A 288358-nucleotide genomic window follows, 5' to 3' on the forward strand; every position below is an offset into this window, starting at 1 on the left:
TTAAAGCCAGTTTTGATAACCCTTAAACCATGAACAAATTAGCATCAGTGAAGCTGTTAATGAGTGAAGCCTTAACCATGAGACTCAGTTTCTCTAATGGTTAAAACCTTGACAAAAATAGAGAAACCCAATTTACTTTACTGAGAGTCTTAAAGCCAGTTTTTGTATCTCTTAAGCCATGACCAAATTGATGTCATGAAGTGCTGGACTCAGTTTCTTTATTGGTTAAAACCTTGGACTCAAGTAAACATATTTTAGATTTTATCCAATTAAATGTTTCAATGAAGGGGCCCTTCCCTGAGCAACCTCCATTACCATTACAATCTCCCAGTGACATCTATCCTTTTCTTAAAAAAATCTCCCTTCTGGTCCCCTTTTTTTTCTTGGCTTTCCAATTATAATAAACAAAAGTTGCCACTTGGAACAACTGTTTGTTTTTTTTGTTGTTGTTTTTTGTTTTTTGGGTTTTTTTTTGGTTTTTCGAGGTAAGGTCTCACTCTAGCCCAAGCTGACCTGGAATTCACTATGGAGTCTCAGGGTGGCCTCAAGCTCATGGCGATCCTCTTACCTCTGCCTCCCGAGTGCTGGGATTAAAGGCGTGCGCCACCACGCCTGGCTTGGAACAACTGTTTTAATCTTTTATCTGCTTCAGCTACCAATTTTTGTAATTTCTTATGAATATTAGGTGTTGACTGAGTTCAAAATTTGTCTTTTGTTTTGTTTGTTTTTTTGAGGTAGGGTTTCACTCTAGTCCAGGCTGACCTGGAATTCACCGTCACCATGTAGTCTCAGGCTGGCCTTGAATTCACTGTGATCCTTCTACCTCTGCCTCCCGTGTGCTGAGATTAAAGACATGCACTACTACACCTGGCTCAAAATTTATCTTTAAGAATTTCCTCCTCCAAGTTATCTGGAGTTACATTAGTATGTTTTGTAATTGCCACAATTCCTGTTCTTTCTGTATTGTATGAATGAGCCCAGTTTTTAAGGAGACAGGCTATAAGAGACTTTTGGGGTATCTTGGTAGCTAATTGTCCCATCTAAAACAAAGTGGAGGAAAGTGAAGAGTCCAGAGTCAGGTTATGCCCAATTCTGGCTCACATTTTCTTGTACAATGGTGGGGGGCATCCCTCTGACAAGATTTGGAAGAAGAAATTAGGGCTTTTTTTTTTTTTTTTTTTTTATCTCCTTCCTACAGAAGTCCTAACCCAAATTTCCCTATCTTTTCCTCAATCAAACAGGGACACATAGCATGGTCGATGTGCCTCCTAGAGCAAGGAAGGTCCAAGATGGGATATTGGTGCTCTTCCTTCCAGGCCAGCTCCCAAGCCCAAGAACCTCCAGCACTCCCCTGTAAAAACATGCCCAATTTTATGTCACTGTGAAGTGTGAGCCATTCACCTTTGTATTTCTTAAAGATGTTTAATTGCTATGTGTGAGTAAGAATGCGGATAGGGAAGTTCTTATACTCTGTTGATAGGAACATGAATTGAACAGCCATTGTGAAAAATAGTACCGTTATTTCCAGCTCTACTACTGGGAATCTATCTTAAAGAGATGAAATCATGATACCAAAATATACTTGCACCCCTGTGTTTACTAAAACATTATCCACAACAGCTAAAATCTGGAACTAACCTAGATGCCTATCAGTGGATAACTGGGTAAAGAAGATGTGGTGTATCTACTCAGTGGAGCATTATTCAGCCTTTGAGAAGAATGAACTCTTGTCATGGACAGCAACATGGATGTTGCTGAGGTTATCATGTAAGTAAAATAAACCAGGCATAGAAAAACAAAGAACATATTATTTCACCTATTTGTAGCAACAAGTTAATCTCATAGAAGAAGTGAATGGACGAGTGGTGATTAGATACTGGAAAGGGCAGTGGGGAGCAAAGATAGAAGGAAATTCAGTGAGGGGCACCAAGACACAAAGGACAAATTGTATGTAGCTTTCCTATTAAACAGCAGGACAGTATTGCTTAAAGTAATCTGATAGATACAAAGGTGATTAGAAGAGAAAGATACAAGTTTCCCAACACATAAAAATGATTAATGTTTGAAGATGTGGAAATACTATCCTGATTGGATAATTACACATTGTGTATAAGTGTTAATTCGCCAATCACCACAGTGTGCCCCATAAAGATGTAAAAATTATGACAATAAAAAGGTAGTTGACTATTACATATCCCTTGTATTTTCATACAGATCTTACAATCGGCAAAAAGAAAGGCACTGGGATTCTGACAGATTGCATCAAATCTGACATCAGTTTGAAATCTTTGCCATTGTGATAATAGTAACTTCTGACTTAACATAGATTATCTTTCCACTAGCTTAGATCTTCTTTAAGAGGACACTCCTTTGAAGGTGTCCTCTACCTTATTGCCACTGGAGCTCTTCCAACCCAGAGGGATAGAATCAGGATGAGAGGCTTCAGCTGATAGCCACAGGCTGTGTGGTGGGAGAAGTGAGTGGAGTCAGACAACACTAGGTTTCAACTTCATTGAACTCAGTGGAGGCACAGGTACAACATAGAACCTGCCCTACATGTTATTAAACCTCAGGCAACAATGAGTCAACATAGAACAGCAGTAGCAGAAACATTTTTAAATGTTTTATTTTATTTATTTAGTTACACAAGAGAGAATATGGACATGCCAGGGGCCCTGCCACTGCAAACCAACTCCAGATACATGTGTCACTTTATGCATCTGAGTTTATGTGGGTATTGCAGAATTGAACAGCAGGCTTTGTAAGCACGTGCTTTTAATTGCTTAAGCCATCTCCCCAGCCCTGAATGAACTCATTTGAAAGTTGATGTGAATAATAATTTTTACCCCAGATTTCATTCAAACTTTTCATCCATCATTTTGCATAATTTTTCTTCCCTCTCCAGAATACATTCACTGAGAAACAGCTTTTGTTCAAGTAACAGCATATTAATTATAAGGACACGTGATTGCTGGCATGTCCGAGGGACAAGAAAAAAATGATGTGATAGCCACTTCATTATTCCTCTCACCAAAAGGTGCTCTTTTTTTTCTTTCTTTCTCTCTCTCTCAGTCTTTCTTCATCCCTCCCTCTCTCCCTTCTTCCCTCCTTCCCTTCATTCCTTTCTCTCACTCTCTCTTTCTCTCTTTTTTTGTTTATTTATTTGAAAGTGACACAGAGAGAAAGAGGCAGAGAGAGAGATAATGGGTGCACCAGGGCCTCCAGCCATTGCGAACGAACTCCAGACGCGTGCGCCCCCTTGTGCATCTGGCTAATGTGGGTCCTGGGGAATCGAGCCTTGAACCAGGGTTCTTAGGCTTCACAGGCAAGTGCTTAACTGCTAAGCCATCTCTCCAGCCCTCTTTCTTTTTTTCTATAGTGCTCAGAATGGAACCCGGGGTCTTGTCCATGCAAGGCAAGCTCTGAGTTCTATCCCCAGTCCTCAGGTGATGCTCCCAAAGAAGGATGCCCCTGTGCTCATTGCGGGCCAAAGGAAATCAACACAGGTGTCTGCAGTATAAATAGAATTTCCACCAGTCTTTCTGCTGTTGACATTAGAGGTAGCAAATTGGTCACTCATTACAGGAATGCCGACACAGCATAGGGCTTGACAGCAAGGAAAAAGCTGAACTAAACCCAGAACACATCAGCTGGCTGAAGATAATCCCTTTAAGCCATGGGACATGCTCAAAAACAGCCTAACACCTGGAAAGTAATGATCTGATGCCTTAAGTCTTGCCTGTGTGCTCTTCCACAAGCTCTACTCTCACTTGGATGACAGTTTGGCTTTGTATTGAAATTGGATTTTTAAAGATATTATTTATTTATTTATTTGAGAGAGAAAGAGAGAGAGAATGGATGCACCAGGGCCTCCAGCCACTGCAGATGAACTCCAGATACATGTGCCATCTTGTACGGCTGGCGTTACGTGGATACTGGAGAATTGAATTCTGGTCCTTAGGCTTTGCAAACAAGTGCTTTAACCACTGAGCAATCTCTCCAGCCCTGAAATTGTGTTTCTTTTTCAATTTCAGCTTAATAGTTTCTGTGTGATTCTTTACCATTTGATGTACTACCAAAGTCAATTTACTGTATATTCCCTTTTAAAAAAATCTTGGGCACATGTGCATATGTGTGGTATGTGTGTGCCCTTTCACTGCCCCATGTGCTTGCCTGTTAACCACAGTGTGATGTCAGGCATCCTGGTCCATCTCTCTTCTGTATTTCTTATTTTGACCCTGAGTCTCTTGATGATACTGGAGTGTTCTGTTTTTCAGGAACCTAGGCAATTCCCTGGGCTTTGTTCCCCTTTGTAGTACTATTTGGCCACAGCAGCCATTTATTTAAATGGAATCTGGAGATTCTAACTCAAGTCCCCTCAAGCCCATCCTGCTTTCACAGGGTGCATACTTAACTGCTGAGCCATCTTTCCAGCCCTAGACTGTCTTGAATTATTGGGCTGGAGAGATGGCTCCGAGATTAAAGGCCCTTGCTTGCAATGTCTGACAGACTGGGTTTAGTTCCTCAGTACCTATTTAAGCCAGGTGCACAAAGTGGCACATGCATCTGGGGTTTGCTTGCAATGACAAGAGGCCCTGGCATGTCCATTTCTTCTCTCTGGCATCCTCATTTTTTCTCTATGTCTCTTTCTCTCTCCCTGTGTCTCTGTTTGCAAGTAAATTTTAAAAATAAGAAAAAAATAGTAAAAAAATAATAAAGTTTGACTTGTTGTTTCTCCTTTTCCCAAATAGGTGACCAGACTTGATATCCTTAATTATTTTGTTGAGTAGCTTCATGTTTTTTTTCTGAGTTTTATGAGCAGGTTCCCTTCAACTGCCTGCTATTTTTGTCATATTATACCCACAAATCCTTTTACCTACTGAAGGCACTTCTCACACCCCTGCCACCTTCCATCCCTAAGACTTTCACATCCTCTCACCTTTCTACTCCATTCTCTTGTGACATGCTCCATCCTCATGTGTGTGTGGGTGTAGATAAAGGGTGAAATGTATCTGTGTAGGTGGGAATATTCTTGTGACACTGTTTTTAAAACACCAGAGATTAATTTCCTTATCCAGGGGAAAGGTTTATTTTGGCTCATGGTCTTAGAGGTTTCATGTGATGGCCAAATGGTATAACTGGACTGGGGAGACTACTCAGTGGTTAAAGGCTCTTATCTGCAAAGCCTTCATGTCAGAGTTTGACTCCCCAGATGCACAAAGTGGTGTATGTGCCTGAAACTTCTTTGCAGTGGCAGGAGGCCTAGGCACACTCATACTTGCTCTCTCCTCCTCTCTCTTTGCTCATAAATAAATAAATAGATATTTCCTTAAATAAATTAGACATTTTGTTTTTGGTGAGTTTGAAATTGTGCATGATTTATTCTTTAAATGTTGACTAGATTCATCCATGAAGCTCTCTGGGTGTAGCTTATTTATTTATTTTGGTTTTACGAGGTAAGATCTTGCTCTAGCCCAGGCTGACCTGGAGCTCACTAGGTCGTCTCAGGGTGGCCTCAAACTCATGGCAATCCTCCTACCTCTGCTTCCTGAGTGCTAGGATTAAAGTGCTACTACGCCTGGCTGGGCTTTTTTTGTGTGTATGTAAAATTTTCAACACAACAAATTCCATCTCTTCATTGTCAGTTTTTGCCCTTCTAGCACTTGGTCTGTTTCACTTAGTGTGTCAAATCTATTGTCAAAGAATGCCATTATTAGCTTTTTATTTCTGAAAGGCCAAAAGGGATGAGCCCTCTTTCTTTCATGGTATGGCGAATTCAACTCTTCTCTTTGTTTTTCTTGATTGGTCTAGTTAATGTTTGTAAGTTTTGTTGATATTTTCAAAAGCACCAACTTATGGTTGCTTTTATGTTCTCTATTTTCTTTTATTTATTTCTACTCAAATATTTAATTATTTTTTCCTTTGTTTACTTTTTAATTTAATTTTTAAAATATTTTATTTTGGGGCTGGAGAGATGCCTTAGTTGTTAAGGTGCTTGCCTGCAAAACCTAAGAACTTTTGTTTGAATCTCCAGGTCCCACATAGCCAGACGCACAGTGATGCAAGTGCACAATGTTGCACATGTGCCATGAGGGGGCGCACATGTCTGCAGTTTGTTCGCAGCAGCTGAAGGCCCTGGTGCGTCCATTCTTTTTCTCTTTCTCTCTCTCAAATAATATTTTTAAAAATTTAAAAATATTTTATTTTTATTTATATATTTGAGAAGGAGAGAGAGAGAGAATGGGTGTGCCAGGGCCTCCAGCTATTGGAAAACGAACTCCAGAGGCATGCACCACCTTGTGCTTCTGGCTTACATGGGTCCTGGGGAATCAAAACTGGGTCCTTTGGCTTTCCAGGCAAGCACCTTAACTACTAAGCCATCTTGCCAACCATAATTTTTAAAAATATTTTATTTTTAAATTTATTTTTATCTAATTTTTAATTTGTGTGTCTCTCTGTATGTGTTGTGTTGTATTGTGTTGTATCTGTGGACATGCCAGAGTCTCTTGCCACTATAAACAGCTTGTACCATTTTGTGCATCAGGCTTAACATTGTTGCATGGAGGATTGAACTCAAGCTAGCAGGCTTTACAACCAAGAGACTCTAACTACTGAGCAACTCCCCAACCTCTCTGTTTACTATTAATTTAATTTCTCTTCTAGTGTCTTATAATGGAAAATTACTGGCATGAGTCCTTTTTTTAATAATTGCAAGCAAAGAAAGTGGGTAGGGAAAGAGATAGGGGTTGCGGGGAGATAGTGTATTAGTGTACCAGGGCCTCTTTGTGCATCTGGCTTTTCAGGGATACTTGGGATTTGAACCCAATCCATCTGGCTTTTCAAGCAAGTGCCTTTACCTACTGGTCAATCTCTCCAGCCCAAGACCTTTCTTGTTCCATCAAAACATTTATAGCGGGCTGGAGAGATGGCTTAGCTGTTAAGCACTTGCCTGTGAAGCCTAAGGTTTGAGGCTTGATTCCCTAGAACCCACATTAGCCAGATGCACAAGGGGGCGCACATGTTTGGAGTTTGTTTGCAGTGGCTGGAAGGCCTGGCGCACCCATTCTCTCTCTCTCTATCTGCCCCTTTCTCTCTGTCTGTCGCTCTCAAATAAATAAATAAAAGGAACAAAAAAATTAAAAAAAAAAACATTTATAGCTTTGAATTCCATCCTAAGCATTAGTTTTTCTCCATGAGTTTTGCTATTTAATGTTTCTATTTTCATTCATGTGAAGTGATTTTCTAATTTCCCTTGTGATTTTTTTTTTCTTTGAGTACTTTGGAGTATGTTGCTTAATTTCTACATAGTTGAGATTTATCAATTTTTTTTTCTATTACTGACTTGTAATTTTATTCCATTATTGCCAGAAAATACTTTTATGTGTTTTAAACTATTTTACATATAATTGAGGCTTGCTTTATGGCCTACTGCAGGGTAAAACATGCAGAATGTTATAGTGGCATGCTCATTGGGTATGTGTTCAGGTCTCCTCCTGGTTGGCCTGCTCGTTGGATACACAGTCGGGTCTCCTCCTGGTTGGCCTGCTTGTTGAATAGGCGCTCAGGTCTCTCTAGCTTGTGATGCTGCCCAGCTCTTCTGTTTCCTGGTTAATTACCTAATTATTCAGGACCAGGAGGTGCTGCAGTCCACTACTCTTGGGTTTTCCATCCCTTCAGCTCTGCATATGTGGCTCTGTAGCATGTATGATTACAGTTGATATGTTCTCTGATCAAGCCTTTATTATTATGAAGTATACTCCTTTTTGCTAGTCACTTTTTTTTTTTTTGCTTTAAATCTATGTTGTCTGATAGGAATATAGCCACTTTATTTATTCCTTTTTTTTTTTTTTTTTTTTTGAGGCAAGCCCAACAGATTGGTCTTTTTTTTAAGTGAGAGAAATGAGAGAGAGAGAGAATTGGCACCCCAGGGCCTTCAGCCACTGTAATTGAACTCCAGACATGTGTGCCACCTTGTTCGCATGTGCGACCTTGTGCATGTGTCACCTTGTGTATCTGTCTTACATGGGATCTGGGGAGCTGAGTATGAGTCCTTAGGCTTTGCAGGCAAGTACCTTAACTGCTAAGCCATCTCTCTAGCACTTTTTTAAAAATTTATTTATTTGAGATTGACAAACAGACAGAGAGAGAGAGAAAATGGGTGTACCAGGGCCTCCAGCCACTACAAATGAACTCCACACACATGTGCCACATTGTGCATCTGGCTTATGTGGGTCCTGGGGAGTTGAACCTGGGTCCTTTGGCTTTGCAGACAAGCACCTTAACTGCAAAGCCATTGCTCCAACCCATATTTTTGAGGTAGGGTCTCACTCTAGCCTAGGCTGACCTGAAATTCACTATGTAGTCTCAGGTTGGCCTCAAATTCACAACAGTCCTCTTACCTCAGCCTCCTGAATGCTAAAATTAAAGGTGTGTCTTTTGGGTACTGTTTGCATGGTATGTATTTTTCCACACTCACTTTTCACCTATTTGCATCTCTGCACTTAGTTGGATCATGTTTTTGTATACATCATGCCAATACCTAAATGAGGATGCGTACACCATGCTCTTTAATAATTAAAAAGGGGGATTGGCACTTTTTAACTTGCTGTTTGTTTTTCACACATCTTGTGTCATCTTTTTTAGCCTCTCTTCCTCCAGAACTGGCTTCCGTTGCATTGGTGATTCTATAGTATGTCATTTCAGCTCCCTAGCTGCTGCTTCATTTAATATATTTTTGGATTATATTGCTTAGAAAATTGTACCTAACTTCAAACTCTCTAGTGTGGCTATAACACCAACTTGATTTCAGTTGTATGCAGACTTCTACTCTGGCATTGCTAAGTTCCCTCCTCCCCTGTAGTGCTATGGTCATACAAATCGCACATTTACTCATCTGAAGTCAACCAACACAGTTTTAAAATTATTACTTTATCAGTTGTCTTTCAACTTTGGTAGGAGAACAGTTGAGAAAAGTATATTTATACTGTGGTTAATGTTTACATACAATTTTGCCTTTACTAGTATTCTCTATTTCTTCATATGGATATGGGATCACAGACAGTGTATTTTCATCTCGAGCTCAGGACGCTCTTTGGTACTTGAGTCAGGCAGATCTGCCAGTGATTGGTTCTCTACATTCTTATCTAGGAAGCTCTTCACTTCTCCTTCATTTTAATTTATTCTTACTTGATAGATTCTGAGAAACCACACTTTATTAATAACCAAGACAGTAGGAAATCATCCACAAAATGGGAGGGGCTGCTCAGAACTCAGCCCTGTAGCTTGGACATGGTGTCTTCTAGGACTGGTTCTGTTCCTGCAGGGGGAAGGGTAGCAGCTAGTGTACAGGAGAGACTCGGCATCCCAGATCCTGGGACCACATCTTCTCACTACTCCAACAGCCCCCTGGCTCCGGATACCCACATTGATAAATGCTGCCTTTTGACTAAAGTTCACTAGTGTGGTTTTGTAACTTAAAAGGGATCCAGATTACCCCTTCTCATACCTGGAACAGCACTAGCCACAGTTGGCCTATAATACATGCCTTCTGACAGGATGGGGGCATCTTCTCTGGTCCTAAAGAATAGATCAAGTCTATATTTTTTAAATATTTTATTTATTTATGAGAGAGAACAGGTGCACCAGGGCCTCTAGCCACTGCAAATGAACTCCAGATGCATATGCCAGCGTGTGCATTTGGCTTACATGGGGACTGGGGAATCGAACCTTGGTTCTTAGGCTTAGCAGGCAAGCATTTTAACCATTAAACCATCTCTCCAACCCTCAAGTCTATATTTAATTCAGGTGTCATGGTCTCATTCTTGACTTAGTTACCCAGGCCCAGAACCCAATAGTATCCAAAGAGCTTGCTGTGAATCCCAAACTGAACATTGAAACTCCCTTGTGAGTGACTTTCTTCTTCTGCTGCTAAGATTCTCTTTTTATCTTATGATAGTTTGATGCTCAGGTATGGATATGTATTGGGGTTAAGCTTATTTAATATGCAGATGAAGGTGTTGAAAAAATCAAATTTAGCAAACACATTAGTTACTTTTCTTATTACTGTGACCAAATACCTGATAAGAAGCCTCTTAATGGAGGAAGGGCTTCTTTTGGATCACAGTTTGAGGGGGTATAGTCCATCTGGCTGGAAAGGCATGGCAGCAGGAGCAAGAGGCAGCTGGTCACATTGTCTCCATAGTCAGGAATCTCACTTTCTCCTTTTGATCCAGTCTAGGACCCCAGCCCATTAGGTGATACCACTCTCCATTAGAATGGGTCTTTCCCGGTTAACCCAGCTTAGGAAATTTCTTTGCCCAGGGGCTTGTCTCCATGGTGTTTATAAATCACATCACATTGATAATCAAAATTAGCTATCACAGGAAGCTTTTGTCTATATTTTTTAAATATTCCCCTCCCCCTCTTCTCTTCTGGGACTCATGATGCATGTTCTACCCCACAGGTCTTTGGTACTCTATTCATTTTTATTAACTGTTTTCCTTTCTGGCCCCCAAACTAACACACATATATATGTATGTATATATGTATTTTCTTGCATGGTACCTTTTTGTTGCTGGAATTGTGGAATTGTCTGTCAGACACCAGCCTTTTCAGCCTTTGCAAAAACTCACACCAGTGACTCTTCAAGGAAGTCTGAGGCTTTTGGCCTCATCCTATATCACCATTCCCTTATTCAAATGCATCTAACTTCTTGGGCTGAGCCATGGCTTGTTTTTCACTCTCTAGCAAACATATACTAAGGAACTGGTCATATGGCCTCATGAGACTCAGTCCAAGGCATCTGTTGGATTGGACTGTCATTTGGGGCTTGGGACTTCTTCCAAGCTCCTGAGATTATGCTTCTCAGGAATTTTGGCTTGATAATAAATTTAATAAAATCCAACTTCAATTGGGGTTTTAATTCTATTTGAGTGAAGTTTTTTGTTGTGTTTTGTTTTGTTTTTTGAGGTAAGGTCTCACTCTGGCCCAGGCTGAACTGGAATTAGTCTCAGGGTGGCCTCAAACTCACAGTGCTCCTCCTACCTCTGCCTCCCAAGTGCTGGGATTAAAGGCATGCGCCAACACACCCAGCTTTTGAGTGGAGATATTATTATGTTAAATACTAATCAAGGCCTGAAGAGATGGCTTAACAGTTAAGACACTTGCCTGTGAAGCCTAAGGACCCAGGTTCAATTTCCCAACACCCAGGTAAACCAGATGCACAAGGTGGCGCATGCATCTGGAATTCATTTGCAATGGCTTTGTGCTCTCTCTCTCTCTCTCTCTCTCTCTCTTTCTCTGTACCTCTTTTGCTCTCTCTCTCAAGTAAATAAATAAATACAATTTAGAAAAATGAATCAGTCTTTGGGCTGGGGAGATGACTCAGTGAATAAAGCTACCTCAGAGCCCAAATATAGCCAGATGCTGTAGCAGCGTCTATAACCCAATATTCCCATGACAAGATGGGAGGCAGAAGACAGGAGAATTCCTGGGAACTCACGAGCCAGCTATCCTGGCTAATGTGTCAGTGAACAATGAGAGATCCTGCCTCAAACAGGGTGGAAGGTGAGGACACACCTGAGGTTGTCCTCTGACCTCCACACATACACAATGGAATGTGCATGCCCCCCACATGACCGTGCACATGCATATACACACATAAAATAAAAGAGCTAATCAATCTTTTGACATGTATATGCATATATGCAATATCCTTCAAATAATGGCTTTCTTTATGAAGTGATTTAAAAGAAAAGTTACCCTACCTAATTTAAGTCAATCACTGATCTGAGATATTGGGGAAAATGATACTATTTGATATGCTGTATTCCCAGAACATTGCATTCTACCAAAAAATATTTTATGATCAAGTGAATTCCACAAATGCCAAAAAAAAACAAAAAACCCAAAACACCTTTCTCCCGGGGAGTCACCATGTGCAAGATCTCCTGTTAATAAACTTTAATTTTGTTGAAATCAGAACTTCCCAAATTCTCTTGATTTTGTATAAGGCTTTTTAAACATTTCTAACTATTGTCAGTTTCTGAGGAGCAGAGTTTGAGTTAAGTAATAGGGTTGATTTTGTTCCTTATATTATTGGAAGAGGGAAAGAAATCTCCAATATAAGAAAGGGGTTATCAGCTATAGAGACTGAAACTCTGCTAACTGGCTCCTTAGTACAGCTTTCAAATAAAACATTTTTATGGAAAGAGGGAGGGAATGAAAGGACAGGAGAAACTGAGGGAGATAACAGTTGGTTAGGTGGTCACTAGTCCTGGGAAGAAATTGTTATGTTCTATTTATAACAATGATTCTCACAGACAATGATCTCTGACTCACCTGGGATCTTGTTAAAAATGTAGCAGCAATTCTAGATCTACTGAATTAGAAATTCTGGGGGTGGCTAGAAAGCAAGCTGAGCTTTAACAAGTTTGTGGATTCTTCTGGCAGCTGCTAAACGTTGGAGCAGACTGACAGATACAGTGCTTTCAGAGAGGAGCTTCTGCCTGAGCACAGGAACACAGACTGTGAGCTCTCTGATCTCTCCATCCTATCCCCGAAAGCCTGGTCAAAAAGCTGGCCAGGTATGAAGTAGGAGCTCTGTGTGTCTATCGTGATGACATTGGGTAAAACTATCAAAAAATACCACGCCTACTGTCTATAAAGCTCTTTCTGCATGTCACACCACAGCACATACATCCATTCTTAAGTTTGGAACAAAAGACCTGCTTTCATTTTCCATGATACACTTTTCTATTTATTTATTTTATGTGAGAGAGGGAGAGAATGGGCGCACCAAGGCCTCCAGCCTTAGCAAACAAACTACAGACCCATGCGCCACTATGTGCATCTGGCTTACATGGGTTCTGGGGAATCAAACCTGGGTCCTTAGGCTTTGCAGGCAAGTGCCTTAATGGCTAAGCCATCTCTCCAGCCTTGATTTTCCTTTTAACCCTTTACAACTCAGTCATTTCCCTGTGCTGGAAAACCCTCAGACGAGTGGCTGGAGGTCTTTGAGGTCACCCAATGACATTCTCCTTCTTACAGGAGTCACAGCTTTACTGCCCTGAGGTTGTGCTGCTCATTCTGGAACCCCTAGCATTTTGGCTGTTTCTAAAAATAAAAGGTGTTTTGTTGTTGTGTTTTTTGGTTTTCAAGTTAGGGTCTCATTCTAGCCCAGGCTGACCTGGAATTCACTGTGTAGTTTCAGGGTGGCTTCAAACTCAAGGCGATCCTCCTACCCGCTCCTCAGTGCAGCTTAAAAACATTTTTACAATGCCTGACTGCATAAGATCACCTGTGACTCTCACGTTGGAGTCTTCTGTTGAAAGTCAACTTGCTTGTCTTTCATATCCATAAAAATGCATCATGAGCAATATCAGGAGTGTAATAAAGAGGGGACAACATTTTTGGTTAATGTGTAAGTAAGAGTCAGAGTCATCTTAGTGAGTACGGATGCTGCATTGGTCCACAGTCACATGGAGGAAAGCACCACAGGAGGTTGAAAGTCCTGTCTGCTTGGTTTGAGAGGTTGTAAATCCAGCCACACACTTATCATCTTCCTTCAATGATGCAATGAACAATACCTGCTCTGGTACCCCAGACAGTTTGGACAGTGACTAATTCCTTCTTCAAGCGGAGGACAAGGACTATATGTGACAGACTTGTCTAACTCTTAGCAATGGACCCAGCAGTGATGGAGGGTACAGAGCTGCGAGCAGTCCTTCTCCGGTGCCCAGCATCACCCATCATCTTGCTGTACAAGTGATCAAAAGGGTATATTGCTAGAAAGCTGTGTTGACTCTCATTTTGGCAGACCTACCAAAGCCTTCCTGAGTTCTCAGATTCCTAGGCCTATGAACCATGTAATAACTAGGTCCAGATGGTTGTTGTGTTTCAGATGTGTTTGAGCATTTAGAGTAGTGTGGTCACCATTATCAGTGGTCAATTATACTGTGTCAGTCATGGACACTTTTGACTCTTCTGTGGGACTGAACACTGGGCCTCCTGACACACTTGTCTCCGTAGGTTAGAGTACCTTTTCTAACGCTCTCCCCTCCACCTGGGCATGGCTGTATCTTCCCTGTGTGATACCCTTCTTGCTCCAAATAGGGTTTGTCCCAAGAGATCCAAAGAATATTAAGCCATGTTGTAGGAACTCATTGTAGACTATATAATGCTCAAGTTTTTGAATTTTTAAAAAATAAAATTCAGCTGAGCATGGTGGCACATGCCTTTAATCTCAGCTTGGGAGGCAGAGGCCAGCCTGGCCTAGAGCAAAACCCTACCTCGAAATAACAACAACAACAATTTTTTTTAAATAAAATGAAAGTAAAATTCAGGACCAGGCATGGTGGCACATGCCTTTAAACCCAGCACTTGGAGGCAGAGGCAGGAGGATTGCTGTGGGTTCAAGGCCACCTTGAGACTACATAGTGAGTTCTAGGTCAGCCTGCACTAGGGCAAGACCCTATCTCAAAGAACCAAAAGGGAAAAAAATAAAAAGATTAAACCTCCTAGTGATGTCCTCAGATGCAGATCTCTGCTATGGAGGCGTGTCACTGGTGGCAGATCTTAAGTCCAGCCCCAAGGTCTGTGGAGAGAAGTGTGAGCTCTGCAGGTTCTGTGTGCTGGAAGCTAGTGGTGTCTTTCTGCTTGGATCTCTGGAAGTGAGCCAGCTTCTTCCACTACTGAGGGTGTTCTTCTGGAATTTGTAAGCCTGAAATAAACCCTTTCCTCCTATAAGCCGCTTCTGGTTGGGTGTTTGTTCAGCAATGCAAGCTGACTGCAACACTGACTTTTCTTGGCCAGTGCAAATTTGAATCTAACTAATGATTTCTTTTTTTAAAAAAAAAAATCCTGTTATTATACCATTTAGCTCCAGAGTTTCTATTTGACTTTATCTCTTATAATTTCTTTTATTTTTGGTGTATTGATTGAGACCATTTCTTGTTCTATAGTCAGGCTGGCCTCAAACTTGCAATCTTCCTGCAACAACATCCCAAAAGTGGGATTCTAAGGCATGCACTGCCATGTTCAGGTTATAATTTCTATTTTTAATTGGTATTATCTATTTCTATAGTAAAATATATTCATGCTTTCCTTCCTTTAGACATAGTTTTCTTCTCTGAACATATAATAGTTTGAAGACTTTATATATGAAGTTAAACACCTGTGTGTCTTCAGGCACAGTTTCTATTGACTCTTTTATTTTTTGTTTTTAATTCTGTATATAGATGATAGTGCTACCATTTCTGTTGACTGGTTTCTTTTTAATTCTCTATCTAGAACACACTTTATTGTTATTTCATCTTGCATGACTTGTGATTATTATTTTTTGCTGAACATTGGGCATAGTTTTTTTTGAGGCAGCATCTCACTCTAGTCCTAGCTGACCTGGAACTCACTCTGTAGCCCTGACTGGCCTTAGGCTTATAGCAATCTTCCTGCCTCAACATCAGGAGGGCTGGGATTAAAGGCATGTGCCACAAAACCCAGCTAGGACATTATTAATAGTATCATCTAGCAATCTGATAGCCAGACTCTTCTCTTTCTCCCTGGAGTTTGCTGTAGTTCCCATCACTGTTGCTACTGCTACTGTTTATTTTTTGACTTTTAAGATATTGTCCTCCAAAGTCCCTGGTCTTTGGGCACTCATGCTCCTTTTCAGTTATCTTACTGGTCAGTTCATTATTGAAGAATGATTTCCTGATGTTGCTGGATTCAATAAGTCTTCCAACATTTTCTGAGTGTGTGTGTGGTGTGTTAGATAGTCAGTGTACCTGTTGGCCTCAGACCTCATTTCCACTTTGTTCAGAGTCCCATGTTCACCCAGAGGTGATGTGCATGCTGCACACTGCCCAGTGTGTGCAGGTGAAACTGTGGGTTCTCAGAAACATGGAAAGCCTTACAGAACTCCCAGTAGGCACCTCATTCTGTAGTTTATTTTGTTTTGTTTTTTAAAAATGTTTTATTTTTATTTATTTATTTGAGAGAGAGAGAATAGTACGTTAGGGCCTCTAGTCAATGCAAATGAACTCCAGACATATGCAACACCTTGTGCATCTGGCTTATATGGATCCTGAGGAATTGAACCTTGGGCCTTTGGCTTTCCAGGCAAAGTCTTAACTGCTAAGCCATCTCTCTAGCCCTTGTTTTGTTTTTTAAGTCTTTGGTCAGCCTCTTCTTAACCTGAATTGAACTAACAACTTAGTCAGTTTCCATGTTAAACAATGACCACTAGTGTGTTTGAGTATGACTATTTGCATAGTCACCTGTAAATCAGGTAAAATGAAGATAGTCCTGGAATATGGACAGTTTTTGTTTTTAGGTAGGGTCTCACTCTAGCTCAAACTGACCTGGAATTCAGTATGTAATCTCAGGGTGGCCTTGAACTCACGTTAATCCTCCTACCTCTGTTTCCTGAGTGTTGTAATTAAAGTCTTGCGCCACCACACCTTACTTAATATGGACTTTTTTTAAAGGAGCATCCAGACAAGTTCAGTAATAATTTTGTGTGGGTGGGGTTTTGGAACACTCAAGCTGTTCTGCACCATCTAGTGGCTGCTGGCTACAGCTTTCCTTGGCTGTAAGTGCAAGGCTGTTGGTTTGTGAGACCACATGAAGCCTGTAAGGAGAAGGAAATGGGGGTGCTGGGGAGATGGCACAGTGGGGTAAAGTGCTTGCTGTGCAAAGCATGAGGACCTGAGTTCAGATCCCTACTGCCCATGCAAAAGCTGAATGTGACAGTGTGCACCTGTAATCCCAGAGCTGGGGAGGCAGAGACATCTGGATCCCTGGGGCTTGCTGGCCAGACAGTCTAGTTGAGTCAGTGAGCTCTAGGTTCACTGAGAGACTATCTCAAAGAATAAGGTGGAAAGTGGTTGAGGAAGACACTCAATGTCTACCTCTGGCCTTCACATACATGTGTACACACATGCATATGAACATGCATAAACACATGCATGCACACAACCCACACTTATATACAAGCAAAACAAAAAGAGAAGGGAATGGGATTAGAATAGTTAGAGCGCCACCAGTCCTAGTTATTCTTGGCCCAGCTACTTTTCTAGGATAAGCATGCCCTACAATGCTAGAAGCCTTCCCCTGTTTCCCAGAGTGATTGGAACAGTCTTTGCCATGCTTTGTTGTTTAATGGGGGAACAGATTTTCAGAGATCTTTACTCCATCATACCTGGATATGTTGCCTTCTGTATACTCCTGATCCTAGCCTTTCAGCCTGAACTTCTACCCGTGAGGCCAGTCAGGGGAGACGATAGGAAACATCATTTGCTTCCATGGAGTGGAGATCAGGCACCCCACAGAGGAGGCAGGAATTATATAGTTTCATGTCTTGGCTTCAGTTGCTGGTGACATTGTAGCTGCTTTGATCTGAATGTTCCTCTTCTGTGAAATGGGGATAATGTTGTTTACTTCATGTATTACTGACTGTGAGGGTGAATTAAGCTACTTCCTGTGAGAGAAGGAAGGCTGGGTGTGCAAAAAGCAAGCTATGCACATTTTCTGATCACCTTGCTGCAGAGTAGGCATTGACTCGGTATGTGTAGAACAGAGATTGGTATCAGCAGCTGGGTCCCAGCTAGCACAGTGGCTACCATTGATGCTGGAGTGACAGTAAAAGCCGAGCTCCAGGGAGTCTCAATTGACCAGCCTTGATCACCTGTCCCAGAAAGTCAATCAAAGAGGCCAGTCATCATGAAGACAGAGGGGACTTTATTAACATGATGTGACCACACTGGGAGAACAGGAGTCAATAACCTAAAGTCTGTCACAGACTCCTCACCGCAATGGACAGAGAAACAAAAGCAATAATTGAGGGTTTCCATACTGCTAGTCCTGGTTGGCTTGGTCTGGCCATGGTCCAGCTGGTCATCACCAGGATTGTGGGGCTTTGCTGGTGCCAAGAAGCTTGTTGTTTTGGTCCTTTGTCTTAAGATGGTCACTAGTCAAGCCTGTTGTTCCTGGTATCCAAGGCAACCAGAAGGAAGAGAGACTCAGGAGAGCTCAGAAAGAAGAAACAGGATGGAATTAAAAAAAAAAAAAGGAGTTAGATAAGTAAGTGACTGGCTCTGATTCAAGGTCATTGACTCTGGGCCTAGAGAGCCTGAGGTCAGACCTGACCTCTGACACCTAGTGTCTATGTCTATGAAGTAATCTTTCTGGAGCCTGCTTTCATTTTGCTTACATTGTGTGTGTGTGTGTGTGTGTGTGTGTGTGTGTGCAGGCGTGCATGCACATGTGGAGGCATGTATAGCCTTGAGTGTCATTCGTCAGGAACCCCATCTACCTTTTCTGAGACGGAGTATCTTACTGGACTGGGGCTCACCAAGTAAGCTAGATTGGCTGACCAGCGAGCTCAGGGGACCCTGCTGTGGCCACTTCCCCTCAACTGGGATTCCAAGAGCATACCACCACACCCGGCTCTTTGTGTGTGTGAGTGTGTGTTCTGGGGCTGGAACTCGGGGTGTCACTGCTGGCATGTGGTGAAACAGGTACTTCACTGGCCAAGCCATCTCCCCACCCCTCATTTTGCTCAAATCTTGAGGGTCTTGTGAGTTCCTGCTCTTTTATTCTCTTGCTTATCACCACTGGAGCTGTCCCAAGTCAGATGCCTAAAGAAGGGTATGGTAATTCTCCCCTTAGTGCTCAGTTAATTCACACCAGTCACTCAGCAAATGTTGCAAGCCTGGACTTCATCCAGGTATTGCCTTCAATACTCAGGGGCTATGGCTCCTTCCCCAAAGGGCATGACATCTCATAAGGGACAAGAAGAACAGCTGTGACAGTGTTTGCTACTCAGTGCTCTTCAAGCTGACGTGTGGAGTTACATAAACAAAATATGAAACTGTGGTTTGCTATGGACCTGGACCAAGAGGAGGACAGGCTCCTGGGAAAGGACTCCTGGAGAAATGTCTTGAGCCCTGCTAACTGTGGGCACGCTCAGGGAGACTGAGCAAGGGGGAGTTTAAAAAATTTTTTTTATTTTACTTTATTTTTTATTTGACAGAGAAAGAGTGGGGGGGGGGGGAGAATGGGTGTGCCAGGGCCTGGAGCCACTGCAAATGAACTCCAGATGCATGCACCCCCTTGTGCATCTGCCTAACATGGGTCCTGCGGAATCAAACCTGGGTCCTTTGGCTTTGCAGGCAAACGCCTTAACCACTAAGCCATTCCTCCAGCCCAAGGGGAAGTTTTTAAAGGCAAAGATGAAAATAATTACATCAGATATTTTGAAACAATAAACCTTGAGAACATTGACTGAAAACAAGAATGACAGGCTGGAGAGATTGCTCAACAGTTAAAGGCACTTGAATGCAAAGCCTGCCAGCCTGGGTTCAATTCCCAGGACTCACATAAAGCCAGATGCACAAAGTGGCGTATGCACCTGGAGTTAGTTTGCAGTGGCAACAGACCATGGTGCACCCATACTTTCCTTTCTCTCTCTTTCTCTCCCTGAAGTAATTAAAAATATTTTCAAAAATAAGAATGATATCAGACATAAGATTAGGTTTCCCTTGGAGATGTATTTTAGTATAAGGCTGCAATGGCTTCTATGCAAGGCTGTAGTTTTGACTTTCTGAAGTCTTTTGTGATATTGATACTAGCCATTGCATATAAGAAACCTGCCTTTATAACCTCCCATAGTTGTTTTTTTTTTAACTTTTTTTTGATGGTGTTGACACAGTGACTCCATTTTGTTTTTGAAAGTTTACATGTTTCTTTCACATTTTCATATTTTAAATATGTTGAATCCTCATATATACCTATGAATGCTGAGCTATTATTACCCTCACTTACAAATAGAGATGTCAAGACTCCCAAAAGTCCAATCAATCTGTTATGTTACCTGGCTGATGAGTGACAATGTCAGAATCCTAAACTCTGCAGTATCTTTTTCCAGAGCCCAAGGGGACATGTCTATAAAGTGATTGGCCTTAGAGAGCAGAGGGGTTTGAATATGTGATAACTAACTTGTCTACTTCACCCGTTAAGGGATACCCAGAAAGTTGCTAAACGTTATTTTGGGGTGTCTTTGTGAGGGTGTTTCCAGAAGAGGTCAACATCTGAATCAGTGGACTGAGTAGAGAAGGTCCACTCTCACATGTGTGAATGCCACCATCAACTTTGGCCAGGGAGAGGAAACAGAGGAAGGACAAGTTCACTCTTCCATCATCTTCTGCCCTCAGCCATCAGACCTTGAGGTCTTGCCTTCGCACTTGGTTATATTCCAGTGAGACTCTTCCTGCTTCTCCTTCCCCCACAGCTATCCTCGTTCTGCAAATTGCAGACTGATTGGAAAACTTAGCCTCCAATCTCTACTTCTTTCCTGCTAAATCTGTTGTTTAAAGAACTCACACAATACAATCTCCCGGGCTGGGCTCACTGATCAAAGGAATGACACTTTAATTGTAGAATTCCAGATAGCTGGAAGGTGTGAGAGAGCTGTGGGCAGGGTGGGTGCCCCTTTGCTTCCTCCTTTCAGGTTAAGCCAGCTTCTACATTCCAGAACTTCTCTCCCCAGGTGACTCTCAAATATTTGGGAATTTCTCCTTTCAGAGCTAAACTGGAAGTAAATGTTGATTGGTCCATGGCAAGAACTGGAGATGACCTCTGATCTGTCATGAGCATGGTTCTGTGACCATGACCATAGTTCCTCCATGTGGGACTGGGGTATGAAGGTTGGAACTGATGATTTCTCAGACCCCTTATAGCATAATATTATTATCTTTTTTAAAGTACTTTTTATTTTTATTTATTTATTTGCAAGGAGAAAGAGAGAGAGAGAGAGAAGACAGACAGACAGACAGACAGACAGAGAGAGAGAATGAGCACGCCAGGGCCTATAAACACTGCAAACAAACTCCAGATGCATGTGCCCTTGTGCATCTGGCTGAAGTGGGTCCTGGGGAATCAAACTTAGGTCCTTTGGCTTTGCAGGCAAATGCCTTAACTGCTAAACCAACTCTCCAGCCCAATATTATCATCTTAATCCTTTCATTCAAGCACAAAATGTGAGCAGGGATAGCCTAGAGCAGACTGGCACGCTGCTCTTCCGGCCCCTGTCACAACAGGAGGCTGGGAAGACTCCCTTCCTGGAAGCATGGGAAATAGAACTCTCGGGACCTATTATTTCCACATTATGTCATAGCAATGCAATTAAAATTTATTCCAAAGGTCAATACTCACTGAAACAAAGATGGTTGTAACTTTGAACATGACTCAGCAGCAGAAGAATAAAGTTGCAACAGACGTTCCCTGCTGGTCAACTAAGCCGCTTGTAACAGGCGTTCACAGAACAGGGCGCCGCCTCTACGAAGCGAAGCATACAAGCACTAGCATGCAGACATGCTCGGGATGAAGCACGAGGGGCTTGACTGTGTCAGTAAGTATAGTTTGTTTTGGTTTGTTTTTATTTTGCAGGCGTACCAGCTTTTGCACATGTCCAGACAGAACAGCAGGTGAAAATATTCTAGGAAGGCTCTTAGCAGAACTGTCTTCAGAGGCAGAAAGTATGTCCTAGGAGTTCAACCTTTGAGGAGGGACTTGATTGCTGCAGTTAGTCATAAATTGACCAGAGCTTACATAGGGAGTAGGAAGCTAATTAAAGGAGTAATGAACAATCAAGATGTATAATCAATGAACTCAAATGATCAATAATAAGTATGGATTGTTAAGTGAGATATGGTTTCAAAAACCCGTCCTACCTACCTCTGTGTATGTGAATGTGTGTTTCTTCTTCCTGTCTCTCTTTCTTGATTTTTTTTGTTTGTTTGTTTGTTTTTGCTTTGTCTTGACTTTGCTCTGTATATTTCTTGGTTTGGATTTGGGGATGGTTGGAGAGATCTGTAGACCCTTCTTGCTGATGGACTGGCATCAGTCAGGCTGTGGCAGTCACAATCAGTGCCATCAAAAGATAAGAAGGCATAGTATAGAACGAGGTTTAGCAGGGCCTCTTTACTGAGATGTGGGTGAAGTAAGGACACATGGGGCACGCCCAGGGCAGTAGCCTCACCGGAGAGGGCAAGGAGAAAGAAAAAAAAAACCTGTCAGAATCCAGCAAGCTGTGTGTGGGAGGAGGGTTCCCAGCCCCCTGGAGAGAGAGCTATGCATGTGACCCAGCCTTGCCACCGGACTTCTAGCTTCTCTCCCTCCAGTTTCCTGGTAGTGCCTCCCACAGGCCAATCCAACCAGGCACTAGGGTTACGGCAACTAGAATCAACCTCCTACAATCTACAGCCCTAGCAGGCCTCTGGGAGACACACACACGCACACGTATACGTACGCCCGCACACACACTGCTGTGTGCATTGTCCCTCTCTGCTCCAAGGAGGGAGACAGGAAGCACATCCCAGAGGACAGTTCTCCTCAGGTTGTGTGCTACTTAGTCTCTGTAAGTTGTGCGAGTTCAAGGGAACGTCTAAAAATAAATGAAGTTATTCCTGTCTGAAGAAAAGAGGGCCTGTTAATACGTGGGGTGAGGACACATGGAAAGCCATCTGGCAAGGATGAAGCAGGTTTTCACTCATACTGAAATAAACTCCCAGTGGGCCAGTGAACTAAACAGAAAACAGGTAGTTATTGACTGCTTTAAAGCATGAGTGTGGGAGCTGGAGTGATGGCTTAGTGGTTAAGGCACTTGCTTGTGGAGCCAAAGGACCTGGTTTCAATTCCCCAGGACCCATGTAAACTAGACACACAAGGTGGTGCATGCGTTTGGAGTTCATTTGCAGTGGCTGGAGACCCTGGTGCACCTGCTTTCTCTCTCTCTCTCTCTCCCTTCCTCTTGCTTTCAAATAAATACATGAAATACATGAGCGTGAAAAAAGCCTTCCAACCTCCAAGAGCAGAAATGGGGAATGAACAATAAACTTTACTCTTAAAACACACAGAGCACACAAAAGCAAATGGTAAACAAACTGGGAAGGGGGAACTTTTGCAGATCATCTCACAGATAGGGCAAGTCTGTCCAGAGCTCTTGAACATGCACCAGAGCATGAACAGGCGAAAGTATAAGAACTGAGAGAAGAAATGCAAGTCATTCTTACACACGTGCAATGATGCCCAGTTTTCCTTACAGAAATGCAAACTAGAACTCTGTAGGATCCCAAAGTTTGCTCACACACACTATTGAGAATGTAACATGAGACAGGCTCCTAGGGAAGGGAACTTGGCAAAATTTCACAATATAATGCACCAACCTTTGACCCCAGCAGTCTCACTTCTAGATTCTACCCTGAAAACATGTCTTCATAAATAATCCTTATTTACACAGGGTTGTGTAACATAACATTGTACCAAGGCAGTTAATAACTACAGGATATTCCAGAACTGGAGACCAGGTGGTTATAACAAGACAGAGGAGAATGTCTGTGAGCTAAGATAATCTGACATATTTTTAGGCAGGAGAAACTCGTACACAGTGAACATAGAGGGGAAACACGAGGAATAAGAATGCATTCAGGTGTTTGCTTTTATTTACATGAAGCAATTAAAATAGTTTCTTATGGGAGGTAGAGGAAATGAAGAGAGAGAGGGTTGGACATGAAACTTCTTTGAGCAGTCACCTTTTTGTACAGTTTTTATCTTTGGCACCATGTAAAGGTTTTACATATTCAAATTGTTTTAAAGATTAAAATACAATCCTAAAATGGAAAACAAATTGGGACAAATGAGCCTAAGTTTATTTCAAACATGACAGTAACAGTTACACAAAGAAAAGAATGATTTCAGTATTCTTATTATACATACCAAGCAGGATATGGTGTATGAAGAAGTGAAGAGAAAGAAGTCATGTTTTTATTTATTATTAATATGCTATTATAGTTTCAAAGCAGAAGAATATGTAATACTCTGAAGTGTTGCATTTTTTAATTAGCTTTAATTTATTTCATGATTAAAAAGTGTGAATTTATCAGGATAATTCAAAACAAGGTAGAATGGCTTTTAATTTAATCTATATCAAAAATATATGTTCCACAATAATATTTTGAGATATTACATGAGGTTTTTTTATAAAACCCTTTGCTTCCCAAAGTACTCCATTTCAAAAGCCAAACTAAAATGCAAGGTTTTATTACATTATTAAACTGACCTGAACATATATGACATTTTATCTTAGCTAAAAGGCCAAGAAGAGATGTTACATTATTATAAGGCAAGATTTTCAGTGTAAGAGAAAAAAGACATAAAAGTGAATATCCAGTCAAAGTTAAAATAAAACACTGGGGCTGGAGAGATGACTTAGTGGTTAAGGCACTTGCCTTTGAAGCCTGAGGACCCAAATTTGATCTCCCAGTACCCATGTAATCCAGATGCACAAAATGGCACAAGTGTCTGGAGTTCATTTGCAGTGGCTGCAGGCTCTGATATGCCCATTCTCTCTCCCTCTCTCTCTCTCTCTGTCTCTCTCTCTCTGTCTCTCTCTCTCTCTCTTTTCATTTTTCAAGGGTCTCACTCTGGCTCAGGCTGACCTGGAATTTACTATGTAGTCTCAGGGTGGCCTCGAACTCACGGTGATCCTTCTACCTCTGCCTCCCTAGTGCTGGGATTAAAGGTGTGTGCCACCATGTCCGGCTCATCTCTCTTTATCTTAAATAAATAAATAAAATATCTAAAAAGATAAACCATTGAAGAGTAAATCTGAATTAAGAGGATCTTCATGAAATGATTTTTTTTTTTTTTTTTTTTTTTTGGTTTTTCACGGTAAGGTCTCACTCTAGCTCAGGCTGACCTGGAATTAACTCTGTATTCTCAGGGTGGCCTCAAACTCACAGCAATCCTCCTACCTCTGCCTCCCAAGTGCTGGGATTAAAGGTGTATGCCACCACGCCCAGCTCTGAAATGATCTTTTTGAGAGTATTTTTTGCTTCTCCCAGATATGTCCACTGTAAGGTCCCATGAGCAATGGCACCTTAGTAACAATAAGCATATACTGTCCCCGATCTTGATATCATGCTTCATTGACAAGAAAAATGGTTTTACTCATAGGAGGTATGTGTTGAGCTATTTAGGAATGAAATGGCACTTGCCAATGATCGCTTTTAAAGTGGTTCAGCTGTGTGTGTGGATGTGGATGAGCAGGTGAGTGCAAGGAGCTGGTTAGTACATGCCATGTACCTGGCATGATGTGAGCTGAGAACTGGACTTGAGCTACCCACACTCTGTTGTAGACATGGCCTCTCTTCTAAGGTATAATGTAGGAAAACACTTATGAAGAGATCTAATGATGAAATTAACTGCATGTACTTGATACTCAGAAATCCTAAAGGTAAACAATTTTGGTCACTCTCTAACTTTCTGCTTCAAGCTTTTTTATAGAATATATGGCACTTCAACCTTACTATCAAATGCACTTATTGGAATACCATTTTCCTCTCTCTCTCTCTCTCTCTCTCTCTCTCACACACACACACACACACACACACACACACACACACACACACTGTCTCTCTGGCTGTGTTAGGTGCAGAGCATGCATGGGAACCTAGAAAGAGCAGGGGACACCAGGGCTATGCCACTGACTTGCTAGGTAGGTTTGGACAAGTCATATCACCTTTTGGGATCTTCATGTTTAAACTGCCAGATGAAGGTATGAGACTTGCTTTTCGGCTACTATAAACAATGGTTTGGAACATTCTCCAAGTAGGGCAATATTTCTGCCAACAGGAACAGTGAGAGAGACCAATTAGTTTCCAACCTCAGTAAAAGGTGGCATCAAGCATAATCCAGGTAACTTTTTGGTATCGATCCCACATCAAAATCTTTAAACATTAAAATGGATAAGGGCAGCTCTCACTTTGTTGTAATAATATTTCCGTGTATAATTTTGTTTACAATCATCTATAATTTCAATAACTAAATTATTTCAATTACTATTAAAATATGCTTTCAGTCATATGTTTGTGTGCATATGTGTGGTGTGCATGTGTATATTTGCATATTCATGTGTATGGGCATACATGTGTGTTCAAGTGTGTGTGCACGTAGGTATGTGTGCATGTCCAAGCCAGAAGTTAACATGAAGAGACTTCCTCAGTTGCTCTCCACCTTAGTCTTTGAGACAGGGTCTCTCACTGAACCTAGGGCTCACTGATCTGGCTGGACTAGCTAGCCAATGAGCTCCAGGGATTCTTCTGCCTCCAACTCCCCTGTGCTAGGCTTACAGCTGTGTGCCGCCGTGCCCAGCATTTTGCACGGGTGCTTAGGATTTGAACTTAGACCCTCATACTTGCAGGGTGAACACTTTACCCATTGAGCAATCTACCCATACCCATCAATAATATCTTATAGACAAATGTTTTTAAACCTAGAAGGGCAAAGATGGATCCTGAGTGTTTCTAGCCAACCCCCCTTCCCTTTTGCTGTGACTCACGACAATCCCATGACCATGCTGGAGATGGCTGAGGATTTGTATGGTTCCTTAGATCTAACTAGCTTCCTATGCTCCCAAATAGCATACCAAGGAAATGCCATCAAAACACAGCAAATCCCCTGTTTACTTGCATGACTGGGGAATCAGACAGTCAGCCGTGACCATCTATCAAAAATGCTAGAATTCAAAATACACCAAGCATGAAATCCTATTGAAAACCATTTCATTCTATTTATTATTCATTAGGGTCCTAGAGTCCAACAGGCCTTCAAGGTCATTCTTTTGGACACTAATTATCATGGTAAGGTAGCAATGGAAAAATGTTATCTTGAGAGGATTCTGCTAGTAAAAAATTTCTACTGTCTTATTCGGGTGGGTGTGACTCTAATCCTTTTGGCACACAATGGGAAAATGGGAACTTAACCTTCCAAAATCTTTTTGGTATGTGGGATATATTCCAGCCTGTAAAAATTCCTGTGCAGGGGCCTGGAAAGAAAGGTGCCTGCAGAGCTGAAGAAATGGCTTAGCGGTTTGCCTGTGAAGCCTAAGGACCCTGGTTTGATTCCCCAGGACCCACATAAGCCAGATGCACACAGGGGTGCATGCGTCCGGAGTTTGCAGTGGCTAGAGGCCCTGGCTCGCCCATTCTCTCTTTCTCTCTATCTGCCTTTTCCTCTCTCTCTCTCTCAAACAAATAAATAAAATATTTTTTTTAAAAAAGGTGCCTGCTGAATTAGGTGGGCACTTAGGAGGTCAGCCAAGCTGGAGCCAGGCTGAGGTGCAATCCCCATCACAGATGACAATTTGCTCCCTCGTCAGCATTAACCAGGTCATACATTTCTTGCATGTGTGTTTGGTATGTATGTATGTATATGCATGAAGGCATATATGTGTGTGCATGTGCACATGTGTGAGTGTACATGTCGAGGCCAGAGGTCAATATTGGGTGCCTTCCTCAGTCACTTTCCAACTTATTTGTTTGAGACAGAGTGCTTCACTGAACCTAGAGCTTGTTGATTCTTCTAGACTTCCTAGCCAGTAAACCCTAGGAATTCATCTTCTCCACCTTCCCAGTGCTGGGTTATAGTCATTATCAGGCTCAGATATTTTACCTGGGTGCCGAGGATGACACTCAGGTCCTCGTGCTTGTGTAGCAAGTGCTACTCCAATATCAGCCACGATCTTCCCCTCGAAGTACACCCCCAGAAGGGAAAGGTTCCGTCAAGTTTAAACCGGCTCATGTTCAGCCATCATTTCTTCAAGCACAGTTTTGAACTGACTGTCCAGAAACACAGGACTGGCCCCTATCACATCGTTTGACTTTGCTGCTGGGCCTCTGTCCTAGCAAATACTCTACAAGCCCATATTTCAGGTCAAGGCTTGCTTAGATCACACACTCCCATGGGTTCAGCTGGTGGTTCTGATAATCGCTGTTCTAGGAACACCTGGTGAGGGGCTGCCACCACCCCACGCCTCACATCTCACTAGGCACTGACCACACGTGTCAGACTGTACTTTCTGAAAAAGCAGGATTTCTACATTTTCATCACAAGCCAATTCCTCCACTTCTTGGGGATACATGTTAGGATCTCTGTCTGAAACATGGACAGCAGGAATGCTGTAAGCAGAGGAAGGGTGTGACCCAGGAGTCTGTAGGGGCTCAGTCATCCGAATAGAGCACATTTACAGTGCTCAAGACCAGGAAGCCTAACTGCCCCTCCCTCCACCGTGAGCTGGACTTCACAGTGTGCTTCTGTGAAATATAGCCAAGGAGAAATGAAGGGCTGTGACCTTGGAGATTAGGTGATCCAAACATTGTCCTCTGTCTCTCTCTCTCTCTGCACGAAGCCAGCTGCTATGTCATGGAGACAGATACCACTCTGGAGAGATCAGCTTGTGTGTATCCGAGAACCTCCTGCCAAGTCACATGGGCCAGACACACCGGAGTCAGACCCCCCAGCCTGTAGCTGAGGCGAAGTCAGACAGCTCCGCCACCCCCAAGTAGGCGAGATTCTGAGGCGTCAGGCTAAGCCGCTCACATCCCCGACTCTCGGAAACTGTGAGTAAGACTTGGTTGTCAGCTTCTATCCGGGGAGGAAATCCACAGCAACAGTGTTGCTCCAAGGCACCTAATGGCGCCGTTGTGTCCTCACACAGCACTGTGAATCCAAGGTCTCTCCACACCAAGGAGAAACAACTCCATCCCAGTGCATGCTGGAAACCAGGCTCTGGACCACTCTTTTACACCATCCAGCTCTCTGGGTGCTAGTGGGTTAAGTATTTTGACCACTTAAATATACAATTTAATTTTATTTTTCATCAATAGTAAGAAAGAAAGAAAAGATTTCTCACAATACCACATTCATCTCCCATTGAGCAGATTGAATATCCAATAAGATATGTGTTAATTGTTTTGATTTTGACAGCTAGAAATCACATTAAAATGACATATGCAGGCGGGTGTGGTGGCGCTCGCCTTTAATCCCAGCACTGGGGAGATTGAGGTAGGAGGATCCCTGTGAGTTTGAGGCCAGCCTAAGACTCATTCCAGGTCAGTCTGGACTAGAGCAAGACCCTATGTCAAAATGACACATGCTTTCAAAGGAGTACTTATGATACCAATATTACCGTTTGTATTATTTTTATTAACATTGTGTTAAAATATCTCAAGTGGGTTTCTCTCCTCAACTTTTTGTAAATTATGATCAAAGACTATATTGTATGTCTTCCTCAATGACTCCTCACCTCAGTTTCTTTTTTTTTTTTAAGTGGGGTCTCACTTTAGCCCAGGGTGACCTGGAATTCATCCTGTAGTCTCAGGGTGGCCTTGAACTCACGGTGATCCTGTTAACCTCCACCTCCTGAGTGCTGGGATTAAAAGTGTGCACCACCATGCCTGGTCCTCCACCTGGTTTCTTCTTTTTTCTTTTTTCCTTTTTTAGACGAGTTTCTCACTGAGCCAGGAGCTCAGTGATTTGACTAGACTAGCTAGCCAGCAGGCCCAGGGATCCTCCCCAACTCTGAGATTACAGGCTTGTGCTACCACCTCCAGCGTCTTTACATGAGTGCTGAGGATCTGAAGTCAGGCTTTTTGTGTTTGCCCTGCAAGCACTTTGCCCACTGAGCCATCTTGCCAGCCCCAAAGTACATTGTTTCAACTGTTACACCACTGTTTGTTAACAAGCCATGGATGCAAAGGTACTTTCCACATCTCTCAATCTACAACTACACCTTTGCCCTCAGATATGGCATTTTAAGTTGAACTGAGGGCCACTTGTGAATATGAAACTATGAACCTTTTGTCTCTATGGTGATCCTGGTGACAGACGGTGAAAGAGGCTCCTCTCTGATGTCCTCCCAGGACTGTGCAACAGCCAGCACCTACACAGATTGCTTTGGGGACCTCTACTAGGGAATAGCCCTGCTACCACAGAAACAGCTCACCGTCCTCAGGTGCCCCCTCACAGACCTGCAGGAGACTGAGGTGACCTCTGCTGGAGGTCCCCAATGGGGCTCTGTGTGACAGCCTTTGCTCTCTATCTGTGTGTCTTGAGATATCCTTCCAAATAAACTACATTCTCAGCATCCTCATCCCAGAGTCTGCCTCTAGAAAACTCACACCAAAACGACCCCATTTTTTTGCTCATTTGCTTAAGAATTTACCATACATGGGCTGGAGAGATGGCTTAGCAGTTAAGCGCTTGCCTGTGAAGCCTAAGGACCCCGGTTCAAGGCTCGATTCTCCAGGACCCACGTTAGCCAGATGCACAAGGGGGCGCACGCGTCTGGAGTTCGTTTGCAGTGGCTGGAAGCCCTGGCGCGCCCATTCTCATTCTCTCTCTCTCTCTGCCTCCTTCTGTCTGTCATTCTCAAATAAATAAATTAAAAAAAAAAAAAAGAATTTACCATACAAAAGTATCAGCTTAAAAAAAAAGTATCAGCTTCTCCTAGACAGGATAACTCAAAAAAGAAGGTATCAGAGGGCTGGAGAGATGGCTTAGCTGTTAAGGCACATGCCTGTGAAGCCTGAACCCGGGTTTGATTCTCCAGGTCCCACAAAAGCCAGATGCACAAGGTGACACATGTGTCTGGAGTTTGTTTGCAGTGGCTGGAGGCCCTGGCATGCCCATTCTCTCTCACACACTCTATCTCACCCTCTCCCTGTCTCTAATAAATAAATAAACAAAAGAAAAATTAAATCTTTAAAAAAAAATAAAATCTTGGGCTGGAGAGATGGCTTAATGGTTAAGTGCTTGCCTGTGAAGCCTAAGGACCCTGGTTTGAGGCTTGATTCCCCAGGACCCACATAAGCCAGATGCACAAGGTGGTGCATGCATCTGGAGTTCATTTGCAGTGGCTAGAGGCCCTGGCACACCCATTCTTTATCTATCTGCCTCTTACTCTGTCTGTTGCTCTCAAATAAATAAAATAAAAATTAAAAATTTTCAAAATAACATCTTTAAAAAAAGAAGGTATAAGACTTTACAACATTATAAAGCCAAAACCATAATGCCACATCAAATGCATTTAAAACATCATCATTGGGCTGGAGAGATGGCTTAGCTGTTAAGCACTTGCCTGTGAAGCCTAAGGACCCCGGTTCGAGGCTCAATTCCCCAGGACCCACGTTAGCCAGATGCACAAAGGGGTGCACGCATCTGGAGTTTGTTTGCAGTGGCTGGAGGCCCTGGCGTGCCCATTCTCTCTGTATCTCTCTCTCTCTATGTGCCTCTTTCACACACACACACACGCTCTCTCTCTCTCTCTCTGTCACTCTCAAATAAATAAATAAAAATGAACAAAAATATTTTTTAAACATCATCATTGTCTATTTTGTTGTGAATTAAAGGACTATGTAGTGAATAAAAAAAAAATCACAATTTGGGGGTCAGAATATAGCCCCATGGTAGAGTGATTTCCTCTAGCATGTAGAAGGTCCTGAGTTAAATCCACACCGCCCCTCCATACCAGAGTGGTGCACACCTGTCACTCCAACACTCTGAAGGCTTAGGTAGGGGTATTGTGAATTCAAGGCCAGCCTGAGTTATGGAGGAAGACTTTGTCTCAAGAAAATACCACACAATTTAATCTGACTCCTGTTTGCTTGAAAATACTTAAAATAGCAAAACAAAGTTCATGTTAGAAGAAATCAGATCTGTTTCTCTCTCTCTCATAGGCATTTTTGCATATGTCTAGGACACATCAAAGAAGGCTTGGAGTGGTGGTCAGGGCCTTAAGAATGTGTACATTTTACATGAGTGGTGGACAATTGAAGCCCAGTTTCAAGGGTTCAGGGGCTCGGACTCCACGTGAAAGAAGGAGATGCGTGAGACAGGTGCTGTAAATGAGGCATGTGTAGGTAGTTACACTTGCCTCCATACCCTGTTGCTCCTGCCTGCATCACCTCCCTTCCACCCAGCCCCATAGGCTGACCCACATGTCCTGCTCCCATCTCTCTTGGCACTGAATGCTACGTGCTCCTGACATTCCCAGAATCTACTCAGCGCCCATGCTTTCCTTCTGTTGCTCTTCCAGTGTCCTTTATAACAATGAACTGCTTTCCATGGTGGCAGGTATACAAGGTTGTTGGTAGCAGTCACAAGCATCTCAGACATGGCTGCTTTCCTGACGGGATTATAGTCTTATCTGGAGTTGATACCAGGAGTAGCAGTGTGTGAAACCGTCAAACCAGTGAGGCTGCATTGATGAGCTCACCGCTTCTGAGACTGTTCATAACCTGCACATACTTTTCTCAAATAGCCCCACCCCTGTGTCACAAAGGCCAACTCCCTCCTGTTCAGCTCAGGGGCAGTTCCACTGGCACTAAGTTGTATGCAGGATTCATATTCACACCAAGTGTTGGCGGGCAAAGGTGCCTTCCAGTGCAGGCATGTTACATGGGCTACATGGTGCAGTGCCTGAGCCATCTGCCTATGGTCTTTCTCTCTGTAGGTGTGGCTGGTTTTGAGAACCATCTCTTTTCATGCTTTTCTTGGTTATATCTGGATAACTTTTAGTATATCTGTCTTTCCCTAGGCACACACTTTGAGCAGAGGGATTTCCCATTTGCTCAGTTTTGCTTTTCATTTTGAGTGTATGTTAGCTTGGGACTGCCCTCCTTCTCAAGAGCCCTCTTCCCAGTGTCCCTCTAGCCCCTTCCCCCACCCAGCATCTTCCTCCTCCCAGCATCCTCCCACCCAGTGTCCTCCTCCCACAGGAGATGGGCAGGCGCCGCTCCCTGTGGAGTCCTTTTGTCTTCTTTTTGCCTGGTGGTATTTCTCTTTACATGTGTCTTGATTACTTTTCTCTTCCTCCCCCTCCTCTTCTTCATGTGCCTTTTCCATCTTTAAAAGTGTATTGAGGGGCTCAGTGATTAAGGCACTGCCTGCAAAGCCTAACAACTTGGGGTTGATTCCCCAGTATCTATGTAAAGCCAGATGCACAAAGTTGTGCACGCATCTGGAATTCGTTTGCAGACACTAGAGGTCATAGCATGCCCATTCTCTCTCTCTCTCTCTCTCTCTCTCTCTCTCTCTCTCTCTCTCTCTCCCCTCCCTCCCTCTTTCTCTTTCTCTCCTTCCCTCCCTGCTTACAAATGAATAAATAAAATTAAAAAATGTATTGCAGCTCTCCATTTTCCTTCTTTCTTCTCTCATGGTATAATGATATAATTTCTATATTGTTTATGGTATAATTCTGTGTGTTCAATTTGTAACATGATGACCAGACACAGATTCTGGGGTGAGAAGAAGCCTTCTCCTTTCATGTGTCACCCACATCTCCTCCCTTCACCAGTCCAGCTCAGATGCCATATCTTCTGTCAGTCCTTCCAGGAGATGCTCCATCTCCAAGTAATCCATCCCTCTTCTGATCACCTCTGCAAGTAGTGTAGTTTCCCAGCTCTGATGTGTGTGTGTTTACTAATATATATATAATTTGAAATAGCTGATGCTCCCTTGGAAAGAAAATGAGTGGCCAGGGAACAGGAGAAACCTTTTAACTACTTACTCTCACAGGCTTTTATCTAAGTGCCCCTAATACCCATCTTGGCCTTTAAAGATATTTTATTTATTTATTTAAGAGAGATAGAGATGAGAGAGAGAGAGAGATTGAGAGAGAGAAACAGAGAATAGGCATGCCAGGGCCTCTACATTGCAACCCTAGACTCATGTGTCACCATGTGCATCTGGCTTACATGGGTACTGGGGAATCGAACCTGAGTCCTTAGATTTCACAGGCAAGCATCTTGACTGCTAAGCTATTTCTCCAACCCTTAGCCTTTATATATACTTGAGAGAGACAGGGAGAGAGAGGGAGAATGAATGAGTGCACCAGGCACTAGGACCTCCTGCCACTGCAAACAAATTCCAGATATATGTGCAACCTTGGGCATTTGGTTTTTACATAGGTACATAGGGAATTGAATCGGGGCTGGCATGCTTTGCAAGCAAGCAAGCACCTTTAACTGCTGAATCATCGAATCATCTCCCCAGCCCTTTTCTTGACCTTTTAAACCAGAAGACCAACTGTCACCTTCTCTCAGTGGATGTAACTAATGGTCAGCCTTGCACAGGCTGTGGAATAGCTCTCTGCTGGGAAAACCTAGGAGAGTGCTGGTGGCAAGGCTGCTTGCCTGTGGGGACGTAATTCCAAATGGGTTCTGGGTGTGTCTGCACATCATCTGGGAAAAGATGCCAAAATCCTTTCCTCCTCAGCACCTTCTGCAGGGTGTGTGTGGACAGCACTGAGGAGGGAGAGCTGTGGCTTCCCCAGCAAGCAGAAGGCAGACTTGTTTACCGGCAGGTGATAACGAGCAGAGCTCCCTCTGGTTGGGCAGCTTTGCTGACATCTCAGGAACAAAAAGGGTCAAGAGACTCGGTTTCCCAAGTGTGAGAATCCACTCAGACCATTTGACATTGCTTTATGGACCTGGGAACAACAGCAACCAACCCAGTCAAAAACCCATGCTGAGGGCTACCAACAAAAACTGACATTGTATCCTTTGTCTCTGACCCAGGAGGTTCACAGGTGTCTCCTGGCAGCATTTGTGAAGCTGGGGCTGGGAAACTGTTAGCTCAGAAACGGGGAAATTTTCAAACCCTTTGTAGTTCTTGGCACTAGGGGGTTCGGATTTTGAGAGTTAAGACACTCACCTTCATTAAAGTCTAGTATTCAGAATGGATGTTTCTCATCATTGGATGAGCAGTTTCATGGGGGAATTCTATGACTACAATGGCTTTATTCCAGGGATGCATTAGACACACAGAAGACACAGACAAGACCCATGAACCATTTAGCCTGCTCCTTGCCTTAGCAAAGAAATTGCAATATCAACTATGAGCTAAATTGTGCTCTTGGCTATTTGTCAGATGTCCAGTGGTCATTGGTATATGCATGTTACAGGTTTTCAGTAAGAACATGGTAGAAATTAAACAGCACCTTACCCCAGCAAACAGGGGTCTATATTCCACACGACAGTTTGCATTTTGCCTTTCCAGGGGGGTGGGGAGACAGGCCTTTTAACATTTGAAAATAAGTATCTGCTGTACTTTCCTAGACATTACCATGGAAAAATTAAAGCATTTGTTTATTTATTTATTTATTTAGTTAGTTATTGAGAGAGAAAGAAGAGAGAATAGGTTCTTCAGGGCCTCCAGCCACTGCAAACAAACTCCAGATGCAGGTGCCACCATATGAGTGTGGCTTACAAGGGTTCTGGGGAATCAAACCTGGGACCTTAGACTTCACAGGCAAGCACCTTAACTGCTAAGCCATTTCTCCAGGCCCCTAGAAGCATCTTAACGAATACTTAAAGGTCATTTTATTTCTATTTGAGATGTTGAGGCATTTGAGATATGATGAAATATATGTGACTGTAATGGATTTGACTTAAAGGTTACTGTCAGATGTATTTTAAATGCAAATTTTTAAAGAAAAATGACTGTGTGTGTATGGCATGTGTACTATGTGTATGTTAGGGTTTGCACACGTGTATGTAGATGTGCATGCCCTGTGCACACGTGTGGGAGCAGAAGAGGATGTCAGGCGTCCTCCTCTATTGCTCTTCTGCCTTATTTTCTCCAGATAGAGTCTCTTCTCTGAACCTGGAGCGCTGTTTTCAGTTCGACTGGCTGACCAGTGAGCCTCAAGCAAAGATCCTCCTATCTCTGCTCCCCTCACAGTTACAGGCGTGGATGGGTACATGGGTGTTGGGAATGAAACTGGGGTTCTAATGCCTTCACAGCAAGTGCTCTCACCCCTTGAGCCATCTCCCCAGCTCTTAAATGTAAGTCTATAATCAGAATATTAACTTCACCATCATTGCTATTTACATGGGGTTTTCATCAAGCACCTTCTAGAAGCTAAATTTTCACTTGTTTAAACCATTTTCACAGATGCCTTCTCAAGACTTTCCAAATGTGGAAAAATCTAGTGGTGAATTCCTCCATCAAGTGTGAGTCATAGTGGGCAGAGTTCAGGACAGCAGACAAATCTACTGCAGAAACTGTATAATTGCTTGGAGACACAGGACGACCTTTGGGACAGCAGATCATGACCAGCACTTCAATGGCAGGAATCAGCATATAGGAATTTGATCATGAAAATAATCTCTTCCCACAGGTATAGGTGGATCTTAGGGAACCCACATGGGATGGGGCAGCACCCTGGAGCTTGCAATGACGGGAAGTCATTAGCATGCTAGGTCTAGAGCCAAGGACAGGGAGCAGTTACTCAACTGTATGGGAAGTCTGCCTGACCACAGCTGTGGCCTTCCACAGGCAATGCAGCCAACTGGCCAACTTGCTGTGACTCAGCACACAGAGAGCCAAGGGGCAGGGACACTCACCTTCCTCTAGGCTCCTGCCATTGCTCCCAGGGGCTGGAGGATGAGGAAGCCCCTGACACAGCCCAAGGAGGTCAGACCCTGGGACCACAGAGGTTCTTTCCTGAGAAGGAAAGAGAAAGATGGTGGGTGTGGACAAACGACAATAACCAGCACGGCTAGTTTAAGTCATTCATAAGCATTGAATTCTGTATCGTCTGGAGCAGTTTGAGTTTTGTAGCTTCTTTCCTTAACTGGAAATAAGGCAAGCTGAAAGTGCCACATAAAATCATGGGATCTCCATGCTGAAGGGGACTTGAGGTTATTTATTGAGTCCTTCTTAAACAAGGAGAATATTTTTAACTCTTAGAAAATTGCATTACTATGTTTATGTTAAGTCTAAAAAGTAAGCAGAACTTGGGCTGGAGAGATGGCTTAGCGGTTAAGCGCTTGCCTGTGAAGCCTAAGGACCCTGGTTCGAGGCTCGGTTCCCCAGGTCCCACGTTAGCCAGATGCACAAGGGGGCACATGCGTCTGGAGTTCTTTTGCAGAGGCTGGAAGCCCTGGCGCACCCATTCTCTCTCTCTCCCTCTATCTGTCTTTCTCTCTGTGTCTGTCGCTCTCAAATAAATAAATAAATAATTAAAAAAATATTTTAAAAGTAAGCAGAACTCCTTCCTCAGATTTTGCTAATAGTAGAGCCCCAGTTTTTATAAAAATCAATTGACAATTCTGCCTTGAGAAGGGTAGATAGCACAAGCTTTTTGCTTGGAAACCATCTAGAAGAATCAGGGCATCAAGCAACAGAAAAGCAAAGTCCACTTTTGACAAGACAAGAAGACATCTGAAACTCAAGCCACACAGAGCACACGGGAGTGGTACCCACTGGCAAGCTCACAGCAGTGCAGAGACCCTCAGATCTCAGACAAGGCTGGTGGTTACAAGTTAAAGGGCTCAGAGGAGAGGGCACACAAACTAAATCCTAGCCAGAGATCAGGGTACAGACTGAGGGTGAAAGCCACATGTTTGCAGGAAGCACGGAGAGAAGCCTGCATTGTGGGAAGCACTTCAGCAGCCTGGAGTATGGCCTGGGATGGTACAGGCTAAAACAGTTCACCACTTCAGTCCTCATTGTACAGGATAAAGGAGTTCACCACCTTAGCCTTAATGGTACAGGGTAAAAGAGCTTACCATCACAGTCCTGATCAGTAAGGCAAAGTCCCTACCACCTCTTGTAAATAGGTCTATTAGAGAAGGTAAGGCCACAGGAGACCAAACATGAGCTAGGAGCACTTCAAAAAGCAGTCAAAGAAAAAAGAAAAGAAAGTATCAAAGGAGGAACTGGAAGCAGTCTGTGAAGGACAAGTCCAAGAGGAGCACATCTGAATAAAAGGAGTTCAAGAAAAAAACCGAGTAAAATATGAAGAAATCATAAAAGAAAAATTGCAAGATGAAGGCTAGGCTTTCGTGGAGAGAGTCTACAGTGTGGCTATCATTATGGATGAAAATGGCATATTGCTAGAAAGTTACAGAACTTTGAAGATCAAGAAGGTACAATAGGGCTGGAGGGATTGCTTAGTGGTTAAGGCATTTGCCTGCAAAGCCAAAGGACCAAGGTTCGATTCCCCAGGACCCACATTAACCAGATGCACAAGGAGCTGCATGTGTCTAGAGTTCATTTGCAGTGGCTGGAGGCCCTGGCATGCCCATTGTCTGTCTCTCTCATTCTCTCCCTCTTTCTTTGTCAAATAAATAAATATTTAAAATATTATTTTAAAATTATGTAAAAAAGAAGACACAACAGACTGGCAGAAAAAGAGGAAGAGGAAGAGGAAGAGAGAGAGGGAGGACAAGAGGGGTTATGGATGGATGGCCAAAGCAATCTCAGAGTGTTATGGGATGGCTGAGCAGTAAGTATGAAGTAAGAGCTTAGGAAGACAGAAAACACTGGTATAACCAAGAAACACAAGTGAAAACAAAGGAGCAACAAACACCCAGAGTAAAGCCAAAGGGTATAACAAGATGATAAACGTTTTGACCTATCAAAGGGAGAAGACTCTGCTATTTTGGAAGAGTTTCTATCCTTGGTAGGAAGTTGGACATGAGATGACAGTTCATGGAAAATGGAACACAAATGTCTAAGAAGATGCTCTCAGCTTCACTTGTACTAAGAAAAATTAAGTCTGTGGCCATACCACACTGAATGTGTCCCCCCATCTCTGATCTTAGGAACTAAGCAAGGTCAGGCCTCATTAGTACTTGGATGGGAGAAATGCAAATTAAAACATTCTTTAATTAATCAGATTAATGAGCTCCATTTTTGACCAAAACAGAGAAATCTACCACAGTCTAGGTCTCACCATATCACTAAAATATAAAAGTAAAACATAAAAGCAACTGTAGAGGATTCTGACAAGTAAGCGATAGCAGGTGGATTGGGTAGGAAACTCAGACCTTGGAAACAGACCAGTGTGGGTGGTGAGAGTCCTCTTCCCCTCTCCCCCTCTTGTCATTACCCCTGGCTTTGCTGTGAGGGCAAACTGAAATGGGAACTGACAACCTGACACTATAAGAAAACAAAATAAACTGACAGAAACCTAACCATCTAGCCACATGACAAGGAAAAAAAATGACTTGAAGCTTGTAGAAAGTGGGATAAATTCCTAATTGTTTTTCTTTTCCTCCTCTTTGCTGAGGCCAGACCTGGTCATGAAGTGGTCCTGTTGTTGGCAATGATGAACACGTAAGAGGGTGCTGGAAAACCTGCTCTTCCGGGGGGGGGGGGCATTGACAGCCAGACAGCATGGAGGAAAGAGGTGAAAGGAATTCCTAATTCTAGGTGGTGGTTATGTATCAGAGGATGACTCCATACAAGGGTTTAGTCCATTAATTCAGCCTTGCCTTCTGGGTGGACTACAAGGCCTGTGCTGCTATTACAGCTCAACAGAAAGCTTTACTTTGTTAATTGTGGAAATGAATAAGATTGTCCAGGGCTTAAGGGATGGCTTAGGAATTAAGGCACTTGCCAAAGGACACAGGGGTTCAATTCCCCAGGATCCACGTAAGCCAGATGCACAAGATGGTACGTGCTTCTGGAGTTCATTTGCAGTGGGTGAAGGCCCTGGTGTGCCCAATCTCTCACTCTCTCTGCCTCTCTCTCAACTAAATAAAATTAAAAAATTAATTAAAACAAATAAGATCGTCCAAGTGAGGGTTGGCGGGGTGGGTGCTGCATGCATGAAGCCCTATTTCTCGTAATATTGTCCAAGTGAACAGGCCAGGCCAGTGGTGGGGAAGTGGAGGTTGGCAGCCAAGGCTTAGGAGGCACCCGGGACCCAGGAAACTGGGGAGGTGAAGGAAGGTAGGCCCGAAGCCCTACAGCTCTCTGCAAGGATGTGAGGTTCTAAACCTAAATCGGATCTATTTTTATGGTCTTTTTTAATCACTTGAAGGCCAGTTACAATTAAACAGAGACTTGTCCTTATATCTGAAAGCGACCAGAAAATTGGATTCTGGTCCTCAAGAGACGAGCCAAAGGGAGACGTTAAGGAGCCCATTGTTCTCTCTAGTAGTGACTTTCTGGGTGCGAGAGCCATCTAGATACGCGGGACTCCACCCTCGGGGTCGTCCAGTAGGGATCGCCGCCTGCCGCGGGGGAGCCGCAGCCTCCAGAGGCCCCGCCCACACGGCCCTAGTGACAGCTAATGAGGCCCCGCCCCATCCGCTGCGGTCCCGCCTCCGCCTATGTGCTGCAGGCGAGGCCCCGCCCACAGAGGGGATAGCCAGCCAGGCCCCGCCCCTACGTCCAGGATCAGGCCCCGCCCCCTCCGCTACGGCCCCACCCCCACCTGCGCGCTCCCGCCCCTCGGGCCCTCCCCGAGCGCCACGCCCTGCGCCCCGCATCCCTGTCCGCCCGCCGGCTGCCTCGGGTCTCCGCGCTCCGGCCCACCTCCGAGGACGTGGAGCGCCGCGCCGGCCGGTGAGTGGGGGAGGGCACTCGGAGCCCGAGCGGCCCTGTCTTCCCGGGCCCGGAAGGCGCGGTCGTGAGCTCCGGGGACCGCCGCAGGCCGCGCGCGGAGGAGACGGGCCCAGGGCTTGGAGGACGGTCCGGCCCGGCGGATCTGCGGTCCAGGCCTGCTTGGGTCAAGGTCTGTGATCGGGGAGCTGCGCCCTCTAAACGCCAACTGTCGCAGGGACTCCGGAGCCTTATGGTGCAGAGGGCTCAGCCCTCCTGCAGGCCGCCTGTCCTCGTCCTTTCTCAGGGATTTAAAAAAGCATCGAAGTTGAGCCACACTGCAGACACCGACATATCATAGTCCCTTCACAACCCTACCAAGTTTACATCTAGTCCTGTGGGGCTTCGTAAGAAAATTAAATCCATGAGATGTCCACTTTCTGTTTTAAGTCACACGAGTCTTAGAGGACGAGATGTTTCTAAGGGCTCCTTCTGAAGTTTTAAATTCAGTCACTGCATCATCTATTTGAGCTGGAGGCATTGTGAGAAATCTGCCTTGGGCTTGCCTAGGCTTATCATAGTATGCGCTTGCACATCCTGAGGCCATGACCCCACACATGTGTACCATCCTCTGCGACCCCCATAATTGAGCACACCTCCTTATGCGGTGCTATGGTCATAGAAGTAAACAATTGTCTCTCACCAGCTGTTGCCTTAAGAATGATAGAGTTGCAGATGAATGAAATATATAAGAGATCCAAAATATGAAACAGGACAGATGAGAAACTGGAGTGTGTGTCTGTGTGTGTGTAAATAAATCCAAACAATGAGTAAGATACATAAAACCTAGAAAACTTGGAAGGTATAAGGCTAAAAATTTAAATACCCTGTGATTTTATCACTTCTATTAATATTTTGATGCCTTTTAAGTTTTGTAATTTCCTGTGCATATAAGTAGACTTACTGCATAATGGGTATTATTACAATATTTCCACTTCCTTTCTCACTCAGCATTTTCCTTGATCACTGAAAATTCCTCCTGAGTAACTTGCTAGATGGTTGTACAGTTGGTCACCACATCGGTTCATGTTGGTGGTGCACCTTAGTTTCAGCTCTGTGCTTAGCGTTGTTCCTGAAGAGTTAGCATTGCTAAGGCCGATGCGTTTGTCATGGGTTAAATGTCATCTGTACTGTCTTAAGTTTCTTCCTCATCATTGGGATTCTAAATTGTCTGTAATTTATTGCTTTTATATGTGGTAAGGGGGCTCAGAATATTGAGTGGCACATGAACCAGAGCCATTCCTTCTAGCGCAGTTCCAAAGAGGAAAATGGGGGCTGGAGAGATGGCTAATGGTTCAGGCACTTGCCTGTGAAGCCAAAGGACCCACGTCCAAGACCCCAGAACACACGTAAGCCAGATGCACATGATGGCACATCTGAAGTTTGTTCGCAGTGCCTGGAGGCTCTGGCATGCCCATTCTCTCTTAAAACAGGAAACTTACCTGATTCTATTAGGTAACCTGCAGACCTTATTCGTATGTCACTAGTTGCCCTGTTTAGTCTGGGATCCTTCCCTGAATTTAGTTTTTAGATGTCGTTAGCCTTGTTTAATGTGGGCACCTTCCTAAGTAGCCAGGTGTGAAGAAAGCTGACACGCTTCATAAGTTCATCTGCTTATCTATAGAAAAGAATGCTATCCTTTGTAAGTATGCTGCTGCTTGAGTAAATTACACATCAATGGGTACCTTTTAATTAATTAGACTTACATATTATGTCTAAATCATCAATCCATGTGTTACAGAATATGAGCACTGGTCCAGTGATCTGTGCTTCTTAATGCTTTTGTTAGGATCAGAGTGACAGAGGAATCTCCCAGAAGCAGAGAGTTGAGGCCAACTTCTGTCTTAGGATATTTAGGAATAAAAAGCAGGGGCCTTGTTTAGTGTGACCAACTTGTTCAGTTTTAAAACCAAAACTCTATCTCTGAGGAGCTTGCTCAGTCTTGGGCAAGCTGTCAGCCTTGGAGCACATGTAGTCAGAAACTACAGTGTGTTTCAGATTTTCAGATCTTGAGAACAGACATGAGAGAAAGAAATATTCTGATTCCCCTCCCTGGGAACTCACGATGAGGCTCTGTGGAGTGGATGGCAGCATAGGTAGCCTTTGGTTCCTTGCACCATCCAGTCAGGCCTGGCTGGCGGTCCCTGACATCCCCGGTGAGACTCATCTCTGTCCTTCCTAGAGAGTCTGAGCATGAAGGTCCCATACCTGTTCCATAATGATGTGGGTGTTACCAGCTGCCTACCTACTCTGTGTGAGTGAGACCCTGCAGTGAGGGTTTGACTCCATTCTTGATTCTGCCCTCAAAGCAGCTATTCCAGGTGTCCGGGAGGGAGATCTCAAAGTGACATGCCTGTGTAGGTTTTGAAGGATGCCTCTAAGTCCCAACCTGCGTCTCTGGCTTCCTGTAGGTGTCTTGGCCCTTTCCCAGTCCTGGCCTGTCTGTCCCCCTTCCCACATGCTCAGCGCTGGTCTTTGTCTTCCCCTTACCCCGGTGTTTCCTATAATGTCTCACCATTGTCACCACTGACAGTAATTTTGTCACTTTGGTTCCCATTTTCGTTTAAGTCTGAAATGAGCTATGTGTGAAATGAAGACAGAGTGTACTCTTACTGTGTAGTCCGTGCTGGCCTTAGACTTGCCATCTTCTTGTCCCAGCCTCCAGGTACTGTGATTGCAAGTGCGTACCAGCATTCCATCAACAATTCCTTCTTAACCTTTGCGTCTGTGATGAGTCCATTGATTTTTCTTAACTTTTTAAATCATTTTATTTATTAGAGACAGGGGGATGGAGGAGAGAGAGAGTGGGCACACCAGGGCCTCTAGCCACTGCAAATAAATTCCAAATGGGCTGGAGAGATGGCTTAGCGGTTAAGCACTTGCCTATGAAGTCTAAGGACCCAGGCTGAAGCTGCAGGTTGTAGCAAGACCCGAGTCATTTCTGACAGTGAGACGGTCATGCTGATGTTAGCCTTATTAGCTTCTAAGTTCACAAGAAGGGGGAAAAGTCGTTTTTGAATGGCTTGTGGTAGATCGTGGTTCTATCTCCACCGTGTTGTGACTTTTGAGGGAATAACACCATAGACACCTTCCTGCGCTCCTGTGGTCTTGGCAGTCAGCCTCTGCGTGGAAGCCGGGAGGAGGGTGGTGAGCTGCCCAGTCCTCCATGTCACACACTTAGCAGAAGGCCTCTTGCTGTTGGCTAACCTTTATTCAGAGCAAAGCACTGCTTCGAGCTCCAGCTAGCTTTGCTTCAGAAGGTCAGCATGCCTCCAGTGTGGTAAGGCAATACTGCTTGTGTGATGTAGTTTAAAACATCTTGTTTCAATTTGGGGCTTCTTTATTGGTTGACAAATTTTATGATTATAAAAAGTACCAGTTACTGGGGTGTCTCAAATCCCCTCTTACCTCCTTGGATAAGAGCCCTGCATTTCTTTCTTCTCTCTCTTTTTTTTTTATTTATTTTTTTAATTTTTATTAACATTTTCCATGATTATAAAATATATCCCATGGTAATTCCCTCCCTCCCCACCCCCACACTTTCCCATTTGAAATTCCATTCTCTATCATATTACCTCCCCATTACAATCATTGTAATTACATATATACAATAACAACCTATTAAGTATCCTCCTCCCTTCCTTTCTCCACCCTTTATGTCTCCTTTTCAACTTACTGGCCTCTGCTACTAAGTATTTTCATTCTCACACAGAAGCCCAGTCATCTGTAGCTAGGATCCACATATGAGAGAGAACATGTGGCGCTTGGCTTTCTGGGCCTGGGTTACCTGACTTAGTATAATACTTTCCAGGTCCATCCATTTTTCTGCAAATTTCATAACTTCATTTTTCTTTACCGCTGAGTAGAACTCCATTGTATAAATGAACCACATCTTCATTATCCACTCATCTGTTGAGGGACATCTAGGCTGGTTCCATTTCCCAGCTATTATAAATTGAGCAGCAATAAACATGGTTGAGCATGTACTTCTAAGGAAATGAGATGAGTCCTTTGGATATATGCCTAGGAGTGCTATAGCTGGGTCATATGGTAGATCAATCTCTAGCTGTTTTAGGAACCTCCACACTTCTTTCTTCTCTTAAGTTTTGGGGCTTCCCTATTTCTGTGAATCCCACTCATGGGGACATGAGCTCTGTCTCCCTTTTATCTATAATGTAATAAAATCTATAAACTTCAAAAAAAAAAAGTGCTAGCTCCTTAAAATTTAAGTGAAAAAAGTAAAGATAAAAAATCACCATAAGGGGGCTGGAGAAATTGCTCAGACGTTAAAGGTACTTGCTTGTAAAGCTTGAAGGCTCTGGTTCAATTCCTCAGTACCCACATAAAGCCAGATGCCCAAAGTGGCGAATATGTCTGGAGTTTGCGGTGGCAGGAGTCCCTGGTGTGCCCATCTCTCTCTCTCTCTCTCTCTCTCTCTCTCTGTATGCTTGCAAGTAAATAATAAATAAGTATCTTTAAAATCACCATAAATCCTAATAGCTAGAAAAAGCAAAGTTTGAGAGACACATCTGACTAGTAATTGATGTGGTCTTATTCACAGACACACAGGTGGCCTAACACACCCACACGTATGCACGCAGAGCTGAAAGTGGGCTCTGTTGGGCAGCCTGGTAATTCCAGTTTCCCTCTTGGTCCTTGAAACAGACTGGAGAAGTTATTCAACCTCTTTTACCTGCCTTTTTTTTTTTTATGTGTGACAAAGTCTTGCTATGTACCCCAGGTTGTTTCTGAATATGCAATCCTGTTGCAGTGCTGGGATTGAGGTGTGAACTGGTCCCTTTCAACTTGTTCCCAATGGAAAATGCAAGTGTTTAAGTTTTTTTTTTTTTTTCCCCCCGTTGGTATGGAGTTGGTGTGAGGACTAAATGAGTTTATTTACATAAATATGTGTAGCTGGGTGTGGTAGTGCACACCTTTAATCCCAGCCCTCAGGAGGCAGAGGTAGGAGGATCACTATGAGTTCAAGGCCAGCCTGAGAATACATACTAAATCCCAGGTCTGCCTGGCCTAGAAGAGACCCTGCCTTGGAAAAACAAAATCACGTGTAGCCCCTTGTAGCTTGTAGTAATCCCTAGGCACTGCACTGAACTCTGGTATTCATATTTGGCCCAATGATCTTTTTCTTTTCTGTTTTTTTTGTTTGTTGGTTTGTTTGTTTTTTGAGGTACTGTCTCTCACTCTGGCCCAGGCTGACCTGGAATTCACTATGTAGTCCTAGGCTGGCCTCAAATTCATAGTGATCCTTCTACCTCAGCCTCCTGAGTGGCATTAAAGACATGCACCATCACGCCTGGCCCAATCATCTTTTGGAGATAGATTCCATTAATAAACAAAGCTATAGTGAACTATACATACTTAATTTTTCTTCTTAGGTGGATTCATAGAAATAATACTGTTGTGCTCAAGATTATAGATATTATTTTTAAAATATTTTTATTTATTTGCAAGGAGAGGGAGACAGAAGAGAGAAAGACAGAGAAAGAGAGAGAATGTGTGTGCCAAACGAACCAGATGCTTGTGCCACATTGTATACCTGGCTTTATGTGGGTATTAGGGAACTATATTAGGAACTAACAGGGTTGTTAGGCTTTGCAGGAAAGCATCTTAACTGCTGAGCCATCTCTCCAGCCCTATAGATATTATTTTAACAAGAATATCTAATACATTCATTTTATATTGATAGTTCCTTTTCTAGAAGAGTGATTTCAAAGTACAGTATTGAGCCAGGAATGGTAGTGCACACCTTTAATCCCTGCACTTGGGAGGCAGAGGTAGGAGGATTACCATGAGTTCAAGGTCAGCCTGGGCTAGAGCAAGACACTGCCTCAAAAGACAAAAACAAAAACAAAAACAAAAACAAAAACCCAATTATAGTATTGTTCTGCAATGTGTGAAAAAGCTTGACTTTTTGTACACCTGCCCAGACTGCAATCTTTTCATCTCTTAGCTTTGGCAAATTTGAAAGGAAAGAAATAGCTGTTACTTTCTTGTTCTTTTATAAGTGACTTTGAATATCATTTTAAATGTGTGTTGGTATATTTATTCTGTTGGGAGTTGTGCTTTCACGTTGTGTATTTTTGTTGTTGTTTCCTGAGAACTCTTTTTGTATTTCAGGGATAGTAACATTTGCTGTCGTATATTGCATGCATAATGAAAGGCAGATTCCAAGTATGTTCATTATGCTTTGCATAGTAAATGACAAATAGTATCTTAAATGAGAATAAGTCAGTGAGCAGATATTTATTATGGAAGTCTAGATATTGTTCATATTTATGTTTTGAATAGAAATTTGGTTTTTTGTTTGTTAGTTGTCCCAGCAAGTTTTTTCTCTGACCTATAATTAAGAATAAGGTAATAGCCAGGCGTGGTGGTGCACGCCTTTAATCCCAGCACTCGGGACGCAGAGGTAGGAGGATTGCCATGAATTCGAGGCCACGCTGAGACTCCGTAGTGAATTCCAGGTCAGCCTGGGCTAGAGTGAGGCCCTACCTCGAAAAATGAAACAAACAAACAAACAAACAAAAGAATAAGGTAGATATTTTATTGCTCACATCAGACGATGCAGAAATGTTTGATCTGTGAGCCCCATCTGTCCACATGTAGTCTGGTGAACCCTTCACTGCTCTCATAAACTAATCACTAACTCCCACTGGCTGAGAGTTCTTGTCTCTCCAGTTGGAAACCTTCTGGTTATCTGTCTGGTGCAGCTGTCCTTCCTAGACTGCCCATGCCCTTTGTGAGACTGGCCCTCCCAGTGGGTACTTGCTTCTCTGAACCTAGCCTGGCATGTTTTAGGTTATTGGACTTACCCTCACTCCTGCTGCTACACTGGCTACTCCTTAAAGGCAAGTAGATGTTGCTTGCATTTATTCTCTTGTTTGTTTATTATTTTTAACCTTTAGGTTCTATCATAGCCTGATTGTAGCAAGCACATGGTGAACACCTAACAGTGCTTGTGATTTTTGTTTTGAAGAGGAGGAAGCTAAAATGCTTTTCCATTGTCTTTGTATTATGCTGGTAGGCTAATATTCCCCATTGTCTTTTTAAAAAATATTTTTATTTATTTATATAATTTATTTATTTTTATTTGAGACAGAGAAAGAGGGAGAATGGGCACGCCAGGGCCTCTAGCCACTGCAAACGAACTCCAGATGCATGTGCCACCATGTGTATCTGCTTTACTTGGGATCTGGAGAATCAAACCTGGGTCCTTAGGCTTCACAGGCAAGTGCCTTAACTGTTCAGCCATTCTTCAGCCCTATTTATTTGTTTTTAAGCAGAGAGAGATAGAGAAAAGACAGATAGCTAGAATGGGTGTGCCAGAGCCTCCAGCTGCTAATGAACTCCAGGTACATGTGCCACTTTGTGCACTGGCTTTACATAGGTACTGGGGAATTGAAGCCTGGTTGTTAGGCTTTACAGGCAAGCACCTTAGTCATTGAGCAATCTCTCTAGCCCCCAGCTTTTTTTTGAGACAAGGTCTCACAGCTGGTCTCAAACTCACCATGTAGTACAAGCTGGCCTCAAGTTCACTATCCTCCTGTCTCAGCCTCCCCAGGGCTGGTACTTTTGGGGTGTGCCACCGCACCTGGCTCTCCTTGACATTTTACTATGAAAAAGTGCAGATATTTACTTATAAAACTATCTTAAGGACATCTCTACTCTGAGCCCTCTGTGTTTGTGGGTCACTCTGATCCAGAATCCTGTTCAGGAGTCAGCAGGGGCTCCTTTGTAGGCTGCAGTCAGGGCACATGGCAAATGGCAGCATTTCCTACTCTTAACTGGGCGCAGGTCTAGAGCACAGTCCTGTCTCCTGAGCCTCCTCTGGGCCTCTGGGCTTCCTGCTGTGTCAGATGCTATCTTTACTCCCAATTGGTTGATTTTACACGTCCTTGCTCCCATGTACAGCACATTCTTTTCCCTTTGCTTGATTGTGCGATCTCAAACCTTGCTCATTAAACATCAACAAATCATCAGTCCTGGATCTTGTCTTATAAAAACAAATATTTTAGTGGATGGAGAGATGGCTCAGTGGTTAAAGGCACTTTCTTGCAGAGCCTGATGGCCCAGGTTTGATTCTACAGTACCAGTGTGTAAAGCCAGATACATATGTGTCTGGCGTTCTTTTGTAGTGGCAAGAGGCCCTGCAGTGCCCATTCTCTCTCAGTCTCCCCCCACCCCTGCCGTTTGTAAATAATAATAAAAATATAAAAATAAAAACATTACAAAATAAAAAACTATTAATTTAATTGAGAAAAAAAGAGATGGTGAGGGCGGGGGTTGTGGCAGGATCTCTTGCCACTGCAAATGATCTCCAGAATCCATGTACCCTAAATGTATTGATGTGTTGGCATACTGGCAAGGGACCCCAAGATTCCCATTTCACTTGCAAAGCCTGAAGGTCTGGCTTAATTCCCCAGCTCCCACATAAAGCTAGATGCAGTTGGTAGGATACTCTGATGTGCACGCACACACATACACACAAATAAACAAAAAGATTGCAGTGGCTGCTATGAAAAGGCAGGATGGAGCCACTCCCATTGGGACTGTTCACATGAATTGATTTGCACTCGTACTTTGGAGTCAATTAAATCTGATACAAAAAGGAATTAGAATTGCTGAGTTTAAAGTGCAAAAATTGCCATGGTTGAGAACCACTGTCTTAGAGAGATTCATGTGGAAACTTCAGGGGAGGTCTACTGGCCCTAAGGAAGCACTTCTGTAGATCTTTGTGTGCTAGTCTTTTTTTTTTTTTTTTTGAGGTAGGGTCTCACTGTAGCCCAGGCTGACCTGGAATTCATTATGTAGTCTCAGGATGGCCTCTAACTCACGGTGATCCTCCTACCTCTGCCTCCCGAGTGAGTGCTGGGATTAAAGGCATGCACTGACAGAGCAATTGCTGGGGTCCCTGAGAAGGCAGGGAAGCTGAAATGGAGGTAGTATTAGTTCCTGTTGCTGTGCAAATGCCTCACAAGAAGCAGCTTAAGGGAGAAAGGGCTTATTGTAGTTTACAAATTAAGCAGGGCTTCAGTCCAGCCTGGTGGGGAAGGTCCGACAGCAGGAGGGTGAGGCAGCTGGGCACACCATGTCTATGGGCAGGGAGCAGAGAGCTGCTCAGCTTGCTTTCTCCTTTTTACTCAGTGCTGGAGGCCAGCCTATGGAATAGTTCCCTCCTCCATTAAACCTTTCTGGAAACTCCTTCACAGTTAGACCCAGAGGTGTCTTCCCAGGGTGATTATAAATGTGGTCAAATTGACAGTGAGGGGGACCCATCACAGAACCCGGTGCTGGGGAGAGGTGTCACTAGTGTGGGCTGTGTTCACACTCTTGACAGCACACCTCAGAGTCAGCCAGTGACTCAGATTATACAAGGCAGCGCAGAGGTTAGAATTTGGAATCAAGAAAAAGAAGTCCTAGGAGAGACAGCATAGCAAGAAGCTCTTAGGAGAAGAGGGAAGAAGGGGAAGGAGTTATAGGAAGGGCAGGGAGAGAACAGATACTAAAGCATTCTGGGGTCCAAGGGAAGTGAGTTCACTTTGGCTTTAAATTGGGTGTTTCATTTTCTGTGCTATTACAATAAGAGCCTGGATATGGGTGTGTCTCCCAAAGGACCATGTGTAAAAGGTGTGGTCCCAGGAGGAACTTCAGGTGGAAATGGGCTGTTCTAATATCCATAGGAGCCATTTTCCCACTCTCCTATAGTTTTTTGTTTTTTTTTTCAAGGTAGTGTTTTATTGTAGCCTAGGGTGACCTGGTATTCACTATGTAGTATAAGGCTGGCCTTGAACTCATAGTAATCCTCCTACTTCTGCTTCCTAAAGTGCTAGGATTAAAGGTGTTGTTCTGCCATGCCTGGCCCCCTATTGATTTTTAAGAGTAAATTATAGCACTTGGCATAGTGATACAAAACTGTAATCCTGCCATTTGGGAGGTCGAGGCAGGAGAATTGCTGTGAGTTTGAGGCTAGGCTGGTCTACATGTTACATATAAATTTGGATTGCTGTAGTGCTTCCTGCACCCTAATCCCTGAGTTAGTGTCTGCAAATTTACCAAAGACTTGGCAATCCAGACTGAAGAAAATGATTTTTAAATCACCACAGTGTATTCAGATATTATAGGGTTGTGAGGGAGGGAGAGGAATGAGGAAGGGAAGATAAAGTGGGGAAAGGGGAAATACCCCACATAGTCCAGGAGCCCATGTAAATGAATATGGACCTTAGATTAAAACATGGGCTGGAGAAATGGCTTAGTGGTTGAGGCGTTTGCCTGCAAAGCCAGAGGATCCTGGTTTGATAACCCAGGACCCATGTAAGCCACATGTACAAGGTGGTGCGCTGGAGGCCTTGTCATGCCCATTCTCTCTCCCTTTTCTCTCTCTCTGCCTCTTTCTCTCAAATAAATAAATAAAGTATATATTAAATGACAAGGTATATTAAAATGTTTACTTCCAAAGAGATTAAAATGTAAAAACATTGGTAAAAATTGTCCCACCCCACTCTGGCAGCCTGACTGCCAGGGTGGGGAAGAGAGACCCAGGCATGTTGTTGTAGCTTGGGGAGGGGATAAGAAGAGCCTTCTCTGTGAGCCCAGAAACATATTCTAGAGTCTTCGCTCAGCACCCCTGGGCATGCCTGTGCCAGGTGTCCTGGCCTATCAGCCTGGGCTCAGGGGAGGAATCCACCCACACATGGCCAAAGATCTATCTGATGGGGTGAAATGGGCAAAGGTTGAAGCCTGCAACTGAAGCAGTCGGGGCAGGTTGAGATAGGCGGGGCATAGGCATGATAAGGGTGCGATGTAAGATCATCCTAAAATCCCTCCCTTAGGGGCCATCTCTGTCTGCCTAGTATGAAAAGTATCTGCCTAGTCAGGTTCCCCACATACACAGTGAGTTCAAGGCCAGCTAGGACTACGTAGTGAGACCCAGTCTCAAATAAATAAAAGTATGTGGTTGCACTGCTGGGAGGATTAAAGGGAATTGTGTAGATGATAGGAAATGGGAATTTTGGAGTTCCTTGCCAGTACACCAATAAGCCAATACACCAATAAATTTAGAGTACCTTGTCTTATGAATTTAAAGAATTAAAATCCACACACCAGAGGGTCAGGTTTGGAAATATTTTATTTGATTAAGAGAAGGAAGGAGAAGGAAGTGCAGGGAGCTCCTGGCATGTGGAAGGCAGGCAGGGGTAAAGAGTCTCTGTGGGAGTTGGGCGGGGGGGGGGGGGATGCTCTCTCCTCATCTCAGCCTGACTGGGCCAAGATGAGAGAAGCTTACCAGAACTTTGAAGTTCAGGAGCCAGCCAAGAGAAAGGCTTGTCCCTGGCACATATATTTTTATAAACTTGTTCTGGTGGGGAGCCAGATTGAGGGCTGATTGGTCTGGGCTAGGGGCTTGCTCAGGAAGAGGCCTGCCATGACGCCAGCCATGTTCTTAGGGCTGAACTTGACCAACCAAAATGTCAGGATTATATTTAAATTCTAGGAAGGGGTACCTGCCTCCCAGAAGGGGCTCAGTTTGTTTGTGGGAATACAGATCTAGAGAACTCTTTTAGGCAAGAGTTAAGAAGTCAGTCATCTGTTGATCTCTAGCAAAGTGGAGACTGCAAGGACAGAGATTCTGCCTTCACTTTAGGGGTCCAGTTACCCTAAACTACCTAGCAAAGCTACCTGGCTCCCTCTCAGGTCACACTGTGCCTCCTGTGCAGTGGGCATCCTTCAGAAAGGAGGCCCAGGAGGCCCCACCTGCAGAGTCACTGCCCCTGAAAGACTGCTGTGTTCAGACCAGCACTGCACCTTCCTTCTGCCCTAGGTCCCTTCATCGTCCTGTCTAGTGGCTGTGTGTCAGCGGTGAAGCCTTTTAGTTATGGATTTTTGAAAATGTTTTCATGTTTCTCTTATCCTTAGAGCACATTTTGACAGAGGCGACAATCATGGGTTGGCCGTCATAGTTCTTGGAAGGCAGATGATGCTAATTCATTTGACACACATTGTGACCTCAAGTGTGTTCCCACAGTCCGCTGCTGCAGCATGCTTACTTTCCCTTCTGGGCTTGGCCTTTATCCTTCGGAGTGCTTTTCGATGCCTCTTTCTCTCTCTCTCTCACTCACTCTGTTTCACTGCACGTTCTTCTTTCTTATTTTTATAGATTGTGATTGAGGCATAGTGACCTCAAGGGCTTGCTGTATTTTCTTGTCCTGCACTCTCTGTATTCTCTTACTTTTTTGCTCTCAGGGCCTCATTTAGTATTCTTTTGTCGTGTTTATCTTATAGCTTATTGGGTTTTTGTTTTAGCTTTCTCTGATTTTCTATGATTTTGACTCATCTTGTAATTCTGCAACTTCCATCAAAATCAATTTCCTAGATTTTTGCCAGAACCCTCCCTTGTCTTCCACCTCCTTGGCCTGAACATATGATAACAACTTTGCAGTCTGGCTGCATGATTTGACTTTCCTGTTTGTTTCCGTCACTTGTTTCTTTCCCTTTCAGTGCACGTTGACGTGGCCTATGATTGAAATGACAGAAACCTGAACTTACCTCAACCCTCATGTGTCACCTTGTTCATGACTGTTTTTGAGATGAAGTCTTTAAGGCCTCAGTTCAGAACAGGGTTTTATCTGATCCATTTTCCTGGTGACCTCTCTGCTAGTCACCCCCTCTTGGTATCCTCTCCCCAAATTGTTAGGTGCTCCGGGGAGATATGCCTGATGATGGGAGCTTGTGTGTTTTTTTTCCCCACCATTGTTCTATAGGGAAGTGTATTCTACTTAGAATACTGTCCACTGTCCATCTGGCAAACTCCTGTTTGTGCGTCTGAACCCTTCGTGCTATTACCTACTTTATAAGTGCTTCTGGCTCCTCTTCGTGAGAGCACTGTTATCTGAGCACATGCCCTGCATGAGGGCATTTCTATGTCCAGTACCCCCGTTACTTGGGCACCACCCTGCGTGTGGCTGTGTTCTGAGCGCCTTACAGAAAAAGACGGTGCTTCCTCCTAAGCTTGGCTCCCACATCTACTTTGAGTCATTGTTTCATACCCTTTGTGGACTGTGAAAAGACAGAATCAGATGTAATTAGGAGGAAATGCAATCAGTGTAGCATATTTCTTTTCTAGGATAACCCAGTTTTGCTTTTTTTTGTTCTAATTTTCAGCAATTTGTCAAAGATGAAAGTGACCTTATCAGCACTGGCCACCTGCGAAAGCTCCTTCACACCTTTAGTGGTCATAGAGCTTGCCAAGGATGTCAAAGAAGAAACCAAAGAATGGCTTAAAAGCAGAATTATTGCAAAAAAGAAAGATGGAGGTGAGTGAGATAGCCCTGAAGCTGATTAGTGAAATGTGTTTGACAATTTTCATTGGCACTTTACTTTTTTTTTTTATTTTTTATTTTTTGTTCATTATTTATTTATTTATTTGAGAGCGACAGACACAGAGAGAAAGACAGATAGAGGGAGAGAGAGAGAGAATGGGCGCGCCAGGGCTTCCAGCCACTGCAAACGAACTCCAGACGCGTGCGCCCCCTTGTGCATCTGGCTAACGTGGGACCTGGGGAACCGAGCCTCGAACCAGGGTCCTTAGGCTTCACAGGCAAGCGCTTAACCGCTAAGCCATCTCTCCAGCCTGGCACTTTACTTTTTAGTTCCACATTCCCTGTCATACTAGACTGTCACTGTGGTGGTTTGATTCAGGTGTCCCCCATAAACTTAGGTGTTCTGAATGCTAGGTTCCCAGCTGATGAAGATTTGGGAATTAATGTCTCCTGGAGGCAGTGTATTGTTGGGGTCAGGCTTATGGGTGTTATAGCCAGCTCCCCCAGGCCAGTGTTTGGCACATTCTCCTGATGTTATTATCCATCATATGTTGGCCAGGAGGTGATGTCTGCCCTCTGCTCATGCCACCATTTTCCCTGCATTCATGGAGCTTCCCCTCAAGTCTATAAGTCAAAATAAACCTCTTTTTCCTACAAGCTGCTTTTGGTTGGGTGATTTCTGCCAGCAATGTGAACCCAACTGCAACAGTCACCCACAAAACTGTGAACAGCATGGTGGCTTGCCTCAGTGCTCTAAATGCCATACCCAGCACAGTGCCCAGTGGGAGCTTGGTGCATAGGTAGGAGTTTAATAAATGTCATGCCCAGGAAAGTGCCTAGTGGCAGCCTGGTGCATGGGTAGGAGTTTCATAAATGCTGTCACATGAATGGTGATGCGTTGAGTGTGGCATGTCAGTTATGGTGCCAAGAAAGCCATAAATATAGTTTCTATCTAAAAAGACATTACCATCCAGGTAGTGAGACTGAATGCTATTCCCAAAACTCAAGTGAGAACCCACATCATGTGAGAGCGGCCACAGCAGTGCTTGATGTGCACAGTGAGCCAGGTGGGCACTACACTAGTGGAAAGTAAAGGAAAGGACAAGACAGGACAGGACAGGTGGGAGACAGGTGGGCAGTGCTCTGTGGAGTAGCAAGGGATGGTTCAAGACACCCAGGCACTCTTGAAGCATGATAGGGGTTTGGTGTGGGGAGGAGGTGGGGAGGCTTTACCTGAGCCAGTGATTTATAATGTACACAAAATTATACTTTAAAGCCTGAGAGATGGCTCAGTGATTAAAGCACTTGTCTGCAAAGCCCGGTGACCTGGGTTCAGTTCTTCAATACCCACATAAATCCAGATGCATGCCAACTGGAGGTTGCAGTGATTGGAGGCCCTGGTGCACTTACACAAATAAAATTTATGTATACATACATATATATATATATATATATATATATATATATATATATATATATATATATATGGGCCTTGGATAGCAGATAGAAAGTTTGTGTAAGCATGTTCATGCAGGTATTCATATGTGAGTGCATGTGGAGGCCAGAGGACATTGGGTGTCCTTGCTTAGGAATGCTGTTCTCTCTTTTTTTTTTTTCTCTTTTCTCTCTCTCTCCATCAACCTCCCTCACCTTCAGGCAAGGTCTCTTATTGGCCTGGAATTATCAATTAGGCTAGGCTGGCTGGCCAGCAAGCCTCAGGGATCCTCCTACCTTCTTCTCCCCAGTGCTGGGATTATAAACTCACATGAGTACACCCAGCATTTTTTTTTTTTTTTGATTAGAGAACCTTCTCTTTTTATTTTATTTATTTATTTTAATTTTTATTAACATTTTCCATGATTATAAAATATATCCCATGGTAATTCCCTCCCTCCCCACCCCCACACTTTCCCATTTGAAATTCCATTCTCCATCATATTACCTCCCCATTACAATCATTGTAATTACATATATACAATATCAACCTATTAAGTATCCTCCTCCCTTCCTTTCTCTTCCCTTTATGTCTCCTTTTTAACTTACTGGCCTCTGCTACCAAGTATTTTCCTTCTCACACAGAAGCCCAATCATCTGTAGCTAGGATCCACATATGAGAGAGACACCCAGCATTTTTATGTGGATGCTGGGGATTGTACACAGGCCCTCATGCTTGTGAGATAAGCGTTGTTTTGTTTTTCAAATAACTGAATGAAAAGGAAAGTATTTGCTTGTTGAAATTGGACTTTAGTCCCATCTTTAAGTTTCTGTGATTTAAGAGTATTTGCTGTATCTTAGTTCACTGTGAAAGACTCCCATGAGTTCTCAGCTATCCTTTCTGCTGGGTTCTCATCTTCAGGCACAGTTGGGGACAGGAATGGACATTGTCTTTGTATTACCTGACTGGGATAATCTCAGGAGAAAGCACTCTGGGTCTTCCAAGGAATGTCACACAGTTACTCTGTTTATTGTCTTCTAAATTCCTGTCACAATGACAATAAAAGGCTTGGGGAGATGGCACAGTGGGCAAGGTGCTTGCCTGCAAAGCCTGCTGGCTGGGTTTGATTTCCCCAGCACCACATAAAGTAGAATGCAGAGTGGCACATGTGTCTGCAGTCCTAGCTCCCCTGCAGTAAAGAGGGCGGCAGAGACAGGAGAACAGCCTGGTGGCTCATGGGCCAGCCAGCTTGGAAAAGGGAGTGGTGAACAAGAGAGCCTGACTTAACAAGGTGAAGGCAAGGGCCAACCATGGTTGTTCTCTGACCTCTACATGCATGCACTCACTCACACATGAACATACAGGCATGCACACATATCACACACACACACATGAACACACATCACACACATACTAACACACATGTATGCACACATATCATATACACACACATGAACACACGCACACATATTATACACACATGAACACACATGCATGCACACATATACACACACGTGAACACTAAAATAATTGTAACATATGAGGGGAAAAATTAGAAAAGACTGGCCCAAGATGTACACACCTGAATAAAAGAAATTCTAACGCTTTTAAAAACTGATATCAATTAGTTTGTGTGTATGTATGTACAGGAGGTCAGGACCAGTTTGCTTATAGTTTACATGGGTGCTGGGGAATTGAACCCAGCCTGACAGACTTTAGCCACTGAGTAACCTCCCCAACAAAAGTCATAATTCTGGAAAATTCCAGCTCCAGTGATAAAGAAGACAAAGTAGACTTACAGGAAAGAAAGAAGAAGAAATAAAGAAAGAGAGGAAGGAAGGAAGAAAGAAAGAAAACTGGTTTAGTATAAAAGACTAGACTTAACTGACACATTAGATTTTAGAATATAGTGCTATCATTTCTTCATTTCTGAAGGAAATTTATATTACTTTGTATTATTATTATTATTGTTTTTATTTTTATTGGATTTTTGAGGTAGGGTCTCACTCTGGCCCAGGCTGACCTGGAATTCACTATGTAGTCTCAGGGTGGCCTTGAACTCACAGCAATCCTCCTACCTCTGCCTCCCTAGTGCTGGATTAAAGGCGTGTGGCATGACACCTGGCTTATGTTACTTTAATTACATTTTTTTTATTCACAAAATTTATTGCAGATGAGTATAATTGTGTTCAGGTTACATACATGATTATTATTTTTAGTAGTATATGTTATTTAACAATGATTCTTTGCATTTGGGATTGTCAGGTTATACTGTGAAGCCACATCCTTTTGTTCAGTGTTTTTACTCTGTGAAAATTTATCCTTAGAGCTAACTGGACTGTTACCTCAGGTCTCCTCACCTGAAAGAATGACAGGTTGCTGATAGCTACATATTTCAGTGTTTGCATTTAAAAAAAGATTATGTAGAACTTCTACCCCCAATTTTCTTATACTGTTATTTACTTGGATGATGAGTTTAAATTGTTAGTGCAATTTCCTTTCCTTCTAGCAAAGCAGAGACATGTCGATTTTCCCTTCTGAGAACGTACATTTTTGTCTTTCTATGATGGTACTCACTCACCGTTTGTTTGGTAGGTGCCCAGTTGTTTTTTCGACCACTGTTAAACAAGTGTGAGAAGGAAACGCTAGAAAACCCAAATTTATACCTTGTCGGTGCCTCTAAGATTCGCTTGTTACTGGGGGCAGAAGCCGTGGGGCTGGTAAAAGAGTGCAATAATGACACCATGCGTGCCTTTACCTATGGAACCCGTCACAACTTCAAAGGCTTCCATGGTAAGTACCACACCAGAGTCTGTTGGCCATATAGAAGTGCTTGTTGAGTAGATTGGGGGTTAGCAAACACTCAGTAAAGGAACAGATAGTAAATACTCTAGGCTTTGTGGCCACAGAGTCTCTGCAATTACTCAGTACTGCCATTTGGAGCAAAATAGCATCCCTGGGCTGTGAGTAATGGAATGGACAAAACTGTGTGCAGTCAAACCCTTCCTGAACCAGACAGCAGGCAGACTGGATCCTCTGGCCACACTCTGTCTCCCTGGAATGCTGAACATACACAGTTCTGATTTCCATAGTGAGAATCTACAGGTTCAGTGTTGGGATACCTGACTTCTCCTGAGTGTTGTAGGGTAACTGCAGCTAGGTCCCGTCTTCACAGGTACCTCAGGGGAGGGCCAGCACTGAGGTCTCTATGGGGTCAGTGCATGCTGCAGGCACACCGGCCTCTCGCACAGCTTGAGAGTGCTCGACAGGGAGCAGGCCTCTTCAGACAACTCAGCTGGATGTTTATTCTTTACTAACTTAACAATCTGGGTGAAATTTTCCTGGTTTAAGAGTTTCATCTGTAACAAAGTGGTGATTTTTATTACCACATATTGTTCAATCCCTACTGGGAATGAAGGCAGCCTGAGATTTGAAGCTGAATTTCCTGTCAGGCAATCTGTATAGTTGCAGCACTGGATAAAAGTATTGTTAGCATTCAGAATAATACTGCCTTCTGCTCATAGGCCCTATATATCATCAAAGAGTGTCTGCTACACTACTAGATTACAAACATCGAAATGGCTATACTGCCACACAGCCAAAGTATTAGGCTGGCTATGCTTCCATGCTAAAAGCACTGAGATGGCTGTATTGCCATGCTACAGGTATTAGACTGGTCATGTTGCCATGCTACAAGCATTAGGCTGGTCAAGCTGCCATGCTACAAGTATTGGGAAGACTAGACTACCATATTACAGGAATTAAAATGATTGAAGGCTCAATGATGAGAAAGGCCAGCCAAATTTTTTATTCTTATGAAATATTTAGGGGGCTTTATGGTCTATTTGATTTGCCAGTTTCATACTTTCATTATTCCCTTGTTTTATTGTTCATATAATTTCTGTAATTTGAAATGGAATATTATTCATTTTATTTTGACTATGATTTTGATTATCACTGAGAAAGTAACTAGAACTTTGTTTTATTTTAGATGATAATGATGATTTCCTCACAATGGCAGAGTGTCAATTCATTATCAAACATGAGCTTGAAAATCTTAGAGCCAGAGATGAAAAGATGATCCCTGGCTACCCCCACGTGAAGCTATATCCAGGAAAGTCGTTGTGTAAGTCACGATCAGCCATCTTTGTGAATGTCCAAACACTGTTTCTTATGTAGGCTTTTTTCCTTTTGCTGAACAATTTATACACCTTTATAGCAACTTATTTATTTATTATACACACAGAGAATGGGCATGCCAGGGACTCTAGTTACTGCAAACAAACTCTAGACACATGTGCCACCATGTGCATCTGGCTTACGTGGGTACTGGAGAATCAAATCTGAGTCCTTAGGCTTTGCAAACAAGCACCCTAACTGATAAGCCATCTCTCCAGCCCACACTCGGTTTTTTCATGAGTGCATTTCTGCCCTTTGAAGCTCATCATCTTGTGCCATAGATCTCTTGCCTTGTGCTGAGGGGCTTCCTGCTTCTTGTTGTCAAATTATTGTGGTGTACCCATCTTCAAGTCCACTGTGGACTGCAGATGCACTCCTCAGGTAAAGTGAGTGCAGTTTACGTACACTCAAACGTGACGATATTGGTGACGTGAAAAGGAGGCACAGTTCTCTTCCTGTTCCCCGTGGTCTCGCTGATATGAGCGCTTACAAACTGAAAAGCCCACCTTACAAGGAGCTTATTACCATGTGCAGGTTTCGGCCCTCTGCCTGTGTCATTCACTTGCACAATCCTGCTCTTTGGAGAACTAAAGGGCACTGCACTGTATAATTCCACGTTTGCATTTTCGCTGCTGAAAGTCCACTTCCAAGCCCATGCTTGGTGTCACCTCCTCCAGCTTCTGCTAATCTTGGTACAGTACTACCTTCTAGTCTTCTCACAGGATGGGCTCCAGGAGCCAGTCCACCTTCATGTTCCTCATCATCACCAACTGCATGTGAGTTTGTCAGCTCAAACCAGACCCAGTCAGAGGCAGCCCATTTTGTTTGGTTGTTGTAACATCTTCAGTTCTTTTAATATAGAGTATTTTCGCATTTGTTTATTTTATTTTCCTCACGAGGCTGACTTGCTGAAGAGACCAGACCTTTTGTGGTATAAGATTGTTCTCCATTGTGGGTTTTCTGTTTGCTTGTGGGCTGTGTTCCTGTGAAGTGCGAGTTCCCTCTTGGCTGGAAATCTCCACGGGCACACTGCGGCTGCCCTAGCTGTCCCTGTGCCTTGTCAAGGGACTGAAGGCTGGCAGGGCTGTCTCTCATGTCTTCTTGTCTGCCCTGTGATTTCAGGACAAACCCTCAGTTACCTTTGATTAGTCACTTGGTTATATTGGCTTTATTCTCATCTTTGGTGGTGTGGGTTATATGTGTGTAGACTTTTATTTCATAGACTGTGACTCAGATTGGCAGGGTTTTTTTTTAAATCATTTTCATGAAATAAAGGGCATTATTTTTATGTTTGTTTTCCCTTTCTTAAAAAAAATGGAAATGAACACATACAGGAAAGGGGAGCCTTTCTGCCTCCCTTGGTAGTCAGAAGTTCCACATTGTACATTTGAACAGTTGCTTGGTGCTATTCCCAAATTTGAATCTTTTTTTTAGGAAATGTTATTTATTTATTTGTAATATGGATGTACGTATGAGCACATCAGGGCCTCTTGCTGCTACAAATGAATACCAGACACTTGTGCCACTTATTGTGTGTGGCTTACATGAGTAGTTTGGGGACTGAACCCTGGCTGAAAGGCTTTGCAACCACCTTTAACCAATGAGCAGTATACCCTGCCCCCAAGGTTTACTTTGGAGCTGTGTTTTCAGACATGTCTGGGAAGTATCTCAAGTCCAAACAGTCTCCTGAGGCGTTGTCTGGGTTGTGAATGTCAGCACCCCATCTCCATTGTGCCCACGTGGGTCAGACTGTTGTGTGGACTCACACACCCACTGGTGAGTTTCTGCACATCCTTTGGGTGGGGCTGGACAGGAGATGGTGTGCTTTCATTGGGTGCAAAGCAGAGCAGTGCTTTCCCAGTGCCCCCTCTTCCTTCTAAGGGAGCAATGTTCAGCTGCATGGCAGCTTTGCAGCAAGTGCTACATGGAAGTCTCTTGGCAGGATAAAGCTGTTTTTTTTTTTTATTATTTTTATTTGTTTATTTGAGAGTGACAGACACAGAGAGAAAGACAGAGAGAGAGAGAGAGAGAGAGAATGGGCATGCCAGGGCTTCTTCCAGCCTCTGCCAACGAACTCCAGACGCGTGCGCCCCCTTGTGCATCTGGCTAACGTGGGACCTGGGGAACCGAGCCTCGAACCGGGGTCCTTAGGCTTCACAGGCAAGCGCTTAACCGCCAAGCCATCTCTCCAGCCCTAAAGCTGTTTTAAACAAAAATATTTTCCTCTTTTTTGTTTTTAATATTAAATACAAAAACAATCATACCATCTCATTCATGGTCATTGAAAGGTTTTTATGCCATCTGAGATAATCATATGTATTTTGTCATGTCTAGATTTTAAAGTTATGGACCTATTGTTTCTCAGCCTTTTGGAAATTGATCATTAAAACATTGTGTTGTATTCAGTTGAAAGTGAAAGAGTATATGCATAGTTATAAATTGTGAAATGTTTGCCTAGTGCACATTTCAGAACCAGCAAAATAGAGAGTGTGCTACAGAGCCATAGTAACAAAAACAGCGTGGTACTGGCACAAAAACAGACATGTGTAGGTTACTGTGTACATATATATATATACTATGTACAGAAATAGACATGCACAATGTGTTTGCCACACACATGTTTGCAATCTTTATATTAAACAGGGAGAAAACTGAAACAGGAATGTAAACATGTACCTGAAAGTATCATCGTGTCCAGACAGAGAGGTCTGTATTATTGCTGCACCTGCATCTTCCAACTCAGAGCACTGTTAGCATTGTTACCACATTCTGTAACTGAGAACCTATCCTATACACAAATGTCCAGTAGTCTCTCCTAGATCAGATCTCACTTTGCTTGTTCATTGTTCGGTGGCTCTCTGTCACTCCGGCACTTGATCTGGGATCCCTTAGTACCCTGGAAGATGAGTCTGGTTTATGTTGTTACTTTCTTCAGTGAGGCTTATGGGGCACTCTATTTTCCTTTTAAGGTAAGAGTTGTTCCTAATAATTACATTATTAGTGGGCATGAGAAGGCTAAAAGATTCTTTTCCTTTAGAAAAGCAGTCTTCTATTTTTAGAAGCTGAAACTAGAGCCTTGCCTTGGCATTGATGGTGACAAGAAGCCCAGTAATTTAGGACTCACAGCCTTATATTCTCTCTGAGAGCTCGGCTCACAGTCCTATTTTTAGAGCTGTCCAGGTTTTTATGCCTGCCTGGAAAGTCTTCTATAATGGTGTGGACTCATCTTTTATAAAAGGACTTGGAAATGGTAAAATAGTAGTTTAGGTGCTGTAAGTGTAAGAGCTTGATACCATACATGAAAAGGCTGCTGGTGGGAAGAGCCATCCACAGCAGGTGCACTCAGATAAAGATCAGGATTGGAAGGCCATAGGGAAAAGACCTGAACTCATATAGCTGAAGAAAAATCCACAAAACACTCAGAAATAAAAATACTTGAACAATGAGTCTGACAGCATCAGAATGTGATGTAACTTAACCCCTGGCCACTGCTTTGTTAAGAACGTGGTTCTTTCAGTAATTGAGAAAGGTCTCAGCACAGTCCTTCTGTTCACACTGGTTTCTCCTTTGCATAGAACTTGTGTGAGTCATGACTGTAAGAACTACACATGAAGATCTTTTTGTTTCAGATCAGACCTTTTGCTTTTGTTAGGGTAGCTCAGACCCCATCAGCAAAGGAATCAGGAGAGCATTTTCTCTTGAGACAAACTTCATCTGAGGAGCAGCCATGTTCTTTAGTAAGAGACAAATGGGTAGTGTAGCAGGTAACCCTTCTCCCCAAAGAGGGTTCTCAGTAACCACTGAATACACTTCCCGAAGACCTGAAGACACCTCCCCAGTATGTCCTCCACCACCACCAAACACACTTCCCAAAGACCTGAAGACTCCTCCCCAGTATGTCCTCCACCACCACCAAACACACTTCCCGAAGACCTGAAGACTCCTCCCCAGTATGTCCTCCACCACCACCAAACACACTTCCCGAAGACCTGAAGACTCCTCCCCAGTATGTCCTCCACCACCACCAAACACACTTCCCGAAGACCTGAAGACTCCTCCCCAGTATGTCCTCCACCACCACCAAACACACTTCCCGAAGACCTGAAGACTCCTCCCCAGTATGTCCTCCACCACCACCAAACATACTTCCTGAAGACTCCTCCACCCTGTTAAGTCACTCTGATTACATGGTGAGAGGCTGTCTCTGTTTTCCTTTAACTGCCCCTAGCTAAGTTTGTTTGTTTTTCCAGATATGTTTCAATATTCAAACTGCTTGTTATGTGACTGCCTTTCTGAAAGAAGGAACTCTTTGATTTTGGGATTTCTTGCTGGTGGACATACATGTTTTTGTCATGAGATTGAAAAGATGAAAGTGAATTAAACTGCTCAATATCAACAGGATGAAAGAAACCAAATGTTTTTCCCCCTTCACTGTAGGGAGCGACTGATAGGTCAAGTGTTTGGGGGAACAATTTTGCAAAATGTGTCCAGATTGAAATATATAACCTCTGAGACCTACCAATTCTAAGTATATGTAACAAGGGAAGAGTGAAAGGTGGGAAAAAGGTATTTACATAAGAATTTTAGGACTATTCATGACAACAAAAGAGGGAAACAATTATTTTTTCAGCAGATGATTAAAGAATATTTCTTACAGGGGGGTATGTTAACATTAAAAGGAGATTTCACTTTTGCTTTAGATTGGCACTGAAAAACATTAGATAATATTAGATTCTATCTAATTACATAATGAATTAGTTGACATTAATAGAACATGAGAAAACATTGCACAATGTTACATAAAATGAGTCAATTTATGTTTTTAAATAGGGTATTTGTTTATAGTTTTTAATGTATATTTTGAAGTATGATTATATATTAAATTACTGTTTATAGTGACTGTTTTATGGAGAAGAGAAAAATAGGGGACTTTCATATTCTGACATATATAATTTGTATGGTTTAAAATTTCACACAAACTTGTAGTCAAAATCAGAAAGACATTCTCAAACCTCCAAGAAAGTACTTGTTTGGTGACAGCAGGATGACTGTGACATTGACCCCAGTACTTCTCCCCTACTGAAGCATCCTTAGACTGTTTGCTAAAGTATATTGTGAGCCATGTCCAGTCCCTTTTATGTAGTTTTGGTGTGCTTTCCCTTGGCAGTGAGAAGATTGCTCACATCTGGTATTGTGACCCAGGTGTTCCCCCTGCATGATCACGAAGCCCTGAAGAAGCTTGAGAACAGCTGGTACACTCGATTTGCTTTGACCTACCAGCCCATAGGTATGTGTCACTACTTCATTTACCAAAGAGGATGCTAATGAAATCGCCAGTCCACAGTGCAGTCCTCTCATTGCGGCAAAGTTTTGACATTCTTCCGGGCAGTGCTTACCTGCTGCATGGAGAATAAGATGGGCTTAGTGGGGCTGGGAGATGGCTTAGTCAGTAAAGTGTTTGTCATGCCAGCACAAGACCTGAGTTTGAATCTCCAGCATCCATGTAACAAGCCTGGTGTGGAGGTATGCGCCCACAATCCTAGCCCTGGAGAGGTGGAAACAAGAAGATCCCTGGAGCTTGCTGACCAGTCTAGTCTAGTCTAACTGGTGAGCTCCAGATTCAGTGAGAGATTTTTGTCTCAAAAATGTAAGGTGGATATTAAAATAATGCACATGCACATGCACATGAATGAACACACGCACATCCTACACATACGCAAAATAGACTAGATGGCCTCCTTTCCTACCGTGTATATAATCCCACCCCAGATTGACCAGGTCACAGGCTTTCCCTAAGTTTTCTCAACACTTTCCAACACCACAGGCACTTCAGGGCAGCCTTCAGGAATGTGTGTTTGAGATAGCTGTTTTACAAACAGCTTTATAAGAATATAGCTTGACTTAACATTTTGTCTTTGAAAATCTGTGTTTCTGTAGAGGTAATGATTGTGACTAAGACAAGTTTTGCTCTGAGTTGGGATTGACCAGTAGGCCTAACATCTCACCTAGCATCTCATCTAACATCTCATCTCTGTCCATTTCCTCTGAGTAGTTATAAGAATAACTTCTTTGGCATATGTTGGATATTAACTTATGGAAAGTTATATGAATATAATGTTTAAAATTTTTGATTTGGTTATATTTTTAATATATATCATTAATTTTTTTGTTTGTTTTTCAAGTTGGGTCTCACTTTAGCCCAGGCTGACATGGAATCACTCTGCAGTTCCAGACTGGTCTCAAACTCATAGCCATTGTCTTATTGGATTAAAGGCGTGTGCCACCATGCCTAGCTCATTAAAAGTTTTTATTTTTATTTATTTTATTTTTTTTAGTTTTTCAAGATAGGGCTTCACTCTAGCCCAGGCTGACCTGGAATTCACTATGTAGTCTCAGGGTGGCCTCGAACTCACAGCAATCCTCCTACCTCTGCCTCCCTAGTGCTGGGATTAAAGGTGTGTGCTACCACGCCCGGCTGAAGTTTTTAAAATTATTATTATTTCCTTTTTTTTTTTTGAGGTAAGGTCTCACTTTAGTCCAGGTGGACCTGGAATTTACTGTGTAGTCTCAAGGTGGCCTTGAACTCATGGCGATCCTCCTACCTATGCCTCCTGAGTGCTGGGATGAAAGGCATGCACCACTATGCCCAGCTACCATTATTATTTTGCAGTGCTCTGGGGATTAAACATAGCACCTTGAGCATGCTAGGGAAGCACTCCTACCACTAAGCTGTGTCTTAGCTCTTGGTTATGTTTTCCAGCATAAGAATTACATTTAAGCTGGTCAACTTCACCATGTTACTATCATTCTCTTCTTGAAAGGACATTTCTCTTTTGATTTTAAGAGAACCCTTCTAAAATATTTTTTCTTTGATTTCCATTTCCAGGAACAAGTATTAGAATGTTGTAAAAGAAAAAATGTTTACTATCATTTTGAAAGGATTTTTTTTTTTTTTTTTTTTTTGAGGCAGGGTCTCACTCTAGCCTCACCCGACCAGGCTTAATTTTATTTATTTATTTATTTATTTATTTATTTATTTATTTATTTATTTATTTATTTATTTATTTGAGAGCGACAGACACAGAAAGAAAGACAGATAGAGGGAGAGAGAGAGAATGGGCACGCCAGGGCTTCCAGCCTCTGCAAACGAACTCCAGACGCATGCGCCCCCTTGTGCATCTGGCTAACGTGGGACCTGGGGAACCGAGCCTCGAACCGGGGTCCTTAGGCTTCACAGGCAAGCACTTAACCGCTAAGCCATCTCTCCAGCCCTGAAAGGATTTTTTTTATAACACATAATTTATTTAAGTTTAAGAAACACAGACATCACTGGCATGTTTTGTGAGAATGTGTCGTTAGTGAAGAGGTTAGGTGAGGAAGAAGATGAGTGAGTGATCTGGCTCAGTGCATGTGATAGCAAACAGGTTTTGGAGCCATCTGGGTGAAGCCAATGAAAAATTATAGATGGAGTCCCAAGGTCCCAGTGTGCTCCAGGGGTTGCTACCTGTAGGGCAGCTGGGAGCAGGGGAGGTCGCTGGGGTTCTTCCTTGAAGGAAGGTGACTGGACAGAGCCAAGGCTGTAGCTTCAGGGTGCCTGGGAAAGATGTTTTTAATAATTCCAGGTCATATAATATTCATGTTATACTTCTGAGAATTTTTAAACTTTATTTCGGTATTTAAATGTGAATATCTTAGAATATTGTCTGTAGGACTTGTAAGGTTGAGTAGGCTGCCTCTAAGGTTGCTTCTGAGAAGAAGGGACGAGAAAACTGATGGAGAAACATGAGTGTGGGCTGTGGCAAACCTCATGAGGCCTCTGGGATGGGTCTGTGCCTGCTTAGAACCTCTGCCATGAACACTTCGCGTTTCCCCATTGATGGTTATCCTTCAGTTTGACTCAGATTTGAGGGGACCTCACCACATTCACTGTTACACTTCTCTCCTGGGTTATCTGGAGAATCAAGAATGGGAGTAAATAGCTTATGTTAATTTCCTCTAACCTGCATAAAAAGCAATAAATTGGGATTTAACTGTATAATTAAGAATTAATAACTCCAACTGTACTCTGCCTATCCCTCCTATGCATTCCACTGTCATCACAGGTGGCTGCTCTCAGGGCAGCATTCCCCCAGTGAGTAAGGCTGACAGAGATACAGTGTTCATGGCCTCTGTTCATAGCCTGTGAGCAGGCTTCTTGGATCGTCATTGGTCCAATGCTTATATGCAATGTATTTCAATAGGCTGTTTTATAAGTTCATGGTCTATGTTAATGTCATTTCCAGCTTTTTAATAATTTGTGTTGAGGTATTGGAAAATTTGGGGGGAGGGAGATCAGGATACTGTGGAAGGGGAGTTATCTTTACAAAGAACATTTATGACCATAACACTGAAGGTAGATGTGGGGTGTACTCATTAAACACCCAAACACAGGGGTTCAGTGGAGGATCTTGGAGGTTATGGAAAGCCCCAAGAGGATCTATTTATCTACTAGATGAGGAAGCAAAGGGTACACTGAGCCAGGGGCCCTGGAAGTTGCCTCGGCAGGTAAGGTACAGACTAAAATCTGGGGCTTGCTATGCTGACAGGAGGGCTCTTGTACAGCATGCAGAGCAGAGCTGGAACTGCACCCTGACTGAGGCATGAGGGTATTAAATGACCTCCAATAACTGAAAAAAATGCATGCTTTCACTTGACGTGGTTAGAAGGAAGACTGGTGGCCTATTCTCAATGTTCTTTCTCTCCATGGTAGATGGTATTCGTGGTTACTTTGGCGAGACGATCGCTCTGTACTTTGGATTCTTGGAGTACTTCACTTTTGCCCTGATCCCCATGGCCATTATCGGGCTGCCTTACTACCTGTTTGTGTGGGAAGACTATGACAAGTATGTGATCTTTGCCTCGTTCAACCTCATCTGGTCCACGGTGATCCTGGAGGTGTGGAAGCGTGGCTGTGCTAGTATGACCTACCGCTGGGGGACACTGGTCATGAAGAGACAGTTTGAGGAGCCCCGACCAGGGTTTCACGGGGTCCTGGGCATCAATTCTGTCACCGGCAGGGAGGAACCACTCTACTCTAGCTACAAGAGGCAGCTGCGCATTTACCTGGTCTCCCTGCCGTTCGTGTGCCTCTGCCTCTACTTCTCCCTGTATGTGATGATGATCTACTTTGACATGGAGGCCTGGGCCTTGAGTGTCCATGAGAACAGCGGGTCTGAGTTGACCGGTATCCTTCTGTATGTGCCCAGCATTGTCTATGCCATCGTGATCGAGGTCATGAACTGCCTCTACCGATATGCTGCGGAGTTCTTAACTTCATGGGGTAAGCCTCGATGCTCAGTACTTCACGTAAGCATTGTTGGATTATAGGACTCACGTGGCTGCTGCCGGGGCAGAGAACATAGATGTCCTCTGTGCTTGTCACAGAGACATGTGACAAGTTCATTGGCCTGAGGAGCTCTGATGATCTCTGCATTGTGATCACAGCTGTCATTGAGTGCTGTGCGCTATATTCTGGGTGTCCTACTAAGTACATTCTCTACAGTTCCTCATTACTGTGAGGAAACCATGAAATAAGGTTGTTTCTCCATTTTATGGATAAAAGACATTGGTACCTAACAAGATTCTGACAACACATAAGGTAGCCAGGGTACTCCAGACCACCTATGCGAGCCCATGCTCCCAGAACTGCACCTTCTGCTGCCCACTGAGGGAAAAGCAAATCCAAGGCATCTTCATGACGGCACACTACATAAGCTGCAGTTAGAGTCCCAAGACCACGTGCCGAGTTGGTTTGGACACTGAGCATGACCCAAAGGGGTGTTTATGAATGCTTCTACAGCAAGGAGGAACTCTGGTAGAGTTTAGGAGTGGAGTTAAGGGTTCATCCACTCTACTCATTTGAACAAACAAATATACCGTACTACTCTACTCCTCAGGGAGGAGCTTAGCCCTTAACTTTATGGACATGAGAAGCTTAAATTTTTCTTATACATTAACAGCAGCCACCAGTTGCCAAGGGTTTTCCTTGTGCTGGGGTTGAGTGTCCCGGTCCCCAGCCTCCCTGGCAGTGGTCACTTTCTGCTTCAGGGGAGGAGGTGAGGCCAGGGGCCTGATGTCAGGCAGGGTCTAGTTGTGGTTCAAGTCCAGGCCAGCTTCAGACCAACTGTACAGGAAACCCTCTCTTGATGTCCTTTTTTTTGTCCTTTGGCCCAGCATCTGTGTTACCATTTCTAGATGTAGATGGAACGCTGAATTCTCTTCTAATCTTTGTAAGCCACCTGTCTAGAACCTTCCTGTGTCCTCACCAATGGTAGTTACTAGCAGTCCTGCTTCGACCACACACAGTTCCTTCTTCTAGATGGCTCTTTTCTGACACTTCCCAAGTTCTTAGTGCGTGCTCTTTTTTTTTTTTTTTTTTGAGATAGGGTTTTACTCTAGTCCAGGTTGACCTGGAATTCACTATAGTCTCAGAGTGGCCTCGAATTTACAAGTGTTGGGATTAAAGGCATGCGCCACCATGCCCAGCCCAGTGCTTGTTCTTTAAAGACCATAGTGATAGTACAGTATTGTGAGTATGTGTCTCTGCTGATGTTCTAGGTGGCAAGGGATGGCTGTGACAGACATGTGGGGCATTCAGTGATTGGGCCTTGGTGCTGGATGTCTCTGCTTTGAGCACAGTCCCATGGTACCTCAGATAATGCCTTGCATTGTTTTCCTATTGGAGAGAAATGACCTCTCCTTTTTAATGTTTTAGAGAACCACAGGTTGGAATCTGCCTACCAGAATCATCTAGTTCTGAAAGTACTGGTGGTAAGTAGCATTTTTAAAAAAGATTTAGAGACAGAGAGAGGGTAAAAGAGAGAGAGGGAATGGGCATGCCAGGGCCTCTAGCCCCTGCAAACAAATTCCAGACGCATGTGCCACCTTGTATATCTGGCTTACGTGGGACTGGAGAATCAAACCTGGGTCCTTAGGCTATATAGGCACATGCCTTAACCACTAAGCCATGTCTCCAGCCTGGTAAGTAGCATTTTTAGTGTTTAAATGCAGTTGAGTTATAAAATATAGTATGCCTTGCTAAGGAACATAAATGGGAAAATGAGCTTTTGATATCAGTGAATTAACATATTTAAATAGGCAAGAATTGATTAAAAGTATGCTTATGTCCATGTTCCACAGCTTTACTATGCACACAGTGGAAGGCTTCAAAATATATTAGCTAGGGCCATAGTCCATCCCGGTTACATGTAAAACTAACTATTGTTCAGCACGTTTTCATTGCTTTCCTTATGGTGACCTTTTAGATATTTCCTTATGCAGCAATCCTTCCAGGTACCCACAGTCTATCTAGTAATGAAACATTACATTCTTTCTTACATTTTTACTGAAGAAAGTTCCAAAGTCCAAGAGGTTCCCAGCATGTTTGGGAAGTTGGAGGGTGCCTGGAAAAGACTCACTGCACCTTGAGTTTAGCATTGGTAATTGTGTTAGTTGCATTAGTAATGAAGGCCTAGCATGAAAGCTCCACTTCCTGAGGGCTACCTCAGCTGCCTCTGCACTGTGTCACTGAGTCAAGGCAGCGCCTCTGAACTTCAGTGACCATGTGAATCCAGAAGGTTCTTCAGGCCTCATCCCTGCTGTGAAGTCATTGATCCTTACAGTGCTGGTTCATCAGCAAGGAAGCCCTGCCGCATTCTCTGTGAGAGCAGAGGAACAGTAGTAGATGGAGAGTTCCCTCACAAAGCTGGTAATGTGGAGCTTGGCCCTAGAGCTGGCACCCTCCACTGTCTTAAAGAACTCAGTCATGCACAAGACTCTGCTGTTCTCCAACCATGCCTTGTGAAAAGACCCAGTCAGGGGCCACTCCTCCTCTCTTGGGTTTGTTGGGTCTCACCTCCCCTTCAATCTCCTGGTGTGGCATTGACCAGCCTTCTGGGTGTGGCTTTCCAGCTTCTGCTCTGACTGAGCCCTTGGGCTGAGGCCTCACCAATGTCTCTGCTCAGGGTCTGGAGTGGCTCCATGTCCTCACTGACTGGCTGCTCACTCTGGCACCCAGCAGCCTTCACTCAGCAGTGATGCTACCCAGTGGGTAGGAGACCGCAAAGAACATACCTTGTGGGAGGGCAAGAGGGAAGTTCTTGACCTGGAACTGCTCAAGGAAGTGTCAACCTTCAACCTTCAGTGGAAGGCCCACCCCCACTAGTCTCCCAGCCCCCTAGGAGGCTGCTGTGCATCTGGTAAGACAGTGAAATTCATGCCTGTGGGGACAAAGATGTTTCCTAGACCAGGCATCCCTTGTCAGTACCATCTGGTGACCCCAGTGTCCCTGGGAGGCAGGGAAACCTTAGGCCTGGAGCACAGAGAGGTGTCTTGTATCTGGACCCCAGTTGTGGTATGTTCTCCTTGCAAGGGTGCCTGGCTGCCTAGCTGCCTCCTGGTAGGGGTGAGAGTTCCAGTGCATGGTACAAAGTGGCTTCCAGACATAGGCTGCTGATTGTAGTGGGCTCCTTCTTGCCACAGCTACCTGGCCCCTGGCCCCTCTCCATGAGGCAGGGGAGTCTTAGACCCCATGGAAGGAGTTCACTTATCCTGAGCGTACTGCTACAAATGGGTCATTGACGGCACCTCCTCTGTCCCTGCCTGGCTGCACTCCCAGGTCCTAATGGCTTCCTGTTTGCAGGGGTGCAGCGAGTCCACCTGCCTGGTGCAGGGTAGGGTTCTCTGGCGGGGAACTTGAGATGTAAGGGAGCTGAGTTGCCCCTTTGGTCCTAGGGTTTTACACAGCTCATCTTACTTGGCTCTGACCAGAGCTCTCTGTGGCTCACTTGTCCTGTCACTTGCAGAGTTGACTAGGAAGCCTGGGGTGGGGGCATGCTGGGGACATCTGCCTGGAATAGAAGCCCCTTGTTTTTCTGCTCATGCACTTATAAGGCGCTTCAGGACAGATCTAATGCGGCTTTCTCTTTTGGCAGTTCAACTTCCTGAATTGCTTCGCCTCGCTCTTCTACATTGCCTTTGTCCTGAGAGACATGAAGCTCTTGCGCCAGGTGAGTACAGCTGACAGAAAGGCACCAAGGCCTAAGGTCCTGTCCTCCATAGTGCATTTTTCTTCAAATCATTCTTTTTACAAATATAAGTCGTGTACCTTCCTACCTTTAATTCTAAATGAAAAAGTGTATCGTACTCAACTAGACAGAATCAGTTATCTCTGATCTGCTTGGAAGTAACTAGGTAAGGAAGAGAAGCCGACCCAGGACCCACTGCGGTCTCTCGGAGTCAGTTCTGACAGCTCACATGTGTTTAGTAATTGAACTTTCATGAGTAGCATGGGGAGAATGCTAAGTATGACCTTGAACATGCCTTGCAAATTTTTAAAACATTTTAATTAATTTATTTGAAAGAGAGATGGGAGGGAGAGACAGAGAGAAGGAGGTAGATAGGGAATGAGAGAATGAGTGTGCAAGGGCCTCTAGCCATTGCAAATGAACTCCAGAGGTATGTGCAACCGTGTGCATGTGGCTTACATGGGTCCTGAGGAATCAAACTGAGGTTCTTAGGCTTCACAGACAAGTACCTTAACCGCTAAGCCATCTCTCCAGCTGGCAAATTTTATTTTTATTTTAAAAACTTGTTACTTGGTTCAATTCCCTAGGACCCATTTAAGCCATATATACAAGGGGATGCATGCGTCTGGAGTTCATTTGCAGTGGCTGAAGGCCCTGGCATGCCCATTCTCTTTCTCTTTCTCTTTCTCTTTCTCTTTCTCTTTCTCTTTCTCTTTCTCTTTCTCTTTCTCTTTCTCTCTCTCTCTCTCTCTCACCTGAATCGCTCTATCTCTCAAATAAATAAATAAAAAATGTGTCACATTTTAGAGCCTGTTTGATCCTGTGTAGCATTTAATTTCTGAAGTGTGTCTGGTGTATTATTGTTTGTGGATCATACCATACCAGTGACCAGCAAATGGAGCACAAATACTAGTTTCTAAATTCTCTTCTTAATATTCAAGCAGGTTATAAGGGCTGCTACTTCCTGTTTATAGTCTTCTAAAATTGTCAATAAAGGGATTCTCAGCTCCTAGGCTTATTTTTTAAATTAATATTTACTCTTGCATATGTAGTGTGGTGTTCATGGTGTGCATGTGTGTATTTGCATGTGGGTACATGTGTATGCATGTGGAGGTCAGAGGTTAACATCAGGTATCTTCCTTGTTTGCTGTCCTCCTTCTTTCTTCACGGAGACAAGGTCTCTCACAGAGCTTGCCAACTCTGATAGGATAGCTGCCCAGGCTGCCTTAGGGATCCCTTCCCCTTCTAGGTTCTGGATTGCACACGGTTGCCTAGCCCACCCAGCATTCACATGGGTGCTGGGGATCTGGCCTCTGGTCATCATGCTTATGCAGCACGTGCTCTCCACTGAGACGTCTCTCTAGCCCCACTATTTACCTCTTTAGTTAGAATACAAAGTACTGGGTTTCACTGTGGCATTTTCCTAGATACACCATTAGTATTTATTCTTTTTTTTTTTTTTTCTTTTTTGAGGTAGGGTTTCACTCTAGCTCAGGCTGAGCTGGAATCCACTACTTAGTCTCAGGGTGGCCTCAAACTCATGGAGATCCTCCTACCTCTGCTTTCCAAGTGCTGGGATTAAAGTTGTGTGCTACCATGTCTGGCTTGATTCTTATTCACCCTCTGTCACTCCTATCCCATACCCCTCCCTCTCTTGCTGGACCCCTTCCCATCCCCAGATAGTTTTCAAATCACATACATTCCATTACCTCTCTTGTCCTCTCTACCCCTTCATAAAGCTTAGACCTCTTAATACTCAAATGATAGCTTGGGATACTTTGTGAGGAAGTTAATAAAATTTTGTAATTAGAAGAGATTTTATAGTTGTGGTACTTAGTGCATAGAAATAAAATAAATATTGTTCTAACAACTGTACTGGATATATTTCTCCCTTTAAAAATTATTTTGAAATTGACAAGGTTAAAAGCATTTGGAATTGACAAACAGGATGTGTGTGCCTTCTCTGCTCCCACTTATTGGTGTACTAGTAGGGTATGATTAGTCATCTCTTATGCTGTAGAAAGTCTCCATTGCCGGGAGTCAGGGATGGAGAAGGCCTCTCTGAAAAATAGAATTGTATTGTCAGCAAGGTGATGTGTGATGGAAGTGCTCACATCCATCTAGAAAGTGGGACTTGGTCCAGAATATAGACACCAGTGCAATAACTGTTTCTAGTGAGTCGTCAGAGGGGAGGGCAAGACTCATGAACACAAGGACCTAACTTATTCCTAGGAAGTTATCAGAAGTCACCAGGAGACCTAAGTGCCCATGTCCAAGAGCAGCCTGAAAAACAGTGAAAGTTGGAAGAAAACAATTCAACAGCTGTGTATGAGCTGCATAAAACAAATATTTTAAATGTTCTGGCAAAATTCTTATGATATATGAAGTGAGAAAAGCAACATGTGAATATATATGTATATATGTGACAATTATACTTTTATTTTTTACATGTAATTCTAAAAAAATCCCAAGATATGCAGTGTTTTTGTCAAAGTTATGGAATCATGAATGATTGCTTTTTTTGTTTTCCATTTTCTACAATGAGAGAAGATATATTAATTTTAGTGTCATAATTTAATTATTATTATTAGGAGCTGGAGAGATAGCTCAATGACTAAGAGTACTTCCTGAGTAGGCATGAGGGCCTAAGGCCTGAGAGACTGCTTGAGTTTGACCCAAGCAACCATTTAAAGAGCTGGGAACCCTCATCTGTAATCCCAGTCCTGTAGTGGGCACAGACCGGATCATCACCAGGGCTCGAGGAAAAAAAAACGAAGCTCTGGGATTAATAAGAGGTTCTGGCTCAAGTAAGAAGGGGTGGAAAAGCAATGGAGGGAGACACCTAGCATTCTGCTCCAGCCTCTGCAGGCCAGTGCAAGGGATGCCACATGGGCACACCCACGTGCATATACTACATTACACACACACAACATTAATTCTTATTATTGGTATTATACAGTCCAGGCTAGCCTCAAACACACTATGTAGCTGAAGCTGGTCTTTAACTCCTGATCCTCCTGCCTTCACCACCTAAGTGCAGGGGTTACAGGTATTCTTTACTATATTGGGTACAATTTAATTTTTTAAAAAGTTTTTTTAATCACATTTTCTCCCCAAAGCTGTCAGCATCATTTTAGAATCATACACTGTTATCAAAGGTCACAATGCCAAGTGTATTCACTTTCCTGTGGTCATGTCTGTTCGTGTCTTACCATCTTACTTACATTTAACCCAGGTCCTTCGGTGGAGCATCATAAATTACACTGTTCCAATTCCCAGCTTTCTAATAACAACTTCTCCTACATAATGCGCATGGCTTAGTCCCAATCACGTTTCTGTTACTGCATGATTGTGTGTGTGCTATGGTTTTGTGAAGGCATATGTTGTGAAGACATGATGGTGTTTCTGCTTCTCCTCAGAGCTTGGCCACGCTCCTGATCACCTCCCAGATCCTGAACCAGGTCGTGGAGTCCCTCTTTCCTTACTGGCTCCACAAGAAGCATGTTGTGAAGGTGAAGAGGAGGGTGAAGGCTTTAAAGGCAGATGTTGATGCAACATTGTTTGAACAGGTTCTCCTGGAAAAGGAGATGGGGACCTACTTGGTAAGTCTGTTGCTGAGCTGACCTCTAGCAAAAGTGAGCAGCAGTCACACATCAGGGTCATGGGCACAGGCAGGCCATTTTGTCTCTGCTGGGCTGTGTTGAAAGCACTTTCAGCCAGTGATCTCTCCAGCAACCATTGTGTTGGCAGGGCTGGAGGGGGCACACTTGTGCTATAGCACATGCATGGATATCAGAGGACAGCCTGGGGTCCTCAGTCATTGCTTTCCACCTTGTTTGTGGCAGTCTCTCTTATTGTTCACTGCCAATCACAGACTAACTGGCCTGCAAGCCTCAGGGTTCTTCCGCCTCTCTTTGCTGAGGCACATTGAGGTGTGTGTGCCACTGTGCTCACAGTCAGCTTTATGAGGGTTCTGGGGATCTGAACTCTGGTCCGTGGGCTTGTGGCAGCAAATACTTTGAACCACTGCACCATTTCCCGAACCCACAAGTACCCACATTAAAAATGTTAAAGATGGAACTGCATATAAAACTGGCTGTATGAGTGGTAAATTATGCCCCCAAACACTAGGGTGTGAGGGTGGAGAATTCTTTGCCTGTCCTGCAGAGGAGCTTAGGAAAGAGCTCCAAAGATGGAAGCATGGGAGAGATGGGCCCTGGAGCAGCAGTAGGGTTGACATGAGTGTCAACTGAAGATGGGCATCAGTGTAAGTTAGTGCTGTTGTAAATAAAGCAGTCCCTAGGAACAGAACGCCAGAGTTGTTTTAGGAACCACCAGTAGATTGTTAGAGGCTTGGTTGCTTATAATAGTTAGAAAATCAAGCTCATAAAACCCTAGCCATGTGTCCACAAAGTGCTACTGAGCTGTAACTATGAGTGCCACCTGTACCGTGGGTAGGTGTCAGGATCACACTTGCCTCAGGCCTGTGTTCATTGCATCCCATTCCTCCTCCTCGGTGAAGTCACCCCACCAGTGCTTTGTTCCCCAAGGTTCTGTTGTGCTGAATGTCCACAGTCTCTGTTTCCATAAGATTGAGATTGTCTTCTGATGGCTGTCTTGCTGGTGCTTAGAGAGCCCACATGCTGAAGCTGGGTTTCTGTGTTCAGCTCAAATAAGTGCTTGTTTCAGTTTATTTATTTGCAAATTGAGAGGGAGGCAGGAATGAATAGGTGCACCAGGTCCTCCAGCCACTGCAAACGAACTCCAGCTTCAGGTTCCACTTTGTGCATCTGGCTTTATGTGGGTACTAGGGAATCGAGCCTGGGTCATTAGGCTTTGCAGGCAAGCGCCTTAACTGAAGCACCCAAGAAAGGGCCTTTCATTCCTTCATTGGCCTGGTGTTCATCAATTAGGCTAACTTGGCTGACCAGCAAGATCCAAGGATATGCCTGTCTTCACCTTCCCAATGCTGGGATACAAGTGTGTATCCCACCCAACATTTTATATGGTTCCTGGGATCAAACTCACTTCCTTTTACTTGAGAGACAAGTACTTTACTGAGTGTGCTGTTAGTAGGTATTGACATGTGCACCAGCATTGTGTGTCATAGACTGAGAAGATTCAACCTATAAGCTCACAGCTCAACTAGGACAGCAGTGCTGTGTGTTTGTAGAGGTTTGAATAATGTCCCTCTTAGCCTCCTGTGTCTGAACACTTGGTTCCCAGCAGAGTGGCTCTATTTATAGAATCTTTAGGAGGTGGAGCCTCCTGAAGGAAGTGTGTTTTGGGGGCAGCCTGCACTTGTGCTCTGTCTCTCCTTCCTCTCTGCTGACGTGATGATATTATGCAAGCTTCCCAATCCTGCCATGCCTTCCTTGCTATGATGGATTCTGTTTCCTGGAATTGGAAGCCAAAATAAACTCTCATTCCCAAGTTGCTTCTGGCCAGGAATTTGTTCACAGCAATGAGAAAGCAACGTATATGGTGTTTGTGCATGAGGTACAGAGAGAACACCCATGCAGAGGAGGAGCAAGCTGATGGCGAGGAGTGCATGAACATAGTGGAGTCTCCCTCTTGGACTGGAACTCAGCCACGCACACCTGAAATCCCAGCACGTGGGCAGCTGAGGCAGGAAGATTGAATTCCATGCCAACCAGAGCAACCTAGTGAGACATATTCTCACCTACACTGTCTGCTCAGGGCTTACTCATCTGAGTGACTCCACTGTGAGGACATGGTAGACTTCGCTGTAACCTTTCCCTGTGTCTCATATCTTCTTCCATTAGGAACAAGGCCCAGGGAGACAGTGTGATCTCAGTTCATTGCTCATGCAGAATAGTGCTGCAGCTCCAGAATTACTGGGGCTGAAAGTAACTAGACAGTGCAGCCCTGTTATTAGCCTCTTGGTGACATCCCAGAACAAGGTTTGGGTCTCTGCCTCCCCTCCAGAGTCTGTCTGGTGTGGGGTGAAGACGTGAGTGTCCTCATCCTCCTGCAGGGCTGAGGCTGGGGGTGAGCTCTGGGTTCTCAGGGCTCCCCTTTGCTTGCTAGCAGGGTCCTGCATGTCCGGCCCATTTTCTCCTTCTCCCATGACTTCCCTGTTTATTTTCCTCACTGAAGAGACACTTGCTCTTCCACCTTCTCCTCGTGCTTGGAGGTCACATTGGTTCTGGACAGCTCCTCATTGAGGTCAGATTTTAGAATCCCTTGTTCTGCCCTGTCTTCATGACTGCCATAGGTGACTCTCAAATACCATTGTCAAGTCTTTGGAGAAAGGAGATTGGCTGAAATTATAAACATATTTTTACAAAAGTAATGCTTACTACAGAGAACCTGAAAAATGCAAGACAGGAAATAGGGAAAAAGAAATACCCTGTGCTGTCATCATAAGGTGATCTCCTAAACTCCTTTCCTGCTCCACAGTCAGGACTAAAGCCATGTGGCTCTACAGGTTGTTACTTTGCTGTCCACTGCTGCTCCTTTCTTGGAACTGTGTCCAACAAGAGAGCTGTGGAAGTGATCTTAGACATTTCATCACTTTGGTGACTTGGTGGATTTAAAGGTTTGTTTTCATTTTGTAATGAAGAAGTGATCCATAGGAAGATGCCTGGGGACCTTTCATTCCCTCTGCATCATGCTGTCTCTTATTTCTGATGCTCCTGGTGGGCATGTGGGGATGGAGAAACGTGTGTCTGTCACTCGACAAGTTGGCTGATTTTTTTTTTTTTTTTTTGATTGTCGAGGTAGGGTCTCACTGTAGTCCAGGCTGACCTGGAATTCACTATGTAGTCTCAGGGTGGCCTCCAACTCACAGTGATCCTCCTACCTCTGCTTCCTGAGTGCTGGGATTAAAGGCATGCACCACCACACCTGGCTTGATATCTTTTATTTTATTTTATTGACTACTTCCATAAATGTAGACAGTAAACTATGATAATCCCCTCCCCTCCCCCACTTTCCCCTTCACAAATCCTCTCTCTCCCTCTTTGAGGTAGGACCTCATTCTAGCCCAGGATGACTAGGAATTCACTATGTAGTCTCAGGGTGGCCCCAAACTCATGGCAATCCTCCTACCTCTGCCTCCTGAGTGCTGGGATTAAAGGCATGCACCACCATACCCGGCACAAATCTACTCTCTATCATATCCCTTACCCCTCTCAATTAATTGCTCTTCTATTTTGATGTCATTGTCTTTTCCTCCTATCACGAGGGTCTTGTGTAGGTAATACCAGGTATTGTGAAATCATGGACGTTCAGGCCATTTTGTGTCTGGAAGATTGCCTTGTAAGTAGTCCTACCCTTCTTTTGGCTCTACATTCTTTCCACCATCTCTTCCACAATGGACCCTGAGCCTTGAAAGGTGTGATAGAGATGTTTCAGTGCTGAGCACTCCTATGTCACCTCTTCTCAGCATTATGGTGCCTTTGGAATCATTCCAGAGGCCACCATCATCTGAAAAGAGAAGCTTCTCTATCCAAAAGTGAGAGTAGCATTAAAAATGGGTATGAATGTTAAGTGCTTACAGAAAAGTTTGGTGCATATTATATGCATTTAGCCAGATACCAGTAGGCATTATACCCCTAGGGCTCATGACCTCCCCCATCATAGGTTTTCAGTACCAGGCATATATTCCCTCCTGTGGAGCAGGCCTCCAGTCCAATTAGTGAGCCATTGGTTACCCCCATAACAGACATGCCACTATTGCACCTGTTAGTTCATTTGGCCTGGCTGGACCAACTTAAGGCTTGCAATGTCCACTGTTGTTTATCTCCACTGATGACTTCTCTCTCCCATAGAGCTGCATGCAGTATAGTTTTTTCCAGTTTTCTGTCAGTTGGTCTACAGGGAGGAGGTTTTCAGTTCAGCTTGCTTGATTTCTCAGTGACCTTGTACTCCAAGCATGTGGAGTTTAGCTGATATCTTAAAAAATATTTTTGTTTATTTTTATTTATTTATTTGAGAGCAACAGAGAGAGAGAGAAAGAGGCAGATAGAGAGAGAATGGGTGTGCCAGGGCCTCCAGCCATTGCAAACAAACTCCAGACGTGTACGCCCCCTTGTGCATCTGGCTAACATGGGTCCTGGGGAATCGAGCCTCGAACCGTGGTCCTTAGGTTTCACAAGCAAGTGTTTAACTGCTAAGCCATCTCTCCAGCCCTAGGTGGTACCTTTTAAAAAATATTTTATTTTTATTTATTTATTAGAGAGAGAGAGAGAGAATGGGCACAGCAGGGCCTTTAGCCACTGCAAATGAACTCCAGGTGCATATGCCCCCATGTGCATCTGGCTTATGTGATATCTGGAGAATTGAACCTGGGTCCTTAGGCTTCGCTGGAAGCATCATAACCACTAAGCCAGCTCTCCATCCCTAGCTGATATCTTTTATTTCCAGTATTTTTCCCTACAGATCTTATTCTGTTTTCTACATAAACTATTGTTTCAGCTATAATTTTGATCACTTTCTTTCTTCAGTTTTATTTTTTTCAGTTTGTGCAGAAATAGTTATAACTGGATTCCTTATTTTGTTCTGGATTTTATCTTCTCACCATTGGGTGTTATGTTTGTTCCATATTTTGGGGACAGAACTCTTTTTCTCAGTTTAAAAGTGTTTTTATTATTTACTTACTATGAGTTTTTTTTTTTAAATCATGCTTGATGTGTTATCAAGGTTTTTTGTTTCTGTTGCAAATATCTTTAATTATTAGTTTTATCTACATTAATAAATTTCCAAATGAAGGCCATGCTCAAGTTTAAATGATTAAGTCTGCTTGCTTAATGTCTTTATATACATTGCCATGAGGCATATACTAATAGGGCAGAGGGCATCTTGTGCTTGTGTTTTGTGTGCTTTTGTTTACTAAGTTTGCATTTCCCCCTAATTGCTGTTTGGTTCTATCCCTAGCTTGCTAAGCCTTTTGGTTCTGAATTGCTTAGAATATTGACACTTAAGAATACTGATATGTGCATGTTACTCAGCATCACCTTGTGAGGGTCAAGAGAATGAGAGCCTGCTGCAGTGCTGGGAAGGGCTCCCTGTGCTCTAGGCTCTGTTGAGGGCAACATCTGTGCAGGGCCCTGGCTTTCATGAGTACAACAGCACAACTATTAATGCCAACCATGAGATTATCTAAGACTGAGTGAGGTAAAAGTAGCTTGCCTACAGACCATCCGTCTTGCCTAGTGTGGTCCTTTGCTGTTTATGGAAGCAAGTTGATGTTCAATCTATGCATGTTGAAACCCCACAGCTAGATGCTGCAGTGCAGCCAAGGGAACATAGCCAAACACAATGGCAAGAATGGAACAAATTCTCCCACCAACTGCACACTCCCCACTTGGTACCTTTAGCTCACCAGCTCCACCAAGCCCGTGTGGTGGTGTTCTCTGCTGAGTTTGGCTTCAGAGTTCCAACTCATGCTAAGATTCAAGTATCTTCTAGAACATCTATGAGAAGTACTTTCTTCTTCCCCAGTATCCCACAATTGTATTTGGGATTTTCTATTTTAATGAGATATGAAGTAAGAAAGTAACTGAGTGGAATCTCACACTGAAGCTGCTCAGCCTACAGGACCATGAGGTACATGTGCACTAATCATCTCAGATGGCCTACCTCAGTGAAGGCACCTTTGTCCTGCTATCAAAGCGCAGAATAGTGCACCATGCTGCTCATTCCTCCAGGAGTTGCTCCTGGCTAACCCTTTCTCCTGTCCAGAGTGAGCCTTTGCACGCCTGTCAAGGAGGTTTCAGAGCCAGCTGAGAGGCTCGGAGACCTTCCCTTCAGCTTTTGACACTTTCCTATTTGGCACCCACATATGAAAGACCACATGCAATTTTTGTTTTGGGGGGCCTGCATTATCCACTTAGCACAATCTTATCCAAGTCTATCTATTTTTCCTGCAAGCTGTATAATTTTTCTTTATAATTTAATTTTTTATAGTAGACTGAAATTCCATTAAATGTATGTGCCACATATTCATTATCCAGTCACCTGTTATGACCATCTAGGTTGATTTTATGTCCTAGGCAGTACAGTCTTTAATAAAAGGGTTGACATCTGGGGTACCCATACATATGAGGGCACCATCTATCATGATACTGGACCATTCCTTTGTAGTGGGTGGGGAGCGGCCATGTTTAGTTGGTGGGGAACAGCCACATTTGGTTGGTGGGAAACAGCCATATTTAGTTGGTGGAGAGCAGCCAGGTTTGGTTACTGGGGAGAAGCCAGGTTTAGTTGGTGGGGAGCAGCCAGGTGTATTTGTTGGGAACAGCCAGGTTTAGTTGGTAGGGAGCAGCCACGTTTAGTTGGTGGGGAGCAGCCAGGTTTAGTTGGTAGGGAGCAGCCACGTTTAGTTGGTGGGGAACAGCCAGGTTTAGTTGGTGGGGAGCAGCCACATTTAGTTGGTAGGGAACAGCCACGTTTAGTTGGTGGGGAACAGCCAGGTTTAGTTGGTAGGGAGCAGCCACATTTTGTTGATGGGGAGCAGCCATGTTTGGTTAGTGGGGAGAAGCCATTTTTGGTTGGTGGAGAGTAGCCATGTTTAGTGTAAGGGTCCGAAGATTGCTGAAGAAAGACCTTGGACTCAAACTGTATGTATAAACAAAGCATTTATCCTGCAGAATCAGCCAGCATGTAGGGGTTAACCATGCATACAAAATGGCAACCACAAGAGGAGCATACAGGCTCCTTTTAAGCACAACTAGGGGAATTCCAGGTGGGTTAGGTAATCTTCTGACATGATTGGCTAGGCAAGCAGCAGCTACAGTTGTATATCTCTGATTGGTTGGGGCAAAAGCGTGCAAAAGGGATATGTTTGGACATGTCTCTAGGAACTGACTTAGCCCCCAACGCACAAAATGGAGGCTATCTTCCCTGGCCACATGTTAGGGTCACTGTTGATTAACAGTCCACCCTTTGTTTGTGGTTTTCCCAGAAGTCTTGCCTACTTCTCTGGGAAACTGAAACTTAGGCCTACTTAGGGTGGCACCTTACTGAAGGCTATCATGGCGTCAGTTTGGTCCCTTCATTTAGTTGTTTGCTTGAAAGCAAACGTAACCATTCAATGATTTGGCACAAAGACATGAGCAGCTAAATCATTTTTGATTCCTTACTTTAGAACCTTAAAGCAAAATCACTTTTAAACTTACATAAGTATGTGTTTGAGAAGACAGAATTGTCGTGAACCCTTGAGTGTAACAGTTAAATGCCAGCATTTTGCATGTGACATTACAATGGTGCCTCCTCTCTGTCTTTCTTGCAGGGCACCTTTGATGACTACTTGGAGTTATTCCTGCAGTTTGGTTATGTGAGTCTTTTCTCCTGTGTTTATCCATTAGCAGCTGCCTTCGCTGTGTTAAATAACTTCACTGAAGTCAACTCAGATGCCTTGAAGATGTGCAGAGTCTTCAAACGTCCATTCTCAGAGCCTTCATCCAGTATTGGTGTTTGGCAGGTAATTACTTAAGAAAAGAAAATACTTAAAAGCTCTGAGACATTGTGGGGGGGAAAAAAAGCAATCCCTGAAAGAGGAAAACTGTACTTTTAGTTTCAGGAAAACTAGATTTTAGTCCTTGCTTATCTATAAATAATGTGACCTTAAAACATTGTTAACTTTCTCTGACCTCACATATTTGCTTAAAGTCTTTAACTTTTTCTGGCCTTGCGTGTTTGCCTTTAAAAGGGGTGTTGGGGGAAGCAAATATAACCTTCTAGGACCCTTTCAGATGTAAAACTGGTAAATTCCTGTGAAAGTAGTCAGCTAAGACTACATCCTGCTAGAGATCCCGAGGTGTCCCTGCCTGGAGGTCATTTCCTTTGTGAAAACAGCGACAAGGCTGGGGCAGGCCCTGTGGAGGCCTAAGCACCCTGCAGTCAGGCTCCATGGGGTCACATGGGAGGGGCTTCCCTCCCAGTACCTGCTGGGGCAGGCTCCACAGAGATCTCATGGAGTAAAAAGACTTTCCCAGTGAGGCTCGTTGGGATCACTCTTGAGGCGCTTCACCTCTCTGGCGCAGGAATTATCAGTGTGGGTATTTTCTTCAAAGAGAACATGCTATCCCAGGAGAAAATGAACAAATCAGAAAGCTGTTGCCCATTGTCAGCTCACACGTAAAGCACACCAGCTACGGGGAGATGGCACTGCCCATGTGTCAGGGTGGCTGAACTGTGGTGAAGCCACCAGAGCAGATGGGCACAAAGCTGAGAGGGTTCCTGTGATGCCGGCGGGAGTGCAAAACAGCACAGGCACCCTGAAGGAAGTTAGGCAGTTTCTTCTAAATCTAAACATGTAACTATTTTATAACCCCCTACTTATACCTTTGGACATTTAAGGAAACTAAAGGTTATATTCATACAAAAGTCTGCACAGAAATGCTCATAGCAGCTTGATTTGCGAAGCCTCCTTCATCAGCCACATGGTGAGACCAGCCACCCTAGTCCACACCATAGTGGAAAGGAACAGACTGGTATTGACAGGTGAGGCAATTTGGATAAACACTTAGGCAGAAATAGTGATGGAAAGAGTGGTTGCATAACGTATTATTTCATTTACATAGCAATTTTGAAATGCCATTTTAGAAGAGAAGTATAGTCATGTAGCCTTAAGGGGTGGGGATCTCCGGGAGAAAGTAGGCAGGCCAATTCTTGTTGGCTCGCTACCTTCACTGGCAGCAGAGAGCGTAAAGCCACATGTGTAATCAGACAGTGAAACCTATGTGTACAGATGTGCACCAGTAAAACTGAGGAGATTCGGATAAGATCTGTGGGTTGCATCAGTGGTGATTCTGAGTGAGACTGTGTGGTTTTCAGACCTGTTGCCAGTGTGGGAAATGAGGTCAAGAGACAGGCAATCTCTTCTCACCATTGCATGTGAATTTATAGAAGTTACTCCAGAAAAGTATAAAGTCATGGTACAAGTCACAGAGCAAACAAACCAAGTACCATCACCAGATAAGGATGCAATGCGTGTGTTCACTGTGGTGCTTAACTCTGCCAGAACTGTTGCCGGGCAGGCGACAAAGGTAGAAAAGAGGACCACCAGTATGAAAGGCAGAAGGGAAGTCACAAAACTGTTTGGAATGAATGCAGTAGTTGGGGAAACCCAGAGAGTCAAGAATAAGTAGGTATTTTATACATAAACAAGTTGAGAAAAGAGTCAGTTAGCTAGAGCACTGTGTTGGAAGTACTCCTGTTGGGGAGGTAGAGCACACTGCTTAGGCACAGTTGTCACAAGTATTTAGAACACTGTCTCACAGATGACTTTCTTCAGCTAAAGAAATTTGTAACACGACAGAGAAAAGTTTAAAGCTTCATCCTGGACTTGTAGATAATAGGGAGAAGACATAAGGAAGGGAACACAGCCTCTGCAATTTCTAAGTTCACATTCCTTTTTCTTTCAGCTGGCTTTTGAAACGATGAGTGTCATATCCGTGGTCACTAACTGTGCTTTGATCGGAATGTCGCCACAAGTGAATGCAATCTTTCCCGAGTCAAAAGTAGACCTCGTTCTGATTGTGGTCGCAGTGGAGGTGAGTGGCAGTGCGGACGATGCGACGTCTCCTCAGACCATCTTCTGGAGCAGGACTGTCCCCGCTGTCCGTGGTGGGCAGTTGAGTGGTAGGAAAGTGGAGAAGCTCCCGTGGGGGCAGACACGAGGACACAGGCTGTGTGCCCCTGGCCACTGCCTGGCTTGGTCTGGTATAAACAGGAGGGGACTTTTCCAGCCATTGCACTAGAGTGTCCCATTTGCAGAAGAATTGTGTGGATAGGGCTTGCAGTTTTAGTTTGTTCTAGGGAAATATCACTTCTTTCTTTTAAAAATATTGCATTTATTTATTTATTTATTTGAGAGATGCAAAGAAAGGGGGGAGAGAAAGAGAATGAATGGGTGCTGCAGGGCCTCCAGCCATTACAAACAAACTCCAGACTCATGCACCACTTTGCACATCTGGCTTTAGGTGAATACTGGGGAATCAAATCTGGGTCCTTTGACTTTGCAGGTGAGCACCTTAACAGCTAAGCCGTCTCTCCAGCTCACCTTCTCCTTTCTTAATTCCTCAGAAATACTTGTGAACAAGGATTTATGTCTCATTTATGACATAACATTCCACATGCAAAGTGCATCGAGGCTGCCTGTGCATTTTCTAGTTTTCTCCTTGCCATCTTTTAGAATGTGCATTCTCACAGTGCCTTGAAAATTAAGCAGTGAGCAAATAGAAGAATTTGCAGAAATGTTTGTGAGCATCACTGTCAAAAGGTTATTGTGGCCTTTCATTTTAGATAATTTAAGAAAGTAAAAGACTTGTGGAAATGTATTGAACAGAACTCAGCATGACTGTGTAGTGGTGTATCACATGCCCAAGGCCTCAGGACTTAGGGCTGCCCACAGAGATGAAGTCAGGAGTTTCTACACTGCTTGCACTGGCCAGGGCAATCTATTCCACTGCCTTCTGTTCTGTTCTCATATTTGACAGGAGTGTGTGCTCATCATGGGTGCTGTATGGAGCATGTGACTTTTGGAGAGTGATTTTAAACTCCAGTGAATAAGGGGGGGGGTGTGGAATGGCCCTGACAGATAATGAAATATCTGTGCTGAATTTCATGAGTGGAATAGGGCTTGGGCCTGTTTACACAGCTCATTCATGACCTGGAGAAGTGAGAGAATAAGACAGGGAGCCAGGGAAACATCCCACCATGATGCAGCTGTAGGCACTGGTCTTGGCCAGGGCATTCCCAAGGTTTACTCTTTTGAGACTGACTTAAAACCACTGAGATTCACAAGGGCCAGCCAGAATGTTGGGTAGCTCACACAATGAGGAGACCATGACGATCAGTGTTAAAGTAAAGCTGGCTTGGTTAAAGATGGTTTCTGGGTGGATGCTGAACAAGAGCACAGAGGATGTAATAACCCCTAGAGAAACAAGAACCAGGAACACCATCCCCGCCCACCAACAGCAGAGCTCTGGGATGAGGTGGGTCTGAGTGTTGGTCCCAGCTCCTGAGTGGGGCTGGCTGAGGTCCTGGAGCCACCTGTGACCTGCCTTCAGTTCTCCCCACACCCCACACGCAGCCTTGCTTTCATGCAGTGCCGTTGGTCAGGCTCAACTTTCTTTTGTTTTTGATGATGCTGTGATTAGACATCCAAGGCCTGAACTTGGGAGATTGCTGACCTTAAGGACAGTCTTGTGTTACTTACTGGTTTTCATATATTGGAAAGCACATTAGCTTTAGTCTATAAGTTGGATGTTTTGTGTGTTATAAAACCAACCTCAGAGAAAGTGTTAGAAAGAACCAAAACTTAGTAAGTTACTTATATTCTAGTCTTACTGAGACCTCAGCTGAGTGCCATCTGGTCTTGAAATGAATCCAAAACTGGAGCATGTAGAAACAAATTAGAAAACATAAATTTGGAGAATGTCACCATATAAGTGTGTAAAGTCATGCTGAAATTCTAATTTAGACTGTTTGTAAGATAACTGACTATGTGAGGTGATAGATATTTTAATTAGCTTAATAGTCTAATGTACATGTATATCAAAGCAATACATTGTACCTCAATAAAGCTGTCAAAAAAGGTTACAGAGTTCATCAAAACTGTTAGTGAGGTAAATTCACATTTCTTTATGTCCCAAAGATTTTTCTCTTAGCTCTAAAAACATTGTTAAGATTATTTATTTACACATGTATGAATATGAGTGCACCAAGTCCTCCTGCTGTTGCAAACAAATGCCAGGAGCTTGTACTGCCTGCCACCTCTGGCCTTACATGGGTGCTTGGAGATGGAACCTGGACCAGCAGGCTTTGCAAGCAACTGCCTTTAACTGCTGAGCTATCTTCTCAATCCCCATAAAAACACCTTCTTTTTTGAAATTTTTTTGTTCATTTTTATTTATTTATTTGAGAATGACGGGGGGGGGAGAGAAGGACGCAGATAGGGGGAGAGAGAGAGAGAGAATGGGCGTGGCAGGGCCTCCAGCCACTACAAACAAACTCCAGACACGTGCATCCCCTTGTGCATCTGGTTAACGTGGGTCCTAGGGAATCGAGCCTTGAACCGGGGTCCTTAGGCTTCACAGGCAAGCACTTAACTGCTAAACCATCTCTCCAGTCCAAAAACACCTTCTAAAGAAAGGAAATAACCAGGCATGGTGGCACACGCCTTTAATCCCAGCACTCAGGAGGCAGAGGTAGGAGGATGAACGAGAGTTCAAAGCCACCCTGAGACTACACAGTGAATTCCAGGTCAGCCTGAGCTAGAGCAGCTCTACTTTGAGAAGCCAAAAATAGGAAGAAAGAAAGAAAGAAAGAAAGAAAGAAAGAAAGAAAGAAAGAAAGAAAGAAAGAAAGAAAGAAAGGGAAGGAGGGAGGGAGGGAGGGAAAGGAAAGGAAAGGAAAGGAAAGGAAGAAAGGAAATACTCTTAAAATTACTTTGAAAACAAAATTATTTTATATTCCTTGCTTTTCCTAGAACATGGATAATTTTAATATTTATTTTTCTTTGTTAGGTTTCTTGAGATGGCTCATGTAGCCCATATTGCTCTCAGATTGGAAAGGAACCTGAGGATGACTTTGGCCTGATCCTCCTGCCTCCACCTCTTTGGTGCTGGGATTATAGGTGTAACCACCACTGCCTGGCTTTCACTGAGTTAGGAAAAGTTTTACAGCCTGCTGTACTTGCATACATTTACTTATGGCTCCTAAATAACTGGGACTTTCTCTAATTCAAAAATGTCATCATAAATTATAAAAATACACAAGCAAATTCTTGGATAAATTTTAATGAAAAAAAGAAAATTAAGATATTAAGGTTTTTTTGAACTAATTAATATCTGAATGTACCTATATACCTAAGATTTGTTAGCAGAACAGAGACGTCCTAAGAAATAACAGTAATTTTGTAAAATTGATGGTTGATGTTCTCATAATTTACAGCTGGGAAAGTTCATAGTTTCTGTAGTTTTGGATTCACATTTCCAAAGTTAACAACTTTGACTTTTTACTTTGGGCTTTGATGCTTTAGTTTTTTTTAAGAGCTTGATTTAATGCCACGTGAAATTGAGAAAAGGCTGAAGCGATGAGTGCTATGTACTGAGACATGTTCTGTCACAGTGGTCACATCTTTACTGCCATCTAGTGTTGCTTTTAAAAATGGGAGGCACTCAACACTGATTTTATTAGTAAAAGATTTACTATAGTGGGAACAAGAGGATACCATTGTATTAGAGGAAAGCCTATTAAAGATGCCATTTTGTGGGTTCAGCCCACAAGTCAAATCAGTATCCAAACCATTTTCTCCCTCCTCACTCTTGAGATACTTGGTTCATTTCCTAATGTCATGTCAGGTAGAGGCTGCCTGCTGTATTGCAGAATCACCTTGAGACCAGAGATGGCGGGGAGTACTCCAGTCATCAAATGTTAGATATCTGACACTGCATTAAATGGATCCACTGCGCTCCTTTAATTCTAAAATTAACAAGCCTTACTAGTTACAATTACTGTGTGCTGACAATTTTCCTACTAAAGTTTAGATTTCCACCTCCAGCACCCAAGGTAAAAGTGAGCTAACCATTCCTGCGGAAGTCCTTATATTTCACTTGTGTGGGTCCTGGTGGCCAGAGAGCCTGTGAGTGCCCTGCATGTCTCATTAGTAGTTTTTAAAATATTACCCAATGCAGCTTCTCTAGTTGGGGAGAGAGGGCCGGGCAGTTGTGGCAAAATGCTTGCATGGCAGGCACTAGAACCTGAGTCTGGAATCTCAGCACCCATGTCAAAAGCAGGCATGGTGGTGAGCCCCTGGGTCCCCATGCTGGGAGGTGCATGCGGGAGGATCGCTGGGGCTAGGCTAGCCAAATCTAGTTCTAGGTTCAGCAGAGGACCTTGTCTCCAAGAATAAGGTGGAGAGCAAACATGAAAAGCAAGAAAACGAAAAAAATTAAAAAAAAAAAGCAAGAAAACGTGTGACTTGGATTTCTGGCCTCTATATGCACACATACACTTAAGCGCACGTGCGCGCGCGCGCACACAAACACACACACACACACACACACACGCATGCATGCATGAATATTTACCTTCTTCCTGCTGGTTAGAGATGAGATTATTCCCACGTGTGTGTGATGCCACAGTCTCTGGTGAGGAAGGACTGGCTCAGAGTTCTTCCATTTGCACAATACAGATAATTCCTGTTTACCTGGTATCAAGAATTACTTATTTTGAACATTTTTGCCACACATGCTCATGTGTTCTCCCTCTCTGGAGACAGGTGTAAGAGATCAATTATACTTTCTAATAATTAGTTATCTGAAGACACCAGGTATGGAGTCAGTCCCTGAACTGCCATCAGGTTTTGCAAGCAAGTGCCTTAACCACTGATCCATCTCTCCAGCCCCATTCAGTATTCTTTCTTATCTGGCTGTTTTTGTTTGTTTTGTTTCTAGAAAAACAGATCTGCCCTTCTAGGTTTAATGACATTCTGAGAACTTAATTTAAAAGTTTGTCTAGGAAAGCCCACACCCAGCCATGTTATTCTATCTCATCATGTCCTAGTGTTTTTGGGTGTGTTGGGCTTTGACTCTTGGGTTGCATACTACTGAACAGTGCTATGGAGCTGTAATTTCTTTTCTTCCTGCCTCTGATTTTTGTTTTCTAAGCAGGATCTTGAATGTTCAGTGGTCCCTCTTGCTTAGCCTCCTCAAGCTGGGATCACAACCAGCAAGTTTGCCTACCTTTATTTGTTCATTCCTATTGATAGTCTTTGTTCCTGCTCTTTCTATGGGCTGTCTCCATCTTAAGTTCTTATCCAAATCATACTTGGCTCTGTGTTTTCTTAATGGTATGGGGATATTAAAGACAGGAAAGGCAAATTTTTCATTGAATACATACCTACTGTGTGATCAAAATATTCCAGATATTAATGAGATATACCCTCAGCTTTGGAAATGCTGTCAGACAGATTTATGTAAGAGATATTATTTCTAATGCAGCAGAGGCCTCTTCTCTAACCTCCTCTCCAGTTTACCCAGCTCTTCTTTCCCTCTGCAAGGTGCTGGGACAGGCACTCCCAGCCTGCTGGGTGAGGTGGGAATGGAGCTCTGGGGACAGAGTCTACTTACTGAGTTAAGTGCTAACTGAGAGAGATTGTGCTCCCAAATGTGTTCATGTAAGGCATCCTTGTTACTGTAATTGACATAATTTAATTAAATGAAATGAAAACTGATGAAAAGTATGTGCTAAAATAGAGAACCACCATTTCTATGAAAATCTTTGGAAGGACTCCATAGACAAATTGTATCAGATTGGATAAAGATGAGACAATTCTAAATCAGAAATATGAGCAGCTTCCAGATTCTGTTTTCAAATTACTTAACAAGTATCCACATTTTTGCTCTTCTTTAAAGAAAACAAACCTGGGAATCTCACACATTTCCCTGAGGGCTTTAATGGTTAATATTGCTAACTTGATGGGATTTAGAATCACCTAGGAGACACGCCTCTGTGTGTCAGGTCTGTGAGGGTGTTTCCAGAGAGGTTAACTAAGCAGGGAAGCCTCATTATGAATGTGGTGACAACGTCCCACAGGCTGGGATCCTGGGCTGAATAAAAAGGGTAACGGAGGAAGATGCTGACCACTGGCATTTACCCCTCTGCTTCCTGGATGCAGATGTGATGTGACCAGATGCTGCTGTCCCACCACCATGCCTTCCCACATGATAGACCGAAGCCTAAGCCATGAGCCAGAATAAACCCTTTCTCACATAAGGTGCTTTTGTCAGGTGTTTTGTCACAGCAATGAGAAAAGTAATGAATACAGAGGTGTAATGTGTACTGGGTGGATAGAAAGACCTGCCTCACCACATGTGCTACATGATGCAGAGAGAGAGTTCTCTATCTGAGCAGACTGATTAACTGGGGAGTCTCTGGTCCCAGTTGTTTCACCTAAATGGGCTTCCGTCTTCAGGGATGACTGAGATCCTGGTCTGTAGTCATGTCAGCTAACAGAATTTCTACCTTGTTGTAGGCCCCACTGTCCTCCAGGTTTATCATTAGCACATATTTCTTTTAAATACTATTTTTATAAAGTAGGTTTTTAAATTTATTTATTTATTGGAGAGAGAGCAAGGAAGAGGGAGAAAATGAGTGCACCAGGGCCTCTAGTCACTGCAGACGAACTCCAGACACATGTACTACCGTGTGCATCTGGCTTATGTGAGTTCTGGGGAATCAAACCTGGGTCACTAGGCTTTGCAGGTAAGCACCTTAACCACTAAGCCATCTCTCCAACCCTTAAATAGGATTTTTAGGGGGCTGGAGAGATGGCTTATCGGTTAAGCACTTACCTGAGAAGCCTAAGGACCCTGGTACAAGGCTCGATTCCCCAGGACCCACATTAGCCAGATGCACAAGGGGGCCCATATATCTGGAGTTCTTTTGCAGTGGCTGGAGATCCTGACATGTCCATTCCCTCTCTCTACCTGCCTCTTTCTCTCTCTGTCTGTCGCTCTCAAATAAATAAATAAAAATAAACAAAAAAAATTTTAAGAATAGGATTTTGATGACATCCAGGTTTTACAAATGACCTTGTATTTTTATAGTACTGTAGTGGTTAATGTATATCTTGTGTGAGAAGGTTTAGGAAAAGGCAGGTTTCACATTCTGAGAGCCATGGTTTTTTATCCACAGAGTAAGAATTAGGAAACACAGTGGCTTCAAACTTCAGGCTGGCTGCATCATCTTCCTCAGAGTGAGGCATCATGTGACACTGTTCACACGTAAACACTGCAGATTGCTGTGCACAAGTAGTGTGCGTTAAGCCATTCGTCTTTGAGGATGACCACTGGTCAGCCTGCTTGCAGGACCTGCCACCTGCTCCCGTTGTTTCACCAGCTTGTGCACTCCACTCTCGGTGAGAGACGAGCCCATGTGGAAGCCTCCTGCTTCAGAACAAGCCCAGGAAGGCTTTTTCAAAGCTGTTTTGGCCTTTTCAGGATAAGAGGAATTACTGCATCGTGAATTCCTGACAGGCCTAAGGATGGATTGAGTTGCCATTCCTTTAGCTCTGACCCAGTTGTACCTTCAGTTCGGCAAGTGCAAAAGCTGCTTACGAAGCACACAGGTATGTCAGCACTGGGTCAGTGCAAGAGAGCCTCTCTCTGTAGACTCACTATGATTTTTCACGCAGAGCAGATTTCTCTTCCTGAAGGCAGTGTCGGTTTAAACAGATCATGGCACAACTCTGTAGAAGAATTGATCTTAACAATACAGCCAAAAATAAAGGCATTAGGTAAGGGAAATCTGAGGCTTTTAAAAGTAGTCCAAGTGGGATTGAAGTAGATGTGGGTGGTCTGTCTTTGACCGCAGACCTGTGGTCCGTGAGGAGAGCCACAGGGCGCCTACAGCCGGTGGAGGGACAGTTCTTTGAAGGCAGCTGCCTTCTGCCAGCTCTCAGCTGCACCCACTCCCATTTCCTGCCACACCTCCCTTCCCTCTCCCTCAGTTTCCTCCTTTGTTTCTTTGACAGTGAGCTCCTTACTCTAGCATCACAAATGCACTTCTTGAATTAGGTTTCTGTCTGTCCAGTTCTTCTCCCATGTTTTGATGTCATCTTGGTCTAGGAACAAGCAAAGGGCTATTGAGCCTCCTCTGGTCTCAGGGCCTGGCCTTACCATAGAGGCCACAGACACCGAGCACAGAGCTTGTCTGTCTGTCATGGAGCAGGGACACCCAGACACAGGACAATGCCGTGAGAGCAGAGCATGGTTCTTTGAGGCTGCAAAAGAAGGGAGCCTACCAAACCGTCTCTGTCGTGGGTTTTGATCCTCTCGCACAGTAATTCCAGCTGTCTTCAAGGGATTTTGTTGTTTTGTTTTCTTCTTTCAGGAGGAAACATTTAAAAATAATCTAAATTAAATTCATTTGGTTTCGTTTAGCCTGAGCTAGTTTTGCAGGTTATGAGAACTTGCACCTGATGACAGTGATGTGGCATGAACCTGTGTGTGTTCAGATCTAAAAAGCTGGACACCAAAAAAGGTCAGTTTTATTGTATGATTAAGAAAACTAAAACTCTGTGTAGTGGCACTTGCCTTTAATACCAGCACTTGGGAGACGGAAATAGGATCACCATGATTTTGAGGCCAGCCTTGGCCAAAGAGTGAGTTTTAGGTCAGTTTGGGTTAGAGTGAGATGCTGCTTCAAAAAATAAAAAAGGGGGAGGAGCTGTTGGGGATACAGCTCATTGGAAAAAGTGCTTGCTTGCAAAGCTTGACAGCCCAGGTTCAAATCCCCAATTCCCATGTAAAGCCAGATACACAAAGTGGTGCATATATCTGGAGTTCATTTGCAATGGCAGGTGAATCTGGCATACCCATTTTCTCTCTCAAATAAATAAATAAAATGTTTAAAAACAAAAATATTCCACATCAAAACAAGTTGAGTCAGGAGTCAGCCTGAATTCCATAGCCAGATCCTCTCTAAAAAATGTTAAAACTATTTCCTCAGTGTAAGAATATAGTTTATTTAAAAAATTTAAGTTGGTTCTTGGGAATAATTGAATTCAATGGGTGAGGTCAGAAGTTAGAATACTGATGTTGGTGACCTAGACGTGTGTGTGTGTACACACATGCGTGCATGCATGCGTGTATGAGTGCGTTCTCTGCTACAAGTGGTTAGTAGGACTGTAAAGTATAAGATCCAGCTAACCATTGGGATCCACACATGCTTCTGGAGTCTTCTGGGTCTCCCACAGGGTTCTGACTCCTGGCCCCTCAGTGGTTCCTTACTGGAGGCACAGGACTGTTCTTTGGGGAGAGTGTTTGTGCCTGCTACACTTGCTTCAGTAGTGTGTTGTTGCTGAGTCAGATTCAATTTCCCACTGAAATGTGGGCCCTGGAGTGGCTCTCCCTGTTTTCACGTGAACAGGGCCCACGGCCACCCTCTGTCCCGTCACTAAGCTGTGTTTCAGGCCTGAGGGCCAATTGTCTCATTAGTTAGTTCTCTGTGTAGGTCTAGTGTTCACTTCTGAGCACTTGGGGTTTTTTTAAGCTTTATTAAGAGTTTTGTATTTTGGTGGTCCTGTTATCTTTTGGGAACACAGAGCTTTATAACAATGTTTTCATGTCTATAAAATTGAATTTCTATTTTAATATATTGTATTCACTTCAGAACTAAAGAAGAATACTTTGTACTTGTTTGGTTTATGGCATATTTTACTTTATATCATCTGAATTGTGCTTAGTCTAGTTTATGCCTCGTTTACTACAAGATTTATTCTTGTTAACATAGTAGTAAACCTTGAAAAGATCATCCATAAGGAGCATGCTACACATGTTGTGATGGTTTAATTGTGTAAAGGCCATTTTGAAATTGAAGTTTTAAACTGATAAGGACAGATACTATACTTGTTCTCAGCCAAAAGACTGAGAAGCAAATGGAATTGCACTTTATACATATACAGCCATTGAATAAAATGTTAAACTTTTCCATGAAAGTCAGTATATAATGAGCCCATAAATCTGTGATTTGAGTTCTATGTGAATTTGCCCCACACCCCTGAAGAACATCAATGACTGTGCTGTGTATATGTGTGTATCTGTTGTATGTGGTATGCATGCATGCATGTATGCACATATATGTATGTGATTTATAAATACATTGTTCTACTATTGAAATAAAATATAAGTCAGAATGAATTGTCTCTAGGAGAGCATAAGGAATCTCTACTGTTACTACTTAGAGCTGAAATAAGAATGTAGGTGCCATTTTCTGTAGTATTTATGGGGTATTCTGAGTAAATATTCAAACTATCTTAAGGACCTTTTTTTTTTTAACTCAAGTGTAGCACACACACACACAAGATTTTGCCGGGTATTACCCAGTGAAGTTTCAGGACGTGATCGTATTCATAATGCATAAAGCATTTTCCCAGAAGCCCCGAGTACTCTTCCCAGTCACCACCAGCAGCAGTAACTACTGTCTCAGATTCTGCATTTTCAGTATTTTACTGTGGCATCTCTTTTAATATGTGATCCTGTGTAAGACAGTGTGTTCTCTCAGTATGATTTTCCCAGGATGTCAGAATCACTTTCCGTCCTTGGGTTTCCCTCTGGCATGCTCGTCCTCTCACCCTGTGGTGTGGCTGAGCACCCTCACGCTCGTCCTGCTCCTCCAGGCTGACAGCAAGCTGCCACACTCCACCACGGCGTCACTATCAACATTACATCCACAGATCCAGTGAAGAAGCTGTCAAAACAGTGGCTAGTGGGAGATTAGCAAGATAGGAGGCTATTTACAGATGTGGCCGAGCAGACACTTAGTGCTGCTGCTTCTGGGCACGTGTCTGGGACAGGAGGGGTGGGTCTGTGACCATGTGCTACTTGTCATCTCCCTGCCAGACATGATCAGCTGAAGAAACAGTTTTTAGCATTCTGCCTATCTTGCTTCTCTAACTGCTGATCTCTATCTTTTTTACTTAATACTCTATATTATATGACTGTGTTTCAATGTGTTAGATATTGTCACTTAAAGACAGAAGTGACATCTCTGATTAAAAACAAGCAAAACTGGCTGGAGAGATGGCTTAGTGGTTAAAGCGCATGCTTGCGAAGCCAAAGGACCTTGGTTTGGTTCTCCAGGTCCCATGTTAGCCAGATGCACAGGGCAGCGCATGTGTCTGAAGTTCGTTTGCAGTGGCTAGAGGCCCTAGGGTGCCCATTCTCACTTACTCTACCTCTCTCCCTTTCTCTGTCTCTAATAAATAAATTTAGAAAAATAAAATCTGTATAAAAAACAAGAAAAATAAATAATTCCAAAGTGAGGTCCTGCTGATTGCTCGGTACAGAGGTAGCAGATCCTTGGGTGTGGAAGAGATGCTTCCAGAAAAGCTGAGGTAGAAGTGACTAGCCTCTGTCACCGGTTCTGACAATGGAAGAGGAGTGAGTATGAAAATGGCCTTAGCCTTCCTGAGGCAAGGGTCCTGCCCTCTACCACCACCGTCACCAGGTTACTTTAGGAACTCACAGGAGGAGCTTCCTTACTTAATATTTATACTCTCTTTTTTAAAAATTATTTACTTGCAAGCAGAGAGAGAGAGGTAGAGAGAAGGGAGACAGAGAATGAGTGTGCTAAGGCCTCCAGCCACTGCAAATGTACCCCAGATGCATGTGCCACCTTGTGCATCTGGCTTTACATGGATACTAGAGAATCAAACCCAAATTACTAGGCTTTGCAGGCAAGCCCCTTAACCATTGGGAAATCTCTCCAGCTCCTTTACTCTCCTTTTTAAAAAGATTTTATTTTATTTATTTACAAGGAGGGGAGAGAGAGAATGAATGGGCATACCAGGGCCTCTTGCCACTGCAAATAAAACTCTTAAGTGTACGTGCCACTTTGTGTATCTGGCTTTACATAGGCACTGGGGAGTCAAACCCAAGCCAGCAGGCTTTGCAAGCAGGTGCCTTTTACCATGTGCCATCTCCTCAGCTCACTATTTCTACTCTATTTATACCACTTTCCCACCCAATGTTGGAGCTTCAGATACTGTGGAGTCCACTGAGGCAAGGGCAGCTCTAGGACTGCCTTACTGGTGGGATCAAGTCTGTGGTCCTGGCAGGCTTGCTGGCCCAGTTCTAAGAGTGGTTTTACTCATTGCTGTTGGCTGGGTGATTGGCTACTGGGCCCAGGTCATTCAGCCTTTTAGAGGATATATGAGCTGCCTGATTGCTTTTTTACTTTCCCTTTTTTCTTTTTCTTCAAGGTTTCACTCTAGCCCAGGTTGACCTGGAATTCAATATGTAGTCTCAGGGAGGCTTCGAACTCATGGCAATCCCTCCTACCTCTGCCTCCCAAGTGCTAGGACTAAAGGGATGCATCACCATGCCTGGCACCTTTTACTTTCTTTGCTCATATAAGCCATAAAAAGAAAAGTTCTGGGCTGGAGAGGTGGCTTCGTGGATAAAGTGCTTGCCTGTTGAAGCCAAAGGAGCCATATCTTACTCTCCAGATCTCACGTAAGCCAGATACACAAGGTGACACAAGCACAAGGGCACACATTTGCACAAGATGCCCCACACATCTGGAGTTTTATTGCAGTGGCTAGAAGCCCTGGGGTACCAATTCTCCCCCCGGCCCCGTGTGTGTGTGTGTGTGTGTCATGCTCAGGCACACATATTCTCTCTTGCATTAAAAAATTTAAAAAAACAAAAGTTCTGTGCTGCCATAACTTACACAATGCCTTAAGAGCATGAGGCTAAGTGAACTAAGCCACACTCATAAGGACACAGGGTTGTATTATTTCACCTTAATCAGTGTCTTAAACAGGCAACTTCATAGAGTCAGAAAGGACAGGAGAGGGAGGAAGTAGGCAAGACCTGTAGGCAGCATGGCAAAGGGAGGGTTTATGAAGAAAGCCTGGAAGGGGGAACATGTATCATCCTACCCGTATTTCTCTGTGGAAATCAGTCACATGGCTCACAGATGGCCACATGACCACAGGGCAGCTGAGACATGTGTTCATCGTTGCGCCTGGGAGGAAGAGGGCACGAGCTAGACCAACAAGTGGCTGTGTCTGCTAGGAGCGCCTTACCAGTGGGATTTCCACGCTCATTGCCATTCTGAAACTGTTCACATCAGCTCTCCTCCCTGAGTCCTGCAGTCATGGTAACTGCAAAGAACAGTGTCCTCCGTCACCTTTTCCTCAAACAGCAAAGTTCCTCCAGCAAAGCTGACTTCAAGCAGTCCTGCTTGTGACGTGGTGAACCTGCACGCCTGTCAGTCAGGAAGGCAACTGGAGGCCACGACACTCTCTTCTGGTCTCCCCTGTCTCCGCATGGGCTGGCAGTATGCACGTGCACTCAGCTGAGAGGCCCACTCTCTTCGGTGAAGCTTTGAAGACCAACAAGCACTACTGATGGCAAGACGGTGGTAACACCAGCAATGGCTCCGAGCCGAGCAAAGGTCTGTCCTAGCTTCATGGAAGGTTCTCCAGCATGGCCAGCCAGAAGTTGGGTGGCTCCTTCCCTCAGTGGCAGGGTAACCATAGTGATTTTCTCATCTGATGAGTCTCCTATGGACATCTGTTCTGTGAGTGCAGCAGCTATTCTCGATTGAAGAAGAAACTCTCCAGCTGTGGGTGTGTGGTCTAAGTGCATGTGCTCTGTAGCTGTCAGTTCAGGGCCTGGGGGAGGAGGTAGAGAGAAGCACCATACTAGGCCTTTATAAGCAAGGCTCTCTGCAGGTCACTCATCAGAGCCTACTCTCTGGTGTCTTGAGGGATCTTTCCCAGGGATCAAGTGACAGGTGCCCGCCCTTCACCTTTACCCCTCACCCTGCAGCATACTTCTGGCTGCCAGTATGTTCAAGATCAGTGCCTTTACTTGAAGTTCTAGTTTTAAGCATGAATGGTGCATTTTCCCTAAAACAGTCACAGAAAGACTATAAGCCAGTGTTGTTGGTCCAAGAGTGGTGGCTGTGTGAAATTTTTCTGAGGAGATGTGAACAAACATGTTCTCACTTCAGATAGGGCACCAGTGACAGAAACAAAGAAATGATGGCACACACAGCTTGGTGAGCAATGAGTTTAATTAGGCTTACTTGCTCGAGCACAGGTGACAGGTTATTTCCAGGAGCACAGGCACCTTATGGGTGGCTATACCACTAAAGGAAATGACTCTTCCCCCAGCAACCATTAACTGTCTGCTTTTGCAGAGGAGCAGGCCATTGAGCCTCTTCTTCTAAGTAACTATTAACTACCTGTAAATCCTTGGGAGCCCCTGCCCTCACTGACAGAAAGTTAACAGGCCCGATCTGTGCAGGTTTCCTTAAAGTAATTGTAGCAGCTGAGAGTTGGGGACAGCGCTCCACACAGTGGTCTTCAGATAGGAGCTCATCCAGAAAATGTGCGTTGCCAGTGCAGAGCTGAGATCAGCACAGGCTGAATGTCCGGAGCCTTCAGGGTAGCCTGGCACCGCTGTGATGCGTAGGCACGTTCCCAAGGGCCATGCTGTCGAATGAGGTTTGCGCCAGTAGGTTGGTGCTCAGGTGAGCGTGCTTACTGTGGTCACGTGCAATATGCACTGGTATGCATGCTGCTGCCAACGGGAGGTGTGGGGTGGCGCTTAGACAGCAGACTGACCTGCCCACAGTTCTGGAGGCTGGAAGTCCAGGATCAAGGGGGTTGGGATGGCAGGTTTCACTTTCTGTCCTCTTCTCTTGAGTTGTGTGTCCACATGACCTCTTCTGTGTGTGCACAAAGCAGGCACGTGAATACACAAGCTCCCTGGTGCCTTGTTTTGTCAGCACACTCTGCCTTTTTTTGTCAGGGTCTGCCCTAAGATTCATTTGCCTTAACCACACCCTCATCAGCCTATTGCAGTTGCCTTTAAGTCACTGGGATGAAACACTCAACCAAAAGCTGCTAATGGGAGGAAAGGGTTCATTCTGGCTTACAGTTTTGGGGGGGGGAACATGAGCAGAGGCTGGACATGACAATCTTCCACAACCGATGGAAAACAGCCACGATAGAGTGTGCTGGATTCTGGCAAGGGAAAGTTGGCTATGATACCCCAAACCTTGCCCTTGCCAGCACTCTTCCTTCAACAAAGCTCCACCTCCCAAATTTCTACCATCTGGGGACCAAGCATTCAGAACACACGAGTTTATGGGGGACAGATGATTCAGACCACCACATAGCCTATCTTTAAGTACAGTCGCTCACATTGGAACTGGGACTTCAACAAAGGAGAAAACATGGTGGTATTTTGTCTAGCACTATAATGGACTGAAAAACTTTAAATTCGTTCTGGTATAGTTTAAGAAGCGCTGTTTGAGGGATAATTCACCTGAACTCAACTTAATATTCCTAATACTGAAGTAATAAAATGGTTTAGAGTAAATTTTGAATATTTTTCAAATTTATGCAAACTTGACATTGAACAAACTGTTTTGTATGAAATACTGAGTCTTAGAAGAGATTAGACTGGACAGTAGAAAAGATGTATCGAGTAGTGAGTTCTTGCATCAGCTTGGTATGATTCTGTACGTAGGGTGTCTCCAGGGCCCTGGCCTCAGCCATTCAGAGGAGGAAGCTCTTCCCTGGGCCTCCCTGTGCTTCCTCCTCTTCTGGGTTTCATGGCCCAGCAAACAAACATGGCTTTTATGTCTGCTCACTTTGAACCCATGTACATGTGCCTTTCTCAAGTTGTCCTCGGCTCCTTTGGACAGCTTTCCATATCCACCTGCTGATGCTGCCTCTACATCAGCTCTCCCTTCACCCCTCCTTCCCAGGTGCTGTGCCCCTTACATCTGTCTAGCTTCCTCTCTGCTGTGCCATCACCCAGAGTTTTGATACACATACTGTTGTGCTTTGTTTCTTTGTTGTCTTTTCTGGAATTTTACCCCACCCAACCTCTATTTATCAGAGGGCTTTGTCCTCTCTAAAATCTGCTTCAGACACCATTCTCCCCCCCAGTTTCCCCTGCCTTGCCCACTTAGGTAGGACGAGTGATGAGTTAATGTGCTCCTATAATGTGCTACAGTAACTTGTAGTGTCCTCCTGCCCCTCTCTCCCTGCTGATGGATTCCCTGAGAGCAGAATCCACACCACATTCAGTCCCAGGTCGTGGCACAACACGTGGCAGAGCATAGCCAGGCTGTGCCTGGTGTGGGCTGTGACTCTGGGGAGAGCACAGGAGTCAGCGTGCAGAGCAGGACACCACCCTCCACCTCCCGAGAGAGAGAGAGAGAGAGAGAGAGAGAGAGAGAGAGGCATGGGCAGAAGACAAGCGCAAGTCCTCTTCCTGTCTTCCCTGCAGCTGCAATGTTCATGTCAGGGGAGATGCTCAGGTTTATGAACTAGAAGATGACTTGGAGGCAGAGATCAGGGCTGGATGTCACATAGACCTTAATTTAGTATAGAGGAGTCGATACAGACTCCACACTGGCGCCAAATAGAACTGAAAATGTCAGGCTAGAGGTAGGACTCTGTTAAAACATTTCCTTGAGATTTTACAGACACTGTCAGGTCAATGAGTAGATTGATGTGTGATCTGTATTTTGAGTATTTTAAATCTAATTTCCGTGGCGCAAGGAGCAGCAGTAGAATGCGCAATCAAGTTGGAAGCAGCAGGGCACTCTTCCTTTGTGCAGGTCGCATTTTTTTACTTGATTGCACTGACTTAGCATTAACTGTCTCTTGTTTGACTTAAATTATAATCCTTAAAAACGAAGTCAGCAGAGAGATCATGAAATATTGAATGTTGCTTATAATAATTCCCTAATTTGTCACATTAATCAAACTACACTCTTTTTGTTAATGACTAATGAAGCTATGAAATGGAATAAGATCAGGTGGTGCATTTTCTCACCTTGAGAACAGTGTGGTTGTGCTATACTGAGGATGGCTGTTCCCACCATTAGGAAAGACGATCTATGTTTCTACTTCAGTTGAGTTTATATGTCCACATATCATGTGAAACAAAAGCTCTTCCAGCTACCAGCTTGGCAGGAGGACTGGCTGGTGGGTGCTTTATGCAAATCTGGTGGGTCTTTAATAAGCACCCGCTGAACCAAATGCAGTTTGACTTTGCACACCAGCTCTCTTGCTTGCTCACAGCAGCATGCTCAGTCAGGTCCCAGGGATATGGCAAAGGTGTCCTGTCACACTGCCCACCCCATGTCAACATGATTCTGTAATTAAAACTTTTTGTTGGGGTAACTGTAGACTCATATGTCATTGTAAGCTCTGTTGGTAGTACATTGCAGAGCTATAGAACCGTGTCAGAGAGTTGGAGTTCATCGACCTCGTACACATAGCCTCCATTTTACCTGTGCTTGTACATGTGTGTCTTTAGTTCTCTACAGTGTCTCACATGTGGAAGCTCACATGTCTTTGGCCACAATGAAAAAACAGAGCTGTTCCAGTCTCTTGGGTGACTCCAGGTATCAGCCTCTGTGACCCTTGGGGGAACAAGGGCCAGTAGAACTACATACCTGTCACTAAAAGTGGCGCTGTGCTAGTCAGCTTTTCATCAGCCACAAAATACCCGGCATCAACAGCAGAAAGGACACAAGGCTTGGCTCATGGTCTCAAGTCTGCTGGCTGCGTCATTGTGGATGCAAGGCAAGAAAAATGTGTGACACAGGGGATGGCAGCCAGGAAGCAGAGAGAGCAAGGGACCAGGCATGAGCTATACTCTCCATGGCTCCCCAGCCCCAGAACGATCTTCCTCCAGCTAGGTGTGGCTTTGCCCTGGCAGCTTAGACAGCAGAATGGATGTTTCTGAGGTAAGCACATCATCAGTGGTTCCCAGCAGGCAGAGGCTGGATAAATGCATTGTATTTTTTTTTGTTGTCTGAGACAGGGTCTCATGTAGCTTAGCTGGTCTTGAGCTCACTGTATAGCCAAAGGTGGCTTTGACCTCCTGACCTCCCTCTTGCCACCTCCCAAGTACCTGGGTTACAGGTGTGCACTAGCACGTCCAGTTTTTGTGGCACCAGAGATTGAACCCCCAGGGCCGCACGCATGCTAGGCAAGTGTCCTGCCCACTTGAGCCCCAGCTTCAGCCCGCAGGTGTCTCCTGGAAAGCTGGAGCTGATCAAGTTTTAAATGCATTAAAGTGAGCTCAATGGAAGCTTTGTAGGAACTCTGTCTCAAGCATGAGTTTGATCATCAAAGTTTGGAAAAAAAAGAAATCCTTGTCATTTTCATCCTTCATATATATCTTAAACCTTTTACCATTTCTAGCCGCTCTTAAAAGTACATATTGAAACATGATATTCATTTGTTCTTAAAGAAACTTGTCTATTTTGCATATTCTTAATGTCTTGGCCTTATAGGGAGAATAAAAAGTATAACTTTGGCCTGCAGGGACTGTATTGTAGTTGAACATAAATACTACAGGCACTATAGAACAATACCAGGTTCAAACAGACCATGCTCCCTGCATTGTTTGCTGCCTCTTAAGTGTATGTATGTGTACTTCCTGGAGTATCTGTTACAAAGGTTGGGTTTTGGTTTTGTGATCTGGAAGATGATGGACTGAGAGCATGCAAGGAGGGTGTGTGCCATCCATTTGATGAGGAGAAGCTGAAAGGCTGGGGAGCATGCCCCAGAGAGAGGGAGCTGTGCTGTGGTACAGTTCCACATCTAACTTGCTCCTTGGTAACGCAAGAGATGATGACAGCTCGTGCAAAGCACGCGCTCTTCAGTTATCACTAGTGAAGTGATGTCGGGATCCAGCTCACGGGCATTCCTCGTGCTGAGTGGGGAAATGCTTGATAATTTAAGAAGTTGTGTATGCAAGCCTGTTTTCTCCCAGATAAATGGCATGAGAGGGAATCCATTTCTCACCAAGGACTTGATGTTCAACATATTATAGACATTCCTATTAGCTTTAGATGTAATGATATGTACCTTCACATCTCTAGGCCCATTGCCTCTCCTCACATACAGGATGGATATTAGCAAAGATGTGTCTGTTATATTTGGGTTTTCTGGGAAGAAAAGAACCAGCTGACACCCAGCCTACTATCCTCACCCCCCAAATACTTGAGAACATTCTTTTTAATACCTGAGGTTCTCTAAAGGTGTTTCACACCACTAGAGGGCGCCCATATTGTTCTGCTTACTGAAACCCAAAGATACCAGCCAGTGATTCACATCCAAGACTGTGGTGAGCTCCATTAGTTTACATTTTTCCTAATTTCTCAATTGTGATAAAATACCCATAAACACAAGGTTAGCCATTTTGACCATTTTAAGTGTGCATTTCTGCAGTATTAATGTGTTTGTGTTCTTTACCTGCTACCCCAGCTCAGTAACCATCTTGTCAGCCATCGGCATAGTACTTTCTGTCTCTGGGTGTGATTATCAGGCTCCCCTGATAAGTGGAGTCAAAGGTTTGTCTTTTTGTGACTAGATCGTCCTCATCATTCAGTGTTGCAGCATGTCAGGAGTTCCTTATGAAGACAGAAGAGTGTCCCCTAATAATGCATCTCCCCCTTACCTGTGGATGGGCCCTCAGGGTGCCGATGTGAGTGATGATCTGAGACCCTATTTTAGTCCTCTGGTTGTACGTCCAGAAGTAAAATTGCTGCTTCCTGGGGTAATTCTGTTTACTTTTCAGTGGTAGTATGTCTACAGTGGGCATACTAGCTACACTCCACCAACAACATGGGGCTTCACTTTCTCCACACCCTCTCCACCACTGGCTGTTTCAGCTTTGTTTAGGTAGTGACCATCCTAGTGAGTGTGAGGGGCTTCTTAGATGCCTTTGAGGGTGATGGGAATCTCTCTGGGGGAGACCGTGGGCTCTGTAGTGTTCTCACACTTGGTGTCATAGTATGGGAGATGATTTGAGAGGACCTTTTGGGGGCTCCTTGGGGTCCATGCCTCTCCCCTGTATTTCTCCATAACACTCACTTTGGACAATCTTTCACCTTTCATTCTATCAGCCTGTGGGCAGATTTACTTCCACTCAACAGAAGGTGGGGCCTGTGCAGACCTTGCTATGCTGGGTTCTGTGGCAAAAAAGGTGAACAGGGCCTGTCGTCAGAGCTCTGACCTGAATCAACGCACCTGTACAGATGCCTACTGGGAGATAGATGGCCAGTTCAGTTTCTGTAGTGGTTGCATCAGTTCAGGATTTGAAAGGCAATTACAGTCAGTTAATTACGTTCAAAGGCAGTTTCCCTATCATTGTCCATAGAGTTAGGACAGAAGTTTAAGAGATTATCCCACACTGTTCCCTGATGCCAAGGGTATGTTGTTTCTACATTTTAACCCTTCTTAAGTAAAATGCATTTACACAGGCTCTCTGGGGCTATTGTGACGTAGTTACCTGTGGTGGTTTGTTTCAGGTGTCCCCCATAAACTTGGGTGTTCTGAATGCTAAGTTCCCAGCTGATGGAGATTTGGGAATTAATGCCTCCTGAAGCAGTATATTGTTGGGAATGGGCTTATGGTGTTACAGCCAGTTTCCCCAAGGCAGTGTTTGGCACACTCTCTGGTTGCTATGATCCACTTTATGTTGACCAGGGGGTGATGTCCTCCCTCTGCTCATGTCGTCATTTTCCCTGCCATCATACTTTATGTTACATACAGCACAGAGTAACGGCACAATAAACCTTATGTGAAGATGTTTAAAGATTGCCTTTTTTTTTTTAAATTTAATTTATTAGTTTTCATTTCAGTGAATACAGGCAGTTTGGTACCATTATTTAGGCTCATCTGTGATCTACCCCTCCCATTAGACCCTCCTTGTTAATGAAAATGGGTTGTGCATTGTGGAGTTAGCCCCCAGTTATTAGTATGATAAATGTCTCTGCAAATCATGACCCAACATGTAACTCTGACATTCTTTCCGCCCCCTCTTCCGCAAGATTTCCCTGAGCCATGTTGGGTTCATTTTTGATCTGCTTCAGTGCTGAGGTGTTGGGGGCTAAAGATTGCCTTTTAATCAGAGTTGAGACTTGTGCAGCCACTTAATGGGTGGTAGCCTTTTGCTTGCTTGCAGTGCATGAGAGACTGGTGTATCTCGTGGTTTATGGCAGCTTGCATGGGCGGCAGTGAGGTAACCATGGGTGCTGTTTAGCTATTTCTTTCTGAATGGGCAGGACTATGACTGTCTTGAATCAGAACAGCTGGGGTTACTTGCAGGCCCCCATGAGATAGGCCCATTAACATTCTCTGTGGGGTGAGGCCCAGGCTCACAAGAATCACTAACTTTCAGTTCCTTCAAGTCCCCCACCCCTGCCATTTACATAAGATGTGAGCAATGACTAGGGTGTGACTCCAGTAGTGTAGGTTCCTGTCCCATCTGTCCCCCAGCCCAGGGGATCCCAATGATGTAGCTGCCTTGGAGCTGCTCATGGTCCTGTATGAAAGCCCAGCTAGCTTCACCCAGCCAGACTTGGGCAGAACTCTTTCTTTGGTTTGTCAGTGTCCTCTGTGTGTGTGTGAACAGCATCTCCAGGAACCCACCAGAAGGAAGTGTAGTTTGACTCTCCTTTCTCACCTTTCATTCTCTCCATCACCCAGAGTTTCATGCTGCCTCTCTCCTGGCTCCTGTGGCCTGCCAGTACCCCCTTCTGAGCTCAGTGGTCCTCTCTCTGCCTCCTCTGGAGCCCGATGTCAGGCAGACTTCCTCTGGCAAGACTCCTCTAAATTTTTCCTCTCCAGAGCCTTTCTCTACCCTCTGTGTCATCCAATGTGTGATACTGTGGAGATGTTTTCTGTTTGCTTCATGAAGGAATTCCTCTAGCATGTTGTGAGTTCTGTGAGATAGGGCCTGTGCCCTGTTATTTTACCCATAATGCCTAGGATGCTGCATATTCACTTGTCCAATTTAGCTCTGCTCTATATGTTACCAGATGCCAGAAAAAGGGGGAAAATTTACCTGAAAAGACTTGCCAGAGGAAGTTGGCCTGACGTTGGGCTTCAGAGGAGACAGAGGGGACCACTGAGCACAGGAGGGGCTTGTGCCATGTTGGAAAAATGAAGACACAGCATGTAAAAAACAAGGACAAGCCCTCTTGCTGCTCCTTCTCTGGTGGTCTCTCAATGGTGAGCTCAAGCACTGTGGAGAAGGCCAAAGGCAACCCATGCTTTCCCTTGTGTTGTGATTTTAGCTTCTTCCTCAGGACTCACCACCACCTCATGACACTCAGATCTGGACTCTTATCCCATCCTCAAGATGGCAGCATTGCAGCTGTCTGTCGATGAAAGTGTGTGTGTGTGTGTGTGTGTGTGTGTGTGTGTGTGTGTGTGATTATGTAGCAAGAGTCACATCATTCTATAGGAGTCAGTATACCATCTTATTTTTCTGAATTTTATTCTCCTCTGAACCCCACTTGGTGAATTGTCTCCTCTGTGTTTTGACTGATCTTGTCTTCCTTCTCCTTGGGGTTGTACAAGAATAAGAGGGGTTGGGTATTGAAATGATGGGCAGCCTCAGAAGATCTGAGCTATACTAAGCTGTAGCCTAGCCTAGGAGGAACAGGGAAGGGAAAGCTCTGGGGTTGGACTCTCTGCCCAGGTTTGACAGCTGGAGGCTTGGGCAGTGATTCCCCACCTGACCAGTGTCCGATTCTTCCTGCTACATGCAGAGGACATGTCTGTCCCACCAGCACCACTGTAGGTCCACAACCATTGGGCAGTGTCCTCTCAGGGTAGCCACATGGCCCCCCACTGCATGCTTTCCGTCAATCAGCTGGGTTTGGGAAGTGTGTTGGCCTTCTTTTCAGTCATCCATCTATTGTACAGACCAAAGATAGCCAGCTTGCCCAGGAGCTCCCAAAGTGTGGGAGGGCCAAACTTCCATCTCCTACTCCTTGACCATCGTCAAACAGCAGTGCGGCCAGTCCTCCATGCCTCTTCCACTCACATGCACGGTTCATGGTGCAGGCAAGATAGCATCACTTCACACCTTGTAAGAGCCACAAGAGCAGAGAATTTTACGCTACTTAAACCCTTTTACTGCAGTGTATCAGGCTGTTAATGCTTCACGATTGAGAATTCATTCTGCTCAGCCCGCAGTCCGAGTCACTCTGTATGAGACAGAGTTTATGCAGCAGCACTGGCATGAAGGGTCTGCTGTAGAGCACACACCCAACTTTATATTTGCTCAAGTCAAGTTCATGTTTGTTAGCTCTGTTTGATTTAGACTTTCAAAGCTTTCTTTAATTATATCAACAAAAATATTATTTGGGTGAATTCTCTAGTTCTACCAATGAATTTGCTGGCAGTCTCACCATGCTCTTCCCCATGTGCCCCAGACAGCAAAAATGGGACTCTGACGTCCCTAGGCAGCAGGTCATGGAGGAGGGGGCTTCCTCAGGCCAGGGCAGCCTTGCAGAGAAATGAATTCTTAGCCCCAGGTTCACCCTGCATGAGGAGCGTACTGCACTTACTTCCTGTTGCTGGACAGACACCCTAACAGAAGCAGCTTATTGGAACGAAGGGTTGTTTTCAGGCTTATAGAACCTAGGGTAAGTTCCATCATGTGAAGAAGCTGGCTCACTCCATAGATCCAGACACTACCAAACAGCCAGAGCTCAGACTGTTCTGAACATACCCTGGACCTGGAGTACAAGATCTGGCCCCCAAGGACATGCTGCTGAAGGCTTAAGGTCCTAGGAAGCTTAACCTTCACCAGAAGTCCCTGAGGCTGTGGGGGCACACACTCCCTTCCCATCCAAACCACCAGAGTGCCAGCTTCCAGGGACTCTTGCCCTCCTTTGCCGGACTGGGGTTGCTGTGAGCAGGAAAGAGTGGGGGCAGGGCCTCTGGAGGTCCCTGGGGAAGAAGGAGCAGGTCCCTGGCTTGCTGGAAGGAAGCCCTGAGTGGTAAAAAGAAACTTTCTTTTTCTTGTGTAAACTATTACAGTTTCCTTCCTTTCTGTTTTGGGTGCAAACCTGCTGTCTGCTTTTTGCAGTCAGATAAAGATGTTTGCTTATGTTCATATGCTGACATATGTGCATAGACAGGAGCAGAGAATGGACTTACCTTCACACATTCGCCCCACAGTCATTATGTTCACTTCATTCAAAGCCATGATTATTCTTTGAAATGTGACAGAGGTTTTTTTTTTTTTTTCTTTTTTGGTTTTTCGAGGTAGGGTCTCACTCTGTCTAGGCTGACCTGGAATTAACTATGCAGTCTCAGGGTGGCCTTGAACTCACTATGATCCTCCTACCTCTTTATTTCCCAAGTGCTGGGATTAAAGTTGTGCGCCACCACGCCAAGCATGTGTCAGATTTTTTTTTAAAAGAAACAAAACAGTACTCACTCACATATCTTCATCCCATCTGCCAGAGAGAATCCTACCATTGAGAGTAAGTGCATCCCCAACTCCTGCCCATAATTTGAAGGAGAGTTAAGGCAGGAAGAAAGATGGGCAGAGCCCATGGGATTCTAGAGAGGGGGAGGGCAGAAATGAACAGGACACTTGAGGCCTTGAACCTTCAGAAACAGGGAGAAGAAAGCAGGGAATTGAATTCTTGGTCAGCATTTGGATTCCATTTGGTCTGGTTTGGGGGGGAGCTGCGATTGATGGGGAGAGTGAAGAAGTAGAGTGCAAGGAACGCTGGGGAGACTGGCATGTGGTCAAGTACTTGGCAGAACACGCTAGTACAGGGTAGAACTGCTATGGGTGGCTTTGTGGTTGCTTCTCAGTGCCTCTGAAACTCGACACTCGGGAGGGCCAGGCTGGCGGGAGTCCTGTGGGGGGCTACCTCTGCAGCTTGCTCAGAAGTAGGGGCCTGGTTTTCACAACAGTTCAGACTTCCCACAGGGCCCGCCTTCCTCTTGTTGGTAGGCATTCAGATGGTTTTCAGGTATTTTAATTAAACCAGCAGTAACTTTCATATATACATCTTTGTTTTTTCAAAAGTGTGTACATCCCTAAAACTAAAATTACTCAAAAATAGGCCTGATTTTTATTGTAATGTCTACAGCATTTTAAAATTTAAATTAATTTTTTTTTTTTTTTGGTTTTTTGAGGTAGGGTCTTGCTCTAGCACAGGTTGACCTAGAACTCACTTTGTAGTCTCAGGCTGGTCTTGAACTCAAGACAATCCTTCTTTTGCCTCCCAAGTGCTGGGATTAAAGGCGTGTGGCACCATGCTTGACACTACAGCAAAATTATTTAATCCAAAGTATCCTTACTGGCTTTACAGTATAGCTCATTTCCCTATTCCTTATAAATTCTAGCCTATTTATTATTTTTTAAAAATTTATTTTATTTATTTGACAGCAAGAGAGAAAGAGGCAGACAGAGAGAAGGAGTGTGCCAGGGCCTTCCAACACCACAAAAAAAAAAAACAAAAAAAAAAACCTAGACACATGTACCACTTTGTACTTCTGGCTTACATGGGTCCTGGGGAACCAAACCTGGGTCCTTCTGCTTGGCAGGCAAATACCTTAACTGCTAAGCCATCTCTCCAGCCCTAGCCTGTGTGTGTGTGTGTGTGTGTGTGTGTGTATGTGTGTTCTAAATTAGATGGATGGTGGAGACATTGTCTGAGCCCACATTAGGCTATTTCCTGCACCACAGTGAGAACACATTCTTCCCTGTTAGCTTGTGTGACCACTTGCATTTCTTCATTTTTCTTTTTATGGTTTAAATTTTTAGAATCAGTTTGTAAGAATTTTGTATATAACATATTCAAACTCTTCAATAGTCACATGTTACCAATATTCTCTCCCTTTCATTTATCTTTTTTATTTGTTTGGATTGTATATAGCATATGTGTGTGTTCATATGTGCGTGTGGGTGCTCACATACCATGGTGAGTGCACATGTGGAGGTCAGAGGACAAATTCTGGGTGCTAGTCCTTGCTTGCTTTTGGCCTTGTCCCCAAGCTTCTGGAAAGTTCTCCTGTCTCTGCCTTTTATCCAACCATAGGCATGCTGGGATTACACAAGCCCACCATGCTGTCCAGCTGTTACATAGGGTCTGAGGATCCCAACTTGGATACTCTGGCCTGAGCATCACATGACTTATTCACCAAGTCATCACCCAGCCCACAATTATCTTTTAATTTTGTCTCTGGTATATATTACATAATGTACTTTTGTATTTTTCTGTAACTAAAATTTATTTTTTTCCTGTTTTCTATTTCTTGGAAGATTTTTTTAATTTGGTTTTCTTTACTTGCTTGGTGTCTTAGTTTATATTTAGGTGTTTATTCAGTTGACTATTAGTATAGTTTTTGAAGTCAAAGTCCAAGATAATATTTTCCAAATTCATATTATTTATTGAACCATATTCTAGCAATATAAAATGCCATTTTACATACGTTTTGAGGTTCTCTCTTTTGTCTCATTGATCTTTTTTTATTGATTATACTCTTATATCCTCTCTCCCCACCCCCATTCCTCTGAGGACCCTCTCATTGGGGTTATCAGTATATCCCATGGGGTCATTGATCTTTTTGTCTGTTTTTTGAGCTAATCCATATTTTCATTGCCATCACAATAAGTTTCAAAATTTAAAAATATGTTTATTTCAGAGATAAAGAGGCAGATAGAGAAAGAGGGAGTGGGAGCGCCCGGGCTTCTACACTGCAGACGAACTCCAGGTACATGTGCTACCTGGTGCAGCTGGCTTATGTGGGTGCTGGGGAACCACTAAGCCATCTCTCTAGCCCAGTTTTAACTTTTTCTGTACGATAATTTGTTTTAATTTGATAATTCTTAAAATCCACTTTTCCATTTAAATTTCAAAATTACGGCTGAAGAGATGGCTCAGTGGTTAAGGAAGTTGCTTGCAATGGCTGCTAGCACAGGTTTGTTTCCTCAGTGCCCACTTAAAGCCAGATGCACAAAGTGGCCCATGTGTCTGGAGTTTGTTTACAGCAGAAGAGTGCTCTCTCTCTCTCTTGCTCTCTTTCTGTGCTTGCAAAGAAATGAATAAAATCTTTTTTAAAATTTTAAAATTCTTTAGCTCACTTTCAGCCAAACCTGTTTGGTTCTCAAAGAAATTGTATTGAATATTCATGAGTTTTGGGATCATTAATACTGTTGTGATGTTTGCCCACCTAAGAACACTGTAATCACTATCGTCACTTATGTGTGTATTATCATATATCCTAAAATAAAATTTTAAGGTACTTTCATATAAGTTCTATATTTTTCTCATTTTTCTTTAGTAACTTAATGTATTTATTGTCTTTTGAATAGTATTTTTCCAATCAGTCTCTGTACCCTAATTTGTAAAGAGAAGCTTTAAAATTCTTGTGTCCAGTACCCATAGGTTCCTGCCTTAGCTGTGATTGGCTATTAGTGTTTTCTTGGATTTATATCCTGGGTACACATGAGAGTGGCATTTCCTCTCTGCAGATACTTACCTCAGGGGCTTTCTGCCTTTGATGGTGGGACTGCAGGATGTATTTTGGTCACATCCTTGCTAGAACATGACATGAATAGTAATGTCATCAATTTTTCTCCATTTAGGAAGTTTCTTATCATAGCACTTAGAAGGCTGTAGCAGAAAGATTATGAGTTCAAGGCTAGTGAGGACTATATCACAAGCCCCTGTCAAAAGAAAGAAAGAAAGGAAGGAAAGCAGGAAGGAAGGAAGGAAAAAGAAAGAAAGGTTTTTGCTGTAGATTTGTAGCAAATGCCTTTCTCCTGTTTAGTAAGCTTTTCTACTTCTGTCTCAGGCAGTGTTTTCATGTTTTAATTAGGAATGCCTATCAGATCGTACCTAGCACATTCCTGGCCTCCATGTTACTGACATAGTTTATACCTTTTGACTTTTAAAGATTGTAATAAGTTATATGGATTTTGTTAATGTTGGGTCATCTCCACTTTCCTGAAATAAGCCATGCTCTGTCTTGATTTGTCATGGCATGTTACTGTGTTGATTCACTTCTGGGTTCTGTTTGCTAGTACTGACTGAAAATCTAGCAATTACAGGCTCTGATTTTCCTTGCCAGGTTTTGGTATTAAGTGCATGTGGCTTCTTAGAATGAACCAGGGAGTGCTCCATCCATGCCCTTGTGGCGCAGAGCCATTTAGTTGATAACACACACCTGTTTCAGTCTGTTGTCCTGGGCATCCAAGGCTGCAGGGCCTTGGGCCTAAGCACAACATCTCAGTGATCACTACAGGAATTAATGCTGTGGCTGGTTGCTCGGAAAGGAGAGCCTCTGAAGCGCTTCCTGACTCTTCCCAATTCCTGGGAATCTCATCATGTTGTTGCAGTGCCTTCGGTTTTACTGAATTTGGATAAAGTTCCAGAATCTTCATAGTCTCTAGACTGGAAGCTCATTGTAGCAAGAACACTTGGAGGGGTGCAAGCTGAGGAGCTCAAGGCTCTAAGAGCCTTTGCTGAACGCCAGGGTCTGTCCTTCACGTGCTTCGTATTGAGTATTACTTAGAGGCCCAGAATAACAATAATTAATAATAATGTGTGTGGTTAATAGATATTCAAGTCAAGTGCTATACTCATGCAGAGTACTTCTATAATTTATCCTTTCAGATGATTCATTATACTAGAAGACCCTTTCATAAAAAGGATCATTCACTTTATTGTAAGATAGTCTTCTTTTTTTTTTTTTTATCCAGGACCACCAACATGAGAAAACATATACAACTGTAGTATCTGGGACCATGGCTCCTGTGGGATTGTGCCCAAGCCCAACAGTGAGAACCTGGGCCCCCAGCCTAGACTTACCTGCCACCTTCCTGGGGTGTTTGCAATGTCGCACAGGTGTCTATCTTTTTTGGCTGTGCTCCTGGAGGGGAGACAGATGAACTGGCCACCCTGGGAGAAACCAGAGGTAGGCTGAGAACTCAGAACTCAGAAAGGAAGCAGCCATGGGGTCTTACATCTGGTCCTTTTTAATCAGTAGAGGACTGACACTGTGAGCTGTTGTCATTGCTTCGGAGAGCAGAAAAACAAACAAACAAAAAAACTTTATCTGTGTATTCCAAAGTCTCAAATCCCAATGTTATATTTTGCTTCTGAGCTTTTGACAGTTAATCTCTGTGCTACTTTATCTAATACTTAATACTTAGACATGTCCACGACTGAACTTTCTTTGTCCTCTCTCCCATCCTTGTAACAAAAGCTCTTTAGGGCTGATCTGCTACTCTTATTTCACTACAAGTCATAGTTCTCTGGTTCTTTGTTTGGTAGAGTGGATTTGATTATTTTTACTACACTGTTAAATTTTAAATTGACTTCTGAATTAATATGTCAAAGTTACATGATTATTTTTAATTTTTGTCTTTACCTACTAAAAGTCACAAGAACATCCAAACATTAGCAGCATGGAGCTTGTAGAGATTTGGGGGGAAGAGACACTGTGCTTATCCAGTCCACATGCAACAAAGCCTGTCCAAGCAAAAGGGACACATAGGAAATTTTTGTTATTAAACAAAAAGAAGCATAAAATGCCTCTTTATTGTCAATAAAACATTTATTGAAATACCTCTTTAGAAGCATTTTTTTTTTCAGTTAAGCCCAAACAGGAATTTATGTAATTCTTTGACTAGGAACCTTGATTTTCATAGTGGAAAGTGTATGTAATGATCACCAAGCTGCCATTCAGACATGCATACTGTGTCCTGACACTGACTCAGCAGAGGCTGTAATAGCATCCCCAGGCACCTGGCTTTGCTTCTAGATGCCTCAACGGTGAGTTAGAGGACTTCATGTAACTGCTTAATTTCTCAAGCCTTTGTCAAGTGTTGGGTTACATTCTGGTAATTTAGTTAGTTTCTTTCTTTGGTTTTTCAGTTTTCTCGCCAACCCTGCAGTAATTACATGTTAATCATTCCTAGTTAAAAACCAAAGGACAAAGCCGGGTGTGTTGGCACACGCCTTTAATTCCAGCACTCAGGAAGCAGAGGTAGGAGGATTACCATGAGTTCAAGGCCACCCTGAGAATACATAGTGAATTCCGGTCAGACTGAGCTAGAGTGAGACCCTACCTGGAAAAACCAAAACCAAAACAAAACAAAACAAAAAAAAACCCCACCACCACCAACAACAAAAAACCCCAAAGGACAAGAAAAGGATCCTATAGGATAATTGGTTACAGCACAACTGGAGAGAAACCTGAATTTTAAACCTGTCTCTTGACTAGACTATGTAAGTTTCTAAAGGATGTTTAAGGCCATTTATTGCATGGTAACAGAATTTCTTTTTGTGATCATTTGAATCTATCATGGCCACAAATATAAATTTCTTTGATTGAAAAGGCAGCTGTATGTTTTCCTTCTCCAGTTCTTAAGCACCATGCTTCAAAATGTTGATTTCTTTTTCTACAGTTGATAAGTGATTTACATTTACATTTTTTCTCTTTAGCCAGTGGTTTATTTAATTTCTCTAAAATTAAGCATCCAAGAACCATAATAAAATATAAATCTATGATGGAGAACCAGTTAGTAACTATGTCTTTTAATGAAAGCTTGGGTCTAGCCAATTAAAAATATTGACAAGTCAAAAGTGAGTCAAGAAGAGGCTGTTGCACTCACCGCCCGGTCCGGCAGGAGGCCAGGAGGCTCTCTGCTGCTGGGGGAGAGCGCTTCTTTCCTGGCTGCTTGGCTCCCTTTAGTGTCTCACTGACAGCAGAAGCAGCATGCGGTTTGGAGTATAACTTTGTGGTTCCTTGTTCCCAGGACCCCAGGGTGGCTTATGGGTAAATAATCAGTTTACTGTCAAGATGGTGCCCAGGCACAGCCCTCTGAGAGTGACATGAGAGTGACAAAATGGACCTCTTGTCCATTGCTGACCCATAATGCCAAAGAAATTCTCAGCTTATCAGAATCGTCAACCAGATTCAAGACTTAAGGGGGCTTTGGCTGGTACTGGGGGCTGGAAGTCCGTGTCCTGCAGGTGTACTTTTGGGACGAGGTGTCTGACCCCTCCCTTGCCAAGAGACACCAGCTGGAGTCCTGAGTCCTGTGCTGCTGGGTCCTCTCTGCTGTGCTGCCTTCTGACACTTTCAGCTGTCCTGTTGTCTCCACGGTGACTTCTGATACTCTACTCTTCCAATCTTTCTCTCTCTGGAATGGTCTTACTCTGTTATCTGCTCTTCTCATTACCACCATCTTGCTCCTGAACCCTTCCTTTAGAATTTGAGCAGTCCCATCACCTTCCTCTGTGGCTTTTTTATGTCTGTGACTTTTAGCATTTTAAAAACTTTACCCATCTGTAGCAGTTACCTTCTCATCACAGGAACAGTACGCCCATGCAGAAGCAGCTTACAAAAGGAAAAGGGTTTACTTTAAGCTTACAGTTTTAAGGGGAAGTTTCATCATGGCCAGGAAAGCATAGCAAAGCAAGCAGCTGGGCATCACATCCTTTCTCAGCAGCAGGAAAGATGGAGTCAGAGTGACTTTGCACTAGCCAGTGGGTGGGCTATAAAATCCCAAGGTCCACCCCTAGTGACACGCTGCCTCCAGCAAGGCTCCACTTCCCAAAGGCTCCACCAACTAGGGACTAAGTGGGATGCATAGTCACCGACAGACACAGACACAGAGGCCATGGGGGATATTTCAGATCACACCCCCACACACCATCTTTTGAAGTTTAAGGACAAGATGTGGTTTCAGATCAAGAGAATAAAAAGAACTCTGGAATTGTTAAAAATATTCTGCTTTATATATAGAAAATAAAAACTTTTTAATTTTTATTTTTGTTTATTTATTTGATAGAGAATGAGAGAGAGAGAGAGAGAGAGAGAGAGAGAGAGAGAGAGGGAGGGAGGGAGAGAATGGGCATGTCAGGGCCTCCAACCACTGCAAACAAACTCCAGATGTGTGCACCCTCTTGTGCATCTGGGTAACGTGGGTCCTAGGGAATAGAACTTGGGTCCTTTGGCTTTGCAGGCAAATACCTTAACCACTAAGCAATCCCTCCAGCCCAGAAATTAAAATCTTTCAAACTTCACCCTTGCCTCAAAATCTCTCTCTCTCTCTCCCTCTCTCTCTCTCTCTCTCTCTCTCGCTCTTGCAAATAAGGAAAGAAATAAGTGAGTTATTTATACATGATTTCTTTCCTTGATATTTCCTTTTTAATTGGATGCACTTTTACTATTAGATAAACCTAGGGTTGAGCTTTTGATATTTCTGTAAACAGGTTTCTAGCTGGAGAAAGCATTTTCTGGGCCATCACAGCGGTTTTATGTAACAGCAGAATCATTACTATGTCCTTCTAAAAATACTCAGTGGAAATTATCTTACAATCAGAATATATTTGTTCAAAGATGGAACCTTTAAAACTATACCCTCTAAGTTAATAAACTTTATTTTATTTATTTATTTGAGAGCAAGAAAGAGACAGGCAGACAGACAGAGAGAGAGAGAGAGAATGGATGTAACAGGGCCTCTAGCCACTGCAAATAAACTCCAGATACATGTGCCACCTTGTGCATCCGGGTTTACGTGGGCACTGAGGAATCAAACTCAAGTCCTTAGGCATTGCAAGCAGGCACCTGAACCACTGAGCAAACTCTTCAGCCCAAAACATTATTTTTTAGAGCAGACTTGTTTTTATAGAAATAATGTACAGAAAGTAGAGAGTTGCCATGTCTACTCCACTCATCAAACAGCTCCCCTGTTACTAACATCTTCCTTTAGTGTGGTGTGTGTGTTATAATCAGTGAACTACCACTGATACATTAGTATTGTCTAAGGTCCACGGTTTACATTAGAGGGTTTTTTTTTTTTTGTATATTGTGTATTTTGTTGTTATTGACACATTAACAGTGCCATATGTCACATCACAGTACACACAGAGTACTTCCACTGTCCTAAAACTCCACTGTAGTTCACCTGTCCATCTTGCACTTCTATCTCCCTCCCTAGCATCATCCTGGCATCATTGATATTTTTACTGTCTTTGGACTGTTCCTTATTCCAGAATTCTGGGATTGCACAGACAAAGCCTTTAGACTTGCTCCTTTTACCTAGCAATATAAATGTAAGGTTTCGCCATGTATTTTCATGGCCTGATAGCTCACATTTTTTTTTAATTGGTGAGGTAATACTCCCTTGTAAAGATATACCACAGGGGCTGGAGAGATGGCTTAGCAGTTAAGCGCTTGCCTATGAAGCCTAAGGACCCCGGTTCGAGGCTCGATTCCCCAGGACCCACGTTAGCCAGATGCACAAGGGGGTGCATGCATCTGGAGTTTGTTTGCAGTGGCTGGAGGCCCAGGCGTGCCCATTCTCTCTCTCTTTCTCTCCCTCTTTCTCTGTCACTCTCAAATAAATAAATAAAAATAAACAATTTTTTAAAAAAATGATATACAACAGTTTGTTTATCCCTTCCCTATGGGAAGGATTTTCTTTGGTAGCTTCCAGTTTGGGCAATTGTAAATAAAGCTGACATAAGCTAAAATTTTATTTGAAATTCATTATTATAGTTGATGATACTGCTCTTAAATTAAGTACCATTGACATTTGTTAGACCTTCCATTGACTCTGCTCATAGTGTGTCCAAGAATGTTTCTCTGTGGCACCTGTTCTCACAGACCAGAGCCAAGCTTCTGCACTCAGGAGCTTGTCCCCTCAATAGTAGAGCAGGGTTATGATAGCATATTCTTACATATGTACAGAGGAACTTTTATGTACTTCAGACAGAAGAAGAAGATTAAGTACTGTTGCAGACTAAATATGAAATGTCACCCAGGGGCTTACGTTCAGAATGTTTGGTCCACAGCCAGCGGTGCTGTTCGGGGGTATTGTAAAACCTCTAGACAAGGAACCAAGCTGTAGAAGTACATGGCTCTGGGGTTATACACACTGCTCCTGGCTGCTGCTTGTCACACTCTGCTTTGTAGCTCTGCTGTGAACCACACAGTGCCACTACACTGTCTGCAGCACAATGAACTGAACCCTCTGAAACCATGAGCCAAAATAATCATTTTTCTCCTTTAAGTGGTCTTTTTTGGGTAGTTTAGTTAACAGGGATGGAAAAGTAATAGAAAATCTATTAGTAAGTACTCATTGCTGTTACTAAACCTGATCATGTGGTTTTTAATTTTGTTTTTATTTATTTACAATGAGAAGGAAGGAGAAAGTATGGCTACACCAGAGCCTCCTGCCATTGCAAACGAACTCTAGATGCATGCACCACCTTGTGCATCTGGCTTACATGGGTACTGGGAATGGAACCTGGATCCTTAGGCTTTGCAGGCAAGTGCCTTAAGTGCTAAACCATCTCTCCAGCCCTCCTCCCAACGCTGTGTTGTTTTAAAGCCTACTTTTCAAGAGGAATTTGGGAAAATTATAAGACGTGGGCTAGAGCAAGGCTACAATACTGTCAGCAGAGCTTCACAGTGATTCCAGTGGGAGTTCAGAGAAGCAGAATGCTGGAAGAGCTGTGGACACTAATGACTCCCTTCAAGAGGCTGCAGGTGAGGCCAGGGACTCGACTGGGAACTGGACTAGAAGCTGTTGTGTTACATTCTGGCAGAGTTTGTGTACATTTTAGCTCTGCCCTAAAATTTTGTGGAAAGCTGAACTGAAAGGGGATGGACTGATTAATTTGTCAGAGGAAGTTTCTAGACCATGTAGTTTAAAGATGCTATGGCTTAGTTAGTTCTGGCTGCTTTTCGCCAGGTTTACAGTGATACTTGGGAGTGAAAAGAAGAGCAGAAGGATTTGAAAAGCAGGGGGTTGAAAGTTGTGGATGAGGGTTTATTATATTATATTTTATATTATATTATATTATATTATATTATATTATATTATATTATATTATATTATATTATATTATATTAAAGAGATTGGTACCATTAAAGATAAGCCAAGCATATGGCACTGGGGCAATAGGAAAATGGCAGACCCCACCAATCACAGGCTTCACAGGTAACACAACAGCTTCTAGTCTTATTCCCAGTGAATTCCTGGCCTCACCTGAAGCCTCTTGAAGGCAGTCATTAGTGTCCATTCTGCTTCTCTGAACTCCCACTGAAATCACTGTGAAGCTCTGCCTTCAGCATCGCAGACTTGCTCTAGCCCACATCTTCACAGTATATGTTCATGGTGTATGATCATTTTTGTGTGGTTGAACACAGTGTGCAAGTATTTTGTTGAGGCTTTTTGTCAGGCATATCCATTAAAGATATTGGCCTGTAGCTATCTTTTTGTTCTTATCTTGATTTGGTATTAGAGTAATACTGGCTGGGTAACATGAATTTTAAAATGTTCCTTCCCTTGCTATTTCATGGCATAGTTTGAGGAGCTTAGGTGTTCACTCTTAAATTCTTATAAAACTCAGTGGTGAGTGTCTGATCCTGAGAGTTTACTGATTGAGAGACTGTTGATGTCTCATTACGGATTACTAATCTGTTTGTTGTTTGTGTCCTGTTGGTTCAATTTTTTTTGGGGGGGGGAGTTGAGGTAGGGTCTCTCTTTGGTCCAGGCTGATCTGGAATTAACTATGTAGTCTCAGGGTATCCTCGAACTCATGGAGATCCACCTACCCCTGCCTCCCAAGTGCTGGGATTAAAGGCGTGCGCCACCATGCCTGGCTGTTGGTTCAATTTTGATAGGTCATATTTGTGTAGAAATGTCTTCATTTCTCACAGATTTTCTAATTTATTATAGTATAATTTTTCAAAATAATTCCTTAGTGTTCCTCTGTATTTCAGTAGTATCAGTTGTTATAACTCCTTTTTTGTTTTTAATTATAATAATTGGAATCTTCTTTCTGTTTTCATTACTTTGGCCAAGGGCTTGTTAACTTGTTCATCTTTCTGAGGAACCAACTTTTCACTGATGCTCTGTATTGTTCTCTTGATTTCCACTTTAATTTCAGCTAGATTTTTATTGTGTCTTCACTCCCACTAATTGGAGTTGGGTCTGCTCTTGCTTCTTCTGGAACCTGAGGTTCATCCTTTGGGATCTCCCTCTCCTGGCTTTTCTTACCTTGGTTGCTATCAGAGTGATAGCCTCAGCTTCTTAGCACAGAGATAGTAGTGGCACCTTCCTAAGACTGTTGTGAGGTTACAATGGTTGGTCTTCATTATCAACTTAACTGCATTTGAAATCACCTCAGTGATACCTCTCAGAGTGTGTCTGTGAGGCTTGCAAAGAGAGTTAACTTAAGGAAGGCCCACCCTGAACATAGGAGATACTTCTTTGTGGGCTGATGTCTTGGGCTGAATAAGAAGGGACAGAGGAGAAAGCCAGCTGAGTTCCAGCATTCCCTTCTCTTTACTTTCTGATTCATGGAGTTGTGAGCAAGCAGCTCACCTTCCTGCTGCCACAGAGCTGCCCACTGTCACGGCCTCCATGCTGCGGTGGACCACATCCCCTGAACAGTGAGCCAGAACAAAGCCCTTCTCTCCTAGGTTGCTTCTTTTCAGGAATTTGGTTCAGCAACGAGAAAATGATTAATACAGAAATGTAGGTGAATTTTACATATTTAGCCTATAGAATAACTTCTAGCATAAGTAAGCCCTATGTAAATGTTTTCTGTATCATGGGTGAGTGGAGAGCTTAATTGTTTGTGCATGCCTTTATTGGCTGGCTCTGAATTCTGTATGTGGTGTGTGTGTATATATATGTGTGTGTCCCCACAGTGCTGTAATAGGCATTCTAGTTGAGTGCTCCTGCTCTTGGCCTGTTGTGAGAATCTCTCATAAAAGATAGAAGTTTCTGAGGGAAGAACATATGCCATCCAAATTTTCATAGAGAGACCAAGTGATTCTTAGCATTATATCCTCTTGCCAAGTGGATATGAGAACTCTCAGTGGTTTTCCTCTTTTGTCCAAGTTGATGGACCAGTGAGGATTAGTTATGTACTTGGATCCTTTGGTTATGAAGCTAAAGAAGGAATCAAATCAAATTAAATTTGCATTTGTATTTGTGGAGCAGGCTCATGTACTCGTGAGAAATGGTACAGGTGGCAGCCAAGATGGATCACTAAAGAGAAGCTCAGCTGTGTAGGCTAACCTTAGCAGTGGAAGAGTTAGAATGTGTAGCAGCCTAGAGCTCTGACTCTCCTGTCACAGCTGAGCACTCACCTCACCCACCATCTGAAGCTGAGCCTACCTGAGGCACCCAGAACAAGTTTCTACCTGAGAAGTTGAAGACCTGGGCAAAAGCTTTGGCAAGCACTGAGCAAGGCCACACAGCAATGCCTGGGCAGCCCAGAAGCACTTGGACATGGTGGACTCTCGGAACGTGGTGGCCCCCCTCACCTCTCAGCAGTACTCGCTGTACTCCTCCAGGGTTCTTCCGGAGTCTGTCTTCCTTGGTGGCTCACAGGAAGATGTTTCTCGAGCAGCGCTCAGTCTTGCCCGTGGAGACACTCCTTGTTCGTTCTCCCTCACGGTGCTGCCAGTGTGCTACTCACTAAAGTGGGGCTGGAGTTTTATCCCACTCTGTGCTCCAGCGACAGTCATAGGTAGAAACAGGATGTGAGCATGGCCTATCCTTGTCACTCAGCAGTGCTGGCTCCTGGAGGGGCTGCAGTGGAACAGGTGCCTGCAGGCCGCCTGGCAGCAGAGGGGACAGAAAGTGAGTCCCAGCTGGTAGGAGCAGCATGGCTTGTCTACACTGCAGGGTGCTGCCTCTGTCTCCGGTCACTCATGGGCTCAGACCCTCTGTCCTGCCTTTGCAGAGAACATGGTTCAGGATCTCACAGCAGACAAGAGATTGATTCATGAACCCGGCATGGTGGCACACACCTTTAATCCCAGCACTCGGTAGGCAGAGGTAGAAGGATCATCATGAGTTCGAGGCCACCCTGAGACTACATAGTGAATTTCAGGTCAGCCTGGACTAGAGAACACTCTACCTTGTAAAACCAATAAAGAAAGAAAGAGGAAAAGAAATCGATTCATGCCCAATGAGAGGTGGAGAGTGTTATAGAAAATATAAGGGCAGAGAGGGATTTTGTGCAAATCATATTATGTCAGCTCACATTCAAAAGCTCCGCAGGGCTGCAAAGTCTTGTGCTAAGAACGTTTTTCTAAGGCAAAAACAAGGATCCTGGAGTCTTTGTTATACGTCCCCCTAGAACAGATTTTCACAGTGTCATTCTTGTGTCTGTCAGGAGGTTCATCTATGGAGGGCTATTGAGAAGCTATAGTACAAGACTCTCCATTGTTGGGGTATCTTGGCAAGGACTTTGGGGTCAGTCAGCTCCAAAGTTTATCTCCTGGATTTTTGTAATTCTGCTCTACAAGTAAAGAATGAGCACCAATAGCACAGTGGGATCTATTGTTATCTCCTGATTTTTAGGGGACGAGTTGGGAACCATGTAAGGGAGCAGGTCCTTCTCTGGATGACTGTTTTGCCAGCAAAGCATCACTCATTGAAAGGGCAAAAAACTTGGTTATTGCAGGTCCCACCTAAACCTCCGTGGGAATAGGAGTTGGGAACTTGTGTTCTGGTTGATCAGGCCTTGGGCTCCTTGGGCTCCTTGGGCTCAGGTGCACACTAGAAGGCACCCCTGCTCCCCCCAGCTGGTTTTATTCTAAGGTGCAGCCTGTAGTTTAGAAACAGAAGGCACAGGGCAAGCCAGGAGTGCACAGGAAGAGTGCACCCGTGCCTCAGTGAGTGTGGGACACCGTGTCAGTGAGCTGTGCCTGTCTGCTGAGCGGTGCCTCCTTCTGGTACTGACCACGGAGTGGTCAGAGCTGTGAGTCTGCCTCTTCTTCCATCTAAAGCATTATGATGAAAGCACCACTCTTCAGGAGACTCAACATGAGCTGATTTAACTTTTGGCAACTGTTGTCCTAGTTCCTGTTAAACATATCCATAAATTGGGAAAATGACAGCACCAAAACATTCAAGCATATGAAATGATATACCATCAGGTGTGTTGTCATGGTACATTATAGATGGCCATGGTGTGAGAATTACAAGAAACCAGCACTATAAAGCTTCAGTCTGCCTAGTAACCAACGATGTTCTGTTTAAGAGAGCACTGCTCTTACTCCCCATGACCACCATGACCTCGTACACAGAACCAAGTCATCCTGCCTCCTGCTCCACAGCACAGGCATCCTCACAAGTCATCCTTCTCCCTGCTCCACGGCACAGGCATCTTCACAAGTCATCCTGCCTCCTGCTCCACAGCACAGGTGTCCTCACAAGTCATCCTGCCTCCTGCTCCACAGCACAGGCATCTTCGCTTGCACTTCACTTAATTCTACTGCTGTGGTCCCCGCCCTGTATGAGCATCCCACTGATGTACCTACTGTGTGTCCTTCCAGTCCATCTTCTACTCGTTTGCTCCCTGTCAGTCTCTCTGTCTCTCTCTCTCTCTTTCTCTCAGTGTGTATGTGTGAGAGAGAGACAGGGAGATTGAGATTTATGGTCATTGTTTTGGGCTCAACTTCTGATTCTTCTTCACTCAGAACCCTATTTATCTACATAGCTCCATTGCTATATGAATCTGGCTCACTGCTTACTATTGTGTAGATTTGCATCTTCTTACTAGACCACAGTTTCCTTATTCACCCCTAGGAGGACATGCTTTGTGTCTAACCACAGCCTTGTACTGCTTCCTTGGAGCTGGGTGCCCCTGCTTACCTGGGCACCATGAAGAAAGTGCCCCGTAAAAAGATTCTAGCATCTGTGTGATATAAAACTTTGGAGCCTTAAATATTCAGGTTTTGTAGAAAAGATGACATTCAGAAGTACATCTGAGATCACTGTTAATTAGAAAGTCAGTGTCTGCGAGTCTATTTTTGCAAGTCCTTTTCCTTTTCTACTAATGACTCTGCAGGTGTTGGTGGCTTTGCCACACCTGCTGAGCGGAATGCTGCTAGAGAGCCAACCGCATTATCTGGAGAGCAGGCAGAAGCAGCACATCAACTTCTATTTAAAGAGATTAATTGTTTCAGCAAGTCGCCGGCGTTTAGGTGCACTTAAAAACATTAAGTAATCCCTTTGCTTTTTCTTCATCTCAGTGTGTCACTAGAGTTAGTTCAGTACTCCTCTTGTACTTCGAACTTTCTCAGGAATAGCAGCGCCAGGAGGACATTGCTTTGGAAAATGCATACTGCCTTGAGTGCCATAGGACGTTATCAGTTGCATATGTCTTTTTCACTTTGTGCCAGGACTTAGGAACAGCATCTGGCAGGCTTGGTACCAGTGTTTGTTTGGAAACTCTGTAAGCATGGCTGACTTGAATGTTATGTTAGCATTCCTTGGCATTACTTTACAGTCCCAGCTAAGCATATATGAGCTTCTCGCCTAGAGTACAGGGCTGCATGTGCAGATGTTTATTCCATCTTCCTTTCGCAGCCTCCCTGGCCTGTTCCTATCTTCCTCACCCTAGACCCCTAACTGTCAGGCCATAGAGAAAAGCCTTACAAGGCACTCTAAAATCCTCATTGTTTTATTAACTGCTGTCACAGGTCAGCTTCTCAGGAGACAAACTGGGATGGAGATAGATGTGGGTATACAGGACGTTTATTAGCAAAAGTTCTGGACTTTAATTATATTCCAGTTGCATCCCTGTAACCAAAATACCTGTTATGGACAACTCAAATGAGGAAAGATTTATTTTGGCCCAGCATTTCAGAAATTTCAGTCCTTCATGGTGGAAGGAGAGGGTGGAGCAGAACAGAGCAGTTCATGTTACAGTGAAACACAGAGCTGGATAGGAGCCACCACAGTAATAATCCCCAAGGTCCCCACTCCCAGTGACCTGCTTCCCCACTCAGCATGCCTCCTGGGCCCTCCTAATGAGCACCACCAGCTGCAGGGCAAGTGTTCCCATGACAAGTTGACCCAACGAACCCCATGCAGGTTCTTGTTTTCAGCATCTACTGTTAGTTAAAATCAGTTAGTTAATGTACCACTAGTGATAATATTAGGGAAAGTTCTTTTTCTTTTCAGGTTTCCCTTGTTGTATCTCATGCCCAACTCCTAGCTGAGCCCTTTCTTGAAGGGTCTGTGGTTCATTCCTGTCAGAGATTGGTATTCAAAACCCGGACTTGCTTGTCCACCTTCACTCTAGCTTACCTAGGCCTTCATGACGGAGATGGGTTTCTTGCAGACACTGTGTGTGGTGGAGCCTTGCCTTTATTGATTTGTATATATTTTTTATGGGGTTCAGACCCAGGGTCTTGTGCATGCTAGGTAAGCTCACCAACACTAACCCACATCTCCAGCCTTGAATCTGACTTTTTATCCTCACTGACATTTCTGTCTTTGAGTATTGTCACTGTTCACATTTAAAATGATCATTGGTGTGACTGGATTAATATTTGCTATATTTTTAGCTGTTTTCTATTACAACTTGTTCTCTTTAAATCCTTTTTTTGGCCATCTTTGGCTCTACATAAGCACTTAAAAAAATCTGTTTTTATCTTGTCTCTTTAGCCCATTAATTATACTTTAAATTTTATTTTTGTTGGCTTCCTAGAGCTCATTTGCTGTCGGTCATTTGGAAAGTTGTTCTTGGTAACTGTTACTTTAAATACTACTTTTGCTCCATGTTCTCCATTCTGTATTCTGGTTTTACAATCATGCATACATTACACCTTTGGATATTGCTCCACAGTTATTAAATATCCTGGTATCCATTCTCTCTTATTCTCTCTCACTCTCCCTTCTCTGCTCCTGCCTCTTGCTTTAGCAACTTCTTTTAGTCTACTGGAAGATTGCAGATCCCTCCCCCCCATTTGGCTGTGTCTAGTGTGTAGATGAGCCTGTCAAAGCAATCTTCATTTCTGTTACAGTGATTTTTATTTCTAGCATTTTCCTCTCAATTATTTTTATGCTACCACCTCTGTCTAAACAATGCATCTGTTTTTACATCTTTTCTACTTTTACACTAGCATCTTTAAATTAGTGGCAGCATTGTAGTTTCCTGTTTGAGTTATCAACTTTACAAGAGAAAAGGTTTATTATAAATAAAGACTCCCAGGTTCAGTCCATGGTCACATGGCCTGTGTCTGCTCACCTCGAGATGGCCAGGAAGTGGAGAAGGAAAAGGGAGGGCCATGTATCCAAGATCCCCTCAAGGGCATGCCCTCGAAGACCTATTAAAGAGTCCATCACCTTCCTTAATGCCATGGGCTAGAGACCAAACCGTCAACCCACTGGCCTCAGGGGACATGCAGTGACCAAACTGCAGTGGCATGCTATGTCAGGCGAAGAGCCGGCCACCAGTGAACTACTGGCCAGGTGACTACTGAAGGTTAGTTATGTGTCTTTACTTGCTGAGAGCTGCCACCTTTACATGGCCACCTCACCATAGCTGGCCAAGTGGCTCAGGGTCACCGTGTGCTTTACCATAACTTAAACCTCACCTCTGGCCCAGCAAAAGCAATGTAGTTAGTGTACATTGAGATGAAGACCTAGTCTTAGAATGGATGGTACTTTGCTTCCAGGACTTGAAGAACATTTCCAGGCACACAGTGATTATGTTACTTGATTTTATTTTTACTTGCCTGGTGATCAAATTGTTGAAACACAAAGAAGTTGCCAAATAAGACCTAACCCTCCTTCAGACCCCCCAACCCCTCTTCGAACCTGGCCTGGAGGCACTTTGCATAGGAAACTGGCTCTGGGTGGGAGGCAAACTTGTTCTGCTCATGCAGCTGGCTAAGATGTGCTCTTTCTGACACAGGCTTGTTAAGCCTTGGGTGCACCTTCCTCAGCCCATGACAAATGATAGTTCTTTCAGAGCCTTTTGGTCTCTATTATGAGGGTTATACCATAAAGAGCAAAGCCCATGAGGCATAGCGTGTCATTTACTTGTGACCCTTTAAATGAGTTCCTTCTGTTCCTTTGTTCCACAGAAAACTGGGCATTTCCCCCCCGAGTTACCATTGAATTAAGTAGAGGGATAAAATAGGAAGTAAACACTCTTAATGCTTTTGTAGGAATCAGTCACCCATACCTCTCACTGTTTTGACTTTCCCAACATTTTACACTGCATTTTTTTCCCTGTAGACACATTTCAGAACCCCATTAACCCTTTAAGCCCAACCCTCAGTCATTTATCTTCTCTTGGAAAATAGCCCATGCCAGCACCCAGGGGCCCAGGCTCCTTGTGGTAACTGGGTGTCCCTGTCTCTGCCAGTCCCTATGTGGCTGCCCAGTGCTTCAGAAGCAGAGGTAGAGGCAGAGCTGAGAGCTGGGTCCCAGGTTCTGCCCTGCATCCCCTCCCACAATTTCTGGGACTAACGACACTGGAAAGATTCCTTTTCAGCTTCAGAGAAGCTTCTGTTCATTGAGTTACTGAAACAAAGACAAACTAGGTAATGCTTGCTTTGTATGACTGTTTCTAGGGACATGTGAACAAACAACTCTTTTCTGCGGATAGGACACTGACAATAGACCAAAGAAACAATTCCATGCAAGTATAGCTGGGTGAAACAGTGGTTATTGGTGTTACTTATAGGAACATGGTTGAGGAGTTGCCTACAGGAACTTGGATTACTACATACTGAAAAGCCCACCCAGTGTTGCCAGTTTGCGATGGAACCTTTCTCAGCTCTAGGTGAGCTTAAGCTTGGGCATAGAGTGCCAGATACTCAAGCTAGTGGTTCTCAAGTTGTTAGTCTCCTGGTTGCAAAGAGCTGTGGACAAAAACAGATGGGCATGCAGAGAAGGATATGTAAGCAAGGTGTATTGGAATGAGATTGAGCAAATCTCCCTTTTGAGCGGGGAGGACCCAAAGAGTTGTCAGCCCTCGGGACTTCAGCCACTTTTATAGGTTTGGCATGATCCAAGTGATGACTCATATGGAAATTAGGCATCAGACTGGTACAGATCACAGGAGCTCAACACTGACGTATCCGGAGTCTACACAGATCCCAAGGGAGCCCACCAGAACTCTTAGAGGGAGTGGGCATCCCTCTAAGCCTCTCAGGAAGGTGAGGGATCAAGAAATGGGGCGAGCACTGGGCAAAGGCAGGTGGCAGCTGGCATCCTGACGGGTCAGCAGGCATCACCTTGCTGCATAGTTTTTCTTAGACTTTCAGTCCCTGGACTGGAATTGCCTTATTGTCAGAAGTCCACACAGTTGATGTTGAGCTCTCCTTGGGGCCTGTGGCCTTGAATAAACTGCCCGCAACACAAGCAGTCTGACTCCTGACCTCCCTCACCAGTGTGACAGCTCACCACAGGTGCATCCCTGGAGCTATGCACAAATTGCAGGCAACTCCATGGAAGTCTTATCTGGCTCAGTAGTTGTTGACTGCAGCTAGAACCTTGGAGAGGGACCTTCTGGCTCTTGTAGCTTTCCTTAGTTACCTGAGTTTTAGAAGCCTCCCTCCCTTCAGGAATAAATGTTTAAAAGAAATGGCTTTCTCATCTTGTGACAGGTGTTTGTATGAGTTAATTGATTACATAATTATTTTCACTCCTTCTATACCAAAGTTCTACAGTCAAGGACCAGGTCATCCTACCACTGGCAGTACAGACGCACAGCCTCGCCCACTCAGGTACAGAGTCCTAGAAACACATGAACTGTGTCCTCCAGAGTTCTTAGCCTACAAGCCCCGGGCCCAGCATCCCCGCCGTGCTGGGCTCAGCCTGAAGCCCTCACCAGCCGTGCTGGCGCTTCAGTAGTCCTGCTCTTTTCTCCTTTCCCAGATGAGACACCTGCAATCACGCTTGATGCAAAGTGTTCTGGGGAGCCCACTTGTTTGTGTTTATTATTTAAAACATCTACCCACCCCCATTCCCACCCTATCCTCCTGCCCTCCCATACTATTTACTTTTTCTTTCCTTTGTTTATGATATACTTATGTGAATTTTCTTTTCTTTCTTTCATGAAAGAATACACCAAACACATTCACATTTATTTTTTAAGCAAACGACAAAGACCCAGTTTACCAGTTTTTTAAAACCTAAGGTTAACATTACACATTTAAACAATTGCCAGAACATGCGACATTGCCAGCGTTCATGCACAACTAGAAATATCCTTAACGTATGCTAAAACAGAAATGTATTACCATTAAAGCAGTAATATCCTTCATTACTAAATACTGAAAAACAACCGAAGTTCTTTCTGTGGAGGATATCCTGGCGATGATAACTTCACAGCAGGCCGACACTGCTCGGCTCACGTGTCACACACAGTGGAAAGCAGGTCCATGCTGTGTGCGCAGTCTCATCCTACTCTGCTGTCACAGGCTCGCCTTAGATTACTACGTTCAAGGAAAAGGCAAAGTGCATACAGAGATTACAACAATTTTGAATACAAAATGGTCCTATTGTGTGGTCCCAACAACAAATATAAAAGTCTGTGACAAACAGAGGCTCCGATGAGCTGATTATAAGTACTTTAGATTAGGTAGAGTTATACTGAAAGTCGAGTTCGTTTGAAATTCAAAAAAAATGTTCCTGTTAACTCTCAAATGGTGCTTGTTATGGTTTAACATTTCTGTTAAATGTGTGCATTGAGTTACTTGTCATTCAAGCATGGCAGCTGCTCTTTACCATTTATCGTTAGGGACTTTAACTGGCCATATTCTTCAACTTCTACCCTTTCTTCACCATTTTCCACAATTCTCTTGTATCAAATGAAGAAAACCCACCTGTAAATGATGGGACCTAGTGAAGGTAGGGAAGGAGCCCGCGCCTCGGCTTCTGCTTCCTTGGGGCCTCTTCAGTTCCCAAAACCATCAAGTGGAGCTTCAAGGAAGTCAAATGAAAATGGGTCCCTTCCACCAAAAAACTCCCTGAAGACATCATCTGGGTTCCGGAACCTGGAGCCAAACTCAAAAGGACTGTCAGAATAACTCCCACCCCTCCTCCACCATTCAACCCTTCTTTGCCGTATTTGTCACAGATGCCTTGGTTTGACATCTGGCAGCACCTCGTATTTGAACTTTCTCTCCACTTCTTATTCTCAGGATCTTTGTCTGGGCGCCACTTTAGTGCCAGTTTCCAATACGCCTTTTTGATATCCTCAGGCGAGGCATGTCTGTGCCTGCCTAGAACTTCATAATGATCCACCATGTTTTAGCAGATGGTTGGAACAAGTCCGAGGAGGCAGTGGGCTCCTCGCGGCTCAGGACCAGCTGCACTGGCAGCGTGGTGGCAGTGGCCTCTGTGAGTTTTTCTGTAAAGGACGTTATTGGTGTTACACCTGTAATGCCAGCACTAGGGACACTGAAGCAGGAGGATATCAACTGAAGACCAGCCTGGGCTGTACACTGAGACCCCATCTCATAAAACACATAAGAGAAAACACCAAACTTAAAAGTAAGAATGTTGGTAACTGCAGTCATGGTTCACAGTGGACAGGCTCCTTCCATCCCAGCTGTTCGCTCTGGGCGTCTTTCCTCCGATGCGTAGGTTCCTGTGTCACCTTAGGTTTTGCTTCAAGTTAGCAACATATCTAAAATCCTCTTAACAAATTCAGTTAGCATGAAGCAGTTCGCAACCTTGAAACAGAATGGCTGCTTGGAAAATACAAACAATTGACCTTTTGAAACAAAAGAAAATGGTCTTGTGGGATGGGGGCTTAGCCCAGTGGTTAAAGCACTTGTCGTTTTAGTGTGAGTACGAGTTTGGATCCCCAGACCCCATGTGAATCTGGAAGCTGTGGAGGTCTTCTGTAATCTGAGCATGCTGATGATGAGATGCGAGGTGGAGACAGGAGAACCCCTGGGAAGCTCACAGCTAGCTTGGAGACAGTGAGAACAAGAGACCCTGCCTGGAGCATGGACTGACCTTGACAAGTATACTGTGGCACTTGCACACTCATATCCATACATGAACACACACACACACACACACACACACACATATATCATATGCCCACACACCCCAAATGATCTTTTGCTGTCAATATTATTTAGGTTTTCAGACTATACTGTAAAACTTATTTAATCCATCAATGGCCTGAATTCTGGATCTTGGGTTAAAGAAACCAGTTAGAAGGGAGTGGAAAAGTCTGATTTTGCTTCTTCTGTTGCGGAACCATGCTGGTTCTTTCCTGCTTCTCTTTACTTTTCTCCTTGGAGCCAGCTTCTGCGTGGGAACCACCTACCTACTGTGGGAAGGCTGTGCTATAGGCTTCAGCGTTACATGCCGAGAACAGGGTCATGCACAAAGAGATAAACACACTAGCCCAAGCTAATTAAATTAACTAAGAGGTGTTCTGTGAATGGTTGACAGTCCTTAACCTTCCCAGGCTAATTTTCACTTTTTAGAGAAGGTATGCATTAAAGCAAATCTCTAGTTCTGACCATGGCTGGTGGAAGTTTTGAGAGTTGGCAAAGCTGGGGAAATGAAGACAGTGGACACGGGGAGATTAGGAATTGGGGGTCGGTGAAGACCACCATTGAAGCTCTATTACTTGTTCAGTAAATGCACAGTAAGAATTCCTTCCAGCTTTTGCTGTTCTTGGATTCCAGATTTTAAAATCCATATTCTCTGAGCTACAGATTGCCCTGTTGATAGGGCAAATAGGCAATCTTGATGGGGTAAGATGAAGAGCCTAACAGAATATGTAATTGTTTCTTAAGTCAGGAATCCCTTTGTTTTATATAGAATTTACCACATAAGAAAGCATGTTGCTGTCTCTATCTAAATCAGTTAAGCAATCCCTCTGATTAATATTGAAAAATCAATAGCCAAAAGTGTCAAGTTGTAGAAGTTATATGAAGATTTCACAAGGAAACCATGGACTGTGACAGCCATGCTCAGTCCCCCCATGGCCAGCCCTGTTCCCATGAAAACTTCACACACTTTCCAAATGCCCTGCACCCAAGGAAAGCAAGCCCTACCTCAGCAGGGCTCTTTAAAAACTAGTTTCCACTGTCACGGGAAACCTTCCCCTTGGAAGACATGAGCACATGTCTGTTCACCCCGCTAAGGATCAGGTGACAGAGCAAAGTATGACTGAACCCAAACCAGCTTTGGTGGACAAATGACTTACAGAGCAGGTGAAGCGGTGCTTACAGGAGTGTGGGTGACTCAAAGGCAGCTGCGTCACCACAAAGTTACTCCAGAATGGGTGATGGGCAACTCAGGGAAGCTGCACCCCCTGGGCAGTGCATAACCTGCTGGCAGCTTGGCTGGTCAGAGAGTCTCTTCCCAAGCAGGTGTTTACTGCTCCTGTAACCTTGGGGAATGGTCTGTGACTTTCTAAGTTTTGATGCTCCCAAGCCTCTTGACCTTCAGGAGGAAATATTTCAATTCAGAGGAATCTGCTTTACAATACCCACCAAGACTCTGAAGGAGAATAATGGGTGCAGAACTGCAAGGAGAGATGGAAGGTGGAGTGAGTGAGTCGTGGTGCAGCTCTGGAAAAGCGTGGACAGTTTCTTTTCATCCACTAACTTCTTATCTGAAGAGATTAATCTCATGAAAATTATATCTCAGTTCTCTAGTAGAATTAAAAAATGGCACAGTACAATCTTCTCTCAATTACCCATTTATTCTTTGTAGATTACATCCAGATCCTTGATAATTCAATATCTAGTTCATAAACACAACCTCTGAGTCATATGCCCACGCTCCCCCCATCAGCATTTGGCAGTGTTGTCTTGGGTGTGGCACTGACTGCAGTGAAGCGAAGGCTGCCCTGACCACTCCACTCCAGACCACTGGATAATATGGGGCTTGGCCTGGCCTGATGGCCTACAGATCTTTTGATTGAATTATTGCTTGTCTGGCATGATGCTGACTCCCTTTGCCATTCTATACTTCTCCCAGGAGTGGTTTCCTGTTCACTCCTTATCCATCCTTTGAAAATCTCACAGTAAGGAATCCATTTAGTTTTTCTCACCTGCCTTCTTTTTCTTTTAATAGCTCAGTGCAATACAGGCTGTCCCTTCTCTTATTGATCTTCTTAAAGCCTGATAATTATTTCTTGCCTGTAAAGATCCACAGCTCTTCATGTTTAGTAATTCACACTCTCACCCAGGAGCAGCTCTGATCTTCATCCGGTTCCGATGTGTGAGGTGTGGCTCCTGGACCACACAACAGAGCTGGAGATGTGTGGGTGGGAGAGGCTGCTGTCTGCCTTGCAGGATTTAGCAGGAGCATGCTGTTGGCCCAGTTAAAGGTCTCCTGTTGGCATGCTCTAGAGAAAGCCTCTGTGACCCATAGCCAGGCTGTCAGTGGTCATGTTTGAAGGGTATGCTACCTTTCTGTGTCTCTGCACTTCTGTGTATGGAGTCCTCAGCTTAGATTACAGGTGATCTGTGATTATTGACTGTCAATCACACTGTTGTGATGAGGAAGACATAAGCACATTGACTGTAACTCCCCTGCAGTAATGCAGTGGGGTAGTGTTGGGCAAAGAACACAGTGGCTATACTAGTCTGCTATGTGTGATGCACTATTAATTGAGGCACATGTAGAAAGCAGTTTTGTGGAAGACTTTGGAATAAAACTATGTTTTTTAGAAAGCACCAAGTGTTATAGGCTATAAGTGATAGCTATCGTGATATGATATTTAGATGATAATTACTGTAAAACTAAAATAACTGATCTTAAAATGAAGCAAACAAAGCAAGCCAATAACTTTTGGTGGATCACACTGGGATGAGCTAATCCACCTCACAGCCTAGGTGGTCTTTTGTATTTCAGATGTCAATGATTAGAGAGTGCCTCAGATTAACAGGAAGGGTCTCAGGTCCTTCAGGTTAATGGCATGGGCCCCAGGTCCTGTAAGGTAACAGGAAGTATCCCTGGTCTTATAGGATAACAGGAAGGACCCTGGCTCCTTAGGTTGACAGAAGAGTCCCAGATCCCATACATTCCAGTGTGTTTCTTTGTATGTGGGTGAAGGTGCTATATCAACATGTGGTCTTTCTGTCTGCAGCATGCACTCCTGGCTCTGAAGTTTATACTTGCATTTGCCATACCTGATAAACCACGACATATCCAGAGGAAACTGGCAAGATTGGAATTTGAATCTTTGGAGGCACTCAAACAGCAGGTAAGAATGTCCCTGCTAACTATGAATGGACTGGATTTCTTTAGCATGTGACAGGACATGCTGCACAGGAATAACTCCCAGTGTTTCCTTCAGCACTCAATCAGAACTTAAACACAAAGGACTCCAGGCAAGGATGGCAGAACACAACCAAAACCCTCCAGCAAGAAACAAGTTTACAGGACAAAGCTAAGCACGCAGAAATATTCAAGCAATGTTGACTAAAGCACAGAGATAGCACTGAGCTGAGAACAAGGCAGGCTTCTAAGGTGGGCCGCTCCCCACCCTTTCTCTTTCTGCCCTACACAGAAACATCAGAGAGAAGTGAGGAAAAGGGAACCTGAGCAGTATTTTGTAGGTGAGAGAGAATAAAAGTGTGTGGGTAGAAGCAAGAAAACCACTGTGAAAATGATGTCCACATCCTGCTAGGAAGGGGACGGAGGGAGAGAGAGAGAAAGTAGGAGGAGAGAGAATACACGCTGGGGCTCACCACCAAGTGATTTTTCTGCATGTGATAAGTATACGCAGGGAGACAGAATTTCTGATGCCCAGAGCTGGTTATCTCCAGTGAAACCCAGGCACTGAAGCATCGAGATTATCAGAAAGGCAAGGTCTTCTGAGAGCACACATAGGCCTAGCACCTCTTGGACCACACAGGTTTCCAGCCTCCAGCCCACAGATCACAGGATATTTTCTTCTTGTACTTGGGGAATTGCAGGGGTGGATAATATGAGGCCGACTTGCCCAAGATAGAAGTTAAGAGTTGTGAGGGGGATCCCATGTTAGAGCAGTACTGTGCCCCCGATCAAGTGGGATCACCCCAGAAGGGGACTGACAGCAACAACAGTGAGAAGAGGGAGAGCCCAGTCCCAGCCAGCGCTATGCTCATGTCTCATAGTAGGTACAAGACTCACTTTATTGAGGCTGTTAGGTAGGGTCTTTTTGGCACCTTGTGGTATCCTGCCTTAAACTGAGCTTCATTTTTGCACCACAGTGAGGCAGTTGCCACATTCCTGCCATGGCAAGAAGTCATTCTTTGTTTTTGTGGTTTTTCGAGGTAGGGTCTCACTCTAGTTCAGGCTGACCTGGAATTCACTGTGCAGTCTTAGGGTGGCCTTGAACTCATAGCAATGATCCTCTTACCTCTGCCTCTTGAGTGCTGGGATTAAAGGTGTGTGCCACCACACCCAGCAAAAAGTCATTCTTATCACAGATATGGGTGTAGCTTTGCTCTGGAGCTGTGCTCCAGAGCACACATAAAAGGCAAAGACATAAGAAGTTCATGCATCTGAAAGAGACAAGTTTATTTTGTCTTAAGAAAATTAAGAGTCACATATTTTAAAATTATAAGATAAATTATTGAAAGCAATAAGAAATTTTGGTAGAAGACAAGTTTTATATCTAAAACCACTTTTTCCTTTCATAAGAAATATTAGCCAACTGTAATATTGAAGAAAATTCCCATTTATAGAAGAAACCAAATACAAAGCTTTTAGATAGAAACTTACTACAACATAGATAATTTATTCCAATCTGTAAAAATAATAGATGATAACAGCAACAAAAGTTCTAAAAGTAAGAGAATCAGAGTCACTAGCACTGCCAGAAATCACACTGTATTCTGAATAATGTGATAATTATGACAGGTAACTACACAGGTCAGTGGAGTAGAGCACAGTCCCTAAGCAGACTCACATGAAACAAAGAATTTAGTTGATGGTAAAAGTGACATTTTGTGTTTCAGAGGAAATGAATGGTTACATGGTTTGATGAGAAGTAGCTGTGCTAGAATATGATTACCCCCCCTCTGCACCTTATTTCCTGTGACGCCCTCCCATCAGCCCCAGGTTCAGGTAGCTGAAAAATTTAAATATAAAAATTTAATCCGGAAAATATCACTTAAAAATCCTGGGTACATTTTCAGTGGGAAGTATCTTTCTTATACAACAAAAAAAGTCTTGCCCTGCATAGTGGCATATGCCTGTAATCCCGGCGCTAGGGAGACTGAGGTAGGAGGATCACCATGAGTTCTAGGCCAGCCAGGGCTAGAGTGAGACCCTGCTTCAAAACAATAAAAAGCCTAAAGATGGCTTAGTGGTTAAGTGTACTTCCTGCACTATCATGAGGGCCTGTGACCACCAGTTTAAATCCCTAGATTCCTTGTAAAAACAAAAACAAAACAAAACAAAAAAAAACAGCTGGGCATGGCCACAGGGACCTGTAATCCCAGAGACAGGAGAATTCTCATATCCCTGCAAGCTCAGGAAGTCCCTTCCAGCCTCCACAGATGAGTGCACTCCACTTCAGGCTAATGCATGGAATGCCACATGGGCACATACATGTGTACATGCCACATACACATAAGCAAAAATAAATAAATAACAGTAAGAAGAGGGTGGAGATAGAGCTTATCTAACTGAGTGGTATAGCACTTGCCTAGCATGCACAGGCCTTAGGCCTATTCCAGTGCTGTAAAAAAAAAATGAATAAGTCAGGGCTGGAGGCATGGCTTAGCAGTTAAGGTGTTTGCCTGCAAAGCCAAAGGACCCAGGTTTGATTCCCCAAGACCCACGTTAGCCAGATGCACAAGGGGACACATGCATCTGGAGTTTGTCTGCAGTAGCTGGAGGCCCTGGCATGCCCATTCTCTCTCTCCTGTCAAATAAATAAATAAAATGTTTTTTAAAAATGAATAAATCAATGATAAATATTGAATCAAAACTTAAATTATGCTGTAATACAAAATTACTCTTCTAAAGCAGTATTATATTTGCACTGCACCAAAATATAGTCATTGAAACATTTTTCTGAGAGGAGATAAGTCGTCTGGAGACACCTAAGTTCCTTGGTCAGGAGCTAGTTCGATGTATTGCAATGCTTACTTGGCCATGTTTTTCTCAGGTGGGATCTATAGAAGGGGTGTGTGTGTGTGTGTGTGTATATATGCATATACACGTATGTGTGTGTTGTTAAATGGGAAAAGCAGAATATAGACCAGTTTTGTTCCTTATAGTCAAATGACAAGAAAAAGAGGAAAGCAAAGAAGTGAGTGACTGCCCAGGGGTCATGGGTATTCCCCTTCAGAAGGTGTCTGAGGAGAGGGAGGAGGTTTCTGTTTCTGTGCATGGTTTGAATTCTCTGACGATACCCACATGCTATGTTTATAAGTCAATGGGAATGTTCAAAGGGGAGCTGTTTCCCACTCACTGACTATTAAATGTGCTGGTGTGAGTCAATAAGGAATGAAGTCTTCCATGTTAGTAGCTTGAGTAATTCCTACACTTCTCCTGAGCCCTTTTCCATAGGTGTGGGTGTCCCCTCTACACCGGCACACATGTTCACTTCTTTATCCATTGCACCCTCAAAAGAAATCCTATATGCTTTTTTTTATTAAAGAAGTGGATTCAGGTGAAATTCTTAGATTTTAAACTGACTTTAATCTCAGGCATGTTTTAAACACAAAGTTCGAGGCCACAAATTGAGTGTGGACAATGAGTGTCAACATGAGATGAAGTGGGGTTGGCTTATAACCCCGTGAACCTCCAAGGCCAGGGAGGAGACGCACAGACTCAAGGACTGGACTGCTGGCTTGGATTTGATGTGTTTGAAGGAGAGTCTGCGACAGGGGAGGGCCGGGAGCTGGGAAGAATGCGGGGGGGGGGGGGGGGGGGACGCCTTGCCTCCAAGCAGCCGAGACCTCCTGCCTTCCAGAGAGTTATGGCTGCAGATAGCTCAGGAAACTGTTTTCACATGTCCTCTTTCCTGAAACACGCCTTCCCAAACCTCCTGTTACCTCCTACTGGCTGTCCGCAGCCATCTCTCCTGAGATGATATAGCCTATATCCCACCTGCAGAGGGCAGGCACACCTCCCCTCTTCAGAACCCCAGTCCCTATCATTTTCCAGTACAGAGACCTCCCAGTTGCATTCACCATAGCACATCCACCCACCCACGTTATCTCCTTTAAGAGGCACACATTTTGATAGGTACAAACATGTGTGCTTGATAATTATCTGTCAATATGAGTGTTCTTATATTTTTTCTTATTTAGGTACCAGTAATGATCATGAGTCCAAAATAAAAAGCTAAACACATATAGAAAAAAATTGTCACAGGGAAATTTAAAAGCTGAAATTTTAGTTTATATTATTACAGCATAGTGTGAGAAGAGTGCTTTATAAAGACTTTAAGGCAAAGAAAAGATTAGTATAAAATTTCTTAGATGAAATGGGAAGACAAGATGATTTCAAAGAAGAAAAGAGAAAAATTATTATTAGCTAAGAGCACATTCATGTATAGTTAGATGGGTAACAGTGAATGTTACTGTTATGTCCCTAGAATTCAAAAGAAAGACTTCATAGTTTCTTTGTATTCACAAATATGCTAGAAAATACATTTTACTTTATTTGAACTTATGATGAAAAGTTTTAGGAAGCAGGTTTTTTGTTGTTGTTTGTTTGTTTTCTCAAGGTAGGGTCTCACTCTAGCTCAGGCTGACCTGGAATTCACTCTGTAGTCTCAGGGTAGCCTTGAACTCATGGTGATCCTCCAACCTCTGCCTCCCAAGTTCTGGGATTAAAGGCGTGCGCCACCACACCCAACTAGGAAGCAGTTTTAAATTATGTGTGTGTGGTGGGGGGGACATGACATTGAAAGATCTTAGGGAGCCTTTACACAACAAAGAAAACAGGAGTGCCGCATTATCCTTAGAGAGTTTCTGTCAGTCAGGTGTCTCCATTGTGAGGCTTCTGTTGGAAAGCCAGGTTGAGACCAACTACCTCACCAAGGGTTTCCCCTCTCTCAGGGTATGACGCCCCACGTGTTTGTATGAAAAGCTGAGCTTAGATCTTATCTTCACATGCCTGGTACTATCCATTGTACACCCATAGGCTGAACGGGGCTCTTTACATGCTGTGGGATCCTGGGGCATGTGCTCACTGGGGCTAAATGGCATCTCAGGTCCTATCAGCTCTGAGCTTCCCAGACCCGCAGGGCCTTCTCCAGGTGGTACTTGGGTGCTCATCTTCAGCGGGACATGAAACACTGACCACAATTCTAACTCATATTCCCCCAGGAGAAGAGAATCTAAAGGACTTTAAACTTCCGTGGCATTTTCTCCTGAGGACATAGATTCAGACTGGTGGTGTTGTGCTGGAGAAACAGTTCATGTGCTGATTTGCTGGTGTGTTCTGGAAAGGCTGAATCCATAGCTGTGCTGTTCAGTGTTTATTAGATGCCTTCAACAGAATATCCCTGGCTTATTCTGAAGATTATTCTCTCTCTCTCTCTCTGTCTCTGTCTCTGTCTCGTGTGTGTGTGTGTGTGTGTGTGTGTGTGTGTGTGTGTGTGTGTGGTAGTGTGTTCCTAGGACTGGATCGAGGACCTTGTGGATACTTGGGTCTTTGTGTTCTCTCTGCCGTCAGAGGGCCGGAACTGTGGGGAAAGCTGGTCAGGATCTGGAAGCATACTCCTCCATCTCCCCTCCTTTTTCCTTTGAATTACCAACCTGAGAATAAAAGGCTGAGAGTGATAGGGGACCAAGTTCAGAGCAGTTTCCTCTCCTGCTGACCTGGGACTTTGCTTTGGGGCCACTGCTGCATGGGCCAGCACAACCTGAGTCAGATTTACATCACGTTTCCCACCTGGTATGGCTGCCAGGATCCAGAGGGCCAGCAACCTTGTGCTTTATGCTTTTCCAAAAAGTGAGTTGGCTGGGTCCTTAGTTTCCTTCATTTTCAGGACTTGGGTCCTCAATTTCCATCATTTCCAGGACCTGATGTTTGTTTTTCCTCTTTTCCTTAATCTGACATTTCACCATCTGCTCTGTAACTAAATGTGACTTCAACTCACCATTTGACTTTTGCCATAGGCAGAGAGGCTTCTGTGTTCTTTGGCCAGTTTCTGGGCTCAGTTCAAAAGCAGAGATGCAGAGAATATGCCTTAGAAGAAAGCCCACTTGACACCTGGCCTGTCCTAGAGTCTTCCACTCTTAACGAAAGTTACTGCTATTCAGAAGTGATTATATTTAATTTACATTTGAATTGCTACCTTTGAACCCAATTCCCACTTTAAGGACAAAATATGATTGAGAAATTAAAGTCATCAGACAGCTCTTAAGTAAGGCTGCGTATTCCATATGTAGAACTTGTAAAAATCATGAGCGCCCTGAAGGCAGATTTCCTGACCCTAATGAGGGGCCTGAGGACCTGCGTACCGAAGTCCCTTCTGTGCCCACACCCCTCCCCATACCCCACCAAGAAAGCATGGCCAAGCAAGTGCATCTGCAAGCAGGCTCCAGCCAGGTCCCGCCAGCAGGAGGCTCTTTGCCCTAGATTTTCACAGATGAAGCTGGGTGTCCTAGTGTGAGGGAAGGAAAACCCACTTTTGGCTTTTTAACCAGAGATCCTGAATAGAGCCTGCCTCTCCTCCACCCAGCTGAGGACTGGAGCTCAGGGACTGTGGAAGAAAGAAAAGCACTGGAAGCCGCTAGGTGGACTTTCGGTAGGACACTAGGGTGGTTCTGAATGTGTAGGCAAATTAGATATGCATAAAGGTGAGAGCAGACTGGGGAAGTCACACATTTGCTTTGCAAAGGGCACATCAGTGATCAGGCTTCCTTTGGCTGAGACCTTTAGGAAGAACTCCAGACAGTAAATACCATCCTAGTGATGCCCTTTTATTTCTTTACAAATTGATTTATTCAACACTCAGTCATTTTAAGATCCAATTAAAAATAGAAAGAGACTTATCTGTAAGCCATTTGATAACTGGAGCACAGGTCACAGCAACCCAGATAGTTGGTAGCCACTTTGCTGCCCTCTGAGCCAGCAACCCTTGCCTGAGCCCAGAGCACACAAGCCAGCCAGGAGGAGAGGTAGCTGCCTGGAGCTTTCCAGAAAGACACCAGTCTCCAAATCCAGTTCAAGAACAAGACAAGGGCTGAAATCAGGTGCTGGACCATTGACCAGACATGGTTTCTGGGCCAGCCTTTACCACATGCTGCCTTTGCCTAACTGGAAGGATAACTCAGGGGTAGAGCACTTGCCTCACATTCAGGAGGCCCTGGATCAGGACTGAAGGAATAAATATTGTCCTAGAATGAAATATATTTTAACCATTTCTCCAAAATCTCCTGAGATCTTCTGGACTTCTCCTACTTTCATGTCCTCAACCTGTGGGGAGGGAAGGAGCATTTCTGATGGGACGTGTAGATTTTGCAGCAGAGAACTAGTGTGTGCATGTACTTGAACTCTCCAGTACAGGACTACAGAATGATCCGCCAGCACACAGTTCAGGATGGAATGCCTAGAATTAGGGTATTTGGGGACTCATACAGACTACTGTTCTAAAAATTAAAGTTTCTATTTAAAAAACTCAAATAAAGAAATGACCTCTAAAGAGCCAGTGATGGCAGTACCAAAGCCATGGCTCTTGCGGAAGAGTGGTCTACTGCCAAGTGCTTGGATCAGTAGCCTCAAGGTGAAGGTTCCTCTAAATATCTGCAGGGTTTCCAGAGTTAGTGGTCATTTGGACCAGACTCCTGCCTCCCTTCCCATGTCAGATGACTTCTCCTAGCCTTGTGTGGCCACAGGACCAGTGATTCTTCCTGCTTGTGTTATATATTCTTCCCAGCATGCCAACGGGGCCAAGGAGAATGTACCTACCATATAATGTCATAAGATCAGGTAAAACTGGAATCAGATAACAAAAGACACCCAGTGTGCTGAGAGAGTGAGGATGTTGAGAGAGGCAGAGGCCCTCCTTGTGTGTGAGCACCTTGGTTTCTGGGTGACTCAGGAGGGATTATAGGATAAAATGGCACTTATGCCATGTGGATGGCCCATTAGGATAGCACCCTCGCAGTAGCCCAGCCTGTGTCCATGGGTCCTACATCACTGGCATGATTCCACAGTGATGACTGGGACAGCTAATGTGTGCTGGGAAAATGAAAGGCGAGCACTGGTCAAAGCCTCTGCTCACATCCATGACTCTTCAGAGCAGGTCTCAGGTGGGGACTGTTAGCCATTTGCAGGCAGTCCATCTGAAGGAGCTTTCTCCCCAGCTGATGAAGCAGACCTTCTCTAATGTGACTGATACTTAGCAAACTGGCTCCTCTGGGCCTCGGTAGCCTTCCTACTATTCTTTCTTTACTACACTTTTGGGTTTAGCAAGATTCCCAAGCACACCTCCTGTGATTTTGTGATTCTGACCACTTATAGACCATTTCTCTTTGGTCATTCTCATAGCCCCCACCTCCCTGGAATAGCCCCTGCCCTTGCCACTGTGTGATGGGGCCCACTCCGCTTGGATTTGCTTCTGTACTCCTGTTCACTGTGGGGCATCCAAGGCCCAGGCAGTACTGTGCACAGCACAAGCATGGTGTCTTGTAGACTCTCAATAAATCTTCCTCAATTAAACTTCGTTGACTCATGCATAGTTCAGAAGCCAATGTATTAAATAAATGACAAATGATGTCCTTGGACAGAAACAGGAGTCTTAAAATAGACACATGGGCAAAAATGGAAACAAGTCATGTGCCTTTCTAGGATCACTGGAAAGAACACATTAGGAATACACATGAGACTATATAAGTACTCCAGTACCTAGACTTGGTAAAACTGGGGTCTCCCACTGACTAAAAAGTATCTGTGGTTCAGGTCAGAAATGAGGATAGCTCAGTAGGACTACCCTGTAACCCTGAGTTAAGCCAGGTAGAATTCCAAAACAGCTCTTCCTTTGCTCTTAGAATTGTAAACTGGCTGGCAGACTTGGCTTTGGACCAGTACTCCCTCCCCGCTGCCCATTGTACCACCATGTGGCAGTCCCCGCCCGCACCAGTACCCCCCTGTGATGTGGAAGTCCTCTCCTCACATGCCACTGTGTGGCACCTTTCCATTCTTGCTAGAGAGAAGTTCTTTAAAGTATGCAGAGGCATCCAGCCATGAAAAGGACTTTTGCTCTTGGAAACCTTCTGACTGTGTTTGCCTTTCCCAGGGACTAACCTGTGCCAGTTGCTATTTCACATTGGTTTTCTAAGAAAAATTTCAAATTGATAGTTTACTTTTCCCACCTGATGTAAGAAATATGGCCGATCATAACCTGATTTATTTTTACTGATGGAACTACTGAATAGGTTATGAGATGGAATAGCACTGAAGCCAGTATGGACTAGAGGGGTCAGTTCTACAGGGAAGGCTGCAGAGTCCCTGTGCTATGGAAGTGTGGGCAGCCATGTGCTTTGGCCTGTGGTGATACGTGTGGTCATATATATCTCTAAAGGAAGAAAATTCTCACACAAATTGTCCTAGAAGCTTCAGGATGCCTAAAACTACATATTTAAAACAGCAACAGTAAAAAGACGTTTTATGAGAGGAAGCTGTAGGCTGAGCGGTCTGTCTGGGATGCTGTGTTGTTTATTGTGTTACCTGAGAGCCGGCACCGGCGAGAGTCGCTTAAGCTCCCCCCTTTCCAGGGCCTCCAGGACTGACAGCTACGGTCCAAACACTTACACTGTTAATTGAAAAGGTCCTGGATGTGAAAAGATGACACTGTTGAGAGTTACAGAGATGAGGTGGGGCGGGGCTCAGACAGCGAGTTCCTAGCATGTGGGAGGTCCTGGGCTCCATTCCAAAACCACAAATAAATAAGTTCTGTAGATGCTGGTGGTGGTGACTGCGCTACCAAAACCCAAGCCCATTTGCTGGGCTTCCAAAAAGGGCCCCCTGAAGACATAAGCTGTGGTGGTGGTGATAAACAAGATATGTGGGTACATAAAAAATGGCTGAGGTGGGAGGGCCTAGAGAGATGGTTCTATGGGTCAGAGCTCTTGCGGTGCAAGTATGAAGACCTGAGTTCAGTCTCTGGCACTACTCAAACAACTGAGCATGGCTGTGCACATCAGTAGCCCTAGTGCTGAGGGGTAAGGAGACAGGAAGATCATTGGGGCTCCTAGGTCAGCCAGTCTAACCAAAAAACAGTGCAAGCTCCAGGTTTAGTGAGAGACTCTGTCTCAAAGATATAAGGTGGAAGAGCAGTAGCGGAAATCCACATCCTCCCCTGGCCTCTGTACACATGCACATGGGTGGACTTGGAAACCACAGATTCGGGTGTATATGGCAGGGGGTCCTAAAGCCAGTCCCCATCATTACTGAGAAATGACTGTCCTGTTGTGATCAAGCTCAACTTCGAAGCAGATGAAAAATATGATTAGCATTTGCTGAGGGGAAAAATGCTATTGAAATGACCCTGTCCAACAGCTGTTTATGGAGTAAGGACAGGTCTCCAGCCATGCTTATCAGTTTCCAAGATGGTCCCAATGATCTATTCCTCTCTGAGTCTATGCCCATGTGGATACCCTCACACTGATGTCTCTGTGAGTCAGAGTCGCTAATAGAATACCAGCAATGATGCATGTCTCTTCAGATAGTAGGTTGTAAAGAATAAAGACAGGTGACTCTGCCTTCTCCCTCTTAGATTATTTCCTTCTGAGAAGCTAACTGCCATGACTGAGGATACTCAGCCAGAGGAGAACATGTGACTAGGAAAATGGCTTGTTGCCAACAAACATGTGAGCAAACCATCTTAGGTCCAAATCTCTGCATCAGAAGTTGGCAACTTTTTCTGATTAAAAAAAATAGATAGTATATTTACTATCTATTTAATATACTTAAACTATTGTTTAAAGCATGTGGACCATATAGTGTCTATGACAAATATTCAGTTTTGCTTTGGTAGTACAAAAATAGCCATAAACAGTATGTAAACAAAAAAATGACTGTGTTCCAATAAAACTTGACTTATAAAAACAGATTGTGGGACAGATTTGGTCTTTGAGTAGCAGATTATCATCCTTTCCTTCAGCCTCAGACCAGCCTTAGATGCCTATAGCTCTCTCTTATAGCCTAAGAGCTTCACAGAGCTAACCCAGAGTTACCAACTGCTGTAAACTCCTGACCCACTGAGAATTTGAGATAATAAAGGCTTTGTTTAGCCACTGAGTTTTGGAGTAATTTGTTATGTAATCATAGATAACTAATGCACTAGCAATCCAAGAATAGAAGCTGGGTGACCCACGACCCAAGTTTAACTACTAGTTAGTAATTGTTGAAGCTAGGTGATAGAAAGAGTTCATTTTCTCTTGAATTTCATGTAATTAAAAACAGGAAACCTCAGTACCTAAGAAGAGTAAGTGACTTATCTAAAATCAAACCATGAGCAAATTGCAGAGCCTGTACCTCACACCCAGCCTTCTGCTTGGAGGGCTGTGTTCTCTTGGCTCTCTTTCCTGAAATAAGTAGCAAGAAGTGAAAATTTAGCCTGTGGCTGTGGGTTTTTCCCACCACTCTGTGCCACCTTTACCATCCAAGGTAGTTCTTTGGGCTTAGATGCCACTGCTACCCTTGAACCATCCTTGCTTTCTGTTTTTACATCTTCATTCAGTTCATGTAATATTAGTCAGAGTTGAGAGATGGAGACTTGCCCAATGTGGTAAGATATAATACTTGAAATTTACATCCTTAGTGGGTTTTGTTATTGTTATTGACAGAGCTCCAGCTGTCCATCATTTTAATTAATCCTCACATGACCTATAAGGATGAGCCTGTTAGGTCTCTCTGCTATATCTTATTCATTAATTTATTTATTCATTTGCAGAGTGTCACCAGGCTGGTCTGGAATCCTTCTATCTTAACCTCCTGAATGCCGGTATTAGAGGTGTGTGCCATCATATCTGGCTCACTATAACATTTAAAAAAAAATTTTTTTTATTCATTTATTTGAGAGTGACAGACACAGAGAGAAAGACAGATAGAGGGAGAGAGAGAGAGAGAGAGAATGGGTGCGCCAGGGCCTCCAGCCTCTGCAAACGAACTCCAGACGCGTGCGCCCCCTTGTGCATCTGGCTAACGTGGGACCTGGGGAACCGAGCCTCAAACCAGAGTCCCTAGGCTTCACAGGCAAGCGCTTAACCGCTAAGCCATCTCTCCAGCCCTCACTATAACATTTTATATTTGACTTTACATTAAACAAAATCACTGCAGCACAGTGCTTGGCACATAGCAGGTTCCAGTGAATCTGCCTGCACTTTATAATCTTTTAAATTGGAGATAATATCAGAAATTATTTTTTTAATTTGTAAGTGGGGTGGGAGTGGAGAGAGAGAGAATGGGCATGCCAGGGCCTCTAGTCACTGCAAACGAACTCCAGATTCATGTGCCACTTGGTACATCTGGCTTTATGTGGGTCCTAGGGAATTGAGCCCAGGTTGTCAGGATTTTCAGGCATGAACCTTACGGGCTGAGCCTTCTCTCCAGCCCAGCTCCAGTGTTTAAGTTGGTGTGTTTTCTCAGGAACACGGCAGTGATTTGGCTTTGATCCACTGCCTCCGTGCATAAGCTCAGTCCCCGGGGGTGGGTGATGAGTGAGGGGCCTAGTTTAAGTCAGGTCATGAAGCTGTCTGGACCATTTTGGTTCTGTGGTTTTCCAGAATAGCCATGACATACAATTTAGTGCTTTATTTGGATTGGATGCCCTTGGTGATGTCCCTTACAGACTGCATGAAATTGTGTGAATAAGTCCTCGAGAGAAAGTGGCAAGAGAGCAAACAGCAGAAGACTAGACATTCTAAAGTTGTTGGTTTGTGAGATTAGGTCACAATACATCATTTTCTCTCCTTGTCCCTCCAAACTCTTTAACATGTATTTCCCTGTCTCAAAAGGTGGCTAGAAGCAAATGAATATTGTCCCTGATAACTTTTCAGGCTGTTTTGTTTTGTTTTCTTTTTTAAAAAAATTTTTTTGTTTATTTTATTTATTTGAGAGCGGCAGATAGAGATAGACAGAGAATGGGCATGCCAAGGCCTCCAGCCACTGCAAACGAACTCCAGACGCATGCGCCCCCTTGTGCATCTGGCCTACGTGGGTCCTGGGGAATCAAGCCTTGAACTGGGGTCCTTAGGCTTCATAGGCAAGCGCTTAACCACTAAGCCATCTCTCCAGCCCATTGTTTTGTTTTCTTAATGGCTGTCCTTCTAGAGTCTGCAGAGCAGTTACTAGGTTGCCAAGTAGCCATGTCAGCAAGGCAACTGCTTTAAATCCCTCGTTTGCACCCAAAATAAAGTTGGAAAAAAAATCTTTTGTTATTTAGTTTGAAAAGTTGTGGATGTCAAGAGTCCCCACTCTTCACTTGGGTTAGTGAGAGCCACATGAGGTATGGGGAGACATGCAGACTCTTGTATTTGTGTTGTCTTGGCAGAAAGTAATAACAATATTCTCTTTTTCATTTTTAAATATTTTATTCATAAGCAGAGAGAGAGAGAATGGGTGTGCCAGGGTCCCTAAGCCATTGCACATGAACTCTAGATGTATGCTCCACTTTGTGCATCTGGCTTTACATGGATTCTGGGGAATCGAACCTGGGGTAGTAGGCTGTGCATGTAAGCGCCGTAACCACTGAGAAATCTCTCCAGCCTGCCATATTCTTTTTTAAAAAAAATTTTATTTATTTATTTGCAAGCCGAGAGAGATAGAAGAGAGGTAGAGAGAATGGGTGCACCAGGGCCTCAATTCCAGATGCGTGTGCCACTTTGTGCATTTAGCTTTATGTGTGTACTGTGGAATATAACTCAGGTCATTAGGCTTTACAAGCAAGCACCTTAACTGCTGAGCCATCTCTCCAGCCTAATAGCCATATTCTTAACATGTAAGTCTGGTTTTAGTCACAGGAGTAAGAGAAATTGAATTATTAAATGTCTGTGAGCTGCAGCTCCAACCCCTGTGTTTCCACACAGGATGAATGTGTTTTGATTAGAAACAGAATAAATCCAGGTGGCTTTTTCTTTTCCTAATGGGTTTTTTAAAGGGCATGTGGAAACCTGTGTCTAGGTTGTTGAATCTTTATCCAGGATCATCATCCAGCAGTAACTTCTGTGAAAAGCGGTGATGTACAGTTACAATAAGAGAAGCTTGCTAAGGGGCCACCATTTGTATTTATCGTATGTACGGACGCAGTGGCCTGCAGTGCAGTACCTTCATGTATTAAGGACAGACTTAAGTGTGCTAGGGTCAGAGTGGGCTCTTTTCACACCTTATGTTAGTAGTGTGGCTGTGAGGTCTGTGCATGCTTCCAGAGTCTAGCTGTCACCATTACCGTGTGAGGCTGAGCAGGTCACCAAACCTCTCTGAGGCCAAGTTCTTCATCTGCAGGGTGAGCCCAGTAACAAGCAGCCGTGCAGCGTGAGTAGGTGGAGTCAGGCCCACGCCAGTGACTCGTCATCTGGAAGATGGAAAACAAATAGATCTGAGCGCAGAAGAAATGTCCTGATCACTAAGGGTTAAAATACCTCCACCCTTGTTCAGTTCTGAGGATTGGAAGCCAGGCAGGCTGTCTACCTCTGAGTCACAGGCCAGCCCAAGATGGATAGTTTGAGTTGCCCATCCTCTGGAAGGAGAGAGACATCCTGCTTTGGAGAGCTACCTGCTGTTGGCATGGAGCAGTCTCAGGCCCCTGCCACCCCTTAGAAATATTTGCTTAGAAACAGGTCTTAAAATGCTAACAAACTGAAACCAGTCTGAAGTTCGAATGAGGGTATGGACATGAAGACAGTGGCCAGCACTGGGCAGTGGCCTTCCTCCCAGGGTTCCTTCAGGACAGCGCTTCTTGGCTCACACATGAAAGAGTGTCTGCCCTTTAGCTAAGAATTTGTGAGTGATTGACTTGAAAGAAACGAGAGTATGGCAGTTTTTCATAGGAGATGACAGGCATGTAAGTAACACAGGGAGCTGAGTTTCAGGTGTTGCTTCTGTGTGTGTCAATCCCTACTTGTTCCCCACTCCACCAGGTTCATGATTCTTCTGTTTTAAGAAAGGAGCAAGGGCAAGAAGCACAGAGTGGTGTTCTTTGAACTTCCTGTGGTCTGGTCACTCTGCTTTGAACTTCTCTTCTGTTGATGATGTGACTTCTTACAACCTTGTGTTGTGTTTAGTTGGAATTTTGTTTTCACTTCTTATTTCCTTTCAGCTAGTTAGTTGGTACCCGTGATCTGTCCCAGATCCTTCCTGGGAACAGCCTCAGGCCTGTGCTCTGTGCCCTCAGCCACTTGCTGCCAAGGAGGTGAGGCTCAGAGGGTGGTTCCCTCAGGAAGGGGCCTCTCTCATGATTATAGAGGGGCTCAGAGCCCTGGGGCAGTCTTTAGTGGAGGTCTGCTGGTGCATCTGTCCTGGGAGAAGATTAAGGGACATACAGGCTACTTTCCTGGTAACAGCAGGCAAGGCAAAGAAAGAGATAATGTGTGCCCTGCGTAAGGAGTGCAGTCCACAGCTGACTTGAATCAGTGTTCTTAGGAGAAAGCCCCCCAGTGCTATGGATGGCCACAACTAACTTGTATTGGCATGCATGTGCTACCACCGAGTTGACTCCCAGCCTCTCCTACTTTGCGAAAGTCTTCCTAATTTGCCCAGGCTGGTCCCTAATTTACAGTCCCCCTACCTCAGCCTGCCAGGTATCTGGGATTACAGGTGTGCCTAGTTCACTTTCAACTGTTGCCATGCTGGATGCAAAAGAGGAGTCTGCCTTGCATGGAACTGTGTCCAGAAGTAGAGGCAGTGTTATGTGGAAGTGCTCCTGTAGCCAGGCCTGTGGCCTCGGGCATGGTGAGGACAAGCAGTGGGAAGTGGTGAGGGGAGCTGGCAAGCTGTGCACACATGACGCCTCACCTTGTCTCTCACAGCATGCTGCACCATAGTTCTGAGCTCCCATTGCATATTCATCGTGGTGGTGCATGTCTTTAGTGCCAGCACTTGGGAGGCAGAGGTAGGAGGATTCACATAGTGAATTCCAGGTCAGCTTGGACTAGAGCAAGACCCTCCTTCAAAGAAACAAACAAACAAACAAAAGATAGCAAACATGGCCAGCTGGGACTCCAGGCAGCTTTTTTCTTTGTGTGGTTATTTTCCCCCAAAAGTGGATACCGTAGCTATGAATGAGAAGTGACGCACAAAAGGGTCGCTGCTCGGACGGGCTCCAGTACCGTCAGTGTTGGACAGCACAGGAAGCTCAGAACCGGTCCAGCTTCGGGCCGCTGGCAGCGCTCTAGCCGGGGGAGAGCGCACGCCGTGTTCTCCCTGATCCCTGCACTTTCCACCTTCTCTTAAAACTTGGCCTTTCAGTGCTCTTGTCTGCCACCCCTCTAAAGTCTTGTCCCCCACTGTCACTCAGTCTTCCTCAGGTGCCCTGCAAGCCTTGACCTGGTTTAATGGTGTCTCAGTGGGTAGACACACCTCACTGTGGCACATTTGATTTCAATCAGGTTTGGTTGTACCTGTTTTGTTTGTTTCCATCCTACCTTCCAGAATATTACTTGAGCCATCAGATATCAGTTTGTGATTGCCAGAAGAAAACCTTGTTATTTACACTTGTTACCTGAAAATATATACTATAAATACATATATGCATATATGTTCATTGGAAATATATACATATATTTGGCCCTGTTGCAATGGGCCCAAGTCATGTGCTGACCTGTGAAGAGGATACCTGCAATCTGGGTGTTAGCTGCATGTTCACATGGTGGAATTGGGGAAGTGGTTGGTTGCACACAGCTGATTCCCTAAGGTTAATTTTCCTTCAATGTAATCGTTCCAATGTGAAGCTCCCCCTACTCCCTGCAATCCAGGCTGGGCATTTCAAACGGTCCACCATTAGACCTGAAGCCCTGCTTGTCTGTTCCAGAGCGCACATTTCCACCATTCCAAGCACTGTGCAGAAGGACTCAGTCCACGAAGGAGGCAGTGTCCATGGCCCAGGATGGCTCCTGCCAGCTCTGCTTCCCTCAGAGGCCCTGGGGGTTCACTGGCCATGAAGGTAGTACTAGAATAGTAGTGAGCTGTGCCATCCTTTGAGTCCAAATGTAGCTTCCAGTAAATTCTGAATTTAAACGTTAGTCTTTGTTTGTAAGCACGTACAGCTATCCTGAATTGGATCCCCATAGCATCTCTATACTCACATAAAGTACAGAATCAAGGTCCTTCTTGCCTAAGGCGACAGGCATCATTGGTGAGGTACTAATTTAGTTTTCAGTACAGACAAGTGTGCATGTGCTGGCAACTGTTCCTGCACCTGCGACTGTAGTCACAGGACTTCTCACAGGGTGTCACAAGGAAGAGAACACCTCTCTTGGCTGTATTACTACATCTGCAGCCATTTGCCTGAGAGCTGCAGAAAAGTTTACTTCAGCCCCTCTACACCTGTGAGGTTTCAGTACCGATCCCTGTCATTAACTTTCCAGTATTCTACAAATGTGTTGGATATAGTGAGCAAAAGCATTTGTATGACAGGCTTTTCCTGTGGCCATGGCTTTGCCATGTGCAGCAAGATGGCTTGGGAGCAGAGCCACCCAGGGGATGCTGGAAGATGGCGCAGTGTGGTTGCCATGGCAGATTGGAGTCTTCTCATGTCCTGAGAGTTACATTTCTGTAATTCTGAATGGGTTCCTCCTGGAGTTAGGTTGCTTCTATGCTGATGGCGAGACAGGATAAAAAGGCAATAAAGCCAGACAAGGTAGCTCATGCCTATAATGCCAGCACTTGAGATACTGTGTCAGGAGAACCACTGTGAGTTTGAGGCCAGCTTAGACTATATCGTGAGGTCCAGGCCAGCCTGGGCTAGAGTGAGACCTTGAACGAGGGAGACAGATTTCCATCATTCCAGGATTTGTCTTGGAGTCTAAACCTTTAACACAATTTATGAAATTAAAATCGCCCACAGGAATAGTGTTTGTTTTTCTCAAGACAAACAGATGCTAAAAACACCAGATAATGTTTACTTAGGGCCAGAAAGTTTGTGGCCTTGACTGTAACTTTATTAGTTAGTATTCCTTTCATCCTTAAATCCAAATAACACACTTCCATGTAACAATTTCATTTGCAGAAAGAAATTCTTAAATATAATAAATGTTTATATATATTTACTTAATTTCTAAACTTTTCTTAATCTTAATACCTTTTGTATCTCTTCCTTTGAGCACTGTAACTTAGAAAGCCACAGGATCACATATAACAGCTGTAACAACACTTAATGGTATCCCTTTCCCTAAAGCTTACATTGAATCTGAGATTTAATCTCCTTAATTGTAATAAACTCACTATGTAAGTTGCTATCCCCTTGCTGTGAAAAAATACATGACAAGAGCAACTTAGGCCCTGCAGAAGAGGTCCCTCTGGGAAAATGAACACCTCAGGCTATGACAGAACACTGACAAACTAGTAACATACTCCCTCCTCCTCCACTGACAATGGGACCAGCTCTCATGTGACGAATTCTTACATTCTTCCCTTCCTTTTTCACTGTACACTTTCAAGAATGCTTAAGGTAATTATTTCACCTTAACTGCTGTGCTACTTGGAGCAAATCAGAGGAAGGTTGTTCTCCTCTTCAGGCCCAAAGAGTGGTAGGTACCTCAGGCAGCACAGCTGTTGAGAGCCAAGCAGAGCTGGAGAGATTTTTCAGTAATTTGGAAGTAGAACTATATATTTTAGGCTAAACTTCTAGCTTTGAAAAAAAGCTACAATTTTTTTAAATTTTTTGTTTTTATTTTTATTTATTTGAGAGTGACAGAGAGAGAAAGAGAAAGAGGCAGAGAGAGAGAGAGAGAGAGAGAGAGAGAGAGAGAGAGAGAGAGAGAGAGAGAATGGGCATGCCAGGGCCTCCAGCCACTGCACACGAACTCCAGATGTGTGCGCCCCCCTGTGCATCTGGCTAACGTGGGTCCTGGGGAATCAAGCCTTCAAACCGGGGTTCTTAGGCTTCACAGGCAAGAGCTAAGCCATCTCTCCAGCCCTACATTTTTTTTAAGCCTACAGATTTTAAGGGATAATTTTCTTCCAGTTTGTCATGAGTTAACAAAACATGGAACCTTCATAAAATTACCACGCTGTGGTTCATGGACAACAGTGAGACTTTAACCTCATCCAATTCAGGTTGCTTTGACAAATTGCCTTTCTCTGAATAACTTATAAGCAATAGAGATGTCACTGGCAGTTCTGGAGGGGGGAAGCCCGAGAGTGAGGGACATCAGGTTCACATGCTGGTGAAGATTTGCCCATGCTTTCAAGGTTACTGCAATTTCCAAGGGGGAAGGGTTTGCTTAAGCCTCTTTTTATAATAAAGGCGGAGCCTCGATGACTTCATTACTTCCCCACAGCCCCACCTCTTGATTCTTTCACATTGGTTAATGGGTTCCAACAGTCACAGCTCTGCTGACTTCTGGGGTGAAAGTGGCTATCCTCATACCATGTGTCTCCCGTGGACTGTTCTTTCCTAATGAAGACACATCACCCTGTTTGCCCAGATCCAGGATTGCTTGCACCTTTGTTGAGAGTGCAACAAATTATACAGTTTCCTAAGAACAGAGCCTCCAAAATCCTGAAAACCTGGACATATTTTGCAGGAGATACAAGCAACACATGGGGACTAAAAGGGCAGTTTAGGTCAATTTGTAGGGAAAAATTGTGGCTCAGTTCTTCAAAGTCTTCTCTAGTTAAAACCATAAGAAATGTGGGGGGTGGGGAAATGGTTAGTAAGTGCTTGTCTTGTAGCATGAGGACCTGAGTTCTTTAAAAAGCCTGGTATTGGACTGAAGAGATGGCTTAGCGGTTAAGGCACTTGCCTACAAAACCTAAGCACACATGTTTGACTCTCCAGATCCCACTTAAGCCAGATGCACAAAGTGGTACATGCATCTTTAATTCAGTGGCAGTAGTTGGAGGCCCTGAAGTGCACCCCCCCTTGCTCTGTCTTTCATAAAAAAAAAAGTCCATTATGGAAATAGACATTTGCAATTGTAGTGTTGGGGAGGCAGAGGCAGGCAGACCCATGGGGCTCATGGCCAGTGAGGAACCCTGTTACAAAATGTGGTTGGCCCTTGAGAATGCTACCCATGGTCCTTCTGTCCTCCACATACGTGCAAAAGCACATGTACACACACAGACACATGCATATGTACATAAACACACACCCAAAAAGATGTTTTGAAACTAATTTTTGCTAGTCTATTTATTTTTGTTAGTCTATAAGCGATGTAGCTTATTTGGTAGAGTGCTTATCTAGCATGTATGAGGCCCTGGGTTCTGTCCTCAACAATGCATAAACTAGGTGTGGTAGTGCACACCTATAATCCCAGTGCTTGAGAGATGAAGGCAGGAAGATCAGAAATTCAAGGTCATCTTTAACCACATAGCAAATCTGAGGCCAGTCTGGACTGTGTGAGGTTTTATCAAAAGACAAAGGGGGGCTGGAAAGATGGCTTAGCAGTTGAGGCATTTGCCTGCACAGCCTAAGGACCAGGGTTTGATTCCCCAGTATCCATGTAAAGCCAGATGCACAAGGCAACACATGCATAAGGTTTGTTTGCAGTACCTAGAGGACTTGGTGTGCCCATTCTCTCTCTCCCTCTCCCTCTTTCTCTCAAATAAATAAATAAAATAAAAATATTAAGAAAAAAAAATCAGCTCAGGCATGGTTCAGGCCTATCATCCCAGCACTGGGGAAGCTGAGGCAGGAGAGTCACAAGTTCAAGATCATTGAGGTACACAGTGAGATCCTGCTGCTAAATAAACAAATGATAAATGGCTTCTCCCTTTAGCACTTTCTTCACTCTCAAGGGTTAGAGATTGTACGAGGAAGTCATGGATACCAGGAGATGACAGCCAATGGGGACATGCCCTAGGCTGTATCTGCCACAGGCAGGCAGTAAATAGTTATTCAATTCAAAGATTCTGATGTGTTCCTGTTGTGTAAAATGCCAAGCTCAGGGCTGGACAGGTGGCTTAGTGGTTAAGGCATTTGCCTGCAAAGCCAATGGACCCAGGTTTGATTCCCTAGGATCCATGTAAGCCACATGCACAAGAGGTCACATGCATCTGGGGTTTGTTTGTAGTAGATGGAGGCCCTGGCCTGCCCATTCTCTATCTTTCCCTGTCTCTCCTGTTTCTCTTCCCCCCCTCAAATAAATAAATAAAATTAATTAATAAAAAATGTTGTTAAAAATGCCAGGCTCATGTTCCAGTAACATTATCATTGGTAGTCAAGTTATAGTGAGCAAACTGGAGTAGAGGAACTACAGTCCTTGAATTGCCTATACTTAGAGGGGAAAGGCTTTCCACTAGAGGTCACTGATGAAACTTGGCCTCCCCAAACTAAGAAAGTTGTGGTAGAAGCTTCTAGAAGGAGCTCTGCAGCTGTGAGGGATCCTAAGTTGTTCTGTGTGTCATGACCAATAATGAGACACAAGGGGCTGGAGAGATGGCTTAGCAATTAAGTGCTTGCCTGTGAAGCCTGAGGACCCTGGTTCAAGGCTCAATTCTCTAGGACCCACGTTAGCCAGATGCACAAGGGGGCACACACATCTGGAGTTTGTTTGCAGTGGCTGGAGGCCCTGGCATGCCCATTCTCTCTCTCTGTGTCTGCTTCTTTCTTTTTCTGTCTGTTGCTCTCAAATAAATAAATAAAAATAAAGAAGAAGGAGACACAACTAAAAATATACCTGATATGTGCAGCCTGGTCACAAGGGACAAATTCAGAGAGAAGGATGAGGTGAGTGCATTCCTGGATGCTGTGTACTTCTAGGAGGACAGTTCAGCCGAGCGCTGACCTTGACTTTAGTTGTGTCAGTTTAGTGACACTTGGGGAAGAAGCTGAGTGGGCACTGGTTTGTAAGTGTGGATCTTGGCAAAGCTCAGGCTGGTAACACAGAGGTTCATGTGGTCCTTGCTTTGTGGCGGCCAAGGCCATGGGCATTGGAGGTCTCCAAGCACCTAGAACTGCTGCCCACAGTAGTCCTGAGCCATCTGTGGCTATTGAAATGGAAATGAGTTCCAACAAATGAGATTAGAGATTCATTGTGTTCTGCAAATTATAGATGTTCAGTAGAACATTCCCGTACCACAGAGTTCTGTTGGAAAGAAAAAAAGAGAGGCCAAGAGTGGATCCTCGAGAGATGAATTCTAAGGGCCTGCTAGGGAAGAGAAGCCTGCAGAGTAGGCCGCATCTTCCAGAGTGGCGATTGTGTCACAAAAGAGAGTGAAGTCAGGCCTGGTGGCACACACTGGTAAGCCCAGCACGCAGGAGGGACGTAGTATCACAACGTCAAATGCTGCCATGATGTCCTGAGGACCAGGGCATTCTCCTCAGACTCACCAGTGCAGCTTTGGTGGGATGGGTTACCTGACAGGGAGCCATTTCTACAGATTAATAGGACCAGGAGCTGGTCCGAGGTGGCTTGGAAAGGGAGAGGTGAGAAAACAAGCAGGCTGAACAGCTCTACACGGCATTTATTTAGGAAAACAAGGGATGAACGGAGAACTGATGTGTCCAGGACAGACAGTCATCTCAGAAGTGACAGCCCATGAGTAGCTGTAGTCATTGGGTAGAAGTAAGTACCTGGGTCCAGCCCCACCCCAGAGGAAGAGGCTCCACAAAGGAGTGAACCACAGGAGGCAGGATCATGAGGGCTTGCCTGCACTTATCCCAGAACTGAACTAAAGAGACCACATCTGTTTAGGGAAGCGTTCTATACAATTGAATTTGTGTGTTTCTTGTAGTTTTTCTTCAGAAATCGGCTACTGCTTTTTCTGAAGAATGATTTCTGGGGCTCCTTGGGGTTTTCATATGCTATATGGTTGGGGTTGTTTTATTAAAGCTTTTTGGCTTACTTTTAGGTTGAGATGTGTATGTGTGTGTGTGTGTGTGTGCTTACATGTGTGAAAGCCAAGGTCTTTTGTGAGGACCTCCCACTGAACCCAGAGCTCAAAGGTGGGAAGCCCCAGGAATCCTCCCCAGCACTGGAATGCTCAGCTTTTGGGTGGGTACTGGGGTGCAGGGCAAGCACTTTACTGACTGAACCTTCTCCACAGTCCCTCTTTTCTCTCTCTCTCTCTCTTTTTAGGCAGGATCGTGCATGCTATGTAGTTCAGGCTGGTCTTGAATGCTCCATTTTTCTGCCTCAGCCTCCCCAGTGCTGGGGTTAAAGGCATGTGCCACTACACTCAGCTTCTCATTTGTTTTTTATATTTTTCTGAAGTCTGTCAATTTGATGAAATTAGGAAAGTTTGATAACATGAAACTGGTCATTATTTCATCCTTTATAATCACTAAGTGAATATTTTCTTTGGTTATAGAAGAAAAAGTCCATGCTTTTCAGAGTTCTACATTGAAATATGTAGGGGTGAAAGGTCATTACTTACTCTGCTGGTTCAGAAAACATCACTTAGGATGACCAACTGAAAGGTACTCATTGGTGAGTCTGGGTGAGGTTGTTTTGGAATCTCTTTTGCTGTATTTGCAGTTTTCCTTAAAGTTTGAAAAAAAAAATACCAAAATTTAAGTTGTGAAAACACATTTTTGGGTTCTTCCCCAGACCTACTTAAAAGAGAACTGCAAGTGGGCAGCCTCTTCCATGAACAATCTCCAGGTTTTGGACTGGAGTGAGGAGCCATTGCTATCTCAAGAGCGTCTGTCTGCACAGGGCAGCTGCAGGAGGCTGCTGCAGTCTCACTTGTGGTGTGGAAGGGCTGGCCTAAGACGCAGTGTGCCCTTGCTGCCATCCAGCTGCAGAACTGTCCTGTGGGAAGGAGTGGGGCTTGGATGGGTGCACAGTGGCAAGCCTTCATGGCACTCTGTGCATAGGGCCTCCTTGCTCTGTTTCTTTAGGCTTACCCCCAGTTCTGGGTCATGGCTCAGATGTAGGGAGGCCTGCAGACAGATGGCACCCTGTCACCTCAAACACCATGGCCTTTGGCATGCAGAGCATGGCTCCACTTGGTGGAGTATGTCTCAGCTACCCATGGCAGGCTGGGGAACCCTCATGGAAGATCGACATAGACACTGTGTCCTCAAAGAAGTAGGAATAGTCTGTTTACATAGCCACAGAACTCAAACAGGAAGGCCCCAAAACAGAGAGCCCCTGCTGGGGAAGGAGTGCCAAACACAAGGGAAGGTTAAGAGGGGGAGTGACCTTCCCAATGGCCCAGCTGAAGGGCATCAAGAAAGGAAGAAGGAGAAGGCCTGAGAGGAGTTCAAAGTCTGGTCCAGGCATGTCAGATGGCTGGAGTTCCAGAGTCTCCCACACTCGCCCTGGAGCTTGGGTTAAAGTACCATGGTGGGCCTTCTGGAGTCAGTTTCCCTGAGGAAGCGAACCTTCCCTGGTGGGCCAGAGCCCAGCACTACTTGTAGCTGTCTCTGTCCCGTGTGTTCATGTGGGTGACGTAACTTTGAACCCTGTGAGGTGAGGGTTTGGTTTGGAAGTTGTTCTCATTGTTTGGAGGCTCTGGGTCTGACTCACCTTGCTCTTTTTTTTTTTTTTTTTTTCTGCTCCATTTCCCTCTGGTTCATGTTTTGCTCTGTGGTCAGCCATCACTTCCTTCCTGCCCAGGACATTCAGGAACATTCTGATGCTCTGCTATGTATAGGGTGATTGACTGTACTGGGGACACCAGTATAAGCCTTGATAATGTGTTTATTCCCTTCTGAAAATAAGAATGGTGGGATTTTTCCAAGTTCCTCTTATTGGGCATGATGGATGTCTTCTTTTCATGCCCTTTGAATGAAGCTTATGCAAATAAGTATACAAGTCCCATGTGCTCTGTCACACACTTACCAGGGAGACTCCGTTCACACGGTGATAACAGGAGACACCCACAATTTGGTATGGCTGCCTGATTATTTATGTGATCCATGGGTGGTTGTTTGGCTTTTCCAAAGACTTATGGAAAAAGACACACAAGTTAACCACAGATCAGCCATGAGCTTTGCTGAGTAACACAGTCACTGCACAGAAGCCTGGCCATGTGCTCCTCAGACATTTACTCTACATTCTGCATTCTCTTAGCCAAATGGCTGGCAGGTCGTTCAGGGCAACAGGCAAAAGCATTTCTACTTCATGACTCTCACCAGGGATTCCCAGCGAGCAAATGGCTTATTTGCTGTCATCTGGTCTTGGCTCAGCTCAAGAACAGTAGTAATGTTAGAGGGGGGACTACATACCTGAAGGCATGTTTAATTCAACACCTATTAGATGGATCAGCTTGTGTTCCTACAAAGCCAGGCAAGCAGGCAGAGTTCCAGCACTCTGGGTAGCGTGGCTTCTGCTGGAACCTTCCATCATAGTCACTGGCTGTGGAGCGCGGCCTACAGCTCAGCTCACCCAACACTGGCTGTGCTCTCCTCCCAGACCACATGACCACAGCACTGCCACGTGGGTGATGTGTCACCTTCCTAGAGCTTTCCGGTTTCTGAAAAGAATATGAAGAGAATAGAAAAGGGAGTGATTGCTATCTCACAGTATACAGTATGGCTGCCTTCCTACACCTAGAAGTGAGAAAACATGGAAAGAAAGAAGAAATGGAAAGGGCTTTGTTAATGTTCAGAGGAGTTGAACAGATAGTCCTCAAAAGAAGTACAAATGACCCATAAATGCATGGAAAACTGTTCAACATCCTTAGCTATCAGGGGAATGCAACTCAAAATTACACTGAGATTCCATCTCACTCCAGCCAGAACAGCTACCATCAAGGAAACACACAACAAATGAAGGCAAGGTGCAGGGCGGGGTTGAGGGAGCTCATGCACTTTTGGTGACAAGGTGAATTAGTGTTGCCATCATGGAGATCAGTGTGTAGGCTCCCCCAAAAAGTGGAAAATAGAACTTCCATATGATCAACTATACCACCCTGGATATAGGCCCAAAAGAACTGAAGTCCTCATACTACAGAGACAGCTAACTGCACACTGTGCACACTGCAGCACTGTTCCTGATTGCCCAGATTGGAACTGGCCTGTTATCATCAACACAGGAGTGGTTACACTACTAGATAATGGATGGATGGATGGATGGATGGATGGATGCACACAGAGTGAATTGTTATCATAAAGAAGAATGGAATTCTGTCACTTGCAGGAAAATAGATGGAACTGAAGGTCACTATGTTAAGCAAAATGCAGTAAGCTCAACTCAGACACATGCCACACATTTTCTGTCATATGTGGAATCTTAAAGTCAAAGAGTGACTAACAGGGCTGTGGGGGAGGGGCAGGACAGGGCAGCGGGAGATTCCATCAATGCACAGTATATGCAGTATGGAAATGGTAATTTATCAGTATGATGAAGTGAATAGTTACAATTAATAGCTTCTTATAGTAACAGTGATTACAAATGATAAATTATAAAACACAAATACACTGAAATAATTATAATACAATGTGAATCTTTGAAGAGGAAGTGAGCTGTTACTCAGCTCTCCCCATCTCCTAATGTGGCTTCCTCCTGAGCCATGGTATTCACAGGTGTCTGTCCTCCCTCCTTGCAGATCCCTTAGACTGCTTGGAGAAGGTGGAGAAGGGATTGCAGGTCCACACCTCACTCAGTCCCAGCTGCAGCCTATCCTCATTGGGTCCCTGCTGCAAAGAGCCCCTGCCTACTCATGCCCCCCCCCCAGCCCTGTCTCCCCACACACCCATGGGAGGCTGCAGGTCTGTGAATAGCAACATCAGGCATGTGGCTGTATGGTGAAGACCCTATGGACTCTGGAAGTCGGGCCTATTCCTGCTTCCGGGTCTGCCCTTACCCTGCACAGATTTCCGGTTTCAACTGTGCTGAGGAAAGTCACCCCTTACTCCCCAGGGAACTCCCTCTTTAACAGACTGCTTTTCCCTCCCCAGGACCACCTGTAGGGTCCATGACATCAGGACATGAGGGGCTGCTGGGCAGGGAGGGTGTCCCCTGCCTCCACACCAGGGATCTGGACACACTTACACACCCATGCACATGTGCATCTTTCAGAGCTTGAATCTTAGACATTGTGTAGCAGCAGAACACCTGCTGGCCGCCAGCAGGGGCCCAGCCCACAGGTGGTGAGCAGCGGTGAAGACCTCATGATTCCCATGCCTGGAGAGGAGGACAGTGCTTCTCCTGTGTGAGCACCCAGATCTCCACAAGTCGCCTATGGCGCTTCACAGCAGGCCGACGACATCAGCTCAGCAGCAGGGTTTAGGAGTGGCCTGCAGCTTAATCAGACCCAGTGCGCTCCAAATGCCTGGAACCAAATGTGCATGCACATTGGGGGATGACAGGCCTGAGGTGAGAGGAAGTGTATGCTGCCTGGTGGATCTAAATGGGAGAGTGCAGGAGGCCTCAAACCACTCCCTTAGCCTGCCACGGACACTCCATGGAGGCACCCTTGTGTCCCTTTGGAAGGTGGTTGTGTGAGGGCAGGGTATAGAGTAAGTGTTGATAGATTGAGCAGTAGGCGTGACCCAGTAGCAATTTTTCCAGCGTTGTGAAGAGAAGAATCCTAAAGTTGTTTGGTGGTCTTAGCTAGGGAAAGCCTGTTATGAGCCTGGGGGTCTTGGAAGACCCTCTGAGGTCCGTGGTGTCCATTTGGCCATCCAAGACCTGGGGAAGCACTGCTGCCTCAGACAACCGTTCTGTAGCTCTGTTCAGGAGAGGGGGAGCCACCCCAGCCCTGAATGGATGTGGAAGAGCTGATCCAGGAGGCCCCCACCCCCAGTCAGTGGGGAGGGGCTCCACCCAGGAGACTTCTCTGAGCCACCTGGAGGAAGATAGACCAGGCCAGAGTGATGAGGTTATAAGAAGCAAGCAGGCTCTCTAAGATGCACACTCCTGGAGGATCCCTTGAAGCAGGAGAGGGGGTTTGGTTGATGACCAGTGGAAGAGGCTGCCCCACCCCCAGCAGCACCGCCTCCATCCTGTGGCTATGTATACATGCTGGGTCCCTGAGGACAGCTTGTATCTGCCACCAGCATTGCTTGTTCCTATAAGTAAATGGAAGTGTTGCAGTCCAGTTCTCATTGCTGGCAGGAAGCACCCGATCAAGAGCAGCTTATGGGGGGAAAGGGGTTTATTTTGTCTTACAGACTCAAGGGGAAGCTCCATGGTGGTAGGGGAAAACAGTGGCATGAGCAGATGTAGACATCACTCCCTGGCCAACATATGGTGGACAATAACAACAGGAGAGTGTGCCAAACACTGGCAAGGGGACACTGGCTGTAATACCCATAAGCCCGCCCCCAACAATATGCTGTCTCCAGGAGGTGTTAATTCCCAAATCTCTATCATCTGGGAACCTAGCATTCAGAACACCTAAGTTTATGGGGGACAACTGAATCAAACCACCACAGGATGCTATACGAAAACTACATGTGGGGGACTGGAGAGATGGCTCAGTGGTAAAGCGCTTGGCACACAAGTGGTAACTGGAGTTACGATCCCCAGAATCCATGTGAATGGCCAGCCAGCATGATAGTCTCCTGTAATTCCAGTCCTTCAGAGGTCAGAGACAGAGATGGATCCCCAGGGCAAGCTGGGTAGCTCTGGGTCAGGCGAGACACTGTGCCTCAGCAGAAGTAGATGAAGACCTGTAAGGCCAACCACTGGCCTCTGCCTGCATACTGCCCTGAACACACACACATACACGCATAACAAATCTGTGTTTTAAGACAAATTTCAGAACAGCTTGCTCACTGATTAACAAGTTGAGCAGAACTCAAGCCAGCACCACTGAAAGAGGCGGCAGGACTGGGGAGTGGGGGTGGTGGCCTGGGCTCCGTAACCCATGGCTGCCTGGTCTGGGGGCTCCACTCCTTCCCCCAACTCCTCCTTGCCAATCTCTCACCCTGCCATCCTGGCGACTTCAGTGGGTGTTCCTGATGAGAATGTGGGCACAATAGTGTGGGGATGGCTGCAGAGAGGGGGGAGAGGGAGGACCTGGGGCTTCATGCACACAGTTGCTTTCATAGTGGCATGGGCATTGCTATTCCCTCTGCAGATGTGAAACCCAGGCTCGCGAGGTCAAAATGCCCAGTGACGCAGCTCACCAGCAGAGTCAGGACTTGGCCCCATATCAGCAGTGCACTGTCTCTCCTGGCCCTGCCCCCCACCCCAGCCAGGGAGGAGGAGAAGCCAGCAGCTGCCTAGACCCTGCAACCTTGGGCTCACAGCACAGCACTGCCCCGCCTGCACACCCACACGGGCCGCCCTGTCTGAGCCAGGCCAGAAATGCAGGAATAGTACTGAGGACTAGGGTGTCTCCTTCCCAGGGCTCAAACCCCTGCTGAATGTCTGCAAGCTGGGGGTCTCCCACCGCATTAGTGCCATACCTTAGGCTTCTGTGGCTCACCTGGGTCCTGTGTTCTCTCAACAGCAGATGAAGCTAGTGGCAGAGAACCTGGAGGAGGAGCCACGGGAAGATGGGTCGGAAGAGACAACCTGAGTGTCGGCGCGCTGGCTGCCTGCCCGCAGCCTGTGTGCTCCGCCTGTACTCATGTGCGCACAGGAAGGGACAGGAGCCTGCACCCAGGCCTGCTGCCTGGCCATGTGAAGTGGCTGCAACGTGGCAGGCACCCTCGTCACCAGCACCCTGAACTGTCTGGCTCTATGGATAGGAGAGGGCAGCCAGGACCTTTGCAAGATCTTGCCTGTGCTCTGGCCTCCTCTTGGGCCCCACATTCCCTTAGAGCTGCCTCACTTTACCCCAGGGACCCTGCTGGCCCATTACCAAGGAGTCACCAGCTCTCCATATAGCACTCACAGTGAGCGCTGGCCATTCCAACCCCACCAGGAACCTGTGTCGAGGGGGGAGCTTGGCAGTCTGTCTTCCATGCCTGTCACAGGAGCAGAGCGGAAGGAAGGAGGGGAGCAATTTCCCACCTGAACCTCCTTTCTGGACCTCTTCAGCAATATGTTGAGATCCTTTGTAACCAAGTTATTAAAAGCAGTGCTGACCTCTTGACTACTGCTTGCCATATAGATATGGGCAGACAAGGCCTTGCCTCTCCCTTCAGAACCCTGCCCCCATCAGAGTGACAGATGAGCAGCCCCCCTGAGGCTTTCTGGGGGGGCTTCTGCTGCTTCCTGCCCCAGGGGAGTTCTGGCATGGGCTGGATGGGCTAGTAATGTCCTGGGGTGCTTTCTACCTCTCCAGCTGTGCCGGTGGGGGCTCTCCTTCCTCTCAGGCATGAACACCTCACGTAGGCCAGCCGGGCCCACAGGGCTGAAGGAGGCACCCGGGCCAGAGAGCTGTCCGGAGGGCCAGTGCCACCACCCACAGCAGGGCAGTCTGCCTGCAGTGCCTCTTCACCCAGCGTGTAGCAGCAGCCTGCTACGCGGTGCCTGTCTTTGGGAGCACTGGCTGACCTCGGCTCCTTCCCCTGCCTGGGATGAGGTGCTCCAGGGCATGGTCAGAGAGGGCTGTTCAGTGTCTAATGGAACTATCTAGACGAGAGCCATTTTAAGGAATCAGTGACTAGTAGCCAACCATATAGACCTCAGCCCTGTGACCCCAACATCATCATCCTAACCCAGCCTGGGCATTAGGGTCCATGGGAAAAAAAAGTATAAATGGGGCTCTTGGTCTTCCCCAAACCTGGCTTTGGTGACCACTCATGGGAATACAATCGGTTGGAAGCCAGTGGGTCCTGGGCACTAATGTGAGCACATTGGCACATTTCCTCCCGCCCCGCCCCCCCCCCCCGTCACAGCTGTGGCCTCTCCAGCCTGGCTCTGGGCACTGTGAGGGGCTGGCACACACTCACCTGACCTCTTTGCACACATGACTACTGATTTCAATCGCCCTCCCTGATGCCTACCTTGTCACCCAACCAGGCAGGACTACACCAGCTATCTAAGGATCAGCCCCAGGGAAAAACAAGACCCTGCTTGCCCAGTTCTCCTGCCATCCCAGGGACTTGAGTTGGGGGAAAACCTTCTGCTGACAGTCCCTTACCCACCTTCTTGGGTTACCAGGAGCTGTAGGATCCCTACTCCCACTGACAGACTCAGCCTACATGACCCCTGCCCCCCAGCCTGGCTGGGACAAGGTAGGAAAGAGCACTAAGGAGTCAGACCAGACAAGGAGCAGGCCTGGAAAGACTTCAGAAGTCAGCCCTACCCCACATTGCTCAGACAAGGTACCTGAGGTCACACGAGAAAATGAAAGAGGTCTTTGGATCCTGCCCAGTGCCCTCCCAGCCACCCAAACACTTTTACAGAGGACAGTGGGAGGCATGCTGTGTGGGGCAGGCCATGGGAAAAGATGTTCAGCTGTGACAGCCCCCAGGCCCAAGGGAAGCATGTGTCAGCAAATTCTCATGCACAAGCCAGTCCCAGCGGTCCTGCCTGGAAGAGTTCCCAGCAAGACATGAGGCTGAAAGGCAGCCCTCACCAGACAGGGAAGACTCTGGGGACAGACTTTTCTCAGGTGCCCAGCCCAGCCCACCCATAAGGATCCAGAGGCCTGCTGATGGCAGGGCTCCTGTTCCTTCAGAGAGACCAGACCTCACTGTGGAATGTGCCAGAAACTGGTTTCTCCTGCCACATGCATCACAAACTTACCTCTCAAGTATACCATACAACTGCCCCCAAGTCCCACAGGTTAGCTGTGGAATGATGCCAGTGGGGTCAGCCTCAGGCCATGTCACCTTCATAGCTGAACTCCTGCATGACCACATTAAGTTCTGTGTCAGTGACACACCCTGGCCACCTCCCGTCACATCCCTCATGGGTAGCACTGCTTCCTGCAGGACACTGGAGTGCTATGCTAGGCTGGCAGTCCCCAGAGCACCCCATGGTGGCCAGGTAGGCCGAGGCAGGTAAGACAGTGACCCTGTCTCTAGGACGAAGACAAAGCAATGTTGAGGGATTCCTAGCCGGACCTCAAAGCAGAGGGTCAGGAGCCCACCCCATCCCCAGTGCTGGCTCCAGCCACATTTCCTTCTTTCTTACTAGCTGTTTGAATAGGTGAGGAAACAGCACACTGGGCCCACATGACTCCCCAGCCTCTAAGGGTCCATGCCCACCTCTGCCATTGGCTCACTGCCTGTGCCATCGCCCAGCACACCCCAGCACCTGAGTGCATGCTCTCCACCCTGAGCCCTGCTGGCAGGAAACAGCACACTGAAGAGAAAGACCAGAGGGTCCTACCAAGTTTTAAGAACTCTGGCCTGCTCAGTATCCAGCCTGACCATGTGACCCTGGTGAACTCCTGGCTCAGCCAGGTCTGAGGAGGCTGCCAGGGACCAGGCTCAACCCCATGCCTCCATATTCCACCCAAGTGACCCTGATAGGAACCAGAGCCTGTAGCACTCCAGGGACTGCAGAACCTATAGGAAGGTCCTGGCCCTCTGCCAGGGCATCTGTGGCCTGAAACAGCTCCCACCTACAGCTTTGAGCACCCAGATCTGTTCAAGTATGCACCAAGACTATTCTCCCCAATTCTGAGTCAACCTGTTACAGGTCATGCAAGTCAGCCAGCCCAGGGGCCAGGATCAAGGATCACAACAGGGTGAAATGTCTAAGAGAAGGAGGTCACTGTAGCCAGAGCTGAACAGTGAGAGAAGCAATGGAAGTAGGCGACAGGTGAGCCACCACAGGAGAACAAGGCCTTTTCATCTGAGGTGGGAAACCAAGGAAGGCTTTGGGTCAGCTGAGTTTCTGGCCATGATGGAGTAAGAACCTGACCGGCCCTCTTGCCTTGAGCAACTAGCAAACCCCCATACAAAATACAGTAGGCAACAGGATACATGTCCCTGTCACCCCAAGAGAAGGGAAATGGATGAGGTGTGCTCCAAGACTGTTCCAGGTCCTGCCTAGAGGCAGATGCAAGAGATGGGGCATGGGGCTGGCAGACCAATGAAGAAAAATAGGTAAGTACACACTTACAGTTGGCAGTCTCAACAATTCTCACATGAAGCTAGAATTTGAACACTGCCACTGCTTTGAATTAATGAGGAGCACCAACCCAATTTCCCACGTTCACACCATTCACCCACATAGGCCAGGTACTGCATAAGCCATGCTTAAGTTTTAAAATGTTGAAGTGATAGAATATGTTGATGAAAAGACAAAAGCAAGCTAGAACTTAGTGGCAGAAATGTGAAAATTAGGCACTTTTCAAAAAACATTGCTAAATGGAGATTAAGCAGTAACGAAAGCAGGGAAACCAGTCTAAGGAGCATTCAGCTGTCCAGATGAGCAGAGATGGGATCATACAGTGCTGGCATGGAGCGCAGGAAGGCAGCTCTCATGGCCAGTAAGATAGGCCCATGGCCCGGATGGTGGGAAGAAGACTAATGAAGGTTTGGAGTTGGTGTTTGATGAGGTACAACTGAGAGAAGAAGGGTTGCGGAGACGATGCTTATTCAATACATCCAAGTACAAAGGTTAAAAGGGTAGTAGAAAGCTGGTGCTCCCAGGAGAGATGTGGGCTAAATGTATTTTGGGGCACATCTGGGCATTACTTACTCTCTAACTGCTATGAACAGTGCTCCACAAGAACCACCTAACGCGACCGGAGCTTTCAGCAGGCAGCTGGTCACATTTCATACAGTTGGGAAACAGCAATAGCTTCAAGCAACCCCAGTTCCCAGGTTGGGAGAAGGAAGAGCCAGTGGGCACAAGGAAGAAGTGAGGTCTGGAGAGATGATGCCCTTACAGGCAAGAGACCTGTTCACCAAGTTTTCACATGTATTTGAAAACTGATTCCTGGATTAGTAACTGTCTGACGCTGGTAGGTATAGTATAGATGTGGGAATTCTTTTTGACCAGTAAAAACGGATCATGGAAAAGCTTACATAAAACCACTGAATGTTCTCAAACCCACTGAATTATACTTTCAATTGTCAAATGGTGTAGCATGAGCTATACCCCAATAGAGCCATGTGACCACCAGGTTTTGCATGTGGAGGTTACTGCTGACTTCAACAGGGCAGTCTGAGTGGGGTGACAGCAAGAGCCTACTTGGGATTGTGGAAGACAGAGAGGAACGGAGTGACAGCTAGGGAGGAAGGGAGCGTGTTTGAAGACAAGGCAGTTTTCTGTTAGGAATGATCAATGCGAGAACAAAGGCCGAGGGTGCTAGAGCTCAGGAGAATAACTGAAGCAAAGTTATCTTGTCGCCAGAGGGGACGGGACCCAGGTAGGGAGTGGAGATGGCAGAATAACACTAACAGGAGGTAGGGCAGTGTGTGGAGCTCATGTGAAGGAAGAACTTGGAACACAAGAGAAGCGTGCTGAGTGTCACCAGGCCGGGCTGGGGTTGTACAGAGCGGCGTTCCTGAGACTACAACATGGGATACAGAGTGTATTGCTGAACACCAATATGTCACTTTATTTGGATTATTTTCCCATCTGTCACATACCTGTCAGTCAATGTTTACACAATGAGGAAAATCAGCCAGAACTGAAAGCAACTGACTACATCAGTTGATAATTCTGAACCCTCTTAACACACATCAGTTCCTACTTGGTAGAGACATCTTTAACTCATTTCAGTCTCACGACTATTCTTAAAATCAGTGTCAAGATTGTCACATCTTTAAATACAGATAGAATTGTTGGAAGTACATAATTATATATATACACACATACAGAAAAATACAAGACTAACTTTTCCCACAATATTTAATTTATACACTACTGTAACTATATGCAACTTTTGAAGACAGGTTAAGGGGACAAGTCACTGGTTAGAGCAAGTAAGTAGTTTGGTCCAATATTATCTTAATGTAATGGTTTTTCGCTCCCTCCCTTTGATGTGACAACATATTATGACATACAACACATGCACAGTCATTCACTTATCAACATATGAGTAGACACCACCCAGACAGACATGTATACCCAGAGGGTAACCAACCACACACAACTGATAAGGCTATGATACAGCTCTGCAGCATAAATGGTCAACACTGCTGATCCTAAAGTGAGCACCATATATACATCTGAATATAAAAACCAGTGAAAACCAAACACATGTGGGTTAGTTAAAAGGTGCCATTCCAAGGCTATACACCATCACAGGAAAGGGTATTTACATTACTTGGAAAACAGCTGCAACAGAGTTTATTGCCAATGCCCTTCATAAACGTCTCCTACGTTTAATACAGATGTTCCGCTCACTATCTATGTGAACCACACATCTTATTTCTGGCCCTTTATAAGATCCCTGCTCAATAATTTCAAGCAAATATGTTCTATGGCTTCACCCACACATCTATTCCCATAGCTTTCAGTTCTAAATGTCACAATGACTAGAGCTGTAGCTAAAACAACTAGCTAGCCTAGGTCTATAAAGGAACATATCTTTAAGCATCATTTTTACTTAGTATAGTCAGGCACACTGAAGTTCGTAGTTCTGAGTAAAGTACACTAACCCCAAAGTAGAAAAGCTGATGTGTGCTGAAGAAGCTATGCCTGACATGTCCCTGCCCGCTCTCTGAGTCATGTGACCACATGCACCTCAGTCACAGAGCCAGGACAGGCTGAAGAGTTGTGGAAAGGGCCTGGGGCCCAGCCACACCTGTCACCAAGGTTGCTAAGGACTTCTTTCAAGACCCCTTGGGCACAGTGTAAAAAACAGCATCTGGCTCCTTCCAGAATTAGCAATCTACAATACATCATATCCTACAAGAGAAAATGTTGTGAGAGATGATTATCTGGTCAGAAGTAGTCTTTGTACAGGAAGAGCCTAAGTGAGAATCTCTGATTATCGTTGGCAGGAAGGCAAAGTGGAAACACTTCCAGGACGAAGAGCTCCCCAGTGGCTCCGTCGTGTGCACTGCATGTACAAATTCGACCCTCTGCTATGTTCATAGCTTAGCTGAGCCAAATGTTGCCAAGGAATGAAAATAGCCAAAGACAATCTAATTACTAAACTCCTGAAAACAAACCCAAGTGAGTTTTGTTTCATTTTACTTTGGAGTTCTGACTTATCAGGCCCACTATTTTCCATGCAGTTTTGAAGAAACCCCATGTGCCCCACAGAAGGCATTTACATAGATCTTTTTGATCAGTCAGACAGATATATGCTCTCTAAGTCTAGGTAAGACATGAATTCACCTCATCACATTACGAAAGATTGTCTGCTTGTAATTCACTACAGGGGAAGCTGCCTCACATATCTAAGTAGCGGATCTCACCTATTACAGAAAAGAAAATTGGTGTCATTGAAATTTTAAGAGCCCCAACTTTGTTTCATACTACAGCTTAAGACAAATAGGTGTGGGGATGTTCAAACCGTGGTTCTTAGGTTCTCAGTGCAGATGCTGGGTCCTCTGCTCTGCACAGGCCCTGGATGGCCAGATGGTTGCTCTCTCACTCCCAGGCCTTAGGACATCACCACGTTATTGCTTTGGTTCTGTCTCGGGCACCAAAAAGTGTGCCTCAGAGCACGGAGTTTCCCTATCACAGAAGGTCAGGACAGGAATTTGGATTTTTTCACAAAGAAACAGAAGCATTTTTTCTCTCTCTCTCTCTAGGTTAAGTGCAGAACATCAAATTTCTAAGTGCTCCATTTACAGTAGGTTCCAAATATACAATTTAATCCTGATCATCCACATCAAAACTATAAATGTAAAAATGACACAGTAGACTCTTCGGCTGGAAAAGAAAAGCAGCATCTAGCAGCATGCACAAGGACCATGCATTGTCACGTGGTCAGGACAAAGGAAACGGTAACAAGTAACTGCTCAGCACACCACTGTGGAGGAACGGAAAGGCAAGGCCGGAGTGGTCGGCCCTGAGCAGAAGCCCGTAGCCTGAGCTGGGGTCAGATGACGTGGCAGCAGCTGGCCTGGCTGGAGGCACACAGTAGCCCCTCCTTAGGGTTCCGCTGGATGTTCACAGAGATGGTCTTTTCACACAGAGGTAGCTGGAGCACGTTGTTCCTCAGGTTCTTACTCTTAATCCGGTCCAGTTCTGAGATGGGGTCTGCTACGCGGTCCGAGAAGAACTGGATGGCGCCCACGGCAGGGGCTGGGCCAGGCCCAGGGGCACTGATGCACATCTTCCAGGCCGACTTCTCCTGTACCTTCACGCTGGAGAATGCCAGCGCCTTCTGCGGGTCCAGGAGGTACTTGGCGCTGCCATGCAGCTGAGAGCCCAGGCACAGGCTCACGAGTTTGAGGCTCTGCACAAGCTCACCAGCACCACGTGGTGGCTGCGAGGAGGATGAAGGTGAGGAAGAGGACGATGAGCAGCCTGGCCCTGCACAGCGCCGAGAGGAGCCAGTCGCACCAGAGGGGTTCCCACCTGTGCCACCCGCTGGTCCCCCACCACCGCCTTGCTCTCCCGGACTGGTCTTGTCAGTGCCACCACCGCCCTCACTGGGCTTGCTCTGGCCACCACCATCTCCCTCGCTGCCCGGGGGCCCCTCACTGCTGTCACGTCGATGCCAGGGGTAGGAGAAGGCACCATCCTTGTCGAGCCGCCGTCTGCTCTCAGAGTCATCATCACTGGTCTCCGAGCTGCTGCAGCTGGAGCCGCGGCCCTGGCTCTTCCGGCGGTGGTAGCGCTTGTGCACCGTGCCCGGGGACGCGATGTTCATCTTGAGCCGACTCAGCTTGGGTGGCAGGTTCTCATCCATGTCAAACTCATCATCAGACTCGCCTTCCTCAAAGATCTGGTTGAGGACTGGAGCACTCTTCCGGGACGTCAGGCGGTTGGTCACTGACGGCTTTCGGCGTAGCACCACTTGTGTGGAGAGGGACATGGGCTTCTTGTCCTCCTCGTCTTCCTCTTCATCCTCCTCAACCCTGAACAGACATTTCCGCCCACTCGCCGTGGGTTTCAGGCTTGCAGGTGGCCCTGTGGCAAGTGCTGGTCCAGCCAACTCAGGGAGGTCATCTTTCTTAGCAGAGTCACACAGGCCTTTGTTCCTGTGGCCATTGAGGACATTGTCAGCAGCCCGAGCGGGAGATGGAGGGACAGTAGCGTGGGACAAAGGAGTGGCTGTGAGGTCATCCTCAAGGTCTTGGGGCACATCAATTTTGGTTGGCCATGACTGCCTATGTAACAGATTGAAAACAAAAAGGGTCATGTAGTCATTTGTAGACATTGGGAAAGGTAAAAATTCAACTGGGACAAAATCCAGGCAAGAAAGGCCGTGCAAGCCCATACTGTAAAGTTTGGGAGTGACCAAGACCACAGAAACCACTCTGAGGCAAAGATGAAAGCTTTTATATGAGAAAAGCATGAGCTACGAGGCTGACTCTCAAGAGTAGAGTACAGCCAACCTGAGTTTCTAGGTAGTGGGCTTTATAGGTCTTTTTCACTTGGGGGAAGGTGAGGAAGGGAAAACAATTCATTTGTTAAGTTGAATAAAAAAGGTTCCTTTAGGGCTGGAGGGATGGCTTAGTGGTTAAGGCATTTGCCTGCAAAGCCAAAGGACCCTGGTTCAACTCCCCAGGACCCACATTAGCCAAATACACAAGGGGGCACACACGTCTGCAGTTTGTTTGCAGTGGCTGGAGGCCCTAGCACACCCATTCTGTCTCTCTCCCTCTTTCTCTGTCAAACAAATGAATAAAAATAAAATAATTAATAAGAAAAAAGATTTATAAAAAGGTTCCTTTAGGGGAGATCTAAGATAGCCAGGGTATGAGACCAGAACTGTGACCAGGAGACTTACAAGATAAGGGGACAGGAAGCTATGACCTGGAGTCATTGTTAGGCAAGGAAGGGATAATGGCTAGACAGCTTCTTGAGGAATGTGGGCAATCCACTTCCTTGTGCCTCTGTCACCATTCTCTGTCCTTGGTGACTCCATCTTGGGAGCACATCCCAACCTAACACATCTCATATCCAAATCAATCAGTAAGAATGCTAGAAGGCTGGCAGTTTTCTAACATGGCTAAATGGCAATTTATCACACCACAGCTGTCAAGAAAGGAAAATCGGTGAAGAACAACTTCATCTTTCTATACAGAAGCTTTGCATGCCAAAAGACAAACTGAAGAATCACTACTCTCCAAAACGTCAACATCACAAATTTTGTCTCTTTGGTCCTCACATCACCACCTCTAAAAGTTTAACAGTGCTAATGAAATTCACCTGCAAGTCCCAGTACTAATTTTACATGACATAAGAGCTCAATACTTATCAAAATAAGTGGGAATGGTTGAATGGATTTAAACATGAGAATACTAGAATGAAAGGCTGATATAATAATAGCATATATAAATCTCTTCTCCAATAAATAAACTTACTAAGCATAATAATATTTACATAACAAAAGTACTGGATAGCAAAACTATCATTTAAATTTTGATTTTATTCCCCATTTGAAGTCATCTAAGTGACTCCAATAAGAACACCACTTAATAGGCCAGAGGTGACTTGAAAAGAAAGCTTGGGCCTCTTAGGCCCAAGGTGTACCAGAGCTACTTGCAAACAGTCACTTTTAGGAGGGATAACCCAAACTACAGATGTTACAGACAAGCCCTATGAAAACCGACTTCTTTGTTAGCTAGCTTAGAAAACCTGTAACTTTAAAAAAAAAAAAAAACTTTTTAAAAAGACAGCCTGGATACAAATACCCTGTTGGGGTGAATAATGTTATGCCCCAAGTCATAGAGTGTTACATAAAAACCATAATGCCAGGGGTGGGGTACCCCACAGTGAGTTACTTGGTCAGGGAGACCCCTGAGATTCCCCAAGCAGTATAAGCTATTGCCAAGACTCTTGGATGCCCACTAGAACTAGATGGTGAGACCCTATTGCTGAAGACTCCACATGCTTTGTTTGCAGGACACTGAGAAATCAAGCTGGAGCTGAGCCAGAAGTCTCCTCCCTGCTGAACAGCTACCACAGTGCTCAAAATTGCTATGCAGCTTTCTGGGGTAAAAATATCAACAAGTCTTAACCAACAGTGGACCCTGCAAGCTACTTACCTGGCCAACCAGGCAAGATATGCCGCTAGTACAATAGTGACATGGCTGTTACAGAATAACCAAGTGATTTCTTATTGGATTTGAGGCCTGCTCCATGGAAGGGAATTCATGTTTGATACTGCAAATCTCGTCAAAAACCTATGGCTGGGAAGGTAACAGGACCCAGAGGGGAGAGGACCTACCTCTGTTGTCTAGCTAAATGGATTTAGTATTCCCACCAAATTGCCCTCTAAATATGTTTATGCCCACATATTCATGGGACTCTCACTTTTGCTAAGACAAACTTCTCTTTTCAGATAGTGATGACCACTGGGGAAACTCAAAACTTGTCAAAGAACTGAGAATAAGCAGCTACTGAATGTGCAGTACTATGGTGCAGGTTCTGGGGCCACTGCATACGAGCCAGAGTGTGTGCAGGACTACTCAGGAAAACAGCTATATCACCAGTACACCACCAATTCTGCACCAGGCCAGAGTGCTTCAGTGGCTGTCACTACGTGACAAGACCTGCATAATACTTAACCTGTCAACATCCTTCATGGACGATGGAGAAGGGCAAAAAAACAAGGTACACATCAAAATGAAGGAGGGGATGGTTGGAAAGAAGAGGAGGTTCAGTGGAGAGTGAGTGGGGAGCAAAGTAGGATGGTGGAAATTATGAAAATCTTTAATAAAAAATACAAAAATTATCTATTTTCACAGTGACATTTTCATTTCATATCAACTGTATTGGCCTAAAAATAAAACCCAATTAAGTCGATAGCTTCAAAAACTGCCTAAGGATTTTCCAACAGATGTCTCTCCCCCAGCTCAGAGCCTCATCCTATCTTTCAAGGAAGGATAGAGCTATCTGTTAGAGCCACTGCTGGTAGCTTATGACAGGTTAAGTATCCAATGGTGTTTCTTCAGCTAAGATCTGTTTCTGGGAAAACTCCGTGATCCTTCACCAACACAATCAAACCACCTCCTCGAGCCTCATGTTCCTGCAGAACTGCATACAATGAGTGGCACCACTCCCAATATAAGCAGCTTCTCAAGCACTGAGCAAAGGGCACAGTGCCTGAGCACACAGCTGTGCCCAACATGGCCACAGGCCAACAGCTACGCTGACATAAAAAAAAAAAGAAACTAAATACATAGCCATATTTACAGCACAGCACTGTGAGAAAATCATGTCTTAATGGAAGAAGACTGCAATACAAAATGACAAATGAATCAGACTGGGTTGAGTTCCCAGTGCAGGGCAGTTTGGAGGAATAATTCATTGACACTCACAATCCTATTAGGTGCTCTGATTACCTGCTTCTCTGAATAGGAAATAAGAATGACAGTCACAGGGGCCTGAGGCCAGTGACTTCCACTCCCAGGGCAGGCAGGTACCACACAGGACTTGGGATGGGTGATCAACTTCATAGAAGCCCAGGTGAAAGGCAGCCACACACAGCCAGGTCTAAGGACGGTACATATGCTAACTAATTCATCTCCCTCCCCACCCCAGAGTTTATCTTACAGATCAGGCAGCTCAATAAGGGAGAGGAAGACATCTCTCAAGGCAAAACAGTCAATAAATCAACTAGCTATCTAGTTCACCCATCTCTGCTAGCCTAACATAGTACTGAGAAAGGGTAATTATTTGCACAAAATGTCATCTATTCTTATAATTTACTCCAAGTAACTAAACGAAAATTCAACATTGCTCCTGGAATAAATTCTTAAAGGAAATGATGGATTAATACATCAGACTTGGAAACTACCTGGCAGCTACTGCTCAAAGTGTCTTCTCCAGTGTGTCCTCCCAGCCACTGAGCCCAAGAGGAAGGCATCCTGGGGACAAGAGCCAATATCCTCAGGCACATCAGATGAGCCTAGAGTGACCTCTCCCATAAGACCGGTTGTATTCATTCAGCATTTCCCCCCCCCCAGCAGAATTATAAACCATTTTTTTTTTTTTTTTTTTAAGATTTTAAAAATATTTTATTTTATATGTTAGAGAGAGAGAGAAAGGCAGATAGAGAGAATGGGCATGCCGGGGCCTCTAGCCACTACAGATGAACTCCAGACACATGTACCACCTTGAGTATCTGGCTGACATGGGTACTGGGGAATCAAACCTGGGTATTTAGGCTTTGCAGGCAAATGCCTTAATTGCTAAGCCATCTCTCCAGCCCCAACTTACAGTTTTTATGCTGTAAGTTTTACATTTTGTTAATCCAAGATAAACCATTTTTTAAAAATCCTCTATTTGAAAACGTTAACTCACTAAAATCAGTGAAGGGATTTTTCTCACCTAAACTGGGCCTTGATGTTGCTAGGGCTTGCCGATCTGGTCTGTATTTCTTTCTCTTGCTTTTCTCTCAGGATCCTTTCGGCAAGCAGGAAGTAAGTGGCTGTGATGTGGTTATATCTGTTGGTTTCCAGGGCTCTGAGGAAAGCAAGACGAGAGCAAATAAATGTAAACCACACAGATAGGTTTGGGTTTTGTTTATATAAGAGTAAGTGGATTTAAAAAAGTATATAAGATAATGGAATCTGTGACTGGGAAGCTTTAAAATTATGCAAAATATGCAAACCAGATAAGAAAAATTTAGGTCACTACTGAAATTCAAACAAGCAATTAAAATAGATTCTCTTTAATAGTAATAAAAGGGGGGGGGCTGGAGAAATGGCTTAGTGGTTAAGCGCTTGCCTATGAAGCCTAAGGACCCCAGTTTGAGGCTCAATTCCCCAGGACCCACATAAGCCAAATATACAAGGTGGTGCATGCACCTGGAGTTCATTTGCAGTGGCTAGAGGCCCTGGCACACCCATTCTCTCTCTCTCTCTGCTTCTTTCTCTATCTGTTGCTCTCAAATAAATAGTTTTTTTTTAATGTAATAATAAAAATAAAAATCCTAGCCAGAGACACATCTTTAATCCCAGCACTTGGGAGGCAGAGGTAGAAGGTAGGAGGATTGCCATTGAGTTCAAGACCACCCCTAGACTACATAGTGAATTCCAAGTCAGCCTGGGCTATATAGCAAGACCCCACCTCAAAAAAAAAAAAATCCAAAATGCTGATAGCAGCTGGTGTACAGTTTCTGGTACATAGGAAAAGGAACAAAGCTTCCAAGAGTATGCACATTATCTGGAAATACAATCTGTACAGTTTCCATGTTTGCTGGGTTTATCTGCTTCCATTAGGAGAATGAAGGGTAGCCTATGCAATGCAAATGTGCATGGAAGCACTGGATCATCAGAACAGTTGTTCTTAGTTCACACCGCATGGAAGCACTGGATCGTCAGAATGAATAGGAATGTTCTTATTTCACATTCTGCAGTTACTGGCAGTTTAAACACTAGAGAACTGTTCATTCAACTGAGACCATGCCATCATCAAACCTCTCCACTGAGTAAAATCAATGTATTTCACCCATTTAAAGCTATGCTGATAAAGAATAACCCATTTGAGCAGGGTGTGGTGGCATATACCTTTAATATCAGCACTTGAGAGGCTAAGGTAGGAGGATTGCCATGAGTTTGAGGCCAGCCTGAGACTACATAGGGAATTCCAGGTCAGCCTGGGCAATAGTAAGACCCTACATAAAAAAGGATAACTCATCTGGTGGGGCTCTGTGCTAAGGAATTAATGCTCAACAAAGACATCCTCATTCCTCCTCTCTGGCAGGCCTCTCCTCACTTTGCATCAGGAGAATGCTTCAAAAACTACATACAGGCCATAAATATGCAATATTTTAGTGGCTTTCAGTACTTGGTGAAAATTCACAGCAAGCACTTAGGGAAGAAGTGATTCAGAGATCTCTCCTTACACAATTTACAGGAATGCAGCTAACAGGGGCAAGGCAAACCTGGGGTGAGGCTTGGGGGAGAGTCAAGGGAACCCATTCCCATGCCAGGAACACTACACATATCTGTGTAGACATACTCTACAATGGCATCGCGGTCCGCTATGTCCCCAAGCACCATGCGCTGAATGATACTGTTGTGCTCCTCCTCCGAGAGGTTCTTGTACGACACGAGAGGGATGTTGTACTTCGTGGCTGGTGAAGGGTCCACTCCCTGGAGCCAAGGGTGGTTTTCGATCTCTTCTAGAGAGGCTCTCCTCTTGGGGTCTCTCTGCAGCATCCGTGTGATCAGGCTGCAAAGGAAGGTAATGATTATTAAAGCAAACTACACACAAGAATTAGCAACAGTGACGATGAATTATGTCACCAACAGAAACAGTTTAATTAGGCTAACTAGCAGGTGAGACAGGGACTCATGAGAGTTAAAGTAATAAAACTCCAACCACAGGTATACTGATAAGCCAAACAAACATAGTTAGCCCCCTGTTGTCTAAATTAACTCTAAGTATCCACATTGTCCCTGCATCATGTGCTGGCTTGGTGGCATACCACACTCAGTGGTCAGCAATTGCCGAACGCTAGATCTATGAGCTAGTCTGTTTCACAGAATGAATGACCTGGTGCAAGTAACTGAAGAGCTATGGAAGCAGCTCTCAGAAATGGGTTTTAAAGGCACTGTGTCAGCAGAGGGAAAGCAGGGGGTGAAGGGCAGTGACTGCTCCTGCCATGCTGATTCAGTGAGGGGATGCACAGGCCACCTTCTTGTGGTAGCTGTGCCACAAAAACCCTGAAGAGAGCAAGGACTCCAGCTCAAAGCTGAATGAGAAATGAAGACATCCACTGCTCAGAAGAGGTCAAGACAGAGACTTGCCAAACTCAACACTGTCCATGAAAGTGGGATGGGTGAATTCTTTCCAAAGACTCATGGCTACAATCTGATTCTCACACAAACTGTGCTTCACATTAGTATCTGCATGGGACATGCAGTGAGGTGAATTTGAAATGGTTTCAGTGGGAAGCACTGTTGAGCAGCCAGGAGAGAATGTACAAATTCTTGCAAATCCTGAATGGTCTTCCTCAGTCTAAAGTAAGGTGATCTGTTTCAGTTTCAGGGCAGAGGAGATAGCTAATACAAACATCTAGCCAGTACTCAGCATCCCACGGCATCATCCCTTCCTGGGGAGAGAATAAAGTTACTATTACTACTTCGCACGTGGAGTGCTTCCTGTGTGCTGTAGCCCACACTGTGCACACTCCATGTAGCAACTCATTTATTTTTCATAATGCCCTTATGGAGTACATTCTACCATCCTCACATCAGTAGTAAACAGATTAAGCCCATGTTGGGTTCCATCTGAAGAACAAAATCCTCAATCTGTCAGATTTCCCCCTCACCAGCTGATATGAAAATCTCAAAACGTCGATACAGAAAAAATCTTTGAATTGGCAGCTATCATCTCAGCTGAGATCACTTAAAAATATCACTCACAAAGTGAATGAAATGCAAACATCCAATGGTAGCATTCCATTATTGCTTTTCTCACTACACACAGGACAGCACTGTGCAACACTATATGACAGATAAGAAATGTGAGTGCTCCAGTGAGGACTCTCCACAGCCACAGACCTCGGCTCTTTAGTCAGCTGGTGGGAGGAATAAAATCAGGAGACATTTGTTACTACAAGGTACTTATGAGACATCCTAAAATGATGTGTTAATGGTCCACTCAGGAAAGACAATCCCTGAGCTCTTCTCTGGAACTTGAAACAGCTCCAACTGGTTTTGCTTTGTGCTGCAGCAGAGAAGGAAGCTCCCAGGGCAGGCTGGGGCTCAGTGGAGTTCTTGAGACAAGAGCATGTAAGGAAGAAGCAAACACAGAGTGCGTACTCAACTTTAATCAGATGGTGACAGCCCCTCAACGCACCCAATGACATTAGAAACACTGAACTCACACATAAAAAGGAGCTCAAACCCTTGGGTGTTGAAGACCTACAAATATACGTGGCATGTCAATCACCTGCAGTTTCTGGTTCAGTGAGTGAGGACTTCCACACTTTTACTTACTCTTTACACTCCTTTGACACGTGGGACGGCACGGTGTATTTGCAGTCCATGATCATGGTCAAGGTTTCACTGTCATTGGCCTCTTGGAAGGGGGGCTGTCCACACACCAGCATGAATAATATCACGCCCAGACTCCATATATCTATACACCAAAAATATGGTTAATGCTGGACTAGTCAAAAAACCAAACACATCAAGAAATAGGCTAATGTGGTGGTTTGATTCAGGTGTCCCTCATAAACTTATGATTCTGAATGCTAAGCTGGTGGCAATTTGGCAATTGGAGCCTCCTCAAGGCAGTGTACTGTTGGTGATGGGCTTATGGGTTATAAAGCCAGCGTTTGGCACATACTGCTGCTGTTGTCCATCTGATGTTGGCCAGGAAGTGATGTCCACCCTCTGCTCATGCCATTCCCCTGCCATCACAGAGCTTCCACTCGAGTCTGTAGCCAAACCCTTTCTTCCCACAGGCTGCTCTTGGCTGTTATTTTCTGCCAGGAGTGCAAAGCTGACGGCAACGGCTAACAGTAACGTTTGATTCTGGAAATTAAACCATCCAGGGAAGAAAGATGCAGCCCCAGCAAGCAGGGAAGGTCTTGGTCTTGTCACTGAATTCACCTAGAACCCAAGTGAATGCCTGTCACAGGGAACGTCTGACAGAGAGGAACAGCAAGAACACCACACAGAAAGAATCAGACCAGGCTCACATCCCAGAACAGGACACTACCTACTCCCCCTGAGGTACACACCAGAGAAACTCTGGTGTTCACTGCCGTCAGAACAGACTCAGATTGTGCCTCTCAGTCAGCTTCACCTCGATCCTAGTGAGGTAACCAAGTCATGCAATTCATGACTAATTTCTAGATGAGAAAATGAAAGCTCAGAGATGAACAAAATAGGGCTGTGGAGAAGGCAAAACAAAAAGCAAACCAGGGCTGGAGAGATGGCTCAACATTTGAGGTGCTTGCCTGCAAGGCTTAACGACCTGGGTTCAATTCTCCAGTACCCACATAAAGCCAGATAAACAAAGTGGTCTAGAGTTCGTTTGCAGTAGCTAGAGGTTCTAGTGCATGCTTACTAGCCTTCCCTTCCTCCCTCATGTCTCTCTGTTTGCAAATAAATAAAAAGATTTAAATACATTTTATTTGAGAGAGAGAGCACCAGGGCTTCCAGCCACTGAAAATGAATTCCAGATGCATTTGTCCCCTTGTGCATCTGGCTTACGTGGGTCCTGAAGAATCGAACCTAGGTCCTTCAGCTTTGCAGGCAAAAGCCTTAACCACCAAGCCATCTCTCCAGCCAAATTAAAAAAAAAATTTTTTTAAAGGCAAACTTGGTATGTGTCTCTGTAGCTGGCAGGATAAGTGAGATCCAAGGTTTAAGCAGCCAGGAAGCAGCCTCCAGCTTATAATCAGGGAGCTGGTCAACAGAGCCCTTAAAACTTGACCAAAGTAGAGTTTCCCAAATTAAAAGCACTCAGACAAAGGCTGGTAACGCTTCCATCTGAAGTTCATCAGAATCCTGTCCCCACTGTAAGCTGCTATAGCCCACGAAGCAAACAAACCTACCACTTGTCTTTAAGTAAAACTAAACTCATCAATTAGACAGAAATAATGATGCTTTTCAGATGAAAGTGACTACTCAGATTAAAAAAAAAAAAAAAGGATTTGAAGCAGACCAAAAATGAACCCAACATGGCTCAGAAATTTTGTGGAAAAGGGGGCAGAAAGAATGTCAGAGCCACATGTTGGGTCATGATATGCAGAGACATTTATCCTACCCATAACTGTGGGCTAACTCCAGAATGCATGACCCATATACCTCAACAAGGAGGGGCCAATGGGAGGGGATAGGTCACAGATGAGCCTAATATTGGTACCAAACTAATTGTATTCACTGAATACAAAACTAATTACTTTAAAAAATAAAAAAGGATTTGAGGAGATCACAAATTCATTTTCAGAATGAAAATATGGAACTGATGAAATAAACCTTCATGTAACAAAACCAATTCAAGCAGCTTTCTAGACTATGCAGACTTCAAGGACAATGGAGGGAAGCCACATGGTCCCATCACACTTGCTAACACTCAACTATTGTTTCATTTAGTCTGAAACACCTACAAAAATACAAGTTCCAAGGCAGGGAAATTAAAATTTGTTAATAAAATAACTTTTTCTTGGCTCAAACTAAACAAGCAGGACAGCACAAGCAGGAACCTTAGTTATACATGAACTTCATGCATACAACAAACTTCACTGGGGGGGGGGGCTTAATGGAAACAAAAAGTACCGCTAAAATCAAACACAGATGTGGTGGCGCACGCCTTTAATTCCAGCACTCTGGAGGCAGAGGTAGGAGGAGGTTTCACTGTGAGTTCAAGGACACCCTAAGACTGCATAGTGAATTCCAGGTCAGCTTGGGCTAGAGTGAAACCCTATCTTGAAAAACCAAACAAAGACCAAAAAAAAAAAAAACAACAACACTTGTACAGACCATCCAGTCCAACTCCTTGCAGTGTTCCCACAGCACCAACCTGGCCCAGGAGCCTACTCTAGTCACTGAGCATGTCTCTGCCCTGACTCTACTTCACTGACACCCAAAATCAAACATCCTGAGCAATGGCTGCCAGTCAATCTTTAAATAGCCAAGTGAGAAACATTTTAAACCAGGATTCTTGTCATAATTACTAAGGTTTTTACAGAAAATGTATTGGCTGTGGTAGATTCAATTCTTTGTACAACTTTGATTGGTATTTTTGGTCACCAGACCCAAATCCCAACCTGTCACTAAACACAAGCAGCAACTACAATGTCTACTTCTTTACTGCAGGTGTGCCCTTACCTAACAGCATTCATTCTAGAAACCCACCGACAAGTTTGGAATGGAAATGCGTATTAAGTCTCAGAAGGGACTGAACTTTGCACATTAGAACAGTGTTGAGACTGCTAAGATGTGGAGGACTTTTGAAGTTGGATGGACTAAATGCATTTTGCATTATGAGATGCCCAGGAGCCTTTGGGGGCCAGGAACAGAATGCTATGGTTTAAATCTGGAATCCCCACAGGCTAGTTCTGCATGCTTGGTTCCTAACTTGTGGTGCTGCTTTGAAGGCTACAGAACCTTTAGGAGGGAGGGCCTGGCAGCAGGAGTAAGTCACTGGGGTGAGCCTTTGAAGGTTATGCCCACCCCTGGCTCTGGCCTTTACTCTCTCTGCATCCTGCTCTGGCACCATGTGAGCTACTCTGCCACACTCCCTTCACCACTAAGTCTATGGGTTTCCTGCTATGATGGACATGTACTATTGGCTTACTAAAAATTCATTTCAGTGCCTATTTTCCATTTCACTAAAAACCTGTTAATAAAACTATAACCTCCTAATGTGTGGCTCACAGCCTTGGCTAGAGGTGCCAGGTCTGTGAAGTAGCCATCAGAATTACAAACAGGGGCTAGCATGGGAGACAGCATGGGGGGAGACTTTATCTTCATTAAAACATATTAATGAGACTGTCTATAGATAGGTTAATAGCAGCCACCTCATGGACCAAGTTCAATGTAGATATCACTATCTAACGCACGTATCCTGATCTCAGATCCACCTAATAGATCTTGTTTAATAAAAGCTAATAAAGTAAAAAACAATCATTTAATAAATATACTGGGTTTGGTTTAAAAAAAAAAATCTTCCAACACATGGAGAGTGAGAAGTAGAGGCCATGAGGCACTTCCAGTCTCTCTTTCTGGATGTTCTCGAGGTAACTAGAATGAGTCTAATCCTGAAGCCTCATCTGCTAACATTGTGGTAGGTTTAAAAACCACAACACAATTGAACTATACTGGTTCTAGGTTTGGATAGAGTTTCTATCGTGAAGTTCATTTTAGGCAGGCCATTAAGATTAAAATGAAAACGAAATAGATAAAAGAACATGTCCATTAAAAAAAATCATTTCTGCTGGGCGTGGTGGCGCACGCCTTTAATCCCAGCACTTGGGAGGCAGAGGTAGGAGGATCTCTGTGAGTATGAGATCAGCCTGACACTACGTAGTGAATTCCAGGTCAGTCTGGGCTAGAGCAAGACCCTACTTCAAAAAAATAAAAATAAAAAATAATCATTTCTGACTTGGGCATACGTGGTGCATACCTTTAATCCCAGCACTCAGGAGGCAGAGGTAGGAGAATTGCTGTGAGTTCAAGGACAGCCTGTGACTAGATAGTGAATTCCAGGTCAGCCTGGGCAAGAGCAAGACTCTATGTCAAAAATAAATAAATAAATAGAAAGTACTAAAACTGGGAAGATCAAAAAAAAATTTTTAGGTAGAAACATCTATTGTTTTTCCTCCAGATTTCTTTGATCAGAATTTGCCCTGAGTCAATAAATAAACAAAATAACTATAGTGTTCTAAAACCAATGCAGATGAAGTAAAGCACCTTTTCCCATATGACATACAGCAGCTAAGCCTCAGGCTATTGCTTTCTAATCAGTGGCAACCAAGATATAAAGATGGTACTTTCTTAGAATACCCAGGACTGCTTGCGGAAGTCTCCCCAGGAATCCACAACAAGCTAGGCCCTGTGTTTCTTTATGCTATGCAAAAACCTGTCCATGGTTTACCATCTGAATTCCTATTTACAGCAAGAACATCTGGTGTGCATCCCCGATCACCTAGTACTCTGGTCACCAAAGATTCTTGCTCCAACAAGGTCACTGGGGAATACACGAAAGAAAATTATGAGAGTTGAAAACTGTAAGGTTATCTAGAAAAACTATTAATGTGAAGCAGGGATGGAAAGGTATCTCAGTGGTAGAGTGCTTTCCTGGCTTGAGCAAGGCCCTGGGATCAATCCCCAGCACAACAAAAACAAGAACGAGGCTGAAGAGGGATGAGGCTGAAGAGGGATGAGGCATCTGGACAGGTCATTGACACATGCTATACAACATGTCTATTATCCTACTTTGAACAACTCTCAAATTTGAAGCTAGGTTGTGTTTCACAGGGAGCCAACCAATCCTTCCCTTAACAACAAAATAAGCCAATGAATGTAATCACCTCTGTTCAACCTCAGCTTCTTTCCCAGACCTGCATTCATCTACATGCCTTTCAGAAATTCAAAGGCCAACACTGCTTAACTAAGCTAATCAACTCTGCCCCCAATATCTGTCCCTGGCAGTGCTGTAGCCTGTCCGCTGCACGTCTATACACCTATCAAAGCTCAGGTCACACCACAGACCCCATACTCTACAGCTCCTGGACCTTCATTCTACCATGTGCTTAAAATCCTCATGTTCCCCAAGGTCGTCTCACACTGGCCTCCAACCTGGACACCTCCTAATTTCAGCTATGGACTGTCATTACAGATTATTCATCCCCATTACTCAGAGGTCTTTGAATATACAATGTGTCTCCTGTGCCCCCTCAACTGAAATCTGATGCAGTGAACCTGACACATGGGGAAAACACTGGGTGGTACTGCTTAAGTGGCCCTCAAAGGATACCACAGGGCAGGTTGTTCCTTGCATTCAAGAGAGCTATGAGGGCAAAGGGACGAGATGCTCACAGCAGGCTGCAAAGGGGCAATAGGGAAGACAAGCCTCAGTTACTTGAGTCAGTAGTTAAGGCCTTGTGAAACTTGTTTGTTCAAGTCAAAGGAAGCAGGAAAGTTCAGGCTGTCCCAGGGTTATCCATCACACTGGGGGGCTGCACAAGCTCCCATGTCCACACCAGGCCAGCCAGCAGCAGGCAGCCTTCCAGTTTGGCATTCCTTCACAGCACACAGTACAACCTGATCGGCAGCAGTCAGGAAAAGGCCTGCGCCAGTGAAGACAGAGATGAGTCAGGCTACAACAGCACAGTTGGTGAGTTCCACCATTCAAAGAGCACACAAGCAGAGCGAAAGCATCACAGACCTGGGTTCAAACCTCAGAATGAAGTCACCCGGCTCTCCTGTGTCTGAATTCTCTCCTATAAAACACGGATGTAACCACTTCTCTGGTAATTTCGGACAGTGTCCAGGCAAGCAGAGCCACCTGCATCACTGCAGAGCCAGTGGAAGCTGGTAATTAAGGCTGCCTTAGCACAGAAGCAGGATGGGAGCAATGGGAGCTTTCTACCTCATACCGTTTTATGTGAATTACAAGAATAGTCAATCTTAATAGGAGGAAAAAATGACATCAAAATAAAAGAGACTAAGAGGGGGAGGGGATATGATGGAGAGTGGAGTTTCAAAAGGGAAAGTGGGGGGGGGGGATTACCATGGCTTATTATCTACAATTATGGAAGTTGTAAAAAAATGGTTAAAAAAAAAAAGAATAGCCAATCATTTATCTATGAATATTGCTGGGCATGGTGGTGTACATGCCTTTAATCCCAGCCCTTAGGAGGACAAGGTAGAAGGACCATTGAGTTTGAGGCCAGCCTGAGACTACATAGTAAATTCCAGGTCAGCCTGGGCTTGAGCAAGACCCCACCTCAAAACAACAACAGCAAAAACCTAGAATATCATGATGTGGTATGTAGATATTTTAACTGAGTAAGCAAAACTTTCTTTATAGGAATGAAAACATGGTCTAGATATATCCTCCACTTGTGGACAATAATTCTCAGCCTGTGATCTGGGCACGCTAGTTCTTTGAGGATCCCTAAAGGGATTCACAGATCAATCTTTCCATAGTATAAATAACTATAATAAGAATTAACTCTTAACACAAATAACAGCTTCAAAAGTTAAGAGATTTCCAATATTGAACTCACTGGTGTTTCATAAAACACCATAGCAATCTTACGTGATTTAAAGCAGAAAAGTTAGGATTGGGGCTGGGAGAGCTGTTAATAAAGTGCTTGCCCTTCAAGAATAAGGAATGGAGTCTGATACCCAGAACCGACATAAAAATGTCAGGTGTGGCAGCACATGCTTGTAATCCTAGCACTGGGGAAATGGAGACAAGAGGACCCCTGGGGCTTACTGGCCAGCCAATCTAGCCTAACTGGCAAGTTCCAGGGCAAAGAGAGACCCTGCATTCCTAAGGACACCTGAGGTTGTCCTCTGACCTCGCACATGTTCACATGCACATTCACATGTACCCACATGTGAATCCATGTGTTCAGGTGCACGCGTACACACACACACACACACACACACACACACACACACACACACACGCCCTAGGAGTCCACAGAGTCTGGATGACAAACTGTTTTCTGGTGGAATCTCAACATGAGCACAGTAACGCAGAGAGCCTAGTGCCGACGAAACCTGTGGAGTCCATGCGGGCTGCTGACCGTCTCATCTACGTCCATCCTCTGCTTCAGGGCAGATCTGTGCTCTCAAGTGAAGGTGACACCTCAGCAGCATCACCACACTGCAGCCACCAGGGTACATTCACAGACCAGTCTGCATGCTTTGGCTGGCTCTAAACTTCCACCTGACCAGAACAGTCCCTCCAGGTGTTTCTAAGTAGTATGGTGAGGAATCAGTTACAGATTCATACCTTTCCAAAATTAGAACCATTCTGACACCTAACTACAAGCTCAAGGAGAAAATGTCTAACATGCATCCAATTTTGTTCTGACACCAGTCCCAAAGCCTAGGATCTTCATGTATTCAAGGTGGGATTAAACATGAAGACAAGGACCATCACATGGCAATACACAATACTTTGTTTTATAAGCCTCAGTATGGACAGTTCAGAGAGGACCCACTGGACACCTGCTTCACCAGGGACACAGTGACTTTAAATTTAGTTCCAAGTGACTGCACCCTTCAAATTCCCAGAAGATGAAGCAAATGCATGTAATGTGTAACTCTGAACTAGAAAGATGTTTAAATTTAGTACAAATTTAGTCTAGCTTTATTTGCCTTGCCAATCAAATGCAACTGTAGTCCTGTATGGCTAATAGTTTATACATTAAACCTGCACTGGCTTACTGCCTTAGTTTAATAACCAATGGATAGAGTATGCTGATGTTTCCTTAAATTGGTATTCAGAGCAGTGTGTTGCATCAAGGTCAGGTATACCAACATAAGACTAATATCCAAGCCATTAAAACATCAACAGACATCACTTGCATATGGAAACTCTTAGTTAAGACAGGTTTCCTTCACAAAATGTTTGTTTTTTTTTTAAATAAACTGTCCTCTCATAAGCTGATTCTGCTCTGGTGTTTTGTCTCAAGTATGTGCTTACTGACTTTTATTTTTATTTTTATTTGAGAGTGACAGACACAGAGAGAAAGACAGATAGAGGGAGAGAGAGAGAATGGGCGCGCCAGGGCTTCCAGCCTCTGCAAACGAACTCCAGACGTGTGCATCTGGCTAACGTGGGACCTGGGGAACCGAGCCTCGAATTGGGGTCCTTAGGCTTCACAGGCAAGCGCTTAACCCCTAAGCCATCTCTCCAGCCCATCACAAAATGTTTAATGAAACAAAGTTCTCTGAGAACTGAGGAAACTAAGGTATAACCTTTAGCAGACACAGCACTGCCGTAGATTCCTGAGCATGTTTTACCTTGTCAGGAGACTTAATGTTCTCATTTGAGAATAAAGAGAAATAAACTTTAAATAACAAATTTGATGTAACGACACTGAAACGGCAAAGCCCTCATTCTTTGAGATACTTGTTTTGGTCAGTTCTCTGTGACTAACACCTTACCTAGACATGTGGTTTTAAAAGTTTGATATTTATTTTCCCATACTAAAAAACAATCAGCACGTCTACCTATGAAGTACAGCCTGTCTGGGGCATGTCAGGTTGTAACTTTCAGTATAGTAAAACCTCAGCTAGAAGATTCTCTACAAAATAGCCACACTTCCTGGTTGTAAAGTTAACATTTACTTTTCTCAAATTATGAAAGCAATGAGTGTTACTGCCAGTACGATCAGCCCACTAGCATCCTGTTGGAAGGCCTCACACTTGCTAATGCCCATCAGACAGACATAAACATGCTCTACCTTGCAATGCTGAGTACTGCCGGAGGGTCTTTAAGGTGCAGCATACACACCCAAATCCATCCATGTGCCGTGCATCCCCAGGGCTGACAAACACAGTTAGTCATGTGATTGCCACCATCTAGGGGTAAAGCACTGTCCCACTGAGTTCCTCTGTGTCTTCCTGTGGTCAGCTGCTGCCCCTGGCATAGCCCCTGGCACAGCCCTTAACAGCCACAGGTCTATTTCATGTCCTCTATGTTCTGCCTGGAAGTGGAGTCATGTGGTCTGTTATCTTTGTAGCTTGGCACAGAGACATCAGTCCCTATACAAGACAGACACTGATATGGATTTTCAACAAATTAAGGCTCCAATTTTCCAGGCCCTGTACTAGGAACAAGAGTCATGAGAGAGACAATGATGATGAAATCTGATGTTAGCAATGGAAGGAGACAGAGAAAGAGAGCACCTCTGCCCTCTGTCCTCAAACCTGGCCACAATTCATCTTTGCTCATTCGTTCAACAGAAAGTAACAACATCCTGCCTTATGAAAGATGGCTCTCCAGCCCTGCTTGAGGACTCTCTTTTGGGAGTATAGAGCTCACCTCACTACTGGAAGTACCCACAAGTACTGCTGAACACACAATCAGGAAGAGCTCTGGAGGGTGACCACAGTTAAACATCATTAGATAGTTGACAGGAGGAGCAGGGACAATAGCTCAGTGGGAAGAGTGCTTGCTATGCAACTATGAGGACCTCCGTTCAATCTCCAGCATCCATGTAAAAAGCCAGGCATGACTGTAAACCAGTACTGAGGGAGGTAGAGGCATGACAATAGCTGGGGGGCCCAGGCCAATCCCCCAACAAGAAAAAAAGGACTTTGGAAGAGTGTGAGAGGAAGAAATCCAATGTCTTCCTCTGGCCGCTGCATGGAGCATGTACAAATGCAGGCAAAGGTGCATCCACCACACACACACTGCATATTATACATACACACACACAACAATGTTAAGAATGAAGGGTTTATTTTTATTAATTGTAAGTAATTGGGTCATTATGGTATTTTCCTACCTAGGTGCCACCATACTCTACTAATGTGGCTCTCCCCCAGTGTTCTAGCATGCTCCCTGGTGCCCTTCTGGCTGGTTCCTTCCTTCCCCCAGACAGCCCATTTTTCTGTTTTCACATGACATATATTCCATTATCCCTCCTCCTCCCCCTCCTCTCCTTATGATCCCCTTTCTAGCTTCAATCCACATGCACACATGCGTATGTAATTTTAAGTCTAGGTTCCAAACAAGAGAAGATAGTCAATTTTCATTTCTTTGGTCCATCTTTATTCTCACAGCCAACAAGGAGAGCCTGCCATGTTTACCGGGCAATGGAACATGGCAAGACATAAACTCACACACCATGCTCTCTTGTTAAGGACTGTGTGAGCCATTTGGAGTGAGGCTGGCTTGGCATCACATCACCTATTCTGAGGAGGGAGAGCCATGGGCATGTGGCCTTGGGACTCCAACATCCTCTTTTTTTAGCCCCTTGTAGCCCTTCCTTTATATTTAGCTAACACATCCCAGGCAGCAAGATTTGGATTTATCTATAAAGAGACCTCACTCCCTTAAGTCATCAGGCACAGTGCCATATGCTAAGATCCTACAATTTCTGCCCTGGGTTTCAGAGGTTAAAATGATTCTAAATGAAACTTTTAAGAATACTGAATTAGACACTTGCTTTACACTAGATTGGCTGTATTTTTTGGCATATCACTACATACTAATAAATCAATAACACCTGGGCAAATCAGTCCATGAAAGCCAAATGGATTACATAATGAATTGAGGCAGACAGGAATCATAAAGGAAGAAAGGATGAGGAAGTTTCTGCAGGCTAGCTGATGGGTTTTACACATGAGCACCTGACAGAAGCTGCCACATTAGGAATTAAACTGCCTTTTTGTGTGCAAGTGACTGTGAACATTTTCTTAGGCAGAGTTGCTGGAGCCAAACAACTTAAGGACTGCACGCTCAACTTCCTGGGAGGCAAGGGTCTCCTGAGAAAGTAAGACTCAGCCCTGACTAGTCCTGACCAGCCTATGAGAATGGGCACAAGAGTGACCCAGTGACTAAGTGCAGCAGCTTATGTGTTATCTGTCTTCTTACAGTTCCTGTAGACACTACACTCACTCCGACATCTGGAGTTCACTCTGTCCAGCAACTCCAAATGAGAATAACAGGATTCCAAGCCAACTGTGTTAAAGTTTGTTCTACTGAAGATGAACCTCAGTTGGTAGAGTGCCTAACATGCATGAAGCCCTGGGGTCAATCCTTCGTACCATATAAACTGGGCATGGTGATGCATGCTTGTAATCCCAGAGCTCAGGAGGATCAAGAGTTCCAGATCATCCATCCTTGGCTACACAGTAAATCTGAGGCTAGACCTAATATACACAACAAAATGTTTGCTATAACCACTAATTCTTTGATTTTTAAATTTTTAAATTTTATTGTTTGAGAGAGGCGCGGGGGGGGGGGGGAGCAGAGAGAGAGAGAGAGAACGGTCATACCAGGACCTCCAGCCACACTGCAAGCAAACTCCAGACGCATGTGCCACCTTTTGCATCTGGATTTATGTAGGTACTGGGGAACTGAATTCAGGACCTTTGAATTTGAAGGCAAATGCCTTAACCTCTAAGCCATCTCTGCAGCCCTTATTGCTTGTTTTATAAGTTAGTTTTCCTTCTTCAAAAGCCTTATATTTTAGGTTTCTAAAATAAACAACAAATGAGATCTACACCCATAACCTCAGCACTCCAAAGGCTCAGGCAAGAAGACTGAGTTCAAGGCCAACCCAGGCTCTAGAAAGACTATCTCAAAGAAAGAAAAGAAAATGGCAATTCATCATTTTCATTGTTTCCTACATGTCTCCCATTCTTTGACCTAATGTGATTACATGATTTCAGTTTCTCTATGCAGTCCTGCATTAAAACAGCAACTGTTTGCAGTGGCTGAAAAGCTTTTGCCATTCCCAGAAACTAACTGAGAACAAGACAAACTTCAGCAATTATATTTTTCAGTTACCATGTTTTTTTAAAAATATTTTATTTGAGAGAGAGAATGTGTCAGAGAAAGAGAGGGAGGGAGGGAGGGAGGGAGGGAGGGAGGGAGGGAGGGAATGGGCACACCAGAGCCTCCAGACGCAGGTACCACCTTGTGCATATGGCTTACATGGGTCCTGGGGAATCGAACCTGGGTTCTTAGGCTTTGCAGGCAAGCACCTTTACCACCAAGCCATCTCTCCAACCCAGTTAACATGTATTTTAAAGGGAAGATCCTACTTTAGAAGTTAACCTATTCCTTAAACATAAACAGCCTAGCCTTCTGGAAGCTCAATACAACTAAAACCAACATTTGGAGAAAACACCAGACCAAAGGTCCCAGGTCTGCCCTTCCTCCCAGGATTCCCACAGTCAACATTTCAGAGAGTCCCCTGAGGACAAGTTTCCACAGAGAACACCTCAGATACTCCCTCAACACCACGGCAGCAGGAAAATGAGGCTTTTCCTGTGGGACAGCAGCCGAAAATGGGCAGGATCAGACAAACTCTACAAGGACTGGACAGTTTTCCACATGAGAAGTGGCTAAGATTTCTAGCTCAGCTCAGGACCCATGAATTAGGAACACCTGCTTTCGAGGCAATTTTTCTAAATGTTTTATCTTGAAATAATGATGGATTCACAAGAACTGACAAATGAGAAAAGCAAAACTTCTACAAGTAGGTCCTATATTCTTCACTCGGTGTCCCCCAAGACACTATCATCTTAACTACAGCACAAATCAAAAGCAGCAAGTGACATCTGCACAGTTAACACAGCTCACTCAGATGTCACCACCTTGCATGCTGTGTCTACAATTCCCATGCAGGCTGGCTGTAACCACAAGCAGACACAGAAGTGTTCACTATCACAGCCCCTTCACACCAGCCTCCTACTGCCACACCACCCACCACTGTCTATAGCCTGACAATGACCAACCTGTTCTCTGTAATTTTACTTCAAGAGAATTACATAGACTGAATTATACAGTGTATAACCTTCTGATATGAAATGTTTTGTTTGTACTTTTGAGACAGGATCTCATGTAGCTTAGGCTGGCCTTGAACTCATTATGTAGCTAAAGATGATCTTGGACTCCTAATCCGCCTGCCTCTGCCTCTGCCTCTGTCTCTTTAGTGCACACCTATGAACTCTCCACACCTCCTTCACTCAGCAGAGTTCCAAGTTCTATCCAAGATCAAGTTTGCTTGTTCCATGACGTGGCTGGTGTAACCACTCACACATTGATGGGAGCCTGTTTCCAGTTTATCGCTATTAAGATAAGATTCCTATGAACTTCCATACACAGGCTTTGATGTGAGAACAGATGTTTGCTGTTTTTCTGGGGTAAGCACTAGAAGTATAACTGTGGGGCTGTACTGCTGCAGTGTATTTAGTTACATAACAAACTGCCAGGCTATGTTAGTGATTCCTCTCTGGACCTTGTTCCTGCTTTTATCAAAATTTTTCAGTTATTCTGAGTTCTTTCCCTTTCCCCATAAACTTTAGAATAATGTCTCTGTGTACAAAGCTGGGCAGGGCTTTTGTTGGGAATTATATTAAAGCCACATATCAACTGGGGGAGGATGCACAACTACACCATGCTGTCTTCTAATTCATGAACATGACATGTCTCTCCATTTATTTTTTTGAGTTCTTCCATTTTCACTTTGTAATTTTCAGCATTATTTTTGTCAGATGTGGTTTGACAACTGCATGCAGATATTTCATGCTCTTTGACATGATTATAAATAATATTTAGCCGGGCATGGTGGCACATGTTTTTAATCCTAGCACTCAGGAGGCAGAGGTAGGAGGACTGCTATAAATTCGAGGTCAGCCTGAGACTACACAGTGAAGTCCAGGTCAGCCTGGATTAGAGGGAAACCCTACCTTGAAAAATGAAAACAAAAAAGTAAATAAAATAAAATATTATTATTTAAACTTTGGTCTCCATTGTTTATTCACTGCTAATATAAAAAATGCAACTGATTTTTCTATAATTTTAAATCCTGCATCTTCCTGAATTCATGCATTAGTTTTAAGATTTTTTATGTCTTAAAATTTTCCATGTGCCTAATCACGTTAACTGTTAAAACTGGAGATGGTTTTCTTCCCAACACGCACGCTTTTTAGTGCTGCTTAGGTAAGAGAAATGCTCCTCTGCCCTTGCCTTGTTCCCAGCTTAGGAGAGCAGCACCCAACCCTCACCAAAAAGCACAAAACCAGCAACATCTGTTGCTGATGCATCTTGCTGATGCTCTATCAAGTTGAGGGTGCTGCTCACCACTTGGCAGGTCACTAAAAGTGTGCAGGGCTAGGGTTTCACCATGAGACTGAGCTCAGACCTATGAAGATCTCTGGGTTCTGCAGATGAATAAGAATGAGCACAAACCTCACAGCCTTGGCAGTCTGTTAAATGCTGAACCACAAATATAAGCAACACTGTAAGGTCTATATAGGGTAAATTTAAAAATCTTCCCAGGGGGGAATTACTCCCTCAGATATTTTCTATTGCCCTAATTTCAATAAATCAACAACACTACAATCAAAATATTTTTTTCCCAAGAACTATGTGCTTAATCTAAACACAAACTTTTGTGTTATAGATTTCATTCCCATCTACTCTATTCCTAGTCATAATAAATTAATGCAGAGACTGGGTATTTCATCTTGGAGACAATTTGTCTAAAATCTAGAAAACATCTAATACAGTATTTTTCAGGTCCAGGATGGTCACATCACAAGAAGCCCCCCCGCCCCAAATCTCAAGTGACATGAGAAAGCTCCCAATACCAAATTTCATTTAACATGAAAATAAACATTAAAAATTTAGAGTTGGGTTGGAGAGATGGCTTAGTGGTTAAGGCACTTGCCTGTGAAGCCTAAGGACCTATGTTCAACTCTCCAGATCCCACGTAAGCCACATGCACAAGGTGACACAAGCATACAAGGTTGCACATGCGCACAAGGTGGTGCACACATCTGGAGTTCGACTGCAGCGGCTGGCGCCTCATGTGTGCCAATTCATTCTCTGTCTCTCTCATAAAAATGTAGAAGGGCTGGAGAGAAGGCTTAGTGGTTAAGGCGCATGCCTGCGAAGCCTAAAGGCCCATGTTCAATTCTCCAGGTCCCATGTAAACCAGATGTGCATAGTGGCCCATGTGTCTAGAGTTGGTTTGCAGTGGCTAGAAGCCCTGGCACACCCTTTCTCTCTCTCCCTCCCTCTGATTGTAATAAATAAATTAAAAAACTAAAAATGTAGAGTTGATCAACACAACAACAACAACAAAAAAAAAACAAAGAAATAGGGACTGGAGTGATGGCTTAGCAGTTAAGGCACTTACCAGCAAAGCCAAAGGACACAAATTTGATTCTCTAGTACCCATGTAAAGCCAGGTGCACAAGGAGTTTGTTTATAGTGGCTAGAGGCCCTGGCATGCCCATTCTCTCTCATATTTATCTGTATCTTTCTCTCTCAAATATATAAATAAAATATTTTTTTAGAGAAATAGAAAAATTATAAACAATGTCAGGGTTTTACAACTATTGAAAAGTTGAAAATCTATGATCCAAGAAACAGTTTTCCTAGCTCACTTTCTGCAAGGAAGAAATTTTTAAAGTATACTTTAGATTTTTAATGAGTAAACTCGAGCTGAGGAGATGCATTAGTCAATAAAGTGCTTGCCTTGCAAGAATGAGGACCTAGGAAGTCAGGTTAAAAAAATTTTTTTTAAGCTAGGCCATGGCGGTGAGAGCACGTGTATATAATTCCAATCTTGGGGAGGTGGAGACAGGTGGCTCCCTGAGGCTCACAGGTCAGTCAATCTAACTTACTTGGTCAGTTTCAGGCCAGTAAAAGACACACACACTCTCTCTCACTCTCTCTCTCTCTAGCTTATTTGGAGAGTTTCCACCCAGTGAGAGAGAGAGAGAGAGAGAGAGAGAGAGAGAGAGAGAGAGAGAGAGAGAGAGAGAGAGAGACACACACACACACACACACACACACACACACACAGTCCCTGAAAGAAACAACACCCTGAAGTTGTCTTCTGGCTACTACATGCATGTAAATACATGTACGCATAATCACACAAATTAATTTGAATGTATTTCTCTATCCAACAGAATTTGTTCAAATGTGAAAACATCCTTAAACACTAGGACTTGGAGAGCTTTATATAAGTCCTCCATGAAGGATTATAAGCAAAGAAAGGCAACACATAAACAACCAAGTGAAGGACAGGGAGGCCAAGAAATTTGTAAAATTAAGTTAAAAAGGAAACATTTTATTGTAGATAAAAGTAACTCAAAATTTCTGCACAAAAAGTAATGTTAAATCAAATTAAAATCTGTGGGCAGCAAAAATAATATGGATTATTGATGAACTCTGCGCATTAAAGGTGGAAATCAATGCAAAGTATACAGAGTGCACATTTTGCCAACTGGGGAAGGAGAGTAAGAAACTTCAGTTAATCTAGCAAAATATAAGAAGAGGTAACATTTAAGTAGGTAAACCAAAAACAAGATAAGCATAAGTAAGCCCAAGCATTCTGGCAATAATAAATAGGGAGGATTAGCTTCATCTGTTAAGAAACAGACTCACAGGTTATTTTAAAACAGGTTACTTGAAACACTGGTAATTCCCATAGAGGTGAATAAGGAACGCTGATAAGCATCAAGAAAGAAGAGTTTCATTCATCAAATAAAATACAACTTTCATACACTCTATACAGCTTTCAGATTGCATGTGCAAAGCAAAAACTGATTATACAGAACTCGTGGATCAAGTAGAAGACAAGGATAATTCTCTTTGAAATGACAGATCAGAATAAAGCATCCAAGGGTAAGGGAACAAACTGTATAATGAATAATCTTCATTAAGTATAAGATCTTAATGCACCAAAAACACAAATGCTTGAATCACACAGGGAACATCAAGTCACCATGGTAAAAATTACTATGATTAAGACACACACACACACTATCTAAAAATAGTTCCCAAAACAAAAACCAATTGGTTATATTCATTACCCTCCTCAACATACTAAAATGAGACATTAAAACCTTTTTGCTCTTAGAATTAAAAGGCACAGGGAAGCACACAGTGCACAGAGATACAGAGCAGCCCACACTGAGACCCCAGGGCACAGAGAGAGGCCCACAGAAAAAGAATGGCACACAGTGAGACCCGGAGAGACAGAGACACACAGAGGGCACACACGATGAGACCTTGGGAGACAGAGAGACAGAGGGTGGCACATAGTGAGAACCCAGGAGACACAGAGGCAGAGGGTGGCACACAATGAGAACCCAGGAGACACAGAGACAGAGGGTGGCACACAGTGAGACAGAGAGACATGGGGCGGCACACAGTGAGACCCCAGGAGACAGAGAGAGAGAGGGTGGCATACAGTGAGACCCCAGGAGACAGACGGGGGGGGGCACACAGTGAGACCCCAGGACACAGAGAGATAGATGGCGGCACACAGCACTGAATGTTCATATTAGATTTCAAGATGCTAACAGAATCCCAAAGTCCTAGACAATCTCAATGAGAACAAAAGGTGTAGCTTATAAGTAAAATCAAAGTCTAATCCTCTGAAAAAAATAAAGTGGCAATTCCTGAGTTATGTCTCAAGGCTAAGTAGCAGCATACCATGACATAAAAGGGAAGCAATGTCTTAGCAACATCTGGCAATTTAAGTTAGTGACAGATTTTAATTTACATCCATGCTCATTGTGTTAAAAATTTGTGAAGCATCACTAATTTTGGCACAAAACAGAAAGGTAACTGTCCATTTGCTTTTTAAAAGCAGTCCTGTATTTTATTCTGTACATTATTACACAAAATTAATTAAAATAAACACAAATAACAAAAATGAAAAAGTATGAACCCCAAGCAAAGTAATTCCTCTCCAAACAATTTCCTTTTCCTTTTGCATAACTTTTCACATTTATTATTCAATATTTAAGAAATAAGGCAAAAGAGCATTTTAATGAACACCTATGTACCCATAACCTACAATTATGCCTGCCCCTCAGAAGTGCACGTACATACTCTTAGCATTCTATACTGTAGCACATAAGACAAGCATCTGAAATACAAAATACTGCTTTGTTTTAAATGCTTACGTAAATGATGTATTACAAGTACTCCACCAATTTTGTTTTTAAACATTGTGCTTGTGAAAATCCACTCATAGTGACACACATTTCAATCATATTCACTAATACAAAGATAATATGAATACTGAACAGTTTATTCCCCCGTTGAGTATTCAACAATGATGATAAAAATGTTCTTTGAGACAGGCATGGTGGCGCATGCCTTTAATACTAGCACTCAGGAGGCAGAGGTAGGAGGACTGCTGTGAGTTCCAGGCAACCATGAGAATACAGAGTAAATTCCAGGTCAGCCTGGGCTAGAGTGAGACCCTACCTTGAAAAACAACAACAACAAAAGTTCTTTGAGGAGCTGGGGGTATGGTCCGGTGGTAGAGTGCTTGCTCTAGCATGCCCTAGGTCCCATGTCTGCATGCACATACTTAACATGCTGGGGCACATGGCATGTACATCTTTCTTTACCAGATACTACCAAATTGTATTCTACACTGTTGTCTATACAACTTCAGATTTTGACTCACTTCAGTTTCTCCCAATGGGAAAACATGAAAAACCGGATCCTATTGTGGCTTTAATTTGCCTTTTTTTTCTGTGAATAAGGCTGAAGGTCTTATCACATTTATCCATGTTTCTTGTTCTATAGGTCTGGCTTCATTTCTGGATCAGAATGGCTTCACTAATCAAAATCTCTGGCTCAGATAATCTAATGAAAGATTTTAGTGAAACCTGGTTATCTGTAGAAGGCTAAAACCATTCATTAACTCTTCCTCTTCTAGAATAAACAATATAAAATGAGAACTAGTTTCTTGGTATAAAGTACTTAGTATGATATCAGCAACCTAACTTCATATGGTTAGATTGCAAATGGAGATTCCTACTTACAGAAGTTTGACTACATGTGCATACACCATCGTGGCATATTTTTTTTCTGAGATTAAATAAAAACTGAAAAATTGACTATACTTTCTGTTCAACAAATACTTTTAGTATTTAAAATAAATTCTTGCATGACCTTGTAGATATGACCCCCAAGGGGACAAAGTTGATCCAAACTGAAAAGCAATAAGCACCTCACAGACAGTAAGTAAAATCAAAATTTGATAGTCTGAAAAAATAAAATGGCAATTCCTGAGCTATGTTTCAAGGCTAAGGCACAGTACACCATGACATGTAAGAGTATTCCACAACACTTAATTTGTTAAAAGTGAGACATTTAATTGGAATTCTCTTCAAAATTATTCTTAGATAAACAATGAATTAAACAACTAACACTAGCTGGCAAGACTCAAGTGGGCAAACTCTGAGCAGGTTACCTACCTACTGCAGGTGCGTCGTACTCATCCCCAAGCAGAATTTCAGGAGCAGAGTACGCAAGAGATCCACAGCTTGTAGTGAGCTTCTTCCCTGGCTGAAACTTGTTGCTGAAACCAAAGTCTGTCAACTTTACAAGCCCTTGTCTTTCAAAGAAGACCACATTCTCTGGTTTTAAGTCTCTGTGCACCACATGGAGTTTATGGCAATAAGATATCGCATGAACTATCTGAGCAAAGTACTTCTTGGCCAAGTCTTCATTAAGACCCTCTTCATGTTTCATTATGTAATCAAACATATCTCCTCCATCTCCAAGTTCTAGAATAAGGTACAGCTTGGTCTGGGTGTCAATGACTTCATAAAGGCGTACGATGTTAGGGTGCTGCACTAGTTTCATGCATCTCACTTCTTGGAAAAGATGACCAGTGGCCAGAGTGTCTAGTTTTGTCTTGTCAATTACTTTTACTGCCACCTTTTCACCTGTGAAGACATGCCTGGCAAGTTTAACCACCGCAAAATGACCTCGACCCAAGGTTTTATCCAGATCATATAATCCAGCAATTTTTCCATCATATCCTCGCTTGAATCCTGCCATGCTGGTGCTGCAGCAGGAAAATATTTAAAGTGTCGAAAGTGGACCTTCTCATACAAGAGTGTCTGGTAAAAATAAGGACTTCATTGTTGGTACTGCCATGGACATCTATGAAACAAGGATAAGTGTAATTACTTTCTGCAAATTTTCTTTTTCTTTTTTTTGGGGGGGGGTAATTTTTGTGAGAGAGAGAGAGAGAGAGAGAGAGAAAGGATATTGGTGCACCTCAGGCCACTGCAATCAAACTTCAGACACATATCAAACTCCGAATGCATGTACCACCTTTCATGCATGTACGACCTTACGCACTCGTGTCACCTTGTGCATCTGGCTGATGTGGGATTTGGAGAGTTGAACATGGATCCTTAAGCTTCTCAGGCATGTGCCTGAACTGTTAAGCCATCTCTCTAACTCTTCTTTTTTTTTTTAATTTTTTAATTTTAAGAGAAGCTTAAGTCAAATGAGACATAAAAAGAGTCAGGGTCATTTTTCATAAAGTTTAAGACTCTAAACAACATATTAAATTCTTAAACTAAAGCAGTATTTCATTGCAGGCTACTTTTTGTGATGTCAGAAATAATCTGGCAAGTCTGATAAGCTATGTTTTAAAAATAAACATTACCCAAAGTAATTTCAACTAGAGTTCCAAAAACATGACAAAAGTCCCTAAGAAAGGGAAAACAAAGGATAAACATTCAACCAGAACCCAAAATACTTTTTCCTGTTACCCCAAGACCAGGGAAACTAGCTTTAAATCTTTACCTCCAATTAATGAAAGGGTAGTAATTACTTTTAAGGCCCTATCCAAGTCTTTGTTCCTGCTGCACAGCTTTGCAAATCTGACTTTAGCCTTCCAAAGAGATTCATTTGGGTTCCCCAAATGTATGGTCTTTGTCCTTTTTCTGAATCACTTTAGCTTAAACATGCTTCTGTCAGAGAGATCAGGCTTGATAAATGAACTTGAGGACTTTAAAGTTAACCTGTTAATACACCAGCTCACTGTGTAATACTACTGTGCATTAGGGTGAAAATGGGAAATAATGAAATTGTGTTTTATCTCTGAGGATCTCACAGTGCCTAAGAGTCATGTGAGACATCCATGCTAAAAGTTAGATGCAGCCTATGAAGGTTAGTTTCTGCCAGCTCTATACATACCCTGCAGACTGGTCGCACACCAAAAGATCCCTGTGATCAAGTTTTCTTGTTAGCAGCCTTCTTCTCCTAGGAGAAAATACAGGAAAAGATGGCAGTTCAGTTCTACTTTGTCAAAATATGTCATCTAAGACATGTTTCTAGATAAACATTAAACAACGGCAAAATTTGTCTTCAGACTCAGTATCCCATTATATGCCTGCCTTCTGCTAATGACAACTCCACCTTTGCCCCTTTGCTGCAAATTGGAGGCCAAAGCCTTGAGCATGCCAGGTGAGCTCTCAACAATGAAGCTACAACACTAGCCCATATCCTCAGCCTAATCACAACTCATTCAAGGAAACCTTTAGTTAACAGGAATTTCAAAGCAAACAGGTTACTTCACTGGAAGGAAGTGACAATGAACCACGACACACCTACAGGCCTCCTGGGTAATGTACCCTAAATCCATGTCTACTGAACCCTCTTTGTGAGCCTTCATGAAACAAGGAAGCCAGACTTGTCTCGTAATCTCAGGGACCGCCCTGGTCAGCCTGCCTTTGAAGCCCATCCCTCCACAGGAGCCCCAAATATGCTCACTAAACACCCAGCACACAGCCAAGAGGGCAACCATTACAAGACATCCCTCTATCAGGGAAGGTAGAAATGTGTCCTGACACCAGCACCAAACAACACTCAAAACACCTTCCTATCAGAGGTCTGCCACGTGAGAGTAAAACCAACCACTATGAACAAAAATGTGAGTTGAGGGCTGGAGAGATGGCTTACTGGTTAAGTGCTTGCCTGTGAAAGCCTAAGGACCCCGGTTCAAGGCTCGATTCCCCAGGACCCACATTAGCCAGATGCACAAGGGGGCACACACATCTGGAGTTCATTAACAGTGGATGGAAGCCCTGATGCACCCATATATTCTCTCTCTCTCTCTCTCTCTCTCTCTCTCTCTCTCTCTGTGTGTGTGTGTGTGTGTGTGTGTGTCTTTCTCTGTCTGTCACACTCAAATAAATAAATGAACAAAAATATTTTAAAAATGTGAGTTGACTTGTGGCAGTAAGGGGTATGTGCCAAGGAAGCCTGTGGGCCTTTCCCCAATACTAAAAGACTACACAAATAATTGAAAGGCCTGAATACTACCATTATATAAGTCAAGGCAATTTCTAGCAATGCTAAAGGTGCAGTGTCCAGGTAATCAGGAGCCCAAGCTCACCTGTACATGGAAGAAAAGGAGTGCAAGGTGGAGGAAAGCAGACCAAAAGTGGGTGATCTCTGCACCTAAAGACAAGTCTACTGCTGGTAGTGCATGAACATGGCCACACAGCCATGGGCACAGGTTCTCAACTAGTGATAGAAGAGTGCTGGCATGCCTGCCTGTCTGCCTGATCCTTAGCTCCAGCTGAGACATGCTAGCTTTTCCTATTATCCCTGTCTGCTTCTCACTTTTCAACAGCATATTTATCCAACTTCAACTTTGGCAATGCAGTGTGGTGACCTAGTGGTTAAGCACACAACCTACCTCACAGAGGTCTTGGCACCTGCCTGTAATTCCAGCACTCAGGAAGCAGAGGCAGATGGTCCAATAGTTCAAGGCCACTTGGGGTTATATAAAACAACATCCACCTTCACCATAAAACAAACACACCTTACAGGCTGCAGTAAGGATCCAATGAGTCAAAAAGGCCAAAATGTTTAGAATAATGCCTGGTTCAGAGTCAGCTTTCAGAATCAATGACCCACTCCACCACTTCTCTAACAGTAATCCTCCTAGTTGTTCACTACTGCAAGAGAAAAGCTCACTGAACTAGTATCCTCTTTTGCTTTTCTAAAACATCAAACTGAGAGTGTTAATAAGATTCTAAGATTCTAGCCAGACATTAAAGTCTGATGATTTTCAATAAAACAGCTCAAAAAAAAAAATGGTATATGTAGCCCAGGCTAGCTTTGAACTCAAGGTCCCCCTTGCCTCTGCATCCCCATGACAGGATTATAGGGCCTGTCACCACATTTCTTACAGAAAATCGGGGTAGTCCAGAAAGGAAAGTGTCAAGTCAAGTGACATGCAGTCCGAGCATGAAAGCCAGCACCAGCGTTGGTCTGTACACACGGGCTTCTCTAAAAATGTGTGCTAATTCTGCCATATACTTGCCTTGCTCTATATAGCAACATTGGTCTGTACACACGGGCTTCTCTAGAAAGGTGTGCTGATTCTGCCATATACTTGCATTGCTCTATATAGCAACGTTGGTCTGTACACACAAGCTTCTCTAGGAAGGTGTGCTCATTCCACCATATACTTCCCTTGCCTTATATGATACTTCCCTTCTAGTATCTCGATTTCAGTTATGAAAAAATAATAGTTTAAGAAAAGTACAATTAGAACATTTAAAGAGGAAAAATAAAGGCTGGAGAGATGGCTCAGGGGTTAAAGGTACCTGCTTGCAAAGCCTGACAGTCTGGATTCAAATCCCCAGCACCTACATAAACCAGACACACAAAGTAACACGTGTCTGGAGTTTGTTTGCAGTGGCACAAGGCCCAGAGCACCCATTCTCTCTCTCTCTCTCTCTCTCTCTCACACACACACACACACACACTCTCTCTCTCTCTCTCTGCCATTCTGTCTCTTTCTCAAATAAATAGATTTTTTAATAAAGAAGAAAAATAATCCCTATCTCTTCTATACACAGCTTTCCAAATTACTTCCCATGTCTGTGACCTAAAACAAGTTTTTTAAAATAAACAGGGACAATGTACATGGCAGCAGGGAGTGATAGAAGGGGGAGATGTTCTTAACTATTTAAAAAATATTTCTCTCCCAAAACAAATGAATACAGTTCACTCTAGAAAGTCTGAGGAATGCAGAAAAGTACCCTGCATAAGCTCTCATGGAGGATAACTGAGGATGATGGACATTCTGTCCGTGTGAATGTCTTTACAAAGCCAAGACAGAATTTGTTAACTACTTTCCCTGTAGTTTATGAACATTTGATGAACATTTTCCCAAGCTCATGCACACAGCTCCTCTCAATCAATATGTTTAACGACCATCTACGTCAGGTGATACCTTTCTGAACAGCAAATACCACTAAAACAGACTGTTATGAAGCAGTCTTCTTTACTGAGCACTTGCTCCCACATGGCCATCACAAAGCTGAACCTAACTGAACTAACTGGCCAAGAGTGTTAGCAATATGGAAATTCCTGTCAGGGAAGCGAGGACAAGTAGGTGTTGCAAGAATATACCCATGCTCTCCCAGCGAAGAGATCAGAAGCAACAGTGGCATGTGGGTGTGGCTGGAGAAGAGGAAGGAAGTGTGGGCGGCCCTACACACATTTTGCAAGCTGCTAAAAACAGTTGTAGAACCAGCCTCTGTTAAGCCTACTGTCAATGTGGAATTCACTGTTATTCTTGTTAAAACTCAGGGTAGCTCTCTGTTGACATCACCACTGCAGTTGGATCTGTGTATCAAACACCTATCTTCTACTCAACTCCTCTCCCCCAGAAGAGGTAACAACAAAACAGGAAGCAGAACCAAGATGGCCACTGCATAAACTCTGGAATGAGCCATGGCCTAAAACAGCCAGGAACTGAGTATAGCAGACAGTATGCAGAAACTGTGCTACTCACATGTCCCCTATATTCTGTTTGGAACATAAAATTCATTTCCCAAGCAGACTACCAATGATACTAATACACAAAACCTCTCAAAAATATTGACTGTTTTAAAAAAAATTCCATGTTTTTCATGTAACACAGACAATCAACAGCAGAGTTTTGCTTGTTTGTTTATTTGTTTTGTAAAGTTACACCACAAATGTATTTAACCTTCTTAGCATGGAAATTATCTGGTATCTCTAACAAATCCTCACTCATGAAACTGCTTTACCAACGTGATTTTAATGCTAAAATTTCACCACTAACAAAAGCGGCAACAGGCCAGAAGGACGGTAGGAAGCTAAATCCTCGGGGTATCTGCAACCTCGGGTCCAGCAAGACAACACAACCTCCATGCAGCCACCAGAGCACTCTTTACCAGAGTAGTAAGAGTTCACCGTCTAGAACAGCAGAATTCTTCCTCTGGTGAATTAACAGAGAGCAACAGGTCCTAAGCTATGAAGAATCCAGGTTTGCACAGACTGTGGTTGTAGGTGAGGACTGGTCTGCAGTCACTGGATGGATTAACATGGCATGATAATCAGAGTTCAGCAGATTATTCACATCTAGAAATGTTACAAATCAAAGACAGCACTTTCTAAGGGAAGGCAAGTGTCCACTAAAGGATGTTCCAAGTTTTCTTCCTAGTTAACTGCAGTGTACCCTCTCAGCCTGACAAAACTAAAATATCCAACTGAGAAGCCTGTTCTCATGGGCAGGGTTGAGGGGAGGGAATGCCCATTAACCAAGTGACCTCCACTAGAAGAACTTCACAATTCAGAATGTATATTTAGCATGTACAGCAGAAAATGGTATCTGTAGAAGGAAGGGGTTAACATCCAAGCCACCAAACATTGGACCAACAGATAATAAGCTCAAATCCCTAAACAGAATCTGCACCTTAAGTGATGAAAAGTACTTAGCATGTCATCACTCTACCTACGAGTGAGATTTAGAAATCACTATGGTGACATGAGGTATTTACATAAGAAATAATGACTTAAACAAAAGCTATAAACTACTACAAAATAAAAAAGCCATCCCCCCATTATTTACCCATTCCTACACAAACAGAATGTAAATTAGAAGCACTGGAAAATTTCAGAACAATCTAAAGTTCCTTTTCACACACACACATATAAAATATGAGAGAAAGAATGAATTGACACACTAGGGCCTCCGGCCACTGAAATCGAACTCCAGACACATGGACCATCTTGTGTGTCTGGCTTACATGGGACCTGGAGAGTCAAACATGAGTCCTCAGGCTTCACAAACAAACACCCTAACCACTAAGCCACCTGTCCAGCCCTAAATCTCCTTTTCTTAAAGCTTTTTTAAAATTTTTTTGTTCATTTTTATTTATTTATTTGAGAGTGACAGAGAAAGAGGTAAATAAAGAGAGTGAGTGAGAATGGGTGTGCCAGGGCTTCCAGCCACTGCAAATGAACTCCAGACGCATGTGCCTCCTTGTGCATCTGGCTAACGTGGGTCCTGGAGAACTGAGCCTCGAACCAGGGTCCTAGGCTTCACAGGCAAGTGCTTAACCGCTAAGCCATCTCTCCAGCCCTCTTAAAGCTTTTTGAAAACTGTCCGAACTCATTTTAACTCCCAGTCCTTATCTTTTTGGATTTGGGATGAAGACCATTAAAAAATGGTCATAAAAGCCAGACGTGGTAGTGCATGCCTTTTATCCCAGCACTTGGGAGGCAGAGGTAGGAGGAACACTATGAGTTCAAGACCACTCTGAAATACATAGTGAATTCCAGGTCAGCCTGGGCTATAGTGAAACCCTACCTCAAAACAAAAAGGTCATAAAAAGAATGTTAAGGCTGGGGAGATGGCTCAGTGGATAAAGTGTTCTCTGCTCAAGCCAGAGTATCCAAATTTGATTCCTTACATCCATGTACAAAGCCAGACTGTACACAGAGGTGGGTGTCTGTAATCCCAGTATGACGGTGCAGTGGGGGTAGAAACGGAAGAATTTTCTGCAAGCTCACAAAGAGCGCATTCACAATGAATAATACAAAAAGAATCCAAATAGGAAATCCTGCCTCAAATGATGTGAAAAGGCAAAGAACACACAAGTTGTCCTGACTTCCACACGCACACACACACATCCCAAAATAAACATTAAGTTTTTAAAAAGAAAAGAAGCTAGAACAGAAAAATGCAAATAAAAATAACAATTAAAAAACTAATCCAGCCAGGCATGGTGGCACATGCCTTTAATCCCAGCACTCAGGAGTCAGAGAGGTAAGAGGATCACTGTGAGTTCGAGGCCACCCTGAAACAACATAGTGAATTCCAGGTCAGCCTGGGCTAGAGTGAGACCCTACCTTGGGGAGGGGGGGGGGAAACTAATCCATAAACTAAAATATCGGTTTGGATTTAAAAGAATCATTTGGGAGTTTTTCTTATACTTCTGAATAGCAATTTGGCAATGTATGTATCAAAACCCTTATCATAGTTAATACCAAAGGCTGAGCATCCCTAACAAAAATGATGCTCCCAACTCAGAAACCTTTTCAGCAGCACAGTATGAAAAGTTCACACCACGAAACTAACTTTCATCAACAAACTTATCAAAATATGGTATCAAATTATCCTTGGGCTAGGTTGTAAGGTGTTTATGAAACATTAAGTAAATTTCATGTTTAGACTTGTTTTCCAGCCCCTAGATATCTTGTGATATATAGTCCGAAATAATCTTCAGTAAAAACAAAAATAAAAATCAAATTCCAAAGCATACTTCTGGGTATCAAGTGTTTCATATATGAGGTATTTAACTTGTACTGAATTTGTCTAAAATAAAGATGTAGGGCAAATATTTCACATTTTAACAATGTTCAATATTATTTAAATGTCAAAAATTCAGAAGTAACCTAAACGACTATGTAATACAGAAATGGTTAAAGTCATGCTAACACTATGCTGCCATCTAAGGTGATTTAACCTCATGACACACTGCTAAGTTAAAAAATATCCAGGATGCTGGGCGTGGTGGTGCATGCCTTTAATCCCAGCACTCAGGAGGCAGAGGTAGGAGAACTGCCATGAGTTTGAGGCCACCCTGAGACTCCATAGTGAATTCCAGGTCAGCCTGAGCCAGTTGAGACCCTACCTCGAAAAACCAAAGAAAAAAAATCCAGGGCTGGGGAATGCTCAAGTGGGTGAAGTGCTTGCCCAGCAAGCATGAGGACCTGAGTTTGAGTCCCAGAACCCACATAAAATGCTGGACATGGTGGTGTACCCCTGAAATCCCAGCACTGGGCAGACGGAGACAGTAGGATCCCTAGAACTTGCTGGCTAGCTCATCTAGCTGAAATGGTGAGCTCAAGGTTTGATAAGATACCCAATTTCAATCTAGTAAGACACCTGACTGAATGCTTATCTGCACACACACTCACATTCAAAATCATATACGCGTGTGCACACACAGAACTTCATACTCATAAGTTTCAAAGCACATCATCTCAACTTTTTAAAAGCCTGTACTAGGCATGAAAGTGCTACTTTAAAAACCCAAAATGTTAAATGAGTAAGTAATACAGAAAAAATTTTACCTTTATGCTTTTCTGTTCTTTAGTTTTTTAGTCCTTGTCAGTGAACAGATACTGCTTTTATAACCCCAGAAAGGCAGAAGTTATTAAAAATTTTACTCTCTGTACCTAATTTATTCATTCACCTTATTTTTGCACTGAGGGATCTGTAATATACACCAATTTCCTTGGAAATGCATTGTCTAATGCCTACTTATGTAATCTTTACAAACAAGACATTCCACAGACTCTTCCACTTCCCCTTGGGAAGGGAGGTATACAATTCCTTCAGCTGAGGAACAAGAACACCCAGCCAATTTCATTAACAAATAATCTGAACCCTGGTGGAGGATACAAGTCTCTTTCCCTAAAAATCTTAAAAACCAGTTAAGAGAATAGGGTCCACACAAAAAGAGCTAACGAATTCCACCTTAACTTACTTCAGGAGTGTCAAAGCACGAGAGGAAGAAAGGAAGGGCAGGGCAGGGCAGGGCAGGGCCAGCTCCTCCTTCCTCTAAGTAGGGTCAACAGGCAGCAAGGGAAGTGCACATCTGTGGCTGGCTCAGGGAAGGGGAGCACCAACTGAGTCACAGGAATGATGACCCTGAGTAGATGTGAAGCAAACTCTACAAGGCAAAGCCTGACTCTCAAGAACCTGTAATGGCTGACCATGACTAAGGAAGTTTAATAAGTGTCCTTAAAGTGTTAAAAATGCCCTGGGGAGACTCCTCTTCTCAGAACTGATGTGAGGGCTCTGGAAAAGGAAATCCCTTAGGTGTAGATAAGAAAACAATATGGAAATAGGATCATTGGGGAATTTAAGCCAATGTTAAAGATTCACTTTTCAGAGTTCAAAGACACTAACTGCTGATCTTTCTCACAACACCCACACACATCACCACTACAAGCTACCACTCTCCTCACACAGAAGTTTGCAGCAGAGCCCAACACCTTCTTTCAGCATCCCACTTATATTTCTTTCTTTTCTTTTTCTTTTTTCTTTTCTTTTCTTTTTTTTTGTTTTTTGTTTTTTGTTTTTGGAGGTAGGGACTCACTCTAACCCAGGCTGGCCTGGAATTCACTATGTAGTCTCAGGGTGGCCTTGAGCTCATGGCAATCCTCCTACCTCTGCCTCCCGAGTGCTGAGATTAAAGATATGTGCCACCATGCCTGATTCTCAACTTCATTTTTTTTTAAAGGATTTATAGTTGAGAGAGACAGAGAGAGTATGGGTGCACCAGAGTCTCCTGCCACTGCAAATGAACTCCGGACACATGTCTCTCTTTGTGCATCTGGCTTTATGTGGGTACTGAGGAATTGAACCCAGGCTATTAGGCTTTGCAAGAAAGTACAAAAAAGTCCAACCCTCACTTCAATTTGTTTTAAATATTTTATTTATTTGAGAGAGAGAGAGGAAGAGACAGAGAGAAAGATAGAGTGGGCATGCCAGGGCCTCCAGCCACTGCAAACGAACTCCAGATGCATGCATCCCCTTGTGCATCTGGCTTACGTGGGTCCTGGGGAATCGAAACAGGATTCTTAGGCTTCACAGGCAAACACCTTAACCACTAAAACACTTCCCCAGCCTCCTCATTTCAATTTTAAAAGTGGCTTTTACTGCAAAACTACTATGTGAATTCAGCTTCAAGTGAGTGCAGGCCTCAAAAAGAAACAGCATCACTGCAAATCAAGGGACTCGTCCACTTTACAGCGTCGTAATTTTACAATGAGAAAGCAGGTCAAAGGGTGATGTGCAGGACTCACTCTGGCTCACTCTTACGCCAGGGAGGAGCCACCTGCAGTGGGCTCCAGGGCACACCAAGCCGACCCAGGCCTTGTATTTTTCCTGTAATAATTCAATGCTTCTTTTTGTCTTGGGCCATTCTAATCCCCAGAGCATTCAATGCATGTCTTGGGACACTGCTAGTGTTCTTCCACTTCTGATATGCCACAGAAGCTACCAGCCCCAACAATCAATGAAACAGAGAAAGGACACTGCCTCATGCCACCAGGCTCACCTAATAAACTTTAGCAAATAATTCTGATGATAAACGTTTTGAGATGTTTAGCCTCTGCTTTTTAAGTTAAGAAAGGCAGCTACTGGCATACCACATTGAAAGGGCAGACTGAGGTAATTACTGTCTTAACAATGGAACAGCACCTTAGAAACAACTTCCCACAATTGTTAGGACACAACTTAGAGGGTGGCATGGATCTGCCACACCACTAAGTAGCTGAAGTGAACTCAGGCAGGCTTATTCACTCCTGAACAACTTTGTCCTTCCCAAAGTACAAATTTAATGTACTTTGCAAATTACATTCATTCCATGTGCTTCGAGAAAGCACTCTCATTCAAAGGGTTAGTAAGTACTTACCAAATAGGGAGCAAAGGACGAAAGTCAAGTCCTGACACTCAGTAGAGGGCTGACACTCTGAATTTCCCTAGCTATTCACAACACTTGGTGCCAAAAGAAATTAAATCAACCCACAGAAAAGTAGGTAAAGCAGAAAGCTAACCTTTACCTTATAATTCAATTACTCTACTTTTGTCCAGTGCTCAATAAGAAGGCTGTAAGAATCTTGATTATTTTAGAGATCCATGAATATAGTATATTACAGCTTCCCATGAATCTGCCCGTGAATATTGGCAGTACAGTGCCCTAACTCTACATGAACTTTTAGGTAAGTCATATTGAAAATATATTTTTTAAATATAGACTGTTACCTCTCCAACACAAAGCCAACAGAGCTAAATATTAAACCAAGTTTCACAGATTATGCAAATATCCCCCAGTTATGCAACATAGCAAAAGACGATTTAAAGGCATAACCCTGCTGGGGGAGGGACTAGCAGAAATGTTGGAACAGCGGCCCTGAGTCCACATGTCAAAGTACCCCAGGTTCAGCTGTTGTAGCTCTCTCCACCACAGGAGCTGGCTTCAGGAAGGACCAGAACACATTTATTCAACATGACAGATCAATGGAAAAAGGCACCATGGTGAGGATTCAAGAAGTCACTCAACTACTCTCAATAGGCATCTCTATCTATAAAACACAGATAATCACTACCTCGGGTGGCTATTGTGAAAGCTATGTGGGATAATATATAGTAACAAGGTGTGTGGGGGATTAAGATCACCCAGGATTCCACTTTCCAGCTTTTTAGAATTGACCTCTTTTCCAGGAAGGGCTGTAAATTTAGTTCCCCAATTTACTGCTACCCTCTCAGTTGCCCCAAACTGAGCCTTAAACACCTCTCCCAGAGACAACTCGGAAGGCCTCTGCCTCAAAGTGTTTACAGCCTCTTACAGAAACAGACGTAAAACAAGGTGACCCACTCTACCTTGAGTAATTCATAAAAGCCTTCCCAGACATCCCCTTGTGTGTCTTTAAGCTAAAAGTCAGAAACGGCAAGGGGGGAAGACACTATGACAGCTTACAGTGATAGACAGTAATACAGGCAGAGTTCAGGAGACAAGGTCAGACAGGGAGGGAGGAGCCAGGCATCCAGAAGGACTTGCACCAGTTTACCTGTCTTTCTCAGGTCTAGGGCCCAGCTTAAAGGTCACCGCCCGATCAACCCCATGCTCTCACCTCCTGGCACACTCACAGCATGTCCTAGACCATCATCATCGCAATTGTGTGTTAGTCCAACTTGTGGGGTGAATCTACAGTCTCCGCCTGCCTACTAGGTTATATGGAAAGTTCAGTCCGGGTAATAACTGTGTCTGTTTTCTTCAGCTCTGTATCCCACAGCCTGCCAAGATAGTCTCTACCCAAAACATACTGACACACTGTATTAAATGAGCAAAAGAAGACAGGCTTAAGAAGCCAAAGAGAATCTTGGGTGAGGGACCAGCAGTTAAAGAGACAGAGGAGAGATTCACCAGCTGCAATGAAGACCAGACTGGAAGGGAGAGACTGAACTGAGAGAAAGCTAAGGAGCCTGCTAGGAATATCACATAGTAAATTATTACTAATGGCTTAAAACCGGGGGCTGCCAGAACCTGGGCCATGGTGATGAGGGTAAAGGAGCAGAGACTCACTGCAGAAGCAGAACCCAAGACTACAGTGCCAGGGCAAGACAAGGAGAACATCAGGAGTCAGGAGCAGAGCGGCATCTGGCAGTGCCCATCTCTGACGGGGATTGGAGGTCCTTTCCTGAAGCAAACAATATGTTGCGATAGAGTAGATTAGCTTCTAGCTCTAGGCTGTATAGTTGGGAGCTAGTCAGACCCATCTAGATGAATTAAATGGGATGAGCTCTATTAAAAAACAACAGATTTTTAGTTTCTTCATCCAGACACTTCTTGAGTGAACACTGACTCTATCAGGCATGACACCCAATTGGGGATACACAAACCAAAGAAATGGCCTGCCTTCAAGGAGCTGCCAGTCTTTTGGGTTTGAAAAAGATAAATGCAAGCCAACAACTGACACTCAGGCCCACTGAGGCACAGGTACATTGTATAGTCGATGCTTTGGAAACACTGATTTCATGACCGACATTAAACATGGAGTTGTACACACAGACCTGCTTGCTTTGAGCCTGAAGATACTCCAGACCTTATACTACCATGTCCCAGTCAGATAAAGCAGTCTCACTGTGAGCTAACTGCTGAACTGCCACAGGGCAGCAAACTGGGGGTGACAGCATAAGAAAGCGACAGAGAGCTGATTTTGTATAGATGAGGCTACCTGAGCAGAGGCCAAATGTTGGAGGTGGCAGAGCAGGCTGTCATGAGGTGCTGAAGTGACAGCAGAACTATCCAGGGAAGACAAAGCAGGACTCTTCTTTACAGGTTCCTCCTCTACCAGCAGCAGGAAATGTTTCGCAAGGCCACAACCCAAAGCAGAAGTCCTCACTGTATGAACACTGTAGTTCTGGACCATCCAGAACCACATTCCAGTGCTCTCTGTCAAGCCAATCGGCCCCACAGATTTGACATTAGCTCTTCCCAGACCACAACAGAAAACATGGATATGCCTCAAATCTAGTGCCCATTCCTATTTCTTGTGAAATGCTTTACACAAAGAACATATGCTATATCTACCTCCTCATCCCTCTTACTTTGATTTAAGCTCTTTTTTTTGATTCGCCCTTAAGTGTCTCCTTGGCCTTCCCTAGCTCAGCTATTACCTTCTCTGTGAAGCACTCTCAAGACTGCTTACTCTCCCTAGCTTCTGCAGGGCATTGCCCACGCCTCTCCCTGGCACCCGTGGGATCTGAGTGGAATGGTGTTCTACAATGGCTTCTAAGCTCATGGCAGCAGAAGTTGGTTTCTATGTTGTACTGTTGCCTCTACCCCAGAACTACAGGCAGACACAGGTCCCATGAACATATGATCAAAGGCTAAGCTCCTCCACAGCTTTTCCACTCAAGTGGTTCTAGGACTTTACCCTGCATACATGTCGGAAGTACTTAGGCTGAATAACAATTTGTTTTGTTTTGTTTTTGAGACAAGGTCTCGCTATATAGCTATGTAACCAAGCTGGATTTGAACTTGCTATGTAGCACAGACTGGCCTCAAACTCCTATTTTGGAGTCCTCCTATTTCAGCTGCCCATGTACTGGGATTATAGGTGTAAGCCACCAGACTGGCTTTTGTTGTTGATTTGTTTTTTAATATCTCAACCTATGTAGCCAAGGCTGGCCTCAAACTCTACATCCTCATACCTCAGCTTCCCAAGTGGTAGAATTACTTGGCCACAAATAACTTTTCTGATAAAAGCATTTTAACTAAAATCTGTGGCTCTCGACCAAGCAGCTGAAACACTGTCACATCTTCAGTTTCTTGTCCACATTTGTAATTTCCAATATCTTGGTTATGTAGAAAGTTAGTTTGCCCCTTTCTTCATGGTCAGTGTAATCAGTTGAATGCTCAGATAGGCACCACAGGGAAGAAAGTATGTCTTATTTATATTAGTGCTAAGTATCTCCAAAAAATAACTTTTTTCTATTTAGTTACACTTTCAACATGAAGGAAGCACCTAGGTGAAGTTTGGGTAAACAAAAAACCCACCACCAAAGCCCTTCAATTTAAAATCCTTTCTTTTAGGAATGTGTGACTAAATCACATAGTCAACCATAAAGGCCTAATCTACACACTTAATTTAGGAAAGTAAAATAAAAACTAGTACAACTTCTGAGTCCTAGTCCTCTCAAAACTAATGCATCTTACAGCAATGATGCAAAAATACTTACTCAAGAATAGTCTTTCTAAAACCTAATAGGCTGAGAGCAATGTTTGTACACAAAATAAGTTAACTGCCTATGCAAATCTTAAAAACTGGAAGGTGTCGAAGTCTCCTATCCCAATACCTTGAAGACAAGAGTTCTAGGTTTGCACTGTGCACCTGATTTTGGACATTGCTCTCATGTGTGACCTTGGGAATGTCATGAAATTTCTCTCATTCCCACTTCTGCAAAATGGGAATATCACCCTTTTCCTTCACAGGGACAATTACACTAACCATCCAGCCAAAGAATCGGTATGTATTTTGTGTTCTTCAAACAAGAAAAGAAAGAAATGTGTCTAACTGGTATGTTTTAAATCACCACTTGTACAGTAAATTCTTCTTTTAAAGCCCAATTCCAATAAAAATATTTAAGCAGATGTTGAAGACAGATTTCCTTAAGGGGATGCTTTTATAAATCTGGAAAGCAATGTAACAAGATTAGAAATTAACAAGTTGATTACATAAGCCTTGACAACCCTGGCTTTACACTACACCTGTTCTACACACCTATGAGTTCAAAGACTGATTTGGAACATAAAGACCCAACAACAATCTCTACAAAGAACCCAAACTGAGCCTTTAGACGTTTGACAGGACTGTGGTGGAAACTCAGCAGGATGCCCTACACTTGTCACTTGCAAGGCATGTCTCACGTTAAACATGACCCCCCCCCCCAAAAAAATGCTTAAAGCACTGAGTTGGTTTCTCAGGGACCCTTAAGACTTAGAGAATGCCATGCTCGAGTTAACCTGACCGACCGCTGAGAGGTCTCAGGACCTCAGACTTGTAGAAATTCTCCTCCAGTACCCAGCACTGCACTTGAACCAGACTCCCAGTGAAGGAACTAGATTCTAGAGCTGTCCAACGGTTAGGAATTACACAGGTCTAGGAACGCCTAGGATAAAAGGCTACCAGTTTCCTGGTCCCCGGGTCCAAGCAAAAGGCTAGAAGGTTTTCATTTAAAAGATGATGTTTCAGAAAGAAATCAACAGGCAGACGATGTGTGTGGAAAAGAACATCGGTTTTTTGGTTTGTTTCCCCCCCCCCACCCCCATCCGAAAAAAAAAAAAAAGCCAGGTCTCCCTGGGGAGAGGCAGCGCTCCTCCAGGCTCAGCCCCGTGCCCTTCGTCTCCGGACGACAACATCTCTTCCCATTGTACCCAGGAGTCCCCGGAGCGCGGAGACGGTCCTCTCGCTCTGCCTAGGTCCGTGCGGGGGATGCAGGCGCCCCGCCGTGCCGCAATCCGTCCGTCCGCCCGCCCGTCCGTCCGCGGCCGCAAGGGCAGGGCCTCGGGGGGGAGACGCCGCCGCAGCGCCGGGCTCCTCCGTTCCAGCCGCCAGGCCCCGCCGCCAGGCCGCAGCCCGACGCCCCGCGTCCTCCCCGGGGTGGGGAGCCGCGAGGAGCGCAACTTACTTTCCGCCCGCGGCCAGCGCGCCCCGGCCCGGGCGCCCAGCCCCGGCCCCGCGGCCGCCGGGGAGAGGCAGGCCGGCGCCGCACCTTCCCGCCTTCCGCCCCCGCCCGGGGCCGCCCGGCCGCGCTCGCCCTACCTCAGTCGGCAGGCGGGCGCCCGTCCGCAGCGGCAGCGGCAGCGGCCGCGGCGCCGACAACTCCCTCCCGGCCGCCGAAACCCCCGCAGCCAGCGCTAATCATAATACCGAGCGGGCGGGCGACCGGCCGCGGGGAAGGGGGTGGGGCCCAGCTGCGCCTGCGCGGGCGGCGCGTCACGCTGACGACAGCGCAGGGGCGGGCACAGGGGGCGGGGCCTGGCTTGGCAGGGGGCGGGGCCTAGGGGAAGCACCTGCGGAGCTGCTGCGGGGTGTCCCGGACGCGGCCCAGCGCAGATTGGAGAAAACAAGTCCAGAGCACCCCCCCATCCCGGGGGAAAGGGGTGCGCTGGTAGAAGCACCGCGACAAAGGACAGCGGGCCAAGGGAAAAGCATCGGAAGCTGTCAGAGGACCTCAGAGGGAAGTGAGTGCACACACTTTAAAGTTTCAGGTTCGCCCCATCGCTGTTCCAGGTCTAAGCAGTGAGAGGTGGGGAAATAAATAGAGCTATGCATACATATAGACATACATATGCATTTTCCCTCTTCTCTCTGGGAACCCAATTTAAAAGAAATCTGTTGAGTTTGTTGCTATTTTAGAAGGAGTGAAACCCTACATCTGAATGCAGTGGTAGCCTTCACACTAGCCAAACCAGGCACCCTCACGGAGCATGGAGCATGGAGAAGTAAACGGTGTAGCGAGTGCAAAAGCACAAGTACAAGGAATTCAAAACACACCACGAAGCAACCAGGACCTTGCATGGTTCAGCTGCATGGTTGCCGGGCCTGGTTGCAGGGGAAGGAAGCTTAGCGATGGCAGGAGAGAATGGAGGGGACTCCAGTTCCCACTCCTGGAAGAATGGTGGTCCATGAAGATCAGTTCTCTAAGGTTTTCTAAAAAGGAGCAACAAGAAGCCAGGTGACAGGATTCTCCTACCTGCTTTTCTGTCCCTGTTTTCTTCCCTCGCTCCTTAAGAAAGGACCCCTATCAAAGATGCAAGCAGAAAGTGGTGCTTACATCCGCTAATTCCAGCTGACTTGACTGGACAGGAAAGAGAATTCTAGATGTCTTTAACAGGCGTTCTGCTGAGCTGCAAATCTTTTGTTTGTTTGTTTGTTTGTTTAAGACAACAACATCAACTTTGCATGCCTGAGATGATTGGAAAGGGGGAGCGAATTGTTGAGAAATGCAAACTTTGACACTGAGGAAATAACAAAACTTTCTGTTCAAGATTGAGCTTTCACTGGATGGTGGGATGCACCAAGGGAAGCCTTAGGTCTCTGCTCTTCAAGGTCTCTGCTCTGGCATCACTCTGATTTATAAAGGACCATTCAAAGGTAATCTCATTTCAACATGGAAATTCTAATTTGGCACCATAGGTCTTTGGCAAGACCTCCTAACTTGGATTTGTATAATCCATTTCTTGATTGCACGACCAGACACATTTCTCCTCCTGGAGGTGTCACTAGTCAGGGGACCCAGTGGCCAACAGAAAGAAGACAGTCCCACTCTAATGGTCTCCCAAGCTAACTCCAGTGGCCAAAGGCCTTCACCCCCATGTCCTCCATACTCCTGGTAAATAACTTACCACAGTATATAAGCTCTTAAAAATGGACTACACTGCATCTATGTAACTCAGACGTTGAATAAATCTTCTAAGCAAAACAAGGGCATAAGGAGAACAAAACAACAAATGAACAGAGCCAAAATAATAAGAGTTGATTTAAATAAAGTCAGCTCCAATTCCCTTCCAGAGACAAGGATACAGTGCAGGCCACATGGTAAATCATTTATTCATCTGCAATATTTCTTGGAAGGCTGGAGTGCTGCTGGCAAGAATGTGACCCATTTTCAGCTGCACACCTTAAATGTGTTTGGATGATCTGATTATGCTTGGGCAACATTTTAAAATATTCAAACACAAATTAATATATTATTACTTAACTTTGGATTTGAGCAAATGTGCTCACTTTAATAAAGAAATCCCTTCTCTAATCCATCCTGGGGCTTTCTTCAACACACATTGCTTTTTTAATGGTGGGTCTTTTTATGGACCTGTAAGAAGCTTTAATTAGATATACAGCACTGTACAAAATGACAAGATGGAGCATGCAGGCTTGAATTACTGTCTCTGTGATTCAGTTCTCAAAAATAACATAATGCCACTGGTTTAGGCAAGAATTTGTTTATTAGAGAGAAACCAGGAAAGGGCTACAAATTAGATCATGATGCACATTAATGAATGAATGACTGTGTTCATCTTCAGATCTTGGGGATTTTGTTTGTTTGTTTGAGGGAGGGTCTCGCTCTAGCCCAGGCTGACCTGGAATTCACTATGCAGTCTCAGGGTGGAATTGAACCCACAGCAATCCTCCTACCTCTGCCTCCTGAGTGCTGGGATTAAAGGTGTATACCATCACACTCGGCTCTTCTTGAGATCTTAAATAAAATGTTTAAGAAGGTTATATTCTCTAGACAGTCTTAGTCTTCATAATTTATGAAAAATTTAAAAATTTATTTAGATCAACTTATTTAAAACAACAGATATTGACTATTCACATAAAGTGAGTATTTTGAGTTGTGATATTTTATTTATGTGATTTTTCTTTTACATTTTTAATTAGTCATTTTTTATATCAATACATGTGCTTTTCTAAATCCTAGCTTCATCCCAGTAGAACTGAAATAATACTTTGTTGGAATGACCTCAAGTTTCCTCAAAGACTTTTTCTTGTCATCCCCCACCCCAGCATTAGTTAGCATCTCCTAATTTTCATCTCAGATGTGAGTTAAGACCCTATGTGGGTGTGAGCATGTATGTGTGTCATTGACAATGCCAGTTCATGATTCTGCTGGTTTTCAACCAGTGAGTCAGGCATTGGTCCAGACGTTGTCTGGCTTTGAGTCCCATCTCCAGCACTTAGAGCTGTATGGCTTTAGTAAAGTTGCATAACCTTCCATCTGTTTCCTCTTCAGTAAAATGGGAATGATGGTGTTGATAATGGTAGCTCTCTTATAAAACAGTGGCTCCCAGAATGTGCTCCTAGGCCCAGCCAGTTCACTTCTCCCTGGGGAATGGATTCAAGGGTAAATTCTCCAGCTTCACCTCAGATTTACAAGTCAGAAAGTCTTATTTTTCTGTTTGGAAACTTGCAGGTACTTGAGAATCACTGGTCTTGATGGGATAGAGTGAGTTTGTTTAAAACATCCATAGTGCCTAACATGCCATGAAAGCATATTAGTAAATGTTTCCTTTAAAAAAAAATGCACATGGTCAAAATATATAAAGTTTATTTTAGGACAAAAAAATGTTTATTTTGCTCCTGTAACATCAATCCTGCTAATCAGCTGTCCAAAGACCTCAATATAGCCAAATTCCTCATTCTGCTTGCCTTCTTTTTCCTTCCTTCTCTCCCTTCCTTTCTGTCTTCCACTCTTCCTCTCCTTTACTTCTTTTTCTTTTCCTCTTCCCCTTCCTTTCTTGTTTTTTGAGATGAGATCTCCTTATGTAGACCAGGTTGTCCTAAAATGGTGTGCAGACTGGTCTCAAATTTGTAATACTCCTGCATCAGCCTCAGTGATGGAATTAAACACCTGGTCCTGCTCTTTCTATTCTGTGTGTATTTTGCATCACCAACTTTCCCACTTCAAAAAAGATATAACTGCTTTACACCTCCAAGCTATACTCATTCAGTTTCTTCTACCCAGAAATGTCATCAACTCCTTTGCTCTACTTCCTGCTCCTGCAACCACCTGAATCCACACTTATTCATAAGGCCCAGCTCAGAGACCACCCCCGTGTCCGTGTTACTCTACCCCCAGCCAGCTCCAGTCAGAGATCGGAGATTTTTGGAACCCCATAAGCTCTGTGTATTCCACTTACATCACTGTGTAGCTGCAAATAAAGACAATTTTTTTCTTCTGTTCTAATCTGCATGCCTTTACTTACTGACTTTCTTTATTTTTCCCCTTCGCCTTCTGATGCTCCTTTTCTCCTTCCCCTCTTTTTCCACCACCTCCTCCTTTCTTTACTTAAATAGCTGGCTAAAAGTTCCTCTACCATATTAAATAGAAATAAAAATATTTTTTGCTTCATTCTCAAATACATGGGCAATGTCTATAGTCTTTCACTATTAAGTGTGATGTTTTCTATACATTTTCCATAAATGCCTTTTATTTGATTGAGGAAATTCTTAGTTTGTTGAGAGTTCCATCATGAATGTCTGCTGTAGTTTGCCACATGTCATTTCTGTATTTATTCACACAATCACACAACTTTTGTCCTTTATTTTACTGATAAAACATATTGCATTAACTTTCAGAAGCTAAACCAACCTTGTATTTCTTAGATAAATCTACGTGGGTCAGTTTTTGAAGTCTTTTTTAAAAACTTATTTATTTGCAAGGAGAGAGAGACAGGGTGAGAATGGATATAGCAGGGCCTTAGCTGCTGCAAAAAGACTCCAGATGCATGTGTCACTTTGTGTATCTGGCTTTATATGGTACTGGGGAATCCAACCCAGGACATTAGGCTTTGCAGGCAAGCACCTTAAAGCTAAGCCATTTCTCTAGACCAAGCTTGCTCATTTTTATATGTTGCTTGATTTGGCTTGCTAATACTTAATATGGATTTTTTGTTTGTGTTTATGTGATATATTATGATGTCTATGGTCTCACAGAATTCCCCCCTCCTCTTTTACTGAAAACAGTGGTGAATATTTGTCAATATTTCTTCTTTAAATGTTTGATAGGATTCACCAGTAAAACCATCAGGGCCTAGACTTTTTCTCCATGGAAAGACTTTCAATTAATAATTCAGTTTCTTTAGTTGAGACAAGTCTATTCAGAATTCCTATTTGTCTTGAATTAAATTGAATGATTGCTCTCTGAGAGTGATTGCCTTTCATTTAAGATGTCCAACTTGTTGTCATAGTTGTTCATACCACGTCTTAACAGATCTTTTAGTTTTTGTTGATAGTAATGTCTTTGCTTTCCCCCTCATTTTCTTTTTCTCTCCCTCCTTCCTTCCCTCTCTTTTCTTTCTTTGTCTGCATATTCCATCACAGTCCAGCTAAACCAAGGATCAACTTGGTTCATTGATTTTCTCTTATTTTCCCTATTTTATTGATTTCTACTTTGATATTTGTTATATCCTATCACCTGTTTGGGGCTTAATTTGCTTTCTTCTAAGACTCATTTCTGATTTAGATATTAAAAATTACAAATTTGCCTTGAAATTTTGCTAAGCTGCATCCCAGAGATTTTGATAGGCTGTGTTTTTACATTCATTTCCAGTATTTTCTACCTGCTTATATGTATATTCTTCTGTAACTCATAAATTATTATAAAGTATGTTGTTTGATTTCCTAACATTTGGGGAATTCACAAAGTTATTTCTGTACCTGAGGTTTTTTTAATTTTTAATTCTGTAATTTTCAGTGAACATGTTTTGATTATTTTACTTTTCTAAAGAATAATGGAACCAGGCATGGTGGAGCATGTCTTTAATCCCAGCACTTGGGAGGCTGAGGTAGGAGAGTTACTATGAGTTCCAGGTCAGTCTGGGACTACAGAGTAAGTTCCAGATCAACCTGGGCTAGAGAGACTCTACCTCAAAAAATCCAAAAAAAAAAAAGAAGAAGAAGAATATTAGAACTTGTTTGTGGCTGAACATTGTATATTCCATTTCTCTTTGAATATGGATGGTACCTGGTTATATGAAATGACCTCAGTTGTTAGATTGGGAGAACATCATTAGTGAAGTTCATTAGAGGTACCCACAAATAACCAAGGCAATAAGACATGGGAGGCTGTGGACATTGGTTATTCATCACATGGCACAGTATAGGTTCAGCATTTTAACATTAGTGCAGAATGCTGGTTGAGTACTCACCCTGCTGTCTGTGGTAACAATGTGACTGTTGGGAAGTCTCTGCTGAATCCATGACCGGTAGGCATTCTGTCACCCTGAGGACCTGCTATCTCAAAGCAGTATGTTTAATGAATGTCAGATTGGTCTGCTCCATAACAGCCAGAAGGTAACAAGATGCCTGGTGGTGCAGATTCTGGAGCTGGAGTTGGCATCTAGTGCCTGAGCCAAGCTACACAAAGCCACTGGGCACAGATGTCAAAACAGCTGGACATACTTCCTAAGGGCAGCCTTGCAAAGCACTACTTGTTTCCAGCCCAAGATGCTTTTTAACTTTTCCATGTCTGTTAAGGCATATTAAAATAACAATAATAACAGCAGAATGGGAAAGACTGACTCAGGACAAAGACCACTCTCCCATTCACTCCCAACATTATGGGGTACATAAAATTAATTGCTTATGTTCCCAGCTTCCTTTGCAAGGGGAGACCACATGATCTAGTCCTAGCCAATGGAAGAAGCTAGAATTCAGCTGTGGGTTAGGGGTGGTGGGTTGAGGAATAGCTTTTGTTTTTCTCATACAAAAGGACAGCTGCTGCTGGCTCTGGCTGTCCTCTTCCTTCCTCCCTGACTGTGGGCATAATGCCTGGAATCAGAGCTGCCATCCTGAAGCTGTGTAAGGGAGGCCAGGAGCATCAGTGATGCTGGCTCTGAACCCCATGAACTGCTGAGCAAACGCTAGCAGCTGCCTGTTTCAACTTTTCTGTTCTGTGTTGAAATGGGAACTTTCCATTCTCTTGTCCTTCACCTGACAGCATTCCTAACTTATCCAGTTAAGAGAGACCACAATGGGTTATAGATAAGCCAGAAGGTAGAACAATGAATCTATTCCAAGTCTAGTTAATATATGCAAAAGATACCTTAAGACTGGGGAGATGGCTCAGTGGTTAAAAGCACTTGCTGCACAAGCCAGATGACAAGTTCAGATCCCCAGAACCCATGTAAAGCCTGAAGCAAGTCATGAAGAGTCAGTAAACCGATGCACCCACATTAATAGGAGACAGAGCCAGGAGAACCCCAAAACTTGAAGACCATCTAGTCTGGTGTTTACAGCAGCAAACAAGAGAGACCCCTTCTCAAAACTGTGGAGGGGGAGGACTGACACCCAAGGTTGTCCTCTGACCTCCAGAACCCACGTAAAGTCACATCCCCTCCCATACACACAAAGAGATTGTGGGTGCTTATTCCTAAAAGGGAAGTGCCAAAGATGAGGACAGCCACACAAAGATGACATGGAAGTAACTTAAAGGAGTTTCCATTGACCAAGGAAGAACAGGGAGCACAAAGTGTTATAAATAGAAAAGAATCAAATACTCTTCCTGCCTTTAAAGAAGATGGCAAGGGTTTTTCTGCATGTGGGTGTAGGTGCACATGGGCACATATAGACTGGAGGATTTCTTTTGGTGTTACTCCTTAAGCATCATCTGTCATTTTTTTTTTTTTTTTTTGAGACAGGATCTTACATTGCCCTGAAGCTTACCAAGAAGGCTAGACTGACTGGTCAGAGAGCTCTAGGGATCCACCCATCTTCACCTCCCCAGCTCTGAAATTACAAGAATGTGCTACCATACCCAGCTTTATATATATATGGCATATATGTTCTGGGAATCGAACTCAGATCATCATGTTTATAAGTCAAGCACTTCACAGACTCTAGCCCAACAAAGAGTTCTCTATAGAAGAATCTCAACTAGTGAAGGAGTGATAGAATTAGAATGCCATGGGCTGGAGAGATGGCTCAGCAGTTAATGCACTTACCTGCAATGCCTAATGACCCAGGTTTTATTCCCCAGTACCCATGTAAAGCCAGATGTACAAACTAGTGTGTGCATCTGGAGTTTGTTTGCAGTGGCTGTGGTGCACCCATATTCTTTCTGTCTTTCTCTCTCTCTTTGCAAATAAAAGAATAAAATAATTTTAAATATGAATTAGAAAGCCATAACTTTGCAACATATCATGAAATAAAGGACACTATTCCATGGGACAAATGGATTTTCCTCATTCTCTTTCTTCAAGTGAGTGGGATCATAAGGGAGATGGGAAGGAACTGTGAACATCTTGAGAGTTCCTCCCAGGGTTGGGGATGTAGCCCAGAGGTACAGCGCTTGCCTCACATGTGTGAAGCCCTGGAATCAAATCCTAGCACTGCACAAGGGGAAATCAAAGTCCTTTCTGTAAAACAACCATAGACTAGTATTTTAGCTAATCAGCATAATTTTAATGTATTCTAGATGTCACATCACATGATGATGGTGTTGTAATTGCATTTTCACAGAGTCCTTTCTGGAGGACCTGTGAGATGGCTCCATGGATAAAGCTCTCACTGTCTAAGCCAGAGTACCCAGGTTCAATCCAGGAAGCCATGGGGGGAGGGACTTCTGCAATCACAGCAGGCTGATGGTGACATGGGATGTTGAGACAAGCCCTGCCTCAAGTGAAGTGGGAATGTGAGTACCAACGCACGCATATGCAAATTGAAGGTCAGAGGAGATGACTCAATGGGTAAGAGCACTTGCCTTGCAAGGATAAAGGCCTAAGTTTGATCCCCCAGAACCCATGCAAAAGCTGGGCATGGCCACACACGCCTGTAACCCCAGTCCTATGGGGGCAGAGACAAAAGTATCACCGGGGCTGGCTAGTGGGATAGTCTGACCTATAAACAGCAGCTCCAGGTTGAATGAGACTCTGCCTAGAGGAAACAAGCAAATGAGTGACAGAGGAAGACACCCAATGTTCTTCTCTGGTCTCCATGCAGTGTGTGCACAGCTGGACACACACATGCATATAACACACACACATACACACACACACACACACACACACACACACACACACACACACACAATAAATAAATAAATAAAAGTTCAGCCAGCCTTGGGACAGTTACCTTGTTCTTAGCCTCTTCAGCCTTCAGAAAGCCATCCTTGGGCTTCCCAGAGCACATCCTGCAAGCTAATCTAATAAATTCCCTTCATAATGCATATTATTCTATCAGTTCTGCTCCTCTAAAGAACATGGACTAATATATGGAAAATGCATAACCCAGCTCTCAATGTCTTGCCTCTGAAGAGTCTGTCTAGAATGGCAATTCACTGCTGTCAGAGTCACTGTCAAGAACTTCAACATTTGCCAGTGCTTCTTTTTAAAAATATTTTTTATTTACTTATTTGAGAGAGAGGGGAGGGAGGGAAAGAGCAGATATAAAGAATGGGCATGCCAGGGCCTCTAGCCACTGCAAATGAACTCCAGGCACATGCTTCACCATGTTGATCTGGCTTACATGGGTACTGGGGAATTGAACCTGGGTCCTTAGGCTACATAAGCAAGTGCCTTAACCTGTAAACCATCTCTCCAGCCCTGCCAGTGCTTCTTCTGAATCTCATACCCAACCTGGGAGGCTTCCTGTCTGTGGGAATAGCCTTCTACAAGTGCCAAAGGTACCATTTCCAATGCCCACCACCACTATCAGCTCAGCTCCAGTTCTTACAACAAATACAGCATCCTCTGCCATGATACTTCTAGATCCTTCTAGAAGCTACAACTCAAATTATTTTAGGAAAAGTAGATGATCAAAATGACCTTTTAATAATAATAATAAGTGTAATCATTAGTATTCATGTTTTCAGAAATATTATCTGTTCTTTGATTTCTGTCTCAGTTCCTATGTATTACAGCCAACAAAGGAAGCTACTTGGTTATTTAATTTCTTTGTTTATGTGCTGTGTATGTGTATGCATGTTTGTATGTATGTAGGGGGTGTATATGCACATGTATACTCATGTATGGTGGTCCACATTGGGTGTCTCCTTCAATCACTCTCTACCTTATTAACTGCAACAGAGTCTCTCACTGGATTCCAACATTCACTGGTTCAACTGGTCTTGCTAGCCAGCTTGTCCCAAGAATCCCCTGCCTGAACCTCCTGAGCACTGGGATTTCAGGTGGGCTGCCACAACCACCTCATGTTTACATGGGTGCTGGGGATTCGAATTCAGGACCTCATGCTTCTGCAACCAGCACTTTGTCCACTGGGCCACCTCCCTAGCCAGGGTTACTGGTTTCTCAAACGAGCTACAAATCCTCAGTGTACACCGTGGTGCATGTGATAGTCTTCACCCAACTGGAAACACCAGGGTTTTTTCTCTGATGGTGAGCTCTGAAGCCAGCCTTTGGGCAGAAGTCACATCTTTCTCTCTGGCATGGCCAGCCTGAGCTTTGACTTGCTCTCATCCAGTCCCCTTCTGCCTCTAAATCCCAGGAGAGCTGGCGTATGGACAGTAGTAAGAACAAAAGCTACAACCAAGAGCCAGGCCCCCTTGCTGACACTCCCCTGTACGGTACTTTGGAACTTACAGTCCATGACTCAGGAGGGTGACTAAATGCTCGGGCGCCTCCCCACCAGGCCTGAACCTGATGCTGACAAGCAGATCCCAATCTGCAGAAGGGAGGACAGTGGCAATTGATCCTGGGAATCCCCATTCTTCCTCAGCACGAAGCTCTCAGTCATTCAAGACGAGAGAGTATTTGTGGGACCCAAGAGACGGGACAGAAAATAGTCAAATCCGAAGTAAGAATGGAAGTGGGATATGTCTTTTATAATCAGTGAGCTCAGTCTAAGCCAACACTGAGAGAAACAACTCAAAGGGTGGAATTCTGAGCTTTCAGAGGTTGCTATTCCTGTCACAAACTAAAAGGGGGAGAGCAATTCACTCGACTAAACCAATGGGGACTTAATGAACACAAAATGTACTATCTCCAAATGTTTATACACTCAAGCCTGAATAGCTCAAATCCTCACTGTTCTAAAAAGTGTCTTTTGAACAGACTCATTCATCAGTGGTTCTGGGAGGAGAATATCAGTTCCATTGTCATTTTACCCATTGTCATCCACAATACCCATCTCAGACAAAGGCTACTGGGAAAAGAAGAGAGCCTGGGAAGACTTGGATTTAAAGCCATGTTCAAGGCTCAGACTTGCTCCCCACCATGCTAAGCATGGAACCTATGGAAACTCTCAGCTGCATCTTACCCTCCAGGAGGTTACAGTCCACTGATGTCAATGTATCGCACAGCCACTTCCAACACTTTGTAAAAGTAAAAAACTTTGGTTTTAGAGGAAAAAAATAATCTTCATATGCAGCAGAATACAGACTCCATGAGGGCAGTGTATTTGTTAATTTTCTCATTACTATGACAAAATACCACACAAAAGCAACTCAAGAAAGGAAGGGCTATACTGGCTCACAGTTTGAGGGTACAGTCCACTGTGGCAGAGAAAGCACAGTGGCAAGAACACGAAGTGGGCAGTCACATTGCTTCCACAGTCAGAAAGCAGAGGGAGGTGAATGCTGGTGGGCAGCTCACATTCTCCTTTTCATTCAGTCTAGGACCTCAGGCTCCTTGGATGGTGCTTGCTGTCCACATTCAGGGTAGGTCTTCCCACCTCAATGAACTCTCTCTGGAAACCTCCCTAGAGACATGCCAAGAGGTGTATCTCCTAGGTCATTCTAAGACGCATCAAGTTGGCAGTCAAGATGACCATCACGGGCTGGTACCCCATGTATTTTGTCCATCACCATAACTCCAAAACTTTTTTCCACTGGTTCAAGGCATAGAGTTAAGAGCTCTATAAATAAACATGGATCTAATGAAGCAATGTTATGTATGTACACATGAGTGAAGGACGTAGATCTGTAAATGTCATGTAGATTGTGGGAAAAGGAAATAAGAAGAAAGGCATCTGAGTAAGTTGAGGTGGTGATCACCAGCCCAGCTCATGAAAGAAAACAGATGATTAAATGATAGATAAACATAAAACTAAACATGAGCTGTGTCTTTGCTCTATAGCCATGGAGTCCCCAGCTAACTTCCTCGTGTTCGTAGAGGAAATAAGAAACACTTATATAGGTCAGAGAATATTTTAAAACTTCAAACTGCTAATTAATTTAGTTTGAAGTGTTTTGCCACCAGAAAAAAAAATGTCAGCCCTTTCCCAAACACCTTTGGCTGTTGGCTCGTCAAGAAAAGTCACACATTTTCTCTCTGTAAAAAGTGTCAAAGGGGGAAAAAAAGTGATTGCAATTGTGTTCCTGTTACATTGAGGATTGAGACTGTTTTGAAATTCAGTACATAGCACGATGACCCCAGAGGACAGGAAAAGGCTCTATTCAGAGAGGGGACATGAGGTCAGTGTCCTTTTAGAGGGGACACGAGGTCAGCATCCTTCTGTTCCATGTCACGGAAACTTCACAAAAGGCCTGAGTACATTCTCATCCATGGAACAACAACAAAAGAAAAATAGTTTGCCTATGTTGTTTTGTTTTAATAGCCCTTATGATGACTCCCCAGAAATTTCTGTCATGGTTGTAGCAACTCTTCTTAAGCCTTTCCCAAGCCTCGGGATAAAAGCTCCTGGTACAGATTTTAACTGTATGATAGCATTGTCACAATGCAAACCCTACTGGTTTTTCTCTAAGCTCATTTCCTGAGGCATCCATTACAAACAGGTGAGTTCAAAACAGCCTATAAGGTCAGGCGTTGCAGTGCACAGCTGTGATCTTGGCACTGTTGAGGCTAAGACAAGAGGGTTGTGAGTTTGAGGCTAGCCTGGACTACATGATGAGTCTCTATCTCAAAGATCCAAGAATTAGGGATGTAACTGGTGGTTTAGAGCTTGGCCAGTATGTACAAGGCCCTGGGTTTGATTCCTTAGTACTGCAAAAACACGAAAACAAAAATTAAAGCCAGCCTTTAAGAGAGCCTCACTGCAACAAGGTCCCTAGCTGCCGAGAACTCTAAAGAACAGAGAGTGTGGGGAGCAGACTCTGACTTCAGCTCTTGGGTCTCTGTTTTGTTGTTATCTGGGCTCAGCGGGGTAACTGCATCTTGAGGGTGCTTGCTGGTCACCCCCTCTCTCCAAGGGCTGCCAAGATAAGGAGCACTGAGAAAGGTCATTACGTGTTAGCTCTGCTGGTCTAAGGAAGTGAATCTGAAAAACTTTGGACAGAAGTCCTGATAGTAAAACATAATTTCCAGCCCCAAATCAAAGGAATCAAATTTGAAGGTTCTTGGACTAGAGAGACAGTTCAACAGTTCAGGCACTTACCTGCAAAGCCTAACAACCTGGGTTTGTTTCTCCAAAACCCATGCAAAGCACAGATGCACGAAGTGGCACATGCATCTGGAATTAGTTTGCAATGGCAGGAGGCCCTGGCATGCCCATTTCTCTCTCTGTCTCTCTTTTTCTCTTATGCTTGCAAATAAATAAGTAAATAAATAATATTTTTTAAAATATTTGAAGGTACAAAAGATCATGGGACTGTAGCTGCTATGGCTGCAACTGTCACCATTCAAGACAGGCCTCCCTCTGGAACTTGCAGTTGCACTTTCCAGCCCACCACGATCTCTACCCTAAAGAATTGCACACACTTTGGCACAGGGAGGTATGTTTGAGCATGTTGATTACAGCATGACTTATGCCAGCAGAAAAGTTATAAATACCTAAGTGTCCATGGTGTTAACCAGCTTTCCATCCATGTAAGAATACCTGAGACCAAAAAAAAAAAAACTTATAAAGTGATGACAGAGTGGGGGCTGGGAGATGGCTCCATGGTTAAACACACTTGCTTGCAAAGCCTACCAACCCAGGTTCAATTCTCCAACACTCACATAAAGCCAGATGCACAAAGTCTGGAGCTCATTTGCAGTGGCAAGAGGACATGGTGCACCCATACTTTCTCTCTCTCTTCCTCAAATCAATAACTAAAATTTAAACAAAAGATAAAGAGACAGCTTATTTTGGCTCTTAGTTGGGGGCTCACAGGCTGTGGTTGATTGGCCTTTTTGCTGCTGAGCCTTAGTTGAGGTAGTCTATCATGGCGAGGTGTGTCTGACAGAGCGGTCATTCTCACCTCTTATTTCAGGAAAGAAAGAGACAAAGATCCCAGAAACCCTTTTAAGAAGACACCCTTAGGGCTGGAGAGATGGCTTAGCGGTTAAGTGCTTGCCTGTGAAGCCTAAGGACCCCGGTTCGAGGCTCAGTTCCCCAGGTCCCACGTTAGCCAGATGCACAAGGGGGCGCACGCATCTGGAGTTCGTTTGCAGAGACTGGAAGCCCTGACGCGCCCATTCTCTCTCTCTCTCTCCCTCTATCTGTCTTTCTCTCTGTGTCTGTCGCTCTCAAATAAATAAATTTTTTAAAAAAATTTAAAAAAAGAAGACACCCTTAATGACCAAAAGCCCCCCACCAGTCTCCCATTATCTTCCAATATACCACCAAACTGGAACGAACTCTATAACATAGGACAACTCAAAAACAAAGCCTAGTGAGTGCCTTACACAGAGCCAACCCACACCACATGCTAAAACTGGCGAGGGAGCCCTCTGCTTTCCAGCACAGAAAGTTCTTCAAAGCACACTGTTAAATGAGGAAGAGAAAAATCTCACAATGACATCCAAAGTGTCATCTGTGTAATGATCCAAACATAAAGTAATCACATATGTTTTTTCTAAATGTGCATGTCTCTGTAAATAACCAAAGTTGATAAGAGAAGAGGCTAGCAATGGGGCAGAGAGGGCAAATGACTAGTCAGCCATATTAGAAATGTTGGCCTCTTAGAGTGTATTTCATGTACAAAGTAAAAATTTATAATAGACTATATCCAATGACATATATAATATATAATATCTTCCATATAGTAATGTTTAATAATACATAATCAATATAATAAAACATGTAATTGAAAACTTTATTCATTTATCATAGTAATTTATTTTAACCTCTTTTTTTGCATTTGTATGTGTGTGTACAGTGTATGGGTGCATTATGTGCACATGTGTGTGGACACACATGTGTAGTGCTCATTCACATGTGTTGGCCACATGTGGAGGCCAGTGTTGGATATCTTCCTCAGTTGTTCTCAACTTTTTTTTTAAAAAAAACTCAATTTAATTACATATAGATGTATATGTATATTTTAGCAGGTTATACTCTTTTATCCCCTGGCCCCTGCTCCCATTTCCCTGGGGTCCTCCTCAGTGGGGTTATGTTATTCACTATGGGGTCTTAAAGGCCTCAGTCAATCACTGTAGGGTACCAGGGAGGGGACCATGCCTCAGGATATTCCTACTCTGTGGCTCTCACAATCTTTCCACCCCTCTTCCACAATGTTCCCTGAGGCATTCTGCCTTGTTTTTTGAGACAGGGTCTCTCACTGAACCTGGAGCACACCTAGACTATCTATCCAGTAAGCCCTAGAGATCTGCCTGCACATCCTGAGTGTATGGATTACAGATGTCTAACAACAGGCCTGGCATTTTACATGGGCATTAGGGATTCAAACTCAGTTCTTTGCCTTGTAAGGAAAACACTTTACCCATTGAGCCATCTCCTCAGCCATAATTTATTTTATACTAATTCTTACTTATGAAAGTTATCATTTGCATGTGAAATTGAAAGTACTTACATTGGAATGTCTGTTAAAGATGCAGGTTCATGAGCCTCATCCTCATATATTTCACTTTGCAAATGGAATCCAGGAGCCTCCACTATTGGCTCCTGTCACTGTTGGCTCATGGCCCAGACTTTGAGACATTTCATCTTAACAACTTTCTTCCCCACCTTAGGGCACATCATTCAGGTTCTTGTTGAAGATCAGTTCTTTTGTCATGGGGTTCTGGGATAGGACCCAGGGTTTTGTCTACAACAAGCTGATGTTGCTGGTCCACAGAGTCTATAGAACCTGACTTGAATCCAGCTCTGAAATGGGTAGCAAGCAATTCATGAGTGCAGAAGGGCCTCAGAAGAGGAGGAACGGGTATGAAGGCAGGAGGCACAAGAGGGAGCCACATCAAGGAATGCCCAGAAGACTGACCTGACTGGAGGGCCATCAAGAAAGCCTGTGTGTGTGGGGGGGGGGGGGGTTGGGGCAGGCGTGGTGGCAACACACCTTGAATCCCAGCACATGGGAGGCAGACGTAGGAGGATCACCATGAGTTTGAGTCCACCCTGAGACTCCATAGTGAATTCCGGGTCAGCCTGGGCTAGAGTGAGACCCTACCTTGAAAAAACAAAAACAAACAAACAAAATAAAAGAAATCCTGGGGGACAAGGGGCAATACATTATGATTGGTCCATCAGCAACTGCTTGTGACTTTTGATGGGAACCCAGCATCCCAGTTGGACGTAGCATAGAACCAAGGTTAAGACCATGGTATGGCACAGATTTCAATGAACAGACCATGATCCAAGGTCAAGGTCTCCTAGCAAGCTGGGGCCCCAGATTCTCAAAGAAGAAGTTCAGGACAGAAGTCTGGTTCCAAACCACAGGGAGGCTCCAGAGCCCCTTAGGTTATGCAATGGACGTGGGGCCACTTTCCACATTCATGGGCCACATCGAGTGTCTTTGGACAGACAAGTCCATCATCATCTTTTTTTTTTTTTTTTTTAATGTCAAATGGTGCTTTTCCCACACTGGCACAAGAATAGAGTATTATTCTATAACAAAAAAAGTTTTTATCTAACAAGCTGTGGACTAGCTCACAGAATAGTTGAAAAGTTGTGAGGAGAAACATTGTGATTACAGTCAAGGTGAGAATATTGGATGGGGTAAGGCTAGGATAAAACACACCAAATCTCAGTATTATTGGACCGTATTTGACTGCCCCCACCACCACTCAGGAGGTTACTGGACTCTGACTACTCACTTCTTGACTTAGCTGCACAGGAGGAGATGTAGCCACTCACTTTTGTTTTCCAAATTCATATTTGGAGTGACTTCCGGTGTATTTCCAGCTCCCAAGCGGTTCCCCTTACCACCCCCCAGCGGGCAGCTCCTGTGAGGTACTCTGGGGATGAAGGGGCACTCTGACCTTTCCAGACCCTGTCAGACATGTACCGTGTGACTTCCAGGGAAATATGAACAAATGCTCATTTCATTCCAGGAAAGGCACCAAGGACAGATGGAAGAAATAACTGCACTCAAGTTTAGCTTGGTGGATCAGTGAGTTGGTTGGGGTTACTTACAGAAGCATGGATGACTTACACTAAAGAGTCAGCATGAGCCAGGCATTTAATCCCAGCACTCAAGAGGCAGAGGTAGGAGGATTGCTGAGAGTTCGAGGCCATACTGAGACTACATAGTGAATTCCAGGTCAGCCTGGACCACAGTGAAACCCTACCTCGAAAAAACAAGAACAAAAACAAAAACAAAAGAGTCAGCATATGTGACAACTCAGAGGCTGTCTGAAGCTCCTGCCCTTCCCTGCAGACATTTCCACAAAAGTCTCCTCTCCTTACCCCTCAACCCCCACACCAGCAATTGCTTACTGCTTGTCTAACCTTAGGAAGAGACCTTGTGAGTCTTGTAATTTCTGAGCCTCTTGAATTTTATGAAGGTCCTTCCTCTCTCTGGGAAGGAAACACTTCAATTTGGGAAAAAATAGTCCGTATGGGGCTACCTTCGCTGCAGTCGTGGGGGTGTGGAAAGCCTGGGCAGACAGCGCAGGGGCACACCCTCGGGAGCTCTGCAGGTTGGCCCAGCCTGGCGTAGTTCAGAGATTACAGTACAACCTGTTTCGCTTTCGTTTGGAAACAGAAATGGGCCCCTGCACTCAGGCTTGACAGCCTAGGCCAGCTGGCAGCTCAGCTCAGTAGAGTAACGCTTGTGTGTGAACAGCTACATGCAAAATTGAGAATCTAGTTCTGTTATGGTCGTAAGACGCCATCCAGGTTTTTATAAGTATCACCTGAAATTTGATTTAATTTCCAATTTAAAACAAAACTTGTCATTCATACTTACATTTCCTAACCAAGATATTTAATTAATTTTTATAAAACATTTTCTAGTGTGAAAATCAATATGTGTAATGATAGAAAATAGAATAAAAACAATAAAAGATATTAATCTTCCCACCACTCAGAAAGCTGAATTTTGCAACACTTAAAGAAGAAACTAGACAAACTTAAGTTTTTATTTTGGACAGGATAATTGTAGATTTACATAAAAGTTGCATAGGCAAGGTCTGCCTTTCCCCCAACTTCCCGAACGTTAATATCTTACATAACTGTGGAACGTTGTTGGAGCTGAGGAGTCAGCATTGGCACAATACTGTTGGCTAAACCACAAGATCTGTTCAGATTTTGCCAGTATTTCCATTAAGGTTCTTTTCGTATGGCCTGGGATCCCATCCAAGGTGTGGACATGGACTTGGTACTCAGTTGCTCCCCCTTCTCCCCAGGTGTGATGTGGGGGCCACTAAGAAAGCACTGTTTCTGAGTCAGTTTCTTGAACTACAGGATCAAGCCCTTCCTCCGTATCCCCAGTCCCTCTGGAAGTCCCAGGAAGGGATCTTACTTTGTACCGTCTTTGTCCAGGATCCCATGGTGTGCCCACAAAGCCCAGGGGTGAGGCTGTAGGGGCAACTGAGACAAAGCAGCGGTTTCCTGCTTGGCAGGGGTGCGAAGTCCCAGGCCTCTGGACCTTGGTCCTTTTGTAAGGCTGAAGACCCTAAGTGACATCACGTGCCATTCAGTATACATACATGGTGTCAAGAGAGAACGCTCTTTCCTTCCTTCCTTCCTTCTTTCTTTTCTACTCCTTTCCTACTTCTCTTTTTATTCCTTATTTCCTCTCTCACTCTCTTTCCCCTTCCTTCCTCCCTCCCTTCCTCTCCCAGCTTCCTCCCTGGTTCTCTTTTTCTTTTCTTCTTTCTTCCTTTCTTTCCTTCCTCCCTCCTTCCTTCCTCTCTCTCTACTTCTTTCTTTTGCCCTCCTCTTTCCCTCTGTCTTTCCTCTTCCTTTCTTTCTCCTTTCCTCCTTCCTTACCTCTTTTTTCATCCCTTCCTTCCTTTCTTTCTTCTCCCTTTTCTCTACCCTACCTCCCACTCTCCTATGTTTTTCTCTTTTTCTTTTTTTGTTTATTTGTGGTAGAGTCTTGCTCTAGCCCAGGCTGACCTGGAATCCACTCTGTAGTCTCAGGGTAACCTTAAAGTCGCAGTGATCCTCCTACCTCTGCCTCCCGAGTGCTGGGATTAAAGGCGTGCATCACCACACCTGGCCTTTCCTCTCCTCTATATCACTCAACAGATGTTTCCAACAAGCCACTAGCTTGTGAGATGATCTGCGAATAGGTCAGGCCTCAGAGGCCCTGCTACCTAGCAAGGAAGAGAGGCTCTTTTCAATGACAGCACCAATAATTATACAATTACAGCTCTGATAAATGCTAAGAGATGAGATCCCTAGTTCCAGGAGGTGAAATCTGGGTGCTAAGGAGGGTTTCCATAGGGAAGTGACATTCCAGATGATGGTGAATGATGGGTAGATGCTGCTCAGACAAGGCAGAAAAGCAACCCAGGCAGAAGGCATAGCTTGGGTTCTGACCAGGCCCCTCACCACAGGACGGGTGAAGAGATAAAGGGAGCTTTCAGTGAGTGGAGTAGTTAAGGGATATTTACCTAAAAGACTAGAAAGCCAACCAAAAATACCTTCAACAGAACCCCACAGGCCCCATGTGGCCCTCACATCTCCACATCCTTCTCAAAACCACCCTCAGCATTACTTGGATAGTCCCAGGTAATCCAACTCCCGTCCCCCCAGAAAACAGGATAGTCACTCTGCTGGAGTGGATGGAGCTCTGCCCTCCCGGCGTAAGTCAAGCCCCTGGCACTTTCAGTCCCACCTACCTCCTGTGCCAAGCGGTTCCTCCCTGGCTGCCTGGTGAAGTTCTGTTCTAGCTTCAGTGGGAACTTTATGCATTGGTCCCCATAGACCTGGAAGCTTTTTCTATAGCCCATAGCTGAGGGTCAGTTCATGGTTGTCGTGAGCAATCAAGAGGAATCTGTAATCATCCTGAAATCATTTATTCACACTCTCAACACTCAACATTTGCATAACCAAACATTCCTTTACCTAATCTCCTCCTATAGTTCCACAAAGAATGGTGCAGAACTCCGGGTCCTTGTGGGCTGCCCAGGATTCATTCCTGGGTGTGTATCAACACCGTGGCTGGCTAGACGTCAAGATGTTTGTTGTGTTGAGTGACAGCTGGCACCTGGATCTCCTGGCTTTTTATGTGGTCATGGTCCTAGTCCCATGCTGTGCCGCTGATAACCACTTAGGACTGGCTGCTTTGCATATTGCGACTACACTGGAGCTGGCTGTCTCAGCTTTATTTTCACTATCTGACTATCTACACTATGCTCCTAACATTGGTCAACTACCAAGAGAAAGTGAAGGGAAGTTTTGAAAGGTTATAAGGCCCCCATATTTCACAACAGGCCAGAGAACCAGGATTTAGAATTATTCAAAAGACAAATCTCTTGGACATGCCTGTGAGAGAGTTTCTAAATTAGGTGAGTTGAGGTGGGAAACATCACCTAAATGTGGATGGCACCATTCCACGGGATGGAGTTCTGACTGAATAAAGGGGAAAAGGCTGGAGCACCGGCATTCACCGCTCTCTGTTTCCTCACTGCCAACACAATGTGACCAGCCTCGTCGTGCTCCTGCCAACGTGCCTTCCCTGCCATGACAGACTGTACCCTTGCACTGTGAGCCCAAATGAACCCTTCTTCTCTTAAGGTGCCTTTCCTAGGTATTTATCACAGCAACAAGAAAAGTCAGTGATGTCACCATTACTTTATTCTCCAGTCCTCATGATGACATGATAGGCTCTAAACCATATCTAAACTACAGTTGTCTGTCTAAATGGATATGTCATGCCCACCAAACTGCACTTATGTTTTATGCCCATGCTACTCTCCTTTTTTTTTTTTTCCCCCAAGGTAGGGTCTCACTCTAGCCCAGGCTGACCTGGAATTCACTCTGTAGTCTCAGGGTGGCCTCAAACTCACTGCGATCTTCCTACCTCTGCCTCCCAAGTGCTGGGATTAATGGTGTGTGCAACCACTCCTGGCTTACTCTCCCTTTTGGTTTGAGAAGCTTTTCTTTCCAGATGGCAGTGACCACTGGGGAGATTCTAAACTCATCAAAGTGCTGAGAAGAAATGACACGGGTGTGTTCAACACTAAGTGAGACATCTCTATCACACCCTCCAAAGCTCAAGGCCCATTGCAGAAGAGGTGGAGAAAAGAATATAAGAGCCAAAGGCAGGGGAGGAGTGCTTTCTGTCTGTTTTGGATGTGCCTGCCACATGAACAATGGGGGGGGGGGTTGACAACTCCGCAGGCGAGGGTGGGGTGCTGAGTACAGCCTGATAGCAGAGGCGGCAGGGGAGTCACATCTTGAAGTTTGGCTAGCCAGCAGCTGGAGGGCGAGTTCAGGCAAGACATGAGAACATTCTGGGCAGAGAGAACAGCAGACTCAAATGTATGATGGTAGGCCTAATGTTTAGGGAGTTGCAAGTCATTTGTTAGGGTTGAAATTCCCAGCTTGAGTAAAATCTGCCAAAAACAAGTTAAGACTGTCCTGATAGTGAGGGCCAGGTCATGCCTGGAACTCTAGATTTTATTCTGTAGACTTACTCTGACTAACATGACAGCTGTATCATAGGATGGAAAAATTCAATTCCTCATACTCACTATCCACATTTCAAGGGCTCAATAGCTATATGTGGGCAGGAGTTACCATACTGGACAGATACAACACCTACCTACCATTGTTTCAATCTCTCTCTCTTTTCTTGTTTTTCAAAGTAGGGTTTCACTCTAGCTCAGGCTGACCTGGAATTCACTATGCAGTCTCAGGGTGGCCTCAAACTCATGGCAATCCTCCTAGCTCTGCCTCCCAAGTGCTGAGATTAAAGGCATGTGCCACCACACCCAGCTCAAGTTTCTCTTTTTGTGTGTATGCAAGGATGTTCATGTGTGCAGGCATGCATACATGTGTGTACATGTGCATGTGGAGGCCAGAGGAAACCTCTGGTGTCATTCTCAGGAAATGCTGTCTGCCTCCTTTGAGAAAGGGTCTCTCATCAGCCTGGAGCTCACCAACAAGGCTATATTGGCTCTCCAGCAAGCCTCAGGGATCCTCCTGTCCCCATATCCCTAATGCTGGATTTATAGTCATGTGCCACCATGCCTGGTCTTTTCACTCATTTAGACTTGGATATTGGGGATTAAATTTAGGTCTCATGCAAACACTTTGTGTCAGTAAAGTATTTAAAAAGCTATATTTCCTTTTTTTTTTTAATTTTGAGAGAGAGAGAGAGAGAGAATTGGCATACTAGGGCCTTCAGCTGCCACGAACAGACTCCAGATGAATGCACCCATTGTGGTGCATTGTGATATTGTATGCTTACATCACTGTGCATCTAGCTACATGGGACCTAGAGATTCAAATGTGAGTTCTTAGGTTTCATAGGCCAACGCCTTAACTGCTAAGCCATCTTTCCAGCCCAAGAACTATCTTTCAAGTCCATCATAAGAAGTTCTATCAAATAACACCTACCTGGACTGTGGGAAACCATAGGAGAATTTGAAGTAAGGGAACATTAGGTCCATATTTGTATCTCACAGAGTCCTCTCCTATCCTCTCCTATTGTCACTGGAGGATGAATGTGAAAGGAGACATACAAGAAGGCTAGAGATGAGTAAAAAGACTATCAAAACAACCTGGTCAAGAGGTTGCTATCCAATAGAGCAACCAGCTCTTCACCTGGAATATGTTCCTATACAAAGCTGAGGAATTTAACAGTTCACTTTGTGTGGTTAAATGTAAAATGTACCCATGGTCTCAAGTGTTTGTGTCTAGTCCCCAAACTGGAGCCTTTGGGAGCTGGAGCCTTGCTGGAAGAGGTGTACTTCTGTTGTCAGACCTTAGGGTTGATTAGTCTACTGGGTGTTCAGAGTCAGCTCACACAGGCTGCTTTCTCCATCTCAGCTGTAGACAGGTGAAGTTGTGAGCTGGTTGCCAGGATTTTCCCTGCCTCATTGAAACTTCTCCTTCAAAACTGCAAGCTTACTAGGTGTGGTGGCTCATGCCTTTAATCCCAGCACTTGGAAGGCAGAAATAGGATAGCTGAGAGTTTGAGGCCAGCCTGAGAGTACATAGTGAATTCCAGGTCAGCCTGGGCTAGAGTAATATCCTACCTCAAAAAATAACACACTGTTTACCTTAAAATACACCCTTTCCTCCCTAGTGAATCTGTACCCAACCAAGTGTAATGGATCTAATATTCCCACCCAGTAGGACCTGTTGTGATGCAAAAACCTAATGTGGCTTCATAAGACATAAGCTTCTCCTCCCCATTCACACACCCAAAACCTGCCCTACTCATGCCATGCTATGCCATGTGGGTGGAGAAGATTCAAGTTATTTTTTTAGTTTTTATTTTTATTTATTTGAGAGAGAGAAAGATGCTGACAGAGAGACAGAGAAAGAGAGAATGGGCATGTTGGGACCTCCAGCCACTGCAAATGAACCCAGATGCATGCACCACCTTGTACATCTGGCTAACATGGATCCTGGGGAATCTAACCTAGGTCCTTTGGCTTCTCAGGCAAATGCCTTAACCATGAAGCCATCTCTCCAGACTAAGACTCAAGTTTTGCTGTCATGGAAGTCAGGCTGAATGCCCAACTAAATTAATTCCCAGTTGTCCATTACTCTTCAAGAGAGAGAGTGTAGTTGCGGCAGGACCTTCTGCCACTGCACGTGAACTCTAGATACATGCCCTACCTTGTGCACCTGACTTTACATGGGTCCTGAGAAATAGAACACAGGTCATCAGGCTTTGCAAGCAAGTGCCTTTAATCACTGAAACATCTCTCCACCCCTGTTTATTATTCTTAAACACCAAAGTAGCCAGAAGTTAGGAGACTAAGATGTCCTAAAGGTCATTTAAACATTGACAAGTATCTGTGAGCAAGTGTTCACTTTCCCTAGCTGTTTGCAGTTGTAAACACGGAGCACAGAAATCCTTGTTCAGAGTTTAATTAAGGACAGGTGTGTCTGGGGTGCTATTGATCAAGGAGCACCTGACAGAGATTCCACCCCAGGCTTGTATCCTGAGGGTGTGGGTGTGTCCACAGGAGCCTCAGTGGCAAGTATGAACCTTACTTTCATGTTCCTGATTGAGTTAGATGGGGATCAGGAGTCAGGAGATCTGGTTAGAGGCCCAGTCTTGCCAGGCAGCTGGCAGCCTTGCTTACAACACTTATTCCATGGACCCAGAGCATTTGCTGCAAGCCAGGCCCTGTGTAAGCCTGCTGGAAGAATTCATCTAAGCCTCACAACAACTCAGGAAGCTGGCACTACTGTTATCTGTACTGAGAAGAAACTGGGGCATGGAGGTGAAGCCACTTGCCCATGCTTTTATGGCTTCTGATATTCAAGCCCAGTTTCTATGTCCCCATCACCTATATACTGTGTTAATATACTGAGCTCAAGCCCTGGTGTGGTAGACAGTCCAACATTGCTGGGACGAACGTTGACTCAAACACAGTCTTATGGGAGGAAGGATTTATTTCAAGCTTCCAGAATCAACAGAACTTCCACCAATGGTGGAAGAAGCTGGCTCACTTCACAGATCCAAGCAGAGAGAAACCGCCACCAGCCAGCAACACCAAAAACCAGCAGCGAGTGGGACAACCAGAGCTCAGACCTCTCTGCATACTTTTGGACTGGAAATCAGATCCACCCTGGTGACACATCCTGCTATGGCAGGAGCCTGCCAGTTAGGAGCTGAAGCTGCAAACTCGATTTTAATAAAATACCTGAGTCTAGGGAGGACATAACATTCCAACTACCACACCTGAACATGCCCCAATTCCAGGTCAGCCTTGGATGCTTGTGCCATGGCAGGAACAAGAGCAGAACAAGAGCTCATTTCAGGAGGGGCTGTTATGGCTACCCCAGGCACACGAACTCCATGCTGTTCAGTATTCCCATGAGGTTCCTTTCTTGGTACCTCCTGTATCCTTTGTGGCCATGCCACAACCTTCTAGCTACCTCTTGTGCAGCAGCACCTCTTTGAGGTGTTTGTGGTGCTTGGCATGGTGGCACAGCCCTGGTAATGCACACCTGCCGGGTTTCCCAGCATGAAGCTAGCCGCCATCTGCAGCATGTTCTCCCATCCAGCACCCACGGTAGTGAGCTGGGCCTGCCGTGGGTCCTCCACAAGCTCCAGTGGTCGGCACGTGTCAGTCTAAGAGTGTGTGTGCAGGTTTGCGTGTGTATGGGCCCGCAGGTGTACACATGTAGGTGTGAGTGTGTGTATGGGTAAAAGCAGAGGGCAACCTTAGGCGCCATCTTCAGGAATGTCACCTACCTCTTTTTGAGGCACAACCTCTAAGTGGCCTGTTATCATTTAAGCTAGACTAACCGGCCAGTGAGCTCCAGGGATTCTCTTGCCTCTGTTTCTCCAGCCCTGGGAGTACAGACTTGTACTCCATGCCTGGTATTTATGTGGGTTCTGGGGTTCAAATTCAGGTCCTTCTGCTTCCCTCTGAGCTCTCTAATGAGCACATTTTCCAGGGGGAACCACCGCTACTGAGGACCAAATCCATCTGAAAGATATCACCAAGCAACCTCTAGAAAAGAAGTGAGAGCTTGGTACCGCCAGGGCTTGTTTCTATCCTTCACTGGATGACTCCAGTAACTTGTATAGGACACTGGCTTCAGTCCATCTGTGGCTGCATTCTTGAACTTCATGTGACTTCCTCTACATAGAAGGCGAGAGAGTTGCAGAGTGACTAACTTTACTTGAGCACAGTAGGAAAGGGTACACATCTCAGAGCTTCCACAAAAATTACTAGGATTCATTCTGATTGTACCAGCTTAGGGCATATACATATGCCTTTCCTGAACCACTCACTGTTGCCCAGAGGATGAGCATGCCCCTCTCCCCAAAGATAGAGTTCTTCCTGAACAGAAGGCAAATAATATCTTCAAGGCCTTTAAGTGGGCAGATCTGAAAGCCAGTCCTTCCATCTTCAAGATCCACTCTGGGGGCATGGGGAAGATGGCTCACTTGGCAAAGTGCTTGCCTTACTAGCATAAGGACCTGAATTCATTCCTCAGACCTACATAATAAAAGCCAGGCATGATGACATGCTTTTGTAATCCCAGCACTGAGGATGTGTAGACAGGGGGATCCTTGGGGCTCACTGGCCAGACGATCTAGCCTATTTGTGAGCTCCAGGCTAGTAAGAGACCCTGTCTCAGCACCTAAGGCTGACATCTCCCCTCCATGTATGCATATGTAATTGCACACACAGGAGCTCACAACAAAGACCCCACTGATTGGTGGTGATTTGAGTCAGATATCCCCCATAAACTCTAAATGCTTGGTCACTATCTGATAGCCATTTTAGGGGTGGAACCTTGATGGAGGAGGTGTGTTATTGAAGGTGGGCTTAGGGGTGTTACAGCCAGCTCCTCCTTGCTAGGGCTTAGCTCACTCTCTTGCAGCTGTTTTCCACCTGCTGTGGCAGGGGTCATGTCCAGCCTTGCTCATGCCATCCTTTCCCCTGCCATCATGAAGCTTCCCCTTGAGACTGTAAGCCAAAATAAACAACTTTACTCCCATCAGCTGATTTTAGCTGGGTTCCAGATGCCAGCAATGAGAAGGTAATTGCAACATGATCTTGAGCACCCAGCAGTGGGGAACTCGGAGGCCTTGCAGCAGCCTGTCCCTCAGAGGATGCCCTTTTGGACCATTTTCTCTTTAGGGCAAAGCCTGCCATTACCTATTCACTCACTGCCTTCATTGTGTCTTCTAGGCTTCTAGATAATAGCAATAGCCCTCTAACTGCCCCTGCCACCAGTTCTGTCACCTTCTAATCAGTGCAGGAAGAGCTCTTCCAGGGTTTCCTTGCCTGGAGCTGTTTAAGACAGGGCCTTGCAAGATGCCCTGCAGACTGCATGTGTTTATTCCCTTCTCCATGGAGATGGTGGTGCACTTATCAAACAGAAAATCAGGCTGGAGTGAGCTCAACACTTAAGTAGACTTATAACATTCCCTCCAAGGGCACATTGCAGAAGCAGGGGCAAAAAGAATGTAAGAGCCACAGACTGGGAAGGAATACTGTGAGGAATTGTTCTCCCTACCCCAGGAACCTACTGGTACATTCATGACCCCAGCGGTTTTGGATATACCAACGAGAAGGGTCCTCAGTGGAATGGGGGCACAGACAGGGGACAAAAATAGAAGGTTAACCCAATTGAAATATGACCAATTTACAGTATATTTGTATATTAGCTTTCCCAAGAAAATTTATTATTTATTTATTTATTGCTTTTTTGAGGTAGGGTCTCACTATAGCTCAGGCTGACCTGGAAATCACTCTTTAGTCTCAGGGTGGCCCCAAACTCATGGCAATCCTCCTACCTCTTCTTCCCAAGTGCTGGGATTAAAGGAGTGTGCCACCACACCTGGCCCAAGAAAAATTATTTTAAAAATACCTGCGGGCCTTTCAGACTCTTTCTCTGTCACCTCCGGTTGGGTCAAGATGCTGATTTCCCCATCTTACCTGAGGCTGAATCAACAAATGCTTTAAGAATAAGGTGGGTAGGGGGCAGAGGTAGGAACTGGGAAAATGGCTCCATGGATAAAGGTGCATGCTTGCAAAACCTGCTGACCGGAGTTCAATCCTCCCCAGCACCTAGACTGTGTTTGTTTGCAGTGGTAAGAGACTATTTCAGAGCAGATGGAAGAAGGGCACAGACACCTCAAGGTTGCCCTCTGACCACCACAGGCATACTGTGGCACACATGTGTGCATGCACTATCACACACAAGTAAAATAAAATTCTTCAAAAAGAATAAGATGGGAGCTGGAGGGATGGCTTAGGGGTTAAGGCATTTGCCTGCAAATCCAAAGGACCCAGGTTTGAGTTCCCAGGACCCACGTTAGCCAGATGCACAAGTGGGCACACACATCTCGAGTTCGTTTGCACTGGCTGGAGGCCCTGGTGTGCCCATTCTCTCTCTCTCTCTCCTCCTCTCTCCATCCCTCTTTCTCTGTCAAAAAAATAAATAAAAAATAATTTTTAAAAAGGAATAAGGTGGGCTGGAGAGATGGCTCAGTGATTAAAGGCACTTGCTTGCAAACCTTAATGACCTGGGTTCAATTCCCCAGGACTCAGATAAAACCAGACTTATAAAATGATACATGTATCTACAGCTCATTTGCAGCATCAAGAGGCCCTGGCGTACCCATACTTTCTCTCTTGTTTTGGAGGTAGGGTATCAATCTATCCCAGGCTGACCTGAAACTCACTCTGTTGTTCCAGGCTGGCCCCAAACTCATAGATATCCTCCTAACTTTGCCTCCTGAGTGAAAGGCATGTGCTTCCATGCCCAGCCCCAAAAAGACTCTTGGAAAGAGTAAGAAACCACATTAAGTGGGGAATATGGCTCTTACCATTGCTAAGACTGCCCAGGCTTCTTTCCTGCTGCACAATGGGGACCTTCCCTCCCTGCCCCAGCAGAGCCTCACCCCACATGCAGGCAGAGCTGCCACCCTCAGGGGCTTCTTACCTGCTCAGTGGATTTTTCTGTCACTCAGATTCTTCATCATCAACATGTAATTAACAAGCACATCTGGGGCTAGTGACATTGTATTGCTTAAAACAGTCTAAAGGTCCCATTGTTGGGAAACAAGTCACTGGAGCCCCATTTTTGTTTTGTTGTTGTTTTTTTCACTATATTCCTACTTGTGACTAGGTTACTCTCAGTGTACAGATCAATTCCAATAGAAAGTTCTATCTTCCTAGAGGGTGGGCAGGTGAATTCACTTGAATTATACGTATTGTTCTAGGCCAAACAAAACTTGAATTTTGCGGATTGGCTTTCCAAATTGAAATCCAGATGACCCTCTAATGTAGGGCTGCTGTGCCCATTTGGAGGATGAGAAGTGCTTCTTATTTTTATTTTTTTGATGTATGCATGTGTGTATGTGTGTGTGGGTGTGGTGTATGCACATGTGTGTGCCCTCGCAGCGTTCAAGGCACTGGCCTGTGGTGGCTGAAGCCTAACAGCTGGTCCCCACTGTGTCGATTCTCCCTTCTTCATTCAGCAGGGGCCTCACACTGATCTTATACTGAAGCCTGAGGTTGCTCTCTGAGATGCATATGCCTGTACTCACACACGCACACACACATGCACTAAAATAAAACATAATATTTGGTAAATCACACGGAGGACAAGGGATAAAGCTTATCTGTTGGTAAGCGTGAACACGCCTCCTGACTCTCGCACCTCCCCGTTATCCAATGTCTTTGTCTCACCATCGGCTGCTCCCCTTGTTACTATTCCTTCATTCCCTCCTCTCACCTCCCCACAGTTCTTGCAAGGGACCCCTGGCTTGCCACTCCTTGGTCATGGCACTCTCATCCTCCTAAGCTCCCCACACAGTATTCCATCCCATTAGCCAAGGGCCCGCCTCAGCCAGTAGACAGGGCTGATAGACTAATTCATGAAATATTACTGCCCAGCTCAAGCTTACATTTCCTACCTGGTATTTCCTGAAACATGCTTGAAGAATCACATGCTTATTCCATCATTTAATCTAACAATCCCACTTCTTGAGACACATTGCAAGTCTATCACCAAAGAGGAACTCCACACTGTTGCTCTCCCATGCCAAAGCACCATGTCCCCTCTCCTGGGAGTGTTGGCTGCCAACAGCTCATAGGGGACTCCTGGTAAGCCTGACTTGCTGAGGGAAGGTATGTGATTTCCCCGCCACTAGGGCCAAGCCTCTCAAAGGGCTTGCTGAACTTCCTTTGCCTCACGGTGTGGGTTCTGTCGTGACCCATCCTTGCTGGGCCCTGCCTCCTTCCCTCCCGTCTTCCTCAGAGCCTAGTGTACTCACTCCAGCTCAGGCTTTTCTTCTAAAACCTTGATTGAAGACACAGAGTAGGCTTGCAAGCGTGGAAAAAGGTTCTTTCAGCCACTGGAATCTTTTTGTGCTATTAGTGTCTGGCTTTATGTGGGTTCTGGGGGAATTTGAACTCCAGTTCTCACACTTGCTCAAGAAACATTTTATCCACTGAGCCAACACCCTAGACAAAATGCTATGATTGTTATAAAGAATATCAAGGGGGTTGGAGAGATGGCTTAGTGGTTAAGGCGCTTGCCTGCAAACCCTAAGGACCCTAAGGTTCAATTCTCCAGTACCCACATAAGCCAGATGCACAAGGTAGCGTATGTGTCTGGAGTTTGTTTGCAGTGGCCAGAGGCCCTGGCATGTCCAGTCTCATTCTCCCACTCTACCTGCCTCTTTCTCTCTCCCTCTCTCTCAAATAAGAAAATTAAATTAAAAAAAAAAAGAATTTCAAGCTGGGCATGGTGGTGCATGCCTTTAATCCCAGCACTCGGGAGGCAGAGGTAGGAGGATTGCCGTGAGTTCGAGGCCACCCTGAGACTACATACTGAATTCCAGGTCAGCCTGAGCTAGAGTGAAACACTACGGCAAAAAAACAAAAACAAAACAAAAAATAAATAAAATAAAATAAAAAAGAAAGAAATTCAAGCAATTAGAGAGGTACATTACAGGGCTGAAGAGATGGCTCTGGTCCTTTTTGGATTCTCCAGTACCCATGTAAAGCCAGATCCACAAAGTGGTATATGTGTCTGGAGTTTGTTTGCAGTGGCTAGAGGCACTGGTGTATCCATTTTCTCCTATTCTCTCTCTCTGCTTGCAAATATATATATTTAAACAAAGAAAGGTACAGTACCAAAAGGCACCCTTTTTACACCCACACTATGACCATCTGCTAGTGGTAATCACCGTAAGTTTGGTGTAAAGAATTGCTCTTTTGTTTTGCTTGACTTTTGGAGGCTGTGGTGTGTTCCTCCTTCCCCCACAGCTCACAGGTGTTTTCTACTTCCAGACTCCAGACTGTAAACAGTAACAGAGACCAGGCCTCACACCGCAAGCCAAGTTCCCTACTAGGCAACAGGGCCCCTGGAGGCCCAGGCAAGACTGTCTTCAGGGCCACTGTCTCGGGACCTTGTGTTTTGGCCCTTGTGTGGCTTCGACACCTCCTGCATTTCCCTCTGCATCTTCACGTCTCTTTTCAGAGCTGAGGTAAACTTGCTGACATTTCTCCACCTTTCCTTTCTCATTTGCTATGGATGTGCCGCATGATCTCTCCAGCACCCCATTTCTCCACATGCAAATATCGGAGACGTAGCTCTGTTTTCATTCATACTGAAATAACACATCAACTTGTTTCATCTGAGTGAGCCAGAAAGGAAACTCCTGTTTACCCAAAATTCAAATAACAAGGAAACTCAAAAAGAGCCAGACACTGTTCTGCACGTCACATCCCTGAGAAAGAGACAAATACAGTGGAAATGGTTTGGACGGGAGAGTTAGTTCCCAGAGCAATTCCCTGCTGCACAAGCTACGGCTTTGTTTCTAGTCCTGTCCGCTCCAGTAATTTCAGGACCATGTGAGATGATCAGACGTTAAGGAAAAAGGATCTGCCCCTTTCCAATCCATTTTCTTTCGCTCTAAAAAATAACTGAGGACAAGTAGTTTATAAGAGAACAGGGCTGGGTGCAGGGGCATGTGCCTGTAGTCCCAACTACGTGTCGGGCTGAAGTGGAGTGAAGGACTTGAATCAAAGCAACATAATAAAAGACCATCTTTAAAGTAAAAATAAAAAATTAGGTTCATGGGTCTGGAAGCTCAGTGTGTTAGTTACTTTTACTGTTGCTGTGACCAAGTATCTGACAAGAGGCAACTTAAGGATGGAAAGACTTATCTTTGTCTCACAGTCTATGGGCACACTGTTCACCATTGTGGTGGGGTGTGACAGTGGGCACAAGCAGCTGCTTGCCCCACTTCTCCACTCCTCAGTAGATTAGGAAGGAGGCAGAGAAAGTGGAATGTCAGTGTTTACCTGGTTTCCTCATGTGTATATGTCGTGCGTGTGTACACAGGCATGTGCATGCTATGGCGCACATGTGGAGATCAGAAGACAACTGTCTTTGCCCATTTGAGGGTTTCTCTGGATCTCTTTCTGCTGTTGTTCTTTTGGTAGCATCCACCAAGAGCTCCCTGTAAATTCTCCCGTCTCTGCCTTCCGTATCATAGTTAGAGTGCTGGGATTATAGAATCCCACCAGTGCTTCTGACTTTTTACATGGGATCTGAGAATTTAACTCAGGCAGTAAGGCTTGAACAACCAGTGCTTTGCCCATTGAGCTCAGTTTCTGTACTTTTTTATTTTTACAATTTATGGTGGCCCAATATGGCCTCTTCTTTCCATGTTCTTCCAGTGGTGAAACAGTGTCTGTGCCCCATATCTCCATGCAGGGTTTTGTCCCCTTTGGAATTCAGTCCACCTGGTTTCCTTGTAACCTTTGCTCTCCAGTGGCCTCAGTAAATTTATGATTTTGTAGATTTACCTGGCTTGTTGTGGATGTTTAATTTGTGGCATGGACATCCTAACTAGGATTTTTTTTCTCAATTTTTATTAAAATTTTCCATGATTATAAAAAATATCGCATGGTAATACCCTCCCTCCCCCACTTTCCCCTTTGAAACTCCATTCTCCATCATATCCCTTCCCCATCTCAATCAGTCTCTCTTTTATTTTGATATCATGATCTTTTCCTCTTCTTATGATGGTCTTGTTTAGGTAGTGTCAGGCTCTATGAGGTCATGGATATCCAGGCCATTTTATGTCTGGAAGGAGCACATTGTAAGGAATCCTACCCTTCCTTTGGCTCTTACATTCTTTCCGCCACCTCTTCTGCATTGGATCTTGGAGCCTTGGAAGGTGTGATCGAGATGTTACTCAGTACTACAGTCACTTCTTTCCAGCACTATGATACCTTCTGAGTCATCCCAAGGCCACTACCATCTGAAAAGAGAAGATTCTCTACCCAAAGTGAGAGTAGCATTAATATAAGGGTATAAATATTAAAAGAAGTGATTACTGGGCAGTTTGATAAGCATAGTATATACATTTAGCCAGACATCAGCAAATGTTACACCCCTAGGGCTCATGACTACCCCTGTTTTTTCAGTATCAGGGATGTGTTCCCTCCCATGGAGTGGGCCTCCAGTCCAATTGGAGGGCTGTTGGTTTCCACCATGACAGACATGCCACTATTGCACCCATCAGCTCATTTGGCCTGGTTGACCAATTACAAGGCTTATTGAGTACCTTCAGTGGTGGTATCTCTTTCTCCCATTGAACTACATGTAGAATGGCTTCTTCCAGATTTCTGTCAGCTGGTCTACATGGAGGAGGCTATCAGCTCAGTTCCAGCAGGATTTCTCAGTGGCCTTGCAGCCCAAGTATGTGGAGTCTTCAGCAATAGAAGAACAGATTAGTGGGGATAAAAAGGCCCAAAGTGAGGTCAGGGGAAGAGATTGAGTAAAGCAAAGGTGGAGTGAGGGCTAATAAAAATCTAAGAGAATACAAATAAATCATATGGAATCCTCCAGTTTTGGACAATGGAACACTCAGGAGCCATAGATCGCTGTTAGAAAATTTTCAGTGCCAGGGATGGGAGTTGTTGGACAGGGGGGTCCCTAATGCCCCTAAAACATTATAGGTCATTGCCAAGGCTCTTGGTTTCCCATCAGGAATAGATGGTAAGACCCTAACTGATTTTTATGTTATATCTCATAATTTAACAAAAATTAAAGGAGAAAAAGACAGTAATATTGGCCAGGAGATATGATTGGACCAGAAGGTACCTGAAAGATTGTGAGGGAAGTGAGATTGAAGGAGAGCCTGGAAGGAGAGGGGTTAGAACAGTAGGCTGAGGAGTGTAATTGAGTTTAGAAGGTGATGAGACACAGCTCTAGGTCTGGCAGCAGGAGAGGAGAGAGGGAGGGACACACAGCCACCTGCATGTGGCCAAGGCAGAAGTCCAGCTGAACCAACTCAAGTGGAGGTGAGTGAATAGAAACTACCTGAATAGAATGTACACCGATGGCTGGACACTCAAAGCCCATGTGCTGTTTATCAGAACTGACTGAACCTGCTAGTTTCCATGGATCTTATATTTCTTTCACTACCCCTGTCCTTTTTTTCTACATTTAAGGGCTTCTTAATGAATAATACATACATAGTAATCAGTACAAAGACCATCTATCTTAAATATTTGGCTGTGAGTTAATTTTTTAATATTTTCAATTTTTACTTATTTGAGGGAGATTGAGAAGGAGAGAGAAAGAGGCAGATAGAGAATGGGCACATCAGGGCCTTCATCCACTGCAAACAAACTCCAGACACATGTGACCCCTTGTGCATCTGGCTTATGTGGGTCCTGGGGAGTTGAACCTGGGTCCTTTGGCTTTGCAAGCAAAGGCCTTAACTGCTAAGCTATCTCTCCAGCCTGGCTGTGAGTTTTAAAGGTATGAAGATAAATGAAGATCACCCAGATGAGAACAACAGCAGGAATTCATCCAGAACTTACCTTAGCAAGAGAATCAGCAACATTGCCAGCCTTGGGCAGAGACTCCAAGGCAGGCCATGAGCTAAAGAGCTTTGTGGGAAGAATGGAAAGGCTCTGGGTGTGACCAGACTGGAAGTAGTTGGTTTGGGAGGCTGGAGCAGGCTGAGGAGAAGGGAGGTATCTCTATGACCACTTAGGGAGTGTGTTACTTTCTTATTGCAGAGACTGGATACCAGACAAGAAGCAACTTAAGGAAAGAAGGGGTCGTTGTGCCTGACACTTTAAGGGGCCATCATGGTGGGAAAAGCATGCCCACATGAGGCTGAAGCACTTGGTCACAGTCCGGAAGCCAAGGTAGGACAGGAAGTAGGACAGGGCTATTGAGCCTCAAAGGGACATCTCCAGTGACCCACTTCCCTCCAGCAAGGCTCCTTCTAAAGGTTCTACAACTTTCCAAAATGGCACCATCAGGTATAGACCAAGTGTTCAAACACTTGGGCCTGTGGAGGGGTCACATTTCAGTCAAGCCACAATAGGAAGCATGTTTGGCTTTCTCTGGTCTCTAGTTGGAAAGTTTGGGGAAAAAAACTATAGTCACTACCAAGTCCTGACTGTCCTGAGGCCATTTGCTGGAGTTCGTGACTTCCCAGGCTTCTTAGGTGGTCCAACTACTGTCATCGTACATTATTTGACCATTGTCCATTTGGATATTCAGTCCTTACATACATATACACATACAAGTCTACATACACATATATACATACATACATACATACATCCCTGTCACCACCACCCAAAGCCAAACGACTCTTGATTTTTGTGTTTTGAAATTATTTGTTTGGGGGTTCTGAGTACACTAAATGTTAGAGCCACTTCCTACACACAGAGCCCCTCAGTGCCTTTTGGGAGTGACTCTTTCAGTGTCAGCACAAGGTGTTACATCCAGTAAACGGTGCTTCCCAGAATGTCTTGCAAGATGCAGCCTCTTCTTATTTCCCAGTTTCTGTGATCTGGAGGAAGAAGAGAGAAGTGAAAGAGCCATGGGAGCTGAATAAAAGGGGACCGGCAAAGGGAAGGACCAGAGGTGTGTATGGTACACAGAAGACGAGGTTAGTCGAAGAGGAGGAACAGCTGAGGGAGGAGTGTCAGGAGGGAAACTTCTAGCAGAAAGCCAACATGGCTGCCATCCTCCCTTGCTCCTTCACTGCCTCGCTCCAGTCTCCATGGAAAAATGGCACAGAAATATGATATTCTGGCATATCACACAGAAGCAAGGATGGTGGTACACGCCTTTAATCCCAACACGCAGGAGGTTGAGGCAGGAGGATCACTGTGAGTTTGAGGCCAGCCTGGGCTACAGAGTGAGTTCCAGGCAGCCTGGGCTAGTGGAAGGCCTTGCCTCAAAAAAAAGAAAAAAAGAAATGCTGCCTCTTGCAGTGGTGTGTGATCACATGACTATCTCCCAACCAGGGGCATTCAGGAGAAACAACAGTTGAAATCTCTAGATTTCTCTGTCTCTGGATTCACTCTGTTGCCTCTGTGTCTAGAGCCTCCCTCCGTCTGTCCACTCACCTGTGGCGCGCAGTACAAATTGGTTCTTTCCCCTCCCTAACGCCAGTGTCCTCAGCACAGCCTGCACTTCTCCCCTCCCTAGCGCGTACACTACAGCTACTCAGTGTTTTCTTTCCTAATTTGCCCCTCAGACAACCCACCTGGAGACCAGCCTTACATCCTGGTGTCTAAGGGCAGTGGCCAAAGGGGAGGAGAAAGCCATTCCAGTGAAGGCCATGCAGGTCTTTGGGGTCTGGCTCCCTGGTATCTACCAGCAAGCTGCCACTGCCCTTGAACCTCAGACGTCACACCGGGAGCCAGTCTCCCTGGTGGCTCATGGTCCATGAGTGCCTTGAAGCTTCTCGAAGGGTTCCATTGCTTCCCTTTCTTGCACACAGCTTGATGGTTTTAAGGCTCAGGTCATTTTTCTTTGTCTACTTCCTTTTTTCCCTTGCTTTTTTTTTGGGGGGGTGCAGTCTTCAGCTCAGCATCATGGGTCTGCTGTGCATCCTGATTTTGTTCATCGGCTGTGTCAGTAATAATGCCCTTACTGAAACCCCTTTCCTTTTCTGCCTTTTAGCAATCACCCCGGAACCAGCAGCAGCACTATTCATTCCAAGACCCTGCCTGGTGAGCCTCCAGGAGGCCCAGCTCCTTGCACATCTACCATCTGTGAACTTACTTTGCTGCCCTATTGCACAATGAAATTAACATTCACAAAACTTCCTGAGATGTTCTGCACACAAGCCACTACCCACAGTGTGTCACTGTCTTCCAGTGGCCCTTTCCACTGCTTGTTGCTAGAGTCCTTTCTTTCCCGTTCATGCAGAGGACAGCCCGATGGTGGTGTCCACTATTTCCTCTGTTCTGATTCATCACTACCAGACTTGGCTGTTCTTAGAACTAGAAATCCTGCCAGCGGCACCGGTTTTGTTCAGGGCATTTCCCTTCAGTGACGCCAAATCCATTCTTGACCCTAATTATACCAAATATGCTTCAACCATTTTCTACTGGGTGAGCTAAAATAATGCCAAGAGTACTGCTTGCGCCCTTCCTCTCTATAACTTGATTACAAAGATCTTGAAACCTAGCATATCTTTTTTTCCATTATATTATTTTCCAGGTCACCTGAGGAACTGCCAGGACCTGAATCTAGTGCCAGGACTCCACTGAAAGAGACCAAGATGGACTGTGGGCTGAATTGTAAATGTAGAGCACTCTCAACCCCAGAACCTAGACCTCTCTCTCTCTCTCTCTCTTTGTCTCGCACAAACACACACTCTAATGCTGCTAAGTTTCTCACTACTAATTCATTCCTGTAAAGCCTGTTCCACACCCCCAGCCCATCACACCCACTAGCCAGCCAATCTCTGCCAGGTTGCTGCTCCATCTCAAGAGCTCTTGCCCTCCAGCTTCAGAGTAGGCAGAGTTTTTGTTTGTTTTGCTGAATTTTTTTGACTGGGTTCCAGATGGACGCTTCCGGCCTCCCTGTTTACTATGAGACACACAGGCTCTCTTGCTTCCCCTCATTCTTCTTTGGGCACTAGCTTTCCCTATGCTTGGGTAGTCGTGGAAATGTCTCCTCCAAACACATCCTGTCAAACACAAAGACCACAAGCATCCCAAACTCGAGTTATTAGGCTTTGTTTCCTACTGCACATGCCCAGCAACATTTGCACAATCTCACAGCATGCATCCTGCTAGCTGAAGGGGGGAGGAGAATAGTCTGTCATGAAGGTGAAAAAATGTCTCCGATTGGATGCCAAACATGATTCAGGTCCAATTCTTTAAGGTGCCCAAATGAATGTTTCAAAAGCTTCTAGGGAGTTGGTAAGTGCTTGCCTTGCAAGCACGAAGACCCAAATCTGAGCCCTTGAACCCATGTTTAAAACAGCCAGGTGGACATGTTGATACACATTTGTAAGCCCTGAGCTGGGGAGGTGGAGACAGGAGGATCTCTGGGGCTTATTGCCCAGCCAGTCTAGACTACTTGGTGAGTTCTAGACCAGTGAGAGGCCCTGTCTCAAAAAACAAAAAGTAGATGCAGCTGAAGGGAATGGCACCCAAGGTTGTCCTCTGGCTTCCACATGCTCACACACTTGCACTTACACCACACACACACACACACACACACACACACACACACCCCTACCTGCTCAGTTGCCAAGACGACAGTGTTTTGTTTTACACACTGGTTTCAGCTCCTTTGTCAGAGTCTCATCTTCATGGTCCTCTGTGCATAAGACTGAGGAGCTCAGCTCTCCTTTTTTTTGTGAGGGAAGGTAGGGTCTCCCACTAGCCCAGGCTGACCTGGATCACTATATCACTATGTAGTCTCAGGGTGACCTTGAATTCATGGCAATCCTCCTACCTCTGCCTCCCAAGTACTGGGACTAAAGGTGTGCACCACCACACTCAACTTTAGCTCTCCCTTTCTCTCTCTCTCTGACAATCCTTCAGCAAGTTGGGGACCAACATCACAGAATGTCCAAGCACCTAGGAAGACTGAGGAACCCATAATCTCGTCACCACACTCCAGGAGAGGGGCAAGAAATGCATTTCCCCATCAACACAGCTTTCTTTGAAAATCCTAGGGTGGCTGTGGATCCTCTTTCTAGAAAAATGCCTGTTTCCTGGGCAATCTCCCTAAAAGGGTGGGTAGCTCTCTGGCTGACAGCTCCCTCTAAAGAGTCCCGGTGACACTCCGCGCCGCTTGCTTGCCGGTCCTGGCTTCTTGCTGGTGGGGGTGTCTGTCCTGTTGCTGCCGCTGCCGTCCTGTGCTGTCATCATGAACCCAGTTTCTCTGGCCTCTCAATGTGGATGCTTCTGGAACCCTCTAGGCTGGCAGTGCCATACTGGAGCTGCTGAGGTTTCCAGCTTCATGCGCTGAGCATGTCCAGTTACTGCTGAACTTTTCAGCCCATATTATCTAAGCCAATCCAGTGAGTCTCCTCTATAACATATCTTGTATCCATTCTGTTCCTCTAGAGAAACCTGCCAAATACAGTACTTACTATAGAATTTTTCCTTTTTTTGCCCCCAAATCAGCTCTCCCAAGATGACTTTAGGTCACCAGTTTTGGTGGTACCACCAGAAATACTATTGGTTTGAAATATCTATTCTGTCATGGGAGAGTTCTTGGTGAAAGATCTGAGGCTCTGTTTCTTTGTGCTTTTGATAATTTTGTGGATGCTTAAACCTGGAACACATATTCTACCCAAAGATAAGGCAACAGGAAGAACAGAAATTTTTCTGTTCAAAGTAAGGACAGGGGCTGGAGAGATGGCTTAGCGGTTAAATGCTTGCCTGTGAAGCCTAAGGACCCTGGTTCAAGGCTCGGTTCCCCAGGTCCCATGTTAGCCAGATGCACAAGGGGGCGCACGTGTCTGGAGTTCGTTTGCAGAGGCTGGAAGCCCTGGCGCGCCCATTCTCTCTCTTCCTCTATCTGTCTTTCTCTCTGTGTCTGTTGCTCTCAAATAAATAAATTAATTAATTTAAAAAAAAAACAAAGTAAGGACAGAACTGGATTAAAAATCTCTTCCAAACCGGGCATGGTGGTGCATGCCTTTAATCCCAGCACTTGGGAGGCAGAGGTTGGAGGATCGCCATGAGTTCAAGGCCACACTGAGACTACATAGTTAATTCCAGGTCTGCCTGAGCCAGAGTGAGACTCTACCTCAAAAGACAAAATAAAAATAAAAATAAATCTGTTCCATTCTGTCTTCTAGACACAAAGGGGCCATTGCATCCATGACCTCATAGTGGCTGTACATGTCATGGATAATGGAGGGAGGCAAAATTTACACACACACACACACACACACACACACACACACACACACAGGGCATCAAAATATAAGAGGGGCTGTTTGAAGAGAAGGGATTCAGTAGAAGGGGTGTGGGTAGGGGACCAATGAGGATAATAGGAGGGAATTATGATCAAACTACATTATGTACATGTATAAAATTTATCCATAAAATTTTCAAGAAATACATATTCCAGATAGGTTTCTGAAGACTTCTTAAAAAATAAACAAAAACATGCTTGATTGTGTTTATTTCTAAAAGTAGAACGTGACAGCTTGGTGTACAAAAGGTATGTCAGCAGCCCTGCGTGCCAAAGGTTTGAACGTCACAAACACTTGGAAAGCCAAAGAGGGAGAAAGGAAGGAAGGAAGGAATGCAGGCCAACAGAAAATCAAAGCCAATGAAAATTCAATGTCAGCAGTTCCCAAATGAGCAGGAAACAGACCTTTACACAATGACCAGCATGAGAACATAGGTCTAACAGCACATACCTTTGCATATTCAAGCATCCTCTTATTTTTTGCATGATGCATGTGTGTATGGGGGGTGCTTGCACATGTGTGTACATGTGTGTAGAGGCCAAAGAACATCCATGGGGAATCCTGTCCTCAAGAAAGCCAACCACCTCTCTTGAGACAGAGTCTCATTGGCCTGGAGCTCACCAACTCACTCCAGAGGCCCACCTCTCTCCAGCTCCCCAGAGCTGGGATTGTGATTACAGGCAGGTCTGACCACGCCCAGCAGGTTCATGGTAACCACGATAGAACTCTGGTCCTCATGCTTGCCCGCCAGCACTTTAGCCCCTGATCTACCTCCCCAGCCTGCAAGCACCTTCCAGACAGAGCATTACATGCAAGGTATCTGAGGACACACACCTGTTTTTCCTCCTTAGTTAATTTTTTTCTGTGAAGAAACTTACTGCATTATTCCTTTTTTCCCCCCACTAGATGAGGAAACCAAAAAAAAAAAAAAAAAAAATCCTGTTTGAAAAATCTCTAAAGATCTTGTGTCAGATTAAAGTAGACAGTACCAAGGGACATTTGCATGGGGCTCTGCAGCAAACCTCAGGCCTGGGTAGACTTTCATTCTTTTCTTTGATTCCCAGAACAGCCCCACAGGGTAGATAAAAGACGGCTTTTATTAATCTCATTATGGAATGGAAGAAAGACTTCATAGGGTGTCCGAGACTACAGACTGTTCTGGCTCCATTCTGTGTCTTCACGCCGTCAAACCGTAGCACAAGAGAGGGAGGGAGAAGCTATAAATTAATAACTAGGGGAGAGGATGGGAGATGAGAGGTTGGCCCGTGTGAGGTCTTGAATCAAGGGCTGGAGGATCCTGGATACGACTCAAAGCTGCATGGGTCTCACTTATGGTCTCAAGGGTGAGTATAAAATGAGGTTGGACGCCGAGGGTTAGGATGGAATGGGTGCCATAGGAGCAGCCTGCAGATCCCGAGGAATCTGAGGCCCCATCGTGCTGTGAGTGGCTTTGGTTAGGGGCTCAAAAGTGTCTCCCCTGCCTTCATTTGCTTTGATGCATGAATCTGGGCTTGTTGTCAGTTTATCAGTAGGAAATCCTCCAGCTCCAGTTCTCCCCTTGGTAAGTAGGTTGTGCTGGAAAACAGTAATAAAAGTCCTTGTTGAACTGAGGTGTAGCTCAGTTGGTCAAGTGCCTGCCTAGCATGTGCAAAACCCTAGCAGCGCCACATGAACCAGGTGTGGGGCATCCTCATAATGTCAGCACTTGGGAGGTGGAGGTAGGAGGGTCAGAAGGTCAAGGTCATCCTTGGCTACATGAGTCAGGACCAGTCTGGGATACATGTGATCCTCCTCCCACCCCAAAAATATTCAGGGCTAGAGAGATGGCTCAGTGGGTAAGTGCCTTGCAAATATGAGGACCTGACTTTGATCCCAATTATTTATAGAAAATGCTGGGTATGCTGGCCTGTGACCATAACCTCAATGATGAGGAGGCAGAGATAGGATAGTTGGGGCTCACTGACCAGCCAGTTCAGCCCACTGGGCAAATTCCAGGCCAATGAGACTCTGCCTCAGGAGAAAAAAATGGCCAACAGTGCCTGAGAGGAATGGCATTCAAGGTTATCCTGTGACCTCTACACATGCACACACATACATATGTGTACCCCCAAAATCTCATTATAACAATTCAAGTCTGGAAGCAAAGAAAACCACAAATCAGCCAGTTAAATCCTGATGCAGGATGACCCTGACCCTAATCACACACACGTGACTGTCAACAGGGGACGGGAAGGCTGGGAAGTGTGTACACCATGTGTCTGAGTCGCCTAGGAGGAAGAACCTATGGCTGGGGGAGGGAGGGTTGCCATTGCTCCTGGGAGGTAAGTGGAAGGGGCAGTCCTTGCTCGCTGGAGCCAGAGAGTCAGCTTCCCCTGACAGAATCCAGCAAGCTTTCTTTCATGTCGAGCAGGGTTTTGGGACATAAGCAGGAACTACACAAAGGAAGACCCAGGATCAACATGGTGCTGCATTGAAAGGAGGTTTCTCAGCATTTTTGCAGATGATCCTGCCAAGCCTTCAGTAAGCCAGGTGCACCAGACATTTTCAGAAGGGCTTTCAGGATGTTGGGTTCCTGGGTTGATTCCTACCACCCTTGCCACTCAGATACCATGAGTGGGTTCTACAGAATAAAGTCTGGCCATACATGACTCTGACCTTTTTGTATGTGAGAGAGTGAGCGAGAGAGGGAGAGAGGGAGAGAGCAAGAGAGAAAGAATTGGTGTGCCAGGGACTCCAGCCACTGAAATTGAATTCCAGAGGTGTGTGCCACGTTATGTGCATGTGCAACCTTGCACACTTGCATCACCTTTTGCATTTGGTTTACATGGGACCTGGAGAGTTGAACATGGGTCCTTAGACTTCATAGGCAAGTGCCTTAACTGGTAAGCCATCTCTTCAACCCAACTCTGATCTTTTTTGGAGGAACTTTTTATTGACAACTTTCATATATATAGACAATATAGCATGATCATAGTCCCCTCCCACCACACTCCCTTTTCCCTCTCTCGTATGCCCCTTCCATAGAGTCCCTTCTTTCTAGCTAGTTCTCCTCCTCCTCTTCCTCCTTCTGTTTTGTTTGTTCGATGTAGGGTTTTACTCTAGTCCAGGCTGACCTGGAATTCACTACATAGTCTCAGGGTGGCCTCAAACTCACACTGATCCTCCTACCTTGGCCTCCCAAGTTCTGGGATTAAAAGCATGTGCCACCATGCCAGGCTTCTTCTATTTTGTTTAATTATTTTTTTTTTAAATTTTTATTTATTTGAGAGTGACAGACAGAGAGGAGGAGGAGGAGGAGGAAGAGAGAGAGAGAGAGAGAGAGAGAGAGAGGGAGAGGGAGAGAATGGGCACGCCAGGGCTTCCAGCCACTGCAAAAGAACTTCAGACGCATGCGCCCCCTTGTGCATCTGGCTAACGTGGGTCCTGGGGAATCGAGCCTCAAACTGGGGTCCTTAGGCTTCATAGGCAAGCGCTTAACCACTAAGCCATCTCTCCAGCCCTTCTTCTATTTTTTTTAATTGACAATTTGTATGTATGCACAAAATGGATTTTTAAAAATATTTTATTTTTGTTTATTTATTTGAAAGAGAGAAGAAGAGGCAGAAAGAAAGAATGGATACACCAGGGCCTCCAGCCACTGCAAAGAACTCCAGATGCATGCACCACTTTGTGCATCTGGTTTACATGAGTACTGGGGAATCAAACCTGGGTCCTTAGGCATCAAAGGCAAGTGCCTTAACTCCTAAGCCATCTCTCTAGCCCTCAACATGTAGACTCCTTACTTCCCTTGATCTTTCCCCCACTCTATCACCTGCCCCTTCTAATTCTTTCCTCCCTACAACGAGTCTACTATTCTTTAAGTGATTATAAATTTTATTATATAACTCTATTGGGTGTTGGTCATATTCCCATCAGATTCTACTCTTCTATCCTTCCTTCTCTGCCCCCAATCCACTGAGGGTCTTGTGGGGTCATGAATGCATCAGTCAGTCTTGGGGTGAGTAATGTCATAGGATATTCCTTTCTACCCTGTGGCTCTTAAAATCTTCCTGCCTTCTCTTTCACAATGTACTCTGAGCCTTGGTGGGTGTGTTATAAGACGACTTTAGTGGTAAGCTCTCTGCAATCTCCGAATTTCTGCTTTGGGCATTTTTGAGTGTCTTCAGTGTCTGCCTATCACCCTGGATCCAGTCGTCAGGCTGGCAGTGAGGGCAGCTCTTGTGTTCAGATTGTCTTCCTCTGAATGTCTCATGGGCTCTGGCAGTGGGGGGCAGCTCTTGTGTTCAGATCGTCCCTTCTCTGTAATGTCTTGTGGGCTCCGGCAGGTGCGATGGGAGGTGGGTTGTCTTGAGCTCTTCTCATATAATATTCAGGCAAGTAAAGAAAAGGTCACCCTTTTATGTTTGCAAAATTAGCCTAACCCTCCTCATCAGAGTCTGCCTGCCACATAGGTGTTGGGGACAGAATGACCATATTTAGTTAGGTGAAATGTAGATTAGATCTACTCACCTGTACAGATTCCTAGACTTTCTGTAGGAAACTCAATCCCAACCTCCAACTTCCACTCCTCCATGGTGACATCTAAGTATAAAGGAGAGGCCACTATTTCTGTCTATTTCAGTCTCTCTCTCAAATAAATAAATATTTAAATATTTTTATTTATTTGAAAAGAGAAAGAGAGAGAGACAACAAATAAATGAATGAATGGGTGCTCCAGGGGCTCTTGCCACTGCAAAAGAACTCCAAATACACGCATCACTTGGTGCATCCGGCTTTACGTGGGCAATGAGAAATCAAACCCAGGCCATCAGGCTTTGGAAGCAAGCACCTTTAACCAATGAGCTATCTCTCTGTCCCTTCATTATTATTTTTAACATGGCAAAGTATTCACAGGGATAAAGGGATAGTGTTTGACATATACTCAGCGTAGGTTTACTTTTGAAAATGATAGCTTTCTTGTATAATCCACGTGCTATAAAATCTGCCTGTTTCAAGCATGCAATTTGTTGATTTTGCCCACACTCACAGACTTGTGCCACTGTCATTGTTACTCAAGAGAAGAACACTCCCACCATTCCGAGGAGAAGCGCCATGCCCACGAGCAGTCACACCCTGTGTCCTCTCCATACCAGTCCCTGGTGACTACCCATCTGCTTTTTGTCAGTGTGGATTCAACTCTTCTGGACATTTCTGCACAAATCAAATCTTGCGCTATGTAGCCTGTTGCGTCTGGTTTCTTTCACTTAGGATACCATTCTCAAAGTCCGTCTCTGTCACAGCATGTGCGTTAGTCCTTTCCTTCCCGGGGGCAGTATTCTATTGACTGGATGGATCACATCTGCTTCTTCAGTTGATGGTTAGGTTGTTTTTGCTATTTGGCTGTTATGGATAATGAATACTCATATATGGTTTTGTATAGGTGTACGTTTCTGTTCTCTTGGCTGCATATCCCCAGGAGTGGAATTTCTAAGTCATATGATAAGTCTATGTTTATAACATTTTGAAGATATTACAAACTGTTTCCCAAAGTTTCTGCACTTACTTTTTTAAAAAATTCTTCATTGCAACAAGTTCTATTTGAGAGACAGTGCTGATTGATTCCGCTGTTGCCTGTTTGCTGGCTTTGCTGACATCGTTGAAATTCCCCATTTCATTCCTTAGAGGCAACATACTGAATGCTCCATGTAAAATATGTACTTATCTAATAAAAATAAAATGTGGAACAATTCCCAGTTTGAACCTGTTTATCAACTTGGAATAGGTGAATAGAACATTGTTCAGGTAAATTTTGATATGGAGAACAGTCAGGAAAGTTCCAGCTGGTCACCCTTGTTGGGGAAAGCCTGGTGTAGGGATGACTCAGAGGGGTGAAGGAGGGGCGGTAGAAGAATTTTCTAAGATTGTTTAGAAAACAAACAGGTGACTGGGGAGATAGCTCAGTGGGTAGGATCAACAAGCATGAAGACCCAAGAGGACCTGATTCCTCCTGAAGTCAGTTCCCTAGCACCCAGGCAAACAGCATGGCATGGCCACACATAACCTGTATGTCACTGCAGAACTGTGGGAAACTGAGACCAGAGAATCTCTGAGGCTGATGAAAATGGCAGCTCCAGTTCAGACAAAGACTCTGTGTCATGGAAATATAGAGACAAGATTAATAGAGGAAAACACCTGATGTTCTCCTCTGGCCTCTACACATGTGCACACAGTATGCACATATCTATCTGTACACATATGTGCATATGCCACACAATACACATGCACATGCAAAAAAACCCGAAAGACAAAAAGAACTATGGACCTATAACATAACTGTGTTGCTATGGTTGGTACTGTCTTTTTCTCAGGCTAAGATTAGAGCTGAATATTTAACTGAGGGAAACCAATCCTAAATGAAAAGGAATGAACTTGAAGGTGAATGTTTAACCACTGGCCCTCTGTGTGGGGAAACTCCATGTGCAGGATTGGCAGATTTGTAGCAGTTATCTTCTTGTTGTTGGGAGAAAACACCTGACCAGAAGCAGCCAAGGGAAGGAAAGGTTTGTTTCAGCTTCCAGTTTTGAGGAGAAGCTTCATTGTGGCGGGGAAAGCATAGCTGAGCAGAAAGGTGGGCATCACCTCTTGTCATAGGAGGAGCAGCAAGAGGGAGCATGCTGTCTTCACTCAGCAGGGATAGACTAATAAGCTTCAAGGTCTGCTGCCAGTGACATCCCTCCTCAAGCAAGGCTCCCCTAGCTGGGGACTAAGTATGAGGCTTAATCCCAAACACATGAGGCTATGGGGGACATCGTGCATTCAAGCCACCACACTCCTCTATTGTTCGTCTGTCTTATTTCTGTGAGACAGGGTCTCTGGCTGAACTTGAAGGATCCTGTCTTTCAGTTAGACTGGCTGACCAGGATGCCCCAGTAATCGTACTGTCACTGGCCCAGTCAGTACTGGAGTTACAGGCATGTACTACTATGGTGTTGGAATTGAACTCAGGTCCTCATGTTTTACAGCAAGCACTCTTACATGCTGCACCACCTCCCCAAGACCCCCGGGGGTGGGGGGTGGTGTTGAAAGATCTATGACTTCTGAAATCCAAGCTTTATCTGAAGCCAGGTCTACAGAAAGCCAACAGAAGCAGTACAGAATGAAACATTCAGAGTCCAGACTGTTAACCATTACACCATGGAACCTTTTGAGAATGAAGTATTGAGTTACTCCCACTGGAAGGAGAGAGTAGACGACCCGGATGTTGACTATCAAGGCAGAAGAATCTTTAACAGAGTCGAGGGGTGCTTTGACAGAACGGCCCCGAGTGACTGGTTGCTTAGGTAATCTGCAGACACAGTTCCCTGCTAATTCAATGGAGCGATGATTATCTATTTCCTTTTCCTGCCAGACCTTAGGAGAAAGAAATCTGTACATGGTAAGCAGGTGCATCTCTCTCCTTTGTGAGTGAAATAAAACAAGAAGATACTTTTAATAAGTAGTGAATGCTCACTTCTACTGAAGAGGAGAAAAGAAAGGTAGATTTTTATTTCCTCCCACAGTGGTCTCCTGATTACCCACTCTATGTGCAAATAATTGAAGGAGCTGCAATCGCTTCCATGAAGTATCTGCTAATTACGCTGCCCTGTAAACAGTCTCTGCATTCAAAAATGCCAGTCGCTAAAAACGGCCTGTTACATCACCCAGGGTGTCGTTAGAGATTCAGCTACTCCCAGATCCCAAAGATCTAACCCCGAGCAACGAGGGCTGTTTTGTTTTCCCTCCCCGGACAGCTCCGAGTCTTGCCTCACCTCATTTATTCTGAAACCTTTGCTTTTCTTCCCCTCCGCAATTCAAGTCCTTTGTCTACTTCTGTGTCGTGAATCTTACAAAGTATCCAAAAACACACCCTTTCCATTAAGTGATCCACATTCTTTATCTTCTTCAGCAAACTCTCAGACAGCTGAGAGAACAGTCCCCATGGCCCGAGCCAGAGATGGTTCATGCCGCCATTCTTAATCCTTCCAATGAAGGCACTGAATTGTGGTTGAACTGGGGTTGGTTTCAGCTGCCACAGAAAGCAAACAAAACTGGCTTAAATTAAGCATATGTTGCTTCTGTCTCCCATAAGCAAAGCCTGGAGGCAAACGATGCTGATGAGGCTCAGTGGCTTTAAAAGTCACTGCGAGAAAAAAAAATATCACTGCGAAGGTTTATAGTGATTGTCAACTTGACAGGACCTAGAACCACCTGTGAAGGATTATGCAGATTAGTCTGGCCTCTGGGCACGCTTGTGAAGGATTATCTTGATTAGGTTAATTGAGGTGGAAAGACCTACTTTAACTTATGGGCGGGACCAAGAGTCCTGGACTATACAAAAATGAGAGCTTGCTGATCATTGAATTTAGGGCACTCTGCTTCCACACTGTGAACTGAATGTGACCTGTTGCTTTAAGCTCCTGCCACCATGCCTCTCTTGCCATGATGGGCTGTAACCTCTAGCTATAAGGTGAAATAAACCCTTCTTCCCTTAAACTGATTTTTTGAGGTATTTTGTCCCAGCAATGCGAAGGTACCTGGTACAGTCAGCAAGGACCCAAATTCTTTCTGTCTTGTTGCTTTGCCAAGCATGGCTTCTTTCTCTTGTTCTGTCATGGCTCTATAGCTCAATACTTCTGCCACCAGCCCAAGGGATATGCCACTTCTTTTATATAGTATCACTAGAAGTCATTCCAACACCAACTTAAAAAAAAATATTTATTTTGGAGTGACACAGAGAGAGAGAGAGAGAGAGAGAGAAAGAGAGAGAGAGAGAGAATGGGTACACCAGGGCCTCCAGCTACTGCAAATGAACTCCAGATGCATGCGCCACCTTGTGCATCTGGCTTACATGGGTCCTGGGGAATTGAGCCTCAAACCAGGGTCTTTAGGCTTCACAGGCAAGCGCTTAACCACTAAACCATCTCTCCAGCCTCAACACTTCCACTTTTAACCAATAGGCAGCTGCAAGAGAGTCTGGGAGATCACACACACACACACACACACACACACACACACACACACACACACACCCCACCCCATCTAGGAAGCTACTGACCCATAGAAACTAACACATAGGAAAAGGAGAATAGATATTGGAGAGGAGCTAGCTGTGTGTAGCACAAATTAGATCACTGGTTTAAAAATTGTGTTTGCGGGCTGGAGAAGTGGCTGAGCAGTTAAGGCACTTCCCTGCAAAACCAAAGGACCACAGTTCCATTCCCCAGAACCCACGTAAGCCAGATGCACAAGGCGGCGTAAGCATCTGGAGTTTATTTGTAGTGGCTGGAGGCCTTGGCATGTACATTTTTTTCTCCCTCTCTCCCTATCTCTATTTCTATCTCTATCTGCCTCTCTTTCAAAATAAATAAATAAATAAATAAAAATAAAAAAAATATTTTTTAATAATTGTGTTTGCAAAGTCCTAGGGGTTTAGGGTGCTGTTTCAGGGCTATTGTGAATTTGAGTTGGAGGAGAGTTCTGGGTACATTTATGTAGGACTTCAGAAAATGTTTTGAAATCAGGACATCTGAACACACCCTCCATTTTGAAGTACAATTGTGTTGCAACCTTTCTTATGGGTGAAGTGGTCTGGACTGAGTGGTACAGACAAGCCACTGGTAAGAACCTCCCAGACTCCTCCACAAGAAGGGGTATTTAACGATGGCCTGGGCTAGTGACGTGTCTATGGGAACCTGGAGCATGACACATTGAACTGGTGTTAGATAACACTAATGTCATGAAACAGAATTAAAAACCAGCAGCTGTCCACAGAGCCCTGACTAGACGGATGCCATGCTGTGGTTGTCTCTCATGGAGGGTCGAGTTTCTCTTAGTCTCGGTTCCCCTGACATCATGGGCTAGACAATTGCTCACTGTGTATACATCTGTAATGTGCAATTCAGGATACTTGGCAACTTTGCTGGCTTCTGCCCTCCAGATACCAGCTGCAGCCCTTCAGCTGTGAGAACTGAGAAGGCCTCCAGACACTGCCACTGTGCCCCACAGTGATCAACCAAGCCTGAAGCTAAGAAAAGCCCTGGTTAGAATCTATATACTGGCTCCCATGTTTAGACAGTTCAGTACCAATCCTTTCACAAGTAAATGGGCTACACCCCAAAGACCTAAATACGTTCATCACCTTACCTTAATAATCCCACTTCTTAGACTCTGGCCCAAGCATTTGTAAGGGGCTTTCTGCCCAAAGATGCTTGCTGTAGTTCAGTTTTCAATAGCAGAGAAATGGAAATAAGAAATTCCAAATAACAGGGCAGCAAACAAGCTCCCTAAACCGTGTTTATGATTCTGTAACAACACAAGAAGATGCAATTCAAAGAGAAAAAAAAGCTACAGAGAACAAGACTCATGAAGGAAATTCATTAAAAGGGCAGATGGGACAATCAGGAGAATTTTCCCTCCTTCCCTTCACTTTTATATTGTTCCCCAGATTTTTGTGTTTTGTTTTTGTGCCATGTGTACATGTATGTTCATGTGTATGTGGGTGTGTGTACATGTGTAAGTGATTGCAGAGGTCAGAGAACAACCTCAGCTGTCATCCTTGGGAACATCATCCAGCTCTTTTTGAGACAGGCTTTCTCACTGGTCTGGAGCTCCCCAAGCAGGCTTTTCTAGCTGGTCATCAAACCCCAAGGGTCCAACTGTCCCTGCCTCCCCAGCACTGGGATTAAAAGTGTGCACCACCATGGTAGGCCTTTCTTTTATTCATGTGGGTTCTAGGGATCCGAACTCAGGTCCTCATGCTTGGCAGGCAAGCACTTTGCTGACTGAGCCATCTGTCCTTATGGTTTTTTTTTTAATTATTTATTTATTTATTTGAGAGCGACAGATACAGAGAGAAAGACAGATAGAGGGAGAGAGAGAGAATGGGCGCGCCAGGGCTTCCAGCCTCTGCAAACGAACTCCAGACGCGTGCGCCCCCTTGTGCATCTGGCTAACGTGGGACCTGGGGAACCGAGCCTCGAACCGGGGTCCTTAGGCTTCACAGGCAAGTGCTTAACCGCTAAGCCATCTCTCCAGCCCCATTATGGTTCTATTTTTAAGTGTTATTATTATCAACAAGATCCTTGATTCATTCCTTACAGTAAATTCCTACATGTAGAATGTTGGGCAACTGCTTTGCAAATTTTAAGTTTTTATTTACAAATTGACCTGTAGAAAATTTGTGATCATATCCACATTTAAAGGGTATGGTGGTTGGCATTATATAAGCTGATATGCTCTGAGTGCTTGCTTGATCTCTAGCTGGTGTCAACTTGGGACTTAAGAGTCTTGCTGGAGAAGGTATGTTGTTGGGGGCAGGCTTAGAGTTGCTGTAGCCAGCTTCCCCTTGCCAGTGTTTGGCTCAGTCTAATGCTGCAGCATTCCTCCTGCTGTAGCAGAGGTGATGTCCAGCTTCTGCTCATGCCATACTTTCTCCTGCTATCATGGAGCTTCCCCTCCAGCCTGCAAGCCAAAACAAAACCTGTCCTCCTATTGGCTGCTTTTGCTCAGTACTTGGTGCCAGCAACAAAATGTAACTGCAAGGGGATTCCTTACATTCTAGTTTATTCTACATAGTCTGTCTCTTTAAAGTGTGGAAAATCAACAGTAAACAGCTCCACAATTACAGATTGGTCTTGTACAGAAAGGTATTTTTTTTCCTCCCACTTTTAACTGAGTCTGGCTTAGAACTCACTTCAGCTCAGGCTAGCCTTGAACTCTTGATTCTCCTGCCTCACTTCCAAGCATCCCATCATACCCAGCTCAGAAAACTTTCCTTCCACAATTCCACCCGAGAACTTGGGAGTAAAATTTGCTGATAAAGGAGGCAAGGGGGAACCCGATTCCGACCTGTCTGTATTTCTTGTCCTCTCACTCCACCCACACAGCCCTGTCATTGGTGACCTGGGTTGGATTTGATGGTGACCTACATAGAGAATTCCTTTTATCTCCTTACCAGCCCTGCAAACCATCTGGCCCCAGCGGAACAGGTTACCCACACAGTTGGAACCTTCATGGCTCAGCTGGCCTTCCTCTTGCCAGTTTTCCAAATATCTCCTACCTCACTGTTTATGCCAAAAAGGAGGATGAATATCTTTTACCCTGATAGCCGGGTAGCTTATTTGAAAAGTCTCAACAATTCTACAGCTGCCACTACAGCTTTCTGGAGGCTCTGGGAGACAAAGAAAGAGAAGGAAGGTAGAAAGAACAGATTCCCAAGGTCACATGGACTTGGAACTATGGCATTGCCCCCATGAGCTTTTGGGCTTATTTAAATATTTAAAATATTTGTGGTTGGGAGAAAATGCCAGTGATCTTCAAACTGAAGTTCTGCTATTGGCTGTAAGTGTCCCCCACATTCCTAGGATTGACACTAACTGTACTTCCAAGATCTCGAGCTATTTTTATGGGCAACAATGGAATGCATGTGCCTGTGTGCATGTGCCTCTTGGTGCTTGGGCACTGGCACTGAATTTATGTTGGAGAGGAGCTAAGAGACCCCTGAATCAGTCTCTTAGTAGGTATGTGGAGGTGTATGGTGATGGGGTGAAGGACTGAATCCCTTAGCTACTCATTTTCTTATATGATACTTGGGGGTATTAAAAAAGCAGTCACACAAAACAAATTAAACCCATTTTTAGAACTCTGCATCGTGTTGTTGCGCTCTCTGTTATTCTGTTCTGGCGTTTGTCCAACCAAGGGACGCATTCTCACTGAAACCCTGCTGAGGGCAAAGCTGGGTGCAGTTGAGGCCTTTCAGGCAGAATCCCAGGCCTGCTCTGTCACCAAGCAACCACGAGGAAGGAGTGCCTTCCGTGCCTATCTCAGTTTAATCCCCTTTAAAACCAGCATGTGTGTTTGCTAACCCTGAACACATGACCCTGGGGACACAAAGCTCTCCTGGCCCTTGGTATATTCTGTTTGGAAGATGTCTATTGAGGCCCATATCCTACTCTGTGTGTGTGTGTGTGTGTGTGTGTGTGTGTGTGTGTTATCCATGCATGCATTATATGTGTTCATGTTCATGGGGGTACACATGCATATGTGTGTGTGTAGAGGTCAGAGGTCAACATCAGCTGTCTCCCACTATCACAGGGTCTCATGAGACCTAGAGCTCACAGAGTGAGCTAATCTGGCTAGCTAGTTTGCACCAGAGCTCCACCTATCTGTTTCCTGAGTGATAGAATTCCAGGTACACACCACCAGGCCCAGAGTTTTTTTATGTGGATGTTATTGGAAATCCGAGCTCAGATCCTCATACTTAGGCAGCAAGCACTCTGACTGAGCCATCTGTCTGATCCAAGTATCCCATCTTGTAAAATTATGTTATTTGTGCTTTTTTTTTTTGCCATTGTGTTCTATTGTAAGTCTTCCTTCTCCATCTATAGGGTGTATTTCCATGTGTGATCAATTGCTTTACTGTGAAGGAGCATGGGTCATGGTTGGGTCCTCACCAGCCTGTAGTTGCCTCAAGCCACAGGGCAGAGAGATACATGGCTCACTCAGGGAGTCAGGTTGGTTGAAGGCTGCATGGAATGGTCCACTCTAGTGATGGGTGCCAGCACAGACAAGCCTGGTAGGGGCTGGGAACACTTCAGAGATGTTCTATCCCACACCTCACACAAGCTATAGTCAAAAACTTGGGGCTGGGGCTGGAGAGATGTCTTAGCAATTAAGGTGCTTACCTGCGAGGCCTAAGGACCCAGGTTTTGACTCCCCATAACTCACATAAGCCAGATGCACAAGGTCATGCAGGTGCACAAGGTGGTGCATGCATGTGGAGTTTAATTTCAGTGGCTAGAGGCCCTGGCTGAGCAATTCTCTCTCTCATCAAAAAACCTTAGGGCTGGAGAGATTGCTCAGTGGTTAAGGCTCTTGCCTTCAAAACCTAAAGACCAGAGTTCAATTCCCCAGTACCCACAGATGCACAAGATGACACATGCATCTGGAGTTTGTAAGGGCTAGAGGCCCTGGCACATCCATTCTTTCTGTCCATCTCTCCTCCCTTTACCTCTTCCAAGCATCCCATCATACCCAGCTCAGAAAACTTTCCTTCCACAATTCCACCCGAGAACTTGGGAGTAAAATTTGCTGATAAAGGAGGCAAGAGGGAACCCATGAGGAAATATTGATGGGGAACATGGCACTACGGGGTTGGGATAAATTTTAAAAAGAACTTGTATGCTATTGTTGAATGTTTTATGATGAAAACTTTAACAAGTGCATAATGCAGCCAGTAACATATAATGAAAGCTCAGACACTCCTTATTCAACAGTTAACGCTGTCCTCTCTTATTTCCTGACCCTTCTGTCCCCAGAGGCCTTGTCATTCACCCACATCCCCAGATTCTAACACTGATAAGGACATCTGAGAAGTGTAATCACTATGTCACTATCCACCCAAACCAAATGAACAATTCTTTTCTATTAGATTAGTTCTTTTAAAGATGCCTTTTCAGGGTGTGTGTTTTTTTTCCAAGTCAAAGTTCAAATAGGGCACATGAACTAAATTATCATTTCTCTTATGTCCTTGTTACTCCTTAACTGTCCCCACTCCTGAGGGCCTCCATCCAAAAAGCTTCCACGCAGCAAAGGAAATAGCTAGCACATGTAAAGGCAATCTACAAATTCAGAGAAAAGGAAAAGATACAAATGCACACATACACATCACGTTTCATACCTTAAATAGATATGAAGATATACTTCACATACCTTAACCATGACACATCATTGAATACCTTAACTCTCTCTCTCTCTCTCTCTCTCTCTCTCTCTCTCTCACACACACACACACACACACACACACCATTTGTCTTGCAGAATGCCCACATTCCAGCACTAGTTTCTGGTTGTAGTACTGCTCAGTGCATCTTTAGTCCTTGAGATTTCTCATCAGAAGCTTGATTAGATTCTGAACCAATTTCTCTAAGGCAAGAACTGATGCGGCATGCTTCACACTTCATTGCTTCATGCAGCTACAGGCCTGGGAGCCTCACTCAAGGCGACAAACTAGTGCATTTGCGTGGCATCTGCCCCAACCCCGTAGTGCCATGTTCCCCATCAATATTTCCTCATGGGTTCTGAACAACCAGTAACAATCGTTTCATTAAGGGGAACAAATGAAAGTCTATCATTCATTCCTTTTACATTTAGTGGTGGAAATTTTCCTATAAGAAAATTTTCTCAGCAACAGTTTGGTTGCCCAGAGATACAGTTGTAAAGACTAGAATGGTAGAATGCATGCTTCTACTTTATTTTTGGAATAATGATTTTAGTTCTAACAATTTCTAATGGGGAAACATAATCCTTTCATTAAAAAAAAATCATTTCAGATGGGTGTGGTAACACATGCCTTTAATCCCAGCACAGGCAGAGGTAGGAGGATCACATGAGTTCTAGGCCACCCTGAGACTATGTAGTAAATTCCAACTCAGCCTCAGCTACAGTGAGACCCTAACTCAAAACAAACAAACAAACAAATAAAATCATTTTACCCAGTATTCTATCATTTTATTGTTGTTGAAATGTTCTCATCTTCTGGATTGGAAACCCTTCAAGCTGACCTCTGGGAACCTTTGAGGTGACCTCATTGATCTTCCACAGCTCCCTTCCTGTCATGATGTCTGTGGTGGTTTGAATGAAATGTACCCAGTATCCTCATGTATTTTGAATACCTGGGACCCAGCTGGTGGCAATTTGGGAGGGCTGTGAAATCTGAGAGGTGGAACCATGCTGGAGGAGGTGTTTCACTGGGGGTGGTCCTCAAGTTTTAGTCCAGCCTTTGAACTGGGTGTTCAAAGCTACCTCACGCAGACTACTCCTTCTTGCTGTTATGTGGTGATGTGAACTAGCTTCCTGCTTGTGTCACACTTTCCCCACCATGATCAAACTTCCCCTCAAAACTGTAATCCTAGGGCTGAAGAGATGGCTTAATTGTTAAGGCACTTGCCTGTGAAGCCTAAGGACCCAGGTTCAACTCCCCAGAACCCACATAAGCCAGATGCACAAGGTGATGCATGCTCACAGGTAGCACATGCATGCAAGGTGGCACATGCATCTGGAGTTTGTTGCAGTGGCTAAGGCCCTGGCATGCCAATGATCTCTTTCTGGCTCTCCCACTATCTCTCATTAAAAAAAAACAAAAAAAAAAAAACTATAAGCCTAAATAAAGCCTTTCTTCCCTTGCTTCTGTTCAGGTGCTTTGTCTCAGCAATGAGAAGGTTCCCTCAACAAGGTCTGTGGTAGCTTGAATGCGATAGTTTCATCAAACTTCAGCTTGCAATGTGAGCCCCCAGCAGGCAGATCCCTGCTATGCGGGGAGGGGTGTCACTGTGGGCAAATCTTGGAGTCCAGACCAAAGCTGTGTTTGGGGCTGTGGTGGTTTGTGCTTGTTTGTGGTGCTGGCTGTTGGCAGTGTCTCTCTGCCTGGATCTATGAAAGGGAACCAGCTTCTTCCACTACTGATGGAACTTCCCCTGGATCTGTAAGCCTGAAATAAACCCTTCTTCCCATAGACTGTATCTGGTTGGATGTTCATCCTAGCAACATGGAGCTGACTGCAACACCATCCTAGGCTTATCTTGTACCTTTCTTTCTTAACATGCTAGGAACTAGCCATTTCCTCCAGGGCCTCTGAGTCTTAGATAGGAAAATGGTGTTTAGAGAACACAATATTAGCGCTCTGGGAACTTGTCCCTCTTGGGCCTTTTCAATGAGTAGGGCTACAAATAATTATTTTTTTTATTTTTATTTTTTTAATATTTTTTTAATTTTTATTTATTTATTTGAGAGTGACAGACACAGAGAGAAAGACAGATAGAGGGAGAGAGAGAGAATGGGCGCGCCAGGGCTTCCAGCCTCTGCAAATGAACTCCAGACGCGTGCACGCCCTTGTGCATCTGGCTAACGTGGGACCTGGGGAACTGAGCCTCGAACCGGGGTCCTTAGGCTTCACAGGCAAGCGCTTAACCGCTAAGCCATCTCTCCAGCCCACAAATAATTATTTTTAAAGGAAAAATACCAAATTACCTCACTGTGTAGATCCACTCTAGTTTATGCAGCCAACCCTTTCTGCATGGCTACTTGGTTAATGCTTTTCTCCCCCAGATTCTAAGTTGCAGACAATGTCTCCATTGACTTCCCTCATTTATCCTTGTGCACAACATCTGGAGCACATTAACATCCCAATGAACATGTGCAGGATAGCTGGATGCTAGAGTGTGTGCAGTTCCCTTCCTGCCCTAAAATTCTAGCCTTCTTTTTTGGGGGCAGGGCACATGTGTGTAGGCATGTGGGGACAGATGCATGTGCAAGTGTGTGTATGTGTATGAAGCCAAAGGTTGGCATTAGATTTCTTCCTCAGTTGCTCTCCACCTTATTTTTGAGATAGGGTTTCTCACCAAACAAAGAAGTCGGTGATTCAACTAGACTAACTACATAGGAAGCTCAAGATAATCCTCCTGTCTCCATCTCTCTGGTGCTGGGATAACAGGCATATGCTACCATGTCCAGAATTGATGTGGGTACTGGGGATTCAAACTCAGGTCCTCATGCTTGTATGGCAAGTGCTTTACTCACTGAACCATCTCCCAATCTTTCTAGTTTCCCTGACCAGAGCAGCCATAGCTCACCATATAACCCCCAGGGGTTCCCCTTAGGTTCATGTGAACCCAGCAATCCAGAAGTTTGGTGGTCTTGGAAGGATCAGAGGACTGTGGTGAATTGTATTATCAACCTCCATTCTCCATGCTCCTAAATAATAGGATTGTATGTTTGCCAATTAACTGGGCAGTGCCCTGTCATTTCTGCCCCATGAGTTTGGCCATTTGACCTATCCTGGTCCATGTAATGTGAGTAGATGTCGAGTGAGCTGAGGACTTTGATGGGATCCTGGTTTGACTTGGGCTTTTGTGCTTTCGTATCAACTATGAGAAGGCCATGGCTTGGGTAAACACCGCCCTTTTTGCCTAGACCCTGTAACAAACATGAATGAAACCACTTGGACCCGCTTTATGGAGTGGAGGTGACCTCAGGCACCAGCAGGACCCATGCTGCTGGTGTCGCTGTCGTCAACTTTCTGACCTGCAAACATGGGAATCACGACTCACTGGCAATAGCTCCTGCTCTGGGGGCAGATTGTTAAGCAGCAGCATCCAGAGAGATACGAATACCAACACAGGAAGGTCACTGGCCATCTACAAGGTCACTCCAAGCACACTGAGTCCACATTAAAGAGATCCCATCGCTCTCTCTCTCTCTACCTCTCTAAAGCCCAGATGCCAAGAAGATTTTCAGTTTTGTATCCCTAGTTTCTCCAGCCATGCTCAGGCATTCAGAAGTGCTTTCTCCTCTTTTTACTTGGGGCTGCCTGAGTGGAGGGATAATAATGAAGGAATTAAAATGGAGACAATGGCGACCCATGAAGAGCCCTTGCTTCTTCCAGACACCATGCTGAAGGGATTAATGGTGTCATCCAAGAGCTCTTGTTGCCTCACTTGTCCTGGGGAGACATAAACAAAAGTCTCTTCACCCTAGATAGGGCACTGAGGACAAACTGAAGTCGTGATTCAACTCAAGTCCTACTTGGTGAACCAGTGAGTTTATTGGAGTTGCTCACAGGAGCATGAGCGATTATAAAGATAGCTGAATCCCTGGAAAGCCCCACCCCAGTATGGGTGATGACCTCGTGAAAGTTGCACCAGGAGTCCAGCTTTCAATCAACCTTCTACATCTCAGGCACCTCCCAAGATCACATGCATCTGTGGGGAGTCAGGAGAGAGTAGTAGTTAGAATGCCATGTGAGGTCTTTGTGACTGTCCCTGACTCTCCTTCTAGCACAAAGTGTCAATAGCCACATCACCATAAACCCTGTGATTCCTATGTTGTTCTGCTTATCTCATTGCCCTGACTACTGGGCCCAGAGTTCTGTAGGTCACCACAACCTGTCCTCCATGACACTCAAAGATCAGCCTGACTAGGCCCCAACAGCTTTTTGATTCACAGAGGTGCTTAGACTCTGAAAGGTCAAGTAACTCTGTCATCTGGATAGGAGGAAGAATAGAAATTGAACCTTCCCAATTTAGCCATTACTCAATGACACAGAAAAAGCTAGTGATCTGCTCTTGTTTTTGATGCGTGTGTGTGTGCGTGCGTGTGTGTTCCCATGCACGGAGGCCAGAGGCACTATTCCTCTCAGATGCCATTCACCTCCTTTTTGGAGGAAGAGTTTCTCACTGGCCTTGAGTTCACCCATGAGCCTACATTGGCTGGCTAGTGATCCCCAGGGATCCTTTGTCTCCATCTCTCCAGTGCTGGGAGTACCAGCATGCATGACACCCAGCTCTGAAGAGCTAGCTCAGGTCCTTAGCTTACAAGGCAAGCACATTACTGCCTGAGCTACCTCCCCACCCCTCCACACTAATATCCCCTTTCTGTATTTGGTGTCTCTGCACCCAGGACTAGGGAGAGGGCAGAAAACTCTGCTTCAGTACTGTCCCTAGAGCCAGAAGTGGAGGCCAGAGCTGTTGATGCACTCTAGGAAGACAGACTTTGGGTTTAATTTCCATCTTCTGGAGGTCAGTTCTAAATTTATCTACCTTATTTGACATTAGCTTCTAATGTGGGGCCAGGGGAGTTTTATGTATTCATGAAATATTAAAAATCTCCCTTCTAAGGGAAATATATATATATATTTCTGTTTGCATAAAAATCACCAGAAGAATATATAGGAAACTAATAAAGGGTTGATCTGCAGGGAATGGAGTGTGAGACCCCATAGATGAGGCAGTGCTTCTCAATTACTCTTTGAATATTAGCTTGACTTAAAGTCCTAGAAATTTATAACCTATTCCAAAATAATAGTACACTGAAATGTTTCCTGAAGAGAGGAATAACCCTCAAGGTGTGTGTTTGTGTGTGTGTGTGTAAGCCAGAGGACAACCTTGGGTATTGTTTACCTTTTTTACAACAGGGTCTGTCACTGGCATAGCACTCACCAATTAGGTTAGACAGCTGGTCACCAAGTCCCAGGGATCTGTCTGTCTCTATTTCCTCAGTTCTGGAATTACAGGTTGGTGCCACTATGCCTGGCTTCTTGGCATGGCTTCTGGGGAGCAAACACAGGTCTTCATGCTTGTGATGTAAGCATTTAACTGACTGAGCTACCTCCCCAGACCTCAATCTTCTTAAAGCTACAGCCCACTTAAATAAGGCAAAACACATCCTCTTCTACCTATCCTACCTGTCCACACTTTCCAATGGGTGAAGATGAATCTTGTTCATAATAACGAAGTATGGGGCTGGAGAGATGGCTTAGTGGTTAAGCGCTTGCTTGTGAAGCCTAAGGACCCCGGTTCAAGGCTCAGTTCCCCAGGTCCCACGTTAGCCAGATGCACAAGGGGGCGCACGCATCTGGAGTTCGTTTGCAGAGGCTGGAGGCCCTGGCGCACCCATTCTCTCTCTCTCTCCCTCTGTCTGTCTTTCCCTCTGTGTCTGTCACTCTCAAATAAAAAAATAAAAAATAACGAAGTATGGACAGGGCTCCATTGGGGGAGAGGTTGGCATGATATAAACATCTGCTCTTGCCCTTGGAATATTGATGACTCCTATTTGAACCATGATGTATGCATTCCTTTTCACCTAGAGCTTAGAAAACTACAGGGCCCTAATAGTGATGAGGGCCATACAAGATACCAACCCTCACAAAGATCAGACAATCTGCCATCAACACTTGGAAAACGCAGTAGCAGTAACTGGAGAGAGAGAATCACAAACCTATCTCCTGAATGAAGGCATCCAGCCATGTACGGGTGTGGCTACACACCTGGAATACAGGTTGCATGGGTGACAGAATTTTGGAGCACAGCACTGAATTCAAGTATTTAGGTCACACACCAACTTGGGCTCACAAATTCCAAACTCAGTCACCCTTAATGAATCTCTTAATAAGTTACTTGTAAGAAGCACTTGGACTGCCATAAAAATGACTAGTGGAGTTCTTCTTAACTCAGAAAAGCAGGAGAAAGAATTTACACATTGGAGAGAGACTGGCAACCACCAGGATGCTGGTGCATCAACAGTGGCCTTTGAGGCTTGCCCTGAAAATGACTTAGACTTACTGTCCCGCACAACCAACAATGTCCCCGCCACTGCCAGCGTCCTGAAGCATTTGGGATTTTGTGGTGGAAGAGTTCTTGCACCCAAATCCTGCTCTTTTGTAGCAGGAAGCAGCTCTCACATGGTGGTGAAAGGCCTTCTGATGAATGGGGCTCTGACATCTGGGTGTTTTTTGTTTTTTTCTAGAGAGAACTCATTTGAACTATACACTTGGGGACAGCTCTCAGAACACCCTTGTGAAAACATGTCCCCAAGATGCCAGAGCCCATGTCTCAGAAGGACCGCCACCATCTGAAGGACTGCTTCCCACTACAAAAACGTAGCTCTTCCACCACACACCCTGGTGTGTGTAATTCCAGTGCTAAGAGGTGGGGGCGGAGACCGGAGGATAGCGAGGACTCACTGGTCACTCAAAGTGAAAAACAAAATGTTCCAGGTTCAGTGAGATAATTTTTCTCAGGCAAATAAGATGGAAGAGTCATTGAGGAAGAGGGCACATGACATCGTCCTCTGGCCTCTAACACATGTGGGGGGGACAGGCACATTTGTACACACATATGTATATGCTACATGCATGTGTATGCACATACACACACACACACACACACACACACACACACACACATGCACACACTCCAAATAAGAACAAAATTGTACACAGAAAAAAGCCAGACACTTTGTCATGTATTCTCAGGCTGCAGTTTCTTCTCTTCCAAGGCTGCCCCAGGGACATGAGGGTTTGTTTGTAATGAGTGCATGGCTTCATCATTGCTCTGCCAGATTTCCAGGGCCCTTGGATGCTAGAAGAAAAGAAAGCCCAGAGAATTATTAGACCTGTGGTCCATGTAAAGTCATTGCCAGGTCCTGGCCTTATGAAAAGCATCCACAATGAACCCAGATGGAACGTGGATGAAGGACTCCTGCTCGTCTAATCAGAAACATACCCCAAGTCTTTTTATTGTTTCCCAGGACTTCTGTTTCCCTACCTGTGAAATGAGTAATGATCTCCTTCTCTAGTGTTTCAATTTTTTTGACAAATAGACAATGTCTTTAGCTGGGCATGGTGGCACATATCTTTAATTCCAGCATCCAGGAGGTTGAGGTAGGAGGATCGCCATGAATTCAAGACTAGCATGGACTATAGAATTATTTCCTGGTCAGCCTGAGCTAGAATAAGACCCTGCCTCAAAAAAAAAAAAAAAAAGGCTCAGGGAGCCTGGTCTCACACTCATCTCTGCCTGGGCATCACAGTGTTTACTGCCCCGAAGCCCCAAGAGGGAGTGGAACAGGAAACGCTGCAGAAGGTCAAAGTCTTGGTGGGTGGGGGGGGGGGGGGATGCACTGGTCTGAGTCTGCCGTAGAGACTCTTCCAGATGCGTCCAGGACTATGACGCACGGCACACTTACAGCCTCTTGGACAAGGTTCAGAATTGTTCTTAAGGGAGAGTTCATCCCCAACCAGAAGGAACACGCACTTCCCAAGCATCCTGTGGGGGTGGGGGTGTCTCTCCCTTCCTTGCCAAGGTGCTCCAGCTAAAAGAAGGCAAGTTGGAGGGTGTCAGGGGACTCCTGTTGGATCCAAGATTTGCTACAACAGTCCTAAGGAAGAAGGAAGAGAAAGGAAGAGATGGGGCAGCAGAGATACTTGGGGTAATATGGCCCCTTTGGAGAGGGTTCTGGGCTGGGTTGTACCCTCTGATCCTGGCAAAGGACAGTCAACCTTATGGAGAATGGATACATCAGAAGTGCAGACCAGCTCAGGCTAAGCAGGAGGGGGGGAGGCAGGGGCTTGTAAGGCTGTCAGAGCAAATCGATCCCTGAGCATGCTCATTCATTTTGTGTGTGTGGTGTGTGTGGGGGGGTGTATGCATATTCATGTGTATAAGGGTATGTGTGTGTGCAGGTGAATGTGCACATGGGCGTGAAAGCATGTGGAAGACAGATGTCAATACCACATACCTCCATCACTCTCCACTATATTTACTGAAACAAGGTCTCCCCCTTAAACCCAGAGTTCGACAGTTTGGCTAGCCTAGCTAGCCTGCTTGCTGTGGGATCCTCTATGTCTGTCTCCCAAATGCTGGTATTGTAGGCAAGCCCCATTTACCATGGGTTCTGGGGATCCAAACTCAGGTCCTTGCACCCTGTGTGGCAAGCACTTTACTTACTGAGCCGTCTCCCCAGCTCCCAGTTTTTTCTTTTTTAAGAAAGGGAAAACAATACAGCTGGGGACTGGGGAGATGGCTCAGTGGTTAAAGGGGCACATTTGCAAGTTGCTCACCCTAATCCAGTGCTCCTCAGCCCCACGCAAAGCCAGATGCAAAGTAGCACATGCGATCGCAACAGCAATGGGGGGCAGGACAATCCCAAATCTCCAATGCTAACTAGACTGGCACATGCAGTAGCAAAACAACAAGAAAGACCCTGTCTCAACAAGAAGATGGAGCCCAGTGTAGGGGCACACACCTTTAATCCCAATAGTCACAAGGCAGAGGGAGGAGGATCAACATGAGTTCAAGGCCACCTGAAACTACATAATGAATTCCAGGACAGCCAGGACTAGAGTGAGACCCTACCTCAAAAAATAAATAAAAAAGGAGGAGGAGGAGGAGGAGAAAGAGGAAGAGGAGGAAAGAGACTGTCCCCTGACCTCAATATGCATGCTGTAGAACACACACAGAGACACACATACTTAGGCACAAACAAATTTAAATTTTTTAAATGCTCCCATTCTCCTTTTTTTATAGTGTTTGAAGTGAGCCATGTCCTTGGTTTTGTTTCCGTGTGAGGCATGCGCATGGGCATATGTGTCAGGGGCCAGCACTCTTGTGGGCTGTGACCCACTGAGCTCTGTCGGAGGCAGGTGGCAGGATTTTCCCATTGCAGTGTGAGAAAACACAGGCACAGAGGGACCGTGTGACTTGCCTTCAGGGTCACAGCCTGTGGGGGGGAGCTGGAGCTGGACTCTGGACTGTCTGGCTCCCAAGTCCATGTTATTGACCCTTCACTTGGTTTTCTGAAAATAGACTTTCTTCTTTAGAACAGATTTACAGGGAATTAAGAAGAGAGTCCTACAAGTTCTAACACTTTCCACACCCAGTTTCCCCTATTAGCAAAATCTTGTGGTGTACTTGTGCAATGAATAAAGAAATGGCATCATTAATGGGAGCCCACGGCTCATGTGGATTTCCTTAGTTTTTACCTAATGTCTTTACTTCATTAAAAAATTATTTATTTATTTATTTATGAGAGAGAGAGAATGGGTGTGCCAGGGCCTCTAGCTAATGCATATGAACTCTAGACACATGTGCCACCTGGGTTCTTAGGCTTTGCAGGCAAGTGGCTTAACCACTTGGCCATCTCTCCAGCTCCCTAATGTCTTTTCTTATGATTGTTGATTCAGTTGTCATATATCTCCTCAATGTGACAATTTCTCCAACCTTCCTTGTTTTGACAGCCTTGATGGCTTTGATACATAATGGTTAGTTCCTTGCCTTCCTACCTCAGGATTGGACCATGCACATCTTTATTGATTCTGCCATTACTTGGCAGAATTCCACCCTGGGGTTTTAGTTTCCATATTGTTTCATTTTGGAAGCAAAGAAGACTCCTGCTGTGTAGGGACTCTGAATCATTGAGCTCCAGTGATAAACGCGTCATCTCAGCAAAGGCCCCTGTAGCCAGCGTGAGGCGGCAGGGCCCTGGGTCTATGCCAGCCTGTTTCAGGATTACATATGACTCCTTCAGCCTCCCCATCAGCCCGGCCCTATTCCTTCCTGTTTAACTGGGATCCTGGCACTAAAAAGCGTAAAAGGAACACTGTGGAGGACTTGGCCCTACAGACTCTGCCCTACACACTCACTTGTCATGGGTCTCTATCTGCTTCCTTGTAGTCATTTTCTCCTCACGTCTTGGACTCACCCCACTTCACCTAGAGCAACAGCCACCAGCACCTCAGCCCCAGGCCCTTAGCTCTGTCCCTGCAGCCTCCCATGTTTGCAGAGGCTCCTCTTCAGTGAACGCTGCAGAAGCACACTCAGGGCCCCACCTTTCTCAGTAAGGCTGTCTTGGCCACGTGGCTCATACACCCATCTTGCCCACCTTCCCAGGCTTCAGATATCACTGGAGGTATGTTGCATTCAGACTGGGGACACACCCCTTTTCCCTTTCCAGGGAGACCTCCAATCATCTAAATGTTTACACATGGGAGAGATGCTAAAGGTATAGGCTTGAGATGGTAAAAATACACACACCTTTTAAAACCATGGCAACACGGGAGGCAAGAAGGCTGCAGATGAGAGTGTATTTAGTGTCTGAGCTTCGGGGTGGCTTGTTTGCCCATGTGTTGCATGCATGCATGTGTGTTAGTATGTGTGTAGGCACATGTGGGGGGGTGTCACTCAGAGGACAGTGTCAGGCATCATCTTCTGGTACACCATCCACCTCTTTTTCTGAGAGAGTCTCTCACTGGTCTGCAGTTCACCAGTTCAGCTAGACTGGCTGGCCAGTGAAGGCTAAGGATCCTTCTGTCTCCATCTTCCCAGAATGGGATTACCACAACTGACATTTTTATTCGGGTTCTGAGGGTCAAACTCAGATCCTCACGCTTATGATGCAAGCACTTTACTGAGCCATTTCCCTAGTCCCTGAGCTTCAGATCTGAAAATAAAGTTTGAAAATTATAATGACTTGCTCTAACCATCACCTATGTAATGTCCCTGCTCAGAGCCTCACCAGGCTCCTATGTCCCACCCATGATGATTGCATGAGAGAATATATACAGAACCTACCTCCCTGGATGTCTCCAGCAGGGTCACAGCCCACACTCCCAGCCATCCTTTCCCCTCATTTCCCTTGGCCTGCCAGGCATGTCCAGTCTTTGGACATTATGCCACAACACTGTCAACTACAAAGGCTGTTCTCAAGAACCATGCAATCAAGTTACCAAAAGAAAAAAAAAATCTCAAGAATAAATTTCATAATGATCTAAGTAAGTTCTTGATTTTACATTGGGCCGCATTTACAGACATCTTCAGCTACATGTGGCCAGCAAGCCACAAGTTGGACACTGCTGGCCAGATCTGCATGGCCAAATGGTTTTTTAGGTTGCATTTTGTGTGTGTGTGTGTGTGTGTGTGTGTGTGTGTGTGTGTGTGTACGCACCAGTGCCTCTTAGCACTGCAAATAAGATCCAGATGATTGTGCTATATTGCATTGTTGCACTTGGATTTACATGGATGCTGAGGAATTGAACTCTGGCCAGCAGGCTTTTTAAGCAAGTGCCTTTAACAGCTGAGTCACCTCAAGCCTGTGTGGTCAGGTAACAGCACTGTGGCTAGTGTCTCTGGCCTCCATTTTATGCTAGTGTGAACTGTTGATCATCTCTATTATTCACCGTAGGCTGCAAATCTTTGCAAAGAGAGTCCATAGACCTTCCACGACCTTGAAGAAGATTCTGTTTTCATCTCTTGATTTTGCACTGAGCATGGGATCCCAGCAGAGGTGGTGTGCAGGGGTCTTTGACAAGTGTGACCAACTGGGCCTATCTTGTTCTACCTCTGACATGACCTTGAAAAGGGCACAGCCCAGCTAGCAGGCTGGTCCTGAGAAAGTGAGATGCATGGATGGACCCTGGAGCCCAGCCTCGTAGATACAAGGAAAATCAGGAAAACCTCTGCCGACCTGCCATGTGTGAGCGAGAAGCCAATGCCCAGAGGTGTGCTGTGGAGGTTCCCAGTAGTCTGGCACCAGGCAACTTCTGATGGGCCTCACATCACCCTCTGGTGTCCCCTGGAAACCCAGGCAGACAAGGCTCCCCAAAGAGGAGTCCTTGTTCTGGGAGACTGCTCCTTCCACTGTGAGCCACATCCGTGATGTCACAGTCACCATGACTCACCTGTCCCCCAAAGTTTTGGGGTATTAGAGTAATAAGAGGCACTGGTGTTCCCCTGGGGATTACAAGCAGGTAGCTGTGGCATAGACCAGTATTACAGGGTAGCGAGGCCAGCATCACATCCAGTTGGCAACAAGAAAGTAATAAACTCAGACAAGATGGGTGACTCACCAGCCTGGACCAGAGGCAGCTGTCTGAAGGGAGCTAAAGAGAAGTTTATTATGCCCAGGTGAGACCTGTGAGTGTCTTCATTTTTATAACTTTTTCATGATAAAATTGATATATACCAACTGAATTGCAAACCAGTTAGAAAATGCAGAAAGCATTAAGACATTCTCCTGCTATCTAGTGATATTTTTATTTGTTAAGGGACACTGTCCAGACTACCTACTCTTGAACTTAGAATCCTCCTGCCTCAGACTCCCATGTACTAGGATGATGAGCATGTACCACAATACTGACTTCTTATTAGTGTTTTTATTTATTTTGTTTGCTATTTTAATTCATGCATTTTATCATTTGTATATGTTAGAATCATGGGTTTATGTAAGAGCTCTCCCCATGTCATTTAAAATTCTTTAGAAATGGAGTTTTAAGTGCAGAGTATAATGTTCCATGGACAAAGTCCAAGTTGTTTCAACACCATTATTGTAAATGCGTGTGTGTGTGTCTAGGTGTGTGTACATGTGCAAGTATGTGTGTGGGTGCACATGTGTGATGCCAGAAGATAACCTCAGATGCTGTTCTCAGGAATGTTGTCCATTATTTTTTGGCCAGGGTCTCTCTCTGGCCTGGAGCTTGTCAAGTAGGCTAGAATGGCTGGTCAGAAAACCCCAGAGAGCCACCTGTCCCTGCCCCTCCAGCGGTGGGATTATGAACAAGCACTTCTGTGCCCTGCTTTCTTTTTACACATGTTCTAAGGACTAACCTCATAATTGCAAGGCAAGAGCAGTTTTCCATCTGAGCCATCTTCCCAGCCCTGATCTGTAAGTTTTTGCTATCAAAAATCAGTGTTTTGGGACTGGAGAGATGGCTTAGCAGTTAAGGAGCTTGCCTGAGAAGCATAAAGACCCAGGTTTGATTCTCCAGGTCCCACGTAAGCCAGAAGCACATGGTGGCACATGTGTCTGGGGTTTGTTTGCAGCGGCTGGAGGACCTGGTGCACTCATTCTTTCTCTTGCTTCTCATCTGACTCTCTTGCTCTTTCTCAAATAAATACAACAATTTTTTAATCCATGTTTTGGTGAACATCTTTGTTGATATGGGAGATAATTTCTGTACATGGAGCCTGACACATGGTACAATCATAATAGACAGTGGATGGTATAAATATTTGCCTAAGCTCCTAATCATTTCCTTAGAATAAACTTCCAGATGAATTTTTCTGGCCTAATGAATTAGTTTTAACATCTAAGTCATTTTCTGATCCACGTTGGATCGTTACCAGAAAGGACATCCTTATTCACATCATAATGACAGTGGTGATGGTACTGGCGTCACCAGTGTTGCTCATTTGACAGGTGAAATATAGTCACTCATCATCGCTGATTACTAATGAGGCTAGAAATTCCTGCTTAATTATGAGCCATCAGTAACAGGATGACATTGGGGGTGTTGGGCCAGTGCCTGGCTTAATGAATAGTTTTGAATGAGTTGATTTCTAAAAGTTTCCATGCTGTGAACACACATCACATCGCAAAGGTTAAATGCTGTACTGGATTGGTTGAGTGTTGGCTTTATGGAATTTATTCCTAGTTCTATCTGGCTTAATTGAAAGTAATCCTAGGGCCTGGGAAGATGGAACAGCAGGTAAAATGCTTGCTATGCAAGCTTGAGGAGCTGAGTTTGGATTCCCATGACCTGTCTAGAAGTCGAGTGTGATATCGAATGCCTGCAATCAGCGTTGGGAATGCAGAGAAGGGAGGAGCCCTGGAGTGTGCAGCTAGCTAGTCTAGCCAAATCAGCGAGCTCTGGGTTCAGTGAGACCCTGTCTCAAAAACTAAGGTGAAGAGCCATTAAGGAAGACACCTGATGTCAACCTCTGACCTCCACACACATGTGCACCCTCACACACATATGAACACATGTGCATACCACATACACATGCACAAAGAAAAGAAATAATACTTTGTTTTCAGTGCTGGAGATAAGCCACAGCCTCGTGCATGTTAAGAAAGGGTTTTACGGGCTTGGTGGCGCACGCTGGGATTAAAGGCATGTGACACCATGTCAGACAATAAAAATATTTTTAAAATTACTGTTGAAGGGCCTAACACCATATCCAAGCACTCTGTTACTTTCTGGAGATGCCTGGGAAGTTTTAGGAAAGCTGGGCTTTACGTTCCGGGAAAACTCCAAGCTCCTAGAGCCAAGCTTTCTGCCCAGCACAGCAGCCAGGTGTTACAGCTGCCCCTTCCAGGATGAGGCTCCTCAAAGAGTCGGTCGGAGGCTGAAGAGAGAGCTTATCAGTAAGTCCTTGCCCATATATATATACATATATATATATTTTTTTGGGGGGGGGTCTCACTCTAGCCCAGGCTGACCTGGAATTCACTATGGAGTCTCAGGGTGGCCTCGAACTCACAGCAATTCCTCCTACCTCTGCCTCCCAAGTGCTGGGATTAAAAGCGTGCACCACCACGCCCGGCTTAAGTCCTTGCCTTGTAAGCATGAGAGATTGAGTCGACCCCCAGAACCCATGTTAAAACAAAAAGCAAAAACCACTGGGCATGGCAGAATGCATTTGTAATCCCAGAACTAAGGAAAAAGAGATAGGTGGATCTAGGAGCTCTTTGGCCAGCTAGTCTAGACTAATTGGAAAACTTCAGGCCAATAAGAGACTCCTCTCAAAAAAAGTGGGCAGCCCCTGAGGAATGACACTGGAGGCAGTCCTCTAGCTTCTGCATGCATTCACGCATGCACGCACGCATGTACACACACACACAAACACATACATGTACACACATAATATACACAAAGTTAAATGGCCATGTGCTCTGCTTATCTATAACTCAAGCTCATAGTACAGGGTGAACACCTGGGTTAAGACTTGCTTTCTAGAAACTTCCCCATCACACTTCTTAAATCTAGGCTCCTTACCATGGCCCAAGGCTGCCAGCTGCTTGGATGTCATCTTGCTGCATCCCAGCATTTCTACTCTATGCTAGGTCTGCTCCCTGCTACCCCTACCCCCTGGACATCAGGCTCCCTCCCATCTTGGAGTCCTTTGCAGTTGCTTCCCCTGACAGCTGGATCCCTGAATAGAATAAGAGGCTGGCTAGCTGTTGAGGAGGAGCTTGGCTCACCCTTCATCAGCAGTCCCTACTCCCCACCTACACTTTCTCTCCTCATTTCCCAAATACTTGTCTCTATCTGGTATAGTTTTCTCATTTATTGTCTGCCTGCCCCCCATGGAATTTAAGCCCCAGGAAGTTGGAAACCTGGTCTACTGTCTCCAAATATGTCTCTAGCACCTAGGTAGTGCATGTTCTACAAATATTAGTGAAATAAATTTGTATATTCTACCAGGTGCCCTATGGATGGCAGGTATTCTAGACCTTGGCTCAAAATCCAGAATCAGGATCCAGGTTTATATCTTTGCTGTTTTTTTTTCCTAATTGGAAGCTGGGGCCATGAACCACTATCACTGCCCTGGACCAGGACTGTCAATCCATGTTGTTCCCTATCCCCACCAGGCATTTAATTTTAGATGAGCTTTTCATTTTTGTCATAGTTTTAAAAATCAGGGCTGGGGAGATGGCTTAGCTGTTAATGGTACTTGCTTGCAAAGCCTGCCAGCCTGTGTTCAATTCCCCAGCACTCACATAAAGCCAGACCCAAAGTGGCTCAGGCATCTAGTGCTGGTTTGCAGCAGCAGAATACTCTGGTACACATGAATGTGTGCATGTGCACACACACACATAAATAATTTTTAAAATAAGTAAATAAAAAATAAAGCATCCAATGTGTTGGTGCATACCTTTAATCTTAGCACTTGAGAGGCAGAGGTAGGAGGATTGCCATAAGTTCAAAGCCACCCTGAGACTACATAGTGTATTCCAGGTCAGCCTGGGCTAGAGTGAGACCCTACCTTGAAAATCTAAAAAAAGAAAAAAAAATGTCTAACTCATAAATAATTGTATTAGTTACCTTTCTTATTGTTGTGATCAAATATCTGACAAGAAGCAACTTAAAGGAGGAAGGGTTTGTTTTGGCTCACAGTTCAAGGGTGCACAGTCCATTGGTAACACCAGCAGGAGGAAACTGGTCACAACTCTGTAGTTAGGAAGCAGAGATCAGACAGGAAG

General features: G+C 44.4%; 2 protein-coding genes, 1 long non-coding RNA gene and 2 pseudogenes across 4 annotated transcripts; 2 read left to right on the forward strand and 3 right to left on the reverse strand.

Annotated features, from left to right (window-relative positions):
- Positions 1 to 40105: 40105 nt before the first annotated feature.
- Ano10 (anoctamin 10) lies at positions 40106 to 165361 on the forward strand. Of its 2 annotated transcripts, none has more exons than XM_045136864.1 (13): positions 40106 to 40197; positions 53407 to 53558; positions 57595 to 57792; positions 58991 to 59125; positions 64346 to 64465; positions 67928 to 68497; positions 69932 to 69987; positions 72150 to 72224; positions 75662 to 75844; positions 83500 to 83691; positions 85637 to 85765; positions 135453 to 135569; positions 164774 to 165361. In XM_045136864.1, exons 2-13 carry the CDS (start codon positions 53420 to 53422, stop codon positions 164840 to 164842), a joined length of 1983 nt encoding a protein of 660 aa, XP_044992799.1. In that variant the 5' UTR covers positions 40106 to 40197; positions 53407 to 53419; the 3' UTR covers positions 164843 to 165361. The 2 variants fall into 2 exon arrangements, with proteins under 2 accessions (XP_044992799.1, XP_044992800.1); XM_045136865.1 differs by lacking the exon at positions 40106 to 40197 and adding an exon at positions 40241 to 40366.
- LOC123455712 lies at positions 95491 to 95659 on the reverse strand (annotated as a pseudogene).
- Positions 131076 to 131632, reverse strand: LOC123455572 (annotated as a pseudogene).
- A 4348-nt stretch (positions 165362 to 169709) lies between the features above and the next one.
- Positions 169710 to 217479, reverse strand: Snrk (SNF related kinase). Its single transcript, XM_045136551.1, has 7 exons — positions 217378 to 217479; positions 202402 to 202467; positions 200661 to 201354; positions 181203 to 181344; positions 179218 to 179430; positions 177583 to 177717; positions 169710 to 173411 (listed from the first exon to the last, which is right to left on the reverse strand). Exons 3-7 carry the CDS (start codon positions 201247 to 201249, stop codon positions 172175 to 172177), a joined length of 2316 nt encoding a protein of 771 aa, XP_044992486.1. The 5' UTR covers positions 201250 to 201354; positions 202402 to 202467; positions 217378 to 217479; the 3' UTR covers positions 169710 to 172174.
- Positions 217480 to 251850: 34371 nt separating this feature from the next.
- Positions 251851 to 255218, forward strand: LOC123455576. Its single transcript, XR_006633999.1, has 4 exons — positions 251851 to 251984; positions 252631 to 252714; positions 253762 to 253811; positions 254305 to 255218. It is a non-coding gene; the product is annotated as an uncharacterized LOC123455576 (long non-coding RNA).
- The last annotated feature ends 33140 nt before the right edge of the window (positions 255219 to 288358 follow it).

This window comes from Jaculus jaculus, chromosome 17 (genome assembly GCF_020740685.1).
Source record: "Jaculus jaculus isolate mJacJac1 chromosome 17, mJacJac1.mat.Y.cur, whole genome shotgun sequence".
Taxonomy (NCBI): Eukaryota; Metazoa; Chordata; class Mammalia; order Rodentia; family Dipodidae; genus Jaculus; species Jaculus jaculus.

Coding starts and splice junctions, on each gene's coding strand:
- Ano10 (XM_045136864.1), top strand. CDS start 53,420: ATGAAAGTGACCTTATCAGCACTGGCCACCTGCGAAAGCTCCTTCACA. Junction 57,793..58,990: donor CAACTTCAAAGGCTTCCATG/GTAAGTACCACA, acceptor GTTTTATTTTAG/ATGATAATGATGATTTCCTC. Junction 85,766..135,452: donor TGATTGTGGTCGCAGTGGAG/GTGAGTGGCAGT, acceptor TTCTGTCTGCAG/CATGCACTCCTGGCTCTGAA.
- Snrk (XM_045136551.1), bottom strand. CDS start 201,249: ATGGCAGGATTCAAGCGAGGATATGATGGAAAAATTGCTGGATTATAT. Junction 179,431..181,202: donor GTGTCAAAGGAGTGTAAAGA/GTAAGTAAAAGT, acceptor CTTCCTTTGCAG/CCTGATCACACGGATGCTGC. Junction 173,412..177,582: donor AACATCAAGGCCCAGTTTAG/GTGAGAAAAATC, acceptor TCTGTTACATAG/GCAGTCATGGCCAACCAAAA.